This window comes from Pezoporus flaviventris, unplaced genomic scaffold (assembly GCF_033815535.1).
Source record: "Pezoporus flaviventris isolate CSIRO_AGI_PZ_B2104156 unplaced genomic scaffold, CSIRO_AGI_Pfla_v1 ptg000350l, whole genome shotgun sequence".
Lineage (NCBI taxonomy): Eukaryota > Metazoa > Chordata > Aves > Psittaciformes > Psittacidae > Pezoporus > Pezoporus flaviventris.
The window spans coordinates 10,889-285,678 of NW_026892897.1; the positions used below are offsets into that span (position 1 = coordinate 10,889).

General features: G+C 52.0%; 13 protein-coding genes across 34 annotated transcripts; 5 read left to right on the forward strand and 8 right to left on the reverse strand.

Moving 5' to 3' along the window:
- Positions 1-13,289: 13,289 nt before the first annotated feature.
- Positions 13,290-17,117, forward strand: TMT1A (thiol methyltransferase 1A). Its single transcript, XM_061443321.1, has 2 exons — positions 13,290-13,793; positions 16,843-17,117. Exons 1-2 carry the CDS (start codon positions 13,290-13,292, stop codon positions 17,077-17,079), a joined length of 741 nt encoding a protein of 246 aa, XP_061299305.1. The 3' UTR covers positions 17,080-17,117.
- A 474-nt stretch (positions 17,118-17,591) lies between these two features.
- On the forward strand, positions 17,592-24,496 carry TMPRSS12 (transmembrane serine protease 12). The gene is given in 5 exon segments (XM_061443322.1): positions 17,592-17,715; positions 19,616-19,814; positions 22,122-22,393; positions 23,599-23,741; positions 24,234-24,496. Coding segments are annotated over 5 exon segments (984 nt in total). The 3' UTR covers positions 24,480-24,496.
- A 2,088-nt stretch (positions 24,497-26,584) lies between these two features.
- On the reverse strand, positions 26,585-40,939 carry ATF1 (activating transcription factor 1). 2 transcript variants are annotated; one of them, XM_061443327.1, is made up of 8 exons: positions 40,934-40,939; positions 35,328-35,444; positions 33,467-33,595; positions 31,575-31,675; positions 30,270-30,400; positions 29,264-29,443; positions 29,013-29,172; positions 26,585-28,019 (listed from the first exon to the last, which is right to left on the reverse strand). In XM_061443327.1, exons 1-8 carry the CDS (start codon positions 40,934-40,936, stop codon positions 27,875-27,877), a joined length of 966 nt encoding a protein of 321 aa, XP_061299311.1. In that variant the 5' UTR covers positions 40,937-40,939; the 3' UTR covers positions 26,585-27,874. The 2 variants fall into 2 exon arrangements, with proteins under 2 accessions (XP_061299311.1, XP_061299313.1); XM_061443329.1 differs by lacking the exon at positions 40,934-40,939 and having other exon boundaries at positions 35,372-35,508.
- A 4,772-nt stretch (positions 40,940-45,711) lies between these two features.
- Positions 45,712-109,207, reverse strand: DIP2B (disco interacting protein 2 homolog B). 3 transcript variants are annotated; one of them, XM_061443325.1, is made up of 38 exons: positions 109,103-109,207; positions 82,342-82,413; positions 76,129-76,272; positions 74,301-74,426; positions 72,535-72,747; positions 70,202-70,345; positions 68,484-68,603; positions 67,784-67,981; positions 67,467-67,558; positions 66,978-67,070; positions 64,191-64,314; positions 63,580-63,689; positions 63,061-63,163; positions 62,083-62,147; positions 61,730-61,823; positions 61,081-61,200; positions 60,530-60,644; positions 59,862-60,001; positions 59,605-59,741; positions 58,791-58,871; positions 58,402-58,529; positions 57,527-57,641; positions 56,461-56,662; positions 55,966-56,075; positions 55,789-55,869; positions 55,169-55,292; positions 54,177-54,298; positions 53,522-53,633; positions 52,968-53,077; positions 52,232-52,362; positions 51,966-52,134; positions 49,640-49,810; positions 49,110-49,171; positions 48,936-48,993; positions 48,232-48,306; positions 47,557-47,734; positions 46,854-46,977; positions 45,712-46,380 (listed from the first exon to the last, which is right to left on the reverse strand). In XM_061443325.1, the coding sequence occupies exons 1-38, from the start codon at positions 109,188-109,190 to the stop codon at positions 46,128-46,130; spliced, it is 4,704 nt and encodes a 1,567-aa protein (XP_061299309.1). In that variant the 5' UTR covers positions 109,191-109,207; the 3' UTR covers positions 45,712-46,127. The 3 variants fall into 3 exon arrangements, with proteins under 3 accessions (XP_061299309.1, XP_061299308.1, XP_061299310.1); XM_061443324.1 differs by having other exon boundaries at positions 66,960-67,070; XM_061443326.1 differs by lacking the exon at positions 72,535-72,747 and having other exon boundaries at positions 66,960-67,070.
- Positions 109,208-110,619: 1,412 nt separating this feature from the next.
- LARP4 (La ribonucleoprotein 4) lies at positions 110,620-131,700 on the reverse strand. Of its 4 annotated transcripts, XM_061443333.1 has the most exons (17): positions 131,642-131,700; positions 126,465-126,639; positions 126,105-126,252; positions 124,780-124,938; positions 124,399-124,474; positions 123,761-123,897; positions 122,951-123,054; positions 121,847-121,957; positions 121,415-121,468; positions 120,581-120,790; positions 119,890-119,993; positions 117,524-117,757; positions 116,728-116,776; positions 116,392-116,550; positions 115,960-116,081; positions 115,564-115,732; positions 110,620-115,031 (listed from the first exon to the last, which is right to left on the reverse strand). In XM_061443333.1, the coding sequence occupies exons 2-17, from the start codon at positions 126,468-126,470 to the stop codon at positions 114,696-114,698; spliced, it is 2,178 nt and encodes a 725-aa protein (XP_061299317.1). In that variant the 5' UTR covers positions 126,471-126,639; positions 131,642-131,700; the 3' UTR covers positions 110,620-114,695. The 4 variants fall into 4 exon arrangements, with proteins under 4 accessions (XP_061299317.1, XP_061299316.1, XP_061299315.1 ...); XM_061443332.1 differs by lacking the exon at positions 126,465-126,639 and having other exon boundaries at positions 126,105-126,249; positions 131,642-131,694; XM_061443331.1 differs by lacking the exon at positions 126,465-126,639 and having other exon boundaries at positions 131,642-131,694.
- Positions 131,701-142,964: 11,264 nt separating this feature from the next.
- On the forward strand, positions 142,965-168,696 carry LIMA1 (LIM domain and actin binding 1). Of its 5 annotated transcripts, none has more exons than XM_061443367.1 (11): positions 142,965-143,088; positions 146,033-146,168; positions 148,688-148,733; positions 150,706-151,152; positions 156,251-156,359; positions 157,850-158,010; positions 160,577-160,684; positions 162,778-162,829; positions 163,124-163,239; positions 165,961-166,094; positions 166,491-168,696. In XM_061443367.1, exons 2-11 carry the CDS (start codon positions 146,050-146,052, stop codon positions 167,491-167,493), a joined length of 2,295 nt encoding a protein of 764 aa, XP_061299351.1. In that variant the 5' UTR covers positions 142,965-143,088; positions 146,033-146,049; the 3' UTR covers positions 167,494-168,696. The 5 variants fall into 5 exon arrangements, with proteins under 5 accessions (XP_061299351.1, XP_061299352.1, XP_061299350.1 ...); XM_061443368.1 differs by lacking the exon at positions 142,965-143,088 and adding an exon at positions 145,109-145,130 and having other exon boundaries at positions 162,778-162,840; positions 163,141-163,239; XM_061443366.1 differs by lacking the exon at positions 142,965-143,088 and adding an exon at positions 145,109-145,130.
- A 1,850-nt stretch (positions 168,697-170,546) lies between these two features.
- Positions 170,547-188,988, forward strand: CERS5 (ceramide synthase 5). Of its 7 annotated transcripts, none has more exons than XR_009741506.1 (11): positions 170,547-170,780; positions 176,852-176,957; positions 178,987-179,117; positions 180,257-180,314; positions 180,895-180,945; positions 181,648-181,740; positions 182,456-182,584; positions 182,871-182,977; positions 184,732-184,888; positions 185,942-186,039; positions 187,689-187,828. XR_009741506.1 is itself a non-coding variant. In XM_061443365.1 (11 exons), the coding sequence occupies exons 1-11, from the start codon at positions 170,590-170,592 to the stop codon at positions 187,839-187,841; spliced, it is 1,206 nt and encodes a 401-aa protein (XP_061299349.1). In that variant the 5' UTR covers positions 170,547-170,589; the 3' UTR covers positions 187,842-188,988. The 7 variants fall into 7 exon arrangements, 6 of the variants coding, with proteins under 6 accessions (XP_061299349.1, XP_061299347.1, XP_061299343.1 ...); XM_061443365.1 differs by having other exon boundaries at positions 186,010-186,039; positions 187,689-188,988; XM_061443363.1 differs by lacking the exon at positions 185,942-186,039 and adding an exon at positions 179,866-179,923 and having other exon boundaries at positions 178,987-179,107; positions 187,689-188,988.
- A 997-nt stretch (positions 188,989-189,985) lies between these two features.
- Positions 189,986-190,292, reverse strand: LOC133263537 (cytochrome c oxidase assembly protein COX14). The gene is made up of 2 exons (XM_061443330.1): positions 190,230-190,292; positions 189,986-190,163 (listed from the first exon to the last, which is right to left on the reverse strand). The coding sequence occupies exon 2, from the start codon at positions 190,153-190,155 to the stop codon at positions 189,997-189,999; it is 159 nt and encodes a 52-aa protein (XP_061299314.1). The 5' UTR covers positions 190,156-190,163; positions 190,230-190,292; the 3' UTR covers positions 189,986-189,996.
- Positions 190,293-191,748: 1,456 nt separating this feature from the next.
- On the reverse strand, positions 191,749-196,837 carry GPD1 (glycerol-3-phosphate dehydrogenase 1). The gene is made up of 8 exons (XM_061443344.1): positions 196,726-196,837; positions 196,456-196,633; positions 195,788-195,928; positions 195,318-195,456; positions 194,285-194,397; positions 193,736-193,969; positions 193,458-193,564; positions 191,749-193,186 (listed from the first exon to the last, which is right to left on the reverse strand). Exons 1-8 carry the CDS (start codon positions 196,764-196,766, stop codon positions 193,090-193,092), a joined length of 1,050 nt encoding a protein of 349 aa, XP_061299328.1. The 5' UTR covers positions 196,767-196,837; the 3' UTR covers positions 191,749-193,089.
- An 894-nt stretch (positions 196,838-197,731) lies between these two features.
- SMARCD1 (SWI/SNF related, matrix associated, actin dependent regulator of chromatin, subfamily d, member 1) lies at positions 197,732-205,737 on the reverse strand. Its single transcript, XM_061443319.1, has 13 exons — positions 205,557-205,737; positions 205,246-205,433; positions 203,461-203,503; positions 203,242-203,364; positions 202,830-202,952; positions 202,249-202,365; positions 201,825-201,926; positions 201,583-201,744; positions 201,376-201,473; positions 200,374-200,509; positions 200,022-200,144; positions 199,683-199,784; positions 197,732-199,443 (listed from the first exon to the last, which is right to left on the reverse strand). The coding sequence occupies exons 1-13, from the start codon at positions 205,722-205,724 to the stop codon at positions 199,390-199,392; spliced, it is 1,539 nt and encodes a 512-aa protein (XP_061299303.1). The 5' UTR covers positions 205,725-205,737; the 3' UTR covers positions 197,732-199,389.
- A 4,090-nt stretch (positions 205,738-209,827) lies between these two features.
- On the reverse strand, positions 209,828-228,891 carry ASIC1 (acid sensing ion channel subunit 1). 3 transcript variants are annotated; one of them, XM_061443341.1, is made up of 12 exons: positions 228,217-228,891; positions 227,390-227,775; positions 226,335-226,530; positions 214,254-214,404; positions 213,698-213,825; positions 213,321-213,471; positions 213,179-213,235; positions 212,944-213,097; positions 212,769-212,860; positions 212,467-212,546; positions 212,243-212,347; positions 209,828-212,043 (listed from the first exon to the last, which is right to left on the reverse strand). In XM_061443341.1, the coding sequence occupies exons 2-12, from the start codon at positions 227,752-227,754 to the stop codon at positions 211,939-211,941; spliced, it is 1,584 nt and encodes a 527-aa protein (XP_061299325.1). In that variant the 5' UTR covers positions 227,755-227,775; positions 228,217-228,891; the 3' UTR covers positions 209,828-211,938. The 3 variants fall into 3 exon arrangements, with proteins under 3 accessions (XP_061299325.1, XP_061299324.1, XP_061299323.1); XM_061443340.1 differs by having other exon boundaries at positions 227,390-227,784; XM_061443339.1 differs by lacking the exons at positions 226,335-226,530; positions 227,390-227,775; positions 228,217-228,891 and adding an exon at positions 215,153-216,157.
- Positions 228,892-242,406: 13,515 nt separating this feature from the next.
- Positions 242,407-251,721, forward strand: RACGAP1 (Rac GTPase activating protein 1). 4 transcript variants are annotated; one of them, XM_061443335.1, is made up of 17 exons: positions 242,407-242,499; positions 243,677-243,771; positions 244,530-244,732; positions 245,032-245,168; positions 245,404-245,473; positions 245,686-245,739; positions 246,459-246,536; positions 246,671-246,788; positions 246,935-247,065; positions 247,703-247,867; positions 248,208-248,303; positions 248,538-248,736; positions 249,088-249,193; positions 249,400-249,532; positions 250,228-250,363; positions 250,998-251,106; positions 251,409-251,721. In XM_061443335.1, exons 2-17 carry the CDS (start codon positions 243,681-243,683, stop codon positions 251,482-251,484), a joined length of 1,902 nt encoding a protein of 633 aa, XP_061299319.1. In that variant the 5' UTR covers positions 242,407-242,499; positions 243,677-243,680; the 3' UTR covers positions 251,485-251,721. The 4 variants fall into 4 exon arrangements, with proteins under 4 accessions (XP_061299319.1, XP_061299321.1, XP_061299320.1 ...); XM_061443337.1 differs by having other exon boundaries at positions 242,481-242,499; positions 243,681-243,771; XM_061443336.1 differs by lacking the exon at positions 242,407-242,499 and adding an exon at positions 243,002-243,437.
- A 546-nt stretch (positions 251,722-252,267) lies between these two features.
- Positions 252,268-255,348, reverse strand: LOC133263542 (interferon-induced protein with tetratricopeptide repeats 2-like). Its single transcript, XM_061443343.1, is given in 2 exon segments — positions 252,268-254,354; positions 255,219-255,348. Coding segments are annotated over 2 exon segments (1,314 nt in total). The 5' UTR covers positions 255,224-255,348; the 3' UTR covers positions 252,268-253,045.
- Between the last annotated feature and the right edge of the window lie 19,442 nt (positions 255,349-274,790).

The following is a 274,790-nucleotide window of genomic DNA, read 5'->3' on the forward strand; positions in this document are numbered from 1 at the left end:
CAGGATGAGCCCCAATAGGGGATAAAGGGGCAGGATGAGCCCCAACAGGGGTAAAGGGGCAGGATGAGCACCAATAGGGGATAAAGGGGCAGGATGAGCACCAATAGAGGATAAAGGGGCAGGATGAGCCCCAATAGGGATACAGGGGCAGGATGAGCCCCAATAGGGGATACAGGGGCAGGATGAGCACCAATAGGGGATAAAGGGGCAGGATGAGCACCAATAGGGATAAAGGGGCAGGATGAGCACCAATAGGGATAAAGGGGCAGGATGAGCTCCAATAGGGGTACAGGGGCAGGATGAGCACCAATAGGGGTACAGGACAAGCACCAATAGGGGATAAAGGGGCAGGATGAGCACCAGGAGAGATAAAGGGGCAGGATGAGCCCCAACAGGGGTAAAGGGGCAGGAGGAGCCCCAATAGGGATACAGGGGCAGGAGGAGCCCCAACAGGGGTAAAGGGGCAGGACGAGCACCAATAGGGGATAAAGGGGCAGGATGAGCCCCAATGGGGATACAGGGTCAGGATGAGCCCCAATAGGGATAAAGGGGCAGGATGAGCCCCAATAGGGATACAGGGGCAGGATGAGCCCCAATAGGGGATAAAGGGGCAGGATGAGCACCAATAGGGGATACAGGGGCAGGATGAGCCCCAATAGGGATAAAGGGGCAGGATGAGCCCCAATAGGGATAAAGGGGCAGGATGAGCCCCAATAGGGATACAGGGGCAGGATGAGCTCCAATAGGGATACAGGGTCAGGATGAGCCCCAACAGGGGTAAAGGGGCAGGATGAGCACCAATAGGGGTAAAGGGGCAGGATGAGCACCAATAGGGGTAAAGGGGCAGGATGAGCCCCAATAGGGATACAGGGGCAGGATGAGCCCCAATAGGGATACAGGGGCAGGATGAGCACCAATAGGGATACAGGGGCAGGATGAGCCCCAATAGGGGATACAGGGGCAGGATGAGCCCCAATAGGGATACAGGGGCAGGATGAGCTCCAATAGGGATACAGGGGCAGGATGAGCCCCAATAGGGATACAGGGGCAGGATGAGCACCAATAGGGATACAGGGGCAGGATGAGCCCCAATAGGGGATACAGGGGCAGGATGAGCCCCAGCCTCATGCCTCTGTAGCACACAAGGGCTGATCACCATTGACCTGGGTGTTGCTCCCCCCAGGCCCACCCCTGCTGCCTCCGGAATGCCCTGGGAAGCTGGGAGCCTCCCCTCTGTTCCGCAGGCTTCCAGCCCTGCAATTCCAGCTCCGCTCCATGCCAGGCCCTGACATGGGCCCCTTTGGTCCACGCACGGGGCCAGGCAGCATCCATCCCCCTTAGCATCCTCCTTTACCCATCCTGGACCGCTGATGCTCCCTGGGATGCCCCAGAGCCAGGACCACGTTTCCTATGCCCCCATCCTTGGTGGTGCCACGTCCCAGGGACGCCGCGGCTTTGGGGCGCTTGGAGCAGCTTTATGAGGAGGGCAGCGCCGTGCTCAGCAGCACCAGCACCACAGCCATGGCGGGGCCCATCCTGATCTTCGGCGGCCCCTTGGAGACCTCAGGATGAGCAGGTTCTGATGCACCAGGGACTGGACCGCGGCGTCGCCGTCGTCCAGCATCGACTCGAGGGCTGCATCCAAAGGGAGCAGAGCTGGGATGAGCCCCCCCCCACCCCACCCTGGGGTGCACCCTGGTATCCTCCCCCCCCCCCAAGGACCGTGCCTGCTCCTCACCTCCACAGATCTGCAGCAGCATCACAGGGTCGCTGCCCCTATAGGGCCGCGCAGCCAGCCCTGGGTGCAGAGCATCCTCAGCCCCTCTGGCCCACATCGGGGCATGGGGCTGAGCACGGCGCCCAGCAGCACGGGCAGGGGTAGGAGAGGGAGGCAAAGCCGTGGGGCAGGCAGGGAGGTGAAGCCATGGGGCAGGCAGGGAGGCGAAGCCATGGGGCAGGCAGGGAGGGAAAGCCATGGGGCAGGCAGGGAGGGAAAGCCGTGGGGCAGGCAGGGAGGCGAAGCCGTGGGGCAGGCAGGGAGGCGAAGCCGTGGGGCAGGCAGGGAGGGAAAGCCGTGGGGCAGACAGGGAGGCGAAGCCGTGGGGCAGGCAGGGAGGTGAAGCCATGGGGCAGACAGGGAGGCAAAGCCGTGGGGCAGACAGGGAGGCAAAGCCATGGGGCAGGCAGGGAGGGAAAGCCGTGGGGCAGGCAGGGAGGTGAAGCCATGGGGCAGGCAGGGAGGGAAAGCCGTGGGGCAGACAGGGAGGCGAAGCCGTGGGGCAGGCAGGGAGGTGAAGCCATGGGGCAGACAGGGAGGCAAAGCCGTGGGGCAGACAGGGAGGCAAAGCCATGGGGCAGGCAGGGAGGGAAAGCCGTGGGGCAGGCAGGGAGGGAAAGCCGTGGGGCAGGCAGGGAGGTGAAGCCATGGTGCAGGCAGGGAGGTGAAGCCATGGGGCAGGCAGGGAGGCGAAGCCATGGGGCAGGCAGGGAGGGAAAGCCATGGGGCAGGCAGGGAGGTGAAGCCATGGGGCAGGCAGGGAGGAGAAGCCATGGGGCAGGCAGGGAGACGAAGCCATGGTGCAGGCACAGAGGCAAAGCCATGGGGAAGGCAGGGAGGGAAAGCCGTGGGGCAGGCAGGGAGGCGAAGCCGTGGGGCAGGCAGGGAGGCGAAGCCGTGGGGCAGGCAGGGAGGTGAAGCCGTGGGGCAGGCAGGGAGGTGAAGCCGTGGGGCAGGCAGGGAGGTGAAGCCATGGGGCAGGCAGGGAGGGAAAGCCGTGGGGCAGGCAGGGAGACGAAGCCATGGTGCAGGCACAGAGGCAAAGCCATGGGGCAGACAGGGAGGCAAAGCCGTGGGGCAGACACAGAGGTGAAGCCGTGGAGCAGGCAGGGAGGGAAAGCCGTGGGGCAGGCGGGGAGGTGAAGCCGTGGGGCAGACACAGAGTCAAAGCTATGGGGCAGGCAGGGAGGCAAAGCCGTTGGGCAGGCAGGGAGGGAAAGCCGTGGGGCAGGCAGGGAGGTGAAGCCATGGGGCAGACACAGAGTCAAAGCTATGGGGCAGGCAGGGAGGGAAAGCCATGGGGCAGGCAGGGAGGGAAAGCCGTGGGGCAGGCAGGGAGGTGAAGCCATGGGGCAGGCAGGGAGGCGAAGCCGTGGGGCAGGCAGGGAGGTGAAGCCATGGGGCAGGCAGGGAGGGAAAGCCGTGGGGCAGGCAGGGAGGCGAAGCCGTGGGGCAGGCAGGGAGGGAAAGCCATGGGGCAGGCAGGGAGGGAAAGCCGTGGGGCAGACACAGAGGTGAAGCCGTGGGGCAGGCAGGGAGGGAAAGCCATGGGGCAGGGAGGGAAAGCCGTGGGGCAGGCAGGGAGGTGAAGCCGTGGAGCAGGCAGGGAGGTGAAGCCATGGGGCAGGCAGGGAGGTGAAGCCATGGTGCAGGCACAGAGGCAAAGCCATGGGGCAGGCAGGGAGGTGAAGCCATGGGGCAGGCAGGGAGGTGAAGCCATGGGGCAGGCAGGGAGGTGAAGCCATGGGGCAGGCAGGGAGGGAAAGCCGTGGGGCAGGCGGGGAGGTGAAGCCGTGGGGCAGACACAGAGTCAAAGCTATGGGGCAGGCAGGGAGGCAAAGCCGTGGGGCAGGCAGGGAGACGAAGCCATGGTGCAGGCACAGCGGCAAAGCCATGGGGCAGGCAGGGAGGCAAAGCCGTGGGACAGACACAGAGGCAAAGCCATGGGGCAGACAGGGAGGCAAAGCCGTTGGGCAGGCAGGGAGGGAAAGCCATGGGGCAGGCAGGGAGGGAAAGCTGTGGGGCAGGCAGGGAGGTGAAGCCATGGGGCAGGCAGGGAGACGAAGCCATGGTGCAGGCACAGAGGCAAAGCCATGGGGCAGGCAGGGAGGGAAAGCCGTGGGGCAGGCAGGGAGGCGAAGCCGTGGGGCGGGGGGCAGATGGGGACCCTGCTCACCCAGGAACCTGACGGCCGCCTCCCGGATGGGGGCCTGAGCATCCACCAGGTACTCCAGGCTCTGGTACAGGCACTGCTCAGCCCTGCTCCTGCTCTGCACCGCCTGGAGGGAGCCGTGGGTCAAGCGGGATGCAGGGAAGGGGAGGGGATGAGCTGGAGCCGCCGGGGATGGAGCCGGGGCTCATCCAGGCGGGTGCTGGGCGCCGGGGCTGCGCTCACCAAGCACTCCCTGACCCCCCAGGGCTGCCAGGGCTGCAGGAGGCGCTGGAGCTCCGTCCAGCGCAGGAGCTCGGCGGCAGCGAGCAGAGCTTCCCTGGCGGCCTGCGGGAGGGCAGAGGTGGGCAGAGGGACCGGGGCCTCGCATCCCGCTCCCCCCCCTCCCTCCCCGGCTTCGCTCCTGCCCTTTGGGGACCGGGATGCGGGCTCCGTCCGAAGGGATGCGAGCGGTGCCGGGATGCTGGAGCAGGGGAGCATCCGTGTCCGCGCATCCCGGAGCGGGGCTGGAGCTCAGCCTCGTCCCGTGCCGAGCCCCGTACCTCGGCCACGCCGTCAGCCTGGTCCCACGCGTGGAGGAAGAGCGGGAGGAGGAAGAGGCGGGCGCTGCTCTTCATCCTCTCCTTGTCGGTGCCCACCACGGAGCCCAGCAGGCTCCGGAAGAGGCGGATGCTGAGCTCCCGCAGCCGGGGCCATCCCTGATGGGAAGCGGCGTTGAGCGGGGAGCTCCGGGATCGAACGGGATGGGATGCGAAGGGCCGGGGACCCCCCCCCCCACCCCAAAGAGCAGGGCCCCCGTACTTCGTGCAAGAGGGGCAGGAGGTGGGGGGGCAGCTGCAGGGCCATGGGGCCGGCCTCCCCCGGCCGCAGCTGGCTCAGCACGCTCCGGAGCAGCCGCAGCACCTCCAGCTTGAGCCCTTCGTTGCCTCGCTCCAGCACGAAGAGGATGCGAGGGAGCAGCGCCTTCATCTGCTGAGCCTGCGGGGAGGGAGCGGGCTCCTTGTGCCGACGGGAACGCGATGGCTCCGGGCACATTGATGGGGATAGGGGGGGAGAGGATCCCCCCCACCACCACCAGCCCCTGCTCCGTCACCAGCACCCTGGAGGGGTGCCCCTGGTCCAGCTGCAAGCGGGGCTCCCCCCGGCGATGCCCTGCTCACCATAGCGGGCGTCTCGGACAGCACGAGGAGGGTGCTGAGCAGCAGGGAGGCCGTGGCCAGGCCTTCAGCTTGGGACTCATCCTGCTTGGGCTGGAAGCCGCTGGAAGCGCCGGGCTGCAGCAGAGACAGGGTCAGAGCCTGCAGGGCTCAGTGAAGGCGGCCGCGGGGCTCGGTTGGGGACTCACATCCGCATGGAGGAAGAAGTCCCCCGCATCCCGAGGCTGCGGGAGCAGCTCCGTGAGGATCAGCTCCAGGCTCTGCGGCAAGGAGAGCATCAGGTCCCACAGGTCGGCGCCAGCGCTGTGGGGCACGGTGCGGAGTCAGCAGGGCCGAGCGGCAGCAGCGTGGTCCTGAGCATCCATCGCTTGGGATGCCCCGGGGAGGAGGGAGAGGATGAGGATGCTCCGGACGGGGTCGGGAGGAGCGTGGTGGAGGAGGCGGGGATGCCCTGGTCCTCATGGGAATCCTGCGGCATTCCCGGCTCCTGGCGGCTCCGCGTCCTTCTGGTCCCCATGGAGCACGAACCTGTCCTGAGGCGATGCGAGCCTCAGCAGGCTGACGGCCATGAGCACGGGGTGCTGGGCGCTCAGCACCGCGAGCAGCGACACCACGCTCTGCCGGGCTGGCTCCATCTCCACGGCTCCAAGGTTTTCCTGGATGGAGCCCACGATCCCGGGCACCTGCAGGAGAACCGGGATGCTCCAGACCCCTCCCGGCCTCGGGATGCAGGGACAAAGCCTGATGGGGATGCGGAGCGAAGCATCCCTGGACCACTCACGTCCTCCAGCCAGAAGTGGGGGTCTCTCATGGCCACGTCCAGGATGTCTCTTGCCCCCTGGTTCTCGCAGGGGTTGGAGCCCCGCAGCCCCTTGATGGCCATGAGGATGAGGTCCCTCCTCTCGGCAGGATGGAGGTGCTTTGCGAACAGCTTCGGGTGCCAGGGAGGAAAGGAGCAGGGGGGTCACGGTCGCGTCCCCTTGAGCCGGGGAAGGGCAGGATCCGGCCCCCCCCAAGCCCTGCTGCTTGCGGGCTCTTTCCTACCAGGAGGAAGTCCTTGGTGCTGGGTGCGTGCAGCAGGGAGGTGCTGTGGGGGCCGCAGCTGAGCTTCACCTCCTCACCCCCTGCGCGGAACCTGCCTGAAAACGGGGGGGGGACGGGACGGGACCGCAGGAGCTCCCAAACCCACCCCAAAACTGGCTGCGAGAGGGGCGGCAGGGGCAGCTTCTGGCTACGGGCACTGGGGGGGGGGCACAGCCCGGGGTGATGCTCGAAGGGGTCTGCTCCCCACTGACCAGGGAAAGGGGGGCTCGGGGTGGCTGCAGGGCTCAGGGGTGGCTGCAGGGCTCAGGGGTGGCTGCAGGGCTCAGGGGTGGCTGCAGGGTTCAGGGGAGCAGGGTTCAGGGGTGGCTGCAGGGCTCAGGGGTGGCTGCAGGGCTCAGGGGTGGCTGTAGGGCTCAGGGGTGGCTGCAGGGTTCAGGGGTGGCTGCAGGGCTTGGGGTGGCTGCAGGGTTCAGGGGAGCAGGGCTCAGGGGTGGCTGCAGGGTTCAGGGGTGGCTGCAGGGCTCAGGGGTGGCTGCAGGGCTCAGGGGGGGCTGCAGGGTTCAGGGGATCAGGGTTCAGGGGTGGCTGCAGGGTTCAGGGGTGGCTGCAGGGTTCAGGGGTGGCTGCAGGGCTCAGGGGTGGCTGCAGGGCTCGGGGGTGGCTGCAGGGTTCAGGGGTGGCTGCAGGGCTTGGGGTGGCTGCAGGGTTCAGGGGTGGCTGCAGGGCTCAGGGGAGCAGGGTTCAGGGGTGGCTGCAGGGTTCAGGGGTGGCTGCAGGGTTCAGGGGAGCAGGGTTCAGGGGTGGCTGCAGGGCTCAGGGGAGCAGGGTTCAGGGGTGGCTGCAGGGTTCAGGGGAGCAGGGTTCAGGGGTGGCTGCAGGGCTCAGGGGTGGCTGCAGGGCTCAGGGTGGCTGCAGGGTTCAGGGGTGGCTGCAGGGCTCAGGGTGGCTGCAGGGCTCAGGGGTGGCTGCAGGGCTCAGGGGAGCAGGGTTCAGGGGTGGCTGCAGGGTTCAGGGGTGGCTGCAGGGTTCAGGGGAGCAGGGTTCAGGGGTGGCTGCAGGGCTCAGGGGTGGCTGCAGGGCTCAGGGGTGGCTGTAGGGCTCAGGGGTGGCTGCAGGGTTCAGGGGTGGCTGCAGGGCTTGGGGTGGCTGCAGGGTTCAGGGGAGCAGGGCTCAGGGGTGGCTGCAGGGTTCAGGGGTGGCTGCAGGGCTCAGGGGTGGCTGCAGGGCTCAGGGGGGGCTGCAGGGTTCAGGGGATCAGGGTTCAGGGGTGGCTGCAGGGTTCAGGGGTGGCTGCAGGGTTCAGGGGTGGCTGCAGGGCTCAGGGGTGGCTGCAGGGCTCGGGGGTGGCTGCAGGGTTCAGGGGTGGCTGCAGGGCTTGGGGTGGCTGCAGGGTTCAGGGGTGGCTGCAGGGCTCAGGGGAGCAGGGTTCAGGGGTGGCTGCAGGGTTCAGGGGTGGCTGCAGGGTTCAGGGGAGCAGGGTTCAGGGGTGGCTGCAGGGCTCAGGGGAGCAGGGTTCAGGGGTGGCTGCAGGGTTCAGGGGTGGCTGCAGGGTTCAGGGGAGCAGGGTTCAGGGGTGGCTGCAGGGCTCAGGGGTGGCTGCAGGGCTCAGGGTGGCTGCAGGGCTCAGGGGTGGCTGCAGGGTTCAGGGGTGGCTGCAGGGTTCAGGGGAGCAGGGCTCAGGGTGGCTGCAGGGTTCAGGGGAGCAGGGTTCAGGGGAGCAGGGCTCAGGGGTGGCTGCAGGGTTCAGGGGTGGCTGCAGGGTTCAGGGGTGGCTGCAGGGTTCAGGGGAGCAGGGTTCAGGGGTGGCTGCAGGGCTCAGGGGTGGCTGCAGGGCTCAGGGTGGCTGCAGGGCTCAGGGGTGGCTGCAGGGTTCAGGGGTGGCTGCAGGGTTCAGGGGTGGCTGCAGGGCTCAGGGTGGCTGCAGGGCTCAGGGTGGCTGCAGGGCTCAGGGGTGGCTGCAGGGTTCAGGGTGGCTGCAGGGTTCAGGGGTGGCTGCAGGGCTCAGGGGTGGCTGCAGGGTTCAGGGGTGGCTGCAGGGCTCAGGGGTGGCTGCAGGGCTTGGGGTGGCTGCGGCTCTGGGTACCACACAGCAGCAGCATCTGAGATGCTGAGAGGAGGAGGATGCGCAGCAGAGGATGGGTCCTGGCCGCGATCAGAGCCCACGGCTGGGTGCTGCAGGGAGAAGCTGGAGGGACAAAGGGGGCCGGGAAGAGAAAGGGCCCCATGCAGGGGGCTGAAGGCCGCGGCAGCTTCCCTTACTTGTCTGCTTCTGCACGAACTCGTACAAGCAGATGAGCGTATCCAGGGCCTGGCCGCCGACGGTCAAATCCGAGGCGCGCAGCACCATGGCCCGGCCCAGGAGCTGCCCCAGGATGGGGATGGGGAAGTCCCCATAGCAGATGGGGCCATAGGTGCTGCTTCCACTGCGGTGCCAGTCCTGGGGAAAGGCAGAGCAGGGGTGAGCGGCGTCCAAGCCCTGCGGCTAAGGATGGGTTTTGGGGGACGCGGAGCGGAGCCCGGGGTGCAGGGATGGGGATGGGGATGGGGGGGGATGCTCTGAGTGCTCCCTGCCTCCAGGGTGGTGTTTTCGGACAGGCGGTAGGTGAGGGTCAAGATCCTGCCCATGGCCCTCTCCCGCACGTCCTCGTTGTCCCAGTAGGTGAAGTCCAGCAGCATCTGCAGGCAGGGAGCCAGCCTTGAGCCAAGCGATGGGCACCCTCCCTGCAGGGACAACGCGCTCCTGGCCCGTGAGGAACGGGCCCCGCTGCACCCCCTGAGCAGCCTCCGGACCTGCAGGACCATCTGCAGCTCCTCGCTGAGCCTCGAGGTCTGGACGCAGAGCACAACGCTCAGCAGCATCTTGTCCATGGAGCGCAGCGTCTGCAAGGACACGGAGTCGTGGAATCACGGAGCGGGGTGGCTGGGAAAGGGCCTGAAGCTCATCCAGCTCCAACCCCTGCCATGGGCAGGGACACCTCACACTAAACCAGGTCACCCAAGGCTCCGTCCAACCTGGTCTTGAACACTGCCAGGGATGGAGCATTCCCAACCTCCCTGGGCAACCCATTCCAGTGCCTCAGCACCCTCACAGCAAAGAATTTCCTCCTTTGATCCAATCTAAACTTCCCCTGTTTCAGTTTGAACCCGTTACCCCTTGTCCTGTCACTACAGTCCCTAATGAAGAGTCCCTCCCCAGCATCCCTATAGCCCCCTTCAGACCCTGGAAGCTGCTCTGAGAGGAATGGCAGTGATTTGGCTGCCTCCTCCCCTGCCCAGGGCATTGATCCGGCCCCTGCCCTCATGGAGAGAGCCAGGGGCGGGCAACCTGCTGCAGGCAGGGCTCTGCATGGGGCCAGGCCCACAGGGAGGGGACAGAGGGGTGAGGGCTGGAAAACAAAGCCCAGCCCTTTCCCGTGTGATGCAGCGCTTCCCAGTGTCATCCTGCCCGGGTACAGCCTTCACTGATGGAGGCCAGTGGCTGAATGAGTGGGTGCACCAAGAGAAGCATCCTGTGGTGGGAGGAAGGAGGATAAGCATAAAAAGGACATGGAACTGTTGGAACAAGCCCAGAGGAGGCCACGAGGATGAGCAGGGACTGGAGCACCTCCTGTATGAAGACAGGCTGAGGAAGTTGGGGCTGTTCAGCCTGGAGAAGAGAAGCTGCGTGGAGACCTCAGAGCAGCTTCCAGTATCTGAAGGGGGCTGTAGGGATGCTGGGGAGGGACTCTTCATTAGGGACTGCAGTGACAGGACAAGGGGTAATGGGTTCAAACTGAAACAGGGGAAGTTTGGATTGGATCTAAGGAGGAAATTCTTTGCTGTGAGGGTGCTGAGGCACTGGAATGGGTTGCCCAGGGAGGTTGGGAATGCTCCATCCCTGGCAGTGTTCAAGGCCAGGTTGGACAGAGCCTTGGGTGACCTGGTTTAGTGTGAGGTGTCCCTGCCCATGGCGGGGGGTTGGAACTGGGTGACCTTCAGGCCCTTTCCAACCCAACCCATTCCATGCCCCTATGAGGATCCCAGCACGGGGCAGCTGTGTCTCCCCTGGCCCTTACCGCGGCGTAGAGCAGAGGGCAGGAGTGCATGAGGTCGTGATCCGGGGGCAGGAGGAACACGCTCCTGAAGCAGGCTTCCAGGAGGCTTCTCTCTTGGCCCACCAGCACCGCCTCCAGCGAGCTGCCGGGACACGGGGGTCCGGATGGGTGCTGGCACTGGGGGTCAAAGCGGCGCCCGGGAGGGACGCGCGGGTACCTGAGCTCCGCGATGACCTCCATGGCGAGGTGCCGCACGGCCGTGAGCACCTGCTCCATGAGCTCCTGCTCCAGCAGCATCTGCAGGGCACGGGGGGTGAGGGGGGGGAGCCGGTGCCGCCGGCACCCACCCCATGGGTGCTGCCCCTCTCACCCTGATGTTCTCTATGAGGCGGTGGCTGCGGCAGAAGGCGGCCAGGCCCTCCTGCAGGCCGTGGAGCCGGGCGGCTCGGAGCACGCTGCAGATGCTGGTGAGGAAATCGATCTTGAGGCGCAAGCCCTGGCAACGAGGGGGGGCACGGAGACACGGATGGGAAGCGTGAGAGGGGACCCACGGATGGGAAGCGTGAGAGGGGACCCACGGATGGGAAATGCGAGAAGGGACCCACGGATGGGAAGCGTGAGAGGGGACCCACGGATTGGAAGCGTGAGAGGGGACCCACGGATGGGAAGCGTGAGAAGGGACCCACGGATGGGAAGCGTGAGAAGGGACCCACGGATGGGAAGCGTGAGAGGGGACCTACGGATGGGAAGCGTGAGAGGGGACCCACGGATGGGAAGTGTGAGAAGGGACCCACGGATGGGAAGCGTGAGAGGGGACCCACGGATGGGAAGTGTGAGAAGGGACCCACGGATGGGAAGCGTGAGAAGGGACCCACGGATGGGAAGCGTGAGAAGGGACCCACGGATGGGAAGCGTGAGAGGGGACCCACGGATGGGAAGCGTGAGAGGGGACCCACGGATGGGAAGCGTGAGAGGGGACCCACGGATGGGAAGCGTGAGAGGGGACCCACGGATGCAGCAGCCGGCAGCGGGGCCCCGTCAGGGGATGCTGTTACCTTTACGGGGCTGTTGTTGAAGGCTTCGATGTGTTTGATGCTCTTCCACTCGAGGTGGTACAAGGGTAAGGAGCAGGAAGGGGAGGGAGGAGGAGGAGGAAGAGGAGGAGGAGGAGAAGGAGGAGAGCAGGGCAGGATGCCGAGGGGCTCCGGTCCTTTTGGTGGATGAGAAAATGAACACGAGCCATCGGTGAGTGCTTGAGCCCAGAAAGCAACCGTATCCCGGGCTGCATCCACAGGAGCGTGACCAAGGAGGTGATCCTGCCCCTCTGCTCTGCTCTCGTGAGACCTCACCTGCAGCATTGGGTGCAGTTCTGGTGTCCTCAACATAAGAGGGACATGGAACTGTTGGAACAAGCCCAGAGGAGACAATGAGGATGAGCAGGGACTGGAGGCCCTCCCCTATGAAGACAGGCTGAGGAAGTTGGGGCTGTTCAGCCTGGAGCTGCGTGGAGACCTCAGAGCAGCTTCCAGTATCTGAAGGGGGCTATAGGGATGCTGGGGAGGGACTCTTCATTAGGGACTGCAGTGACAGGACAAGGGGTAACGGGTTCAAACTGAAACAGGGGAAGTTTAGAGTGGATCTAAGGAGGAAATTCTTTGCTGTGAGGGTGCTGAGGCACTGGAATGGGTTGCCCAGGGAGGTTGGGAATGCTCCATTCCTGGCAGTGTTCAAGACCAGGTTGGATGAGGCCTTGGGTGACCTGGTTTAGTGTGAGGTGTCCCTGCCCATGGCAGGGGGGTTGGAACTGGATGAGCTTCAGGTCCTTTCCAACCCAACCCATTCCATGACTCCATAGGGGAGCGCTGCTCCCTCCCCGGCTGCCCGGGCACATCCTTCCCTGCCTGCACCACCACTGCCCCCCAGCCCCATGGGGCCCCTCACTCACCTTCTCGCTCCGGCAGCACCGTGAGCACCCCATGGGCTCTGCTCTGGGCCCCTCCATCCTCCTGCCAGCCCAGCCCGGGGGTGCTGGGGGGGGTCCCTGCCATCCTCCGGGCAAGGGCAAAGCGGGGAGAGTGGCGAAGGCACCGCGGGTCCCTGCTCCTGCTCCGCCCCAGCTCTGTTGTGTCACAAAGGGCTGGAAAGGGCCCCCCCGTTCCGAGCGCTTCCCCTCGTTGAGCGGGAGCCGTTTCCATAAGGGAATTCCCGGCTTCCCAAGGGGAAAAGGATTCGGCTGCGTCCGGACCGGGTTCCTCGCCACCAGAGCGGGGAGGCAGCGCATGGGGCAGCAGCGCATCCCCTCCGTGCCCGGAGACCGGGCACAGCGCAGCGGCCTTTAGGAGGGACTTAGAGCCCTCCTTCCCCTGTAGTAGCAATTAACAGCGCAATTAGCCGCTATTAAATGCAATTAAACGCTATTAAACTTTAGCACCGGTCTCCATCGCAACCGAGCCCCCTGGCAAAGCCGCCCGAGCTCCATGGGATGCTTTCAGCACGGTTTTTGGCTCCATCCCATGGGGCTGCTCCCTGCATCCCATTATTCCCGATTTAACCAACTGTTCTCCCCCTGTTCCGCGATTCCTCCTCTGGAAGAGAGCTGAGGGAAGCAGCTCCCTTCCCCGCAAAGGAGCCCATAGCAAAGCCGGCCTGAAACCTGCCTTTGGGGCAGCAAGGAGCTCACGGCGCTCACCCGGCTGCTGACGAGGGGGCTGTGAATGAACTCTTCCCCCGGGTTTAACAGATTTAACCCCTTAAAGCGCCCCATCCTTCACCCTGGAGCACCCAAAGGAGCAGGTTTAGGGTCCCCCCCCCGCACCTCCCGCCCCAAACCCGGTTTCCAGGCGGTTGCTTTAAGACGTAGGGCTTGTAACCCGACCAGCTCCTTGGCACCGGTTGTGGACAAACATTCCCTTCCTTACGCAAGAGCCGAGCGTGCCACGGGAATGCTTTGGGACGCAGCCCTCGCCTTCCCCTTCCGTCCGGGCCCGGAGCCGGTACCGCACAGGATGCACGGGGCTGGATGCGCTGCAAGAGGGCAGGAGCACGGGGTCGGGGGTCCTAAACCCCGGAGGAGCGAGGGCCGCTCGGTGGGGATGCTCTGCCCCGTGATGAAGGAGGCCTCCATCCTCTTCCTCCGCGCCTGCCTCGCGCTGCTGGTCCTGCCCATCCGCATCCTGGCCGCGGTGGGCCTCTGGCAGCCGTTCTGCAGGAGGCTTTTCTTCCCCTTCTTCTTCACCCGGTTCAGCGCCGCTTACGAGAGGGAAGCGAAGGGGCTGAAGCAGGAGCTGTTCCGCAGCCTCCCCGCCTTCAGGAGCCCTTCCGGAGACCTGAAGCTGCTGGAGCTCGGCACCGGCCCCGGAGTCAACTTCCAGTTCTATCCCCCGGGATGCAGGGTCACCTGCAGCGACAGCAACCCCGGCTTCCAGCGGAGCCTCCTGCGGAGCATGGCCCGCAACCAGCACGTCCGCTACGAGCGGGTCCTCGTGGCCGCAGGGGAGGACCTGCGGCCGGTGCCCAGCGCCTCGCAGGACGCCGTGGTCTGCACCCTGGTGCTCTGCTCCGTGCCCGACGGGAGCCGCGTCCTGGGGGAAGCGCTGCGGGTGCTGCGGGAGGTGGGGACCGGGCTGGGAGGAGCGGGGGAACCGGGGGGCAGCCCGGGGGCAGTGCGCTGGGGGAAAGGAAGGGGGAAAGAAAGGGGGGGATCGGGGGAAACGGGGGGAAATAATCAAGGGAAAAGGGGGGAAATCAGGGAAAAAGGGGGGAAATAATCAAGGGAAAAGGGGGAAATCAGGGAGAAAAGGGAGAAATCAGGGAAAAGGGGAGGAAATAATCAAGGGAAAAGGGGGGAAATCAGGGAAAAAGGGGGGAAATAATCAAGGAAAACAGGGGAAATCAGGGAGAAAGGGGAGAAATCAGGGAAACGGGGAAATCAGGGCAAAAAGGGGAAAATCAAGGAAAAAAGGGAGGAAATCAGGGAAAAAGGGGGGAAATCAGCGAAAAAGGGGGAAAATTAGGGAAAAGGGTAAAATCAGGGGAAAAGGGGAGAAATCAGGGAAACGGGGAAATCAGGGCAAAAAGGGGAAAATCAAGGAAAAAAGGGAGGAAATCAGGGAAAAGGGGGAGAAATCAGGGAAAAAGGGAGGAAATCAGGGAAAAAGGGGAGAAATCAGGGAAAAGGGGGGAAATAATCAAGGAAAAAGGGGGGAAATCAAGGAAAAAGGGGAGGAAATCAGGAAAAAGGGGGGAAATCAGGGAAAAAGGGGGGAAATAATCAGGGAAAAAGGGGGGAAATCAGGGAAAAAAGGGTGAAAATCAGGGAAAAAGGGGGGAAATCAGGGAAAAAGGGTGGAAATCGGGGAAAAAGGGTGGAAATCGGGGAAAAAGGGTGGAAATCAGGGAAAAAAGGGTGAAAATCAGGGAAAAAGGGGGGAAATCAGGGAAAAAGGGTGGAAATCGCGGAAAAAGGGTGGAAATCAGGGGAAAAAGGGTGGAAATCAGGGGAAAAAGGGTGGAAATCAGGGGAAAAGGAGGGAACAGGAAAGAAGGGGAAATAATCAGGGAAAAAGGGGAGGAATCAGGGCAAAAGGAGGTTTTGGGGTGGTCGGCCTGTGCTTAGGACTAAAACCCTACAAAGCGAGGTCTGGCCATGAGAACCGCTGCTGACTTGGCCCGTAAGGACAGTGAGGGCAGGCTCTGATTTAGAGCTGCTCCCCACCCACACCGTGCACTGGGGTCGGGGCGCTCCCCCAGCAGGCCTGAAAGCCTGCACTGGAATAAGCTGCTTTAGCCTGCATTGAGTCTTATTTAGGGAATAGGTGGAGTCTTCATCTCCTGTCTTAGCGATTTAGTTTATTTATCATTTATTTTATTTTATCATGCATTTATTTAGTGTATTATTTATTAATAATTCATTTACAGACTGTGTACTATTTATTTAGTGTATTTTTTTATTATTAATTTATTTAGTGAAGAAGCGTACTATTTGTTTAGTGTATAATTTAATTTATTTTTATTTATTTCTTTATGTTATATATTTATTTCGTGTATTATGTCTATTATTCATTTATTTAGTGAATAAGTGTGCTATTTAGTGAATGCGTAATATTTATTTAGTGCATTAATTATTATTATTTAGTGAATAAGTGTGCTATTTAGTGAATGTGTAGTATTTATTTGGTGTATTAATTATTATTATTTAGTGAACGTGTGCTATTTAGTGAATAAGTGTAATATTTATTTAGTGCATTAATTATTATTATTTAGTGAATAAGTGCTATTTAGTGAATAAGTGTAGTATTTATTTGGTGTATTAATTATTATTATTTAGTGAATAAGTGTGCTATTTAGTGAATGTGTAGTATTTATTTGGTGTATTAATTATTATTATTTAGTGAATAAGTGTGCTATTTAGTGAATAAGTGTAGTATTTATTTGGTGTATTAATTATTATTATTTAGTGAATAAGTGTGCTATTTAGTAAATAAGTGTAGTATTTATTTGGTGTATTAATTATTATTATTTAGTGAATAAGTGCTATTTAGTGAATAAGTGTAGTATTTATTTGGTGTATTAATTATTATTATTTAGTGAATAAGTGTGCTATTTAGTGAATAAGTGTAGTATTTATTTGGTGTATTAATTATTATTATTTAGTGAATAAGTGTGCTATTTAGTGAATAAGTGTAGTATTTATTTGGTGTATTTATTATTATTATTTAGTGAATAAGTGTGCTATTTAGTGAATAAGTGTAGTATTTATTTGGTGTATTAATTATTATTATTTAGTGAATAAGTGTGCTATTTAGTGAATAAGTGTAGTATTTATTTGGTGTATTAATTATTATTATTTAGTGAATAAGTGTGCTATTTAGTGAACAAGTGTAGTATTTAGTGTATTAATTATTATTATTTAGTGAGTAAGTGTGCTATTTAGTGAACAAGTGTAGTATTTATTTAGTGTATTATTTATTTATTATTAATTTATTTAGTGAAGAAGCGTATTAGTGTATAATTTATTTAATTTTATTTCTTTTTCTTTCATTTATTTCCGTGATTTTCTTTATTTCATGATGTATTTATTCCCTGTATTATGTCTTTATTACTCATTTATTTAGTGAATAAGCCGCTTTAGAAGCGGGCTGAGCCACCCGCCTGCCCCCTGACAGCCCTTTATTCCCCTGCAGCCCAACCCAGGCGAAGGCTTTGAACAGGCTGGGGTTTGGGGTTCCTTTCAGCCTCTAAAGAGGCCTTTTCGAGGCAGTGCTCTGCGTTATCAACCCCTCGAGGGTCTGAGTGGGACTGCCGCGTTTCCCTTCATTTCCCTGTTGGGAACGCTCCATCCCTGGCGGTGTTCAAGGCCAGGCTGGATGAAGCCTTGGGTGACCTGGTTTAGTGGGAGGCGTCCCTGCCCATGGCAGGGGGTTGGAACTGGGGGAGCTCCAGGTCCTTTCCACCCCAACCCATTCTATGATTCCTTATGCAAACCTCAACTGGAACTGAACCAGAGGGAGCAGAAACCACTGCGTTTTGGATCCCTGCTCACACGAATCCCATTGAACACCTCCCAGGCACAAAGCAGGCAGGGAAGTTGGGGGGCAGGAGAGGGAACGGGACGCAGAAGGAGGTGACGCTTTCCCCTTGGGGTGACTTTGTGTTCCCTAGGGAGGCGCCTTCTACTTCCTCGAGCACGTGGCCGCCGACCCTTGCAGCTGGAAGCACTTCTGGCAGCGGGTCTGGCATCCCACCTGGAAACTCCTCTTTGACGGATGCTGCCTCACGAAGGAGACGTGGAAGGCTCTCGAGGAGGCCGACTTCTCGGAGCTGCACCTCCAGCACACCACCGTGGCGCTGCCCTGGACTCCCACGCACCCTCACATCATGGGCTACGCTGTGAAGTAGCTCGGCGCCCTGCCGGGCCTCCTCTGCGTCCCTACAACCAACACAGCACCACCTAATCCCAGCGGCCCACGTCGTGAGAGCCCTGCTTCCGACAGCTGAGGAGCTCGGGAGGTTTAAAGCTTCATTGCAATAAAGGGAGAGGCTCGCCGTGGTCAGAGCTCTTGCTTTGCCTCAAGTATCCGCCTGTTTCATACCTTCCCCATCCCAAATCCTTCCTCCTTTGGCTTGGATACCCCGAGGATCCCAGCAGGAGTTAAACTGGTGTTAACGGCACCCCGGGGCTGCTCCGCTCCGGGTAACTGATTCCTGCCATTGGGAAGCATCCAAGTGCCATTGGGATCAGCTGCTCCCCTTCTCCCCCTGCTCCCAAGCACTGATTGAGGCGCTGCTACCCCCCCCCCCCCCCCAGAAGGTACCGGGGCCGGCTCCCAGCATCAACCGCGTTCCATGATGCGCGGTGGGGACTGAGCGGCACCGTCGCCATAGCGACCGCTGTTGGTACCCGCACCTCCATGGGTGCCCCCCGGCAGAGGATGCGGTGGGAGCTGCGTGCGGCCGCGCTGGTGCTGCTGCTGGTGCCACCGGTGATGGTCGGTGCCGTGGCCGTGGTGACGGCGGCCCGGGATGCACCGGATGGTACCGTGCTTGAGGCACAACGGCGGGCGTAGGGAGCGGGGTGGAAGGGGCTGGGAGGGTGGGGGAGAGGGAGGGGGTGTGGTGGCTCCCCATGGACACACCGGGAAAAACCTCGTTTGTGCCCAAGTAGGTGAATTCATGGAGCGGGGGGGGCTGGAAGCTGCTCACCCTCAGTACGTGCACACACAGGAAATCACAGACATAGGAGGGCTGGGGTGGGAAGGGACCTTCAGAGCTCATCCAGTTCCAGGCCTGTGATGGGCAGGGGCATCTTCATCTAGACCAGGTTACCATGAGCAGGGGCATCTTCATCTAGACCAGGTTACCATGAGCAGGAGCATCTTCATCTAGACCAGGTTACCTTGAGCAGGAAGATCTTCATCTAGACCAGGTTACCTTGAGCAGGGACATCTTCATCTAGACCAGGTTACCTTGAGCAGGGACATCTTCATCTAGACCAGGTTACCTTGAGCAGGAAGATCTTCATCTAGACCAGGTTACCTTGAGCAGGGACATCTTCATCTAGACCAGGTTACCATGAGCAGGAGCATCTTCATCTAGACCAGGTTACCATGAGCAGGAGCATCTTCATCTAGACCAGGTTACCATGAGCAGGAGCATCTTCATCTAGACCAGGTTACCTTGAGCAGGAAGATCTTCATCTAGACCAGGTTACCTTGAGCAGGGACATCTTCATCTAGACCAGGTTACCTTGAGCATGGACATCTTCATCTAGACCAGGTTACCTTGAGCAGAGGCATCTTCATCTAGACCAGGCTACCACGAGCAGGGACATCTTCATCTAGACCAGGTTACCATGAGCAGGAACATCTTCATCTAGGGTTACCATGAGCAGGGACATCTTCATCTAGACCAGGTTACCATGAGCAGGGACATCGTCATCTAGACCAGGTTACCATGAGCAGGAGCATCTTCATCTAGACCAGGTTACCTTGAGCAGGAAGATCTTCATCTAGACCAGGTTACCTTGAGCAGGAAGATCTTCATCTAGACCAGGTTACCTTGAGCAGGAAGATCTTCATCTAGACCAGGTTACCTTGAGCAGGGACATCTTCATCTAGACCAGGTTACCATGAGCAGGAGCATCTTCATCTAGACCAGGTTACCATGAGCAGGGGCATCTTCATCTAGACCAGGTTGCCATGAGCAGGAAGATCTTCATCTAGACCAGGTTACCTTGAGCAGGAGCATCTTCATCTAGACCAGGTTACCATGAGCAGGGACATCTTCATCTAGACCAGGTTACCATGAGCAGGGACATCTTCATCTAGACCAGGTTACCTTGAGCAGGGACATCTTCATCTAGACCAGGTTACCTTGAGCAGGGACATCTTCATCTAGACCAGGTTACCATGAGCAGGAGCATCTTCATCTAGACCAGGTTACCATGAGCAGGGGCATCTTCATCTAGACCAGGTTGCCATGAGCAGGAAGATCTTCATCTAGACCAGGTTACCTTGAGCAGGGGCATCTTCATCTAGACCAGGTTACCTTGAGCAGGGACATCTTCATCTAGACCAGGTTGCCATGAGCAGGAGCATCTTCATCTAGACCAGGTTACCTTGAGCATGGACATCTTCATCTAGACCAGGTTACCTTGAGCAGGAACATCATCTTCATCTAGACCAGGCTGCCCATACACGAATAACCACTGAAATACAAGCGTTAAATACAACCCAAGGAAACAGCCCCAGCACCTCGGCTCCAGCTGCAAACACCTGCAGCCCTGCCGCAGCAACTGTAGATTCAACCCCCACCCCAACCAACCAAATACACCCACCCCAAAGCATCACCGAACCCAAGCCCTGAGCATGCCGGCAGCGCGCCGCAGGCCGGGTTTCAGGCTGCACCCTGCAACTGCCCCCGTTCCGCTTCGCAGCGTGCGGCCAACGGCCGCTCCTGGAAGGCAGCTCGGGAGCCCGGATCGTAGCTGGGCACGACGCAGCGGTGGGAGCTGGCCGTGGCTCGTGAGCCCTCCAGCTTCACCGCGGTGGCGGCCGATACGCGCACGTTTGTGGAGGAGTCTTGGTCCATGGGAATTCGGTGCTTACCGCCGGCCACTGCCTTACGGGGAGGAGGTAGGAGGGCTGCGGGCACCGCTTCTGGCTGACTGGGAGGAGGGCACCACGGGAGAGCAGCAAAGCATCAGCTGGACAGAAGGCAAAGCAAAGGGGTTCTGAGTTCTCATAGCGCAGAGGCAGTGCGCGAAGGCCAGGCTGAAGGGGGGCTGTGGGGATGCTGGGGAGGGACTCTTCATTAGGGACTGCAGTGACAGGACAAGGGGTAACGGGTTCAAACTGAAACAGGGGAAGTTTAGAGTGGATCAAAGGAGGAAATTCTTTCCTGTGAGGGTGGTGAGGCACTGGAATGGGTTGCCCAGGGAGGTTGGGAATGCTCCATCCCTGGTGGTGTTCAAGGCCAGGGTTGGATGAGGCCTTGGGTGACCTGGTTTAGTGTGAGGTGTCCCCTGCCCACGGCAGGGGGGTTGAGAACTGGATGATCTTAAGGTCCTTTCCAACCCATCCCATTCCATGAGTCTATGAGTCAAGACCAGGAAGCCTTGGATACTCACACCTGGCTGGGTCCGGGCCAACCTCTGGTGCTTCCAATGAAGGGCTCTTTGCTTTAGATGTGATGGTTTTGGTAGCCTGGGGGCTGGTTTTGTCACGGAGCTCTCATTTTTCTGCTTGGTAGATTCTGATAAGCTAGCAAAACAAACAGAAAATGATTAAGTAGCCATTTAATTAGTTAATTATTTAATTAGTCAACAATTTAATTAGTTAATTATTAAATGAGTTAATCGATTAGTTAATCATTTAATTAAATAGTTAACTATTTAACAAAACAGTCAATAACTTAATTACGATGATTAAAATTTACGTGGAAATTTAAAGGAAAGGACTCAGTATTTAGATGGGAAACTCCACAATTCCTTGGGTTTCACGCTATTTCCCCACTTCCTGCCTTACCATCCTTTGGGCACCCTCAGAAGAGGCCTTGCAGCTGTACCCGGAGCAGCTTTGCTGCACGTCAGCCCTCACCCCGGTGTCGTTGCTGTGGCCCTTAGCACAGTTGCACAACCCACACGCGCTCAGGCAGGTCCATCCCGTTGGCTTACCCGTGACCGAAGGAAGCCGAACGCTAACGCGATGCCTGGACTTCGGAAGCGGCGGCGTTCCGCAGGGCTGGGCTGGATCAGCTCCTTGGTTCTCCCATTAAGGCCCTTCCACAGGCGTTCATCCGGAGGGGGGCTCCAGCCCCATTAGCTCTCTGGCACCCGGGAGCGTGCTGGAGGCGAAGCTGAGCTTTGGAGCCCGCACTCTGCTCGTCCCAGGTTCAGTTCCCACTGGATAGCAGCAGGGATTCTGGCCAACGTACCTGCATAGGAACCAGGTGTGAATGACTCTGGCCCTATGCCTAAGATTAATATGAATATTCATACATTCATACGAATAATATCTGAATATAAGCATATATTTAATACATTAATCTATTTATTCTATATTAAATATTCATATGTTCACATATATTTATGTTTAGATATATATTTATGTTCACATGTCCATATATATTTGTGTTCATATACATATTTAATGCAAATATTATTTCTAACTTCTAGTGAACGACTTTCATTCACTAGAATGAAACTATTAGTTCTATTTCTATTCATTCCCATTCTATTCATATGAATAATATATTAGTATATTTAATATATTAATATATTTATACTAAATATTCATTTGTTCATATCTATGTTCACATATATATTTAATACAGATATTAATTATTTGTAACTTCTAGTGAATGAGTTGAACTATTCAATTTCTATTCATTCATTCTATTCATATGAATATATTGATATGTTTAATCTATACTGACTATTCATATGTTCATATATATTTATGTTTATATAGATTTATGCTCATATGTTCATATATACATTTATGTTCATATATCTATATCTAATATAAATATTCATTATTTGTAACTCCTAGTGAACGGGTTCCCCCGAGCTAGGTACAAGCACGCTCTTTGTAAGCATCGTGGCTTTAAACCAACTTCCTTTCTGCCACATAAACCCGTGCTTCTTTTACCTTTTCCAAAGGAAAACCTCTGCTGAGATGGGGTGGGAAGCAACATCCGAGCATCTGCTTAAACCCCGGAGCTGAATTTGCCTTTAGAGCCATAACCAGCAATAGGAAACTGAGTGCTCGAGCCACACCGAAGGGGGCTCAGCCGAATTCCTTCCAGGTCATGGTTCCTGCAGGGTTTCCAGTGTGTATTCCTCCAGGTGCATGAGCCAACAGCAAGTTAATCAGTTAAATGACACCAAAGAAAGGGTTTACTGGACCTTAATTGCCCAACCCACATTGACTCCCCATTAGGGACCCATACACCTGGCGGGCTGTTTTGGGGGTGCACAACCTTGGGCAGCCCGGTGCCCACACCACCCGGAGATACCTCAGGAGCATCGTGGTGCACCCGGGCTTCAGGAGAGACACGTTTGAGAACGACGTGGCCGTGCTGGAGCTCGGCTCCGCGGTGCGCTACGGCAGCGCCGTCCAGCCCATCTGCCTGCCGCCGGCGCACCTGGACCCACTCGCCCACAGCGGAACCCAATGCTTCATCAGCGGCTGGGGACGCAAGAAAGAGCAAGGTAAGGACGGGCTTTGTGGTGCTGAGCGGGTGCTGAGCTCACAGCAGGGGCCGGGCACTCAAGCTTGACCTCAAGCTTGCTGAGGTTCTGGGCTTATCGCACATCACCAAGCGCTGGTTTCCGTTTTGAGCAGAGCAGATCCACCAAAGGCACACGTTCCTTCGCTCTTCTTCCAGGTGGAACATAGAGTCATGGAATGGGTTGGCTTGGAAAGGACCTGAAGGTCACCCAGTTCCAAACCCCTGCCATGGGCAGGGACACCTCACACTAAACCAGGTCACCCAAGGCTCTGTCCAACCTGGCCTTGAACACTGCCAGGGATGGAGCATTCCCAACCTCCCTGGGCAACCCATTCCAGTGCCTCAGCACCCTCACAGCAAAGAATTTCCTCCTTAGATCCAATCTAAACTTCCCCTGTTTCAGTTTGAACCCGTTACCCCTTGTCCTGTCACTGCAGTCCCTAATGAAGAGTCCCTCCCCAGCATCCCTATAGCCCCCCTTCAGATACTGGAAGCTGCTCTGAGGTCTCCACACAGCTTCTCTTCTCCAGGCTGAACAGCCCCAACTTCCTCAGCCTGTCTTCATACAGGAGGTGCTCCAGTCCCTGCTCACCCTCGTGGCCTCCTCTGGGCTTGTTCCAACAGTTCCATGTCCTTTTTATGTTGAGGACACCAGAACTGCACCCAATGCTGCAGGTGAGGTCTCACGAGAGCAGAGCAGAGGGGCAGGATCACCTCCTTGAACTGCTGAAACACCTGACCACAGGAAAGGGAACTCGCCTGACTTTAGGTTCACATTCCCAGGTTCTCAGTGCTGTCTGCAGAAAGCTTTCTTATTAGAATCATAGACTCAGGGAATGGGTTGGGTTGGAAAGGACCTGAAGCTCACCCAGTTCCAACCCCCTGCCATGGGCAGGGACACCTCACGCTAAACCAGGCCGCCCAAGGCTTCGCCCATGGTTTAGTGTTACTGCAAACCAACAACCCTGAAGCCTCTGAGCAAGACGAGTCAGCACAAACACTGCATCACCTCTGAAGCCCGCACATCTTTAACCCACTGAAGTTTGTTAGAAGCAGGCACAATCTCTGTGTCACCCACTAAGTACACGCAGGAATGAGCTAAAGCCTGAATGGGGCAGGGGAAGCACAGCAGGAATTGCTATAGCACGAGTATTTCACCTTTTCATATGCTGTCTTGCACTGAAGGTAAAACTTCAGCGGTGTTACAAGAAGCAGAAGTGGAAGTCATTCCTTCCAATGTCTGTAACAGTTCTGATGCCTACGGAGGGCTGGTTAACGACAACATGATCTGCGCTGGCTCTCTATGGGGAGGCCCCGATACCTGCCAGGTAAGAAGGAACATTACACCCGAGCTGCCCCTATGGAAGCCAGAGCGTCAGGGGCATGGTGATGACCAGCATTTGTAGCATCATTCACTAAAATGGCACAAATACGAAGCAGAAAACACGTCAGAAGTGCAAAAGGAGCAGCAGGAATAAAAGCATGAGACGGTGACGCACATCTCAAACCCATGATAACACAGTAAAAAGATAAAGAACACAAGCAGATTTATACGTGTTCAGGGAGAAAAGCCTTAGAAGGAAAAGGTGCAGCAAGAAAACCAACCACCTTTTAGTTAAGGACACCGAAACTAATGCAGGTGTGGTGTTCTGGTCACGGTGGTCTCACCCAGCACCACCAGATCTGGTCTGCATTGTGCTACCCACGTATTAGCATCGTTATTACTCTCCAGTTAACTTAGCTGATGTATTACTGGCCTAAGTCTGCATCCTTTCCTGGAAGGGAGTATCTTCACCAGTGGGGTTTCTGCTTATCTATAGGGAGACAGCGGAGGACCCTTGGCGTGCTATCACCCCCCCACCAACAGATACTACCTCGTGGGGATCGCCAGCTTTGGGGTCGGCTGTGGCCGACCACGATTCCCTGGGATCTACGTCCGTGTGTCCCAATACAGAAGATGGATACAAGCAGAACTGGAGCTGAATAACAAGGCTGCGAGCCCCAGGAGCGCTCCGCTCCCCGTCCTTCTGAGCCTGACGCCCACAGTACTTGCGTGGAGCCTCTGAAGGGACAAACCACCGGGGCATGGCTGCAGAGGTTCGGTCTGCCTGGTAAACCTTGGGGAGGAGAGCCTGCTTCAGAATAAACCCGAGAGCCAAGGGACACACACTGAGCTTTCCAAGCCGTGTTTGCGCTCGCATCCGTGCTTTCCTTTCTGCTTTTGATGTCCATTATCACCAGTAGAGGGATCGGTAACAGCCTTAACCCTGGTAATGAAACTGAACATAGAGATGTTAACCAACCGAGAATACTTCTTTCTTACCTCTTTTCTATGCTTTTCCAGCCATCAAAACTTAAGCGTTAGCAATGACTACCACGCGCTTTGCAGAAGGCAGCTGCCCCCTCTGCTGGGTGAACGCTGGCAGAGCAGAACCGTGCCTCCCAGGGCTCAGCTGAAAAGCGGAGAGGGGAAAAAGAACCTGCAGGAAGAGAAAAGGTTTCTCCCCTCCTGATTTTCAGCGCTCGCTACCGGTTAGGCACAAGTGACTTCGTTCTCCGAGCGCTGAGGGCCGCAGCTCTTGGGTGCTGGTGCCGCTTGGCCACTGAGGGACCCGACGGCACCCAACGCACGCGCGCTTGCTCAGGGCTACGCTCATGAAGAATCAATCGGGACCATCAGGGATCAGGTTTTGGCGACTTTATTTACCAAGGTCAAAATCTGCAACCATCTAAGTGCTTCAACAAATATGTACAATTCAGAGAAAGCATGTAATGGACTTCTGCTTGGAAATAACCAGCACGGTACTAGGTACTACAGCTCTTCCTCTCAGGATACAGATTTTACTCTCTTAACAATCTAGACTGTAAAGTAAATCCAAAGTAAGTGCCTCAAAGAGCAAACTCATGTTACTGTTTAATACTTCCATGATGAAAAATAAGCTGCTCTTTCCAAAAACCACTTATTTTAAGAGGATAAAAAGGTACTAACGTGATGTCTGGCAGCACGACTCGCTGAACACAGAAAGAATGGGCCACCATTCTGTGACAGTCTTAACACTTGATAGCTTTAATTATTCTTGTTATCCTGTATTACAAAAGAAGGTCAAGGAACAACAGCACACGGTGAGGATCACAAACCATACACAGGAGTTCCCAAATTGGCTGCAGTACTGTAGGTCAAACCCTCTTCACCATACACACAGACCTGATGGGGGACGGAGCGAGAGGGTCCGGTTCCCAGAGGCGCCAACCACGTCCCACGGCTTCCTTCTTCCTGAAATCCCACTAACAGAACCAGGAGGCACGGAACACCTTCTTCTGGAGCAGTTCCCTACAAACACCTTCGCCCTGTTCACTCTTTTCTGATGTGCAATGAAAGCACCCCCCTTTTTCTGACATGACCACGAACAGAAACGGGTTCTCCAGTTTGGCCTAAAGGAAACGTCCGTAACAATCCCCCAAACTGCAGAGAGAAAGGTGGCTTTACAGCTCACTAACACCATGATTGTGGAATGCTGTCTTCCTCATCCCGCTTGCAAAGAGCTCTGCTTGCCCAGAAGTCCACGAATTCCAAGATGAGGCAAATAAAACATACTGACTGACCGTATGAGAAGCAGTACACAGCCGGGGAGCGAGCAGACCTCTGGACTGCCTTCAGCTCGGAGCTAGCACAACACACGCACACGGAGCTCTAACACCTTTTGAATAGCATAGTCCATAGTGCAATTCCCGCTGACATAACTGGAAGCAGGATTCGATCCTAACTATGGAAAACAGTGTAGTTATTATTCATGCAATAAGCACTGCATACACATCTCGCAGGATCACAGGAGAGGGGAGGTGGGACGGCACCTCGGGAGCTCGCTGCCTCCCACCCCCTGCTCGAGCCGGCGGCCCAGGGCCTCGGCCAGGCAGCTTTTGGGTATCCCCACGAATGGAGATTCCACCCCCAAAAGAGTCCTGATCATGTCAAGCACTTCACTGCCACCTGGAACCGACGAAAATCCAACTGGAATCTCTTGGCAGTGACCACATCGAACGTGCAGATATCAGCAAGTGTGGGGAATCAAAAGCCCTGATCTCTTGGGTTGTTGTTTGTTTTTTTTCCTCCTCTTTTTGTTTTCCCAATATTCCCTAGGATCCCTTTTTTTAGTTTTTCTTTTTTTGCAAGTTGCCTACAGACATACAAAATTAATTCAAATATCTCCTACACCAAAGAGGATCTCCTTTGACTTTGTACTATCCATAAAAATATATGCTCGAAAATCTGCTTCTTCACAAAATATTTCATTTGCTTACTAAAATGAAATATAGAAACTGTCAAAATACGTATATAAACTCAATTTCAGCATCTGGAAAGATCACAATTTAGCTACAAAATATACCACCCATCTACCTGTTTGCAATAAAGTATTTGCTTACAAAGATACCATTGCTTTGCAAAATATCACCTACCTTACAAAATCAGCCCGGCAATGTTGCACTGCTTTCAGCATAGAAACCCTATATTAGAACCTCAGTAACCCTTTGGTATACATCTTCCACTTGTGTGTTTTAGCATTTGGTTTCAACGTCCCAAAGCACAGAAGAGCCTCCAGGCAGAAGCAGCAACGAGTGTTTCATTGTGTTTATAGGCAGCACGTGGTTGTTTCTCAATTCTAGGTGTTTCCCATGCCCAGCAACTAAGAGCAACCTATTGTGAAATCATTCTTCAGCTCTTCTTCACCAGTACTTGCTCTTCCACGCTGCACTAGGGAATAACTGGATGCGTTGAGTCCTCTTAGGGCAAGCCAACACCTTTCACATGCCTCGGACATGGTCAGGACTCGGCCTCTGGCTGCTTGCTGCAGCTCCTTCCCAAATGCGATCAACACAGCAAAGGTTGAAAAGAAAACCCCAACTTTTGTAACTCAGCTGAGAAAGAGGAAACGTGATTGATACCTCGAGCGAAGCAGGAGCTCCTGGTTAGCGTCTGCGCCCGTAACGAACAACCGCCAGCTTCAACCAAACCTATTTACATACAAAGAACTGAAAGCAAAAGAACTGGGAAAGAATAAAAGAGTAAGAAATCAAAACATAAACTGGTTATAAATGTTCCTACTAATGTCCACTATGGCAAGGATTCCACGTCATCCACTGTAACCAACTACTGCCTCCGTTACAAGAGGTACGGGAAGGAACTCTACCCGCCTGCCCTGTAAAACGGGACCGTCCTTTACTGTCGGTGCAATCGTGACTTCAGAACGTTTCCAGTTGTGCCAGCAGGGATTTTGGGTGAGGTTTTCCTGTTTCCTTTCTTGTACTTTGTCACCAAATAAAATCTCCAGAGTCTTGAAGCTGTGAAATCTAGGTAGAAAAGTTTCAATTTTTGACCTTTCGTCTAGAGGTTAAAAAATCCCGTATAAAAAAAAAAGAATTTCTCCTCTGAAATGTAAAGAGTCCAAAGTTTCACCTCCTTTTCTTACACGCTTTTATGACAGTAAAGATCTTTCAAAGTTTTTAACTCTTCAATGAGAGTTTTGTTCTGGTTTTCCAGGACCGCAACTCGATTTTCCAGGCATTTCACGTACTCCTTCTTCTTTCTACGGCATTCTCGAGCAGCTTCTCTGGAACACACAAGCAGAAGGGATTGCTGAGTTTAGAGCTGGGATGTTTCTGCTTCCTGCATGTGGTGATGCTGATCACTATGAGAGGAGGGAGCTGGCAGTGTCATTGTGAACAGCATGGGCTGGAAAGCGCATGATGTGTCCTGGGCTGCATCAAAAGGAGCGTGACCAGCAGGCCCAAGGAGGTGATCCTGCCCCTCTGCTCTGCTCTTGTGAGACCTCACCTGGAGCATTGGGTGCAGTTCTGGTGTCCTCAACATAAAAAGGACATGGAACTGTTGGAACAAGTCCAGAGGAGGCCTCGAGGATGAGCAGGGGCTGGAGCACCTCCTGTATGAAGACAGGCTGAGGAAGTTGGGGCTGTTCAGCCTGGAGAAGAGAAGCTGCGTGGAGACCTCAGAGCAGCTTCCAGTATCTGAAGGGGGCTGTAGGGATGCTGGGGAGGGACTCTTCATTAGGGACTGCAGTGACAGGACAAGGGGTAACGGGTTCAAACTGAAACAGGGGAAGTTTAGATTGGATCTAAGGAGGAAATTCTTTGCTGTGAGGGTGCTGAGGCACTGGAATGGGTTGCCCAGGGAGGTTGGGAATGCTCCATCCCTGGCGGTGTTCAAGGCCAGGTTGGACAGAGCCTTGGGTGACCTGGTTTAGTGTGAGGTGTCCCTGCCCATGGCGGGGGGTTGGAACTGGATGAGCTTCAGGTCCTTTCCAACCCTAACTATTCTATGATTCTATTCTATAGGCAGACAGCATGAAATTGGTACCACGTGTGGCAGCCAATCTGCAGGGAAAACCCAATTCGTTTTCTCCAAGCTGTGCAGGACAGAACACGGGGCACGTTTTGGCCTGAATTCCCTACTTTTCAGTGGACAATTCACCCTTCAGTGAGGGGACAATCAGTAATATTAGTTTGCAGGATGCAGTTTGCCCTTTGAGGATGCCTTTCAGCACATGAAATACCAACCCCCCAGCAGCCCACGTGCAGTCCCCTACCTGTTCTTCATCAGCCGTATCTCTCGTTTCAACTGTGGGTCATCCGTCTTACTCGTCTGCGACGTCAGGGTGACAGGAGATGTCATCACCACGGTCTGGGGCAGGGAGGTGGTGGTCGGGGTGGTGCGGATCTGGTAGGTCTGCATGTCCCCTGAGGCAGCTGTTGGGAGAAGAGCACAGGACATCAGCACGTGGCCGGGTCGGACTCGCGTTAAGGCTAACGTCACACCGCTTCCAGAGGCTGTACTCACTCTGCACCACCACCTGGTTGCTGGGGACAAGGATCTGTTGCCCATCCGATGTCTGGGCATACTGCAGGATCGTCGTGCCAGGCTGAGCACCACCAGCGTTGGCCATCGTCAGTGTCTGCAGACCCTGCACGCCGTCAGCGCCCGGGCTGGCCAGCTGCAAGCCATTGGCAGCAATGGCAACTTGAAAGGAAAAGGAACTCGCTCAACAACCTTTGTACAGAGTGAAATACAAAGGCAGGGCAGCCTGGAGAAGAGAAGGCTCCTCAAGGGGAGACCTTAGAGCAGCTCCAGAGCCTAAAGGGGCTGCAGGAAACCCAGAGAGGGGCTTTGGACAAGGGCCTGTAGGGACAGGCCAAGGGGAATGGCTTTAACCTGCCAGAGGGGAGACTGAGATGAGCTCTTAGGCAGAAGCTCTTCCCTGGGAGGGTGCTGAGGCGCTGGCACAGGGTGCCCAGAGAAGCTGTGGCTGCCCCATCCCTTGCAGTGCTCAAGGCCAGGTTGGACACAGGGGCTTGGAGCAAGCTGCTCTAGTGGAAGGGGTCCCTGCCCGTGGCAGGGGTTGCAGCTGGAGGAGCATCCAGCTCAGAGAACAGGGATGGAGAGGACGTGCTCCAGTTGTGCTTTGGGGTAAAATCAAAGGAACAAACTGCTACCTTACTGATAGCACAGGAACAGCCTTTGGTGTGGCCTTGTGATATATATAATGGTATCTTCACTTATCTTAGGTTTTGGACTAGCTCTAACACTAGAACACTGCCATGCATTTCATAACAACATCCTCTGAATGTCTTAAATGAGCAAAAAAGAAAAGATAAAAGCCCTGAGTTTATCTGGAGCCTTGAGATACCAGTCTGCTTCCATCCACAGGACTGTTACTAACTGTTAAACAAATAACCAAACCTTTTGAGTTTCATCTTGCTCAGATATATACCACAAAGAGAATCTGTATTTTGAAGCAAGCTGAATAAAATGTGTCCAGTTAGGCACATGTTTCGTGGTAACTTACTGTACTGCCCAGTGCTTGTCTGGTAGATGGGTGTGGGAACGGACATAGATGTAACAGTAGAGACACCAGGACTCTCCTCATCTCCTTTTCTGTCACGTGTATCTTCAGAAGAAAGATCCTTCAGGATTTTCCTATGAAAGAGAAGTTTCTCAGTTCTAAACCTAGGGAAAAAAATCACTGCACGGTGACAAACCTGCCCCGTTTACAGCACATTTCAGTCACCCCCAGCAAGCTGGGTGCTGAACACCAGCACTGCAGCTGCATCATGGCACTGGAGGGAAAGCTGCATCAGAGTTTCCACCATAAACCTCTTCCAGGGATATGTCAGTGGGCTGTTGAGAGCTATCTTCTGATTTACAACTTGGTCTTTATGTCTCTCAAGAATAGGCTTTCGTTATCCAGTTACACCCAGTTTGCTCTGCCTGGTGTCAGAATAAGCTAAAAAGGGTAGATTACTATAGAAAAGTTTAACCACCTGCTCTGTCAGTACACAGGAACTTTACTTTTCCCTGCATTTAATGCAGCTCTTGCACAGCCCCTCACACAGCCTGTGTCCTGTGTAACAAGACCCTATGAAAACAGACACATCTCTCTTTATAAGAGCCACCAAGGGAAGTGTGAATTTTATATGTTTTACCCCAGGCCAAATCATGATTTAGTGGCAGTTCCACGAAGAGAAAAGCAGAACTGAGAACTCCTGATCCCAAACCTGCAGGGTAACCAGCTCTCCTTCAGAAGCTCTGCTTACACCTCCTGGTTTCCTATCCTGAGGAGTCAGAATTGCTCTTTTCCCCCACTGTTTTTGACTGCAGGCAAAACAGTCAAATCCCTCTGAAATCGTTTGTCTCGATGCATAGCTCAAAAGGAGACCAAACCATCAGAAAGCACTAAGAAGAGCAAACAGTCAAGAACTAGATTGGATCTAAGGAGGAAATTCTTTGCTGTGAGGGTGCTGAGGCACTGGAATGGGTTGCTCAGGGAGGTTGGGAATGCTCCATCCCTGGCAGTGCTCAAGACCAGGTTGGATGAGGCCTTGGATGATGTGGTTTATGTGAGGTGTCCCTGCCCATGGCAGGGGGGTTGGAACTGGGTGATCTTAAGGTCCTTTCCAACCCTAACTATTCTATGATTCTATAACTGAAAAGCAGTGGCAGAAGCAGGACTGGGGAGCATCCCCCAAATGTCTACTGCATGCAACAGGCCCAGTGCCTGTTTCAAGAGAAAGAAAACAGAATATAGGAAGCTATTGAAAGAAGTTGCTCTTTTGGTCTCAAAGGTACAAAAGCTACTCCCTGCTGGACTTACCGGTAGGAAGGACGGCGAGCTAAGATGCCTCGAGCTTTCTGTGAGGAGCCTATGCTATCTGATGAATCCTGAGAATCTTCACTCTCAGACAAAGAAGAGACCTAAAAGAGACAAGCAATGGGGTTATCTGGCACACTGCAACCGAAACCCCCGCATGAGGTTACACACTGTACTCGTGTACCAGCTAAAGCTGCTTGAACACTACACAAGTGCAGCTGATTACAAAGAGAGAAACCCCAAAAAAAGGGGATTTCTAGTTTCAGTGTTTTCAGCTATTTGTAGCAATTATCAGAGATTGTCAGCGAGGTCCTAATGACACAAATCCCTTCTCCTCCCCCCCAAAAAAGAAAGCTCCCAAACTCTTTTATCCCATTAAAAGCTGGTAAACGCCCACTATTTGAAGGCAGCTGTTTTAGCTGGATCAAACTGTGGGATTAATCAAGCCAGGGTGAAGAAACAGGAATGGTTTCTTTCCATACACATCACACAAGCCAAACTATCTTATCAGCTGATGAATAGGTGAGCCGCTCCCACACATCAATTGGTCTGAGGCGCTGGTGGGAAAGGAAAGAACAGCATTTCTGTATGGAGACAAACATATAAGGCACCTGAAACCTTTGTGCAGACAGAAGAGCAGTGCATTTTGCTGCTGGGAATGGAAGAGTCAACTGAAAAGACCATTTAAGGCAGCGGGGAGTAAGAGTGCAAAGTGTTATCTATGGTTTTCTCCTTATTCCACTGTGTCCCCAGCCAGCTGGCAAGAGCTCTCTTATCTCTGATGCTCCTTATTAAATACAAGCCAACAGAACATTCACTTGTACTTATGTGTGTGTCAGCAACAACAAGGCAGGAAGAATGCAAACAGCTCTGGGAAAAGCAACCCTCAGCTGCTGTTACAGAGGCAGGAGCGAGCTCCCATCAGAAAGCTCCTCCTGTGCTATTTTTCCTCCCCACCTTTGGGCAACAAGGTCAAAGTGTTCATAAATGACAGGGAAAGAAAGGAAAGAGCTCAGTCAGTGGGGACCCTGCCGCTAGAACACCATGATAGGAGAGGGGTGACTGGAGACTCAAGGAACCACAACCTACTGCAGCAGCCACTTGGCTGCTCTCAGCAAAGTGGAAGGTGTTTTCCATGCTCTGATGTTATGGGAACAATGAGGGCTGAAAACGCATTACAGGTTTCCTTTCCAAGGTTTATCACTTTAATGTTGTACGAAGAGATAAGCACAGTACAAAAGGATCAGGGACGAATCAATGCCTTTTAGCCCAGTTCTTGCAGGCATTTGGCTGAGCAGTGCAGTTGCTGCACAGTTTAACTCCAGTGCTGGGCTGTCCTGAGGGCTCTCTGCAGCCAAGAACCGACTGAAGCAGTAACAGGCTCGCCTGTGAACTCCCTGAGGCACACGAGCACGAGAAACAAGCAGAATCCTCAGTACCACAGAAAGGGAGTTCAAGTGTACAGGAGGGGAGCAAGGACCAGCTCATGCACCCCCATTCAGGTCCCCCTTTTCCTAACACACGGTTTAATTCACTTGGTCATTCCACACTCTCCTCGTCTGGGTATTACAACACACTGGTTGCAATGTCTGTTAAGAGCACTACGTAGAGCACTGTGGGTTTGTTTGGGGGGGGGATTACGAAGGGAGGCAATGTCAAATAGTTTCATTTCCACTCCAAAGGCAATTTTAGCATCACAAGTCATTTCAGGCCTCAAGAAACCATTAAGAACAACATATCCCCTAAATTCTGTCACTTGCCTACTCACTGTCTCTTACAGCAGAGCCAGCCAGGCTGCGCCGTGGCAGAGCTAGCCAAGGCAGGCAAGCCTTTACAAGTCCTCTCACCTACAGAAAACAGGATCCTTGGTTATTTAACAGACATTCTGTACCTACCTGCACGGTTTGCACCTGAGGTGAGTGGATTACAGAAGAGGACTGAGCTGTCTGAATGACTCCCTGGACCTGGACTTGCTCTCCAGGAAGCTGAACGACTGTCAGGGGTGCAGGACCTCTTAGAGACATCTACAACAAAGCAAAGAATCATTACCACAAGCGTTTGTGCCACAGGATCCACAAAGTGCATCTACATGTAGGAAAACGAGGGGAGAACATGCATTAGCAGAAGCTTCTTTCAAGTCTAATTAAGTCATAAAGATATCCTTTAAAGATGCACATTTCTGAGATAGGTATCTGCATCCAAAAAAGCCTGTTTCATCAGTTACACGTTTGCCTTAGGGGGGAAATCAAATACACAGCATTATGTGCAGATGATTCAAATGCTGCAGCTTTTAATATGTGCAGCTGTAAATGAACCACAACTTAGACAAGCAGGAACAGAAGTGCCTAATAAGTAGCCTCCATTCTCACGAAAGTTAATGGGAATTCAGGGCACTAAAACCTAAATGGAGGTGAAAGGACCCACAAGACTGAGGGCTTAGGACAGGTCAGACTTACAGCACTCCAGTGATGCAGAAGGCAGCCTGAATAATGCACAGATTTGGTGGTCTTGGAGTTACTGTTTTTAAAGCAAGCAGTACGAGGCCATGGTTCAAAGATTTCACACCGAAGAAATCACAAGAGTGAAGCATAGCAAAAGCTGACCCAGCTACTTAGAAAGTTCAAGGCACAAGGGCTGTAACTAGAGGGAGATAAAAGGCAACTGGAGGAGATAAGGTGTGCAGGCTCTGGACAAGGAAGAACAAAGAGCAGGGTTTTGCAAATCACACCAACAGCATCTGCTCTTTCATGGTTTAAAACTATCCATTTCAATGCGTGCTGTGGCTGGGATCTAGGTTTAACTGGCAAGAAAAGCTGAACGTTACTGCTAGCCCTATAGAAAATGCTTCTTCCATTCCAGATTTGCATTTCTGATGTTGAACTTTGCAGTTAAAAACTGATTCAAGCTCATACACGCAGAAGCATGAATGAACAACCCTTTCCCTCACCAACTGTCTTCACTACTTTTATTAATCTGAAATAGAGGACAAGATGAAGGGACCATTACAACTCACACTGCTAACTGTCCATTTAATATTACTTTCTGTACCATACATTAAGTTACACATTGGCACCTTTATACAAAAGCAGAGCAGAAAACCAGCCTTGGAGCAAACAGCAGGACGTTTGCTGGTCTTCTACCCTGTCTTTGCCTCAGGAAGTACCTAAATCCTGCATCAAAATCCAAGCTGCCTCCGCAGGGTGACCAGGGGATGAGCTGAAAAGTGTTCTTCAGGGCTGGGAGCAGAGCGCCTGGACAGAGATGCTCTTTCCAATGCAGAAAGTGGAATCAGGAGGAATTCAGGCTAAAGCTTTGAAAGGGAAGTTACTTTTATGTCACATTTCCGACTTCGTAAGATTTATTGCATGAAATGTATTCACGTTGGGCTAAAATCCAAGTGTTTCCATGGTGCTGAGCACCCAGGATTGCCATTACTACAAAAGGAGCTATAAATACTTCTTCAGAAAGAAATGAAAATCAGCTCCTCGATTCATCACTGAGCAGCCCCCTTATGTTGGGTCAACAAGGCTTTCAAAGGAGGCACAGCTCACTTTGTACAAGCACGCTTCATTCTGGCCTTTTGGGTACAAGCCATTTGGGGTCATCCATCACCAACCAGATCCATTCCTCTCAACTTTCTTTTGTTCTTTCTTCTCTGTGCGTTTCTAGGAGTCAAGAATCCCTACAGTTTGTAGTACCTAAAAAACCAGCTCTTAGCTACCTCAAATGTGTGCTGAGATTTGGCCCAGGCTTTACCTGTTGAGCAATATGAGAGAGCTGAGCTGCCTGTAGTGTTGTACCTTGTACAGCTGACGTTTGTGAAGGCGACACTGAACTGGTACTGCTGCTCTTGTGCACCTCTTCCATAATCAACTGCAAGAAAAGCAAGGGGTTCCATTCAGTTCATGAGAAACGTGACCACCAGATGGGTGCCCAGCTTCCAGGGTTACTTTACAGGCTCTCTGTGCATAAAGCTTTGAGTCAGACATTTCATGCTCTCCCAGGAGCACGAGGGGAAGGCCACGGTGGGTCCTTTCCATGGACTCGCCCTGAGGCCTCAGAGCAGCACAAATCCCTGCTTGGAACAGGGAACTGTGTTCCCCTGACCACCACCTGCATCCAAGCCTCTGTCAGCACCGGGGCAGCCATCTGCTGTCACATGTATTGACTGAATTTCCTGTTTTCTTCCTAAAAATAAAGTCAAGTCATGAGGTTTAGGAAGACAACCGAGATAAAGCATTGCTACTAAAGACTGCCTTGCTGTAAGGAAAAGAGTTCCCCAAAATATGTTACCCAAGCTACCAGCCAAACCTATCTGAAACCATCTGAAGGGGTGCAAAGCCAGACCAGGGATTCCAATCAAAGCAGAGAGCACACAGGTTTGAGTTTTAAACCCTGCAGCAGTCACTGGGTCTCCATGCAATCCAATCACATTGCTGTCATTCCAATGACTTCCTATTTACCTGTTCAACATCTTGGCATCACCCCCCCTCTGACAGTGGGGGATACAGGGATGTTAAACGCATGCTTTGGGCTGGCGGAGGTGGGGGGGGACCAGCCTGGAGCATTACGAGATGCTGGGTGAGCGTTCAACGTTTTGTCACAGGAGGTTTGAAGCTGTTGAAGGGACAGTTGCTATGAGACTGGAAATTACAGCTCCTTCTGTGGAAACGTGAGTCATTGCTTTTTCCCTACCGAGATCAACCACAGCTCTCGCCGCCTGACGTCGGCTCGGGGAGGGGGGGAAAGTCAACGGACACCAAGACCAGAACCTTGCTCTTGCAATCCTCACTCCCCTCCCACTCGAGGAAGTTACTAATCCAGAACTCTGTGGAGGCAAACCTCATGGCTGGGTGACACATGAAGCCATAGCATGGAACAAACGTCCTCCAGCACATGATCCAGCTTCCCAACGTACTTATGTCCATGCACGTAAACCAGTTTGCCCACAGTAAAAATGAGGGCTTCGCCCTGCAATAAGAGCTCACAGGAGCCAGGCAGTGCTTCAGCTGTTCCCAGCTTCTGGAATCCCTCAGCTTAATCAAAACGATCTCAGCTTATCACGTTGCTGCTGGTGCTAATGCAAGGGTCAGGAGCGTGAATCAGAGCCTGACACCCAGCTCCAGGGGGAGTGGAGCGATGGGATTCCAACAGTTGCTTTCTCCAGCTGCTGCAGAGCCCACCTGAACATCAGGAAATCTGACTGGGGCTTTTTATTTGCTCATTCCTTTGTTAAGGAATGGGAGCTGGGATCTAAAGTAATTCCCCACAATCCCAGGCTAGTTTGGGTTGAAGGGAGCTTAAAGCTCCTCCAGCTCCAACCCCTGCCACAGGCAGGGACCCCTTCCACTGGAGCAGGGTGCTCCAAGCCCCTGTGTCCAACCTGGCCTTGAACACTGCCAGGGATGGGGCAGCCACAGCTTCTCTGGGCACCCTGTGCCAGCGCCTCAGCACCCTCCCAGGGAAGAGCTTCTGCCTAAGAGCTCATCTCAGTCTCCCCTCGGGCAGGTTCAAGCCATTCCCCTTGTCCCATCCCTACATCCCTTGTCCCAGGCCCCTCTCTGGGTTTCCTGCAGCCCCTTTAGGCACTGGAGCTGCTCTCAGGTCTCCCCTTGAGGAGCCTTCTCTTCTCCAGGCTGCCCCAGCCCAGCTCTCTCTGCCTGTCATTTAAACATACTGAAGCTATAAAGGATAAAGAGCAGAACCAACAACAAGCACAAAGAAGGGACATGATTCCGCATCCCCTCTAAGCTGCTTTAGCTTCTTATGAAGGACAATTACCTTTTGTACCCCTGCAAAGGGAGACCTGGCAAGTGTCACAAGTAAACAGGGCACTGTCAAACTGAAATCCAGTCAACAGCAGAAACGAACACACGTTTCCAGTGCAACAGAAACACCCCGGTCATTTCTGTAGTGCTAAACCACACGCTGCCTTCCCCTCTCTTACTGGTTTGCTCTGCTTTCTCGTCCCAGGAAGGACTGGAAACAGCAGCAAGATCGACTGCAAGAAACAATGAAACCAACAGATATGAAACCACCCAAAGATATGAAACAAAGCAGGGGCAAAGCACAAAGGGTTTTGCTGCTCTTTCTCTCCGAGGCGTGAAGTCCTGCTTACAGGAATCAAAGGTAAAGCATCTCCCATGGTAAACTTGATGCTCAAGTTTCCTTCATCTTTGCTTCCTCTGTAATATCGGGCTAAGCATTAACCCAACACCTACTGATTCAGTGAAAGGGTATTAATAAGGTATTAAGGGTTAGCAAGTGATTGTAACAAGGTGTCAATGACGACTGCATCTCATCCTCCAGCGAGTAAAGGAGGTGCAAGCACGCTCTGGCCCCTGTCCCACAAGAAGACTCAACACGCCTCTACCCTGTTAAAACAACCCCTTTACCTGGAAAACCATGGCTTTCCCATTGGAATGGCTGCCTGTGAACACCCTCCACCAGCCAGGGCCAATGGAGACCTCCAACCTGCAAGTCCTCAGCACCAAAGATGGAAACTGCAGCGGGGCTTCATCATTTTACACAGTTACAAGCACTTTCAACACTAGCACATGTCTAGCTGAAACCAGCTGCATAGTTTTGGGGTGAAAGAAGAGTTTTCCATGTCACAGAGCGCAGGCAAGGGGGGAATTCATAAAAGCAGCACACGATGATTTATTAGCCAGGGAATAACTGTGGTTCCAGCCTGCAGGAAAACCATTTAGTGAGCAGATAGGTATGGACGGTGCTTTTCAGAAGGAAATCAGTGCTCACAAGTAACTCAGCTGAAATGAAAGGGCCTATAGGGATGCTGGGGAGGGACTCTTCATTAGGGACTGCAGTGACAGGACAAGGGGTAACGGGTTCAAACTGAAACAGGGGAAGTTTAGAGTGGATCAAAGGAGGAAATTCTTTGCTGTGAGGGTGCTGAGGCACTGGAATGGGTTGCCCAGGGAGGTTGGGAATGCTCCATCCCTGGCAGTGTTCAAGGCCAGGTTGGATGAAGCCTTGGGTGTCCTGGTTTAGTGGGAGGTGTCCCTGCCCTTGGCAGGGGGCTGGAACTGGATGAGCTTCAGGTCCTTTCCAACCCAAACCATTCCATGCTGATATGAAAGGATTCTGCAAGAGCATCATCGGGAAGCGGGGTCTGAAGGGCTCTGCATCACCTCTCTCCAGCCAAAGAAACACTGGAGCTTCAAACACTTCTTCCCTTTAGGCAGGAACAGGAACCTTGCCTTTCACTGTGGGCAAGCTGAAGCCCACAGGCCCCCTCCTAATGCGATGCTCCTCCGGCTGAACCACCCCTCAAGGACCACAAAGCCAAACCTAAAGGGCTGAGGAAGCTCCATTCAAAGAGAAGAAACCCGAGGCCCCTGCTCTCCTGCCCTGCCCGGGGAGCTCCTGCCACAGGAGGCAAAGAGCAAGCAGGTGGCATCTAAAGGAAGGCAAAGGGAAGCGAGCACCAAAGGAAGGCACCAAGTCCTCTTCTGCCCTTTCAACCTAGCAGAGGAAAGGTCTCAGTGGTGTCTGGGTGCTGAAACACAGCAAGAGGCAACCGAGGTTTGGGGGTTCTTTTTAGGACTTTGTAAAGTCTTAAAGTATTATAAGTATTGTATTTATTAACTTTTATATCATTTCTATATCTTGTAATTTATGTTATTTATATATTATTAAATATTATAGAATATATATTTATAAAGACCTAAAGGATTGTAAATATTATATTTACTATTTTTCACATAATTTCTGTATAATTTGTTATTTATACATTATAAATTATTGAATTTTATCAAATATATATTTGTAAAGTCTTATTATATTTATGTTTTTTTGTTTTATAATTTATATTATTAAAATTATTAAATATAAAATATATATTTATAAAGTCTTAAAGTATTATAAATACTATATTATATTTGATATCATGTCTATGCTTTATAATGTATGTTTTATTATCTATCACGTATTAACTATGATAAAATATAGATATTGATAAAGCCTTAAAGTATTATAAATACTATACTATATTTGATATGTCTATGCTTTATAACATATATGTTTTATTATCTATCACGTATTAACGATGATAAAATATAGATATTGATAAAGCCTTAAAGTATTATAAATACTATACTATATTTGATATGTCTATGCTTTTTAACGTATATGTTTTATTATCTATCACGTATTAACGATGATAAAATATAGATATTGATAAAGCCTTAAAGTATTATAAATACTATACTATATTTGATATGTCTATGCTTTATAACGTATGTTTTATTATCTATCACGTATTATTAACTATTATAAAACACAGATATTGATAAAGCCTTAAAGTATTATAAATGCTATATTATATTTGACCTGTCTATGCTTTATAACGTATATGTTTTATTATCTCCCACATATCATCAACCATTACAAACCACAGATACCGACAGAGCCTTAAACCATCCTCAAGGCCACACAATTCTACCCTTAAACGCCAACAGCCGAACTCCGACCCCCGAGCGCTCGGGGCCACCTGCGCGCTGCCCAGCCCGCTCGCTCGCTCGCTCGCTCCGGTTTGCCGTGCAGGCACCGGGGGAAGGTTCCCCCCGCCTGGGAACCCGTCGGAATTCCCGTTCTCTCCCCCCGGGCTTGGTGCAAGACCGAGGCAGGAGGCACCGCGTCCTCCCCGAGCCCGGTCCCGGTCCCGCTGGCTCCTTCCCATGGGTTCCCTTCCCCGCCCCAGCCCCTCCGGCGAGTGCCCCCTTCCCCGGCAGCCTCAGCCATGAAAGCCCGCGGGGTGCAGCGCACGGACACCACGGATCCCGCTGCCTGTCAAAGCGAGGTAGGGGCGCAGCCTCCATCAACAGCTTCCATCGCCCGGTACCCACCGCTCCCAGGGGCCAGGCCCGCTCTCCCCGCTCAGGGACCCCCGTTATCCCTTACACCCCCCCCCCCCGGCGCTGCCCCTCACTGACAGCTCCGCGCCGGGCCCTGCCCGCTGACCCCCACACCGGCCCGGAGGCTCCTCCGCGGCGCCGACCGAGCCCCGAGGCCCAGTGAGGGCGGACGGGGGGAGGGTTGGAACGGAGGCGGCGGAGGAGCCTCGGGCCCGGGCCTGCAGCGGGGGAGCGGCCTGGCCGGGCCGGGCCTGGCCGAGGCCCCGGAGCGGGGCCGGGATGGAAAGGGTCGGGCGGGCGGAGGGGAAGGGGGCGGCCTCCCCCGCAGCGGCGGAGCCCGCTCTTACCTCAGAGCCCCGCCGGGAGAGGAGGAACCGGAGCCGCGGCCGTGCCCGCCTCAGGAGAGCGGCGCCGGCGGCACCGTGGACACGGCCGGGCCGCGACCACCATAGAGTCCCCGCGGAGGCCTCGCCTCGCAGCGCCCACCATAGAGTTCCCTCCGCGCACAGCCCCGCCGCCGGAGGCTAGAGCGTCTACTGCCGGCACCGCCTCCGCGCCGCGCTTCCCGGACACGGGGATCATAGAGAGGCGGCGATAGAGCGGAGCCACCGGCACCACGACGCCTCTGCCGGGCCTCCCGCACCGCAGCGTTCCGGGGCTCCTCCGCGGCCGGGAGCACCCGCCGGGGCCTTCCCCTTCTCTCCCTCCCTCGGTGCCCTCCGGGAGCCGCGTTCCTTAGGAAGGGATTTCCGGCATTTCCTCCGCAAGGCACCGGTAACGCGGCCTGGGAGCGCTGAGGGTAGAGCCATGGGCGCCGGGTCGGGAAGGAGCTCGGGGGCATCCAGGGCCAGGGCCGGGCTGCGGAGCGGCCTCAGCCGGGACTGCGTTAGGGAGGGGACGGTTAAAGCTTCACCGCGCTCCTCGCCGGGTACCGGCCGTTGTGTTCCTTGGCCTACCGGGGCCAGGCTGCACCCAGCGCCTGCACGGGAGCAGAGGGACGGCGGAGCGGAGCGGAGCTCGGTGATGGGTTCTTGTGCACAGCTTCCCCTGCACACACCGGGCGCGACCTGCAGGGCCAAGGAGGTGATCCTGCCCCTGTGCTCTGCTCTGCTCTGCTCGTGAGAGACCTCACCTGCAGCATTGGGTGCACTTCTGGGGTCCTCAACATGAAAAGGACATGGAACTGCTGGAACAAGTCCAGAGGAGGCCACGAGGATGAGCAGGGGCTGGAGCACCTCCTGTATGAAGACAGGCTGAGGAAGTTGGGGCTGTTCAGCCTGGAGAAGAGAAGCTGCATGGAGACCTCAGAGCAGCCTCCCAGGATCTGAAGGGGGCCTATAGGGATGCTGGGGAGGGACTCTTCATTAGGGACTGCAGTGACAGGACAAGGGGTAACGGGTTCAAACTGAAACAGGGGAAGTTTAGAGTGGATCTAAGGAGGAAATTCTTTGCTGTGAGGGTGGTGAGGCACTGGAATGGGTTGCCCAGGGAAGCTGTGAATGCTCCATCCCTGGCAGTGTTCAAGGCCAGGTTGGATGAAGCCTTGGGTGACCTGGTTTAGTGTGAGGTGTCCCTGCCCATGGCAGGGGGCTGGAACTGGGTGATCTTAAGGTGCTTTCCAACCCTAACTATTCTGTGATTCTATGATTCTAAATGTGTTAAACTCGCTCTATCTAACACTGTGATACCAGAGAAGGTGCCTGGACCAGAGCCGTGACAACTGGAGCAAGAATCTGCTGCCATTCGGGGTATCCGATCGCTCCTAAATGCATTTATGTAAGGATTTACTGGCTGGTTTAAGTGACTTGGTTGATCACAGAATCATGGAATGGTTTGGATCATCCAGTTCCAACCCCCCTGCCATGGGCAGGGACACCTCACACTAAACCAGATCACCCAAGGCTCTGTCCAACCTGGCCTTGAACACTGCCAGGGATGGAGCATTCCCAACCTCCCTGGGCAACCCATTCCAGTGCCTCAGCACCCTCACAGGAAAGAATTTCCTCCTTAGATCCAATCTAAACTTCCCCTGTTTCAGTTTGAACCCGTTACCCCTTGTCCTGTCACTGCAGTCCCTAATGAAGTCTCCCCCCAGCATCCCTATAGCCCCTTTCAGATACATCTCACCATTGTCTCTTCATACAAGTGCCACAAAGCATCTCCCACAATAGTCAGAGCTTGTCCCCTTCCTTAACCCACGGTTGCTTCCTTACAATAACAATCCACGAGAGAAAGAGCAGGTGAAGCACTCAGCAAGCAACTCAGGCATCAATATTTATTAACACAAGACAAAGGAAACACAATCAATGCGTTAATGGAACACTGTCCAGCCAGGTGTTAAAAACATAGAGCTAATCTAATCGGAAATAAATAAAACCTTTATACATAATTACATAACGCTGCAGCCTGAATGTGACAATGGCAGAGAGCTTGACAGAAATGAAAGCAAAACTCCATCTAGGGCTAAAATGCATCTCGTTTTTACAACCTCGTCTGCAGGACAGTTAGCGTGACACGTCGGAACTACATTGATTTAGAGCAGAAATGCAGTGCAAATTCTAACAAGACAGGGCTCGAAGTTACCTGTACCCACATCTTTTGTTTAGGGAGTATTCGTGAACAGCAAGACACACAAAATCCTTTAGTTCCAAGCGTTAGGAATTCCTAGGTTTATAGGTTTCACTGCAGCTGTTAGCATGGAATCGGATGGGCCATGGCAGGGAACACTTCTGCCTTCTGCACAGGCTGCAAAGTCAAACTGGTGCGGAGAGCCTGCTGCTTGGGATTCCAGGCTTGAGTCAGCACTTAGGGGAAAGCATCCAGCTCTGAACCCAGCGGCCCTGCCAAGTGACTGAGTTTGTTCTCGAAAGCACCACGGCTGCCTCTTGTGACAGCTTTGCCCTGACGACCCAATGATCACTTAACCAGTTTGGAAGAACAAACCGAGCCCAGCCTCAAAGAGGCTTGCGATGAGAAATAGTTAGCACTTAGTGCTGTACAGTTAGTTACCTCACAGGGATGTTGTAAGGATTAGATAAGATCCTCCTTTACAGAGGAAGAAACGGAAGGAGTGAGTGAAATGACCCGTGGAAGGCCTTGTGGTAAGTCACTAGCAGAGCTGGAGCTGGAATGCGTGGTTTCCAGAGTCACAGCTCCGTACTTCCTCCTCTCCAGGACATTGCTCTTCACTGTGCCAAACATGGACAGAAGCAAAGTCCAAGCTGGCCAGCTGCTGTGTGTCACTTACTGGAGATCAGGGATGGAATGTGCTCTCCTTCAAGGGGCAGGACTGTAAACTTGCAGTTCTCCAAGGCAGAGGAATGGAACATGCCAGAAGGAAAGGTTAAGAGCACCCAGTAAACTTGCAAGAGAAATCCCCAAACCAAGAGAAGCCATTAATACCTATGCCAATAAAAACAAGGAAAAGAAAACAAAACAAAATAATCCAGTATGTCTTTAAAAAGCCATTTTGGAAAGTCAGTCTGCCCCATAGCGGGGCTCTTTGACTGAATTAATACACGCAGTTTTCTTACAGCTGAAATATCACAAGGAAAACTAAAAAGACGATCCTAAAACTGCACTTAAAATGCACTTCAACGGACCACGGACTCGTGGAAACCCCAAATGCTTCAGTTTGAGGAAGAAAAAGGTGAAGACCACCAGAAACAGGCAACGAGGAAGTGAAGGTGCACTGCAAAACACATACAGTGATGGTCATGGAACGACAAGACACCGCTGGCTAAAGAGGGAGAACCGCTTCTGTGCACTTCACACCCTAAGCTGCAGCACCACCAGCAGCAACGGGTTGCAGGGCCACCTCCCTCCCCATGCACACAGCATCTCCCACGCTGCCTCACCGCTGTGGTGGATACAGACATGGTTCAGAGAGGTAAAGTGAAGTGGCTGCGAGCAGCTCCACTCTACGCTTGCCACAATAACTTCCAGTGCCTGAATCTATTCTGCCACCAAAGAGGTTTCAGGAATAGCATGTGGAACCCTCCTGCCTTCAGCAAAGCACTAACAGCGCATCAGGAGGTCTGTTCTGCTTACAGATGCACTGAGTTGTGCTCCAGCTGCCACAGGGTCTTCAGAGTTCAGCCTATAAACCGATGACAAACTGCTTCCAGACTGACTGAGGTCCTTTGGATCATCTTACACTGGAGACCACTTCTGACTCAAAAAAACCCCTGTTGCATTATCCAGTATCAGCTCCCATGGCTTCCAGAATCTGATTTCCTAAACACACACGGGAATTTAATTGTTCTTAGAAGATGATGAGGTATTAAATGCAAGAAAGGTGATTTTTGAGTCAAAGCTTAAACGCCTCAGCCCGCCGTGCAATTGCTTCCTCACTGTAAGAGCTTCCACGCGCTACTCTAAGGCTTCTGTTTCTTGACATTTAGGAATGTGGGAAGTGTTTGAAGGCTGGGATATTACCTTGCACTACAGTTATTTAACAAGGTCTTTACCAGAATTGCTCTGCCTCATTTTGGGGCCTCCTCCTGTAAGAGATAAAAATGAATTCAACTTAAACCCCAGCATCGTCTCATTCTTTCTAGTGACTGCTTTGAGGAAACCCAGGTTGTTGCCTCCCACATTAAAGCCTATTTACAGTATTCCTTGCTCTTCCCAGAGGGAACTACATGGAGTCATGGCTGAACTGCACAAACACCGAGTTTAACTGTGTCAGTCTAATGGACTTTCTTCCCTTCAGACACAAGGTGATGCAGGATGAGGCAGAGGCGGTCCTCGGGTGCATCCTTTCTGTTAAGCATTTAAGACTTGCACTGCGATTTCAACCCAATTCCACGTTCCTGTTTCAATTCAGCCTCTTTTAGGAGGATGGGCCTTGGAATCAAAGGTTTCTGCATGCTATGACACGCGTCTGGCCAGCAATAAAAGACTACACACTGAAATAAGGAAGCCTGTGAAAGGGGTGTTTAGCTCACATTAGTTGTCGAACCAAATGGAATTCTAAGGACCACAAAAGTTACTCGTCCTTAAAAACGTCTACCTTCAGCCGTCACCATTATCCAAGTTAATTTTCTAAGTGAATTATGTATAATAATATTTACATATTTAAAATATAGGCAAAATTCTTCTTTAAATTCAAGAAATATCTATAGGAATAAGTAACTCTTTGATTCTGGACGTTATCGGTTTGGTCATGGCACAATTTTAACCGGGTTGTGTGATCCCATGGCATGAACAGCTCCAGTCCAGATGCAAAGGACATTATAGAGCAGGGAACTGCAGAACTCTGATGACCCTTTTCTTAATAGTTTATTATCTTAACTAAATAAACCCTCCCCTTATAGAATCCTAAACCAGTATTAGATAAAAATACAAATATGTACAACAGATGAAAAAAGTAACACTACTGTAAAGGCCTTAAGGGATTTTGTAGCTCACACACTTTGCATTTGCTATAAAGCTAATATTGCAGTAAACTGTTACAGAAGTTCTCCATTGTCTACCACATCTCCTTCCGCCCCTTGGTACTTAAATGGGGTCTCAACAGCAGAGGGATGAGATGAAGGGAATGTGGCAGCAATCTCAAACTTGGTATCAAGTATTAGTAATTTTCACCAGCTTCAGTTCTCAAGCCACCTCCTGTCATTTAGTGGTCCCACAAAGTCGCTGAACATCACTTCCCCCCCCCCCCCCCCCCCCATACACATCACATGTTATATGCTACATATATGGGGTCTAACTGGTCAGCTAGGAAGCTGTCACGGAGATGCATTCGTTGTTTCTCCCCTCTGGAATTGATAGGGATAACGCCAGGATCCACCACCACCACCACTCCCACAATCAGGTAATGCTCTTCCAGGACCACGTTTGTAACCAGAGGGACTAAATCCAGGGCTTCCTGTTCACAGCCACACAGCTCCACGACAACCACGAGCAAGTTGGTCCACGTGAAGACAGCACTGAAAGCCAGAAAGAAGAACAAACAGGCAGAAAACCCAGTTATGTTCACAAAGAGCCAACATCCTTTACCCTCACATGGAGTTTATCACCTGCTTTGGGCTGCATTTCCAAGCCACCTAACTCCAAGATGATCTAGCCCTGACGTGTCAAAGCTCAGTTAAATCCATCTCAGGACTGCTTAGTGTGAGGTAAGAACTAAATGCTGCTTCCCCAACTCAAACAGAAATGGGTTTTTACAGCACAGAGCAGGAAATGATCATTTCCATTTTGAATTAAGGCCTGTGAGAAAACACTGAGTCAGTCAGCCCCAGTGGTACCCTGGCCTACAGAGAGGAAGGGAGGTTCATGACTTGCTGATGACAGAAAATACCTCAATTTGCCCATTGTTGTTCCCTTAAACCCTGTGTCTTTGCTTGACCATTGCTGCATTTCAGCTAGCTCGGGATGAACCCAGTTTTCAGGGCTCTTTTACCATTCAGCAATGCTTCTGTGTGTCCGAGATACCGACGTCTCAATGTCGATCGGATGGTAGCGCAGCCCCCTCAGCTCCAAAGTCTCATCCAGTGCTCCAACAACATACAGTGCATCGTGGCGCTCTAGAGAGGAGAGGTGGGACATGGAGTGTACTGTACTATGGAAACATAATACATGGCATCATCAAAGAGAGAAGAGGTTCAGAGCAGCCCAAGGAGAAGGACTTCATTAGGGACTGCAGTGACAGGACAAGGGGTAACGGGTTCAAACTGAAACAGGGGAAGTTTAGATTGGATCTAAGGAGGAAATTCTTTCCTGTGAGGGTGCTGAGGCACTGGAATGGGTTGCCCAGGGAGGCTGGGAATGCTCCATCCCTGGCAGTGTTCAAGACCAGGTTGGATGAAGCCTTGGGTGACCTGGTTTAGTGTGAGGCATCCCTGCCCATGGCAGGGGCTGGAACTGGATGAGCTTCAGGTCCTTTCCAACCCTAACTATTCTATGATTCTAAGATAAATCAAGTGTCTCTTGGATCCAGATCATGCAGATCAAGGCCCGGCTGGATGGGGCTTGGAGCAGCCCAGTCTAGTGAAAGGTGGAACTAAACCTTTAAGGTCCCTTCCAAGCCAAACCATTCCATCCACACAGTGTGAACAGAAACCCATCCCCTTCCTTTCAAAGGTGCAGTTGAATCTTCGCCATACCTCCACTGGCAGCTGTGAGCTCTGTGCGACGCACAAAGCCAAGGTAACCGGTGCGAGCCCAAAGCGTCTGAGCAGCATCACCGAAACTCAGGCGCGTGTTGAAATGATCAGCTTGAAGGGTTTCGTTGTCGTAGATAGTGTAGTAGCCACTGGCTGTGTGTGGACTGTTGACCCAAATCTGTGCAGGAAGTGGAAAACCAGTCACACCTTACCCACTACAAAGCCAGAGCATCACTGAGTATCACAATGAGGCACGGTAGTAAACCGTAACAAAAAGGTTCCCTTTTTATCTATGGTTTTCCAGAGCCAAAAATGGTTTGCATTTAGCTCAAGCCTCCAAAGACCCTAGAGAATCTTAAAAATGCATCTTGTAGATTTGAGTCTCTTAATAAGCTGAGGATTGAGCAAAGAAACTGGGGGGGGATTGTAACACATCAAGGCCAAAAATGGATTATAACCTACTAAGTAGTCAAGGTAAAGAGAGCAAAATGTGAATGAGATTAGTTGGAAGCTGGTTATTCAAGGTTTAGGGTGGAATCAGCCTTCCTTTCTAGTAGGCTTTCTTGCCTTGACACTGACAGTTAAATGAGACCCCCAAAGTCCTGTGTTAACTGCAAAGGGAGAACGCAGCTCCGAGACAGCAGGAGCTGCCCGGATGGTGAAACCAGCACTTACCTCCCCGAGGTGAGAGTCTCCAAGGGGCCCTTTGGTCTCGGGGTTGACGATGACCACTTTGACTCCAGGTAAGATCTAAAGAGCACAGGAAGGAAGACGTGATCCGTGTGGGAATCACCTTCGTGCACAACTGAAACGCAAAGGCTGTTCCCTTCACAGCCACAGCACTGCCAAGCAGGGGTGAAACGTGCGAGGACACGCACGCATGCTGAGGATGGGGTGGAAGCTAACGGCACGAATGGCTTTCATGACTCAAAAGGCACACAGGCAAGGCATTGTGGGCTTGCTAGACCTTGGTTTTGTGGAATTCAATGTTCAAAACTACTGGCAATATCTTTTTATCGATCCGTTTAAAGAAGGGAGTAAGAGCTACATTAACTAATACAGGAAGTCTCTGAAATGCTCCTTTCAAGGACAGGACGGCAGTCATCACTTCGGTGGGGCTCATTTTACCCACTCTTTGATTTCTTTCCCCAAAGCATGCTCCTGAACCAAGGGATGCTTCGTCATAAATCAAAGTAACTTCCCCAAGGAACGCTGTAACCCGTTATCGCATCTTCTCCTGCCAGGCCACCTTTCCTAGCTCCACATCCACAGCAGAGTGGGGGTACAAGAAACGTGGGCTCAGCAGGTGCTGCGTGCCGGGCCTCTCGGTGCCATCATACCTAGGCAGTATATCCTCTAGTCTGTGATCAGGACATTACCTTCCCAGATTCTGAAAGCAGCAGGCTTTGAGGAGCTCCCCTTTCCACCAGACGCACCCTGAAGGTAAAGAAGACATTGTCAGGGGGGGAAGAAAAGGGCTGCAATGTCCTGCGAGGCGATGGTTCGGGACCACCACGTCGCCTTCCATAGCATTGGTAAGTGATCCACTGTACCTGTCATGTCTCAAGGATTTCAGATCCACGTAAACCGTGGTGGGATCCGGCCCGGACGTTCCCTGAGGAGTGAACAGTGAAGACTTAATGCACCTACGGAGCCAGGGGAACGTGAACGTTTCCAGGGGGCCTCACAGGCAGCAAGCTCCATGTTCCCATTCCCCACCTCTGCAGCTGCACTAAAGGAAACGCTCCACCAAACAGGCTCTTTGCTCTGGGACACCTGCGTGTTCCCCCCTTTGGGGAGGGGGAAGCTGCTACGGATACAGCCCAAGCGCTCTCAGCTCTCAGCCCTGGGGCTGAGGCATTGTTTCAGTGGAGATCAACAGCTCTCCAGTGTCACCTTTCAGCCCCTTTGAGCATCTGTGACATAAAACCTGGCGGCTGAAAAGAACCCATTTAAACCTTGTGCCAGCTGCTCGCTACCGAGCAGATGCTGGGCTCCCTACGGCCCGTGCAGCTCGGGAAGACTCGGGACATGACCGGATCCGGGAAGACGACAGCAGACACAACACGTGGCCCCGTGTTACCTGTAAGCAGATGGCAACGTTGACTCTAGAGCCGAACGTGGTGCTTACGGCACGCGAGGACAGGCCGATGTCTTTGAAGAGTTTGGAGAAGGATTGGGTGAGGGAAACGCGCGGCCGCTCCTCGGCCACCACCACGCAGGTCCGGACGCAGGACAGGTTAATGCCACGTGCCTGGGACAGACACGAGGGAGTGACCAGGTCTGTGTGTGCCCCACTGCACCAGGCCTGTCCCCTCACATAGAATGGGTTGGGTTGGAAAGGACCTGAAGCTCATCCAGTTCCAACCCCCCTGCCATGGGCAGGGACACCTCACACTAAACCAGGTCACCCAAGGCTCTGTACAACCTGGCCTTGAACACCACCAGGGATGGAGCATTCCCAACCTCCCTGGGCAACCCATTCCAGTGCCTCAGCACCCTCACAGCAAAGAATTTCCTCCTTAGATCCAATCTAAACTTCCCCTGTTTCAGTTTGAACCCGTTACCCCTTGTCCTGTCACTGCAGTCCCTAATGAAGAGTCCCTCCCCAGCATCCCTACAGCCCCCTTCAGATACTGAAAGCTGCTCTGAGGTCTCCACGCAGCTTCTCTTCTCCAGGCTGAACAGCCCCAACTTCCTCAGCCTGTCTTCATACAGGAGCTGCTCCAGCCCCTGCTCATCCTCGTGGCCTCCCCTGGACTTGTTCCAACAGTTCCATGTCCTTTTTATGTTGACACCAGAACTGCACACAATGCTCCAGGTGAGGTCTCACAAGAGCAGAGCAGAGGGGCAGGATCACCTCCTGGGACCTGCTGGTCACGCTCCTTTGGATGCAGCCCAGGACACGGTTGCTTTCTGGGCTCAAGCTCACACTGCAGGCAGCTCATGTTCATTTTCTCATTGACCAACACCCCCAAGTCCTTCTCCTTGGGCTGCTCTGAATCTCTTCTCTAAATGATTCACATTTGCTTTCTGTCCCTGGAGATGACTTGAGGAAATGCAGGAAAACCCTGTCCGTGTGTTCGAGTTGTTTCCTCTTTTCAGCTTCTACTTGTAACCATGAGATGTGTCTGAACAGAGCCTAGAAATACTGCTACAACAAAAGATGCATTAACAGTGCTTCTTCCTCTGCTATAGAATGTAGCATCACATGCTGCTGCAGTGCTTGTCAGCTAACATTACATCTGCTCTTCACTATTTATATACATGGAAACCAAACCAAGTGAGAATAAAGTCATTTAATGGGATTACAGACTCATGGAATGGGTTGGGTTGGAAAGGACCTGAAGCTCATCCAGTTCCAACCCCCTGCCATGGGCAGGGACACCTCACACTAAACCAGGTCACCCAAGGCTTTGTCCAGCTTGGCCTTGAACACCACCAGGGATGGAGCATTCCCAACCTCCCTGGGCAACCCATTCCAGTGCCTCAGCACCCTCACAGGAAAGAATTTCCTCCTTAGATCCAATCTAAACTTCCCCTGTTTCAGTTTGAACCCGTTACCCCTTGTCCTGTCACTGCAGTCCCTAATGAAGAGTCCCTCCCCAGCATCCCTATAGCCCCCTTCAGACACTGGAAGCTGCTCTGAGGTCTCCATGCAGCTTCTCTTCTCCAGGCTGAACAGCCCCAACTCTCTCAGCCTGTCTCCATACAGGAGGTGCTCCAGTCCCTGCTCATCCTCGTGGCCTCCTCTGAACACACTGAACCTTCAACAAAACCGGGGCCAGAATCCATTCTTATTTCTGGACAGGATCACAGATGCCCTGAGAGGCGTTCAGCAGTGGATCAAACACGTGCCTCGTGCTCTTCAACTGGTGATACACCCCAGAGCAGGCACCTGCCTGCCCCCAGCAGAACAAGGCTGATCCTCAGGCTCGTAGACGCAGCGCGCTAGTTCACTAAGCCTCATGCAAAAGAGGCACCCGGAGTGTTTTATGGAGCTGGTTTGTTTTCCCTTCCTCTCATCTCCAAGGAGCAAACACCTCTATTTAGCAAATCCCCTGACATGTGTGCTTCGCATCATGTGCTGCTCTGAGCCTTCACTGCAGACTCTTACATAAGCAGCTCTCCCGCATAGCATCCTGCTGCTGGCATCCTCTCCTAAGGTTTGCCCAGCAGCCTCTGACACTCACTGGCGACGTGCTACCTGCACTGCAATACGTCCACCCCATCCATCCCAATCCTTTTCCTTTCCTGGGGCTGCAAAAGCAAGATGGTTTTGCTTTTTTTGAGCAAGCTGTGGACCGGAGCCTCAAATACAACAGTTTGCCTCCTGCACAACAACCACGTCGCTTTGCTTTACTACCACAGCTGAACTTCTGGGACAGCATTCAGGGAACAGTTCTTACCTTTAACATTTCAACTTGGTTTCCAAGTCCCTTTGTGCACAGTTCCATGACTGAATAGGAACAGAAAGTGTCCCTTATTTTATACTGGCTGACAGTAGATAACCAGAGGAAAAGATTGGATTCCAGCTCCATAGGAGGAATTAAGACTGACTGGTGTCCAGAGTACACGCTGCGAGGAACATTAAGGAAGAAAACACTTTCGATGCCATTCCCCATTTACACCCAGCCAGGAGCCAACCCTTCCCTCTTCCCCTCCAAAGTCATACCTGCAAAGGCACCAGAGCACAAACCCCAGTCCACAGTAGGGGTCGAGACAAATTGCTATCTGCCGGGAGGAGTAGAGCTCACACTGCAGCTTGATGGCCCTGCAAAGGCCACTCACCGCTGCGTGGGACATCTGCAACACAGAGACAGAGGAACCGTGCTCAGACTGAAGGGCATCACCCCAGGAAGGCAGGCAAGAACAGAGACGGGTCTGACTTCCTAACCCTGCTCCAGGAACGCTGGGTTTCCTTCCCTCATCTTCCACAGCAGGTGCAGAAACCTCTGAGCCCCAGTAAACCAGGAGCAGTGATAACAGCAGCTATTGCTTAAAAAGCTTTGGGCATCTCAGGCTCCAATCAGAGCTGCTCACTGAGGACAGTCCAAGGCTTTAATGGTTTAGGTTCTCATCCTCCTTTCTATAACCTAGTTCCTGTTCTGCTCCTGGCAGGGGAAAGCAGAAGCTCACAGCCCTGCTCCTCACCTTGCTCACTGCTCTCCTAGTGGGAAGCAGCAGCAGAACTCCTGATGCCCACTGCAGAGACCTCCCTTCCTACGCTACGAGCACAAAGTCCCACTGCGCTGCCTGCAGTGAATCCATAGCTTTACTGCAAGGAAAGCTTCACTGGGCTTCAAGCTACAAGAGCCAGCTCTGGTGGAGGTCAAGGAGGGAGGTGGTTCAGAATACCAGCCGAAGACGAGGCACCAAACCCCCCATCTCCTAAACCCCTTTTACTGTACCTTTACTCCTGTAAGCATCCCTGTTGTGGAGACACTAAAATCGAGGTATGCTAACATTTCAGGCGTGGGTGGCTTATAGAGCTGAGACAGCCGCTTCCTGGGCAAGTCATCTGTAAAGGCAAGGCACAAACGTGGCTCCTTTTGGTTACTGAGCTGCTATTTGAAAGGAGAACTCAGCCTGCCGACAGCTGGGGATGGATGAGAAAGCTTTCTATTAATTCCCTTTCGACTGAACGCATGATGAGACTCGTGCCAAGGCTCCCGTGTAGGAAATGGTTGTCAGGAAAAGGGAGGAAAAGACTCGCTCTCGTCTCCAGGACATTAACAGCTGCCTGCAAGGTGACTTTTCAGGACAGTTATTTTCCATGCAGAGCTCAACAAATGCAGCAGAGACGTCAGGAAACAAGGGCAGACCTAGCTTAGAGCTTGGGCAGGTTTCCTAAGCGTTCAAATCCTTAAGAGCCACCCGGTTTGTACCTGAAATAGGGGAGAGTCCCCGTGGCGGCCAACCCCCCGACGCAACGCTAAAGGAGCCCTTCAGCCCGTGAGCCCACCTGTGTCAATGATGGTTGGCCAGGTTTTCACGTCCACAGCAGCAGCTGCCTCCCTGGATCTCAGGAGCCTCATTAAGGTCTGGGTTGTGAGGATACAGGCGGCTTTGCTGACCTAAACCCAGAGCCACCCGTTAGGAAAGAAAGGGAGGAGAAAACCGCGCATCGCAGCGGCGCTGCCCCTGGGAGCTTTTCCCTTCAGAGACCCTTCTGCCACCTGCAGCCAGCTTCCCTCCGCAAACCTGCCTCGATTCCCTGCCCTAAAACCCCAAAGGCAGCCTAAAACGCACACAGCCACATCAGGAGCTTTAGAGCAGGGGAGAACATCCCACCGGCTACATCCGCCTTCCTCTCCCTGGTTCCTGGGCTCGGGAAGTAGCTGACAGCAGGGTTTGCACTTTTGCCCAGCAGTAAGAGCATCGATGGGACATTTTGAGTGGCAGCCTCACGTTTGGATCCCTCAGAAGGCGCTCGCTTTACAACCATTCACCTTGCCACAAGGGGAGAGGCGGGTCCCTTGTGTTTTACCAAGGCAAACACCGGCCTCCAGCTGCGGGATGCGCATCACTCACTGCTGCCGTGTCCAGAGCACGGGGGGGCTGCGGTGCTGCGGCCCCACTCTCAGCTCTCCCCCCCTCACCTCAACCCCGTTACTCACTTCCACGATCATTCGCACAGTGGGCAGAGTAGCAGTGAGGCTCTGAGCATGGGGTGGTCTCACGGTGACGGGGATGCAGCCAGCGTACAGGCAGCCATAGAAGGCGGTGATTAGCTCAATGCCTGCAAGGACACAAGGGGCTGTAGTGGGGGACACGGAGGGGTGCACGCCCAGCCGAGTACTCGTCCTCCAAGCATCCGCTGCTACCTCGCCTGAGAAGGCGGCACAAGCACCGGTCACTTCCACAGCACGGATGTGCAACGTAAGCGGTCCGCTGAGGGCAGCGCGACAGGGGAGCTAAGAAAGCTTGGGAGAGGGGACTGGGAAAGGAGAGACCACACAGAAAACCACATCTGCCTTACAGGAGAGCAACATCCCAAGCGTCAAACGACTCCAGAGTCAAGTCAGGACAGAAGGAACCGTGTGGCAGGGCAAGGAGTACGTACACCGGAGAGCACCTCTCCCCAGCAGCGAGCATCTTGCACACCCCAAGTGCTAAAGCTGCGTGCTGCTGGCCAGACCGCACTGCCCAGCCCTCCCAAGCTGCTGCTGGAGAAAGTCCCAGAGGAAGCAGCCAGCTCCTGCCCAGCTGGAGGCGATGGCACCGGTCTCTACCAGATGCCACCGGGCCGTTCCTCAGAGCAAAGCACGTGCTCTCTGGATGAAAAGCTGCTAAAAGGGGCAATGTGCCTTCATTAAACCAAGCTCTGAGCAGAGCAGGAGCTGGGGAGTCTCTGGTGGGCCAGCACGGTCACAGGTGCCTATGAACCCTGTGGTGAACCAGAGGCTCTTTGCTAACCCCAGAAGTCTTTGATGACACAGCAAGTCCTAGCCAGGCACAAACGGGCTCTTCCAAAGGCAGCCCAAACTAGACCAGGGAGTTGATGCCGTCCCTAAGGTACTGCTGTCCCAATGACCTCTCCTGTAATTCCAGCTCCCAGGGGGATTTCAGGTAGAGCCCACGCTGCAGGCCCCAGTAAAACCTCGCTTACCAGGAGGATAGAGAAGCACCACGTTGTCTCCTGCGTTGAGGTGTCCTTTGTCGCACAGAACCGAGGCGATTCTCTCCGCCTTTTTGTGCAGCTGGAGGCAGGTGGCCGTGCACACAGTGGTTCCCTTGCAAGGAGACAAAAGTGCTCTAAACAGGGCCTGGCACGACGCAAGTGTCACTGTAGGAAAACCCCTCCAAACCTGCTTGCTAAGCATCAGTCTACAGCTCCAAGTTATCCGCACCTACAGGCTGCTGGCATCCAAGGAGCCATTTATTCACTACCGTAGCAAAAGGAGATGGAGTTAGAGCTGCTCTAGGGAATTCTACCTCCCAGGGAGTCAGCTGAGGTCTTCCTGCACCAGAACCTCGTCGGAACGTACTCAAGAGGGATACCCCATTAAAGGATACAGGAACCAGTGGGACCTACAGACAGGCTCAGTTTTAAAAGCAAGCACTGAACCAGGACACAGTCACTGAGCTGCCGTGACCGAGAGGTTCAAAGGTCATAAATCCATGGGCAAAATCTGATCCAGAGACTAAGCACAGGACGCTGGATGGGCAAAAGGATCTGAAGGAGTCTTGAGCTTGTGCTGAACCCCAACAGCTCAGCACCGGCTGTACCTTGGCGTTCAACAAAAGGAAGAGCGGGTGGTCAGGAGTTGCTTGAGCTCTCCACTGCAACACCTCCGTCAGGAACTGATGCTGAAACAGAGAGGCAGCAGTTTACCATCAGGGCTTCCCACTGAGCCGCAGGGTGAACTCCTCCCCATTCTCCAGCTGTAAGAAAGCCTGATTTACCTTTTTAACTAAGTCGTTGTCCTCTAGTTGACCAAGGTCTCTGCCAGAGGCTTGAGCAATGCGCTTCCCAGCAACCAGGTTCCCCACCATCACAGAGGCAGGGCCAACGCCTGTTGGTAAAGGAGAGCCACCTGGAATGGGGACTTTGCATGCAAATGGGGACGAGCTGGCCTAGAACTGCAATCTGCAGGGACAAAGGGACCCAGGTTCCCTCTAGGATCCCAGTGCTCCTGGCCACGGATGCCAGCAGCATCCATGAGGTAGTGCAACCTCACTGGTAAGAGTTCAGAAGGCTCCTGTTCACCAGCAGAGAGAATCCCAAGGAGTTCAAAGGTAGGCACCAGAATCCCTGGGCTGACACACGCAGAGAGGCCTCAAAGAGACCCCAGCCACCGGCCCCAAGCTCTGGTCCCCAGCACGCAGGATGCTCAGAGGCATCACCCAGCTCTGCTGCGGGCCTGAACTTCAGTTTCCAGCCTCAACCACCACCGTTACCTGGTTGTTTCTGCCTGGGTTTGGGCAGGTTGGTCACACACGTGTGCGGGCACATGAGGATGTTGCAGGGGTGCAGGGAGCCCTCCAGAAAGTGCTGTTTAGTTTGTGAGATGTGGATCCCTCCCAAGGGAGTTTTTGGCAACGTGTTGGCTGGCACAAGAGCAAGGCAATACACACCCACTTGGTGAATGCTGTCGATTGCCTAGAGGAAGGAAAGGTGGTCACTGGGATTGCTGGTACTACACTGGCTGCACTGACATCTGCAAGACGAACCCCTGCATTTATAAGGTGCTGGAGGAGTGAGTCGGTCACTAGCACTTCATTTCCCCTCTGTAACATCAGCGAGCCCTGTGGTTAGGGTTAAGTGCTCGCAGCATCCCTGCCTTTTGTCATTTCATAGACAAGAAATCCAGTTTTAACCTCCTGATGCCCCAACTACACACAGCTGCTGGATGAATCCCATGACTTGGAGCTCAGGGCTTCACCCATCTGCGTCCTCTGAGCCATCACACTGCTGCTTTCTGGCTGCTTCAGCATTCGGGCACCTAATGCATTACTCAGCCCACCAGGTAGTCCCCTGGTTTCTCTCCCAGCCTGCATACTTCACAACCTGAACCACCATTCTCAATGCTGACACACACACAATGCAGGCAGCTCTCACTGCGTGCATTTGCTACTCATTCTCCTTATGATTCCCCTTGTTCAGCTGCTTGAACCTTCCTCTGCTTCCTGTCTCCCTGCTGAAAATGCCCCTCCAAAGATAAGGGTGGCTTTAAAGCCTAACTTTGAGCATCACCACGATCAAAGCTAAAGCAAAGCTCCTAAGCCCAAGCACTGGCTCTGCTTTGCAGTGCTGAGAGGCAATTGTGCTGCTCTACAGTCACTGTGCCAGCCTAATGCTGACCACTTTGTGGTCAGACCTTCAGGACCGACCAGAACAGCTTGTGTGGAGCAGATGTACCCAAGCTCCTGCCAAGAGGGAGCAATGAGCCTGGGCTCCTTCCATCTGCTCACACGCTGCAAGGCTGCCCAAACCCTCCCCATCCACCCGTGTGCATTGACCCACCTGCAGCACTCGACTCATCCACTGGAAACTGTCCTCTTCGGATGCATCCGGCCTCTGCTCTGCAACCACCACGATCCTCTCGTCGTAGAAGACAGACACGGAGAAGACAGCAATCCTAGGGGAAAAGGGAGAGCTGCACTGGCACAAGTTCCAGTTGTGCTCCTCAGGACTATGAAGCCAAATACAAAACTCACTCAGAAAAGCCCTGATGGGGCAAATACAGAGGAAAAAAAAACAAACCTAAGCTAACAAGAAACAACTAAAACTGAGTAAAAAAAGGGAAGACTTTGTGAACTGAGGGATTCATTCCACCTTCTGCTGGTATTTCTACATGGCACAGTCCCCTGTCCTCCCAGCCTGCCCCCACATCGCTGTTCCAACACGGGACAAATCCCCCGTGCCATAAAAGCCTTAAAAGCATCTACACGATGCAGGGGGCTTAAAACTTCTCGAGACGCAACCTCCAGCCCTGCCTGAGGAGCTGAGGAATGACACCCTAAACTGCTCCACGGAATGAAGTGTCTTTGGGTGCCGATGAAACCCTTCCTTCCTGCAGAGCATCAGCCGGCAGCTGACTCCTGCAGAGGCTAAGGAGTAAGTTCTATAGAGCACTGAATCCCCTGACTCGATCCTGTTACCTGATTCCTTCCCCTTAAGACCAAAGACTTGATGAAAAGCCAGGCAAGAGTGGGGAAACCAGACCTGTTTTGGGCAGGACCAGGCCAAGTAAAGCAAATCTGCTTTGGTTTAGACAGTAACTGAGCTACCCAAAGCCACCACTTACCTGAAGAGACATCAAAGATCGCCCTAAAGACCCCATTTCATGCAGAAGCTTACGGGGAGGGGGGGCAAGGGGCAAGCTTTACTGGGCTCACCTTCCTCTGTAAACTGTCTTTATTGACTCCACTGCCAAGCCCGTGGCGACGATGTCGTCGGCGTTGTGCCTGCGGCCGCTGACTGTCAGCAACCCATCCATCTTCCCAACCACAAAGACCAAACTGCCCTGCAAGACCAAAGGGTACCCGTGAGCAACCTCAACGAGAGCACGTTCTGACGGCTTTGCTGGCTTCCGCACTTCACAACTACGCCTGGATGCCATCTGGATGAAACACGTTTTCTTTCTCTTTAAATGACACCGTTTAGGACCACACCAGAAGCATTCCAGCCAGGGACCCCCGTACACAAATGCTTTTCCTTCTAACACTGACGGCTACCGACGTGAACAAGAATACAGCAATGCGAGCTCACAAAGTGTGTTACATACAGGTCCAACAAATCCCAGCAAGCCGGAGCGGACAAACGGCACGTCACCCACTGGAGAGCCAGCCGAGTTCACCGGGATAACCTGCAACGGAAGGGAGGATGCTGGAGACAAAGGATAGGAGAGCACTCTGCACATCAAGAACTGCACTGTGTGAGCGCGAAGCGATGAGGGAATCCCTGGTACAGGCATTGTTTTAGCACTGCTGGAGACCCTTCTGAAAGGGAAACACTGAATGTGCTGGACTGAGAGGAGATTCGCTAAAGAGCAACATTAACACCTAAGGTACAAACCCAAGAGATTATAGAAGGCTTTGGAACAAGCCCAGAGGAGGCCACGAGGATGAGCAGGGACTGGAGCACCTCCTGTATGGAGACAGGCTGAGGAAGTTGGGGCTGTTCAGCCTGGAGAAGAGAAGCTGCGTGGAGACCTCAGAGAAGCCCCCCAGTATCTGAAGGGGGCTGTAGGGATGCTGGGGAGGGACTCTTCATTAGGGACTGCAGTGACAGGACAAGGGGTAACGGGTTCAAACTGAAACAGGGGAAGTTTAGATTGGATCTAAGGAGGAAATTCTTTGCTGTGAGGGTGCTGAGGCACTGGAATGGGTTGCCCAGGGAGGTTGGGAATGCTCCATCCCTGGCGGTGTTCAAGGCCAGGTTGAACAGAGCCTTGGGTGACCTGGTTTAGTGTGAGGTGTCCCTGCCCATGGCAGGGGGTTGGAACTGGATGATCTTAAGGTCCTTTCCAACCCTATTCTACGATTCTACGAATTCTACACAGGAAACAGGGAAAGAAAGATGCATTCTGCTATACACACCTCAAACGTATTCTTTGTCACCCCTGCCAGCCCATAATACATCATTCCTCCTGCTCGGGAGCTAACACAGATTTCACCAATCTCATCTGTTTTGCAGAGCTGAGGCGCTCCATCAGGTTTCACTATGCACATCATTCCTAGGAGGAATCACACGAGGTTACGTTAGGCCCCAAGCTCGGACACGTTTGACCGCAGTCAAAACCACTGCAGCCCCCACGCACTGAAAGGTCCCAGAGGAGATCCCTGCACGTTTTTACCTCCTGGCATCACGTGGCCAACGTCCTGGACGGTGAGAGCAGAGTTCTTGTCTTCCGTGTTGACCCGAATCACCCCGAAGCTCAGCCCGTTCATGGACAGGATGGCCCTGCCAGGCAGCGGTGCCCCGGGGACGCCAGGCCTTTGAAGGACACAAAATCAATGCGCTCAGTGAGGCACGGAGGATGTTATCACAGCAACCCAACCCCAGATTTCAGTGTCCTCTTCTCTGCATGACGAATTTAAACCTGTGAGATGGCAGCAGGGGAAGAGCCACCTTCGCCAACCCCATTTTGGGCAAGCGCAATTCTTCCTCGGGCTCTTCAGCTGACCCCATGTTAAACAGGCCAGATGACTGCGGGGCTCTTTATCATAGAAGGCAAGCAATGGCCAGAAACAGGCTATGAAAATGAGTGTCCAAAGTGGCATCAAACTGCATCTCAGGTCCAAGAATATCACCCCAGCTTCATAACTGGAGAGTAGGAAAAGGCAGGCACGCTCCTTGCAGGCACTGCTGAGCTGTCAAACGTCTCAGCACTTGTCTCTTAGAAGATAATGTCTAACATCACAGCTACTGGAACACCTCAGTATAAACAGTGGCAGTGGATCTTAGGACATGCTTAAGTCAACTGTGCCTGAACTCCAGCCCGCAACACTGCGCGCCCATTACCTCCGTATGGCAATGGTCATCGCTTCTGGAGAGGTGGCACACGGGCAAATTGCCTCTGGTTTAAGCCCATGGCTTTGAAACAAGCTCAGGAAGGCATCACATGAGGAAACAGACCCTGGGAAGAGAGGAAACACGCTGCTGTGACTTCGCATGAGTTGATGCCCATCTACAGGGAGGAGGATGTGGGGAACTACGGGCCGGTCAGCCCCAGCTCGGTGCTGGGGAAGGTTATGGAGCTGATCACGTTGGGTGCCACCACTGGGCACATACAGGACAACCACAGGATCAGGCCCAGTCAGAAGGGGGTTATGAATGCAAGTCCTGCTTGACTGATCTGATCTCCTTCTAGGCCAAGGTGACCCACTCACTGGATGAGGGGAAGGCTGCGCACGTTGGCTACCCAGGCTTCAGTAAAGCCTTTAACACATCATCCATGCAGCCTTCTGCTGCGAAAACTGCCTTGGATGGGGACACTCTTTGCTTACAGGAGTTAAGCTTGAGCCTGTGAGCTGGGAGCTCCCTCCTGGAAGGAGCAGGATGTGGATACTCACAAGGATTTGCACCATCGGTTACAATCAGCATGCGCAGAGAACTCAAAGTGACGTCTCTTTGGTCTCGATGGGCCATCATGGCCCAGTGCAAGTCTCGACACTTGACTAAAGCAACTTTTGCTGCGAATCAAGGCAAAAAAGAACAACCCATGTAAGGACAAAGAAAAGCTTTCCATGAGTCACTGTCATATGAACAGGCACTCCAACACTCCCAAACGAGCCTGCAGTAACAGCAAGCCCCAACCTACAACAGCATCTGCTGTGGCACGCAGGCCGTTTGCCCACCACCTGAGCCAGGCTCTGTCACTACCAGGGCCCCTCCTCCAGAGTGCATAAACCACTGTCACCATCTGAACGTCCTCAGTGAGGCCTGGGCACCAACAGGTCTCACTGTGCTCAACTGTTTTCTTGGTGTTAACACAGGCACTGGCTTCAGGGACACAGGTTACGAGCTCCCCATCAGGTCTGCTGACGTTCACATGGCACGAGGACTTTGTGCGTGTTTAGAAAGGAATGAAGAGCTTTGGTCCTTGGGATTTGCCATGGAAGAACAAGGCAACAGCATCTAAAGCAGGCGAGGTGTTAAACTGTCCCTTGCCCGTTTATCCCCAGAGCTGCAAGCTGGAGCTGTGTTAACACGCACAGTTACCTTTGTGAGCGTGAACTCTCTGCACCCACGAGAGCGGGCAGGTTTTCATCACAGAATAGGGCACACTGATGGTGTGCAGCTTGTTCATTACATTCTGCAAAGTAGAAAGAAAGACTTTTAGGAAGGGGCTCGTAAACCCTGCTCTCAAGCAGAAACAGGGGTCACCTTCAGCCCACATCAACCCCTACCCCACCATGAGCTGCCATAACTGAGGATGCTCCTACTCTTCCTCCAGAGAACTGCAGGTCTAAATGGTTGACTCACTAGCTAAAGGGTCCTCCACCATCTCCTCAGATGCTGCCATCATAAAGAGCTATGAAATGCTTCAGAAAGTGCTTCCAGGCTCAACTCACCGTGAGAATGCCGTGCCACAAGCCTGCATCCTTCTTAAAATCCAGAACATTCACTATGGTTTCACCTGAAAAAGCAAAGTTGGGGCTTTGAAATGAAATCTGAACCTGGCATTTGAACCTCTCCAGAGCCTTGTTTGCCTGATTATGCATTTTCCAAGGCAGATCTCCTTCTTATGCAAAGGAGCACAAGCGAGCATCAATTCAAGAGGCTGCATCCCATAACGCTGCAAGAAAATCAAACCCCAGCGTGTCTGTACGTCAGGAGAACAGAGAGGATCTTAACCTCGTTATGCATGGGCAACAGCAAGGAAGGGAGTGGAGAGCATCACTCAAGCACTGGCTCCCAGACACAATGGAACCTGAAGTGATGGCTTCCGAAAGGCAAACTCTGCTTTTAATACAACGACACAGCTCTAGCAATGCAGTTTCACTCACGGATCTATAAATTACCTTGATTTACAAGGCAGACCCGACTAAACCCACATCCTGCAGCAGAACTCTCTGTAATGCCACCAGCCCCTTCCAATCCCCATTGCTGGTTTAGCCAAAAAAGCCTCACGCAACCGGTACGGAACGCACAAGAGCTGCTTTGGCATTTACACACACTATCAAGAACAAAAGGCTGGAAAGAGCCTTTAATGGGTGCACAGTGCAGGGAGAGGGGACCTCAAGGAAGAATGCTCCATTTTTGAGTCATTTGCTCCCCTTTTGATGCATCAGAAGGGACTTGTTCGCTTCCGAGAGGGGGTGCGAACCCCACTGTTTTATCCCTTTTCCCTCTGACAGAAAGGGAAACAGCTTATAAATGGCTTTTCTTTCGAGGGAGAAATAACCTGCACTTGTGTCTTTCACAACCTCCCTGTTGCAAAGCAGATGCTGTTGTGCATTGGTTACTCATAGTCAGGCTTTAAAATACAGAGGCAAACACTTGATGCTGCTGAGCCTTCATTCCTTTGACGCTCCTGCAGCATCACCCACCTTCAGAGTAGTTGCAGGCCTGAGACAGGGCTTGACAGTGCGAGAGCATGGCGATGCGGGACACCGTGACACCCATAACGCTGCCCTCTTTGCTGGTCTTGTACTGCAGAAGAGACACAAGAGCCACGTTTGCCATGGCAGAGCTGCCAGCTTTCTGTCCCTCCTCGAATCCCTGCGGTTCCTCGAGGGTGCCTTACTGAGGTGTGGAAAGGGACATGAGCTTTGGTAGGGAGGACAGGACACTGAGGATGCTGCAGAAATCAGTCAGGAAGGGCTCAGTTGTCTCAATGAGAGCTTTGTGGAGCAGGACCAGCGCTCCCCAGCTCATTGTGAGCAGTGCTCAAGGCCCCGGAGGGGTCTGCACCTCACATAAGCTGCACAGTGCCCAGTGAAAGACTTGATTCAGTGGCTCAAAACTGAGTAGTTTAAGGCAGTGTGGTGAAAGGCGTCTCTCCCTGGTGATCAGAGCATTAAATCCAGCTCACGGGAGCTACTTCCCCTTCCCCATTCAACACTCACCTCGATATATGCTGGCTCACTTCCTGCAGCCGAGATGTTGGGCTGCCAATCCTTAGGGGATTTGGAGAGGTACTTGGAATCTGTCACAACCCATTTGAGTCTGGGCCAACCTAGGAGCCAAAATCAAGGGGTACCTCAATGTCAGTGTATTTCTTGAGGGCTTTCTATGCTGCAAAACACACCGAGCCCCCATCATTTGAGCAGGTTCGGTTACACCAGCAGAATACCAAGCCAGAAGGTTCATTTCGTCTCTCCTCAGGGAGTCCCAGCGAGCAGCAAGGTACTTCCTCAGCCGAGGGAAGATCCCTGCTGTATTGCTAAATACAGCTTGTTGTATTGCTAATAAAACTGCTTCTGAGCCTGCCAAATGCCACTGAAGGGATGTGAGGACAACCCTGCCTCGTAAAGGTGGGTTCACTGGGAGCAACAAAGCAGCCCTGTCAGACACACGGATCAATCCGGATCGATCCATACGCATAACCCCACAACAGTTAAGTCATGCTAGCAGGAAAGCTGCTCCCTTTGCCCCCCAGAATGCATTCGAGACTTCCGACCGCCGCCTTCAGACAGCTCGGAAGTCCAATCCGAAGCAAGGACACAACGGATCTCACCTTTAAACTGCACAATTTCCCCATTCTGGGTTTTTGGAAGCCCTTTCAGACAAACTTCGGTGGTGAGGGCCAAGGCAATACCACAGCTTCCCAGCAGGAAACCGATCTGCTGACCACCAGCATCCTGAGGGAAGAGAGGGAAGAAGTCATTCCTGTTTCCAGGTGACCAAAGTCAGCTTTCCCCTCACCAAAGGCCAAGGTTTGGTAAAGCCCTGCTCCCTGGATGGAACATTATGGATCCCATGAGGAGCTGAAAGAAGAACCAACCCACGGCCACAAAACCTCTTGCCTTTGGCTTGCCCTTCTCTGCCTACATCCAATGTCTGGCAATGGTCTGAAACTGAAATGACGACCACTGCGTGGCAGGGATGAATACAACTGCTTCTGAGCTTAGATAAGAACCCATTGGAACACGCTAAACACCCAGCACAAAGGCCTGTGGGGTGAAAAGAGAGAGATACCCACCAGGCAAGAAAAGCCCATAGGGAAATGCTAACCCACCACTAAGATGCAGAAGAGCTCCTGCATCTTCTGCACATCAAATGTGCTCTTCTGAACTCGTTCTCTTCAGCACTGAAACGATTATGTAACTGGGGACAGACTGCAGAGGGATTTGGTGCTTCTCACACGGAGCTCTTTACACAGCAAATGCTGCATTGGCAACACTAAACTGCACTGGATGTGAAAACCACCAAACCCAGCAGCCAGGCATCGAGCACACCCCGTTTCTTTTCACTAATGGAAGCCCAGATGCTCCAAAGAGGAATCATGAGACAAAAAATAGCAAGCCCTATCATTACACTGAAATAAAGAGACCTCTCTTCACCCAGGAACTCATTTCCAATGCACAGGGATAACACCACTGATGAGGCTGCTCACGAAGATGCTAATACTGGGAGAAGCTTTAACTTTGTCTTGGTTGCTATAGCAGTTGTCACAGTGCAGACAAATGAAAGCCAAGCTCTGTGACTGCCCTGGTATCACCAGACTAGGGACCATTTCATTACCACCTCTTTTGCCATGCGTTTGCCATTATCCTGCACCCTGGGTTCTCTTAGGAAGTTCTATAATGTAAGGCAGTAATATGGCAATATTGAAAGAATTCTGGTTAAGGGTAAAGAAAACACTTTGTTCAGTAAAGAATTTGCCCTATGTCTTCAGAAACAGCACCTGCAGTCTCCAGCAGAGTCAAAAGACTGGCAGATGCCAGGTATGGGTGGAAAAGAGACCCCCTTTGCACTGATCAGAGGGTATATTCACAGTATTATCTGTACACCATATACATCTGATAATATACATCTGTGCATCATGTACATCATGATAATGTACATCTGTGCATCATCTACATCACGATAATGTACATCTGTGCATCACGTACATCATGGTAATATATACCTCTGCATCATGTATATCATGATAACATACACCTATGCATCATGTACATCATAATATACATCTATGCATCATGATAATATACATCTGTGCATCATGTACATCATAATGTACATCATGATAATGTACATCTGTGCATCGTGTACATCATGATAACGTACATCTGTGCATCATGATAATATACATCCGTGCATCATGTACATCATAATGTACATCTGTGCATCATGTACATCATGATAATGTACATCTGTGCATCATGATAATATACATCTGTGCATCATGTACATCATAATATACATCTGTGTATCATGTACATCATGATAATGTACATCTGCACATCATGTACATCATAATATGCATCTGTGCATCATGTACATCATGATAATGTACATCTGCACATCATGTACATCATAATATATATCTGTGCATCATGATAATATACATCTGTGCATCATGTACATCATGATAATGTACATCTGCACATCATGTACATCATAATATATATCTGTGCATCATGATAATATACATCTGTGCATCATGTACATCATGATAATGTACATCTGTGCATCATGATAATATACATCTGTGCATCATGTACATCATGATAATGTACATCTGTGCATCATGTACATCATGATAATGTACATCTGTGCATCATGATAATATACATCTGTGCATCATGTACATCATGATAATATACACCTGTGCATCATGTATATTATGATAATATACACCTATGCATTATGTACATCATAATATGCATCTGTGCATCAGGGGCATCATGATAATGTACATCTGTGCATCATGTACATCATAATATACATCTGTGTATCATGTACATCATGATAATGTACATCTGCACATCATGTACATCATGATAATGTACATCTGTGCATCATGTACATCACGATAATGTACATCTGTGCATCATGTACATCACGATAATGTACATCTGTGCATCATGTACATCATGATAATGTACATCTGCGCATTGCATACATCATGACAATATACAACTGTATATTATCACAATATTATCTGTACCATATAAATGATGCATTGTATACATCATGACAATATACAACTGTGTATTATCACAATATTATCTGTACCACATAAATGATGTGCAATAACAGAGCGGAGACAACAGCATTGAGCTGGATCGACCCTTTCCTGCTGCTCAGCACAGCTCTCTGGTCAATATGGTTTTCCATTGCTAAACAGCTATTCCAGGTTCCCAATGGTCTTGCTCATTGTGCTGGTACTAAGCTGCTAAGGCAGCAGCTTGGGGCTGTGAAACGCTGCCAGAGGCTGATGGTCTGCCTTGGCTTTCACCCCACGTCAGCCCGTCACTGCTCTGAGGTCCATCAACGTTACCTTTCTGGTAAGAGGTACCTCTATAGGCACGGGAATGACCTCTGCTAGGAGACAGCCGTAGAACGCCACCATGAACATGACGGGGTCGTTGTTAGGATAAACAAGAGCTACCTGCAATGCACAAAACCACGGCGTCAGCTGAAACACAAGGGGAAACTCTCACAGGGCATCTTCAGCCACCCTTTGCCCCGCACGGGGCGTGCATGCCCTCCTCCCCCAGGGATGTCAGCGCTCCCCCTGGGCACCCACAGGGTGCTAAACCCTGGGCTTGCTCTCAGAGAGGCAATGCTCTTCCTTAGGTCCATGTCAAGGTCCAGAGCCAAGCAGCTGCTTACAGAGGAGCCAGCAGGGCTGCAACCTCACAAACGTTTCCTTCCCAAATAGCCTGGCCCTGGGGCGAGCCTTGCTATGACCACAACACGATTACGGTGCCTGGGGTAAGCTACAGCCCCCCCCAACCCCTCTTTTTGCTCCAGAGGGAGAACCAGACAGTCCCACGCTCCTTACCCTGTCTCCAGGTTTTAAGACGGGCTCATTCTTGGTCCCCAGTTTATTAAGCAGGGTGTAGGCCAGCTTGAGGCTCCTGCTCCACAGTTTGCCTGCAACACCAAGACGAGAGACTTGCACGACTCTAAACCAACCCAGCACGCACGAGCGCTTGACTGCCATCACCACCTCCAGCCACGTCCCCAAAGTCAACCTGCTTCGTCTCCAACGCTCTCAACGACCAGCAAAGGATCTGCAAGCACCCCTTAGCCCATCAGCCCTGGGTTCCATCCCCTCCTTTGGAGCGGGTGAGCCACGGAAGGCAGGGCTCGACTCACCGTACGTGAGGGTATAAACGGGCTTCCCTGTAACATCCAGGGCTGTCAGGCAGGGACATTTAGCTTGGGTGGTCCCCCAGCGCTGCAGGGCTGCTTCCAAGGCAGGAGGCCAGTTACAAACAACTCCCAGGGGCTCTCCCTTCACCGGTGTCATCTGCCGGCCCTCCGGCTTGGGCTGGTTTGGGTCAGGCTGTGGCACTGCAGGAGATGCAAGAAGGGTCCCAGTTTAGCCCCGTCCCTTCGTTAGCAGGCAGGGAAGCTGGAAAGATGCACTGAAAACGGGCGCTTTCCTTCCTGATCTTCAGGTTTAAGCACCCCACCTCGTCTCATTTCCCTGCACAAAACGCCACGGACACACATCCCTGATGTGCTGCTGCAGGGATTCAATACAGCAGTGAGGAATGTGACCCAAAAGGACGCTACAACCTTCAGGCTGCAATGAAGACCACGGGGAATTCATTGCTGAAGCAAACTAAACCAGTTTTAAGAGCAGATTTAAGTGGTTTTCTATGGAGTTTTCTTGTCTGAAGTTAAGCATTGAGGAGCCCCCCAGATGTAATGCTCTGCAGTGCATTACATGGCTGCAGGCATTGCTCTGCTCGCAGACCTCATGAAGGCTGCACACACAGAACCAGTGGCATAACTAACTCCAGCCCAGGGATCACAAAGGCTGACTGAAGCCCTTACTGGGGGCTGTTACCTTCCACAATTTCTTCAAAATCATCCACGAAGAATTCCTTCAGGGGGGGCCTTTTGGGTCTCTTCAAGGTGTTGAGCAACTGCTGGATTTTCGTGGAGACCCTGCTGCTCACAGGAACACCTGGAGGGAAAGAGCCCGACTGCTGCAGGTGCTCATCACCTCTGGTAACGTCCACAGAGACTCATGGAATGGGTTGGGTTGGAAAGGACCTGAAGCTCATCCAGTTCCAACCCCCTGCCATGGGCAGGGACACCTCACACTAAACCAGGTCACCCAAGGCTCTGTCCAACCTGGTCTTGAACACTGCCAGGGATGGAGCATTCCCAACCTCCCTGGGCAACCCATTCCAGTGCCTCACCACCCTCACAGCAAAGAATTTCCTCCTTAGATCCAACCTAAACTTCCCCTGTTTCAGTTTGAACCCGTTACCCCTTGTCCTGTCACTGCAGTCCCTAATGAAGAGTCCCTCCCCAGCATCCCTATAGCCCCCTTCAGACACTGGAAGCTGCTCTGAGGTCTCCACGCAGCTTCTCTTCTCCAGGCTGAACAGCCCCAACTTCCTCAGCCTGTCTCCATACAGGAGGTGCTCCAGTCCCTGCTCATCCTCGTGGCCTCCTCTGGACTTGTTCCAACAGTTCCATGTCCTTTTTATGCTTATCCTCCTTCCTTCCACCACAGGATGCTTCTCTTGGTGCACCCACTCATTCAAGCACTGGCCTCCATTAGTAAAGGTTGTACCAGCACAGGATGACACTAGGAAGGGCTGCATCGGTTCTGTATGAACTCAGTGCTCATAAATGCCAGTAACAGAAATGCATTTTAAAGCATTTTCTCCCTTGCAAAGCCTCATTTCCACCTCTGCCTGACCCAGCACCCTTGCTGTGAGCCCTGCCTGTGGTGGGGACCAGCTGCAGTGCGAGGCTGCCAGCAGAGGGGGGACACAGCAAGAGCAGAAGCATTAATGCCACCCCTCACTGCACAAAGGTTTATGGCAACCAGCTCACAGTGAGTACAACCAGCTTCGTGGGAGCTAAGAACTGCATTATCTCATTCCTCTTACCTCGATTTTGGGGGCTGCAGGGATAAAAGCTTGCGAACCCAAGGAGCCTACCTATGGATTTGTCATTTTTACCTTTAAACGTGGCAGACTGCTCCCTCTCCCATGGTGCTCCCTAGCTCAGTACAGCAGGTGATGGGTGTGTGCTGCATCACGGGAATGGGTTAATGCCAGTGTCACAACTGCAGCACAGGAATGCACTCGTGCAAGGCCACAACCACCTCGGATTTGTGAAGGGCTTCAATGAGAGAAACTTGAGTGGGGAGAACAAATCCTGTCACTTAGGATAACAGAAGGGGCTGGGCTGGAAAGGACCCTGAGCTCATCCAGTTCCAACCCCCTGGCACGGGCAGGGGTGCCTCACACTAAACCAGGTCAGCCAAAGCTCTGTCCAACCTGGCCCTGAACACTGCCAGGGATGGGCCACCCAAACCTTCTCTGTTCACCCCATCCCAGTGTCCCAGCACCCCCATAGGGAAGAACTTCCTTACATCCAACCCGAACTCCCCCTGTTCCACTCTGAACCCACCACCCCTTGTCCCATCGCTCCAGTCCCTCTGCAGCATCCTCGTCGCCCCCTTTCAGCCACTGGAAGCTGCTCTGACTTGAGCCCTTCCTTAAGAGCATTCCCCACCCCCGGGTGCTCTGCAAGCCTCCGTACCATCAGCAGTATCCATGAGACTCGAGCGGTTAGACCCCTTGTGCATGCCTTTCACGATTCCTGCAGGAGGAAGGTCGATGGCTGCTGGGCGTGCTGAGGAAGAGGAGGTAGTTGCTGTGACGTCGGGGGGGACGGAGAGGTTTTCTATAGGAAGGGAGGAAATTGAGGTGCCAGTTAACAAACACCGTCGCTCCCAGGCGGAACAGGCAAAGCGTTAGTTACCTCTTCCCAACAACCTGAAGGGGTTGGATGGGAGCTCCGATTAAAACTGAGCACCCTGCTCCCTCCACCAAACAGCTCCCGGAGGTGCACGTTATCTGTTCTGGCCAGCAAAGGCACAAGGTGAGGGGCTTTGTGTCAGGAACACGGTTCAGCAACGGAGAATTCCCATTCTTGCTGCCTACCCCTCGAACCAAGCTCCATCTCTTGTCATTCAGCCCCATGGAACCAAGCTGGGGCTCTGAAACACCCAAAGCCCCAGAACAAAACCCAACCCTGCCATCCCCTTACGCAGGCATCCCTCTGGCTCCAATGAGGCTATTGAACTCCACTGGTCAGGAAGGGCTTTGTAAAGCAGAGCACGCGGCGGGCTACTGCCCAAAGCACGTCAGCAAAACATCCTGTGGGGCTCAAACCTCTTCCAGTTCGGTGCCTAAAGAGCACGAGCCAGCAGCCACATCGAAGCTGGGGAGCGCAGTGAGCTGGGCCTTGCTGCTGCTTTCAGCTGCACGACGCTGCTCTGCTTTCCAGATGAGTTTGGAGCTTTGGAGCATGGATTTGCTCTTAAATAAGTGAGTTGTTTTTGCTTACATGGGATTGCTTTCTACAACACAGGAGGTTCAATCACCCCATGGGGCAAGAAGGGCCTGCTCTAGCTTAGGAGAACCAGCAACTGTTGCTTATGAAGGATAAAACCCAACGACTACGCTCAGAGCCAGGGAGTCTGAAGAAGTCAGATCCCACGTCATTGCCACTTAAAGGCTTGGGGTGTTGATTCTCTGCGGGTCTTTCTAAGGAGAACAAAGAGCCCTGTTTCTGCACGCCTTTGGAGATGCTCAGGGATGTGCCTCATGCACTGAGCTGCTCAGATCGCTGCCAGCAACCTGGATTTTGCACAAGCTCAAACATCTGCAGGACGTTTTAGAGATGCATAAAACTCCATAGGAGAGCTCCTGTTCATTGACATTAGGTGTTCACACAGGATGAATGTGGCATCCACTTGGCAAATGTAACTCCAATATAGGTTTAGAACTCCTCTTTTGCACCAAGTATTGATTGGAGTAGTTATTGTGGAGGGAAAAGCTGCATTACCTCAACTCATTACAAACGGGAACGTGGCTTTCTGGATGCTCCAATTAAAAGCAGCCCCTCTGCTTCAAAGACCCGTTCATGGCATTGACTGCGTTTTATGGGCAACCTCCCCCCTTTCAGAAGACAAACTGCACCCCAGCAAACAAAGAAACAACAGCAACAGAACGTAACTGAAGTGAGTTATAAACCACCAGCACTTCTATGCACTGCTTGCCCCAACCCAGTCAAGCGAAAGCAGAGAGCACACGACATAGAGACACGTCCTAAGATGCAGTAGTACCCTCGTCAGCAGGTAAAAAATGAGAGGAGACAAACGGACACAGAACAAAACCAAACTTTGCCATTTCATACAGAAGCATCAGCAGCAAGGAGCACCTCAGAGCCTCAAAAGACTGAGCCTGGGGTATCCAGATCTGTCGCTTTTGCTCCGTCCTCTCAATACCTGGGTGCTCTGATCCTGTCTTTGGACTGCTCAGGAGAGATCTGAGCCACAGCCTGACTCTGCTAAAAGCATTTCTTCACGACACGCTCACGGCGTGCCTGGCTTTGGTTCTTTTGTCTTTCCTAGCACAAGCAATAAACCTGACAGCAGAATGAGAGCGTTAGAACACAGCATTCCCCCCACTCGGTGTGGAATTCATCAGGACCCAGCTGCCGAGTGCTACTTGCATACAGCAGCTCTGTACACGCAGTAGCTTCCAACAGCTGTAGACATAAGCAACACGGTATACAGAGATCAAGTTGTGCCTCCTGATGCTCCCAGGCCTGTCAGCACAGCCCGGAATCCTTCCTACCTCCACAAGCTCCTGCTCCCAACTTCCCCGTTTGCGACCAACTCCGCACCCTGAAATTCCTCAGGACAAAAACCACTGTATCAGAAGGTACAACTGCAACAATCCTAACAAGTGCCAGCAAATCCGACTGAGCTCTGGATCCGACTCTCCCTTATGCAAAGGACAGCTCCAGCTTTACGAACACAATCTGAACTCGAAGCAGTTTTTCTGTTCGTACCCATCTCCTACCTATTCGAGTATTGGCAAATACATCAGCTAGTGACCCACTGGTCCCTTTGCCTTCTCCATGGGAAAGTGTAGAGGATGCTGATGAAGATGTGGATGACCCCTGAATAGATCGGTTGATCCAAGACTCAGCATTCTGTAAGCTCTGATGCAATGCAGCAGAAAGAGCAGCTTGGCGCCTTAGCGAGCCCTCATCCTCGGATGCGGAAGACGTGTCTGTGTGGAAGCAGAAAAGAAAATCTAGCTGCTTAGGGAAAAGCACATCACATGGAACATGCTCTCGTTGCAGTCCACAGAGCAACGGCTTCTTGGAACACGAAGATCCTCTTCCCACAGGCTGTGTCAAACAAGGTTACAGTGGCCAAAGGAGAGGTTAAAGCAGCAGACATCTCCCGTGTGAACACATTTACCCCTGGTGGTTGCCCCCTGTTTAAAGCACGCAACAGATTCACCTCCTCACAGCAGCCTTCCCCTGGGTTCCCTTTGTCTTGCCATTACGCTACAACATCAGACGCTGCCTTGCCTGACTTTGGTGACTCCGAAATGGAATCGGGGTCCAAAGTGGAAGCTCACAGGAGCAAAGCAGAACGCGGGCACTGGGAACCCAGCGCGCCAGGGCCACGTGCAGCAAGCGCCTGCACTGTCTGATGTTCGGAAGGGGTCCCTTTCAATAGCAGAAAACAAGGCCCAAAAAACCCAATCCCAAAGGAAACTACACTGAGGAACTGCATCCTGTGCTTCCCAGGGAACGGATGCCTCCTCTGTCCTAAGGCTGTGAGCTCCTTATTCATTTATCATGAGGAAAGCACTCACTGCTTGGGCTCTGAAGCTGTTACATGCATTCAGCTGGGCTTTGGCCTGACTCTTGTGTGTGCTTCAAAGGCACTGCCTGTCTGTACTCTTACATTATTAAACCACGTTCCACCTACTTGCAGAAGTAGAATGCAGACAGGAGCTGAAGGAAAGGCTGATTCCAGACACACTCTAAATGCTAACCTTTATAGGTGCGGGGACCAGAGCTCAATGTGCTGTTGTCCTGGACAAACAAGTACAAAGCACACCAGGAACATGCATCAGCCCCCAGGAGAAGGGAAAACCAAAGGAGGAGGAGGAGGAGGAGGTACAGGGATGAGTGCAGGGGCCTGGCAGAGCAGTCTCAGCGAGGTATGAATTCACAATGGGATATGAATTCATAGCGTTAGATGTCTTTGTCAATCCAAATGACTGTGATGCTTCTGCACAATGAGACACAACATAAAGGATTACACACACTCATGTTTAAGCCAGTGCATACAGCTGCTTGAAAACAGGGAGTTATTAATATCACATGCACCATTCAGACACCACGTTATCCGAGGAATTCTGCTGCAGCCGTTACATGGGACGGGTTAGGAAGGAAAAGTCCTGCAAGGTGTGGAATCCCACAGGACCCCCTCCGAGGTCCTTGCCCCGGAACGCACATCGCTGCCCATCCTTCACCTGTAGGTTAAACACCCAACCTCAACAGCACCAAAACGTGAATGAAGCAAGGGCAATAGGTGGGAGGGAAGCCAAAGAAGCAGCCTCAGTCCAGGAATCCTGCTTCAGCTCCTGCCAATGGATTCTCTGCAAGAGGAGGCATTTTCGCAGCCCCAACAGCAAGCAGCTGCCCAGAGGTAGGAAGAGAACAGGAGGAACACGCTGCCACGGATGGGCTGAAGGGCTCGGGGGCTTTGCTTTGGAACCTGCTCCTGGTGCACATCTCACCCTCCACACCGCAAGAGCCTAACCTGGAGGGGTGCAGGCATCGGCTGGAGACTGCACGAAGGTGGAGCGCCTCTTTGTCGGCATGGGCAGGGCCATCTTCTGCTCTTTGTGCTTGGCCAGCGCTGCCTGGACCGCTTCCGTGTGGATATCTGCGAAGGAGGAGGGCGCACGCTCAGCTCTGCAGGAGCAGAGGAGGCAGAACAGCACAGCGGGCTCGCACCCGCTTGCGCAGTCCCCCCCTCTCACCGCACCTGAGCTCACAAGTGCGTTTTGCCGTCTCGGGAGGAACACTTCCCCTTCCAAAAGAGGGGAACGGAGGTTGCCGAGGGCAGCAAGCTGTTAGCAAGGCCGGGGATTTTAGCCTGGAATCCTCTGGATTAGGCAACACGTTCTTGCGTCTCCAGCATCTTTGGTAGAAACCCCAACCCAACCAAGTGGTGCCCCAAAACACGCTATAAATACACGGGTAAGCTACCAGTGTACACAGCCCCAGGTGCAACCCTGCCCTATAAACGGACAGGTTCTGAGCCAGTTGTGCCATTCAGGAAACCCTTATGTTCAAAACCCTGGATGGATGCAGATTTCATAGAGTCATGGAATGGGTTGGCTTGGAAAGGACCTGAAGGTCACCCAGTTCCAACCCCCCGCCATGGGCAGGGACACCTCACACTAAACCAGGTCATCCAAGGCTCTGTCCAACCTGGCCTTGAACACTGCCAGGGATGGAGCATTCCCAACCTCCCTGGGCAACCCATTCCAGTGCCTCAGCACCCTCACAGCAAAGAATTTCCTCCTTAGATCCAATCTAAACTTCCCCTGTTTCAGTTTGAACCCGTTACCCCTTGTCCTGTCACTGCAGTCCCTAATGAAGAGTCCCTCCCCAGCATCCCTATAGCCCCCTTCAGATACTGGAAACTGCTCTGAGGTCTCCACGCAGCTTCTCTTCTCCAGGCTGAACAGCCCCAACTTCCTCAGCCTGTCTTCATACAGGAGGTGCTCCAGCCCCTGCTCATCCTCATTGTCTCCTCTGGGCTTGTCCCAACATTTCCATGTCCTTTTCACGTTGAGGACATGCTGATTTCATGTAAATCTTACAAGGTACCAACTGCAGCTGTAAATATGAACTGACTGCAAACTGCAGCAGGCTAGGGCACAAGGATCCATCCCTCTGTGCACCTCCAGAAGGAAGATACCTCACAGGTGATGGGAAGGCTACTTACTAAAAGAATACTACAACAAAGGAGGGCCCATTTACGTTAATTTCCCAGATTGATGTATTTTAATTGTGCTTTTCCAAAACCCAGGAAACTGGGCTCTTCTAAGGCTTTCTGCAGTGATAGCAGTGGAGAAGGTAGAGCTGAGCTACTTAACTTGCCCCCATTGAGCAGAAAACTTCCATCCTGCCAAAGCAAAGTGAAAACCAAAGCCAGATGGAACCAACAAACAGGTGCTGCCACCTTCTCCTTTCCTTAAGTGGTGAAGGGACCTGCAGGGTGCTAGACAGGCACTGCTGCTGCTCTTTGGAAGCTGAGATGCTCTCACCCATGCAGAAATCCAGCTCCCAGAGCAGATAGGCACAGATCTGCACCTCTCACTTCCCTGCAGCTGGTTACCTATAGCCATGGCTCAAATAACCTGGCCAATGACCTGCACTGAAGAGCTGCATTCAGGGCACAAAATCACGGTGGCAAAGCGTTACCTGCTGCTTCTCTTCACGTTCTGCTTGATTCAGTTGTACAAGTCTGATGTTTCTTTACCCAGAACAAACAACAGGCTGGATTCCTTGGGAGGACACGGCACCTTCGTCCCCGTGCACAGGGATCCCAAGGGAACTCCTGCCTTTGCCCTTACCCGATCGATAACGTTCATCTCTGGCTCCCCCTGAGCGAGCGCGGTGGAACTTGGATGCTGAGGATGAGGCTGGTGCTGAGGCTGGTGTGGCAGATGGAGCGGGCATCTGAGGTTTGGGTTCCTTCTGTACCGCTGGCTCAGCCCCTGCAAAACAGACACGGCTCCCTGAGAGCAGGCAATAGGAACAGCTTTCCTTGACCAGACTTCCCTCTGACCATAGAATCGCAGGATTTCCCCCCTCTTTTTTGGTAGCAAAGTGGCTCTAATTAGCACATGACTACATCTGCCTAATTACACCCTTATCACTTGATAAACCTGCCCCTTCTTCTTTGACCTTAGTCTTAAGCGTTTTCCCAAGGGGTGATAAGGCACTTGAAGCAAGAGACATCCTACAGCACACCTGAAGCAGGGGACATAACCCAGCTAGCAGGGAAAAGGAGGTGAAGCCACCCCTAAAGGATCCAGCACAAAACACAAAAGCAAAGGTGATGGGATCCAGAGAAATCCCGAGAAATTAAAGGCAGGCGAGTCCTGCACTTCCACACAGCTAAGAGAGCCACTTGCAGTGGTTTGGGATTCGGGATCGGTCTGGTTTCCTCTCTGTTTTGCCGTGTTTCCAATGGGAACAGGTCTGCACCACACCATCATCACTGCATGAAGATGGAAGAGAAGGAGCAAGGTATGTGAACTGCTTTTAGAGATGACAGTCACTTACATCAGTCCCCTTGTAGGCACCGCTGCTGGGGGCACAGTGAGCAAAGAGGTCTTAATATCCCATTATCCCCAATGAAGTTTGAGTTGAGAAGAACCCATAGGAAAAGATGGTGAGAAGCTGGGCTCATTCCTCAACGTTCCAGTGACCACTGATGAGAAAACCACGAATACAAGGAGCTAAAGAGATGATCCGATGAGAAATCCCCACTTCCCATCGATCAGGGACACCGGGAATCGTTGCCTCTGCACTACCAATCCTAAAAGGAATCTGTGCAGCAGTGGGACCTCCTTCCAAGCTCAAGCCAAGAGCTCATTGAGCTGTGATGGCCTGCAGGCTGCCACCTCCAGCCATGCAAAAAGAAGCGCGCTTGGGTCATCGGAATACGCGCCGCTTCCGCATGCGCACAAACTCCCATGGGATTGGAGAAGGGAAGAGGAAGCCACAAATCCCGGGCTCCAATTCCAGTTACGCCACTTTCCTAGTGTGTGGGTTTAGGGAAACAGCTCAAGGCAAGTGCCTCGAGCTCAGGGAGCTCACGATGCCAGCCAATCCCACCCAATGAATTGCAGATCTTCAACCATCGTCTCCAGCTCCCAACATCCAGAAGAGCAGAGCATCAATGGAACGGCACGGCAAAGCAAGCCAGCAATAAATGCTTTGGGGAAAACCAGGAATACAGGGGGTCGTGCTCATGGAAGAAGCTCTCCTAACCCCTGGCTTCGCTGTCTGGCCTGGGAGCACCTCTTCCTCAAATCTTCAGTGGCTCCGCCGGCGATACCAGCACTCAATGGAGGCAAGGGACCAAGCTGATGGATGAGCTCTTCTTTAAGGTATCGTGCCAAAAAATGAGAACCTTTATTTCTGGTTAAAAATCCTGCTAGCCAGGGATGCAAAGGATGTCATTCCCCATTTTCACTGGGTTTTTTTGGATATCACGCCACAGAGCTCTGCAGTCACGCATCGAAACGCAACCATCACCTGTACAGAGATGCCAGCAACATAAAAGGTAGAACAGTAAAGGATAAGAGACTTCATAGAATCCCAGACTGGTTTGGGTTGGAAAGGACCTTAAAGCTCCTCCAGTTCCAAACCCCTGCCACAGGCAAGGACACCTTCCACTAGAGCAGCTTGCTCCAAGCCCCATCCAACCTGGCCTTGAGCACTGCCAGGGATGGGGCAGCCACATCCTGTGGTGTAGGTGCAGGATGTGGTAATCAGAAGGTAATCCTGGACCTGAGAGCAAGGAGTTCAATTCAGAAGCTCTTTACCCACATGCAAAAGAGCCAGTGTCTGTGTCCCCTTCCTGTCACTGATGACCAGTTGAACATCTCCGTAGCACGTATCTGCCTTCATCGAAACCAAGGAAGCTTCATTTTGATGCAAAGACAACCTCCCCGACTGAGCTCGATGCCTTCTGATCAGCACTATTTACAAATTCAAGTACCCACTAGATGTCAGCAGCAGATTTACCACTATTGCAAATGAATTATTCCATTCCCATTCAGCTCTCCTGCAAGTCTTGCAACAGCATCTCGCATTGCAAGGCAAACACGACATCCCGTTTACAAAGGGATCAAACGTGCCTGTAAGTGACATGACACACCAAGAGCGAGCTCTTTGTTGAAACAGTTTGCTCTGACACAATAACATGCTCCAGAAGCCTAACAAAGCACGCACAGATGAGGGGAGAAGCGCACAGCTACAGTACATCACCAGTGGTTAGACAACAAAGCAGCGCAAGTCAGCTCAACCTGGCAGGTGATAGGTGACTTCTGTGGCATTCCCTTTACAATAACCCTGCTGCAGCTGCAGTTTCTCTGCTGGCAGGATCCTGATTTAGGGAGACATGAAAAACCTCAGATTCCCTTTGGAAGGATGCTACGGATCTTGCAAGAGTTTAGCTGCTAAGCGGAACTGACGGCTCCGGGATCCTGTGCTTTGCTGAAGAGGTTCAGGGATTCAGGTTTATTCCTTAATACAAAGAGGTTTAGATTAAAAGAATCACTGCAAGCATCAGGTAGGATGAGCCACAGGGATAGCCGCTTCCATTAATAACAGGCACAGGAGGTGCTGGATTCACCTGAGACAAGCAAAGCAGCAGGCAAACCTGTTATGCTGCTGGCCTGCATACAGGCTGGAACAGAAGGGCTGCTGTTGGACCGGCTGCTCCTCGTAACAAGATGGGTTTCTTCAAGCCACAGCTAAATAGCATGGAAATAACAAAGTGGAGGATCTCGGGTTCACAGGTCAGCCTCAACAGCACCTCCAGAACACAGGACACAGCCCTTGCTCAGCAGCAAGCTGCCTTCTCCTACTGGGAAAGCTGGAAACTCACCCGATTCAGGACATTCAGGGACCTCTGCAGCAGTCCCAGGGATTCAGCTCTGCCTTGTACAGGGCAAGAGGTGGGAATTCAGGTGCTCCATTGATCTAGCCCTGGGTATTACCCCAAAGATGGATCTGCTTTACCCGCAGTTGGGATACCCCTCCCAATGAAGAAGGAAGAAAATAACCCCCCGTCTGTGGGAGCTGAAGTCCGGCCTTGTAAAGAGGAGAAACTCCCTACCCCACACAGCCAGAACACGAGAGGTTAATTCACAGGTTCAGACAGAGCTGGTTCACCCCTGCCTCAGAGCCCGCATCCACTCCCAGCTGAAAGAACACGACGCTGAAAGCAAAACTCGCCAGCGGAGCTCCTGCTGCTCGGGGCTGGCATCCCATCACCACAACAACAGGGAAGAGGTGCGAGCGCGCCCCAGCAGCCACGCTGACGGTTCTGGCGGCGATTCCGTGCTCCGTGGACGTTATTCCCTTTGCAGTCAGCACAGGAAGCGAATGCAGGATCTTCAACAGCACCAAAACGTTCTCTGCCCCGGTCTCTGGGCAAGGGCTGCTCCTTTGGCAAAGGCATCTGCATCTGCACTGCTGCAGCTGCACAGCTGCAAATGCTTTTCCAGATACGGAGCAATCAATCCGGGCAGGAGCTGCTCCCCTCGGCAGAGGCTTGCCTGCAACCTGCAGCCCTAACCAGCTCCAAGAGGCGCTTTCAAAGAGCACTTTTCAACCCAGGAACAAACTCCCACCGTGCTGTGGTTTTCCATAGGGAAAGAAAACGTTTTGGTGCTCACAAACGTCAGTGATGCTCCCATAGAAGCAACGCCCCAAGGCAGCCAGCCCCAGTCTGCTCCAGAAGGCTTTAGGGTTAAACCTCTTGCAGTTACACGTACCAGGAAGGCACTGGGGATGGGATGCCAGCAGTTTGCTCTTAGCGGTGTAACGTGGGTTGAGCCTGCCTGGTTTGGTTCAGCAGCAGGGAAACCAGCAGCATTCCTTCACATCCCAGCCTGGGAAGCTGCTTGAAACGCTCCCTTCCAAGGCAGCAAGCCCGGTATCACAGCTCATCACCTGAGCTCCGTGTACAGGAATGGATGCTGCACCAGGAAAACTTGTGTCTTTAGGTAATTAACATCGCTGCCTTCACTCCCCAATAATGAGGCAAGCTCCCAGAGGCAATGTGAATGGAGCCTGCACTTAGCAATCAGCATCTCCCAAATGACAACGCTGACATGCCCTGACACGTCCCCGCAGCTGCCTTCGCCTCATTTCCCATCTGAAATGGAGACAGGCCATTAGCCGACATCAGGGAGGTGCTGGCAGAACTGGAACGCACCAAATGCCAGCAGTAGATTTATCCCCCCCCCCCCCCCCCCCCCCCGTTGTGGCCTGAATTAATTGTCTTCTCGTTAACCAAGTGACCTGATGCCGAATTCCTCGCGCATGACGGACACAGGGTTTACAACGGGAGATTCCCAGATCGGGGGGGGGGGGGGGGGGGCAACGGGATGCAAGATGCACAACTAAAGCTGGAGGGCTGAGCCAGCGCAGTGCTCCAAATCCCATCTTAACTGGTGCCCCCGGAGCTGGCTGTGGCTTTTCCTGATCCCCAGCTTTCAGAAGCACCCCAGCTCAAGCAGCAGGGCCGCAGGCAGTCCAAACGCTTGCTTTCCTCCCCACTAAACACCAGCAGAGCAAACATGTGCACAGTGACAGGCATGAGGGGCACAAGATCCTGTTGTCACACCGAAAGCAACTCATAGAGCTCCTGCCCCCATCAGACTCCAGCACAACAGCAAGTCCGGAGCCCCAGGCAGCACTTGGCTGGCTGGAGGGAGCCCACATTCCCTGCTAAGGCTCAGGATCAACACTGGGGCACACTCACACGCCGGACTGACAGCAAAACCTGCTTAACAAATCCCTCCTCCTAAAGGCCATAGGGAGAGGTTATTCACGTGCATTGCTTTTTGGTGCCTTTAAATAACAGAAACTGCTTCAATACGAAGGCAGCGACCGAGCCTTCAGGCTCCCACCACATCCTGCTTCAGGGGGAAGTCCTCGGAGAGCTGCTCTTACCAAAACCTCACATTTGAAGGCTGAAACCCCGTTTCTGCTGCCTTGCTACCTTCAGTGCGTGAACTCAAACAGAACACACCACTCTCGGGTGCGTAAGGCACCCACTATAGGGATAAGCCTTGGACAAGAGAGCAGGCACCGGCTTCGGTTGACTACACAAGCAAAACGAAGCTGAGATCCAACTGGGATGGAGGAGAGCAGGAATGCAGCCATCGAGTGCTTTGGAGTGGCAGAGTCCTTTCATGCTCCTCAAGCAACGGGAAGAAGAGGTGCTGTCCTTGCAGCAGGACCTTCCCCAGGGATGCGGTGCTGGCGGTCAAGACAGGCACTTCCAGCCTTCACCCTCTCAAACCTCTTTGGCAGCAGCTCAGTGTCAGTAAATGACAGTAAATCCAGTCACGACTGCATCTTGTCCCCATTCACCCCCCAGACTAAGAGCCAGGCACCTTAGTTTTTAACGGGTAAGCATCGCAGTGTATCAGTAGTGCAGTTGTTTTGGGCAAGCATCCCCACAGTAATTATTGGGTCTACTTTCAGCACGTCCTTCCGTTTACAATTATCCTACAAACAACATCTTGGTTTCCATCAGCTGTGTTTGGTTCAAAGTGGATGAATTCAGTCACTCCGGTCCAATAAACCCCCAAATGAGGAAAATCCTCATGTTCCTCCATCAAGGAATTCAGAGGCTGGAAGCAGGATGCGCTCCAGCCCAGCTCTGCGGTTTAAAGAAGCTCTCAAGAATGATCCTCCAGGACCTCACACTTTAGGAATGATTCAAAGCCCCCGAGCTCTCAGCTGACAAGGGAGGAGGATGTGATTTATCTACGTGGGAGATGAAGGGAGGGCACACGAGGGGTTGAAACACACAGCGCTCTGCAGAGAGCCACCAAACAGCTCTGCAACTGCCACGAATCCCTGACGTTCAACCTGCACATGGGAACTAGAGCAAAATGCTGCCCATGGCTTCACAGCACCCATGCAACCTCCACAGTGTGATGATCAGACAGCAAGGGAAACAGAAGAGTTCACAGGTCCCCTTGATGCCAGGGCTACACAGGCTTCTTTTGCCAACTGGAACAAGCACTTACCTTGGGTTTGCGGCACGTACGGAGCCAGAAGCTTTGCTCTCTTCTTCTCATACCCCTTTTGCGTGATGTCCCCTAAAAGCAAGGCAAGAAAACTCCGTTTAGCCATGCGGTGGTTTTCAGGTTGAGGTTTGTCTGCTTTTCCTCTCAGTCCCACCTAACTACAGCAGTGCAGCTGGGGAAGAAAACCTGAAGCCAAAGAAATGCGAGCACATCACGCTTTCAAAGCCGCCATGCTATGGAACACCAAACTTTCCCTTGGGATCAGGGATAGGCACTATTTAAATGCAGTAATTTGAATCAGAACAGCTATCTAAATGCAATATCAAAGCGATGGAATCCTAAAAAGGGAGTGCATGAAAATATTCTAGAACCACAAAGCCAGTTTATGCTAACAAAAGGGAGTAATTCCCAAAGAAGAAAGCAAAGGGGAAGTGCAGATCCAGAGCCTGGGCCTGAACTGTTTAAGGCACCTCTGAATACCAAGGCAAGGATGAACAGAGGCAGCTTCTAGACTGCCGCCCAGCATCACGTCTGTTTGACACTCGGTGAATACTGAAGGGGTCGTGGGTTTATTAACCTGGTAGGAGCTGTAATCCCACTCTTGTGCCTGCTGGGAGAAGCCTGCAGCAGATGCTCCATAGAAGCAAAAACAAGAAGAAGAAGACAAGAAGCGTGAGGCAAGCGGCAGGAAACTCTCCCCTTCCTTACAAACCTGATGTGATCCTGGAGATGGACCATCTGCCTCCTGCCTTTTCTCACATCAGACCCACAACAAAGACTGAAACCTGACGGGATTACCTTAAAAAGCCCTGCAGTGATTTAAGCCTTTCTGCAGCCTGAGCTGCACTTGCAACCCTTCGACTGGAAGCGACCGAACGCACGTACCACACCTGAACCATTTGGTATTGCTCACCAAATAAGCCCACGTCTGTGGTGCAAGAAAGCAGGGATCACCAACAGCACGCGTGCTTTGCTGTGAGCCTGATCACTGCACGACACTGAGCAGCACAGGCCACTGGACCTGCTGCTGCCGTACAGCATCCTGCTGCCAGACACATCCAGCCTGGTCTGGAGGCCACAGCAGGAAAGGTGATTAAAGGGCTTAGGCTCTAAGGCTCTGAACAAACCCAGTGTCTCTGCTAAAACGCTGCACCTAACGGCCCCTCTTTGGTTATGAAGGTGACTCTGCAGCACTGACATGGGTGCAGAGGGAACGCAGGACGGGAGGACAGGCAGACGCGAGCATCACCTGATGCCGAGCCGAAGGGGCCGGGTACCCGCGCTGCTCGGCGGAGGGAGGGCACCGGCACACAACGTTTTACCTCCCTCCTGCCCCACTGAGCTTGAGGCAGGCCCCAGCAAGCCCGAACAAAGCCAGCAGCTCAAAATGAGCCTGTCCACGGAGCGCTGGAAACGCCAAGCCAAGCGTTCATGTTGCATGCATGTACTGGCTGCAATACACAGCTCGGGAGGCAGGTACGCACGCCTTCACAAAGAGAGCGCCGCACGGACTCAGCGCCGGCAGGGTAACACATCCTGAGCCACCAAACCCATCGGCTGCCCCGAGCTTTGCCTCTCCATCTTCCCCAATGCCCCCCACTGGCTCCTTTGGGTGGCAGGAGGGCAGGAAACCCCGACCCACGCAGGGCTTGCGCCTTGTTGAGGTTTGTCTGCAGCTTGTTATTGGGTGCTTCATTTCTCCACCAAGCTCAATGGGGGGCTCGTGACGCCGGTGGTTACCCACCACACACAAGGAAACACTTGCCACAAAGCTCTTGGAATTACTAAGGAACCCCAGGATGCTCTGAACAAACACCGGTGCTTTCAGTTGAAGTGCTATGGCATCCTATGGCTCCATGCACTGGAATTATCTCTGACCGCTCGTTCCACACTAATATCCTACTAAAGCAAACCCATCCTCATGGGAGTGCAGGCATCCTGGCTCACAGGCTTGCAATTGGGAGCTTAAAGCTGAGGGGAGATAGGACTGAGAGCCAAAAAGGTAACAGAAGGCTCTCCCTAAGGAAGTGTGTGCGTAGCTATGGGTGACAGGCCTCAAATTAGGATCTGATTACTACAACCACAAGAGTTACACCCAAAAATGACACCTCCAGTCCTGGAAGTGAGCGTCCCTTTAATGCACTGCACGAGTGGGGTGAATTTATTGGGTAAAGCCTCTTCTCTCTAGTCATCCATAGTCCAAATCAAAGCACAGAATCACCATGGGAGAGGTTTTCTCGCCCCCATCCCTTCCCTGCTTATCTCCAGGAAATGGAAAAGCCTGGATCCGAACAAAAATGCCGACTTCCTCACCAAGGCCCATAAATCACAGCAACAGGAAGAGCACCAAGACAATGGGACTGGCAACCCCGAGAGCCATTCACTCCTACTACATAAACCCGGTAACTCCTCAACTCCGCTGCCATCAACTGATGCCTTGGGATGCTTGGTGGGCCGAGTTCCTCCAGGTACCCGAAAAACCAAGCCCAGAACCACAACCCCTCTCTGCGCAGACACGAGATGCAGCGTCGCAACGAAAGCACACGAGAGCTGCAAACACAGCTTGAAAACGGTGCCTTCGCTCGTTCTTTCCTAGGAAAGAAATGATGAACGCGAGCACTGCGCAGCTCTTCTGGCCCTCTCCCAGCTCCAACTGCTTCTGCTCCCTCGCAGTCTGTATTTAACCGTACCCTAGTGATGGCTGGGCCCTGCTAAGGAAGTGGGATGCACCTCAGAAGAAAGCACAGCGTCAGCATCATTTCAGTCAAGACCCTTTTGCCACCAGGACCATTGCGTGCCGTGATTTTAACTCCTGTCTCCCAATGTGTTCTCAGGCATCGTCACAGGGTTGGGTTTGTGTTTCTAATGCCAAGCTGCCGAGGACCAGGCTCCCCTTCCTTCCTGCCAGCTCCATGGCAATGACAGCAACCGGCAGCTCAGGTGCAGCAGCATCTTCAGCTCCCACAGGGCCCCGGTGCAGCGGCGCAGGCTGCGCGCACACACAGCCCATCCCCACCACCACCACCCTGCTCAGCACCTCCGTGCCATTTGCTCCCTGTGACCCAGTGTTCTTCCATCCCAAAGGCAAAGCTCCGCTGCTGACAGAGGGTAACTCGCCCCAACACATGAGAAACGTGCTCCTGCAGAGCCACCAGCTCAGTTTTCCTGCTCATTGGATGGAGCAGCTTCCCAGAGCAAGCTTCCTGGCACCAGCACTGCTTTGCTCCAGGAATCCCTCACCTTGCTGTGCATCACCCACACCATTCCCCCCCACCTTTCAACCCTCTTCCCCCTATTTCAGCTGTTCTCTCCACAGCCTGAAAAGAAGGATTTCAAGACACCCTCAAGACACAGCCGGCCTTGCAAACAGACAAGCGTGGATTCAGCGTAGGGAACAACTCCGGATTGATGGTCTGCAGAGACAAGTTCAACTGGGGAGCAGCTTTTCCCTGCCTTGGAATGCCCTGACTGCAGACACCGTGGTGATGAAATCCAGGAGCTCTGCGTAACCAGAATTCCCTAGGGAACACAGCCCAGAGTGGATCCCGAGCTTCCTTTTCCCTGGGATTCCCCCAGTTCCTTGGGAGGAAATGAGAACTGATCCTCCCCACGCAAACCCCATCCGGATGCTCCGACCACGGCGAGTGCAAGAGACGGCCACAAACAGAGGGGTCTGGGCGTACCCTGAGCAGGAGGAAGCCTGGGGAGCTGCTGCCCTCAGCCTGGAGGTTCCACCTACACCCAAATGAGGGGAGGGAGAAGCTGAGAGCCCCAGGCTCGCCGCCCTGTGACGCCAGGCTGCTTTTCAGCAATTAGAGATGCTCACCTCCTTCCAGCCCGCGGTGCTCCATCAGCGCAAGGTGGTAACACCAGCTAATCCTGCTACGCGCAGACAACGCTCCTCTTTCAACATCCTCGCTCCCCTTCCCTCCCCCTGGAAGGAGCACACTGATTCATTTACTGTCCAACAAAACCATCATTAACTCCAGAGGAGGAATCCAGGCGAACGATCACGTAGCGCTCAGCATCTCCCCAGCAAAGCCTCCAAAGGAGGCAAATCGGGAAGCTTGGGACTGCGGCTGGGAAAACAAAGGTTTGTGGGCTTAAAAACATCACGCAACGGTGATGTTGCCGGGAGTTTATAGGGATGGAGAATGGTGGAAACGGCTCCGTCAGCCCCCAACCACAGGCAGCTTCTCTAAGAGCAATAGGATTGCAACAAAGAGAAGATCAACTCTGTTAGCCCCACTGCATCTGTTTTAGGTCTCACCCCTGTAATGACCTGGCCTTTCTTGCCCACTCCCCTGCTTCACCTCAAGGCACACGGCAGGCATCATCTCCCCCTACGTTTATCACCCCAAACTCCTGCTGAAGGAGCACAGCCCAAAAGGGCTTGGTTTGGCCTTTCCTGCCCTTGACCAGAAGCAGGCACCAAACTGCTGGCAATGAAACGCAACTGGAAGTCCCCAACGTTCTTTTGTCGCATGCCGCTTCCACACAGGGTCCGTGAGTGGGCCTGAAGCGTTAGGGGGCACGGTTGGGAGGTCCAAAATGGGGAAGGAAGGCACTCCAACCCTTAGGACTGGCTCGGCTATGGCCTAGGCAGGAAACAGGCATCAAACCCATCAGCGCAGCACAGCACATAGCTAAGAACTTGTTGCCACGCATTCATGTACCTGCAGGTCACTGCCACCTTTCTTCTGTCTCCTGCATGGCTGACAACTTCCAGGCATCCTGCACTCCCCCCGCGTGGCTTTACCGAGGCTTAAAGCATCAGCAACCCCAAAGCCAACCCTGGAACCCTTCAGCGAGGGCTGGGTGCTCAGGCAGACCCTACCTGCTCAATGCTCTCGCGCTCCTCACGCTCTTTGCCTGGGACTCCAGCACAGAAGCCGTGTTTGGAACAAGTTCAGACAATTGCCTCTTTCTGTCTGAGGCCAAACGATGACGCAGCCTCAAAGATCCCCTCCTCCTTCCTTTGGCTGAAGCCGTCTGGCAGGTTTCCTCCTTGAAGACAACACCAAAGCCTGCACCGCGGTGCCCTCCGGAACCAAGGCACTGACTCCTCGAAACGAAGCCTTCCCCTCTCTGTGCATCACCAGAACACCCCAAGAGAAACAGAAGAGGTTCGTGCTTTGCACTTTCCCTTTAACAGCACCATCCTGTTCCCGTTAAGAACATGAAAAGCACCCGGCGAGCCTTACAAAGCTGTGTTTGTTAAGCACCAGCATTATCCTGCTGCAGCTTCAGTACCAAAAGCTTCACAGACAGATCAGCTCCACATTAATTCCTATACACACAACAAGCCTTCTTGGCTCCAGCACTGCGGGGGCTCTGTTCCACACTTCCCAAACCCCTTTTCGAAAGGCTTATAGATGTTGCTTGACCAACCTAGAACTATAGTAATCTCAACAGGGACTGTTTCAGGAGAACACGAGTCAAGGTTGGGTTTTGCTCCGTGTCATTTAAGGTCACGGCATCACAAATCACTGCGTGCCTTAAGCCTTGGGACGTGTTTTGTTGTTCCACCTTTAAACAATCAACCCAACTATCAGAACTATACTGAAAATCCCTTTAGACCAGTACTTGAGAGCTGCAGATGATCCACTGCCCTCCAGTCACCCGTGTGGGCCCATGCATTACAGGTGCCAACCGGGTGAGCTAAGGACAGATTCAGCCTTCTTTGTGTGCGTGGGCAAGGGGTGACCCATGACAAGGAGATGTCACCAGATCAATTGTACCTGAAGGACCCCCCCTTCCCCGCAAGAAAAGGGACACTGTAAAGAAAAGAGCCTCTTGTCCATGTACGACACTGGTGTTGGGTCTTCTGTTCATAGCAGACAGGACGTCCTCACTCGTGACTGTGCGTGGTTCACGCCCCATCGATGTGACCCCGGTGTTCTCAGCTTCTTCAAAGCAGCTCAAATGAGCACGGAGCCACGCTTCAAGCCATACCTGGAGCTCATCTGCATGGAAGAGCTGAGAGGCCAGAAGCACTTTGCCTTTCAGATGCTCACCTGGGATAACAGGATGCGTGACACGCTTGGGCCTCAGCAACTCAACTCATGCTATCGATGAGTAACACCCACCTAAACCCCCTTCAAACCTTGAAATACATCACTAAATTCTGTTGATAACCCTGCTAAACACAGGCCCTGCTGGCTGCTCCTAATACCTGCAAAATACTATCACTGAACACCAACTTTATCTGAGATATTGCTAAGTACGGGTGTGTAAATCTGACATGTTGTCTAGAAAACCAACACATGCACATCAATAGCTTAATCCCTTATAAAAATAACAAATCTTGCATGAAACCCCATTGGGGGGGGGGGGATCTTTTAAATAGCAACAGCTTGGCATAGGGAAAAAAAAGGCATTTTCCATTCTGAATGCTCCAAAGGGCACCAACCGAAGGCTTTGTCACCAATAGGGTTTTACAAAATCTATGCAAGAGAGATATTTGCACCTATTTTTAATAAGGAGTCAATGAGAAGAATGTGAACGTAGACGTAGGAGCACCGATCAGCGTTTATCCTAGTCCTGCATCAGAACAACGCATTGGAATAAAACCTGCCCATAATACCCACAGCCTGCGCTGAGTAAAGCCAGGCACTTCACAGGGCATTTACAGCCTCCAGATGAAGTGATTCTGCCCTGAATAACAGCAGAAAATCACAGCTCTTCACTGCTCAGACCAAAGACACAAACCTACCCCTCTCCCATGGGACTGAGCACTAAGGTTTCCCAGGATATGACTAAACTCCGTGCAAGGGAAACAGCCCCGTGACTCAGCACTTGCTCCGTAGGCAGGTAAATCACTGCCTTCCTTAAGGCAGACACTGATTTATCAGGGTGGTGAGCGCTGAGAAGCTTCCATCCAGCCCTGCTCCGAGCCCCTGCGCACAGCGAGCACCTCCTCCAGGAGACAGGCTGCCACGGGCAGATGGTTTTCCACATCCAGGCTGGTTTTAGTGCAGGGATCAAAACAGAACCAGAGCCATGCAGGCACCCAACGAGAGCCCCCTATCCTGCTGCGGGGTGCTTCGGCACACGTACACAGCCACCCACAACTCCAAAGGCTAACGGTGTTTTCCCTTGGGTTTACCAAGATTCCTGTCACTCATCCCTTCCTGGCTCTCGGATGCCAAAACTTGGTCATTCTCTTGAAACTTTGATTTTCCTAACCTAAGCCAACTGCTCCTTGCTGGTAACTCCTCCAAACCCGACACCACGGCAATACCTTTGGCAAACCCATCCACAAGAGCAATCTGGATGCGCAGCCCGTTCCCAGTCCAGCTGTACCTGAAGTTACTTTGTGTAATTAAATCCCAGGCTCTTGAATTAGATGGAAGAACGGGAGAAGAAAGAGTTAAGAGCAATTATTCCCTTATCTATTGATCAAGCACACTGCTCACACAAGGGATTCAGGCATGGGAATGCAACTCTGACCTTCCCTTAAACACAGTGTTAACAGCACTAACCTAGTTGGCACCTCACACCGCACAGTAGCACAGTAATTATGTATTTCCAGATGGGAAAATGCTATTCCAAATCAGAGTGGGATGAGCACAAAGATTATCCATGATGAAACAAAGGAAGGCATCTTGCTGAAAGCGCTGGCACTTCAAAGCTTGCTCCCGAAACAAAAGTAAAAGAGAAGTAAAACCAATTGGAATCCAAGCAGCAGAGGGGAGGCATCGAGCGGGCCGGGTTTCCCCACGTGCCAAAGGGGCAGCCCCAAGTGTGTCTTCATAAGGATGTCACCCCCAATTCCAGAGCCAGAAACAGAGCCCAGGGCGATGCCTGCTCAAAACGCGCTGCTTTTCCCTCAGCCCTGAAACCTGAAACACAAATCACAGCCATCTGAGAGCAGCACCGAGCACCTCCTCTAGGGCAGCTCCCGTTAAACGGCCCCATAACAGGGTCCCATTACTCCAATTAAAGCAATACCACTGGTAACCTTCTACCCAGCCTCAAATCAGTGCGCGCCACTTGGCACCTCACCGGCTGAGCTCCCACCAAACTGCAGGGCTCCTGACAAAGGGGCTGCCCGCAGGCAGCCTCCAGCAGCAGCCCCAGGAGCTCTGCTGCTTGCTTCTTACAGCCTGGCCAGTGGGAACCAGAGCACCTTGTTAAAGTGATCCTGCCCCTCTGCTCTGCTCTCGAGAGACCTCACCTGCAGCATTGGGTGCAGTTCTGGGGTCCTCAGCGTGAAAAGGACATGGAACTGTTGGAACAAGTCCAGAGGAGGCCACGAGGATGAGCAGGGGCTGGAGCACCTCCTGTATGAAGACAGGCTGAGGAAGTTGGGGCTGTTCAGCCTGGAGAAGAGAAGCTGCATGGAGACCTCAGAGCAGCTTCCAGTATCTGAAGGGGGGCTATAGGGATGCTGGGGAGGGACTCTTCATTAGAGACTGCAGTGACAGGACAAGGGGTAACGGGTTCAAACTGAAACAGGGGAAGTTTAGATTGGATCTAAGGAGGAAATTCTTTGCTGTGAGGGTGCTGAGGCACTGGAATGGGTTGCCCAGGGAGGTTGGGAATGCTCCATCCCTGGTGGTGTTCAAGGTCAGGTTGTACAGAGCCTTGGGTGACCTGGTTTAGTGTGAGGTGTCCCTGCCCATAGCAGGGGGTTGGAACTGGATGATCTTAAGGTCCTTTCCACCCCTAACTATTCTATGATTCTAAATCTGCACGTGTGCATCCCAAACACAGTTCCAGAACCCCAGCCTGTGCCCAGCTCAAAGGGATGATGCCCCATAGAGCAACCCTTGCTGCGCAGAGGAGCACAGGCTCCTCTATGCAGAGCCCAGGCTATCTTTTCTGCACTGAAGAGTCCAACCCATTCAAGCTGGTTACAAGCTTGGCAAACCAGGTTTAACTAGAATGGGCAGAAGAAGAATGCACTGTGCAGCACAGCACAAGCAGCAGGTTTCAGTACAGGCTGTGTTAAGCTCTCGGTTCCGTTTACATCAGCAACCATGGCTTCTTGAGGCATTCCAGTGCTAAGGAAACCACGCTGGCACGTCCCCAGCAAGCCTAAGAAACCCCACTATTGTGTCAGCTGCAAGGCTCTTCACAAGCAAGATCAGGCGAGGAGTGACTTCTGCGCAGGGCTCTTTCAGCAGGCGAAAGGAGAGGCAGCATCTGCTTCAGAAGCGCTTTGTTCCGAGGCTGGAGAGCAGGATGCGGCCAAGATCCTGATGTGAAAGCCTTCAAGCTGTGTGGCACATCAAAGTAACGGGCTAAAGGCACCGGTAGCAGCAAACATGAGACCCTCACAGCACTGCTCAGCTGCGTGCTGGGAATCCACCCCAGGTACTGAACCCAGCCACTCCAGGGAAGGCAGGCACCTCTCCCAGCAAATCAGTGCCTCCCCATTCTGCCCACTACTAGCCCTTTGAAGAGGATGACATCCAGCTTGTGGTACCGAGCGGGCCTTGCACTCTCTGCCTTCAAGCAGAACCCCGTGCTACGCTCAGTAAGAGAAGGAATGGTGAGTGTGTTTGCTGGCCTCGTTACGCAGGATATTACAGTACCAGACAGCCCTTCTGATCCTTCCAAAACACATGGATTCTTCTTGCCTTGTATCAGTCCATCCCCAGGACAAAAAAAACCCCTTTCAACACTGGCACCAGTGGACCTCGGAAACAAACAGGCTCAAGAGAAAGAAAGGTCTTATTGAACAAGCTGCCTCCAAACCCACAATTACAACTTGCAGCGTGTTTTCCTACCGTGGCCTCTCCAAGGGTGCAGTCTCCCCCCTTTCCAACTCAAATAAACGCAGTTCTCAAATGTCTTACTTGTGGAGGGAAGGAGGTGGGGAGAAATCAGGATTATTTAAGAGCACCCAGTCAGCAACTTGACCAAAAGGACCGCAAACAGAAGGAACAAAAGAGCTTGCAGAAAAGATATTGCAGGTACAGATGTGGTTTAGGTTGGGAACTTCAGTCTCTGACAGCAAATTGAGACCGGGATGCTTTACAATACACTTCCATAGTACTGTGTGCCCATTACAGACCTTGTCCCCACATCCTTGGTAGAAAGCTGCTCCTGAGAGCATGTTTTCTCTTCCAGCCTCCCCATAAGCAAGCTCCACAAGAGGAAATGCCTCTCTTGTTAGTTTTCCACTGGTGCAAAATAAAGGAGAAGGGACCAGCGGAGCAATCACAGCCAATGACTCCCAACCACCGCGCTGGAGTCTCGGTGAGTGGGGAACTGAGGCTCTCAGCAACACACAAACAGGATGCCACAATGCTCTGGACAATCACTGCTCTGTCTGTGCAGTAACTGCAGTCTCTGCAGTGGTTTAGAGGGGCTCAGCAAACATCAACATCATCTCAATTCCTCCCTAGTCCTGCTCCACCTGGGCCTGTAAAGCTGCCGTAGGACTCAGCATCCTGCTCCTCTCCCTCCCAAAGGCAGCAGACTCCTCTCAGCAGGGCAATGGCCACTTCTGGCGTGGGCTGATGGACACACAGAAGTAATTCCTCTTGGAAAAGCAAAGGAGACAGATTAAAGCCCAATAATCTCAGTGACAGCAGCCTCGGGAAGAGCAGATGGGACAGCTTTCAGCAGCACTGTCTCCGCTGTAGAGGACTGCGGAACAGGGACTGGTCCTGCCACAACGCATCTGACACTTGTAATATTAATGAGCCAGGCCTCTAACTACACACAGGGGCTGAATAGGAATGAAAGAGGAAATGGGTTTTTCAGCTGGCACCTGGAATAAGGGCACAGCAAGCAAATACTGCTCCGCTGGCTAAGCAAACACCTCACTAGCATCACTGCGCGCATGGCTCCACGGGATTCTGACACTGCTGCGCTCTGTTCCCAGGCAGGGCTGGGACTTTTGATGCAGTGGAAATAAAGTCACTGGGGTTTATTTACAATAAAAAGGGCAGAAAATACACACGTTCCTCTTGCAGCAGGTGAATTCAGCACTAAAGCTGCAGCTGAACAGCATCAACTCCAGCCTGATGCTAGGGCACAAAGCACAGCCATGAGCTTGGGTACCAAAGGCAGCTGCAGAGAGTGAGAAAACACCAACCCACCTCGAAGCTGGCTCCAAACGTTCTTCAGACCAAATGACCTCATGCCCTGGAAGGCACCGAACCTGCACCACATCTGCCCTGGTGTCCTGCGCTCTGCACTTGAGCAAGGGAAGAAGCCTGATGTCTACAGGTAAAACTTCCTGCTGTATTCGCACTGCCAAGCTGCAGCCTCTCCAAGATCAAATCCCCCCCCAAAATGGGTCCAAACCGATGAAGTATCATTTATATAAACGTCTGAACACCCAACAGCAGCGTATTAAACCCATTTCAGCCCTAACCAAGTGGACGCTGAACACTTCCTTGTCCCCACAACACCCACGTTGGCCCTGTGAAAGCAACGAGATCAGTGATTTCTGTCATGGCACAAACATTGGGGCTTCACGAGGCCAGCATCAGAGCCTGGCTGTGGATGAAGCAGAGGGAGAACAAGCAGTGGTGGAGGCTCTTTGAAACCTGCTCATAGCACAGCTGAACGCATCCATGTCCCTTCGCTCTGGAGTGATAACACACACCGGCCTTTATAGGCAAGAAGAAGCATTCCTTGGATGGGGTACAGTATTTGCTTGGCTGGACTCTAGCTGGAAGACAAGGAGGAACGGCTGGGTGCACTTCATGGTTGATGGCAAAGTTACTCACTGAACAGCGTGAGCTCCTTAGAGGTATTCCAGCCATAAATCAGAACCCAGAAAGCCACTTCCCGCATGGGAAGTGAATCAGAATGCTCTCTCAAGCTGTCCTCACAGGCACCACCGGAGGGAAGAAAGCCTGACAAATCTGCTAAAAGCCTCAAGAAGCCTCAATGAAATATTAATGCTCTGAAAATGATGAGGCCAGCACAAGTCTCCTTTGCCACTCCAGCTCTGCACAGCCCAGAGCAAGAGATGAAAGATTCCTTGCAAACACTGATGCCCAGATGGAACTCTGGATAAAGCAGAAAAACCCTAAGGCTGGAAGAGCAACAACCAGCAAAATGTGCTCCCAGTAAAGCAGTAACAGGAGTTAAGGGTTATAATGTCAGCAAAGCAAAGCAGAGGCACGAGGTTATCACCACTGCACCGCACTGGGCAAGAAAACCCGTGCTGAAGATAAAGTTGGAATCACTCCCTCCAAAGTCCCCCTTTTGATGTGTTCAGGAGGCCCAGCTTCAAGTGAGGTCCCTCCCTCAAGGAGGGATGCTCCCATAGGGCTGCCTTCCAGTAGTTTAGGGATGGTTGGGTTGGTGCCTTCTTGCGATGCTCCCTCATCTTTCAGTCACTTAACAGAGAACTCTCCCCATCGCCTCCAATGTGAGGATGTTTGGCTGGTCAGGCCTTAATAGCAACCTGGAATGACTTGCCAGAAGCTCCCAAAACCCTTTTAATTGACCGATGACATCCACTCATTTTAATGAGAGTGAGATCATATTTGCATGCTTGGTTCTGCAACACAAGGAAAGCAAAGGTGACTGCAGCTGCTCTCAGCAAGAGCCAATCTCCCTCCAAGGTGCAAGCAGAATCACTTTAAGTAACAAACTAATCTTTATTGCTTTATTTCTCATTAGCACTTAATTCTAACATTATTAGCCTGTGTTTATGGCCATGTAAAAGCCCAGGTAAACCCTCCAGCTTACTGCAAAGAAGCCTGAAGCGCTCATTCCTCTGCAGGCACGGAGCGAGCACCACTGAGGATCATACAACACTGAAACAGCCCAGCATCACCTGGAAAAGCAAGCTGGGAATGGCAGAGGGTCTTCCCTTGGACTCCTTGGTGGGGACACAGTGATTATATCTGATTCCACATCACGCCTGCTGTAATAAACCACAAGGAAGCCACAGACGACTGCAGGTGCAGGGGACAACTGCAGATGCTTGCGAGGCTGCTGCTTCAGCCCCACACCGTGACCTTGGCAAAGTGATTCCAGGACCGTGGCCTAATTCCACCTCTGTTTCAGCTGGTAAGGAGAAGGCAGGCACTTTCCAACCCTCTCCCTTTAGCTCAGTAACCGCAGGAGCCCCATCTCTTCTAAAGCCTGGAAACCCTACAGCATACTGTGGTCTGCCCCTCCAAAGAGCATCCTAACTGCAGTCTTGCTCCTCTGCCTTACAACCCAACCCAGTACCTGTGTTCTCTCCTGTTTGGCTCCAGCACGATTCAGTATCCCTCTCCGGTCCATTCTGCATCATTCTAAGTACTAGTTTCTATCCTCCTTGGTCACACTGTTAGGTTAATAGGGATTCTCCACCCCAGCACGTGCCAATGTGCCCTGCTCACCACTGAAGAGGGCAGAACTTCACATTCCCTTTCGTTTCTGCTGCAGATGACAAGATAAAAGCAGTTGGACGTGAACCATCTGTTACTGGGCCTGATGGAGCCATAATCACCAGGTACCAACCGCGTCAAAGAACACTCCAGGATTCATCATCCCAGCGTCAGCGTCGTTATTAACAGGGAGATGCTCGGGTCTGTTTGATAAAATCCCATGTTCACAGCACGATTTGCTTTCAACTCCAGCAATAACAGCCCTTCTAGAGCAATGTGAAGGGCCCCAGACAGGGCTACACAACGTAAGGGGATGGAGCGGAGCAGGAGCTGGTGACAGCACCGATTCCAGCCAATCTATTGGGCCAAGGAAGGGGAACTGAAGGGTTACAGAGAGCCTGCAAGCAGCAAAAGCTCTGGAAAAGGAGGAGTGCAGGCAAGAGGCACTGGTTTGGACTGAGGCCCTGGGATTTGTTCGGGAAGGCTTGCCTGCTGACTCCATATGGTTCATGTAAGGAGAACCTGTGCCATGCAGTGCAAGTCTCCTGAGAGAAATGATGCTGTGTGGGAAAGAAAGCAACCGCTTCTCCTCATTACCCCTTGTACAACGGGCTCATTTCAGTCCTCTGCGGCACGATACCTGCAGCAAATTCCCTGTGCACACACAGGATTGACTACTGAAAGGCTCTAAAAGAGGGGAAAACCCCAACCTAGTGCAGAAATGCAGCCTGCCAGAGTCAAGCACTACACAGACAGCACTGTGTCTGCAGCTTATGAGCTGTAAATCACTCCAAGATCGTTCCCTGCAGGCAGAAGGGACCTGGCAGAGCGGCTCGGATCTGACAGTGCCCGTTTCTAACCTGCTTCTATTTTGCTCCTGGAGCTTGTGTCTCCCCTTTATTCCAGCCCCCGGCAAGCTGAGGAGGAGGAAGTCATCCCACGGAGGAACCAGCCATCCCAGGGGCAAGGCAGCAGAGCCATCCCCTTCCCTGTGATCAGCACGAAGCCGCTTCAGTCAGAGACCGGTTCCGAGAGCTCCTTTGCTGGTGGTTTGGTTGCAGCAGGGGGGTTAAGAGCTGCAGTGACAGACCCGAGGAATCCAGTGCAAGATCTCAGCCTCCAAACGCAAGCACCAGGACCCGAGGAGCTAATGCGGGCTGACACGCAGAAGTGTGCAATCATTTCCAGGCGGCTGCCTTCATCTTCTTTACATAGGAGGCCAAGGAAGCCCCCGGGGCTGTACCAGTGCCTAAATGGGCGCAGGTTTCCTTTAGTCTCTAACAAAGGCTTCAAGCACTTGGCGAGCTGCCCCAGCCTCGCTGCCTTCTTCCTCTTCGCATGTGCCTCCATCCCCAGGTAGCGCAGAGCAGCTTGGGACGCGCGCCCTGCACAAGGCAGAGCTGAAGGAAACCCAAGTCAGCTTTTCCCCTCCGTGAGGTAACTCCCTGGAACAACCAGCAGAGCCTTTGCCATTTACGTATCTGACAGCAGGCACCACTCAAGGCTCACACATGAACTGGTTTAGTGAGTTAGGAGGAGAGATGCTGCCTGCAGTTGCTTGGGGCAGGATGTGCTGGAGGAGCAGAAATCTGCCTTTCAACCAGGAATCTATGAGACAGCTTCAAACGATCCCTTTGAGAGGTGGAAACCATCCAGCAAAGGCCAGCTCGCTCCAGTGGGGAGGCCTTCTGTCACACTGCACCCACAGCAAAGCCAAGGTGGTCTTGATAGCAGAATGACAGAGCAGAGCCAGCTCTTCCGTGTCCTGCATCTCTCCACTTCCATCCTCCCTTTCTTGGACCGTCCGCAGGGCATCCTCTCCTCATGGCAAGTATTCCCCCGCAATCTGTTCCGTTTATTAAGCCTGTCAGCTCCTCAATCCACATCCCTGAACCAGCACAAGCCAGAGGTGGTCTCTTCGCACGGCAGAGCACCAGAAAACAGCACACACGCTCCGGGCTGTATCACTGCCAGATCCTCCCTAAACTGAAGCCAGATTCAATGCTAACAGAAGACTTAGTTACTCCTTCCCCAGCTCTCCACGCCAAGTCTTTCCCTTTAGCCTTCTTGTCCAGCTTAGCTGTGTCTGTGCTGGAAGAGTGCCTGCAGTGCTGCACAACACCTCCGTGCCCTTCCCGTTGCTTCATGGCTCACAGGAGGGTGTTCTGTCACCTCAAACACGAGAACATCAACGGTGATGTTACAGCACCCTGCGTGACATGGAGAACCCAGTCAGCATCACTTACCTCACCTCACATCCTCCCGCTCCTGTTGCTTCGCTGAACCCACCTACATCTCCACAAGGTGATCAAGGAAAAGCATCACCTTCGCTGCAGACTCCATGTGGATGGAGGAGAGGGAACCTCCATAAACCAGCGCCTGCAGGGCTCTGCCCTTCTCCATCAGGTTCAACACAAGCAATTGCCTTCACACCGCACACTGCAACCCTTTCAGGCCAAGAAGGATGACTGCAGGTGAGCTGCATGAGACAAACCTCTACAGCTCTTTCCAGCCAGCCCAAAGGAGAGCAGTCAGTCCAGAAGAACAACGCAAAGCAAATGGGACGTGCTTGGATGAGAACCAAGAAACCAGCCCTAACCTCTTAAAAAGCCCTTGGACTCAGTGAGAGCCACGCTCAGCAGAGCAGGCTTCAGTCCCCCTTTACAGGAGCTCCAAGAGTCAGAATCAGAGGGAGGAAGGAGAAAGGTCCAGATTTTCTTAAGTCTCATCTGAAAAAGAGCTTCATTCAGGTTAAACATCACCCTGAAAGAGGGAAGAAACAGGCACACGCTGGGTCTCACCCAGCGAGACACATGCCAGTGATCACAGTGCATCAAGCGTGCCTTTAACAGCTCCAAATGCTTTTCCCTCTGCCTTCCACGCTAGAAGCAGCCACTGCTAAGAGCGTTTTCCCAAAGCTCTGCCTGATGAACCAGGCTCTGACACACAAAAAGCCAAAGGGTCACGGCATCTTCCTGCCTGCTGCTCCAGCCCGGCGCTTCTGAAAACCTTCCAAGGAAACATTAACTCCAGGGCTTTGGGTTTCTGTGTGATCTGGGGGAAAGACGAGAGCAAATCAAGCACGCTCCGGCACCGGCATCCGTGCCCCTGGACAAGCCACGGCAACAGCGCCAAGTCTTCCATGCCAATGATGAGGGGCCCCTACGTGGCTGCTACAGGCTGCAGGTTGAAAGCAGGACTTAACAAGTATCAAGGAGAGGGAGAACTACCCAGGAGAGCAATGTTTGCTCAAGGTTTCTAGGTGTGGCTGCAGCCATAATGGGATTATTTAGACCTGAGTCATTCGCTCTGTCTTCATCCAGGATTCTCCATCTTTGGGGCTCAATCGTTGACTTTTTGAATTCATAGAATCATGGAATGGTTTGGGTTGGAAAGGGCCTGAAGCTCATCCAGTTCCAACCCCCTGCCATGGGCAGGGACACCTCACACTAAACCAGGTCACCCAAGGCTCTGTTCAACCTGGTCCTGAACACTGCCAGGGATGGAGCATTCCCAACCTCCCTGGGCAACCCATTCCAGTGCCTCAGCACCCTCACAGCAAAGAATTTCCTCCTTAGATCCAATCTAAACTTCCCCTGTTTCAGTTTGAACCCGTTACCCCTTGTCCTGTCACTGCAGTCCCTAATGAAGAGTCCCTCCCCAGCATCCCTACAGCCCCCTTCAGACACTGGAAGCTGCTCTGAGGTCTCCACGCAGCTTCTCTTCTCCAGGCTGAACAGCCCCAACTTCCTCAGCCTGTCTTCATACAGGAGGTGCTCCAGTCCCTGATCATCCTCGGGGCCTCCTCTGGACTTGTTCCAACAGTTCCATGTCCTTTTTATGCTGAGGACACCAGAACTGCACACAATGCTCCAGGTGAGGTCTCACGAGAGCAGAGCAGAGGGGCAGGATCACCTCCTTGGACCTGCTGGTCACGCTCCTTTGGATGCAGCCCAGGACACGGTTGCTTTCTGGGCTCAAGCTCACACTGAAGCCGGCTCATGTTCATTTTCTCATCAACCAACACCCCCAAGTCCTTCTCCTTGGGCTGCTCTGAATCTCTTCTCTGCCCAACTCAGGCTGTTTCACGAAACACTTGGGGATTCCAAGCAGAGAGGAGGAATTCCACAGATCCACGTGGTTCCGGCCGTGTTCAACCAAAGCTTCCCATCCCCATCGCAGCTACACGTGAGACGACCTTCCCATGGGGAAGACCATGCAAACCCCAGCACACTGCACAGGCTCCACCAAAGCCCTTCCTTTGAAGGGATAACGGAGCAGATCTGATGTGCACCAGCTCAGCTCAGCCCTGTGGCTTCCTGCCTGGGAGCTGGCAATCACACCACTTCCCCCTTTTCACTGCAGCAGCTTCCATCAGTACGGAGTTACAATGAGAATTGTTCTTCCTTTTAATCCCGAAGGGATCACTTCCAGCTTCTGCCCTAAGAATAACCCAGGTCTTGGTCTCCAAAGAGCATTTACATGAGGATTGACTATTGCGAGCCCTCCTTTTGGCTGGGACAAGCTTCAGCCCCGTGGTGTTCAGGGCTTTTTTCAGGCCTGCCACCACGTTTAGAGCTGTACCAAAATCACTTCTAATCTGATGACCTGCAAATGCCTTCACTGCTCATGAACTGAAGGAAAGGGGTCAGAACCTGAAGAAACAAAGCTTCTATTCCTAACAGTGCAATCAACATCCTAACGTTTCCTCATCCATCTCCTGATGGTTCAATCAAGCCCCCTCCACCCTGCCAAAGCCCACCCCTTTACACAGAGCAGAGGCGCCCGCGCTCTCCAAGATGGGAAGAAGAAGATGCTAAGAGGTGAGAGCACCAAAGGCTTTGCTATGGAGCCAGGGCTGCAGCTCTCCAGGACACACCACGGGCACATAAACGCTTCCCTGCACCTCAGAGCCACGGTAAGGAGCCAGCAGCACCCTTCTCCTTTGCCAGACACAAAGAGCACGGCAAGAAGCCCTGCGTTTGGCCAGCCAAATACCATCAGTGCTCTGCTAGAACCACCCCTATGAGACACGGAACCATCTTCCACTGACTGCCACAAACGGAGCTCTTTTAGCAGGGGTTTTCTCCTTAGAGTCAGTTAAGGGGGAAAAGAAGCCAAGAAAAAAGCCTGCTTTAATAAGCTGCAGCTCTGCTTATTCCTCTCCCAAAGCCACAGAGGATCAAGGACCTTTTATCTCCAGCTCGGATCACCTGACTCTGCTTCTCCTCTCCATCATAACCCCAGCCTGGAATGTGCTCTGTCACCTCCCAGCTCCTGGGAGCACCTCTCCTGTTCACCACGGTGCCAATGCACGTTGGGAGCAGGAGCAGCAGCACAAACCCACACCAGGCTCCCAGCTTGTCCTGCTGACAGCAAGGCAGAGGGGGGACCTTTCCAACTGTTCACTTTGCCCATACACCTTTACAGCAAGGAATTCCAAGGCCTCCTTCCCCTCCTTAGGGTTTCTTTCGGCTGGTCAGCTTATCCGCAATCACTGCTTCCAGAGAGGCACCCAAAGCAGGTAATTACAGTGATGGTGATGATGGAGAGCCAACCACCAAGCAGCCTTCATCAGGCCATCCCTACTGCCATACACGCTTTGCTGCTGTGTTGGTGAGCAAATTACAGCCTTTCCAGCCAAGGTGCTTCAGATTGGGATGCTTCTCCATGTCGGGGATTAATCAGCACTCTAAATGAAGACTTGGTGCATTAAAGGTACAGGTGGGACAGGAGGCAACACAAACCCTCCTCTAACACATCCTCATCTGACTACCCTTTCTGGAAGGGTGGGAATGAGATCACACTTTGGGACAGGACCCGAAGCCACCCACACCTTCCCGCTCTCAATCTGGTGCTTTATCTGCTGCACCATTCCCACTTCAGGCCACATCCTTCCAAGTTAGGGCCAAGGAAATGCCCCGTCATCAGCTGGCTCGGATGCTCCGCGCAGCGCTCCTAAAGTCGTGGTGGCCCTCACGGTCTCCCCTTCCCACTCCCAGCAGCACAGCTCTACAGCCCACAGCCCATCCCTGCAGCAACGGCTCCTATGGAAAATCATGAGTGGGAAAAGGCTTATTCTTAGCTCCCTGCAATGGAATTCAGCAGCTGGGAAGGAGGAGACGTAGTACCACATGATGCTCAATTCCCAACAGAAGAGAGGGCTTTGTCTGCACTAGGGAGATGCATGGGGCTGCAGTGCCAGGAGAGGCAGGGATAAAGCCGGACATCCGCCAGCAAATTCCCTGTGCTCCCAGAGAAACCCATTATAAACTTGCTTTGGAGGAACACCGATGTTGCTATTCCCAAGTAAGTTTTCTTCGTGCAGAGTAAGCTAAAATCGACCAACACCTCTTCTTTGCCAATAAAAAGATGGCTTAGTTTCCCAGCTCCTTTAGGATGAAGGCAACAGAACAATGCCCCTCTTAAGAAGGAAAGACAGGAAAACATCCCAAACAACTCGTTTCCACTGCTGCACTTTAGACCTGATGTTTGACATTAGTCCTGATCCCAGAGGCAAAATGGGAGTGCTTTATTCACTAAGTCAAGCAGCTCCCACGGCTACAGCCATCCTCAATGGAATGCATTATTCCTGCATTAAAACATATGTTTTTCGAGGCAGCAAGCCATGAGAGAGATTACAGAAGACCTAATTTTATCAGGCAGGGATACAATTCTCCTGGTTGTTTTTGCTCCCTAGGGCCACGGAGCTGGGCAATGCAGGTTGCCTGACGGCTGGGGGACAACTCCAAGCGGCTCAGTTGCTGATCACTGAGGCAGGAACTCGCATCCTGGGCCCACAAGATGCACTCATGGACGCCCTGTGGGCTCCATCCCCATGGAATTCAAAGTCCAGAAGACCTGGTTTGGATCAGCAGTTCTCAAGTCAACACGCACTCAAAAAGGTTTCTGTTGGCAGAGAAGTGCTAAAACCTTAAGCAAGCTCTTTGGTTTTATCCTTCTTTTAATCTTTAAGGTATTTAATGTTGCCAAGACCTTCAGTTTTAAGCTCAAGTTACACTAAATAAACCAAGGTGCTCGCTCACACGAGCAGCAAGGAAAGTTAAGTCCCTGTTCCACTGCCTGTCTCTGGTATAAAGATAACCTCTGCTGCCTGTGCTTATGCTAAGCAGCACTGCAGAAACTCTCCGCTTTGAAGCTGGAAACACAATGCAAGTTGATAGAAATAAGTGTTTTACTGCAAAAAGCATCCAAGGCCGGAGGAACAACCCAGCCCTGGCAAACGTGCTCGGGAATGAGAATTCCAGGTGCGAGGCTTTTCCCAAGACTTCGCATCAAAACGCAACGGGAATATTGGTGGAGCAGATGGAATGCTGCTGCCTGCAGAGCATCCGTTAGCTATAAATCACTGCTTCCTCACACATGGTGCAAATGGAAGAGTCTTCCATTCTAATTAATAGGACGAGACATCCTGGCCTGGAGACTCTGCTCTGCTTCCGTAAGCTCCAAGGAAGATTTTGGACCGGATCGCCCTCAAACAGAGAAATGCTTCACTTCTTAAGCCACAGCCATAAAAGCAACCGAGCAACTCGGTGAGAGATGCAGGAAATGCCTTTATAAAAGAGACACAGTTTGATGAAAGCCATCGGAAGCAGTTATCTGAACACTGCATTTGAACCAACTGCAAACAGGATCTGCCTGCACCGCTGGGACCCGTCACCAGGAGCTCCCTCCCTGCTTCTGAAACCTGCCCCTGAATAAACACGATAAATGCCACGAATAGAAAACTTCAGGACCCAAACTACTCAGATAGAGGGAAGCAGGAAGGAACCCATCACCCTTTCCACCACGGTCCCCATGAACCAGAGCCACGAGGACGCACGCTGTCCTATGGAGCTCTGCTTGGACGCGGGATTGAATCTGGCTCCGCACGGCGACGGCTCCATCCATCACTTTTACTACTGAATATTTCATGCTAGGGAATTTAAAATAGCAACCTGAAGATCAGTTATGTAGGACACCACAAAGAGCAGCTTTAGCATGGAGGTGTCAGCCTAACCGGGCTGATTAACGTTTCCAGCCTGAGTAGCCAGCTGAAACTGCAAATACCACCCAAAGAAGCACCAGAAACCATAAAGGACAAACCTGGCATCACTGCTACCACATGGCCCCCCCACCCCACTGAGGAGAACTGGTTCCAACCCCAGCAAGGCTTCAGAGAAGCAACCAGGGAGGAGGTGGAGGACTCTCTTTAAAGCCTCTCATTCTCTCCTCTCCCCAAGGCAAAGGGGCAGAGCTGCAGCTTTTCATAATGGCCTCAAACTTGTCCCTTTTATACTTAGGAAATGGGGAGCAACACAGAAACACGCACATTCTTTACCCCTCCTCGTTGTTCCTTATTCTACCAGCTGGATGCTCCAAAACCTCTCCTTTTCTTCATGTGTACAGGCTCCAGCCTTGTCCCAACAGCAAAATCTACTCCCGTCTCCAATCCCTCCTCCTTCTCTCTGAACCATTAATGCCTTAAATCACCCTGCTTCGACCACCTGCATAGTAGAAACCCGTGACCACCTTAGGGGCCTTGCCTGATGCACCGGTGGCAGATGTGTTCCTCCTGGTCACCCCTTGAGCCGGGCTTCCTTTTCCTGTTGCGCAGCACCCACGTGCCTGCAGCGCACGCAGCGATACCCTCGGAAGTGAAAGCTCTTACCAGAGCCTTTGTAAAGCCAGACAAGGCAGGATCACCTCTGAACACACACGGGCGCACACAGCTCCCCGTGACAGGCTCCAGAAGGAGGTTTCTGCATCTCAAAGCACTCAGAGCCGCAAGCAGAGGGCTCGGCAGATGTGGTACCCACCTGCAGCCGGTGAATGGAGGCAGCAGTACGAAAGCTTCCCCACGATTCCTCTTGCCCAACGCCAGACTCGTGGCTGAGACGCTGCCTAAACGCACAGAAGCCACCCCTAAGTCCTGCTGGCCCCAAAAGGATCGGATCCAACCGGCTCCTGTTTATGAGCCCTCCTTCAGCCTGGAGGCTCAGCTCTCCCCTTGCCAGCGGGGAAGAACCTGAAGTGAAACCTTTCTGCTCACTCAGCAAAAGCCAGAGCGGGGTCTTGGGCGGGCAATCGCTTCCTTTGGCTCTTCCCTAATCTATTGGCGTGCTGCGCTGCAGCTCCTTCATCCATAGGGAAGGAAGATCCTCACCTACTTCGACAGGCGCCTGGCGAGGATGGAACGAGACCTGAACCCCGCAGCTGCTGAGAGAACAGAGGAATACCACGATTCCATAGGAGACTCACAAGCCAAACAAAATAAAGGCTCTACCCACTTGCTGGAGCCAATGTGTTCTCTTCCAGGCAGGTTCTATCCTTCTTGGCTGCCCTTCAGGCCTGGGTTTCAGCTGTTTTGCTGATCCTACGTTTTCCACGCGCGCCACCATCCTTGCTCTTCCTTCAGCCTCTGAAAACCCAAATACGAAGCTTTCCCCTGCAGGCAGAGCCTCGGGAGGGGCCAATGAGCTTTAAAAGGAACACACAGAGGGGCACGAAGCCACTGCAACCCCCCCCTGAAATCGCAAATGTGTTTAACTGGAGGAGGGAACAGAAACCAGCTCCTCCTGCATGCACTGATGGCAGAACCCTGCCCCATCACCCGGGAGCCACTGACACGATGCCCAAGGCCTCAACCACCAGGCAAATTCCTCTTTGTGACTAGGCAGAGCGTTCCCCACCCCTTACCTCGCACTTCCATAGGTATCCCAGCCCGAAGGTCGCTCCACAAACATCCCTTCCCTTGTTTAAAGCATCGGGCAAGGCAAACTGTCGTCAACCCAAACACAGCAGCTAAATAAGCTCTTCCTGAGCGTGTTTCACCCTCTCAGACACAGGATGGCTCGGGATACGTGCCCTGCTTCCAAAGCAAAGCCCTCAGCACCCCGCCATCGATGCTGCACCGAGAGAACAAACTCTGCCCCACCAGCAGCAGAGCAGTCTCGGAACGTGCGCTAAACCCGATGCAGTGAACGTGCTTAATGACAGCTCCATTAACATCGCTGTGATGAGCTTAACGCGAGAGGAGCTGCCTGAGAAAACCCTACGAGCACCCAGAGGTCCCCCAGGCTGGGTGCTGGGGTGCTTTAACACCAGCGTTTACAGGTGAATATGGGACAAAGAGAGCCATTTACCTCGTTCTGTGAGCTCCTCAGCACACAGGGCGAGCCCTCGAAGGAACAGCATCACATTGTGGATGCAGAGCCACCCGGACACACGGCTGCAGCTCAAGCCCAAAGGCATGGGGCTGAGCTCCCATGCACAAAGAGATGTAAAACTTGGTGGGGGGAGTCTTCTTTAAAGTTAATATCCCTGGCAGTTGTGCTCATGAACAAGAAGCAGATGCAAATACAACCCCAGCCCTTCCCATCGTTAGGGATGCAGGATGTGGGTGGTACTGACTGATGAAGAAAAGCAGCAGAAAGAAAGAAAGAAAGAAAGAAAACACAAGTGGGAAAAGAGGGAAAACCTGAGTAATGATGAGCAGGTTCCAGGTTCACAGCTCCACGACCCAATTCACTGCTCAGCTTCAGTCCTTGTGCTTTCAACACTTAGAGGCTTACAACAACACTGGGCCCTTCCGTAAGGGAATGGGACGCCTCCATTAACGTGCAGTGGGTAAGATTTGGGTATGACACACTTCCCATTGATGGAAGACAATGGGAATTCTTATCTACACTTCCAAATAACTGAGTTAGGCTCAAACCAGTCACTGAGGCCAAATAAAGACACACAATAAAGACTGAAATAATGCAGTTTGTGTTCACTAATAGTCACCATTTCTTGAAGCACACCCCACTGCTCTGCTCAGACACCTTACACGTACTCAGGAGCAGGGCTACTCTTACTTCCATGCTGACCACAGGGCTCCGTAAGGAATACCCCAGGAATGGCAGAGGTATAATTTGCCCTGCTGCTCTGCCTGCACAGACTGCTCCTGAAGGAAGCCTCACCACTGCAAACTACAGTTCCTATTTTAAGCAGACATTAAACTAATCCCGCTCCATTCTGCATCCGACTTGCTGACACAGCAACTTTCCCAAGCAGAACGCCAGATAACATTTGAATACTGGATTTCCCCTATATTGTTAGGAGTTCTCTGCACCGTGCTGGGGAGCGGTAACAGAGCCCTGCACAGCAGAACTCACTGCTGGGACCAGCACCCAAGTTCTCCATGCCCTCAGCCTGCAGCCTCCAGCATCCGAAGGCACCTTCCAAACCCTATCCCGCTCATAGGATCGCACCTCAAGGACTGAGCACCTTGCTTCCTGCACGAGCTCCCTGCAGCTGCAGCTCCCCTCCTGTTCCAAAAGCAACGTGTCTGCACCCAGAAGCATTTACACAGTAAACAGTTAAGCCCAGAGACAAATAAAGCTGCAATGAGAAGGCGGGGGAATAAAGGCTCAAGTGTTGTTATGGGGGCAACAACGAAGCAGCTCAACGTGAGGCACTGCTGCTGGTCCTAATGAAATGCTCCTATTCAGCGTTGTTTACTACGCACAGGCCCTGGCTCCAGTCAGTGGCACAATGCACACACACGCCTTCGAATCTGGAAGCTTAAGGCTCAAACTAGGGCGTATGTTTCAAGACCCATACGATGACGTTCCCGGGCTGACTCACTCGGCTCCTTTACAGGGCAGACCTCAGTTATCTCAGCACCAAGATACCATGGAAAACGTTTCCAAGAGGCCGGGGCCACAGCCACACAAAGTTCTATGGGATCATGGAGCGGGGGTGATAGAAAAAGTGATGTGAAGTTCAGCAGCCTGACAGTATCTGAAGGGGGGCTGTGGGGATGCTGGGGAGGGACTCTTCATTAGGGACTGCAGTGACAGGACAAGGGGTAACGGGTTCAAACTGAAACAGGGGAAGTTTAGAGTGGAACTAAAGAGGAAGTTCTTTGCTGTGAGGGTGGTGAGGCACTGGAATGGGTTGCCCAGGGAGGCTGGGAATGCTCCATCCCTGGCAGTGTTCAAGGACAGGTTGGACAGAGCCTTGGGTGACCTGGTTTAGTGTGAGGTGTCCCTGCCCATGGCAGGGGGATGGAACTGGATGAGCTTCAGGCCCTTTCCAACCCAAACCATTCCATGATTTGCACAAACAAATCCATAAGATGCCCGAGGATTAAATCCACAAAGGGGGCGGTGGATTAAATATGCAGAGAATTCCTTACAGAAAACTTCCCTCTTTAGCACTGAAGCTGAAGCTATTTGAGCAGCTTGTTAAAAATCACCACCATATCACAGTTATTTTAGCAAAAAGACCTATTTTTGGTACGGGGTCAAACTCTAACGGGCTTTCGGCATCACCACTTCCATAAACTCCAAGGAAATGCTTAAAACCAACAGCAAATAGTAAAGAACACCCCCCAAAATCACGTCGTATTGCATTCAGAGCAACGGGAACGCTCTGCAGTTCTTTGTTAGCCTGGAGTGCCCAGAACCAAACAGCAGACAACGTTATCCCTTCGGTTAAACGCGGCCAGAAAACACATCTGAAAACAGCTGACAAAGGGAAACAAAAGGGGAAATAAAAGCTAATGGTAAAGTTTGCCTACAAACGAGTTAAGAAAGCACCACCAAGGCCTCCCCATAAACCACATCCAAGCAGCACTGCGAGCAATGGGGGGCTGCCAGCTCCCAGCTCAGGGAATGAAGCCCCGCTCTTGGCTTCAGTCAACGGCCTCCGTACACACTGCAGGTGCTGGGGCAAAGAGAGGATGAAGACGGATGCGACCACGGCTTGATTCTGCCTCGGGTTTCGTACTCAGTGGGAGCACAGCGCGAGCCCTCCCATGCTGATGGCACCAAGCTCCGTGCCCTGACGGAGGGTAAATCAAAGCAATGCAAAACAGCGCTACCTGCTCTGCAGCCTTCACCCTCGGATTCATCCCTCGGGCTCCGTGGGGAGGGGGGTTATGGGGGGTTTATAACAACGCGATACCGAGAGCCGCGGTTTGAGCCCTCAGAAACAAAGCCGGACCCATGCAGAGGAGGCACCAGCACAAAACCCCCTCCGGAACACGCAGGCTCTGTCCCGGTGATGGCCCCGCAACAGAACTCGGGCACGAAGTGGAAACGGCTCCGGCTTCACTGCGTACCCCAGGTTCCTCCGTCCGTCCCCCCCCAGCCCCACCGCCTGCCCCCCAGGCTCCCTCCCTCCCGCTCCGCATCCTTCAGCTTAGAAACTACCGGGAAGGGGCCACAGGAAGCAAAGCCCCATCGAGGGGGTGTCTCCCCCCCCCCAACCCCAGCCCAGCCCCGACGGCAGCCCCCGCACCGCCGGCCCCCGAGCCCCATTCCCGGCCTCCTCACACCCAGCCCCCCCCCGGGCCTCCTCTCCCTTCAGCCCCCCTCCACCCTCACCGCCTCTCGGCCTCCACACACGGAGGCTCCCCCGGGCCCCGAGGCCAGGGCAGGACGGGCCGGGCTCGCTCCCGGCGCTCCGCTCCTCACCTTCGGAGAGCTCCAGCTCCAGCTCCGCCAGCTGCTCACGGACCTCGCGGGGCAGCGACGAGACCCCCGCTGCCGCCGGCTCGGCCATGGCGTGCGGAAGGGGACGGGGGCCGAAGGCAGGGCCCAAGCACGGGGCTCGGCTCCGGCTTCAGCGCCGGGGGCTCCGGTCCGCGGGCACAGCGGGAGCGGCCGCCACCTCCGCCATGCTGATCCCCAGCGTCACGTGACGGGGGCGGCGCGCCCGACAAGCCTCACCCTAGGGCGCCCCCTCGCGGCACGGCCCCTTCCCTGCAGCTCCCGGCCCCACCGGAGCCGCTCCCGGAGGCCTCGGGTCGCCCGCCCCGGTCTTAGCGAGCGCTCCCGGCCGGACCCAGGGCACCGGGGCCGCGGGTGTCCCCCGTCCCCCCCCCGCAACACCCGCACCCCCTCAGGCCGCCCCGCTCCTTCGGCCGGGAAGCGCCGTCGCGACCCGGCACCGACAGCGGAGCAACTATCGCGACAGCGCCTCGTGTCGGTGCTGTCGGAGGGGGAAGTGAGGGTTGGGGTAGCATCACCCCCTTTTATGGCATCCCCACATGGACAACAGGCCTCGCCCCCCCCCCTCCCCATGGCCTTCAGAATGGGCAAAATGGGGCTAAACCCCCAAAGTTTGGTCCCCCCTGCGTTAAGCAATAAATAAAGGTAACCAAAGGAAACCCCATTTCGAGCTGAGCCCAGCAAAACACATGGAATTCCACGAGTTGGGTGGGAGTTTGGTTTGTTTTTTGGTGTGGTTTTTTGTTTGTTTTTTTTTTTTCCTTTTAAATCAGCTTTATTTTTCTACCTGTTATTTCAATTTCCCATAGCACCTTGGCAATGTCAGAAACAAATACAAATAGCACGTCGTCATCATTGGAACAGTTAAAGCATGAACCTGCTTCACAGAGGGCTGACAACGGGGCGATGCCGGAACGGACACAGGAGAGAAGCTTTTCTCCTTCCACTGCAGCCCTACCGCTGTGAAGAGAGGGATCACAAATGCCAAGGGGCAGCTGGATTCATCCGGGAGGAAGGAGAAGGCTGCGGTAACGTGAGCTCAATATATTATCTGAATATCTTGTATTCTATAAAAATTAGAACAAAAACAACCATTTCTGCACAGTCTTTACATTGGAAATCGCTTTTTTTTTTTCTTTCTTTTTTCTTTTTTTTTTTCTATTTTTTTTTTGGAAACTGTATCCATAACTGAAGCTCCATAAAAATAAACCTCTGGTTCTTAAATATAAAACTTTAAAGTTGTTACAGGTTAGGTTGCAGATGGATTTATCTCTCTTTCAGCACTAAGCTGCTTTCACTCCATTTCGAGTCCTCCCAACTGTACATGAAAACAGACTCGATTCACTTCTTGAAGTGCCCCTGCTAAAGGCACTTAAAGAGCCACCTAAAACACTCCCACAAACCCAGGTTAGGTACCACCCTAAAGGAAGCTCGCACTAGCTGTAGTATATACACACACAAAAGAAGAGCATGAGAAATCATTCGGATTAATGGCAACAATCTTAATGTTTCAAGAAGGAAATATCAAAATTAGAAACAAACAAAGAAACAAACTTCTATTGCATATCTGTAGTCATCAAGGATTTACAAAAAAAAAAAGCAAGGTTTCCCCCCGAAGTGCATTTCTGTTGCATCGTCTGTAATACAATGGCGCATTTTACAGGTTTAAAATATCCTCATCTGTACATAGCAGGTATTCTACCCCAGGTGAACGTTCACTCGGGTTAACAGTAAAAAGAGCAGACAGTTTCAAGACAATTAAGCTGATATCGACAAAGTAGTAAGGCCATAGCTATTTAACTACAGTAAAGCATCGATTAAGTCACTTATTTGCTACTGATTTGCCACAGTATCATCTTTCTCTTCTGGTTAATAGAGTGGGTTACTTTTTTTTTTATTTTTTTTTGCCTTTTTTTTAATTCTTTTTTTTTAACCTACTGCTAAAACTGCACCATCCTACTGTGCCAGGCTAACTCTTTCTTTATGGTTTTTAAAAGACAAAACAAAGATAGCAGGAATGTAAGATGCTAGAAACCTAACTTAATTTTAGAAACCAAAAGGAAATAAACCCCAAACTTTTGTGTTTTTTTTTGCACTTGTAATTTTCCTATCACATGCAAACAGTTAAAACTTCTCTTTTTCACTCCTCAGCAGAAGGACAAGAGAGCGGCCCAATCCCTTCCGTGCACAACGATCTGGAAAAGAAGGTAACTTGGGGAAGTGTACGTCTGCAGCTAACAAAAGCCAACAACGCTGAAAGCAAGCCACAGCTCCTAAACCTCAAAAGTGAGGTGGGATTTGCACCTTCTGGTACTTTTATACCCAAGAAGGCACCACGGAGAACCGTCACTTGTCACGTCAAGCGCGCAACGAACGTGGCTGTTGACCAAGGGACAGTTTCACCTCTGCTGAGGACCTGATCCAGCTCCAAGGGCACGAGGAGCTGTGCTGGCAGTCAGTCTGGCTCCGTCCCCGCATCCCCCAGTCCGTCACAACACGCAGACACAGGCAGAGAGACACAAGGCCTTGCCCGTGTCCCCAGTGGGGAGGAGAATGTAGCAGCTAGCCATCTAGGTTATATGTTTGCCATGCAATACAAGTACTGCAGGAGAACTTGCACACAAAACTATGGTTTTCACAGCCTTTATATTTACTTATTCCCCACACACAAACACACGTAAAAGAATAGAAAGGAAAGAAAACAAAACCACAGTTACCAATGGCACTGGGGGAGGAAGGGAAACGCTGAAGTTAAATCCTTGCACGCAGGTATTAAATAAATAATGGTGACTGTCCTCATCCAAGTTTGGCTATGCTGGAAACAGCCAACGGGTTCACAGACTTACTTGCCTACACTGTACAAGAGCCATAATCTGCTGCTGGAAAACGCACACCCAGGACATACAAAGCATCCTTTCCATGGTCAAGCTTTCCCAATCGCCTCACAAAACCAAGACTGAACTGCAGTTTGGGGTTCTCCCCCCCCTTCCCCATATCTAATAAATGAAGAAGTTACATTTCACAATCCTTAACAACTCGGATACCTTCAGCACTACGCAGTTATTCTGTGCACTGGCCTGGAAGCGGATGCCTGCATGGATCAGGATTAGCTCCATGCCCTCACCCCAGAGCCTGGAGAGGAAGATCTCCACAAGTCTCTTCCCAAAGAGGAGCTCCTCGGAGCAGCAAACAGCTCACAGCAGCCGCTCGCATCCCAACGCTTCCTCCTCTTTGCCACGACAGTGCACATCTATCCTAAATATCTGCGACTATCATACAGCTTTGTTTCTCCAGCTGGACTGCAGTAATTCTTTATGGCCTTTAAAATGATGCAAAATTAACGCTGAACTCATTACACTTCAGAACTCGGAACACTTGTAAGCATTCCGACTCCTCTGTCGTTCCAACAGATGTAGCATTATCGAGATAAATGGCAAAGGGCTCGTAAGCATCCCTAAACTGGAGACGTGATCAAGGATTTCTTTTACTAAATCAAAAAAACCCGTCCCAAGCCCAGTACAGGTAGTTTCAAAGTGAATAATGATTTTGGGGTTCATATATATATATATATGTGTGTGTATATATATAACATGCGTAGAAATGAACAGTTAATTGCATAAATACATTATATCGTGTTATGAATCAAATCAAAGCAATTGCCAAGCTGAATAATAAGTTAGAGAAATGACAACTCTGGCTTTATATATATATTTATAAAAATAGATATGAGTGTTCTCAAAGCAGTTGATAGAGAATGCCTACTGAGTAAGAAGTCGCCAAGGATTACCTGGCTAAGAAACCAGAAGATGAAAAGTCTTCACAGTTATCTGAACTGCCACTTACATTCATTCTAATGGCAACACTAATATATTACTAAGATGTTTACGGTATATATCACAATTGAGTTTTCCAGTGTTCACAACTTACGACTTTAAATTTGTACACTTGCTATTCACTAAAAGAAAAAAAAAAAAGGAAAAAATAGAGAAAACCCAAAAAGGTGTGATTCTTACTGCTGGAAGCTACTTTTCCCTAACGCTTTATACAGAACTTTGAACCCTGGCATGCTGATTTTGGCCGATTAATGCACTGAATTTTCCTATTTCAGTCTTTATGGTAATCACCTTGAAACTTAACCACTTACTACACAATAGTGTTGCAAATTTAGTCAGCACACAGCTAGGCAAGACACTACCTTCCAAGCAGCTTCTCCGAGCATGAGGGGTTTAACTCTTTACCTTTAGTTCCACTTTAAACAGTTAAAAAGTCAGTTGCTACTACATCAGCTGTAAACAGTGAGTTCCCAGTACATATAAACCCTGATTTCTAGCATACAGCATCCAATACCCTACTCCAGAACACAACTCATAGAACGGTTTGGAAGGGATCTTAAAGATCTTCTAGTTCCAACCTCCTTTCATGGGGAGGCTGTCAGTACATACACCAACATGCATGCCTGTCAGTGTATAGAAAACCCAGCCACGTCTCTGATTTGCTAGCCAAAGAGACAGCAGTCTAACCCTTGTGGGACAGGCAGAGCTCTGTGCCCACAGTTCCCACCTGCAAGGCAGAATTCCACATCCACCACTGGAATCCCAGGCTCTTCGCTCATGAAGTACTGTGTAGCCGCCCATCAATCCTACACTGGGCCTGCCTCAGGAAAACATAGCAAGAGAAATGCACAAAAAGTCTGTAATAAAGAGATTAGAGAAAGTAACAAGCAAGGGAAAAAAGTAAAACCAACCCCAAACCTAAGAAACTGCCTTCAAAAGGAGGCGAAGAAAAAGGGCCAATGAAAAATTCCATCGGGCTCCCTTTAGGCTCCTTCTGAAGACAAGTTTTGTTGTCCACGTGCTCCCATCTACAGTCCAGCATCCTGAAAATGATAGTTTAAAAAAAGCTTGCTGAATGAATCATTAGTAAGGTCAAGAGACTCTACTTCAAGCTGGAAACACCAGGCTTACTACAGTAGTACATTCAGTTTGTATCATCTGAATGGTGACTAAGCCATGACAACGGTATCTGGCTGCAGTCACTCCACTCACACCGACCAAGCACCTCGGCGGCAGACGTGCTCTGCAATGCAAGGCCATCAAGGGCAGACACATCAGCCCCAAAGCCAAATGTTAAATAGGTTAAAAAAAAAAAAGTTCTAATTGTACAGAAATGCTAGATTTCTCAAAAATAATATTCTCTTATCCTTTTCTTCCTCCACTGAGGGACAGGGGAACTTCTCAATTCATATCCTTTCGCTTTGTCAAAACGCTACGTTCACAAGCCCAAACCTGATTTCAAGCAGGAAACCCTCTGCAAATTAAAAACAAAAACAAAAAAAAAATACAAAAATTATAATCTCTATATTTATATCGATTGGAATCCTCCAGCATCTGTGAAATCACTTTGAGAGATGAATTTCGGGACCCTCCCCAACTTCTCCGCACAAGCCGCGCTCCAGTTCAGTATTCCCCTTCGTGAATACTCCTTTCTCACAGTCTCCTTTTGCTGCTTATCTGTCCACAGCTCAAATGAAGCAGAGGAACAACTGGCTGGCCAGGTGTTACTTTGGTGAGCGGGGTGGCACGTACTGCTCCTTGCCGACACGCCGAGGTGCTCCCTGAGGCGATGATCTGCGTCCAAACTGGCGCCTCTGTTCCCTGATTTTCCCAGCAGCTCCCCTGGCAGGCCCGTTGCCTCGGAAGCCAGAATAATCCTTCAGCCGGCCTTCAGCCTTGTCGGGAGCCCGCTCCGAAGCCTTCTCGGGCGTACCGTTGTCTTCGGGTTTGGCAGGGGGAACGATGTTGGTGCGATGCTCCCGGAGAGGCTGAACAGGGACCGGAGGAGGCTCCTTTGGGGGCTTCTGGCAAACTTCAGCGTAACTTAGCTTGCGGGGCTCCTTTGGGACCAAGGGAGAAGAGCAAGGTTCACGTACCAGAACAACCACGCTGCGCTCTTCCACCCCGTCACAGGCACGACAGCGAGAACGTGTATGAGGAACCGTTCTCTGAAGGGGGCCTATAGGGATGCTGGGGAGGGACTCTTCATTAGGGACTGCAGTGACAGGACAAGGGGTAACGGGTTCAAACTGAAACAGGGGAAGTTTAGATTGGATCTAAGAAGGAAATTCTTTCCTGTTAGGGTGCTGAGGCACTGGAATGGGTTGCCCAGGGAGGTTGGGAATGCTCCATCCCTGGTGGTGTTCAAGTCCAGGTTGGACGAGGCCTTGGGTGACCTGGTTTAGTGTGAGGTGTCCCTGCCCATGGCAGGGGGGTTGGAACTGGATGATCTTAAGGTCCTTTCCAACCTTAACAATTCTATGATTACACCACAAGCTGTGGCAAACTCCACATGAGAAGGTCCCAGGCACTACAGCACATCCAAGAGAAAGGTCCCCACGTTCCCCACCCACTCCTTGCTCTGGGCCTCACCTGCATCAACAAAGCAGGAGCTGCACTTGCATTAGCAGAAGGTGAAGTGGTATTTGTCCTTGGTGGCTTTGCAGCACTGGTAGGAGACACAGACACGGGTGGGGAAACGTGGCTTGCGACTTCTTTCTGAGCAGACGCTTCTTCTGGCTTGCTCTCTGGCTGAACTGTGCTGTTACATCAAGAACAATTTATCATTAAAGCCTATTCACACAGAAATCACTGTGTGAGAAAGCGTTTTCTTCCTTTGAAGTCACAACTGAGGGGTTTTTAGGGCCATTACCACCATTTGTTAGTTCCATCTAGAGGCCTCTAGAGAAGCTGCCTACCTCAGAGGGAGAAGAAACCATTCTTTGCTAAGAGCATGCAAACTATAATATTCTTAAGTAATCTCCATACCTTAAGACCACAGCTTCAGTCTGACTTGGTGAACTCACACTTGCCACAGGCTGTTGGACAGGGCTGTGCGTCTCTTCTTCCTGAGCAGGGGCTGGAGAGCTGGGCAGCAAATCTTTGCTTTCCTGCACAGAAAGGGTAAATTGCAAAGGATGGAAAGATCAGAATGTGCTTCAACTGTTCAAGACATCTAAGAAGAACACTATTTCCAAAGGCTGGTTATGGGAATTTTACTTCTTTTAGAGCATCGTCTCTAAAGCAAGCACTCTTTATAGGGGCAAAGCAAACAGGTTAACTATTAGATTAACAAGCCTAGTACAATGCTTGGGCTTAAAGCATTCTAATGTGCAGCTCTAAAACTGATTCTTTAAGCAGGGCAGAAGGGAGAGGCAGCACATGCAGCCCACTGTGCACGTGCCAGGGAGGAGCAGGTACCTTTTCTTTGCAGACTCCTTTAACGATGTCGGACATCCTGCTCTCCAGCACAGGCTCTCCTGGTATTTTTGCCGTGCTGCCAGGCAAAGGTGGGAAATTTGATGCTAGCAAATCAAACTTTGGTGTCTGAGTCTTTGTTTCTGCTGAAGGCTGAGGTCTCTAGAGAAGGAGAATACCCGTTAATGGGGCTGTAACAGGGGCAGTGTCAGAGCATTTCCTCACTGAAACCCCACACTGTAACCCGGGAACTTAAGGACTACACCATTCCCCCAGCCAACGCAAAGCCAGCACACTGCACTGTGTGCAACTCCTTGCGGTAAGGGAAGCAGAACTTACTGAAACCCGGTCGTCTTCTCGTCTCCTCCGACCTCTGAAAACGTTCCTCCTTTAAAGGGAGAGCAGAGTCAGTAAGTGCATTCACGCAGCTGAAGTGCACACTCATCCGCACAAAGGGGAGCCTGTGGCAGGGAATTTACAGCAGCCTACTGATGTTCCTCAAGATACAGTTCTGGGATGTTCTCCATCTTCAGGAGGAGTCACTGCTGGCTCATAGCCAACACAGTAAACAAGTTCCCTTTTCTCTCCCCATGGAGGAGGTATCCTACAGCACTGTATCTGAACAAGGGACAACGAGACTGTACCATCATAGAAAAGTATCCTATAATTTTACAGAAATCATCTGATTTCTCACATCTCTGTCTTGGTCACGTATTTTTAAATGATTTAACAGACAGAACATAGAACCAGTTAACTTTAAAACATTTAGGAGCATTAAATTCCCCAAACGAGGATTTGCTTCTTCTTTACAGCAACACAAGTACCAACTGCTTTAATTCAGGCCACAAACCAGGCAGTTATACTGAAACAAAGACACCTCACTGCCTCACTGCAAGGGGTTTGTCAGAACAACTGACAGCTGTACAGTCAAGCAGGAAGCACCCGTGTGCCCAGTTAAGTGTTTACTGCACCTGGCTTGTTTAGACACCAGCTTTCCCCATCAGTCTTCACAGAAATACATACTGTGCCAATGGCTGGTGACCCTTGGCTAACACAAGTCAGTCGAACCCACAGCACAGTGTCCCAGCTGCCTCATGGTGTTTTACAGCAAAAAGCAGCACAGCCGGTTCTTTACCTGCCCCTGCCAATGCCATAATCGCCATTCTGCTCCATCTGTGCAGCAGGAGAATCCTTCTGGGAATAACCTTGGTCTTGGTGGCCTGTTACCGTGCTGTTATGTCGCTCCATAACAAAACTCCTTGAGCTGGCTCTGTTCAGTGGTCCGTCCCCCATGGGCATGGTACCGAGGGCAGCTGGACCCTCCGCAGCGTGTTCCGAGCTGCTGGATGATCGGAAGTGGGGCTTCACGCTGCGGGACACAGAGCAGCATCTCAGTCACCCAAACCACGAGGCACGGAACCACCACCAACTACAGTGCAGTCACAGCTGGCAAAGGAGCTCAGGAAACACCGCTCTTCCTTACCTCCATCTATTCCTTTTGGTAACGGCTTTGTTGCAACCTCCTCTCCTTTCAAGCGGTGCCGTTGGAAGAAAACACTGAAGTCGCTGCCCAATAGATTTCAAAGAGGGGGACACCCAAAAAAACCTCAACCAACAACAAAAAAAAACCCACCCAAAGGCTAGGAGCGGTGGAAGAACTGGAAGAACCCAACGAGGGATTCTTCCTTTGCCTGGGCCTGCAGCACGGGGGCATTGGCAGCGACGTGGAAAAATAAGTCCATGCTGAGGACCAAATTGATCCAGCCACAAGCAACAAAACTGAACTGGAGCAAGAACTGCTGGTCTGCAGTGCTGAGCAAAGGTTAATTCAAGCAGCATTAAGTACCAGGTTTAAGGCCCCAGTAAGGTAAAGTCTTCCATCAGCAGACACCACGGGGAGGAGGTAAGGGAACTGAATTCTTTCGTTTGGTTCAACTTGTTCTCAAACTGGAAGATCCTCAAGTCATTTTGCAGCCCTCAGATCTCATAATCTTACCCGTCACTGAGAAGGCCGCAGTCTTGTCTGGGCAGAAGAGCAAAGCAGAAAAGACGAGGAAAGATAAGGAAGGGAAAAAAAGCAGAGAGAAGGAGAGATGACATGAGAGAGCAAAGGGAAGGAAAAGCATGAGGTGCAGGCTGCCCAGACAGCCAACTGTCGGACCTGTTCTCTCTTAGCGCGATACTTGATCATCACTGGGCCAAACCTTGGAGGCTGCTGCCTTCCCTGTCTCCGGTCTGCGGAGAAATCCTGCTGAAGTGGAGCTGCTGTCACAACAGGAAGGTTTATCAGCTCAAAACCAGAGCTTTGTACAAGCAAAGGCTGAACAGGATTGGCAGGAACGATAAGACAACCAAGACAGACCAGCAGAACCTGTCCACGCTTGACCCTAAAGCCCTGACTTCACAACTCAGCCTGGACGTAACCAGAAGACTTCTAAAAGCTTAAGGATCACACAGATGTGATCTACAAGGCAGCAGTGAACGTATGGGCATTTCAAGATGTCAATGCTTGGGTGTGTACAACTCCTGTGTTGTTTCAGCAGCCAGAACTTCTGACAGGATCCCTATACGTGAGAGTTTTAAGTCTGGGCACAATTTAAGGCAAAAAAACCAAAACCCTACAGAACTCAAACACCTTTACAAAAAGACCTTAACTGGGAGCAGAGTAGCTGGAACTGAATCAGCTGCCCTGGCTCCCAAGTGGAGTCATGCTCCCAGTTTCACAGCCTGCATTAAGACTCTGCTGAGTCACTGCAGAGCAGATTCTGAAGTTCACCTTCTGCCAACAGCCACAGACCTTTAACTGCATCACAAGCCCTCTTATGTACTGGCAGTTGTCAACCGACTTCTCAAAGGATATAAAAAGCAGTTCCCATTCCCACAGGATACAGTGAAAGAGCTTGCAAATAAAACAATTCCCACCCACACAAACAGATTACGACTCCATTGTATTTACAGAGTACACTTTCAGCACATACAAAGCTGTTTCCTCCCCGCTCAGTGTTTATATCTGAGCTGAGTCCTTACAGTTAACAGGAAAGATGGGGATAAAGCAAATAAATTACAGGCCCAGACTCAGCATCAAGAAGTTTTAGCACACAGCAGTCAGGGCATGCAACTCTCAGCTGCATAAACTGAATGGCTCCCTGCAAGACTCATCACACGACAGGAAAAGCTTACTCTTGTGCTGCAGGAGTTTATCATCTGTGTATAACAAACATAATTAGAAGTGTTACCTTAGGAGGAAGTTAGTTATTTGTCTGCAGGAGTTCCTCTGAGGCTTTTAAAGGAGTTACCTTTGCTCTCTCCAGCAAAGGCATCCACTATTTTAGGATCTTAAGCTGCCACCTTGATTTTCTCTTATAAATCCAATTGGCAGATGTCATACATATTTGATAAAGCGACCCAATCCCATCAGAAGGCATTGCATTTTACAAGTGCAAGGAACACTTCAGCATCTCCATACTGGAAGTTCTCAGAGAGCAAACAGAGCTGTCTTACCGATTTCTATGGAATGGGCGACCTATACTCAACGAAGCAGCATTTGTTTTATATGATCCTGGTGTATTAAAGCCATTCACAAATCCACCGTTAGGAAAGGGGGCCTGCAACACACACACACACACACAACAACTCAGCGGCTCAACTAAAAGGAAAACGTTTGCAGTTTCATGAGATCAGCTTCAGCAGTTACTCATCTAGCCTGTACTTTCCATCTAGCACGCTGCGAAGTGAAAACCCTGCCAGGCTAACAGTCTGCACATCAGAGTCCTCCTGCTTTGCAGCTTTTCCAGTAACACCAGCTACTGGATACTGGAATTTCACACCAGAACTCACTGAAGTGAGTGGCAGTCCATGGGGAGCCCTGCAGCCTCTCTGGCAGTGCTGCTTTAGCAGGTCCATCCCTGGCGGTGCTCAAGGCCAGGCTGGACAGGGCTTCAGGCAACCCGGGCTAGTGGCAGGTGTCCCTGCCCATGGGAAGGGGTTGGAACTGGACGATATTAAGGTCCTTTCCAACTCAAACCAGTATGTGATTCCATGATGTAACATGAAGTACCCTAAAACAGAGGGATCTGACTAGAAAACCTGTGCATTCTACAGCTGAGAAGCCCGCTAACCCTTCTGATCTGTCCACCAAATGATCCCTGATGTTCTGGGTTAGCTCCTCACGTTTCCACCCGCCGTTACTTACCAGTGGTGTTTCAAAGTAAGGTGCAGGATTTGGAGACCAAGTCTGAGGCACGATGCTGTAAATTGAGTACTGCTGAGGACTATATACAGGCTGCATAAACAGCGGCGAGGCAAACTGTGCTTGTGTTTGAACTGGCTGAGTGTAGACACTGGAATCCACTACCCGGTAACCATTCTTAGCAAAAAACGTGTTGATGGCTTTTATCCTTGCCTGCAAGACAGCAAATCACATCGCAGGGTTGGGAGAAAAGGAGGAGGAATCCTTCTGGCCTACTGAAATTGTAACAGGGGATGCTAAGAGGAAGAAGATTGATTACTGCTTATGAATAAACACTGATAAAATCAAGAGAGATTACATTCTCACAGCGTGCTAAAGGGAAGGACACACTTTAGGTAGAGAATCCATCAAGTTTAAGACAAGCACTGCTTTCTATAGCAGTTAATTGTCCAGGCTCCAATTCTGACAGCTCCTCTCACAGTACAAACAGATCACTCGAGACTTAGCTGCAGAGCAGCTAACTCAGGCTAGAGACTCCTGATGGCAAGGGACCTGAGCTCTGCAGACCCAGATTCTGGGCAGCGTGGAGAAGGGAAGATGAAACAGGAATGTATTTCACACCTCCTGGGAAGCAGCACTGGGAATAACCAGCAGCCACACGACTGTCATTTCTCAGAGCTATCCATGACCTCATTCAAGTTCACAGCCAACAGAGCAAGTAGTATGAACCATCCCACTAATTCCTCAGTGTCATAACACCCCCCATGCACATTAGCATCCAAACACAAAGAATACACAATGCAGTTCTAACAGAATCCTCACATAATGCAGCCTTACCATTACTGGCTTGCCCTGAAAGGTTTTCACTTCTTCCCTTAGGTATTTAAATGCCTGCAGATATGAAAGAGATTAGACACCTTGATAAAACTGTACTTCTCCAAGGATGCTGCACGATTAACACAAACGTGTGGCAAGGTACTACCCCATTAACCCAGCTAAATTCATTAGCACTTCAAATTCAGCATACTGGATGACAGTTACGGTCACAGAGCACTGAGGCAAGAGGCAGACAAGGGAGTTATAACCCCACAGGCTCTCACCTTTCTTCTCTATTAACTAGAATTTGCCAATAACCTCTTAAAATAACAAAAGGGGTATCAGCAAACACCCATTTATGCCAGGCACAGGAAGCACACATGCAATCCTCCTGAGCAGGAGGAGTATTAGTAACAAAACCGAGATGTCACTGAGAGCTGAAGGCAGCCTTACCTGTTGGGCATCCGTATCCGACTGGAATGTAACGTACCAGTTGTTGTTGTGAGCAAACTCACAGCTGATCACTTTGGGGCAGTTCTCATTTTTAAACAGAGCTTTAACCTCCTAAGGGGGAGAAGTCAGGCAGTCAAGGGGAGCCAGCTCTAAGGTGTAAAGAGAGCACTAAACCAACAGAAGCTTACACTCCAGCTGCAGTTCTCCCTTAACCAGGGATGTTCTCTCATTCCCTCGAGGTGTGTTTCTGAACCCAACAACACCAGTCCAGCTTATCGAGCGCTTCAACTATAAAGTAGCAGACCCATGTGGAAAGAAACCCGAGCTCAGTGTAGAAGTGGTGACACTTCTGTATGAAAGAGGTGGCCCAAATGTGGCTTTAGCTCAGGGGAGACACCTAGACAAGAACAATTCTAGCAAATATTTCTAAGCCAAGGCAACCTGACGGCTTTGCAATAATCAGATTTTAAAGAGAGGGCAAAGCAGCTGTTCAGCATTTGAACTGAAAGAACTGATTAAAAATGCTGGTAGACAAACACCCTGTGTTACAACTTGAGAGAACAAAGAACTAAATCATTCCGTTCGCCAAATATCAGTAGGAATTTTATTATCCTCCCTTCCCTGAACATAATGAGCTCAGCTCACATTGGGTCACAATGAATGAGAAATGTTTAGTAACATTTCTCGCTGCCAAAACAACCGTCTGACTTCAAGGGAAGTTACTGCTGTGACAAAAATTCAGCCTGAATTCCAAGCTATGCCCTGGCCTGGTTTTGCTTCGGGATCTGAAAAGAAACCAGTCCAAACGTCCTTCCCAAAAAGCCCAGCCAGCTCAGGTTTGGGGCAGAGGGAAGTTCACTGGAGAGCATTTTAATGTGTAAGTAAATAAGGGGAAGGGACAACAACGCCAGCAAGTTTTTACTTTGGCTCTTTTGATAGTACAGCCAGGCAGAAAAGATAACTTACGTGATTGACAAGAAAAATATCAGTGTTTAATCAAATGAAATGCCAGCTGACCTTTGAAGCAACACTTCCTGCTGCTGTCTGAAGGCACCTTCCAAACCCATCAACAGGCTCTTCTTTCTTTCATTTCTATTTACTTACCTCTATAGGTGTTGTTTCAGGGATCTCCCGAAGAATGATAATACATCGCTTGTGGTTTGGTCTTACTTTCTCCCCTCTCTCATCCACTTGTACCATAGGAGAAGCTGAAATTAAACCAGAAACTTGGCTTAATACTGGACGTTGTACACAGCAAAGCACCTCAGCAGTAACAGACTCCATTACCAAACTTGTAACAAAGAACTGCTTAAGAATCCAGCTTTCTGGAATTCGGGGTAAAGGACTGTTTGATCTGCTATGTCCTGTTAGATCTTCAGCACAGTTCAGCTATTTGATGTTGCTTCCACCTACAGCTTAACTATCTAGAAAGCTCAGTCCTAAGTTCAATTCACTCCCAGCTCAAACTCAAGTCAGAGGGTATAAAACCACTCCTAGGCAAAGCCCTGACAGGGAAAGTTCAAGCAGGGAAACTGAGTCAGAACCAAGACTTTAACAGTTCACTGACAACTGTTTCCTGAAGCCACGTGCCACGAGGAACATCCTGCAACAGGGAGCATGGCCCAGGAATTCTAACCAGCTTTTCCTAACGGGCCTCTTCTAGTTTTATCACCTCTAGCTAACTTCTGCACTCAATCAGAAGACCAGCTTTATTCCCAGAGTAAGACTTTCCCTGCTCGCAGTACCTTTGTGTAGCCTCTTACTGGGCCAGATGTAAACAGTTTATTATAAAGCAAAAGATGAATTCAGGAGCATGGAACAGCCACTTACCCAAACACATGCTCCGAGACTAATACACTTCTCTAAAGCAAGCAAGGATTCTTTGTTCCACTGACACCAAACAGCCACACTTACATCTCAAAACTTCAAGGATGAGGTCCATATCAGTTGTCAGCTTCTTTATGCCTTCCATGTTGGCAATTGTCCATATCGGAACGAACTGGTCACTATCCATTTGAGACATCAGGTAGAGATCCTTTGAAAGATTCTCCCTAAAAAGACACGAGTTCACTATCTGATGAAAATGCTGAACTTCCCTTACAGAAGACTCAAACCAACAGGATAAGTGCAGGCCTAAACATTCACCAGCACCATCCACACGTAACTCTAGCCAGAATCCTGGCAGATCAACACTAAGCAGAGCAAGGTAATTCAAAAACCGAATGGAAGTTACAGTGCTCTGCATGTTGGTCTTCAAGACAGATCCTGCCAGAGACCTCTTTTGGTAACACACAGCTCAATCATCTCAGCACCTGACAACCGTGAGCTGTAAGCACAGAAATCCTACTCAATCCCCATTACAGGACAAGGATGGATGGACGGGACTGAACAGCTAGAAGGAACCGCAGGGTTTCTACAGCAGATCTTGTGTTACATCACAACCACCTCTCACTCACTGTTAGCGTTCTATGAAGATAGATACCAAGCCAGAAAAAAAACAGTTAATGATTTTAATACAGGGTTTATACAAAGCTACGTTAACTGCACTGTACCGTGAGAAGCAGAATTCAAGTTGCTTTTTCAAACATTCTCTAATGTCTTCTGTGGACACAGTGGAGCTGCCTTCACCTAGAAGAGACCACACTGACCGTCAGTTCCAGTTTCATGCTAAGAACACAATCCAAGAACACGTTTCAATGTACAATAAAAGGCAGAATCCTTTTAAGTAAGGCCAAGAGGAAAAGGTCATCTGAGACATGCTTACAGAGCACCACGCTACATCTTCTCGAATGACTTGGATCCCAGTTTTCACCTACTTGGCCAAGTGCTATGGATCTTCTCGAACACACATAGCTCCCACTCAGTCATATCATATTGCAGCACACTTCAGAGGATGACACGTACTGACAGAGGCACTGAACTCAGCTACTCACCAGACACTTCATAGATTTGGTATCCAAGATCCTCTGTCGCCAGGACAATTCCATTTGCAGATGCTTCATCGACTCCTGTCCCATTTCTTGTGGCCTCACAAGACGGGGAATACATCACTTCATATTGCTTGCAGCTATCCTCTGCAATCTCTATGTTACCTGGCAGAGGAACAGCCAGTGACAGAAAACCTACTGTGAGCTCCTAAACCCAAAGCACTGAAGTAGCTTACATCAATGCATTACGTGATTCCTATTTACATAAAGGACCCAGAAGCATCTAGTGGCTGTTATAACACACGCTGAAACCAGCCAATCTCTTCAGGACACCTCAGCTTAGCCCTCACCACAGCTGCTCGAGATAAAACCAAGCACAACTTCAGTGTGATCAGGAGAAGGAGGCTGCTCCAAGAAAATCAACTCCTCTGCTGGATCTTTTCCACACTAACAATGAATTCACTAAAACACGCTTCGGAGAAGAGACACTATTCAACTACTTGCATTAGGAACTGCTTAAAAGCAAGAACACTGTATCTGGAAGGAGTCTGTGTCACAAACTCAGAATTCTCTCTCTGCTTCTGCTGACTTACCAGAAACTTTTGACAGGGCCACCACACAAACTGAATCCTTGCGTCTTTATCCCTAACTTTTCCTATGCCTTTTTCCAGGGGGTCTTCTGCTTCCTGCTTAACAGGCCTCTGCTGTGCTTTGAGTACACTGCCTACACAACTGGCTTCAGATCAAGTCTAGGCCAAATCAGAGGAGTTAAACCATTTGAATATTTAGTTCTGGCCAACCACGTGGGAAGTACGGAAAACAGGGACTGAAACAGGATCAGCCTAAACGGAGAGGTGTTAACACAGATGTTTTGCAGTCCCTACTCCAGCACAACGCTCCTGTCTAACAGTTCTTGGCACCACCTCAGTGATTTACCAGGATCACAGGTGCCCTCAGATCTTATTTTCCCGTTCATGGGGTAAAGTGCATACTAAAGTGCAGCAACGGTGAACAAGCCACGAAACCATTTCTACACATTTAGCATCCTGTCTCCCTCTTAGCGCGTTACTCAGTCATCACTGGGCCCCTTGGATCCTGGTACCTGTCCTGTGCTAGCACAGCTCTGGACACTAAACCAGAGGTGGTTTAGGGATTGTGGTCAGGCCAATTATCTCTATAAAGTGCCTACTGCTTTCTCATGTTTATCCCATACTGCATCCTAACAACTTCAAGGACAAGAGCCAGAGGTTGCTTCTCAGGGCAGAAGTCCTACAGAGAAGCCTCAGTGCTACACAGAGCTGGGCTCTAAACCCGGGGCTGTGCCATCTCACCCTCAGCAGGAGTCCCCTGCGCAGCCGCTGTTTCTTGCCACGAGTGCTCTGCGCCATTCGTCGGTGGCACAGCCTCCCCACTCCCCTGGGGCACTTCTTGCCACACTTTGGCGTTAGGGTTTAAGCCAGCGCCCTTGGATGTTACCTGCTGGAGAGACCAGAACACTTCCATTAGGAGAAACAATCCCGAGCTGCTTCAGAAGTCAAGGCAGACAATACAGGTGAATTTAGTGATTTCTTTCGCTCTAGTTCCACATCTCAAGTGTCTAACCAGCTATTAAGCACCTATGTGATTTATTTTTTTTTTTCATTAATCAAAACAGGAAAATCCTTGGTATTTTCCAAGTATTTCATTTCTACCTCCATGAGAAGTGTTGCCTTCAACCTCTCTTTATTGACATCCGACAAGAGCAGCAGAGGCAGCAGCTAGCCGTCAAGGACTCTGGGAACTCACAAGCTTTTAAAGACTTGACTGTCATAATGCTCCAGGTCCCTTTCACCAGAGAGGGAAATTTTCCCTCCTCCAGACCCCTTCCTAGAAAGGATGGTAAAAAAACATATGTCAAGGAGAAGAAACTAATGGCTTAGTGACATCTATACTAACCAAGCATCGCCTGCGCTATGCCAGGATTCCTCATCAACTTACCTGAGTACTACCCCATTTCCCCAGGAGTTTACCTACATCTTACACACATCAGTGGGTTTACTACTAATTACTAGTAATTTCCACACTAATCATTTCCTTCAACTTGCAGCCAAGGACACTGAGAGGTGTTTCCAAGTGTTGGGATACACACACAGCGTCCCAGGCTGCCGAGGGGGATCGTCTCCCTTTGAGACTGGGCAACAAAGTCCATAGTTAGAGGGGAAACAATGAGACAGACAAGAGAAACTGCTGGATTCCAACCTGGAATCTGACACAGATAAATATTCCCATGGCAAAACAGGGTGCCTTCCAAGGTGCCCTTCCAAGAGCTGCTCAAGGGCCTTTGGGGAAGGAGTCCAGCAACAGCACAGAGGATAAGCACTGCGATGGCTTTTGCTCTACCATGAGAAAACAAACTCCTTCCACATAAACACGAAACTCTGCTTTTGCAAGCATTCCAAACACCCCACAAGCAACGGCGCTTGCTTCCTTCAGGCATCGGAGGGCAGCCCACTGCACTCACACCACTGGCTCGACTTTAAAAGGCCAAAGCCATTAATCCCAGCTCCTATCACACAAATTCCAATATAAGGAAGTTTGATATTTAAGAGACCAGCCTCTGAATTCTGAAATTAAGGAGTGCCTTACCATAGGCCTCAAACATAAAGCAAAAGGATAAGGAAGCAGTTGCAATAGCTTTAGAGATAATTCCTCTACCAAGGTCACGCCTAGTGCCAAAGCTGTTTGCTACAAGGACAAGCCCAGATCCAGCAACAAAAAACCTCCAGCCACCACCAGAGAGGTTGAAGACAATCATGAGAAAAGGCAAAACAAAGAGCACAGTTTGGGCAAGGCCCTCTCTGGGATTCAGGACCCCCCCCCCAGGCAGAACTGGTTGAACCCACACACCAATGGAGCTTTCCCACTTCCATTAATCCTGGCAGAAGAGTATCACTGGAAGCAGAAAGAGGCAGTTCAGTGTGAGAGGACACAGGCACAGCTCCCTTCTGTGCCAGAGCAATCGTTCCCCTGGAAGAAAGTGACCTGCTGCACCCACTTGCTTCAGGAGCGAGCACCAGCACATCCCATTTCCTTGAATTTACTTTTCATCGAAGCAAGAGAGACGAGAGACAACCAGGAGATGATTCATTATTCCATTAAAACAAACTTACTCACTGCCTTATGTCTCTGAGGTCAGGATGTAGGCTCATGCAGAAAGCAATTTTAAGGAATAAGTCTGATAAAGTGAAACTTCACTTCAGGGAGCTCACTACACTTGTGGAGGGGATCAGAAGGAAAAAGCAACTCTGAGGATGACAAATGATGTTACTCCCTTTAGCAAACAGAAGACACACGTGGTGACATGGAAGTTCAGAAATCACAGATCCAAGTGAAGAGCACAAAGGAACTAAACTGATTGCAGGGTGATACAGTGATGAATGGAGCCATGAATACAACGGAACACACCTGGAATAGAGCGTGGGCTGCTTCCTCTTTGTTCTAGAAACACTTCATGACATGTACTGCGACTCGGCAAGCCCCGGCCCTGATGCCATGCACGCTAACAGCAAGACACCGTGCACCAGATGATCTTAAAGTCATAGAATCATAGAATAGTTTGGGTTGGAAAGGACCTGAAGCTCACCCAGTTCCAACCCCCCTGCCATGGGCAGGGACACCTCACACTAAACCAGATCACCCAAGGCTCTGTCCAACCTGGCCTTGAACACTGCCAGGGATAGAGCATTCCCAACCTCCCTGGGCAACCCATTCCAGTGCCTCAGCACCCTCACAGCAAAGAATTTCCTCCTTAGATCCAATCTAAACTTCCCCTGTTTCAGTTTGAACCCGTTACCCCTTGTCCTGTCACTGCAGTCCCTAATGAAGAGTCCCTCCCCAGCATCCCCACAGCCCCCCTTCAGATACTCCTCCCCAACCCCAACTATTCTACGATTCTCTGACTCCGAGAGGAGAAGTCCCTCATTTCCATAAGCCTGTTGAAAGTACAGCGTGCTGTGCCCCACGAGCGGCTCTTCTGAAGAGGGTCCAGAATCTCAATTCTTGCTTATTTAACTGAGGCCAACCACCACCGAGCCCCTGTGATTGGCTGCACAACAACCCTCCCAGCGGCTATCGGGAACTTTCATGATGAGGTTAAAGCTTTCCAGAGTTACAAAGGTTAGGAACTGGTGCCCGGGAGCTGACAAAGCTGTCCTCCGCAGCAGAGCTGCCCTCCAGCTCCCACTCCTTTAGGCAAACGGGGATCAAAGATTCTCCTTCAGCAGCTCCTCACACAACCAACTAGAAAGCATCTATCTCTCTGCGAAAGGATGGCAAAGCATCAGTTTCTCACTGCAAGTCGGAATTACATTTAACAGATTCAATTAAGGCAAGCAAAAATGGAAACGTGGAGTTTCTTTTAAAGCAGTCTATTTAAATAGCAAATTATCCTGCACTGAGCTTGTGACAGATTTCCCACAGCAAACTTGATTCTCTAACAAGGAATCCAAGGGAAAAATCGAGAAGTTAATAAAACTCATAAGGCAAGAATCAAAGCATTTTCCAGAAGTGGAAAGGGGAAAAAAAAAAACCCCTAAGGATCAGCAAATCCATGGCAAAGAGAAGCTGGCAGGGGGGTTTGACAGGTAGGGAAAGAAACGTGTGTCCAAAGTGGACTCGGACCCGTGCCAGTTACCTGTCACCTCCCCAGAGCTTATCCAGGCTGTGAGGCAAACCAAGAGAGAGAAAGCTGGTGTCGGACCAAAAGCAACAAGGACAACTCCGTTGGAACTGACCACAGGAGATCAGGTAACGACAGCTCAGCCCTCGGAAGGTGCCAGGTAGTTCACAAAACACACATTAACTTTAATGGTTACAAGAGAGTTACTTCCACTGAACGCAGCGTGGTTCTGTCATTAGCATCCCACGACTGCAGGTGACTCCTTTCGCCCTCGGTCAAGCAAACACAGTTCTGCTGTATGAAGATGGTACCTGTGTCACCATCTTGTGTGTCCATCCCTCCTGTATGAACGGGGCGGGGGGGCACTTAGAGGGAAGCTGGAAGCCTCAGCTACCAGCAAACAGAGCCAGCAACACCCAGTGCCTCCCACGGGCCTGGTTTTCCAGCTAGGAAACATCACTGGCAACAATCAGAGCGCTGTTTCACCCACCTGAAACACAAAGATTTCAATTTGCCCAATAAATTCCTAATACACTGAATTAGGAGCAGGTACCAACTGACCACAGCCCAAAGCAGGCCCAGCTAGCTGTTATCAATCCCACTCTTCACAATGCATTTCTTAATGTTCCCAACGCACCTGAATCATGGACTGTGAACAGCACCCCTGCTCCTGGCTGGAAGTGAGAAACAAGAGCTACACCAATAATGCACAAAGAACAGTGGGAGCCTCCCACCAGCCCCTTACTGCAGCAAGTGTTTTCTGCCAAGGGATGCTAAAGGAAAAGCAAACCCCCCCATGGAGGAATCAATTCACGTTCACCACGTGCACACTCAAGTGTAAAAGGTAACGCTGACAGCTAAAGGGAGGCAGGGAATCCTCCTTCAGGACTTCCAGCACAGTCCCCTTCTGTACCTTATTTTTCAGGCAATCCCAATGATCCCAAGGTAAAAGCTGCATCTGCTTCTAAGCATCCGACTCCAGTGTTTCAGAGCAGCTGGGTAAGAACTCATGTTCCCTGCCCTGGCAGTGACAAGGCACCTTCAGAAAGTGTGAATTCTCCTCAAGAGCTCATCATTAAACCTTCCCAATTCTTCCTGAATGGAAAGCACAGACACTAACACCCCACATTGTCAGTGGGAAAGAAGACCAAGCAAAGCAACCCAAGTCGAGTTTCTGCTTTAAAACGGTTCACTGAACACGCACACACGCACTGCTCCATTTGCTCCAGCTCCTTTTGAGCCCCATCCAGCACCCAAGCACTGCCACCGCAGCTCCCATCGCTCCAACAGCTCCTCCTGAAGATAAAGATAGTCAAACCAAACGCTGTCACTCTGTGCCCATTGTGTGCCCCCCCCCCCCCCCCCCGTACAAATGAAGTGACATTCAGACCATCCTGAATACGCTCAGGACCGGGGCAGTGAGCCGCAGGAAGATGCTCCTTCCCACACCTTTACATGTAGAGGCTCCTAACCACGGGACGCGTGTCGGCATTCATTTGAAAGACCCCCCCACCACCGCACACACGCCACAATCCACCGCCCTCCCAGCACCCGTTTGCTCTGCACGCTTCTAGGCCAAAACTTAACTGCGGAGTCCAAAGCGGCCACGCAATTCCCTGGAGCGGCCTCACGGCACCGTTTGAAACGCTGCAGAGCGACGAGGCCGCGGCCGCGGACCCCAACGCGCTGCCGGGACGGACACAGGGATCTCGACCGCCACCCCCCGGCGCCCTCCCCGGGTCACCTCCACGGCTGGGGCCGGCCCGACCCGACCCGCAATGGGATCAGACCCAGCGGGGCCGCTCCGCCGGCCGAGCGCGCTGCCCCCATCCCATCGCCGGTGTTCAAGCACCGCGGAACCGCTTCCCACCGCGCCCAGGCCGAAGCGGGAGCCCCGCGGCCCGGCCAAGCGTTACCGAGGGAGCGGCCCGCAGGAGGCCCCCACCCGCCCGCCCGCCGGGCCCGCGTCACCTTCACGCAGGCCGCGGTGCGGCGGCTCCCGCCGAAGGTCACCGCGGTGCCTTTCACCTCCCCCCCCACCCCCCCCGGGAGCCCCGGCACCGGCGGAACCTTCGAGAAGGCCGAGCCCTCCCCCCACCGCCTCGCCGGGCCCGGATTTGCTGTGTCAGCCCCGGCGCGGAGCAGCGTGCGCGGCCTTCCCGCCACATGGCCCGGCCCGGCCCGGCCCCGCGCCGCCCCGCCGGGCCTCACCTCCACGAACAGCAGCATCGTGGTGGGGCCCGCGCCCTGCCCGGCGGGGCCGCGATCCGACCGGGGCACCCGGGCTCCGCCTCCCGCCGCTGCTGCTGCCGCCGCCAGCGCCCGGCCCCCCCCCTGTCCCTCCTCCTCCTCCTCCTCCTCCTCCGCTGCCGCCGCCGCCGCCGCCCACCGCCTCTTCCGGAGCACACCGAGCGCTTCCGGGCCACGGGCGGTGCCGGACCGAACCACTCCCTGTGCGCGGGAGGAGCCACGCCGCCAGGGGGCGCGGCGGGTTGAAGCGATCTCGGCCTGGAAGGGGGGGGGGGGGGAGCCGGCCGCCCCCCCCCCCCCCGCGGGAGCGAGTGGACCGCCCCGGCCCTCGCCGGCGCCCTCGTGCGGCCGGAGATGGGAGCGTCCGCGGTTGGGGTTTGGGGTTGGGGTTGGTTTCTGGGTTACAGAACCCAAACCACCCTTTTCTGGGTTCAGCAGGAGCAGTCATTTTTTGCTCGGTCTCGGTGTCTGGTGCAGTGCCGTGGTTTTGACTTTCAGCGTGGGAGCGGTGCTGATAGCACCGATGTTTTCAGTTACTGCTCAAATGTTTGGTGTGGCCAAGGACTTTGTGAGCATCATGCTCTGCCAGGGAGGAGGGGAAGCCGGGAGGAAGCAGAGACAGCACCCCTGACCCAAACTGACCAAAGAGGTATTCCATACCACAGCACGTCATGTAACATCCCGGAATGGCTAGGACTGTAAGGCTGGAGGAGGTATCGGGCGGTGCTCAGTCGGGCTGGGGGAGCGAGTTAGCGGTCAGCGGGTGGTGAGATGTTGTATTCTCTCCCCTTGTTATTTCCTTTATCATTATTATCCCTGTGGCAGCAGTAGTGACTTGTGTTATACCTTAGTTACTAAACTGCTCTTATCTCAACCCATGGGAGTTGCATTCTTTTCCATTCTCCTTCCCATCCCTCCGGGAGCAGGGGGAGTGAGAGAGCGGCTGCGTGATTTATGGCTGATTTATGGCTGACTTTGTTTAACCCACGACACTGCCTCAAAAGGAAGGCGGAGCCCCCACCTCAGTGGGGCCCTCAGTGCCCATACCCATGGCACCAGCAGGATTTTCCCTGTTTTTCCATGGTTTTTCCCCAGTCCCATGGGATTACCACTGAACTGGTCGCCACTCCCTGATGTCACCTCACCCTGGGCTGCCCTCACCCCTGCCTGCATCCAGAGCCACAGGCACCCAGGGACACCAAGCAGGGAACCCAGGGGCAGGGATGGATGAGGCCGGGCCACTGCCAGCACAGCCGGGATGGGACTGTTGCCCTCCGGCAGCCCCCAGGCCATGTGTCCACAGATTGGGAAGGGACCAGGGCAGCTGCCAGGGCTTCCACTGCCAGGAAGGAAGGGAGATGCTGGGAACTGGAGGGAAGCCTTGGCTCCCTTGTCACAACACGATGGATGCATGCCACACAGCGCCAAAGCCGAGAGGGCAGAAATCAGCTGCAGTGAGTCTGTAGAGCTGGGCCATAACAGTGGTCCATGGCCATGGGAAGGACAGAGCTGAGCCCACTGGACTCTGAATTGTGCATTCAGGCAATATGTCACCCTGTCGAGGTGACATCCCTGTGGTCAGAGCATTGGACAGAAGGAGGAAGGCCCAGATCTCACCTACATACAGCCCCAAACACGATATTCCTGTATGTTCCTCAGCCCCACAGGGTGGGGTAGCAGTGGAATGCCACGCCAGCAAGGGGATTCCCACCAGGAAAACCCACTTTGAAACAGTCCTGCTTTAAAGAAACAGGAGAAACAGCCACAAAATGTATCAGAGCACATTAAGGGGAAGTTTGGGGGATCTCCCATGGAAGTATCCGGATACAGAATTCCTCCATTCTGCGGTGGGTTTCAGTGACGGATACAGCTTTCAGCCCTCAGGGTCCTCATCAGGGGGATATTGCCACGAGTTGGCTCTAGATCCATGGCCCCTGCTGCCTTCCAGAATTCCCAGCAGGCTTTGGCAGGTTTGGAATCACAGCAACGTGACTCCGTGCATGATGTTACCGAGCAGAATGAACTGATGCACACGCTGAAATGAGATGTCAAATCATGAGGACACAAAAAGCCCCTCTTTTTATGGTAGTCATTTGCCAGACTTGGTGGAATCGGACTAGAGAGGGATTTTTGTTGTAGGTCAAATTACCTCACATGACAGGATGCCAGTAAAAACTGGGATTTCCTGCCACGTAACTTTCCTCTGCTCTATTTACTCTTTCTTGGTTCAGGGCCACCTCCTGAATTCATTTGTTCCCCAGAAGAAGACAACGATCCAGTGGCACACTGCACCTCCTGGGCACCTTACCTGCTACTCTAGAGCAGTAACACCCCCTCCAGCAGCGAGGATGGGGCAGGAGGAAGATGAGGACTGTGACCAGTGCATCTACAGCAGCGAGGAAAGCCTTTCCCAGCCATCAGAGCCAACGGGATGCTTTTCAGCACCCGCTGATTTCGCAAGAGGAAACTCCACCTCGAGGTAGCGCTGAGGGCACAGCACCAGGAATTTGTCCTTAGGAGGCCAGAAGTTGAATGTTATAACCACCAGGCAGCCTGACGAATGCAAAGGAGCAACACCTATTGTAGGCAGAAGCCTGGAGCAGTGATGCTGGCAAAGAGATTAATTACTCCTGGGTGTGAGCTGGAACCACACGCTCAGCAGTGCTGAGGGTTTGGGTTGCTCCCTGGCAGAGTGGGAAATGCTGCTCTATCCCTGACTGCACCGAGGCAAGGATGGAGTTCCCCTTTTTCTACCTTTACCTCTGTTTTCCCCCACTGGAGCAGTCATTGCCTTCCATCACAGCTGAATACAACCACCACGTGGGAGAGGCAAGAAGGAAACACATTCTCCCTGCTTCTTATGAAGACCCTGCACAGTAAAAGCACTATCTCTCTGTCAGCCTGTCCAAGGGGAGCTGATCCCAGTCCTTGGGACAGGGATGATGTTCTGGACCCCATTAACCACAATGCACTCCCTTGCGCCTGCAAGCCCTCAGCTGAAATTAGAGCCCCAGTGTTTTGCCCAAAGGTGCTAAATTTGGTCTGGTTGCTATCACCATTATCAGCCAGGAAGAAGTATTTTTAAACACTGGATAAATATTGAGCTGGCAGCACTATCTCTGCCTCAGCTCTTGTGTGCTCAGCTTCCAGATGGCCAGGGTGCCTCCAGCAGTTGCCCTGGAGCCTTTGGGATTACAGGGTGTTCCCAACACAGAGCTCTGCAGGCGCTGGTGGGGCCTCCTTGGTGGCTTGGTAAGTATGTCAGAAAAGGCTGGTCTCAGCAGGCCTGCTGGAAACATCTGGCTTTCATTCTGCTTTAAAGCCAGGACACTCATTTGGACACCAAACCACTTTCCTTTCATCTCTCCAGAGAACTAAAGCCTGTGGCAGTGCTGACTGTCTGCCTGCCATTACCCTGTATTATCCTGCAAGAAGAAAGAGGTCACAGAAGAGCTAGGATCGTGCTCTGTGCAGGAGGAGAGAACTCAGGAGAGGGTGGCAGCTCACAGCTGACACCTTCCTGCCCTTCTCCCACCCAAGAGCTCTTTTCATTCTGGTTCAAGGCATACGTTTTCTGCCAACTTGTCTCAAAGGGACTCAGAGGCCAGCTCAGACCTGATTTCCCCCCTTAATTCACTGGGCTGAAAACCCAAGCACTCAAGGAACAGATAGACATGGCATGTTGAGTAGGGAAGAGCTTTGTGCTGGAGGGAGAAGCTGTGTCTATTTAGGAATCCCTTAGCTGAGGATGCTAAAGCCTTTGTGGAGGGGTTGGCACACTGGGAAGAAGCTTGGCAGGATCAGGCACGCAAGCAGAGGAGTTCTCTCAACAACTCCTGACTGATAATATCTGTAAACACCAACCCTAGCAAGGAGCTGATGTTTTGAACTCTAAATGTGTTACTACGCAGCAGAAAAGGCCTGAAGCAGGAATGTTGGATGTTGGAAAGATCAGCTGTGCCATCACATGATCCCATGACGCCTGTAACCACAGTGAAGTTTCCTCCAAAGCCAGAGAGACTTTTGGCTCTTTTTCTAGTCCTGAGTTCAGCAGGGATCGTGCAGTTGCATTGCCACAAACTTGCATCGATGCTGAAGGAAAGGATTTGCTTCCCAGGCAGAATTCAGTCCCACTAGTGTGGGATGGGTGCCTTGGGCAGCCTCTGGGCTGAGCAGCAGCACTTGCTGGGTCTCACTCCACACACTTGAGCACAAGGCAGAGCACAGGGCTCCAGCTCCAAGAGGCAGCCAGCACTGAACAATCAATTCCCCATGTCAGACTCCGGCTACGCCCAAAGACTTGGCAGTGCTGGACCATATCCACTGCAGCAACAACAGCAAACGAAACAGCTCCTCCTGTGCCTGCCCTCCTCTCCTGACACCAGGCACTCTTGAAACAACCACAGGTCAAAGGATTTACATTCTTATTTAGAGTGCCCATATAAAAGCAACCCACAGGGAACAGCAAGATGACAATAAGCTGCCCTATGAACTCACAGCCCATTGCCTAGCGCTGCCTGGGAGGGGCATGGACCTACCATTTGGCACTGCCAAGAGCTAAAGGAAACTCTCTGCAGCTCAGGTGGGTCTTTGGTACACATGAGTTTGCCTTCTTGTTGCACCAAGATTACTTGTAGGCCTGCCAGGAAAGATGCCAGGCTACCACGTTACCGGGCGCTGATCTCCAATGATGTGATGCGAGACAGCTGGAGCATCCCTCTGCCACTGCCTTCTTGTTTCATCCAGGACTAAGACTTCCAGGCAGAGAGGAAGAGCAAGTGAATCATGCAGGAGAGCTGGAGCAGGAAATACAGCTGCCAGGCTGACTCAGCATGGCTTCCCTCCTGAACCTTGACCAGAGGGGAGCTTGAACAGAGGGGATGTTAATGTTTAACTCCACCAAAAGTCCCTTATTTAGCAAGAGGCACCTGAAACATCAGCTTCTGTCAGGAGAGGTTTTGCTTTGCAGAAGCTGTGCTGCTGACAGCCAGACCTGCAATTGTGCCATTCAAAAGGCAAATGAAGTCCAAAGGGCTCCACATGTGATAAGCTCCAGGAAAGAGATGCATAAAACCAGTGGCATGAATCTGTTCATCTCCCTAGCCCGACACTGGGCACACCAACCCAGGAAGAGAGATTGACACCATAAATAAGGGGAAGCTGATTAGTTGCTTGAGAAATATGATCATCAAGGCTTTCCAAAGGAGCACTGCGGAGCCGCCTGCCTTTTGCTCTCCTCTCTTCCTCCATCTCTCGTTCTTCTTCCCAAGGGCACTGAAATCTTTATATGACTGTTTTGGTTAAGAAAGAGCATGTAATGCCCAAAAGGTAGGGCTAGGACACTAGACTTTAATCCCAGTTCTGGTACTGGTTACTCAATAGCCATTTCAGATTGCTGTTCCTTGCTTCACCCATTGTAAAATAGGGATGGTGCTTCCTCAACTTCTCATAATGCAAGAGTCAACTAATGAGTGCTAATTAGGAAGATCCAAACCCAAATCACTACATTAGTGGCTATGAAATACTCACTTGTTAGATGACCTCTTAGTGGAGCCTCTCAAATGCTGCAAAGGCAGGAGCTCGAGTGCCAACAACAGCCACAAGCTGCCAGGAAAGGGCTCCACAAGAGCTATTCAGCAGTTCTGGCTTTGTCCCACGGAGAACATGGATCCTGCAGGGAATCTATTCATCCATTCTATTTAGTGCCTTTGCAATAACCCAAAACGTGTACAATGGGAAGAAACCCATAACTGTGCTCATCAGGTAGATCCAGTATCTCTCTCAGTCCCCATGAGGGCTGAGTCAGAATGAATTCTGTAATTCAAAGAGGAGCAGCAACCCTGAGAATGAAAGAGCTCACAGTGAGCAACTGTGTGGTTAAAGTTACCTACAGACAAAAAGGGGCTTGCAACACACTGGGGGAGAGATCAGGCTAGAATCACCACTAGGAAATGGTGTCTGGACTGGAGGGAGGTTGGGATTCTTTCATCATGAAGTAACAGCAGCTTTTGCTTTATAAGCCTCCGATGTGTAGCACTGTAACACAGCATCTGTGTTACAGAGAGCTAAACTGCACAATACAGTCATCAATGAGCTGGGAAAAGGGCTAAACAATGAAGTGTCAAAGTTTATTGACGACGTAGAATGATTTGGGATACCCAAACTGACTGGGAAGAGCCACAGAAGGATCTCATGATGGCATTAACACTGCAGGCAAAACAAAATGCTAATGAATACGAGGAGGTAAGGGCAAAGCAAGCCCAACTACAGACAACAATGGGGTCTAAGTTCACTATTGCCACTCAGGAAAGAGCTCAGGGAATTGCTAGGAGTTATTCAACTCTGCACTCTCTGATGGCTAGAAAACAAGAGGCATTTTTGTAAGAGAAACCCCCCACTGGAAAAGCCTGCACTGAAATCCTGTGCTCATCTTGTACCTGCACACGTTTTTCATCGTCCTTCACTTGCAGAGTTAAAGTGTGTTCTTGCTGGGGTAACACACGTGCTGTTGGAAGCAACAGTCCTAGAGTCCTAAACATCTACCTGAATGAAGGGCTTGGAAAGGGCTTCAGAGTCTCACAGGGGCACTTGTACAGTAACTTAGATCTAAGCGAGATCAGGTCACACCTTCTTGCTTCCTGGGATAGGGCTCTCCATAGGACCTAAAGCTTCGGCTCTCCAGCCCTGAAGTGACCACATTAATACAGATGGGTGATGCTTCCTTAGGAAAGTTAAGCCACGACAGGTCAATGGTTGCTGTATTTTAATATTGCCTCGGCTTCATTAAAAACCAAAAAGGGAACGTAAGGACTGACAGAGCACATTTAGAAATGGAAGTAAAATTCCAGCTTAGTCACCGATTAAACAAACCAGTGGTGCTGTTGGGAGGGGTCACATCCAGTTCATGGGTTGGGTGGAGATCACAAGAACAAGAAAAAGCCATGTGGGTGACTGAGTATTGTCCATAGCACTGGGTGTTCCTTCAGCAGCTGCCTTAGCCTGTGTGCTAGTGCTGGGCCTCTTCTCTAGGAAGCTCTGCAACCCCAGCCATCAGAGTCCGATGGAGAACACAGACTCCCTCAGGAAGCGTTGCTACATCAGAAGCTAAACACTTGAAATAGCCAAAGGGGAGGACCAAGAAGATAATTCTTTGGATTCTCCTCTCTGGTATGAATCTCCTACCAGAGCTGCATTCTGTTGCTCTAACAGTAACACTAGGAAAGATGCTGCCCCTTGAGAGAAACAAGGACCATTAATAGCTATGCCCAAGATGGTTTTCCCAGAACAGGTTGTTCGTATCTTATGCACTCATTGCCCTTTGTACCTGCAGTTCACACCAACCTCTCACCAAACCACCAGACAATGCATTTTAAATGGATGCAGAGCTCGGAGCTGCCAGCTGCAACTCAGCAACGAGATTGTGGGATTGTGACTGGCACTTCTCATGAGGAAGCCACTGGCTCAGGCTGCAGCAGCAGCTGAAACTGCAGCTGAACCTTGGCTGTGCTCAGGGAGGACAATGAGGTGAGGCCAAAGCCCTCGGTTTGCTCTGATAGAAATGACCTAGTGCAGTTCTGGACTCACGTGCTCAGGGAGAATGTGATGGAGTTACACGGGGACCAGAGGAGGGGAGGGAAGAGCTGCCTTAATAAGGAGCAGCCAAGGAGGCTGGGACACTCAGTTTAGAGAGAAGGAGGTTTACAAAGTCATGAAGGAGGTAGAACAAGTGAATGAAGACTTGATACTGGCAGGATTCTGCTAGAGAACAAGGAGGCACACTCTGAAACAATGAGATTAGTGTAAAACAGAAGCAAGCAGTTTTTGACACAAGTCTGGGACCTCATGGAAGACTGAAGACAGTGTCAACAAGTTTTACAGGAATTACCTAAATTCACAAGCAACAGGTCCATAAATGGCTGCTAAAACAGCACCAACTCTACTATACCTAGAGTGCTGGAGACAGGAACAGGCAGCAGCAAGTACATGGCTCACATGCCTGCCCAAAGAGCATCTCCTGTTGCCACCTCTGGGTCCAGGAGACAGGACTAGAGCTGTCACTGCTGTGGCCCAGGAGGATCTACATTGTAAATGAAATCCTGAAAACCTTACACACAATTAATGAAGGCAGCGTGATACCTCCTAACCGCCGCTGTCATCTGCCTCTCAGCCCATCCTTGCTGTGGTGTGCAATGCCTCACGTTACAGCCTGGCCTCATTTAGGCACTAATCCTGCAGGCACATCCCTTTGCCACACGGATGCTGCTGGGAGAGGAAGCTGCACATGTGGCCCAAGCACAGAGGCTGAGGCTTTAGACTATCTTTGATGCAGTTTGGCTTTTTCTCTCTGTCATTATTCATCCCTGGTTTTGATTAGCAATCTGTGAGCTGCTGTCATGTACATAAGCAGCGAGATGCTTTGTTTTACCTTTGCTAGTTGGGTAATTAAACTTACAGCACTACTGTGGAGTAACTTTGTACTCCCAACACTTCAAAAGGACCACTCCATCATGTGTAACCCTTAAAATTATCATTTCTGTAAGGGGGTATTCATAGAGGAGGATGATTTCTCACTCTATTTAAGATTTTCCCCTCTAACCCTTAGCCAAACCAGATCGTTATGGCAAGTGGATGGATGGGGCTGAACACTGGCAAAGGGGGAATGACATGCTAAAAGTACCTAAACACCAGCAGCTCGTGTCACTTGGGATGCCCCATGGCGCTCCCATCACCAGGAAGAGCAGGAACCCAGCCCAGAGGGGTGCTGTGTTGTTCTGTGCTGTGCCACCAACCCCATTCTGATGTGTCAGGAGGTCGAGGGTGTCTCAAATAGCAACAGATACCTCTGTACAGGCAACTGCATCAAGCTCGAAGTGTCCTGCTCACATAACCTAGATAAACAGGCAATTTCCTGTACAAGTCATGCACTTAATGACAGCACAGGTAGGTTTACCTGCCCTGCTGTCACATCTGCTCCACCAGGACATGCCTCCATCCCAGCAGCACACACACTCAGTGCCAGCTCAACTCCAAAGCCTGTAACTTACAAAGGGAATGGATCTTTTGGGCCATAATTCAGGTTTTTTTTTACTGGAAGGCCTTAATTTGACATCAGTGCTGTGATAGCCATAAAATGGATTAATTTTAACCCCTCACTTCCTGTCTCACTCTCGGGGGATCCGGTGGAGGCTCTGCAGGCACAGGGCAAGGATGCTGGGAGTTTGGGATGGCTCAAAGCAGATGGGAGCTGTGGGTGGGAAAAAGGCAGCATTAAACTCTTGGCCTCATTAACAGCAGCAGCTGGGGCTGGGTGATCAGAAGGTCCTTTCCAACCCAAGCCTATCGGGACGCTGGGGAGGGACTCTTCATTAGGGACTGCAGTGACAGGACAAGGGGTAACGGGTTCAAACTGAAACAGGGGAAGTTTAGATTGGATCTAAGGAGGAAATTCTTTCCTGTGAGGGTGGTGAGGCACTGGAATGGGTTGCCCAGGGAGGTTGGGAATGCTCCATCCCTGGCAGTGTTCAAGACCAGGTTGGATGAAGCCTTGGGTGACCTGGTTTAGTGTGAGGTGTCCCTGCCCATGGCAGGGGGGTTGGAACTGGATGAGCTTCAGGTCCTTTCCAACCCGAACTATTCTATGATTCTATTGCATGAGTCTATGGCTGACTACACGCAGTTACTTTAACTCAGGAGTTCAGTACCTTACACATTATGAAGAACACCACGGAACGAACAAGCTAAAGCTGCTCCTGAGAGCGCATTGCTCACATAAACCCCTCAAGCAGCTGCAGGGGAGAGCCCTCCATGCTAACGAAGGTACAGGCGCTTCCCGGTACCTCAGGAATGCCGGTGACCTCCTCTGGCTCCTGAAAACCCTTCTCGTTGTACAGCAACAAATTGAGCCCATCGGGGCCCAATGCCCAGCACAGACACCCCTTGCTCTCAGCCCCTTCTCACAACCGAACACCTTCTGACTCACACGGTGTGGGGCTGCTTCTGGAACCGACTCCAGGCCGTGGCTGTGGGACCCGTCACCCTCACCGGGCCCATGGAGCCCCCGACCCAAGGCTGGACACAGCTGCACGGGCAGCGGTCAAAGGGGGGGGACCGGGGCATGCGGGGGAAACTGGGGGGGACGGGACGGGGGGACAGACACCGGGGCACACAGGGGGCATACGTGGGCACGGGGGGGGGGGGGCAGGACCGGGACATACGGGGGGGAACCGGGGCTCATGGGGGGGGGGGGACCGATACACACAGGGGCATACGTGGGCACACGGTGGGGGGGAACCGGGGCACACGGGGGTGGGAGACTGGAGCACATGGGAGGGGGGTAACGATACACACGGGGGGGGAACTGGGGCACCCCGGGGGGGGGGGTACGGGACACCGGGGCACATGGGGGCGGTACCGGGACACACGGGGGGGTGACCGGGACATACAGGGGGTGGGACCGGGACACACAGGGGGGAACCGGGGCACACAAGGGGTGGGACCGGGGCACACGAGGGGGGAGACCAGGACACACGGGGGGGTGACCGGGACACACGTGGGGTGGGACCGGGACACATGAGGGTGGAGACCGGGACACACGGGGGGGGAACCGGGGCACACAAGGGGTGGGACCGGGACACACGGGGGGGAGACCGGGACATATGGGGGGGGGGACCGGGACACACTGCGGGGGGACCGGGACACACGGGGGGGAGACCGGGACATATAGGGGGGTGGGACCGGGACATACGGGGGGGAACCGGGACACACGGCGGGGGGCCCGGGACACACGGGGGGGAGACCGGGACACACGGCGGGGGGCCCGGGACACACGGGGGGGAGACCGGGACACACGGGGGGGGGAGCGGGGCACACAAGGGGTGGGACCGGGACATACGGGGGGTAGACCGGGACATATAGGGGGGTGGGACCGGGACATATGGGGGGGAACCGGGGCACACAGGGGGTGGGACCGGGACACACGGGGGGGAGACCGGGACATATAGGGGGGTGGGACCGGGACATACGGGGGGGAACCGGGGCACACGAGGGGGGGGGGACCGGGACACACGGGGGGGAGACCGGGACACACAGGGGGGGGAGCGGGGCACCCGGGAGGGACCAGGACACATGGGGGGGGGACCGGGGTAAACGGGGGGGGGAAACGGGGGGCGGATGGGGACACACGGGGTCACCCCCGGTTCCCCCATCGCAGTGAAGCCCCCGAGCGCCGCCGCCACCTCATCCCCGGCGCCAAAAAGGCGGGAAGACCCCGTCGGGAACTCGCAGTGCGCATGCGCTGGGGAAGCCCCCCGCCAGGGGCGGGGCTGTGGGCGGGGCCGTGGGCGGGGCCGCCGCGGGTGCCCGGCGCCGCCGCCGGCTCGGAGGTGCATTCACCGGCTCAGCCGCGACAGGTGCGTGGGGCGGGGGAGCGGGGTAGGACCGCCGGGCCGCTGGGGGGCGCGCTCCCGCGGGATGGAGGGGCCGGGGGCTGTGGCTCGGAGCCGGGCGCTGGGGGCTCCGTTGGCCGGGCCGGGCCCGGGCCGGTGGCAGCGGTGCTCAGAGCCCGCTCCTGCCCCGCCGTGGCTCGGGTATGGCCCCGCCGGGATGGGGATGGGGATGGGGATGAGGTGTTCGGGGGGTGCGGACGGGAGGGGAGCGCGGCGGGAACGCTTCGGGTCCTTCCCGGGTTTATCCTCCCGTTCAAACGCTCGGTTACGGTTACTGGAGGTTGATTTGGTGCTTTCCCATCGCAGCCGTTCCCTCCCCTAACACCGCGCTCAGCTCTGGGTCCTGTCCCACCTCCTGCGGGCCCTGCGCTGCATCCGCACCGTCTGTGTCTGTTCCGTGCACAGCATCCTCACCGTCCCGTTTAAACTGTAACGCATACAATAAAGGGCTATTTCCCGGAATGATTTGGGATAAGTTCTTAAGCAGGAGCAGCAAAGAAAGGGCGGAGATGCTTGAAGAGCTCTGGATGTATGGGAATGTGCTGGGAATGTGGTGTTAAAGGTGTGGAGCCCAAATTCCGGGGCATCCTAGAGGTCTGGTTTCTGTCTCTTGTAGAGATTGAGATCCCAGATAGGCTGCTTCACTTGGCCTCTGAATGGCCTCGCAGCACGTACTGCCTTTAGAAAGAGATTGTTGCCAAACCAGGCCTCCTGGTCTTAATGTACCTGAGGCTTTCATGGGGAAAATGGCAGGAGAACAGAATGAAACATGGCAAGGGAGAAGAAGCATCTGTGGGAGCAGCACAGGCTGCAGTGGGATGGATGCTCGGGCATCACTGCTTGGGCTTCTGTTCCGAACAGTTAAACTGGGCTTTGCTTTCTCTTGACAGGCAGCTTAAGCTGCAGAGTGGGGCTTCAGGTGAGCTCCCTGTGGCTCAAGGTTAACCATAAACCAAAGGTTAAACTGTGGCTTTACCTGGCTGCCTCGGAATTCATCCTTTTTAACAGGGACACGGTTCTGTATGAAGAACTGGAAGTTCTGTGTGTAATCCCTGCAGATGTATGCTGTGGCTTTATTAAAGCCATATGCTGAATGTTTGCTACTGGGCATCAACATCCTGCAATCACAGAAATGCTCCTTTATTTGCATGTATAATGTGCTTTTTGCAAAGGGAGAAAATGGAGCACTCCTCTTATATTAGATCCTTTTCCTTTGTGGGTTGTGATTTGTGCTGTCGGTAACTACTTTCAGGCAGTCAAGCGGAGGGTGTCCTGCTCTTAGTCCAGTCTGGACAGGAGAGGTGATGTGAAATGGCTGGAGAAAGCAGGAATTCCAGCAAGTAGCTCTGCAGTCTGAGTGTCTCCTGCCAGCTGGAAGGGGCCATGGGAGCGTTTCAGAGGCTGCTGTCAGTGGAGCTGTGAGTTGGAAGCTGGAAATGTACCATGGAGAAGTCATTTCAGGATGTTTCAACTGTTCTTGCTTGCTGTGATAGTTCCACCTGTACATCTAAAAGCACCCTCTAAATGACTGCCTTGAGTAACCCCCGTGCTGGCATGGGGTGTCAGTCCCTTCACGGGATCAGGTGAATTCAGGGATGCTGGAGAAGTCCCATCCTTCCTGCCCGTACCGGCCAAGACAGCAGCGTGGTCATCTGCAGCCTTTCTCTCTGTGCAGCGGCGGGGTGCAGCACTTGAGGGGGGTTCCTCTGGCTGGAGCACCAGCTGGGCCCCTCACAGGCCCCGAGCTCCCATCTCTGCACTGGAATTCCCTGAGACTCCCAGCATAGACCATCAGTGAGATTGCACTCGTGGCAGCCGAGTTCTTCCGGACTGAGGCACTACAGGATCCCAAGTCTTGCATGCCTACAAGGATTCCAGAAACGTGGCATTTCCTACCTTTGATTCACTGTTCTATCAAGTTGGCTTAAGGCGCTTCCATTTAGAGTGTGGCTCATGCTCAGGCAGCCCTGTACTCACACCCCCAGAGTTCTAATGGTGCAAACCAGGTAAAGAATTTGATGGCAAATAGGAGAAGGAACTCAGCCTGCCTAACGTTAGCTTTGTAGGATCAGGCAATGCACTTGCTGCAGGCATTGTGTGACATGAGGGCAGGGATAAAAGAAAAGAGGAAAAAAGGAAAGGCGTTGGCCCACAGCTTTATTTTTGTCTTATCAGCAAACTCTAAATTAATCTCCCCTCCTTTCCTCCTCCACAAAAGAAAACCAAGTGCGCAAAGAAAGAAAATCTGATACAGTCTTGTTGCCTTCTGTGCTGAAAAGCTGAACAAAATCTCTTGCCATTTACAGCAGGACAAGGCAGTGAAAGCTGTTGCTTTAGGTAAGCGATAGCCACTGCAACAGGAGGCTTACAGCTGCCTCCATGAACAGGAGACTTTGTTTCAGCTCACAGAGGAAGCGGCTGCTGCCTTCAGAATGAGCATGGCAAGAGTGAATGAGAAATGTCTGTGTAGGAATTACATCCTCTTACGTTTCATAACTCCAGCTTTTTCTTACATAAATGCCAGCACATTTGGTTCAGAAACCAAGCAAGAGAGGGCACATTAGGGCTTCGTGGAGCCCGTGTGTACAAATAGGGAATCTAGAGGTCACATCCACATCCTCCTCAGCCGCAGTTTGCTTCCTTCTCCTGGCTTGTGGCTTCTCTCTCACCCCTTTCATTGTGGCTGGTGTTTTTATCAAGGGCCCCATCTTAATGTTGTCTGCAGAGGAAATGATAGTTTTAATCTGATGTCTTTTTTCTAAGTCCATTGACGGATAAAGTCCTGAAATGATTGGGACTCAGTACACTGGGAGTAGCTGAATGGTGGCTTGGTATGGAATCACTTTACGAAGCTACTCTTGTGCTCACGTAATTCCTGTTGCTGACACTGTGCTCTCCTCCTGAGCAGGTATTTGTGGTGCTAAGATGGAGCCTTCCCCGTTTAACAGAAGACAATGGGCTTCACAGTCCTTGAAAATCACTGCAAAAGAGCTTTCTCTCGTCAACAGGAACAAGTCATCAGCTCTCATGGAGAGGTTCTCTAAGTAAGTGCTGTGAGGCTGCTGGCCACAAGCTGTGTGTACAGGTTGACAGCTGGTACCTCGAGCAATGCTTCACTCGCAGTTGCTGTGCTTCTTTAATATGGATCTGTAAGGCATTTCAGCTCTGGTTTCATGTGTGCTGGGCGAAGGTTTCTGTAGGTGCTGATGTTCTGTTGTTTCAGTGGTCATAGAATCATAGAATCATAGAATAGTTAGGGCCAGAATAGCTTCTTTCTGCTCTCAGAAAATCAGGTAGAATGTTCTCTGTCAAACTACAAATGGCAATCTGGTTTTCAGGGCAGAGTGTGGGGAATGCAGGTGGCTATTGCCATTAGGGTTTTACTTCAGCAGAAACAGTCTTGAACTGCTAAAGCCATAAACTACGTAGGTTTCTCTGTTAACATGGCATTTCCTGCCTGGTACCCCAAGAAGTAGCAGTAATACATTACCAGTTAAGCTGAGACCAGTTAGAAACTGGTGGTGACAGATGAAACCCTCTAGTAAGAGTTCCATCAGTGTGTCACAGTAGCTATGTTCTTCACATGTCCCCTTCCCTTTTCTCTTGAGAGATGGATGATGGGTTACAGTCAAATCACAATCATTTTAGACACTGAGAAAGCTGAGTGGCGGTGGCCTATTGTTGTTTTCTGGAAAAGCTTTTAATTCCTTAAGGAATTATATAGACTACAGCTTGGATTTTCAATGGGATTTGGGCAACCAAGTCTCCTAGGTTATTGCATTAATAGTGTAGCAAGGTTTTGGAGTGTTTAAATGTTGAGGGTGGGAGAAATTTTCTGGAGTCTGGTAGATGGATAGTTGGCAACCTGGACTTCCCATAAACACATCTCCTGAAGTTACTCTTTAAGTACTGTGTCCTGGGCAGAAGCTGCTTGCTTTGACTGCTCTTGTTAAGGTGATTTATTCACTCACTGAAGCTTGATTACAGAACCTGGTCATCTTGCTGCATGTGGCTAATCCTTTGCAAAGGGCTTACTGGAAGTAATCCAAACTGCTGTTCCCTGATCAAGTAGGGTCCCTCTATATAAGCATCCTCAGTTCCTTGGAAAACCACGGTCCTGCTTCTGGGCTTTGCCAACACTGACACAGTGAGGAGCATAATTTTTCTAAATTGCTTTTACCTAAATATTTGTACATGAAGCCATTTATTTCGTTCCATAAAGTGTTTAGGTTACCAGTTTTGCCAGGTCAGAGACATGCAAATTCCAGCAGCAGAGACTTGAGCAGTGTGCTATGGTGGGGGAACTTCCAGTGTGTGCTGTCTGGGGCTCTTCAACCCTTGTTTGTTCTCCAGTGTGGTACTTGACTTGCATCCCCATGACCCTCTGTAGTAAGACTCTTCCTTTCTCAGCATGTCTCATTCAGTGTTGGGAACCTTTGGGGTACAGAGACATAGGTTAATATGTTTGCATTGGTTAAAGAGGGGCAGCTACACTCCTTTCAGTCTGTACAATGAATGCAGCTTGGTGGAGCAGGAGTAAGTAAGGGTGCAGTTTGTCTACTCTCTAGTGTAACAAGAGGAAGAATCTACATGAGAGCACGCTATTTACAGCAGGAAAAAAAATCAAATGTGATAAAGGAAAACTTGTAATAGAGCAGGTATCTGCACATGAGATTATTTCTCTTGGAAGGAGCTATGATACACATAAGTTATGGGTTTGACTGCAGCCATTATGTGAAGGCTGAAGCTGATGACTGTAATATTAGTGCCTTGTTTACTGAATGTAACACAGTCAGAGTTGTATCAAAAGTAGAATTCCACAGATAAGAAAGGTAGAAACACCACTTGCCCCAGCAGCTGTTGGGTGACATTTCTTCCCTTTAGAAGGCAAAGCTCTGCTTACAAATGGCAAAATGTGTCACATCTGACTAATCTGTGCACCTCAAAAGCAGAGTGGGCTCACCCTGTGCAGTGCAGGGGCTGTGGGTGTGCAGATTGCTGGGAGTTCCCTCTAGCTTCTTAAAGGACTTTGATTCATGATCCAGGGTGGCTTATCTTCAGAGGGCTGTGATTACTGGTTCCACTGCTGGGATGGTTCAGCTGCTCTTGAAGCAACTGCTGAACTGGTGCAGTTTACAACCCAGCATAGTAGAATGAACTGGCACTTCTGTAGATGTCCTGCTTATGCCAAGCTGTGATTTGTCACGGTTCAGCAGCTGCTGGATCAATAGCTGAGTTATTCCTGCACAGCAGACAGCTGCCCGGTGGAAACAATACAGCTATTCCAAGGTAAACTGTCTCGATTTGAGACTCGGAGTGCTTAGGGAATGAAAACAATGATCATGTGTGTTATTATTGTAAACCGAATGATTTAAAAACGTCTGATCACTTTGCATTGCTCGGGTGCTGTTTGCTGCTGTTTTTCAAGTCTCTGGTTTAATTTGATAAGTCCAGGAAGTGCAGGGAATCCTTGCGGGGGGGGGAGGGAGTCTTAAAGAGCATTCAGTATTCTGATTTAAAAACTGTTGTGTTGGGTTTTTTCTCTCTTTCTTCCATCTCAAAGGTATCAGAAGGCAGCTGAAGAAGCCACTGCTGAGAAAAAAAGAAGTGTAAGTATTTGCTTCCTGGGCAATAAGCAAGAGCCTGCAATAAGAGCCTACCCTAATGCTGCTGTGACAGTTGATTTTTGGAATATCAAAGTTGCTGCTATGTGTCCTACAGAAAACTTGGCTTAGACATAGTGTTTGCTTTGACTCATTCCCCCTACCCATTCCCAATGTTAATGAAAGGAAAGCAAATGAAGTTCCCTGCCCCAAGCTATCTGTTGAGTCACCAATTCACTCCTAAGCAAAAGGCAAAAAACCACAACACATGAATATCCATCTCTTTGTTCTTAGCTGTAGGCAGTGGGGTGGTACCTCTTCCTTTCTTAACTAAATTTATAAGTCTGCTTAGAAAGAGCCACCAGCCTGTCTTAAATGTAACATGTGTGCATCTTTAATAGCTGTAGCATCCCTTAAGGGGGATCTTCTCTGAGGAGCCTTACAAGGTTTAGACCCCTGGATGAGGGAGAGCATCCTTTCTGGCTGTGTTACAGCCTCACGTTGCATTGCACTTACTGTTCTGGGATCAGAGGACCTTGCCTGAAGTACCGGGCACTAAGATTGATGGTCTTTGTTCACACACATCCTCAGGTTCATTTCTGTTCAAATGTTTTCAGGATACATGGGTAAGTCTGTGGTAGAGCATGCTACCTTCATCTCTTTAATGCTTGGGAGTCATGCTTTTGTCTATGCAGGATATAGGTGTGATAAATGAAGCATCCTAGAAATTACTCTCTGGTCTTAAATTTTCATTGCTTGTGTGATCAGGGAATAGGCAAGTGCCAAGCAAGAACATGTGTTATGAAGTGTGCTGGGTCCAGAGCTGCTCCTGTGGAAACCTGCTGTGCCATTTTCAGTCCTTCTGCTGCATTACATTTGCCTTGTAACTTTAGTACTTTCTTTCAAATGCAGTCAGCACAAGCTGATTGTTTTTGGAAGTGTAGGTGGATTCAAGTTAATTTGCAAAGCAGTGTTCAAAATGTGACCAGAAGAGTAATAGGGTGAGAGATTTAAATCCTAATATAGCTGCTAATCCTGTTTAATTCCTGTAAGCCCTGCAGACCTGTTCCACTTGCAGTGAGTCTGAGACATAGTGGTCCCCATAAGGGAGAGTCAGCAAAAATACAGCGATGATACTGATGTGAATGAATCAAAACATAGGCTCTGTTACACTGGGGAGAGGTAACTACTTGTAAGTACAACCAATCTGAGAAGCACTTGAATGTGAGGGTTACTGCTGCCCCATCTAATTCCCAGTGGTAAGGCAGCACTTGCAAGCTTGTGTGTGTGTTTCCTGCCAAGAGCTTTCAATGCGTTGAGTGAAATAGAAGAAAAAAAAAGCCAGTAAATGGTCTGGTTATTTATCAATGGGAGCAAAAAGGTGTTTGTTATCAGTATTTAGCTTGAGCCTTACACTGGGTGGCATAAAATACTGCAGGTGGATCTCTTGTAACTCAAACACTGCTGTTAACTGATAGTGGAAATACATAGCTCCAAAAGTGGTGGTTTCTGAAAGCTAATCCTAAGCTTTTTGGAAGGCCTGCACTGATTGTTGTCTTCTGAAGCAGCTGGAAGACATTGCAGCATTTGGCACACCACCCACCCCTCATATGGCTGCTTGTGCTATTGTTTGCTCCTTCTAGGACCACAGACCCTTGGGTGGAGTTGGGACCCCTTTCCTTCATGGGTGGATTGAAGCCTTTTGTGTCATTTAACTCATCAGGGCTTGACTCCCTTTTCCCTTATAAGGCCATCCTGTTTGCTCACTTCCTGCTTTAGCTCCTGACTTTTCTCCCCCCTCCTTCCTTTCCTATCCTGGATGCTTTCTCCATGTGGCACAGTTGTAACTATTCACAGCTGTCTGAAAAAGCAGAGAGCTGAGCTCAGTGCTGAGCCTTCAGCTTCCTTTCGCATAGAAAGGAAGTGCTTTAATGCTTCACCAGGCATAAAACTGGAATTAACTTCTTGTTCTTTGTAGAACACAGAAAATCTTCCCCCTCATTTTAAAAGGGGGAATCTGAGTGTGCTAAAGAAGAAGTGGGAGAATCCAGTGCTGGGAACGGAGTCTCAGAAGGAAACGCTACGAAGCAGCTGTGCTGAGGTTAAGCACAAGGTTACGAACCCCGAGCTTGGATTCAGGAGCAGCCCCGCTCCTTCCCCAGAGGAAGAGCAAAGCCTGGGGGCTGGTGCTCCATCCGCTGAGCGCATCCCTGGCCAGCCCCAGTGTCCCGGTGGTGACAGCAGAAAGCCCAAAAGCCGCTCAGCAGAGAGTGGCAGGATGGAAAACTGCCTGAGAGAGCCCAGAGAGGGGGAGAAGTCGGATGCCAGCGAAAACACGGACTCGTCGGGGAAGATAGAGAAGTACAGCGTCCCGCTGAGCAAACTCAAGATGATGTTTGAGAAGGGTGAAGCGACCCAGCCCAAGGTAAGGATCTGTCCCCTCCAATCATGAGAGAAACTAAACCTCTGCTGCCTCCTGGGCATCAGGAAAAGTCCCTGGAGGGAGTGGTTCCTATCTGTTGACTCTGCAAATAATTGTACTCATTGTTGTAGTTGAAACTTAACGTTGTGGGTGTTAATAACTTACTTCAGCTGCACAGGTCCCGGCAGAGCGCTTGGGGCTGGGGCTGTTGGGGATTGCTCAGTGGAGATGGGAATTTGCTCGTGAAAGGGGTGCAATTTAAGAGAGAAAAGTACGGAATTCATTAAGCGTGGGGTTTTGAAGCGAGTTGGGTTTGTTTGTATGGTGTCTGAGGATTAAGATGAGCTATGAGAGCTTGAGTGGTGTAAAACAATACACGTATTAAAAGAAGTAACTGTTTGAAGTGAGCTCAACAACCTCGGGTGGCTGCAGTTGAGGTGGAAGTGCTGCCAGAGCTAAGGGGGTTTTATGTGTGTATCAGTGAGTCACATAGAGGCACATGCAGAGAGATGTGCGTGCTGTGAAATACTCCCATCTTTTCCTTGCTGTTCTGTCATCTTTCTATCTTAAATGTTTCTTATGGGGTTGGAGAGGGAGGAATCAGCAGAGATAGGCAGCCAGGCTCCTGCCTTCACTAGTTTTGACTTGCAAATGCACAGGGCTTGCATTTTTCCTACAACTGCTCATGAAATGTGATCCTGCATGTGGACTGCAGACTCTGTGTCCCCGGGGAGAATTGCTTAACTAGAAAATGAGTTGCATATGCGAGTGACTTGCAACATAGTCCCGAGGCCTTGATGCTCGTGGATTTTCCAGTTTTCTCATAGTTTCCTTTACTTCTGGCCTTTGTTTGACTGCGGGTGGTTTTCTTGCAGTATTGAGCAAACCAAGTGACTTTTGTGCAAAAGTTGTTTAAATATGCAACAATTCAGGGCTTCGGAGGAGCATCTCGGTGTTCAAGTGAGGACTGGGTCTGTATGGAGGAATTTCACAACTTGGATTTTTGGAGGCTTTTGTCATTGTGTGAGGGCTGTCCGTGCTGTCACGTCCACTGAAGGGCTGGGTTGTGGAGGGTGATCTGATAGCGCTGCTCTCAACTCTTCCTGTAGGGTTACTCAGGCAGGATTCCACAGGAAAAGTACCGGTTTGCAGATGGGCTTCAAGTAACTTTAGCTTAGCCTGGGGAATAAATCGTTTTGGAGCTCTGGAAGTGATATTTCTGTCAAGTTTAGTAATTCCAAGAGCGTTGAAAACCGCCTGAGCACAGGCAGTGCTGTACAGGAGGTATGAAACTGTTCAGGTTCGGTGCAAAGTACGTTCCTATTCCAAGTGCATCTGGTTACTTTTTAGTTTTCGAAGAGAAAAGGCACAAAGCGCGCTGAAGTTTGAGTGTATGGGGGAGAGGGGGGTGTCTTTGTAATCAGAAAGCACTATTGTGAGATTCCTGGTTCTGGGAACTTATCTGAGGCCTGGAGGGTGATGTCATGCAGTCCCATACAATAAAGACCCTGAAGCACTATGGGGACACAGCTCTTTTTCACTAAGGTAGGAAGCAACTATGGCAGTGGTGTAAATGTGCCTAACTGCAAGCTCTGCCATTGCCTCTTCCATTTATGCTTTGCCTGAACTTTGTGAATTGCTAAAGCCCTGGTTTAAGTGTGTGCAAGACCTCAGAGAATCATTTAGGTTTGAAAAGACCTTCACGAACAACAAACCCAACTGTAAATTCAGCTGAGATGGCGATTTTCTGTGGCATTTATGTAAGTCTTAAGGTAAAAGTGCTGTCAGAGCTTTGCTGATAAAACATCTGTAGAAGCCAAATAGCAAAATGGCTGTAACTTCATGGCAGCTTTGAAAGATAAAACAACTTGCCTGGTTGCTGGGCAAGCCTGTGGCAAGAATCCAGATTAGAGCCTGGATTTCCTGACTCGGACACCCACTCTAAACAAACCTATTTTCATTTCCAGGGTTTGCTTATGCAAAACATTCTCGTTTCTTCATTTATTCATTCAGATCTTGCTCCGTCTTCTGCAATTTAGATAAAAGGCAGATCTTTTTTATTGCATCTTCATGGAGAAAGCTGCTGTAACCATGCTAGAGGCAGGCATGTCAGCGTGGATTGGTTCAGCACTAAGCAAAGCCTGAACATCAGCCCTTTTATCAGCTACAAAGGATTCTTCCCGTAAGTGATAGCAAAAGAGTACACTAGGAAGAGCAGAAGGAAAGACAGAGCAAAGTAGATCTGCAGTGTTCCTTACAAAGCTGTCTCCAGGTTGGTTTGTGTTTTTCCTTTAGAGGCAGAACACTTAACTGTCTCCTGTAACAAACCTCATGTGCAGGGTCACATTTGACACACTTGGTATATAATGAAATAGGTGTAACTTTGAGTTGGTCTTTTGCCCAGCAACTCTTTGTGCCCCAGGCAAAATGCTGTTAACTCTGTTTGAGATACCTCTGTGCTCATCTCTTTCGTCTTAGAACCTTGGGGCTTTCCACACAGGAGGAATGTTTTGTCTCTTTTTTGCAAGTAGCAGAAGCTGTGGCATGGGAATTGTGGCCCAGCTAGGACTGTAAAGGGAACTGAGTGCCACAGGCGTAAGGCTGGAAGTCAGGGATTCCTTCATTCAAAAGGTGTTCCCATCCGTGAGCCAGAATCATCCTAATGACTTCAGTTGGTCAGTCTATTGATTGTAATGGGGAAAGACCCTTATCTTCCCTTTGTTAAGCCATTATTATTACTCTTTTTTTTTCCCCTACAACATAAAACTGCCAATATAAAATCTACATAACATTGACGTTATATATATATAGGTTTTAGTGTGAAGACTATACAGAAATATCTCTGAACTCTAAAGCTTTTGTATGTTGGTGGTTTGGGTTTTTACTCTCAAGACCCAATTGTGTTGTATTTACCTACAGAGAAGTTCTTCAGGTGAAATTGTACCTGCAGATGTCTGAGGTGGCAAAGAGGACAGGAGGAGGGGAGCGGGCAGGACTGGGACAGTTGGAGTACTCATTAACTTGGTCTGTTTTAGCTGGTCATGAGATGACTGCCTCTGAGAATTGACCTTTTCCTGCTGCAGTGGATTCCACAGTGAGGTGGTGTGATGGGGGGAAGCTCTTTGCTCCCAGGTCAGGACTCACCAACCCTCAGGAACGTCCTGTAGAGTCAAAGCAGGGGAATGTGTTTCTGATGGGTATTGAATCCTTTACTGCTGATAAAAATACAGAGGTTTTGGTTGTCCCCTCAACATGAAGGCAGTTCAGCATCATGTTGCTGGAGAAGGACTACAGGGAGAATAAATGCAGGTGTGATTGTGAAACAGAATGAGAAGAGGTTTCCTGAACAAGTTACCCATTTCATTTCAGTCTTTTTCTTGCTGAAGAGTGCTGATGGTTTCTTTCAGTGAGGTTGGAAGCCCAGGTGCTGGATCTAAATTACTTAAGACCTTTGTTTCCTAGGAGTGAGAACTTCCTTATGCACTCTGCTGCCAGTTAAACTTTGTGTGTTAGTGTTGTAAACTTGGGGTTTGCTTTGTAGCTTTGTCCCTCCTGCTGTGGGCCAGAAAACATGTGGTGCCATATGATGAAAACACAAACCCCCAAAGCCAGGGCAGTGTAAACCAGGGGTTTCAGGTGGGCTTTTCTCTTCTGCCTCTTCAAAGGATCACGTCTTCAAGTGTATTCTGCCTGCCAGGATGAGCTTTGGATACTAGTCAAAAGTTAGACCCTTTGAATGAGGAAATTGAATTTTAAGAGCTTCAGAGTTGTGGGTTCAAGGTGACATTAAAGCTGCCATAGGCTGAATAAGAATCACCTAAGCATAGTTTGTCCAGAATGAGGAATCTGCAAGTCCTTACAAGTGTGCCGACGCTCCCAAACTGAACCTATCGACACTCGATGGAAGGAAAAGACTTGTCATAGCTGAGCTCTTTGCCAGGAAGAAAAGTTACCAAAGTCTTAAAACCACAAAAATAGAAAATATTTCCCATGCTAATGGAAAAAGAGGGGTTCCAGCTGCATTTTGCTCTCCTGGTGAAGCTGCTGCTTTGTGTGCCTGATTTGTCACCGTGATTATCTTACGCTGCAGTTCTGTTAAAATAAAACTTTGGAATTTCCTTCAGTTTGGTGACCAGCAAATAAGAAACTTGTTGGAAGCTGGGGTTGGGGGGGGGGGGGAATGTGTGGTTGGAGCATCTTGCCAAACCTGCCTTTTCCCTTACATTAGCCTCAGTCTTCATTTCCAACCAGCTCTGTGATTTAACTCTTCCTAGGGAGGGAACAGCATTTTATAGATTGACTTTCAGGTGTGAAAACTTCCTGCCTTGATGCACTTGAGTTCAACTCTGCACTTCATGAGCATTTCTCAAAGGTGCCATCATTTCTTCTCATAATTTCTTTTATTGGGCATCAGACTTTGGGGAGCTGGACTCACCAAATGAGTATCATTGTGATTGAGCCAGCCACAGCATCTGTGTGGCAGTGCTGCAAAGCACCCTGCCCAGCACTGCAGCCTTCCAGAGAATGCTTATCCTGGATATCTGAGAATATTAATCTCTGGCTCTCTCCTGCTTAAGCTTCAGCCTTATCAGACCTAATTAGGGAATTATTTGGTACCCAATGCATAAGCTGTTCAAAACAAAACAAGTAACTTCAGATAACTTTTCTTACAATAGTGTTTATTCTTCTTTCTATTGCTGAATATCAGTGCAAATTATTGATGATAATGACCTTGAACATTAGCTTCAAACGAAACTAATGTATGAAGTATGTATTCCAGCATGTATGAAATGCTGGAATATAGGCTGAAGTTTTGTATTTGCAGTGTTAAGTGCCTAAAAACTGATTTCTGTGGTTCTGGGACTTTCCAACAAAGATAACTGCTCAAAGGGCATGTGCTGACCTCTTCAAGAGGGGGTTTTCCAGGTGGGAGAGGGTCAGATATTCAGTGACCAAACTTGATATTGGTTAAATAAGATGTCCCTTGCTCTGCTTGTTTCTGCCTGTAAAGCAGATTTGCTACTGACACCTGTGCAGCTTAAAGGCTTATAGGGGACAATCTTGGTGCAGGCAGCTGATGGGTGGCTCTTGTCTCTCACAGGTCCCCAGAGAGCAGAGGAAGACAGCAGTTGGGAGAAGGATCTCTGAAAACAGCCTCTCTTCAGAGGACTTTGATGTTGGCCAAGGAGAGAAGAGCCTCAGCACATCAGGTCAGTAAACCTCCTGCTTGTGGTTGGTGCTTTAGTTCAGGAAATAAGCAACACAGTGGAAGTAACTTTTGCCTGTCAGAAATGCATCTTCCGAAGTGCATCTTCCATCTGTAAAGCCCACGTGAGGGTAGCATTTGATTAACATTTTGAATTTAAACCCTTATACCCTTAAGCATGGGAAGCCAAGGCACTGGAGATAAGAAGTTCTTCCCTGTGAGGGTGCTGAGGCACTGGCACAGGGTGCCCAGAGAAGCTGTGGCTGCCCCATCCCTGGCAGTGTTCAAGGCCAGGTTGAATGGGGCTTGGAGCAACCTGGGCTCGTGGAAGGTGTCCCTGCCCATGGCAGGGGGTTGGGACTGGATGATCTTATGGTCCTTTCCAACCCAAACCATCCTATAAGTTAAGGAATGGAACCCATTTTCCCTTGCGTCTTAATCCTAGAACTACTTTCAATAGTCAGACTAATGTAGGAAGCAGTGAACAGACACATCGTGCTTTCTTCCTTCTTGCTTTAATTCTCATCCTCATACTTGTCCAGCCTTACGACTTGAGCAGAATTATGTCTGGAGACTCTTTTCTAACAAAGCATTTACAATGTTCTGCGTTTTCAGCCTATGGCTAATACATCTCACTATTTAGTGAAGCACATTGTGTTCTTATTTGAGCCACACTGGAGAGAATGGCAAGAACTGCTTATATTAGTTTATTTTTCCCAAGAGGGACCTTAATGATTCACGCAACCTTTTAGTCCACTAACTAGTGAAAGGTCTTTCTTTAATCATTCTTTATTGAATTAAATTACTTCTGAAGACCTGGCCATTACACAAGGAAGTTACATAGCTGAGCAGGCACAGGAGCTGGCTTTTTAACCCTCTTTGGCTAACATCTGGCAGCAGCAATGAAAGATGGATAGCAAAGAATGGGGCACAGTTCTGGGAGTCAGGAGATCTGCACCTCTGCAAAGCCTTAGGCTCCTCTGGAGATAAAACGAGATGCTCCAGATGATCCTGTGAGACTAAACTGAATTATTTCATAATGCATTTGTTCTTGATATCCTCATCTGTAACATGTTGTGTTAAATGATTCTCGTGGAGAAGGTGGCAGTGGCAGGTGAGACTTCCTTCCTTGCTTCCCAAAAGACTTTGACAACTATTCCACTGTAGGAATAATGTACGTTTCCATTTAGCCATGGTAGCAGCTGCTTGGATTTGACAGTAATAGCAAACCAGTCTTCAGCATTAAAACTGTTTGCTTTCCTTACTTCTGAGACCACTGGCTGCTGCATCTGGTGAATATGCTCCTTCTGAAACCAGCTGCATTAGCTCTGGGGCTTGGAGCAGAAATCTTGGCCTGAAGCATTTCCATGCTCTTCAGATCTGGAATTTCTGTGGTCCTGGGAGTGGTGAAGGGCTGGGGTTTGTAATCCTTCTGTGGACAGATCTGTTGGTGTTCCTCAAAGTTCCCCTTTATTCATGTGCTGCTTTTTGCAGGGCATCTTGTAGATTCTAGTCCAGCGCTGAGCCCAGAAAAGGCAGAGACCAAGAAAAGCCTGGAGATGCCTCGCTTAACAGAGACTTCCATAAAGGATAGGCTGGCGAAGTACCAGGCAGCTGTGTCCAAGCAGGGCACTTCCACGGGCATCATCACCATGGTAAGTCTGTTGTTTGCCTCATAGCAGTGAGTTTATGTCCCAGCCTGAGACTGGAAGGAAGATCTTATGGATACCAGGCTTTCTGAAGATGATACCATCTTTTGAAACTAACTTTGTGCTCATAGGAGTCATGTCTAATGAAGAGCTGCAGCTGCATACTGCAGGAAGAAATAAGTATTTGCATCTTCCTGGTATACTCTTGAAAGTTTTCCAAGGATTTAATTGCTGATGCCCTGACTGAGGTCCTTCTGGGACAGAATCAACAGGCTGGTTTGGGCTGGAAAAGACCTTAAGATCATTCAGGTCCAACTCCCTGCCACAGGCAGGGACACCTTCCACTAGAGCAGCTTGCTCCAAGCCCATCCAACCTGGACTTGAGCACTGGGCAGCCACAGCTTCTCTGAGCACCCTGTGCCAGCGCCTCAGCACCCTCACAGGGAAGAACTTCTTCCTTATACCTAACCTGAACTTTCCCTGTTTCTCTTTAAACCCATAACCCCTTGTTCTATAACTGGCATTCTTTTTCTTTCTGCATTTCTCTAGCTCTCTGCATGTTTGTTTTAAAACCAACTCAATTCTGTATTATACATCAGCTATAGGCTAGGGTAAGCTGAGGCACAATAAGATGAAGTGACTTTCAATATCATATAGTGCATGGAACGTGCATCTCTTGGCCTGCAGCTTTGGGATCTCCAGCCAGTTTTCCTCCCTTCTGCTTTTCACCTCCCTTCAGGTCTTCTCACCCATTATTTGACTCCAGTTAGACTCTTGTGAATGAACCTGTGCCCATTTTGCAGCTATTTGGTGGGGAAATGAGCAGTTAATGAATCATGGTGAAGTGTTGCAGCTGAAGGGATGGCGAGAACCTAATTTTTGTTAAAAAGTTCTTTAGTACATTGCTGGATCTGCCTGATATTTTGTCTAATGATGGGAACTTTTATTGCTAAAGTATTGTTTTTATTAAGCAGAGTAATAAATTTTAAGAGGATTGGCCTTTGTAAGTTAGGAAATTTGCCTTGGAAATGAAAGCTGAAAAGAATGGTTCTAAGCTTTGGAGGAATGTGTGTTTCCTGGGTATCTTTTCAGAGAGGCAAAAGCTGAAATGATTTCTGAATTTCATATGCACTGTGGGCCTAATTCTCCAACCCTTGGGAGGAAAGTTGAGTAAACTTCACTGTGTGAATGGAAAGGAATTGCAGCCAGTGCAGCAAATGTGATTAACTGCTGATTGCAGCATCCTGTTTCTCACCTGGATCCAGTTTGTTAGATTGCCCTTTCCAGTTTGTGACTCACATTGGTGGCTGATCCACTAAAGGAGGGCCTCCAGGCAAGAGATTTACCGTCAATGTCTCTTGATGCAGATCCTCAGGGATCTCAGTTGGGGAGTGTGGCTTTAGCCTGATGCTTGTAGGATGTCCCATTTGGCAGAATCTCTTTTGATTCTGGCCTGGCACATCGACAAGGGCAGCACATAAAATGGAGCAAATAACGGTTTCTGAGGCCAGTGTTTGCAGTACTTCTGTGTTCCAGTAGCAGCCCTTAACTCTTAGATGTTCTCCTTCCCTGCTGACAAAGCCACCAGGGCTCTTTTGATATGGTAGTGTGGTATTTGTACTTCCCTTCTCTTCAAATGTGTCACATCTGTGCTACAAAGGAAAGCTGTAATCTCTTGGGAACAACTATTTTGAGGGCACTGTGGTGTAATTAGGCCTTCGTTAAAACTGATAGACACTTACAGTTGGTTAGAGTAAGGATGAGAAGCCATCTTTCCCATGCATTGCGAGTGGTAAAGGAAGGGGAGGTAAAGATGATGGACAGCACGTTTAGAGATCAGATATTAAACTTCAGTCCCAAACCTATTAGACATGGCTGGGTTTGTGCAGACTTGTTTACAATATCCACTAGGATGCTGGTGCTGGCATTTGGCTGTTTCTCTTTAATGTCACAGAGAAGATGCCTTGTGAAAGGCACGAGGCTTTCTGCAGTTACCTCGTCTCCTGGGGCAATGAAAGAACCATGAGGTTTCACTGGAGTTAATTTTTCTAAAGTATGAAAGATGCTTTTGTGCAATCTGAAACAAGTCAGTTTGTTAAGAGCACAAATCTCTGTAAATAACAGCATTAGGGGTTAGACAAGTATCGAAGCAAGGGTAGGGTTTGCTTTCATGTCATACCGTATTTTGCAGTCACACAGTGCTTGAGCTCGTGCTTGCCTTGACATACTTGTAATTTGAAATTAAAAGTTGCCTTTTCTGGGAAAAGGAAGGTGTGGATGGAGCGGGGGAAATGAGAGTTGGTTTTTAAACAGCAATCCAGAAGAAAAAAGGGGTTGTTGAGAAAAATGCTGACATTCCTTCCACAGAGTACAGTAAAATTCTACAGCCCCATCTTTTCTCTTCATTAGAAGGTATCACTTCCCAAGAATGTATAGCTTTTTCTGCCCCTGCCTTTTAAATATCACTGTATATACTAGGGAAACAGCTGAAAAAAGATGTTAAGAAACCCAGAAAGTAAATACTGTGCTAGGGGAAAAGAACCTGTCAACTTTCAAGTGCTTTATCCTATAGAATGAGATTCAAGCCAGTGAAAGTGAACTCAAGAATTACAAATCTGAGCAGAAGGAGAATATGCCACCAAGTCCTGAGGACTCCATTTCCTATCAGGATGGGGAGAAGGTAAGATGCTCATGCTGGTGAAGGTCAAGGGCTTCACTTTCAGTGGAAGTGGTTGTAGAAGCACAGCTGATGTACTTGTTCCACAAGCCATGTAGGAATGGAATGTGAGCAGCCGGTACAGAGTGTGTGCATGCTGCACAATTCCTGGTTTAAGTTATGTTTTTAGACTGTGAATTGGAAGCGAGAAAGTCTCTGTGGAAGACTTGAAGCAGTTGTAGGGAATACCTAGACATGAAGGTTCAGTTTTCTTGGAGGGTTCCCCTGCCTCAGTCATGACATGTCTGTAGTGGGGCAGAATCCTTCAGTGTCATGGTTATGTATTTTCTGCTCGCTTCAGAAGCTGACAAGGGCTGAAACCTCTGAAGGTTTTGTGTTTTGTTTTTTTTTTTGTGTTCTGTTTGGTTTTACTCTGCCACTTATTTTTGATGCTTATGATGAAGCTACCCTAAACATCTGTGTCTCGTGTTCCCTAACTGTAGAAAGGGGATTCACAGCTCTGTAGTTGATTTGTTTGTGGGGTTTGGTGTTGGGTTTTTTGTTTGCGGGTTTTTTGATAAAACAAGAAATAAACTACACTAGGAAAAAAGAGCAGCTTTGTGTGACCCAAGTAAAAAGAGTTTGTCCCTGTTTCGTCTGCGCTTAGTGGCTAAGTTTTGATTAAGGTAACTGCGAATGCCAGTTTGGGTTTGTTCCTGGGTTTGAGCTTCAGCTGGAAGTTGAGACAAAATTACACTGTGAATGAGAAACAATAAAGCTCAAGCTCAGGCTTTTGTGGACTAAACTGGAGACAGCAGAGGGGATAAAAGTAGCTGAATAATAATTGGGGTACTGTGCATTCCAGCCACTGGGAACACGTGGCAGCCTAATGCCGGGAGGGCTTTTAGAGCTTTCCAGCCTGCCTTGGGCAAGGGGCCAGGTTGTTGCTCTCAGCTGTTCCTCACTGACAGCTGAACAGCTTTGGGTTCTGCTGCTTTTTGCTCAGAGGTGAGTTAAAGAACATCAGTTAAATCAGAATTCTTCCCTGGTTTTGAATGGAAGAGTTGAATAAAACCTCGTGTATTCAGCTAGAATTGGGAAGTGACTTGTTGAGGTGTTCAGGTGCAAAAAGGAACCTGACCAGGACATTGTTTGAGAACCAGGCTTGTCCTTTTGAAATGACATTATGGACTTTGGAAATAAGCCTAATGAAAGCTACTAGTACTAAATGTCAGAAACTGGAAAAAAAAGGAAACAAAAGGCACTTGCTAACCTTCTCTGTCATTTTTCACACTGAATCTGGGATTTAGTAGCCAGACATGTGTGACTCTAACAGCCACAGAACACGCTGATGCACTTCCCCATATGCTAGTGTTAGTTATTCCTTCAGTAAACCAGAATATGTTAATATATGTAACTCGCTTCCTCATTAATTTTCAGACTTCAGCTGCTTGCAGTGGACCTTTCAATCACTAAAATGAATTAGTGATGATTTGCAGTTAATCTTGTTACAGTGCTTTAGTTTCTCAGTGTAGCTACTTACAACTGTTTGATTTAATAGTGCCAAGTTTAATAAAGAAATACACATCAAGAGCTTTATTTGTAATGTGTTCAGTAGCTGAAACTGGTTTTTATATCCAGCTCTCCACAGGGTAGGTCAAGGAATGTTTGTCCCAACGTTGTCACATGTTGGTGGGAGCCATGAGCTTTCCAGTAAATGTATACTGCTTGGTGTCAAGGGCTTTCGAAGTAAGAAAACCTGGCAGGTACATCATCAAAATCCACAAGGATTTCTGAAGACTGATAAAGTTGTACAAGCTACAGGTGTTTGGGAAAACAAATTTAGGAGTTTATGTGTGTGACCACTGTGGCAGATGATCTTAATATTGCAAGAGCTGTAAAATGATGAGGGTATCTCCTAAAGGTCTACCATTCTTGCAGTCAGCTGGACTCTGCCTTGTGCCTGACAAAACAAAGAGGAGCTTCGGGTACGCTTCAGTATGGCCAGTCTCTTTCTGTTTCAGTGCTTACAGTGTCAAACTGCCTGTTTTACTCAGCTCCTGATTATTCAGGCTTGAGAAGGTCAAAGGTGCTCATTGTCTAATGTTCTCTTGCAGGTAGGCGAGAACAACTTGTCTTTCCACTCCAGTCTCCTAGAGGATGGCAATGGTAAGCACTTAGTTCAGTGTCCACAGTGAGCACTTTGCAGGGATGAAGAACACTTCCTGGAAGTTAGATGTCAGATCCCCATATATTAGTTTCCTTTTCATACCAACTTAGCTTTCCTGGTAACTCAGAAAAGTAGAATGATCACGTTTAAATCTCCAGATCTAAAGGTTTAATGGCAGATGAATGTTCAAGGAAAAATGTGTTGGCTCTTAGCTGGCTGGGTCTTACGAACATAAACTTTCCCTGGTTTTAAAGTCATTGTAATTGCCTTTTCTTCCTTCTCTGTTCCCTTAGTTGGACAAAACTTGGAGAGGGAGACAGACGTTCAGAAGCCTGTCAGCACAAAGCAGCAGAACTTTGGTTCTAAACCAGGTGGCCAGACAGATGCATCTCTGCCAAAAGCAGTGAAGGTAAAGCAGCTGTTTAGTCTCAAACATTGGTGACTGTTAAAACCAACTGACTATTTAATATTGAAAAGCCTTAATGCAACTGATGTGGTCACAAAGGATCTGGCAGTAACTGTATCAATATCTGATCTGTGTTCATGAGGGAACTTTAATTCAGGATGGAAAAGCATCTCAAAACTCAGCTTTTCTTAAAGACTCAGTTGGAATTGCTGTTAGAGCAGTGTGCCTCTGTGACAGAGGCAGTCTCTTCCTCTTCAGTGTGAGGAAAAGGGCTTTGAGCTGGAGTTCTTAGAAAGTCAGTGCTCCCAGAGACTGGCACTGAGGTCCTGATACTGAGCTTCAGAGCCTTTAGTAGGCTGGGACTTGGCTTTCCACCCTCCTCTTCCAGCTGTTCCCAAGGTAACTGCAATTGGTGGCAACTTTATATTAAGGGCACTGTGGTGACTGACTCCACAAAGATTGAGTTTGACGTTCTGAGTAACAAGTCTTTAAGCTTCCACTGTCTTTAGTGGGAGCTACAAAGCATAAAGCAGATGGAGAACTTCTTGGGTAGGAACGTATTTGCTAATCGTTTCAGACACAAATGGCAGTGCTGAAGGTTTTGTTCCCACTGTACTTTCTCATCACGTGTGATGTCTGGAGTTAGGATGCCTGTTCCCTGGGCTGCCACAGACTTCCTGGCTCACTCCTGAGGAAACAACTGTGCTTTTGTTGTTTTCCCCGTCTTTGAGAGGAACAGCACTGACCTCATGAAAACCAGTGAGATGTGGCTGCCCAGTGTTAGCGTTCTGGAGTATAAATGCCAGTATGTGAAATGAGAGCTGCCTGTAACGCTTTTGTAATCTCAGACTCTTACAGCATACAAGGCACACCCAACCTGTGGATTTTGGTCACACAGAGTGTGCTGTCTCTTAACATTATTAGAATCATTTTAGTCCTCTACTTTGTTACTGCCTTAGATGCTGCTCTGCCTAGATAGAAACCCAGATGCTGTTTATTCATGTAAGGTTCCTATTTGTCTCTTCCAGCTTCTGTTTCCTGTTCTTGGTTCCTAACCTCTACTCCTGCCTTCTGCTTCCCTCCTAATGTGAGCTCAACTCTCAGCTTTCTCTCAAGCTTTTTATATTTACTGGGCCTCACCTTCCTCCTGTAGCTCCTATTTGTAGTATGCCTGGAAAGGAATTGCTTTCTCTTCACACCCCAAAACGCCTCTCCACCAGACATAGGGCTCATTGTTATACAAGTAAGTTCCTCCTCTTAGACGGGGATGTGCATTGCAGAAGCACATGCCAGCACTGTCATGTCATGTATTTGGTGGTCAAGATGTCATCGTAATTACAACTGTAATCTACTATAAGATCAAGCAATGCTTCTAAAGAAATGAAATACCTATTAAACTGGAATTAAATTGTCAGCAAGCTGTATGGCTGTGACAAACTGACTTCAGCTGGCTCTGTCTTCAGCAACCTGTCCCTTTCAAACTGTAACTTTCATTGCCTAACCATTGTTTCCAGCCTGTTATAAATAAATTGCTCAGATTATGTCTTCCTGTGACCTTTCTGTTTTTCTTTAGCCATCATATTTTTCCTTAAAGCTTTTCAGTAGGTTTGTAGCAGGTAATTCCTTTTCAGTCAAAGAAAAGCTCCAGTAGCAGTTTGTCTCTGTGCAGACCCACGGTATGGAGCCAGGCACTCTCTTACCTTGCTGCTGAAGTCGTTGTAATCAACACACAGCCTGAAACTGTCAATTTTTCAACTGTTATTTATTTTTCCTTTAAAGCGTCTTCCCTATCAGCCAGCCTTAATAGATTCCAAGCAGTGAATGGCATCAAGTGACCTTTTTTCATGGACAATCTACTTGTGTCCTTGATGCTGCCAGAAACAGGATCTGAAATCGTTGCCATGCAGCACAGCAGCAACACTTGACTCCTTAGTGTCGTAGTTTACCCTTGCACTAAACCCCCAGGAAGCTCTCTTAGTGAGCACATGAACAGTTTTAGCTGTTTAACCTCAAAGCCCTCCTCACTTTAAGTCTTGAGCAAGTTTGAGGGCTGCGTGTCCTGAAACCTGAGTAGTTTCTTTGTGATAGAGCTGGAACTGTGGACAAATGGAGTCAGAAGTGTTTCCTGCTGCCTGTATCTGCACTGAGACAATTTCCTTCTCTTTAAGAGAGGAGAACATTGAGCTAAAGTTGGTGATTTCAAACTGTGAGCAGCCTGCTCCATTCCTCTTCCCTCCCACCCTCTACCTTTTATTTTGAGGATATTTCAGCTCTTTTTCTGCACTGTTTTTTTTGTTTTTTTTTTCACTTTGGTAAGTCTCGTACTGACTGTATCTCCCTCAAAGTTTCTTTGTCATTTTCCTGTCAAGAAAAATGGAGGTTGCAGAACTCGATTAGACAGCTTTTTGGGAACTAGCTCAGTCAGAGGTAGAACTGAGTTCTGGTAGTTTCATTGTTCCTTCTCAACCATTGCTCAACTTGGGATGCTTCAGCTGTGGCATTCACTGGGGTGAAATCCTGGCTCAGTGTCAAGCCACAGCAATCCTAAGGGCCTGTCATTGCCTCTTCCTACTCCTTGCCCACCAGAACCCACTCTGCCATAATTGGCATTGATTTGCAGAAAGGGAATAGCTCCAATGTTTCTGGGAGCTCTGGAAGCTGTGCATGAAGCCAAGTCCCCAGCAGCTGGTTCATTTTCCAGTTAACTTTCTCTTCTTCCTGTAGAAGTTTCAGTTGCCAATGAAGGAAACATGTGTTGGGTGTCAGAAGACCGTGTACCCCATGGAAAGGCTCTTTGCCAACCAGCAGGTGTTTCACACGAGCTGCTTCCGCTGTTCCTACTGCAACAGTAAACTCAGGTAAACACACTCCGGATGGGAAGTACAGCTTTTCTCTAGCAGCTGAGGAAAGTTCTGCTCAGGCTTAGCTGAGCTGAAGGCAGCCATAATCCAGTGAGTTGGAGAGGAGCGTAGGAGTGTTAATACACTCCTGGTTCTGGCAGTGGCTTTTGCACTTGATGAAGTCTATTTTTAAACTCTTAATGGAATTTTAAGTGGGGAAATGTCCAACTTTGTAAAGTACTCCTGACACTTGAAAAGAGGGTCATGCAAACTCATGAAAGTGGTAAGGCTGTCTTTTCTAAACATGTTGGAGGACTGAAATTGAATCTCTTTGGTAACATAACTAAAATATACAATCATCTGGGTGGCTGAGGCTCAGAATGTTAACATTTGACTTTGTATTTTCCTGAACAGTCTTGGGACGTACGCATCTCTGCGTGGGAATATTTACTGCAAGCCTCACTTCAATCAGCTCTTCAAGTCTAAAGGCAACTATGATGAAGGCTTTGGACACAAACAGCATAAGGAATTATGGGCAGGCAAAACTGAATGTGAAGAATCCCTGGAGAAAACTGTCCATGGTGTTAATGCAACAGAAAATCCACAAAGCCCTGGGGTAGAGGATGCTCCAATTGCAAAAGTAGGAGTTCTGGCAGCAAGTATGGAAGCAAAAGCTTCAGCTTTGCCTGAAAGAGAAGAGAGACCAGCAGAAACTAAAAAGCTCAGGATTGCTTGGCCGCCTCCATCTGACCAAAGCAGTCAAGGAAGTGCCTTAGATGAGGGCATCAAAGTACTCAAACCCAAATGGCCCCCAGAGGAAGAGAGTTCCAAGCCAGATGTGCTGGAGGAGGTGGATCTGGATCTCAAGAAGTTAAGAAGGTCTTCCTCACTGAAGGAGAGAAGTCGTCCCTTTACAGTCGCAGCCTCATTTAGAACAGTATCTGTTAAAGGCCATAAACCAGAGAATTCATCATCTCCTCCCAAGGCAGAGAGAGACATGTTGAAAAGAAGTGAGGAATTGGAGAGAGAGGTTGTGGCAGACAAAAAGCAAAAGGAAAAGAAGGTTGAGAATAGGAAGATCCAGAGTGCAGAAGAGCAAAATGTAGAGGAAGAACAGGAATCGCCTGGTATCAGAAGAGTAGAGCATAACTTTGTAGAAAATGGCCAGGTGAATGCAGAGACAGATGAGGAAGAACATGGTATGGAAGAGCAGGACATTCCAAATGAAGAATTCCTTGAACCAAATTCTCCTAAACATTCCAGCTTAGCCAGTGTCATGACTGCTAAGGAATCCTCTCCTAACCAGAATCGCAAATCCCAAGATGTCGGTTTCTGGGAGGGTGAAGATATGGAAGATCTGTCAGTGGAAGAACAGATCAAAAGGAATCGTTACTATGAAGATGATGATGATGAATAAATTGGCCTTTACTAGAAAGGGTGGGCCTTTTCAAATGGGTGGTTTTAGCTTTAACAAAGAGCTATCCTCCAGGAAAGCGATGCTGTACTGCACATTGACATCAAGGGAATTCTATGTGCAAAGTATCTCAAATATCCAGGAAAATACTCTGGAAGCCTGCAAAGAGTATATTTAGGTGCATGGAAGCAAGTCTCCAGCTGTGGGATAGCTTCAACAGGTAATCTGTGCCCACAGCATGGGAACAGAGCTGTTCTGTACTCCTACTGTCTTACCCCTTTTGAGCTTCACTACGTATTTCATTAACAATTTATGGGATTTCACTGTGCTCACAGTGCTGTTGTGAAACAGGCTTTCTATAATACACTACTTCTACCACTACAAATGCTACTGCAGTGCTTAGGGACCAATTTCAAAGGGACTTTCTGGCCTGCTTTAAAAATGGTAACTTAATGCACTTTAAATACAGTTAAAGGGCACAACTGGGCTGTTTTTTTGACAATTAAAACATTTAAGTGCTTAGTATCATCAACTAAACCATCTCCAACTGAGTGCAATGTGATTTTCATTCTTGAAACTGCCTTTGAACAATTGAAGACTCCCTCTTCTCCTTTTCTCTGTGCAACTGGAATGGTGTGCCCATTGCTGGAACGCATGTATTTTAGTGCTTATCCAGAAGCTGTGCTGACTGACAGATCTCTTTGAGGACAAGTCAACCCTTTTGCAGTAGCCTACAGGGCACTACTTTTGCATTTCATGTGCATTTGAAGTGGGTTTTTTTGTTTCTGTTTTCTTTGTTGTTTTTTTTTTACTTGCAATTCATCATCATTCATTTTAAACTGCAGATAATATTTTAAGGCCTTTTGACGACTTTGAAATCCTACTTGTATCAAGCTGCCATAAATCTTTTCATTACAGCTGTGAAATTATGCTGCATTGGGAAAATCTCTGGAATAAACCCATCTGAACAGTGCAACTTTGATTGCTGGCATTGAAGCGTAGTACATTTTTAAATTTGACTTCATTTATTTTACAAATAATGAAATCTTGAACAGTGGAAGGATGCCCTTTTATATTAGCTTATATTTGTACTGTATTCTCATGAGAATTAGCTCTTTACTATACTTGAGGTGTAAAATATTCTGCTTTCTTAGCAGTCCTGCTAACTACAAAATCTTCAATAAAGTTTGGTCATTTCCATGAAAATGTAAGCCTGAAGACTGGGTTCATACTCGATTCACTAAGAGGTGGCATTTAAAAAAGACCCTGGGAGAAGCTGGGTGTTCTAACTGGGAGTTCGAGACCAGGCAGTGGTTTTTGTGGTGCCACTAGGTGACACTGTGTGTTCGCTTTTTGCCTGTTCGCAGCCAAACGGGCAGACCGTGTTCTCATATGCAGCAGCCTATGGAAGAGGGATTAGAACAGGATGGGCAAAAGAAATAAGGTGGTGCAGGTATTTTACACTTCCATTTCTGGGTTTAGGTGGTTCTCTGACATGGTAGCCGAGGACAACTGAGAGGTCTTTTTCTACCTCCTTCCCATAAGCTGTTTTGTATTGTAGTCATCTTCACTTAAGCTTGAGGTGGGTTTGGTTGGGAGAGACAGAGACCAAGACCAAGAAGTGCCCTGCAGCAGCATGAGAAAATGCATGTGTGTATGCATATGTATATAGGGGAAGGAGGGAGAGAGAAGGGAGAAGCAGCCTGCTATCTAGCTGGAACATAGCATCAATTTCACATCATAAGGTGTACAACATACTGCTAATTTTTCTTCTTAAGGAAGAAGTAAGACTTGATTTGTACAGATGGAGGTACTGCAAAACTGCTGTGCAAGCATATGCTCTTTCTGTCATCTTCTATCTCTTCCTAGCTAAATGCATTTGGTATCAGATTTCCTCCGATTACTAAGCAATTGGAGATCTTTCTGGCTGGAAATTGTGCTAAGTGTATTTGAAAAGGAAGGGAAGAATATTTATGGGCTTGGATTTATTGGACATGTTCCTAAGAAACTCCTTGTTTCTTAGGAAACGCAATTGAATTTTACAATGCATCCCCAGCTGCATAATGCTAAAGCAACACTGGCTGCAGTTAGCAGAGACTTTAATGGTGTAAATCATTAGTCCTGGTTAAATCTGAGGCAGCTGCGAGTCTGAGATACAAGGACCCGTGCTCATCACTCACTGCCTGAACGTGGTCCAGGAGAAATTAGCACAAGTGGTACTTTTCAATAAAAGTCCTTGATTAAAGAAAAGTGAATCATGAACGAGCCTGTCCCTGAATCTATTAGTTATCATAGTATTTGAGTGCTTAATGGGCCGTTTAATTTGCTCTCAACTGGACAGATGCCAGAAGAGCTATTATATGAAGGATGGATCATTTGCTACAGTGCACAAGGAAGCTGATGCTGCCCACCTTGATGGAGCTTGAGAGCCTAATTGAAAAGCTTGCCCAATTGTTACTCAATAACCCTCATCACAAGGCTGACAAGCTAAAACACAGATTGTTATGAGTGTTTTAAATGCTATAAGGAATATTTAAACTTTGCCAGCCAGTGTACCTGTTGTCCTTATATGTTGTTAAACCACGCTGCTATTAGTAAAGCTAATCCTTGCTATCTTACCATTCACTCTTCACACGACAAATCCCACTGTCCTGGCAGCACTGGGAGCTCTCAGAGCTGATATGGGCCCGCCTGAGGAACCGGAGGTGCGGGGGGGGTGGTGATTTATCTACAGCGCTGGGGCTGTGCTCGGCGCCTGCCTCAGCCGGGGCCTCCCCTCGGGGTTTAGGCCGCATTAAACACTGTCTCGAGGGCTTTTTTCAGTCAGAACAACTCGCGTCCGGCCGCGGAAACCCCTCTCTAGGGCTCCGGAGCCGCCTTAGCGCCAGTCCCCTCAGCGAGCGCGGAGGCAGCGCCCGCTTGGGACTAACGGTCCACGGCGGGACGCGGAGCGGGGGGGCGTGGCCAGGGTGAAGTCACGCCCACCCCCCGCGCATGCGCGCTGGCCGCCGGGAGGGGCGGGGCTGGCGCTTGGCCCCGCCCCGCTGTGGGCTGCGGTGGCCGCCTCAGCTGCGGCCGCCGGGAGGGAGGCGGCGGAAGATGGCGGCGGCCGCGGCGGCGGCGCTGCGGGCCTGGTTCTGGAACGAGCGGTTCTGGTTGCCGCACAACGTGACGTGGGCGGACCTGGCCGGGGAGCCGGGCAGCGGGCTGCAGTACCCGCGGGCGGGCCACGTCCTCTCCGCCTTCCCGCTGGCGCTCGGCATCTTCGCTGTGCGGCTGCTCTTCGAGAGGTGAGCGCGGGACCGCCTCCGCCGCGGGGCTCTGAGGCGGCCGGGGCGCCGCTCGTTCCCTCCTCGGCGGCCGAGCTCCGCCGGTGTCTCTTAGCAACGGGCTGTGGAGCGGCCCCGGGCAGGGTCGATGGCGAGGGGGGGCCCCGCTCGCCCCTCAGGCAGCGCGGAGGCCGCGGCGGGGTCTCCGCACGCGGGGTCTCTTTTTGCGTGCAAAGAGGATGTTGTGTAACCGAGGGAAGACCTATCCCGAGAGCCTCGCTGTGTCTGTCGCGACATAAGCCACGAGCACGCCGGGCTCCTCGCTTCCTTGGCTTTGCATTCTTCGGGGCACCCCCATTGCTAGGGGTACCTTATGCTGAGGTAGCGCAAGGAAAATGTCTGGAATTCACTCGCCTGCCTTCTCCTGGGTGGGAGAAGCGGCGGCCGCTGGTTTGCTTGGGTTGCTTTTGTTGTAGCCTTGTGAGTTCCTGGATGAGGAAATAAGGACTTGTTCCCATGGCCTAGTATATTATTAAACAGTTTGTGGATCCCCTGCATCTCGGGCGTGATGGAGGTGTAGCCCGTCAGTATAGCTGCCCATAAACAGGTGTAATTCCGTATCGTGTTCGTTGAGTATCCATAAACATGGTGTTAACTCTTCCCTGGGGCAGAGGTTTATCCTCCCTGTGATGTGTATCTCTCCCAGCCGCATGCAGGGCAGACTCTGTGGGTAGCAGAGATGCTAATTAGTGAAGCAGCTTATTGAGGGGAGCCGTTAGGTGAAGCAGACCAAGACAGCTTGTTCAAGCACTTCACTAAAGATTGATTTCTGCAGTGAAAGCACTGAAGTACATGGAATCAGCATGTCCTCAACATAAGAAGGACATGGAACTGTTGGAACAAGTCCAGAGGAGGCCACGAGGATGAGCAGGGACTGGAGTACCTCCTGTATGGAGATAGGCTGAGGAAGTTCGGGCTGTTCAGCCTGGAGAAGAGAAGCTGTGTGGAGACCTCAGAGAAGCCCCCCAGTATCTGAAGGGGGGCTGTAGGGATGCTGGGGAGGGACTCTTCATTAGGGACTGCAGTGACAGGACAAGGGGTAATGGGTTCAAACTGAAACAGGGGAAGTTTGGATTGGATCTAAGGAGGAAATTCTTTGCTGTGAGGGTGCTGAGGCACTGGAATGGGTTGCCCAGGGAGGTTGGGAATGCTCCATCCTTGGCGGTGTTCAAGACCAGGTTGAACAGAGCCTTGGGTGATCTGGTTTAGTGTGAGGTGTCCCTGCCCATGGCAGGGGGGTTGGAACTGGGTGATCTTAAGGTCATTTCCAACTCAAACTATTCTATGTTTCTATTTCAAAGCATGAAAAGGATTGCAGGACTAAAGTGAGTAGGAACTGAGTTGGGTTGGGTTTGTGGGTTTTCTCTAAGAAGTGTGACTTTTCTTGAGCTCTCAGTTAAACGAGCAGAGGGGAGTGGGGTGCAGTAAAAGGATACATGAACTGGAGAGGAAAATGAAGCAGGTCAGCAGAGCAGGAGAGAAATGCAAGAGGCCCGTTTTTTTTCCCTCCATCTTATCTTTCTGTCCTCCAAAACCCACCCAGGCAACTTCAGGAAACCATTGGCAGCTCAAACCAATGCAGAGGCTCCAGGTGCACGCATGGCAGTGCCAAAATCTCATCTCGGCTTGGTGTGCTACTGCTGGTCTTGGCCAAATGTTCGTGCTTGTCAGCAGACAAGGAAAGGAAGCTGTGAGACAGAATGATACCCCTGAAAGGGACAGTGTAGGAAGGCCTCCTCACTTCCCAGGCTCTGCTTAATTCAGGTGTCTTAGTCCGGGGAAGATGTGCAGAAGATTCTCCTTTCTCTGGAGTATGAGCTGTTAGGAGAGATCCAGTGCATCCTACCGCACCTAGTAACACAGTCCTCCTGGGAGCAGCTCATTTATCCTGATGATGTCTGCCTCCTTTGTGAAATGTGTTAATTTAGGGATGAGTCAAATGACAAATGAAGTTCTCTGCTACCCAGTAAAAACCTTGAGACTAGGGCCTGGTTCCTGCCGGGGTTGTTCCTTTATTTCAGCTCTGTCTGCTCTGGTGTGTCTCCACAGGGGTACTCTGAAGTGAGAGCAGCAGCTGGGGCAGTTTCCAGTATATTTAGTTTAAAAGACAGTACTCTCTAAGAAATGCTCCTCTCTTTCCTCCTGCCGCTCTGGACATGCGAGTTCAAATTGGTCTTAACAAAACCCTGTTGTGCATCTGTGCTGATTGAGGCTTTGAGCATGATTGTTTCAAGTGTCTTCCTTGACCCACATTTGACAGTGGGACTTGATGACTCAGAACTTGAAGTCTGCACTTGTGCAGCTCTTTTGTTTTAGCTTCATTTCTTTCTTTTCTCTCTCCTTTTGCTGTAGGTCTTCAGTGTGAGGAAGTCGGTGCTTTTTTGACACCGACACCTATTTCTCTTAGTGAATGCTCCTATGAAGTAACTTTACATCATGATGTTGGTAAAATATTAATTAGGCTGACTCTGCGTGGGCAGTATATGACTATAGAGATGAGGCAAGACTTGTAGAGGAAGGTAAAGTCCTGACTTACTGGTAGGGGGGTGGATTTTTGTGCAGGCAAGATAAAGAAGGGCTTATACTCACTGTTATTTCTCCTTGTGCATCTTGTTCCACTGTAGGCAAACCCCCCCCCCCCCCCCCCAATCCTCAAATAATTCCCAGGTATCTGTAAAAACCTGGAGCCTGGTATCGATCTGATGTGTTTAGAATGACACTGGAATGCCCATCAGTAACATACACTTGTTACTTGACAGGTCTGAGGAAGGATCTGCAGTGTGTGCTCAAGCTGGGGGGGGGGGAGAAAAAAGTGATTTTTAGATGTTACTTCATTAGTACTGCTTGGAAAATGAGGGACAGTTGTGGAATGAGGTGGTTTAATCTTAGCACAGTGAAGCTGACATTATGGAAAGATGAACTCTTACTTTAAGCGCATACTTTATAAAACTTAACTATTTCACAGATTGTTCTTCCTTTTCAGAGCTGTAATAGGGAGTTGAATGTTCCCTAATGAAGGGTTCTGCCCTTGGGTTTGTGAAGTACGACATGCCTGAGATTCATTTGTTATGAGTACTTGAAAAGTGTTGGTTTGTTTCAAAATCAGTCTGTCTTAACAACTAGCATGAAAAAGATGGCTTGGTAGGAGCAACAGTAAGCCAGTGAGCAGATACCTGTTCAGAGAAGTGTAATGTGAGTATTGAAGTGATGCTGGTTCCTTGCAGGGAAGGTGTGGCAGTAGATTGACCTTGGGAATAGTTGCTGCAGTTACAGTTTTAGTGGAATCATAAAATAATTTAGATTAAAAGGGACCTCTGGAGGTCACCTTGTTCAGTCCTCTCCTCGCAGCAAGGCCAGTGTTAGTCAAGGCAGGTTGCTCCTGGTCTTGTGCTCTTCAGGTTTGACTGTCCCCAAGAATGGAAGTCCTTTGTTTTGGTGCTTAAACTGCTCTTGCTGTGCAGACTTTTTTCTCTGTGGGACACAGCACAGACTTGCACATCTGCAACCCCATTCTGCAGCCAGAAATACAAGATGCCGCAGAGGTTTTAAGTGTGAGTTTTCCTTAATGGACACCTAAAGGAACTGGCATGTGATCTTGATGCTTTTCTGACTGACAACAGGATTCACTTCAGATCACACCAGCAGGGTAGTAACTGGTTGAAGCAATTAGATGGTGGCTGTTCAGGGGACTTCTGGGTGTGAGCCATGCCCAGTCCTGGTGGAAGCACCTTGTGTGGCTTTTCAGGTGTCCTTGTGCCATTTGCAGTTGCATTGCATGAAGCCTTTGCTTGTGGAGTTAGAGAAGCTACATTATGGCATTGAGCTAGACTTCCTTAAAAGTAGTGAAATCCAGTGCTGCCATCCTTTTTCCTTCCTGTTTCTGGGACTGGGGCTACCTCCCTTTGCTTCCATTGTTGTGACTTCTCCCTTTGCTTGTGTTGATGTCTGGCTGCTGCTGTGCACCCAGAAACGTCTGCAGGGGTGGTTTTGGTTTGCTCTTTGGTCACCCATATGCTTGACTGAGTAATGAGAGTCCTGGGCTGTATCTGTAGCGTGTGGCTTACTCTTGATTCATGTATTTTTTTCCCTTAAACCTGCTAGTGAAGGAACCTTCTACTCAGGAGCAGTTTAATGCCAAGTTTGGAGGTTTCGGTGGTTCCCCTCAGCTTTGATCCCCAAACTGAATTATTCCTGCATCATTTTTCCTGAGGAGATGCTGTTTCTTCTTTCCTTGATGCTTCAAGTTTTGAGTTCTAAGATAGTGCCAAAACTTTGTCTGGATCACTGTGAGCTTTCTTAACCATCCCTTCTCTTCTTTACTTGTTCTTCAAACTCTCCCGAGTAATACATCGATTGACTTTTAGATTTTTCAGGTTTTCTCTTTTATGTGAGGAAACTGCCCCAAACTGAGCATCTTCAGGCCAGTTTGGGGTTTTTTTGAAGAGCTGTGTCACAGTGAATGAAGTAAAAATACTTGGTATCCTGTAATAGCACATGTGTACTTCGTTGTTGTGGTGGTATATCCTGTAGGAAAGAAGAGTATAAAGAGATCTGCTTTTATGGGGTCTAGCCAAATGTTTCGTAACATCAGAGCCTGATTTCTGACTGGTGGTCCAGGTTATAGAGGAAGCAGTGAGCCTTTTGAGCCAAGCTAAAAGGAAATTACTCTTTCCTTTTTGTTTTATATAGATAGATGGGTGTTTTTTTTAAAGCAAGACTGTTGAAATGAACAGGACATAGGAAGAAATGGGGCAGGAGAGTGTCTGTTAGCACTGGGGCTGCAGTGGCTGTTACTTGTTTAGTGTTTTCTGAGAGCAAGGGGTGTTCCTTTAGGATTAGTCATGAGCTGCTTGTAATTTCTCAAGGGGGAAAACCCCACAACCTGTGTCTGTTCTTGGCTATTTGTTACCCAAGTACTAAGAATGTACTCCCAGGAATGACTGCTGTTGGAATCACATAGTTGTGATCCTCCTGAATTTGAGAATCGCAGAATCATTTAATCTCTCTCCTTAAACACAAGGAGAGATGGTGACAGATGGAGTGGTTGGGAAAAGCAGTGTTTTCTGCTTGATGGCCCTCGGAGTCTGCTGAATGGGACACGTGTAATTTGTTGTCTTGTTCTCTGAAACAATCTCTGTTTAGAAGCAAAACAGATTTAATGACGCCAATGTTGGGTCCTTTTCCAGTCAGCTTTGTGACACAGGTTCTTTGTGCTCTCTTTCTCTCAAAATCATTAAAACAACCCCCCCTTCCTTGCCCACCAACAGGAGAGAAAATCCATGTGTTCAGGTAGCACATTCCTTAGAATCCTGGGCCTCTTCTGACACAAAGGTATAGCAAATACTACGAGGTTTTTGATGTATATATCAATTTTAGTTGCAAACCCCAGGCTTGTTTTCAGAGTCTCTGCTATAACATTCAGAGAGTGTTAGATCAGCTTTTGGAGTACATGATGCACACAGGACTGAGAGAGATGCTGAGATCTTGGGTCTTTCAGGCTGACTTCTTAGGTCTTCCTCACTCTTCCAAAGGAAACAGCCACTTTAGTTTTCCCAAAGGAAAAACAAAAATCAAAACCAACCCAAAACCTGGGTCTTTCAGGAGCCGTGCCACTTGGAACTTCCCTTTTTCTCTGAGCTGTGTTGACTCCAAGGCACGTTCTAGAAATAAGGCATTTTGTTCCTGGTGCTGCAAGGCTCCAGCATTTTATGTTTGCTGAGGACTCCTATCAGTGATCTACTCTTACATCTCTGAGTAACAAGAATCACCCTGGGGAACACGTTCTGGTCTTTGCAAGCCAAGGACATTAAGATTTAATTCTCCTTTTAGATGTGTGTACTGTCTGCAGTTACCATTTGGACTAATGAAAGATCGTACTTCACCTCTGAAGTTCCTGTAAGCAGAGTGGAGCTTTTCAAAAGCTTTTAGGGTAGGTTTTGCAGTGGGTCACGAGTCAGGGTCCCTGTGATTGAGGCAGAGGAGGGAAATGGATGCCTGGGTTTAATCTAGCTCTTTCTTTGGAACTCTTTCAGGTTTATTGCCAAGCCATGTGCCATAAACCTTGGCATTCAAGACAGTGGACCTCACAGAGCCCAGCCCAATGCAATTTTAGAGAAAGTGTTTACATCCATCACTAAGGTGAGTCCTGCAACAAATTCTGCTAGAAATGGAGCCCTGTAAATAAGGGAGGGGGGGGAAGCTTTTTGCTTCCACTTTTCTAATTAGAGAGAAATGCATTTCACACTGTGCATGCACAATGAGGCTGCTCTTCCTTATTTTACTTTGCCTTTAGCGTGTCCTTCTTGAAGCCACATAAATCTCCTTATAGCTGACCTCTGCTTTTGTGCACAGAAGAATATCTTTTGGATATAAAAATGTTCTCCTTTTTAGAAAGCTGAGAGGCTCCTTCCTTTAGTTCATGCTTTTGGCCAAATAGTAATTTCTGTAACAAGTGGTAATTCTCAGTTTCACAAAAAATTACCCAATATCTTTCACTTTCTGTTTGAAAAGTGCAACTCTCTGCCTTGAGATCTGCTCATTTGCTGGTTTTATTGGCCACTTTTGTGAATGCTTTCCTCTTATTTTTTTGCCATCTACTGTGGAATTGGACAATAGCTGTCACAGTGGAAGGCAGTTATGGAAAGTATTCAGTCAATGGGAGTGTGCTATGATAAAGGGTAGGACATTTAATGTAGACAGTAGGTGTTTCTTTTGATCGTTTCATGGCCTTTTGCTTAAGCTGACAGTGCTCCTTCACTTCAGAATTCCACAGTTCCACACTGTCTGTTAAATGCTGACAGCAAAATCCACGCAGGCAGCATAAGAGATTTTCATTAAAGATAGCGAAATGGAAGGGTTTATGTTCTGATCTGGGGATGCTGAACTTCATCCTGAGTGGAGCAGATAAAGGGAATTGAAGGGAAATTCTACAGAGACCTTTCTAAAACTCACCTCATTGAGGCTTTGAGGTGTTTCGGTTGATGTGTGAACTGAAAAGTCCCTATGATCTGATGCCTTTTGTGGGGAGGACTTTTTCTGTCCTTGAAATTAATGTTTAGAGAACCCACGAGGACACACACTGCAGAATTTATCTGGCTTAATGAAAACAGAGCTGTGTTTAACTGTACCAGCATGCACAACCAGAATGTAGGGTAGCATTGATGCAGGGGAAGGTTTCCATTGCTGTTCTGAAACTGGAACTCTGTAAATTCTCCTTTGAGGGAGGTTCAGTGGCATTGTGGAAGTGTAGCCCAGACTGTTAAAACCAAGTAAAGTGCAGAGAGATCTGGTTGTGATGGAATTACAGGAAAGTCATGGTCTCAGTACTGAAAATCCAATGATTTTGCTTTCCAGTTGAACAGTCTGGTGACTGTTGAATCAGCATTCTGCATACTTCTTGGATTTGTGTGTAACTCAAGTAGTAAAAGGTGTTTATCATCTTTCAGTTGTAAGAGCTCCCTGGCAGAGCTTGTTAAAAGGACACTGGTCTGGCACTAACATGGCTTATCTCACCACTGGCCCGTTTTAGAGGTAGTTATCAGGTTTTCTTCACTTTATCTCTTATAAATCCATTTATGTCATTATTGAAACCACTATACTGCCAGTAGCTTCCAGCCAGAGAACAGTGATACATTTTTTTTATTGTACAGGTATTTCAGTATTCAGATTTAATTTTAATCATAAACTTTGATAGTGGAAATAACATCATCTCTATGATGCCCCTTTGGAATATAGAAAAAACTAGTGTGCTAGACCAGCTCTTCCTTTACAGCATCCCTAAACTTGCAGTGAGTAGCAACCCTTAAATGCAGTCCTGCGTTCTGAACTGTTTGAATTGATGGGCAGGTTTTAACAGGTAGGACAGGACATTTTAAAAGCTCCTCCCCCCAAATTAAGAAGCAGAACAATTGCATTCTTTGTTGTGATGTGCTGTCAGGTGATGAAATATTAAACCAAAAGCATTCTGAATAATTAAGTAATTAGTGGCTTATGGAGGTTAAACTTGAATGAACATATGTGGCAACTGGTGGCATACTTCTAGTCCATACTAGCGCCTTCCTACTGCGTGTGTTCTATGTGTTTCATTTCTGTCATAGCACAGAGGAGATCTTGGGCTGAGAGGAGATTAAGAAGTAGGAGAAATGACACTTGTTCCGTTTTCCTTCAGTCTCCAGATGGAAGGAGGTTAGAAGGCCTGTCAAAGCAGCTGGACTGGGATGTTCGGAAGATCCAGCGCTGGTTTCGTCACCGGAGGAACCAGGACAAGCCCACCACCCTCACTAAATTTTGTGAGAGCATGTATGTTTGTGCAGAGGCCAAGATGTGGCTTCATCCTAAAGCTCCAGCTCTGTTCTCTTTTCTCACTGGAACTGTGGTCAGCCGCTCATTTAAACTGGGGTTGGCTGCTGGAAGAGAAATTCTTGTATAAGCAAATGAAAGAAGTTAGGAGGGCTTTTTAGAATTCAGTATTCTCAAATGCTTTATGTATGTGCATGAGGGACCAGAACACACGTACAGGAGTTACTCCTGTCAATGACGAGCAGCTTTAGATAGTGGGAACAGGTTGCCCAAAGAAGTGGTGAATGCTCCATCCCTGGCAGTGTTCAAGGCCAGGTTGGACGGGGCTTGGAGCAGCCTGATCTAGTGGAAGGTGTTCCTGCCCATGCAGGGGGGTTGGAACTGGCTGAACTTAAGGTCCTTTCCACCCCAAACCATTGTGTCATTCTATGATGAGCTCCTTAATACCCTGTAGTGCACACGTGTGCATGCATGCACAGCTTGAGGAATTACACTGAAAATAGATCTGCTCTCTGCACAGTTATGTTGTAGACCAGCGTTTGCTCCCAGACAGAATGACCTTGTGGCTTCCACAAGGATGTATATACTTTTATAGAGACACTTCTTGGATTCCTGTTCTTTTCATTTCAGTTCATTCTTTTGGTCTGTGTTTCTTTCTGAATGCTTGCCGTGACCTCTGTTAGTGTAGTAGCATCTGAATATTTTTTTCCTGACTTATTTCTTCTGTGCTGGTTTCTTTCCTTTCCAGTAACTTTCTTCATATTAATTCTTCCCCCAGTATGGTTTTGTCTACTTAAAGCCACAAGGTAAGAGGGACAAATACATGTATTAGGATACCTTCTGGATAACAATGACTTACCTTGTTGTTATCTCATTATTGCATATTAAAGATACGAATGATGCATGTTCACAAGCTTTATTTCAAGCTTGGCTGTTGATGCAAACTCATGCGTTGTGAAAGCTCTGAAATAGGTTTATCCTTACATGAAGTGTTGACAAATGAAGCATTACTTTGGTGGGTAAAAGCTTTTCAGATGTCAGAATTGGGGGTGTTTTTCACAATTGTTCCAGTTTTTGTTCTGAATGTTAATGAGAAGCTATTTCCATTTCGTAAATGTCATTTTTGCTTCTTTTTCCAGGTGGAGATTTACATTTTATTTATGTATATTTTTTTATGGAATCAGATTTCTCTGGACGGTGAGTTGCTCTCTCACCCCCCTGTTGTTGTCCTGTGTGACATGCAGCTGGGCTATGCTTGCCCTGCTGAAATTGAGGGGTTTCACTACCTGGGTCACTTCTGTGCTTGCACCCAGCTTTAAACAAGGGGGAGTTAGTGGTGGTTGTCATCCTTCTGTCCCTCATTTGAGATCTGGGGTTTCTGTTTAAGGACCTTCTTTACAGGAAAGCTTCTGTACAGCTCTGTCATTAGACAAAATGTCCTGCTACCCCAGTATGGGATAGAACTGGGTAGGTATTTTTGCTATGGAGAGCTGCTTTTGTATTTCCTCATCTGCCTCCTGAAGGGAAACAGTTTCATCATTTTGGGTCTTTATTGTTATTAGAGCTGTATGATTATTCATTGAATTTCCACTGCAGTTTAACTTGCCTTTGACTGCAGAAAGAATGTTTTACATCCCTAGGGTGTTGTAGAATAAATCTAAGCCTGAATGGTAAAATCAAGATTAAAATTCAGTGAAACAATACTGCAGTGGTCAACTGCCATGGATAATAGGACAGAAAAGCCCAATAGAGTAGTAACTTATCTTTTTCCCTTTAGGCACCCTGGTTTTGGGACACACGACAGTGCTGGTACAACTACCCTTTTCAGGTAGGAGAGAAACACTGAGTAGATCCCAAATTGGTGCACAATTACAGGGGTTTTTTCTTTAATGATTGAATTGAAACTCCACTGAAAGCAGATTAAAACTCAGTGGGTTTGAGTGCTGCTCCTTATTCTGTGGGGTGGAGCCCGCAACCTAGTCAGCTTTCTAGTGAGTGAATGGCCATCCCTTTTGAAAGGTGCAGAGATGGCATTTACTTGTTATGTCTTCAGATCCTGGTTAGCTTTGTCAAGAGCCGTGTTTCCTCAGCTACAGCTGACTCTGTTCATACTCGTTTTATGTTTACCTGGTGCTGAGATAATTAAAAGTGGAAGAATAAAAGGCATTAAAATTACACGGGTAACTTATGTGCAGTGTTGTTTTCATGATGCAGCAAATATGGTTGCATAGAGGTCAGCAAGTCTGTTTCAGTACCCTGTTTGCCTAATCCAGGAAGCTGGAGTATGAGTTGTAAATATTGACAAGGGAATCTTGCTCCATTTGAGCAAAGCTCAAACACACAACTATGTTGGTGTGACTAAGCCTAGAGTAAGTGTGCTTAAGCTGGTTTTCACTAAACCTTAATTCTGGATCTTTTAAGTTATGCCTCAGCATTCTGGAGGAACAGAGTGGGATGGGAAGGAGAAAGTCAATTTTAATGTACATTTTGAAGTGCTTTTTCTTCTAACTGTGCTATCTTTGTTTTCCAGCCTCTAACATCCAGGCTTTATTATTACTATATCTTGGAGCTGGCCTTCTATTGGTCTCTCATGTTTTCTCAGTTTACAGACATTAAACGGAAGGTGAGATTAAGCAGAATTGCACTAACCTCTTTGCTAAGTAGGCAGGACTAACAAAGAAGTAAAGTTAAAGCATAGTAATAGCTGTATTTTCTTCTTCTTTTACATCTTTGAGTACCCTACCTCCTTCTGTAATTGCTAGCCTGGCCTGGCAAAAAAGGAGGAGCGAGGCTGCTATGCAACCTGGTATAGCCTTGAGAGTCCCTTTCACCTTCCAGGGGAAAGAACAGAATCACTCAGGAGTTCCCAATCAAAAGTTAACAAATCATTGCAGAAAGATTTAATTAGAAGGCTGGCAAAAAGCATGAAAATGAGGTGCTCGAAGCATCCCTTGCTGAGCTGGGTGAGGAAATGGCAAACACTAAAGCAGTAATAAATGTGTGTAGCAGAATGGTGACTGGTGGTGATTGCTGGAATCAAATTGACTGAAGCCAAAAATAAGGGCTGTATGTTGTCCTGTCACTCTTTTCAGTGGGGTCTGCAGGCATATTTATCCTTGTGCCTGTGCATGCAGAGTTCTGACTTCACAGGAGCACAAATGCTGCGAGAGACCTTTCTGGAGCCTTTAGAGATGATGGTTGATGGTGTGTGATGAGCTGTGCTTTATATAAAGTGGAGTGAGTCTGACCTAAAGTAATCCTCTTATCCCAGTTAGTTTTGTGGCTCTGTTCCAAACGTTTGTATTTGTCAGCCCAACTCATTTTTCTTCTGTTTCCAGGACTTCCTGATCATGTTTGTCCATCATTTGGCCACAATTGGACTTATTACATTCTCTTATATGAATAATATGGTGCGGGTTGGAACTCTGGTGCTGTGTCTCCATGATGCATCAGATTTCCTTTTAGAGGTGAGTTGCCTTTTGGCTCTCTGCATACCTGATGCCAGTGTGCTCTCAGGGGAGCAAGCTGACTTTGCCATTCTTGATAAGCTGCATTAAATATGGCATAAAACTTGTGCTGCTGATCCTGCCTTGTCAGCTTTACCTCCTAACTGCTTTAGTGCTGAGAATAATCCCTAAATATTCCAAACCCCTGATAAATGGGATAGCTTGAAGGATTTTGAAGCTCTACGGCCTGGTAATTACATGACTTGTACAAAGAGAATCATATTCTCCTGTTTCTTGTGTCTTTTAGGCTGCAAAGCTAGCCAATTATGCCAAGTACCAACGTCTGTGTGATGCTTTCTTCATGCTCTTTGGTGTCGTATTCATTGTTACACGGTTGGGCATTTATCCTTTCTGGTAAGCATCTGGAGCTGGAAGGTCTTGTTTGTTCTTCCAATCCTTCAAGCACAGCGTTTGTATTTAGGCTTCTTGCAAGCATTCTGCCTGTCCCTTAAGGCAGCCTGAAGGTGCAGACAGCCCATGTACTGTTTGGAGCAGTATGTTCAACTTAGGAGTGTGAAGAAACCTCTCAACTGAGGGAGTGTGAAAAGCAACTAGAATCCTAATCATAGAATGGTTTGGGTTGGAAAGGACCTTAAAATCATCCAGTTCCAAGCCCCCTACCATGAGCAGGGACACCTCACGCTAAACCAGGCCATCCAGGGCTCTGATTCTTACAACACTCCTGTCCTATCCTTGTGCCGTGACTGTGCAGAGTCTGAAATAGGTCTTGGGTTTCTTGGGACGTAAAACCCTGGCTAAATGGCTTAGGGCAAATCATCCTGTAATGAGATTCCCTTTCATCACGATGGGTTAGGCTTGGTGAGGTGGTTCTGTTGCTGAGCTCTTACTCATTTCTTGATTCTGTTGAAACAGTGTGGTGAAAATTTGGTTACACCTGATTACTACCCGGTTTCTTTCAGGTTTACTGCATATATTTCTTTCCTGGGCACTGGGCAGCTTGCATTCCCATTCTTTTTTGGTGCCTGATGGTAGGCAGAAACAATACACTTTGAGATCAGGGTTGCAATAAAAGCTCTTGCTTGTTTTCCAGTAAGTGCACCAAAGGAGTCAGGATAAGGAGGAGCTTTAATGCTCCTTCCACTGACAGATGAGATATTGCCATTGTTTTTATAGCTGTTGTCTGTCATGAGGTGATGCTTTTGCATCATGCTATTGCTCAGCAGTCCTGTAAATCTTTAATGTATTTTCCACTGGCTGTAATGTAATCCCTCAGCTTTGCAGAGGAACTTGGCAGGCTTGAAGCAGTGCTGCAGACCCTGTGCTATTCCACTTCAGGATATTCCCTTCTCTGATTAGTAGTATAAAACTTTGACAGTTCTCTGGAATTGCATTCAAGTCATCCATACACTGGCTATGAGTTAGAAGCTTCAGTAGCAGCATTTTGGGGACTTGGGTTCTTCTCTGCAAGGTTTGTTTTTCTTGTGAGATGTTAAAAGCAGTGTGAAATTAATGACATCTTTAGAGGTTTCTCCATACCCCTTTACTTCATAAAATCTAAAGTGTTTATTAAATGACTTAAGTACTGGCAGTAACTCCCAGCTACAAGAAGAGCACAACAGTCATGAAAGCAAGCACAAAGCTGTAGCCATAAAGCAGTTTCTAGTTCTCCAGCTTGGCAGGAGAAACCTATAAACGTCTGAGGGAAGAGAACAGCACACAGGGAGGGAGGGAGGCCTACTGGGAACAAAATTCCTTCCTCATCTTTAAATATGGGTGAAGACTGCCCAGGTATGAACGTGTTAACAGTTGTTTTGATGACCAGTGCAGCTTGACATCACTTCCTGTAAGGTTCTTATAAATGCTCATGCTTTGGAGAAGGAAATTGGCAGCGGGTCTGGATGTGTGACCAGATTGCAGAACACTCACATCTCCCGTGTTTGTTGCTCAGTTCAACTGTTTCTAATTAGCTTTAGTCTGTCTCCTAACTCTGGCAAGAGACAAGCTGCATCACTGCACTGACAGGAGCAAAGGCAAAGCAACAGATGCTTAAATGAGCTACAAACTGGTGTGCATCTGGTCAGGCATCTTTATGTAGAGCTGTATTCCCAGCACAGCCCATGTGTAATGCATTTCTGGATCTCTTTTAGGATTTTGAATACAACCCTATTTGAAAGCTGGGAGTTGATTGGTCCATACCCTTCGTGGTGGCTCTTCAATGGGCTCTTGGTGACTTTGCAGATCCTGCATATCATCTGGTCTTATCTCATCATTCGCACTGCCTACAAGGCCCTCATGCGGGGAAAGGTAAGGTTGCTGGCCACTGGCTTGGGACCCCTTTCCTACAAGCCCTCTTAAAGCAATCATGAGGAGCTGGGCCCTTCAGTGAGGGCTGGTGCTGGTTCTTGACCTGCTTGCCTCAGGAATGCTTTGTAGAGCAGCAGGTTTTTACCTTGGGTGCTCTGCAGACTTGAATTGCCAGGTGTGTACCAAGAGGATGTGTTCCTCTGTTCTGGTCATGCAGGGAAACAACACCATTTTCTAGCGTGTTCAGATGTTGTAATGATGATGATGTTTTAAAGGTGATAGTAGGCTCTTTTTCTGAACAACCATACAGGATGCTTTCCAACTTCAGCTGGTTCTTGGGATATAATGGGAGTTCTGCATCTTCCACTTCTTAGCACTAAGGCAGCTTCTGGCTGTCACAGCAGGCCAGGCATTGAGCTACAGCATGCAGAGGAGAAAGGGTTATCAGAAATGCTGTGGTTTGCTGGTTGTCGCTGGGCTGATGTGGTGCAGTCTGCGTTCAGTCCTGAGTATTCCAATTCTAAGTTGGTTTGGGAGTTTTAGGGAGAGGGAAGGTGAAACAACAGCAGCTGGTTCACAACACACACTGCCCCAGGAGTGAACCGTGCTGACTTCCAGCAGCAACCTCAGTTGACAAGCAAAAAGGTGACTTCAGCAGAAGTAGCATGAAACGGAGCAAGCCAGGCTGGAAACTAATTTCACACCCAGCCTAAACATCACGAGAAGCCACTTCCTTTGCAGGTGCCAGAGAGCAACAGCCAATCTCCTAGCACAAATGCCTTTGCTTTTATTTTAATCAGATCCTTGGTATTTTGATCTGAGTTTCTCTGATGACTCTGCTTGGTTTCACTTCTTAGCTGCCCCTACACATGGAATGTAAGCTTGAAAAATACATGGTAGTTGTCTGAGGCAGTATGTATGTAATCTGAGGCAGTATATACATAATCTTTATATCTGCTCCCCATAGCTGCTACTGCAAATGTCTTATTTTCTGCCTGTTTCTGTAGCCTGAGGTCTACATCTTTTTCCCTTCCTTGGTTCTCTCCTGTCCAGGTGATCTAGCCAGTGAAAGGACTCTAAGCTCTGTCTTCTTCATTCTTTCTTCCTTTTCTCTGTGCCAGATTGGAGCTGGACAGTTTCATCCTTTGCATGTAAGTGTGATCTGTGCTTCTGGTTGTTTGCTGAAACGCGCCTGTGGCTGTTTCCGGGCTAAGACAAAAGCAAAGACGTGGTCTTGGGGCTTTAAATGGCTGGTACCTTCTCTTAAAATGCTTCTCTCCCTGGCTGACAGAGTGCTGGTTCTCATAGTTAGGCTAAAATGCAGCTTTTTCCAAAGGTCAGAGCAGTGTCCTGGGGTTTGTTCTTATCTGCCTTCAGCAGGTTGCATGACCTTCACCTTTCTGCTTTTCTACGCACACAGCGACTCTGATACCTGTCTCATGAACACTGTGCTGAGTGGAAGAGCACAGGAGCAACGCAGTGCTGTTTGCTAAAAGGAGCAAAGCAGTCACTTGTCCCCCAAATAATGGGGAAAGTTTCCAGGGATTTCAGCTTCCTTCCAGTGACTCTTTGAGCTTCCAGCCTAGCAGGAGAACGGGGCAAGATAGCAGAAGTTCTGGCTAGAGACAGAAGCCAGGACATCCAACAGGGCTGTCAGAACCAATCCTGGAGATCATTGACTTTACCTGGCTTTCCTCCAGATCTTCCTTTGAGTTCAAAAACTTCCTGCCTGCTGCTGTTCAAAAGCCCTAGCCCTGACTTAGGGCAGAGTAGGGTGAAACCCTTGGAAAGGACTAAGTGCTTCACCTATTAAGTAAATGAGGGCTATTAGCTGCAAAAGCGTGAAGAACCTGCCTTGGGGTATGCAAAGCACAGGCTGCTCACCACTCACTGCTGAGCGCTGGTGAGTTTATGGCTCTGGCTCCCTGCCACCAACCGAAGTGCTTGTTTGCAGTTGGGGCCGGGTTTATGATCTCTTCCTTCACCTTCTGGTGTGGTGGCTCTGTGCTGGTACAGTGCCCTCCTGCGGCATCCGCAGCGGCTGGCACCAGAGCGTGCCTGGGTCTGCTTCACAAGGTTCAAAACCCCACATGCAAAAGAAATTCAGCTGGGTTTGAGGGCAGTCCTTTAACTGAAGGCATAACTCTGCAAAGCAGGTCTAGATCTCAGGGCTGAGATGCTCCTTTTGCTCCTGAGCGGGTGTTTGGTGGAAGGGATAGTTGTCTTTGTTTGGACACTGGGCTACAGAATAAGCTTCTGCTTGTAAATGAGTTCTCCTATGTGAACCACAAGCTGTGAGAATGGGAGGCACTTTGTGCAAACAGTGATGTGATAAATACAGCTGGTTAATTTTTAAAGTCTCCAAGGCACTCCCTCTAGGACAGAATGTTCTCTCTCCAACTGCTGTATAGATCCATGGGCTTTGAGCATCACAGAACTCATTATGCTGCAAGAAGTTGAGTGATTCAGAACAAGTGTGTTGGTTGGAAAAGTGGCCTTTAGCCCATCTAGAATGAACAAGAACAGCCAAATAGTGGCCTCTGATCTGGAAAGTGCTTCCAGAGATGTAGAGTATTTGGAGCATGGGACTCCCGTTTCCAAATTGTCCCTTTCTGTGTGTGTGTCTTGCATTCTGTATGCGATTCCCTCTTGGGAGCTTGAAGGGATTCAGGATCAAATGTTCAGTGTAACTGAAGCTGGTTCATCACATGGATGCAACCTTCTAATTACTGTTTCCTGTGAATTTTTCATCCTCCTTTTCCCCCCATGCCACTGCCCCATTTCCTTTTGAAATGCTCAGGTATCCAAAGATGACCGCAGTGATGTGGAGAGCAGCTCTGAAGAGGAGGAGGTGACTTCCAACAGCACAAAAGGAGTTTTCAGCACTTCAAGTAATGGCTCCAACTGCATTAATGGTCATGTGGCTGGTGGGCAGTGGACAGAAGATGAGTAAGGCTGTGGCTTGGCCTAGAGCAAACATGAACTTGTCTTTAAATATCTAGGTGTGTTGAGCTCCACATTCCCAAGTGATCTTTAATCAAGATACCCCTTCCCCAGAAACCTCCAGCAAATCTGAAATGGGCACAATCCAGACCAGTCAGAGGCTTTGCACAGCCAAAGGGATAAAGCCAATGACTTAGGGCAAAAACGAAGCTGCAGATTTCACTTCAAGCCATTTTGTACTTAAATCTTAGACCCATCGATATCTGCAGAGGTGTCTTTGTGACAAACTGGTTTTTACTAGGATCAACTCAAGGTGGAAGGAGTTTGGACTCAGCTGGCTGCTGACCACAGGAGGGGTCTGCTGCCATTCCAGTGATGGTTTGCTCCAGCACAGGCTCTGCATTATCTCCCCGATGCACTCCAGAAGCCGCTTCAGAGCATGGAGAACGTGGGGTCCTGTGGTTCCATGTCCAAGCTACCCCGGCTGTGGCTTGGGTACATTCATTCTCAGCCCTGCTGTGAGCACTCTGTACTCCAGCCCAGCTTTGAACTGGACCAGGCTACACCAGAAACGTTCTAACTTGCCATCAGGGTGCTCTATGTGAAGGTTGTCACTTAGCTCCCTGCTGTCGTGAGGGACCAGGCCAGCATTTGCTGCCTACTTCGGTGCTGCAAGCCCCTCTGTGAAGTCTTGACTACAGCCTTCTGAGATGGGGAGGGGGGTTGTTCATTGCCTCTGAGACAACTATCACAACACATGCCTTTTAAATTCATGTCTTTTCTGTTGCAACTGGTGGTTTTGAAGACTTCCCTAGACCTGCTGGACACGGTTGGCTGAGCTGGGACTTGAGGCTGGACCAGTACTGGTGGGCTGTATTTCCCCAAAATAAGATGGTTTGGACCTGCTTGACTGTACTCTTGAGACAGGAGGCAATGTTGCTGCTCTGGTTTTGCAACTGTTATGGAGGAATCCCTGGGCTGGAGAGGCAGCCCCACCACAGGCTTTGCTTTTTTGGTCTCTTTATTTTTTACTTAATGGTACTTGGGGGCAATGGAGGACCTGTGTCAATCATGAGCAGAAGTTTGGAAACTTCTTGAGTTGTTACCATTTTATACCATTGTTTACTCTTATCTCCAATTAAAAGATGCTTCAGAAATGTCACTGATGTGGTTCAGTGTGAGACCTACAATCAAGGATGGGGTCTGGCCTTTTGCTGGGATGCTGAGCAGCTGCCCTACTGCCTGAGGCTGGGAGGCAGCGTTTTAAGACTCACAGGTACCTGGTTTTAGGGTGTCACCATCCCACTTTGGGCACACAGAGCACCAGTTTGGGGTGTTACTGTGCTGTTTTGGACACGTAACACTGTTTTGGGGTGTAACCATGCCATTTTGGGCACACACGGCACTAGTTTGGGGTGTCACCACACTGTTTTGGGCACACACAGCACCATTTTGGGGTGTCACCATGCCATATTGGGCACATAGCACTGTTCTGGGGTGTTGCCACACCATTTTGGGCACACTATTCTGGGATGTCACCATGCCATTTTGGGCACACACAGCAGCATTTTGGGGTGTCATCGTGCCATTTTGGGCACACATAGCACTGTTCTGGGGTGTCACAACACCGTTTTGGGCACACAGTACTGCTTTGGGGTGTCACCATGCCATTTTGGGCACACACAGCACCATTTTGGGGTGTCACACCACCATTTTGGGCACACACCACCATTTTGGGGTGTCACAGCACCATTTTGGGGTGTCACCATGCCATTTTGGGCACATAGCACTCTTCTGGGGTGTCACCATGCCATTTTGGGCACACACAGCACCATTTTGGGGTGTCACAGCACCATTTTGGGGTGTCACCATGCCATTTTGGGCACATAGCACTCTTCTGGGGTGTCACCATGCCATTTTGGGCACACACAGCACCATTTTGGGGTGTCACAGCACCATTTTGGGGTGTCACCATGCCATTTTGGGCACACAGAGCACGGCCCCACCCTTGTTCGTTTTCATTATATTTTATTATACATATTTATAATGGTTTTTATCGTGCTCCACTCCCTCTGCCAGCCGGGCAGGCCCTCGGCCGGGGGGGGGGGGTGTGCGTGTGGGGGGGGTGGGTTCCTTTCTTCCACCCCCCCTCTCCCCCGGCGCCCTCAGCTCTCGGGGCCGGCCGCGGCCTGCCGCTCCCGGCGGCGCTCGAGCAGGCGGTAGGCGCGGACGCTGCACAGGTACCCGGCGTACACCGTCAGCAGCATCATGGAGCCGGAGAACGCCTTGTAGCCGAAATCCGCCAGCTGCTTGCCGGACACCATGGCCGCTCCTGCAACGCAACGTGAGGGTCAGCGCCGCCGGGAGCGCGCCCGTTACCCGCTCCCCACGGTCCTACCTCCGCCTCTGGGCTCCGCTTCCACCGGCGCGGCCTGGCTGCGCGGCGCTTCCGCCTTCCGCCTGTCACGTGGGGAGGGGGGGGGGGGGCCGGGGCCGCCGCCGCCGCGCTGCCCGCTGGGATGTGTAGTCCGCTGCAGCGCCCCCTGGCGGGCGGAGGCCGGGTTGCTTCACCTCAGCGGCTCGGCGCCCACCTCGGGTCATGGCGGCCGCTGCAGCCCCCTCATCCCCGCGGCCGTTTCTCCTTGTGCCGGCCCTTCTGCAGGAGCCACCCTCCCCGAGCGCCGTGAACGCGGCTGTGTCCGCGCTGCGCTGCTCCAGGGGCTCTTGTCGAGCGCTGAGGCTGCAGGAGCCAAGCCTCCCCCCCCCCCCTCCCCGGCTCCCTCATCCTCTGCCCCGGCCGCAGGGCCTGGATGTGCTGAGCCTGCAGAACATAACCCCAAATGGCAAAGGGAAGGCTTTTTATAGCTGCTGGACTCCAGCACCAGGGCAAGGCAGGGGGTGGCGAGCAGCAAGGGCCTGGAGCAGCGGCCTTGGGCCCTTCAGCAGGCACAGCGAGGGGCTGCAGCAGGGACTCTGGCCCCAGTGCCAAGGAGCCCGCAGGAGGAGGGATGCACAAAGCGCTTCCACTGCAGAGGAGCCGTCAGGTGAATGCAGCTCCCAGCCCCAGTCCCAGCCCTGCTGCAGCTCCAGGCAGGGGCTGGCAAGAGTTGAGCCAGCCCAGGTGAGAGACTGCAGTGCCCTGAAGGGGGAGAGCTCCGGGCGTCTGCCTCCTGGCTGAGCCTCACATCCAAACGCTTGAACCGGGATGCCTGAAGGCCGTGAGGGCGAAGGGAAGCAGGAGTTGTGCCAGCCCTGCGGGACCACGCTGGACTTCCTTTATCCTCCTTCCAACCTCAACAGTTCCTTGTGAGAGGAAGCTGATGCTGGCTGCTTGCTGCAGGATAGCTCGGTCCTCGTTAAAGGTCGGAGGGGACCCGGCGAGGAAGCGTGTCTAATAAAAGACACAGAAACGATGCAATGCCAGCAGATTAAATTCCCCTCGCAAGAGGCTGAGCAGAGGGCGAACGGCCCTGGAAAGGTCACTCAGTGTGAGATGCATTTCAAAGAAAGGCAGGAACAGGGCAAGGCTGGGAAAAGCACTCGGGAAGAGATGAAGAAAGCAACACGGCGTGTTCCAAGAAGCCAGGACATCAGAGGAGGGGTGGCCCGGGGTACATGGGGCACAGCAGGGTCCTGGCCCAGCTCCTGCAGGCCCCAGGTAGAAGAGTTTGGACTCTACCCAGTTCCACCCTTGCAACCTCAACCCTCTTCACTCCTCCAGGCAACACTGCTGAGAGAAGGCAAGTGGGACACTGCGCTGTGCTGTGACTGAGCGAGGACCTGCAGAGGCGTTCTTGCTGTTTCTGGAACAGCACACAAGGGTGCAGAGCCAGGAGGGAACGAACAGTGCCCTTCTCTGCACTCTCAGCAAGTCCAGCAGGCACCAACCCAAAGGCAAGGATGCCACAGAGCAAAGAGCATGTCTCCCATCTCCTCTCCACGTTTATTATCGCTTTAAACATTCCTAAGGTACAGGGCTAGGCAGGGAGCCAGCAGCTCGAGGACCTGGAACAGGGGTGGACAGCGAGCCCTGGGGCAGCTCCAGCCTGCCAGTCCCCACAGGGATCACTGAACTGGCCACGCTGGCCTGAGCAAACAGGAGCAGCTTCAGAGGGCCGGGAAGCACGCGGCACCCGGCTGGACACGGGGCAAGCGTCAAAGGCACAGCATGAGGCATGAGACCTCTGTCCTCGCCTGTGGTGTCGGAGGTCTCCTTGTGCCTCTTTGTGGGTCACGTATCCTTTGCTGCCCCTTGTGCCAGGGCACTTTCCAGCACCCTCGCAAGAGGGGCAGCAGGGAAAGGAAGCATGGAACCTGCTTTCTCAGCTCCTAGAAAGCCACATATAGAAGCAAAGACTGGGCTAAGGCACAGAGTGGAGCAAGGCAGAGAGAAGGCAAAAAGCTGCTGTGGCTCATCCATCTAAAAGCAACATGACCCAACTGCTCTGTCAGGTCCACAGCCAAGGGTTGCACTTGTTACAGCTGCTCACAAAGACTTTGGGGCAGTTGGTCCCTGCATTGCCAAAGCCAAGAGAACAAACAAGTGAGGGAGAAAGGCTGTCCAGGGATGGGCATGGAATCAGCATGGGCAAAGCTGTGACAACAGGGGAGGTTTGAGTACAAGAGCCAAAAGCCTAAATAAACAAGTGCCCTCACGCACAAAGCATTGGCCAGGGCAGCTGGGGGTGGCTGGGGCAGCAGCACATGGCAACGTGGCAAAGGATGTTGGGCTCTGTGCTGGGCTGCTTAGAAAGAAGAGTGATTCTCAGCCCCTCACAGGTCCTGGGGAGCCTCATTCAGCCTAGTGGAGCCTGGTGGGGAACTGTGTCCTCTGCATGAGATAGTTAAGCCAAAAGCAAGAGTGGTGAGCAGGAGAGGGTTGGTGTCGTGCAGAGTGGCTCCATGGGGCTAATAGCAAAGCTTGTCCTCCAGGCAGTGCCTCCTTAAGGTGAGCTGGCAGAGTCCCTCTGAGAACTGAGTTCATCACAGCAGGAGGAAGTAGAAGGAGGAAGATGCTCAGCCCTGCTCAGGGCAGAGCCTAGACAGCAGCAGAAGCTAAATGAGCCCTTTGAAGAGAAAGGGAGATCAACAGGTACCTCTGTGCAGATGCCAGGCTCAGGCTGGCAGCGTCCAAGGCTGAGAAAGGGACCCTCTGCCCTTCCAGCACCCTGCAAAGGCTCCCAGGAGACCTGGACTCCTTACAAAGCTGTAGCTCTCTGCTCATCTTGGCAGGCTCAGGTCTTGCAGGCAGAGCCCCCTTACTTGTGCTCAGGGTGGTTCTGGAGGCACTTGATGACATCAGTAACAGGTTTGCCCTCGTAGCAGATCTGATACACAGCTGTGAAGAGGGGGAACCTGTGGGCAGATGAACAAAGTCACCCCTTGCCCTATCACCACAGCTGGCAGGGTCAGAGCACCTCCTGCAGTGACGTGCAGGACCACTGGGCAGGAGCAGATAGGGCAGTGTCCTGCTGCCTCATCCAACAGGCCGTTCCTGGCCAGCTGGTTTGATGTGGGCAACGCAGAGGTTGACCTGAAGAGGAGGGACCCTGAGGGTGGGGTTCCCCTTCTGCCCCCCCCCCCCCCCCCCCCCAAAAGAGCAGGCAAGGGAGATGGCAGCACTCACTTCTCTACCGCATTCTTGCTTTTCAGGATGCGATGGAGCTCAGCAGACGTCTGGGGACCCTGCAGCTTCTGCCCATTCAACATCTCCTTCTCCAGCTGCTCAAGAGACTGGAACAACCCAACAAGTGAGGGAACCGGACCCTGCAAACCCATCTGCCACCCCACATCCCTTCCCTGGAGCCAGGCTCTGGCACTGGGCGAGTGAAGGCAGCATGTTCCATGGCGCTGCCTGGGTTTCCCTCAGCATGGGGATGCAGGTACCAGGGTTGCTCCTCTTACCTTCCCAGTCTTGGCAAAAGCCTCGGCCACCTTTCGGTTGCGGCCACCGTAGCAGGTAGTGATGAGATCAGCAACCCCACAGCTCTGCAGGAACGTGGAGGAGGTGACAGGGCCCTTGCAGAAGAGTTTGGCAAAGCCGATCATCTCCATCAGCCCCAGACGGATCACGGCAGCCTTCGTGTTGTCTCCATAGCCGAGCCCATCACAGAAACCCGCTCCTACAGCCACAACGTTCTGGAAAACAGCAGCATCGTGGAAGGGTCTGTTCCCAGTGGAACTCGGGGCTTTGCTGTGTCCATGAGCTGCCAGTGTGATCCCAAGCACAGGCTCCTGCCTGCTCCTGATGATCCAGTGATCATCATCGCTCCAAGCAGCTGAGCAGGACACATCCAAAGGGCCTTTGACCCAAAGGTCTCAGTGAGCCACAGTGCAGTACCCAGAGGGGTTCATTCTGCTGTCAGCCTCCTCCCCAGATCTGCCTGCAGGGCCATAGGGAATCCCAGGCTCTGCTAACCAAGACCTGCAAAGCCCAGTGAGCAGCTCACCCACCTTGAGAGCCCCACAGATCTCCACCGTGTCAGCTTCCTGCACCACTGTCACCCGGAAATTCGGTGTCTGCATCAGCTCCTTCAGTGTCTGCCCATGCTGCAGGTCCTTGCAGCCTGATGAGACAACAGGGGAAGGAGGAAGATGATGGGGGAAGGCCCTAAGGTAGGACTGTGCCGTTCTCCTGCCCAGTGGTGTGTTTCTGCAGCAAAAACCCTTGCAGCTAGTGCAGCGAGAGGAACCTATTGCCCAACTGATGGGCATTGCTAAACATTTGCAGGTCCAGATTGTGGGGCAGATAAGCAAGGTTCGGCCTTGGAATTCCCATAACACAGGGACAGTCCCTGCTGCTGTGTCAGGAAATTACATATCCAGTAAATGAAAGGCATCTTCAAAGGCTGCAAATGTGGGTTTGGAGACTGCTGTTCTCCCTGTTCCTGCAGTGCAAGAGCATCTCTGTGCTCGCAGTGGTAACACGCTCTGTTTGTACCTCTCCGGTCTCTGCCCCCTCCTGCACAGCACGTTTGCTTTTGTTTGAAATACAGACACTTTGAATCCTGGAACTTCTAACCCAGCAGCAAACTGGCCTGTTGGTTTTGGCTGCTGTGCCTCATTCACAAACAGTGTGGAGGATGTTAGCAACAGCCACCAGATGAGCTTTCAAGCAGCCCTGCCTGGCAACAACACGGGATCCAGGTGAGCGTCTCCCTTGAAGCGCAAGGAAACGAAGGTAGGGACTCCATTTCTAAAGGGCCTCTTGGTGTCCACCCCTTTGATTTGTGCCAGGCACGCTGCCTGATGCTGAGTCTGTGCTGGCAGGAACTTTTAGACACACAACTCTGGTTTTAATGAAGCGAGCAATCACATTGTAAACCCTGTGAATGAGCTCATCCGGCTCCTATGGAGCGGCGCTGCCTCTACTGGGCTCAGCTCATGCGAGGCAGCAGCGGTTTGAGCTGCACCACGCTCAGCCCTTTGACTCTTCCCACTCCTCGGGAGTGAAGGCTGCTGCTGAGGGGGGTTCTTGGCTCCTTACCGATGGTTGTTTCACAGAACTTCTCTTCTGCAACTTCATTTGCAATGTTGGCCCCCATGAGGACGCTCATCTCTATTCCCAGTTTCTCATGGATAATGTCAGAGATCAGCCTCAGCCCATCTGGTCCTTCATCCACCCCCTGGGAGACAACCAGGGACAGAGATGAGGACCTGCCCCCCAGCCCGTCATTCCCTGTGCTGCAATGCTCTGGTTCTCATCCCCACAGCCCTGCCAGTGCTCAGCTGCACCCCTCTCCTCACAGTGCTTGAGGTCCCCCACATGCCCTCACTCTTCCCCTCCACCAACACCCCTCCAAATCCCCACCTCCTGCATCCCCCCATAACCCCAGAGCCCAGTTTCTCCCCCAGAATCCTAGGATTCCTTTGCAGCTCCTCCAAGCCAGGCTGCTCTCAGTTAAACCCCTTTAGCCCAGCACCCCAATGACCTGCCTGGGCTCCCCCTGCTCACACCTTGATGAGTGACATCCCAACAGCATCTTTCTTCACATGGCCCTTGAGCTGGTCACAGACTTTGCCAATAAACTGGTGGGGCACCACAAAGAGGAGGATGTCAGCCCCAGCACAGGCTTTCAGCAGGTCTGGCTCTGCTACCTGAAGAGAGTAGGGCTGTTGTAAGGGTCTTGTGCCTGTACTTGTATGGTGACTATGTCCTGGATCCAAGGGGAGCAGAGGCTTGAGAGTAACTAACGGGGGCTTCCCTGTAAGGGAAGGAAGGGCACAAGTCACTGCCCCGAGGTCCCCTTTTCCAGGGCTGGCAGAGCAGAGAGGCAGAAGCAGAGCTGGTCCCACAGGAGTGCCAAGGGGCCGAGTGTCCTGGCGTGGGGCAGGAGGCCCCATGGGCCCAGAGCACAGCCAGCAAATGGCCTCAAGCCCAGGCTGTAGGATACCGGAGCAGGGGCAAAGGTGGGCAGCGAGAGCAGCCAGGGCTGCAGCTCGTCCAAGCACAGATCAAGGTCACTGGGAGCGTGTCACCGAGCCTGTGCAGCCCGCGGCATCCCCTGCCTTCACAGCACAGTGCCCAGGGCTCCGGCGGGGCTGTTTATTACCTCTCACCACAGCCTGGCTGCCAGCACCGGCCCTGGCGCTCGGCGGGGAGGCCACCACGGTGCCACACTCACCACGTTGGGGGGCAGCTTGTGCCCTGGCAGGTACTTGACGTTCTCGTGCTCTGTGTTGATGATGTCCGTGAGCCGCCGGCCGCCCACCTCCTCCTGCAGCACCCACATGTTCACCTGGTTCTCGAAGGTGCTCAGCCGCGCCGCGTTGCTGCCGGCGATCTTGGCGATGGCCGAGCCCCTGCACGGGCAGAGCAGAGCCAGGGGGCAGTGGGCACGGGGACAGCTCGTACCGGGGGCCACCGTGCCCAGTGCCCGAGGGCAGGGGCTCACCAGTTGCCGGAGCCCACGATGCAGACTCTTTTGCCACCCATGGTGCCGGGAGCCGGGGGCACTGCGCAGCGCCGAGCCCCGCCGCTGCTATTTCAAGGCTGGCCGGAGCAGCGGGAGCGGGGACGGCCCCGTCCCGCCTCTGGCCCCGCCTCACCCCGGGGAACCGGGCACCAGAGCCCCGGGGCGGCCCCAGCGGTGCTCGGTATCGCGGGGCTGCACCGCAGGTGCGTATTGCTTCCCTGGAGCAAAGGGGAAACGGCTGTGCCAAATCTGTGCTGAACCGGGAGTCAGGACTGCCAAATCTCTCCCTTTTCCTGTAATAAAGCGTTTTATTCTCCCTCTCTTCCGAAGTGCCATTTCCCCCCCGAGGAAGGACAAACCACCTGGCTGCAGACCCAGGCCACAGCTCCCTCCCTCATCTCACTGCCTGAAGCAGCAGCAGCAGCAACTACCTGACCTCAGGCAAACTGCTCACCCTTCTCTAGAGCATCTCTTGATGCTCCAAGGGCTTAGAGGTTTTCTGTACAGCATTATCACAGTGCTACGTTTATGAACAAGGCAGGGTGAGCAGAGAATTCCCTTTTCCACAGTTTTAAACCCTTGTATGTAAGCTTTAATACAGGTTCCTCAAAATGCCACCTGATGCCCATGGGGCACGTAACAGGCTGCCACATTCTGCAAGGCAGCAGAGGGTGAAAATAGGGACGAGTGGATTTTATCAGCAGATTGGTCGCTGCATTTCCAGTTTTGCTCAAGTGACTTTGCTTGTTTGCCACCAAAGCACTTTGCAAAGGCTCAACAGACTCTGCAAGCCAAGAGATCCCTACACCAACGGCGCTCTATAAAAGGCCAAAATATGAAGAACCTTTTCGCTCGTCTCTTAACCCAGTTGGCTTTGAGAAGTGGAGATAATCCTGTCCCTCTGCCCCTTCCCAGGCAAGCAAATGAAGCATCATCCCCCAAGCTGAGAGGAAGGGTGCTGGCAGCACAGAAGGAGGAGGACAGCTTCCTTCACAGGAGGCTTTTATTAAAACTGGGTGACGTCTACAAGGATACAGTACAAAAAAAATTTGGTCCATGGAAAAAAAACCCATAATAGTCAGTTAAGAAAATCAGTTACTCTGCAACAGCTACATTTGCCTACGTGGGACTCAGCATCCTTCATGTGTGATTCCCCTGAGGAGTCAGTGGGCTGCTTCATCAGCACCAAGACCTTCACCCCAGTACCACAGAGGAGCCATTGCCTAAGGGGGCAGAGGAGAAGGGAAGTCGAGTCTATTACTCACAGACATGTATAACACAGACACAAGGAGCAGGGCCACCCAAATTCATAGCAACCTTCCCAACCACACCAAAGGTGGGTGTGGGGATGGGGATGGGGGGGGCATCAGTAATGTGGCTTTGCAGCTATTCCAAGAGAATCCAACCAACTTTCAAGTCCATTTGCATTACAGTCCCGAGCAGAAATACCAAGATCTAGGTCAAGAGAAGGCTTTCTCTTACACTTCACCACTAGTAATTCATTCCATGAAGAGGCATCTGGGCTGCTGCTCCCCAGAGTAGAGAAAAATCTACTTGTACATTCCTGAAACCATGCTGGGCCTTGCGGCAGCCCCAAAACCTACTTGACTAAAACCCACAGGAGCTTCAGCATGGAAACACACCTGCTAACTCCTACACGCTTGGAGATACATCCATTCCCAAGGACTGTCCTGTTCCACCCTCAGACCCACACAAAGGAGCCTCTGGTCCCCACAGCAAGTGACACAGGGTAACTGTCCCAAAGGAATATGCCTACAACATTGTGTCCCCGCACAATTCCACCAGGCAGTTGCTGCATCCCCTCTCCCTGCTACAGGGTGAAGCAGCAGCCAGATGGTTTGAGGCAACAGCAAGTGGAGGTCTTTTGAAGCACAGAGAGGTCTCACCACTCCAGTGCTTCCACATCCCTGCAATAAACCAACATCTCCTCTGCCCTGTGATACCAGCCTAGGACAGTCTGTCAAAGAACACAAAGGGAACAGGGCAGGAAAAGGGGCAGGGGAAGAAGCGATTCTCTACAGAGTCCAGGGACTTCCTCAAGGAGGAGAGTGACCCATGAGGCAGCCCAGTGCAGCAGCACCCTCCACACGAGGGAGTGAGGGCAGGGAGGTATGTCAGCTCACAGCATCCTGCCCACTACATCTCCTGGTAGCTTCCTATAACACGAGGCAGGGAAGAGACTAGCCACAGAACTCCACTTTTACAGCAGCTCCAGGCTTCCCAGAGCCAGGTCCCGTGTGCCACAACTAGATGCTAGTTGGGGGAAGAAGAGGTTGTGGTTTCTGAACTTGAGAAAGGCTCCAAGTCAGCAGCTGCAACTGGCTATGGGGACACACTACAGGCAGTGCAGAGTCAAGGGGAGGCTCTCGGAAGCCTTGGGACTGGGCAAGGCAACAGTCAGGAAGAAAACCAGGTAGAAATGTGTGTTCACTGGAGCCCATCTGCTTGCCACGGCCCAGCAGATTGCAGGTATCCTGGAGCTGCCCCAACAGGGACAATGCCAGGATGAATAATGAGGCGGCCTCGCTGCCGGAGTGGGATTATGTGAGCTTTAACAGCGTACTCTGCAGCTCTGGCTCCACAAAGAGCTGTGATGCCTTCTGGTGGGGAGGAGCAGAGCATCTATGTGTTCCGGATTCCCAGGGCCTGCTCCAGTTCCTGCCGTCTCTGCTGCACCTGCAAGAGAAGCCAGAGGGGAGCATTAACATACACGGATGGTGCAGCACCACAGCATCCCAGGAACACAGGGCCCAGCTGGAAACTGGGCGAGCTCAAACTGGGAGCAAGAGGCATCAGCAGTGTCTACAAGTGGAGCTTAACACTGCCACTCTCCACGAGGAGCATCTGTCCCCATGTCGTGACAGGTACTCAGGACCACTGAGTACAGAGGAGGACCCCTGCTTGGAGACACTCACCTTGGAGTAAAAGTATCTGCACACAGCTTCCTGAGCCCATGGCTGGAAGTAGAACTCAGCTCTACGCTCCTCTTCTGGATTCCCAACAACATCAGTCATTGTCTGGAGAGCACAAAGGACGAAACAGTTCAGGGAGTGCAAAAGCTCTGGCTGAGCAAACCCACAGCCCTCCCCTTTCCTCAAAGGCATTTCAGTAGAGTCAGGTCAGGTTCTTCCACTTGACTCCAATTCTAATCTTGCTTTCTGAGCAGGAAATTGCCTCTCTCTCTCAGTGGGAGCTGGTTATAATGAGGGAAGAGTGTGACTGGATCCACCTTCCACACAAGTCAAAGCTTTTACCTTTAAATCCCGGCACTGGGACTGGAGCCAGTCGTTGATGAAGCCCTGAGGATCTCGAGCAAAGCTCAGCATGAACTCCCGCTGGGTCTTCAGCTGGTTAATTGTCTCTATTGTTTCATGAATCTGAAGGAGATAAACACAGAACTAAACTGCTGAATAGGGGAAAAAGTCACACTGAAACATCAAGAGATGGCACCACATGAAGGCGAATCCTTCTACTCCCTGGCTGTCTTACACCTGTCCAACAGGGTTTTTCAGCTCCCTGAACTCCTGTCCTGTTCAGGGCTCACCTGCTCCAGACACATTCCCACTCAGCAAGGAGAGGGGCAGACCTGAAGGAGCTCTCTCCTACCTTGTTATCCAGAGCAGCAATTTCCTGTTGACTGGCTGTGGATAGCAGGAAGGAATTCATCTGAGTTTTCAAGGTATCATCCACCTCCACATCGATGTCATAGCAAGCTGTTTTCTTCTGGTCGTTTGGGTCAACACTAGGGGCAGCCACAAGAAAGAAGCTAAAATAAGTGAGCAGCTCAAGACAGCACCAAACCGTAGCTCCTGTAGGATGATGCAGCAGATGGATTGCAGGCAGGGAGAAGCCACGTTAGTCTTAGAGCTGAAGCTAACACCAAGCAGCAAAGCTCCACTGATGCCTTTGCAGCACAAGGACCAAGGGATTGCTCCAAGCAGATTTCTATCTACAGAAGTGGAACGCAAAGGACAGCATGAACGTGGGAGTGCCTGGTGGAACAGAGGGACGTGGTAAACGAAAGAGGCGGCTGTTCTCGTACAAAGAAACAATGACAGGCAACAAGAGAACTGCTGCTGAAAACCAGAACATAGCACATTGCCTTCCTGTGCCAGCCCCATCCATCCCCTCCACTCCTCCTTCTAGAAATATAAAGAAAGAAATGAAGACAGGCTGAGAAAGTTGGGACTGTTCAGCCTGGAGAAGAGGAGCTGCGGGGAGACCTCAGAGCAGCCTTCAAGTATCTGAAGAGGGCTATAAGGATGCTGCAGAAGGACCTTCATCAGGGAGTGGAGCAATAGGACAAGGGGTGATGAGTTCAAACAAACAGGGGAAGTTCAGGTTGGAGATAAGGCAGAAGCTCTTCCCTGGGAAGGTGCTGAGGGGCTGGCACAGGGTGCCCAGAGAAGCTGTGGCTGCCCCATCCCTGGCAGTGTTTAAAGCCAGGTTGGACACAGGGGCTTGGAGCAAGCTGCTCTAGGGGAAGGTGTCCCTGCCTATGGCAGGTTGTTGGAACTGGATGACCTTAAGGTCCTTTCCAACCCAAACCATTCTGTGATTCTAGGAATATGAACAGAACTATGAGATCAAGCAGAGCAGTGCTCTCACCTGATCACATGATTGATGATGATCGGCTCTGGGGGCATAAGCAATGCGTGAAGCCTTTGTGGGATTTCAGAGAACTTCATCCGCTGGGATTCAAATATCTGTGACAGAAACACAGGGCTAAGGGAAGGGGATGGGGGCTCCGTGCCAGTCATCACTGGCTGCTGACAAAGCAAAGCTGAGACAGTCGCTTGTTCCAGCCCCAGGTACCTGCTGGAGGTATTTGTCACAGATGACGTATTCCCTCTCGTGGGGGTCCTGGAGCTTGTGGGTCTTGATGTACTGCCACAATGCCTGGATGATCACTGGCCGGGTCTGGGTGTGAATCCCCAAGAGACGAGCCAGGCGAGGATCCAGTTTGAACTGGGGAGGCTGAAGCACAAAGCAGAGCAAAGTGAGATGAACCCAGGCAGAGCTGGCTGTGCCCAGCACTGTTACTCCTAGCACCTTACCTGGTAATCCAGCATCAGGAGGACGGTACAGCGCACATTTACATCGCCCGGCCTCTTCACCTGGAAGCCATCTGTCTCCTGAGTTGTAGCAGTCCTGTGCCACTGCAACAGGAAGGGGCATTTAAAAGCATGCCCACACTTGGTTCCCTCTGCTCTGCTGCTTGACACCCGACGAGCTCGCCAGTACATCCCACCCACCTGAAAGTCACCATCCCCACTTACAGCTTGAAACAGGAGTTAACACATTTGTTCAGACCCCAGCAAGTCAGAGGAAAAGCTAAGATGAGAATTCAAGAGCTCCTGGCTCCCAGCCACTTGTTCAAGCCTGAAGTGTCCCCACCTCTTGAGTTACAAGAGATATACAAACCCTGTCTGCTGAAACACCAACCCATTTTTAGAGGTAACACAGCGAAAAGAAGCTCACCTCTACTAGGTGATTGTCAGGGCCATACAGGTCTTTATCAAGTTCAATGACCAGAGATTTAAAGAAGGATGAGAACTTTCTTTTCTGCTTGGTGGCATCATATTTGGACAAAGCAGACTGCAAGCAACACAGGAAGGAAAAGCATTAGGACAGCAAGTCTCAGCACTCAAGCACAGCCACCGTGCATGACAGCATTCCTTTAAGTTCTGAACACCTAAATTCACCAACGTGTGCTTGAAAATCAAGTTCCAAGTCAGAAAGTGAAAGACTGGAGTTAAAAGATGAGCTTGCAGGAATTAAATCACTCAGCAATGACATACAATGCCCCCATTCTCAGAGCCAGGGTACACCAGTGCCACTGATCTGCTCTCACCAGTAATTCTTAGAGCTATAAGAACTTTGTATAACTCATGTCCTTGGACCCTTCGGTCTCCAAGTTGGGCTCTCGGTCTCGTCACCATCAGACTCCTTGGAAAACAGAGATGAAGGAGGATATCAAGCCCCTAGCTCTGCTCTCAGACACTAAGACACTGCTTTCATTGCCAATTCCAGAACCACACAGTTGGGTATTTCACACTTACATCCTCCAGCAGCCGCCCTTCCACCCGGAGCTCCCAGGAGGCGACTGTTCCTTCACCATCCTCTGCGTCTGACTTGGCTGGATTGAAGGTATTGGAGATAAAAATACGCAGCTTTCGTTTTTGCTAAAGGGAAGAACATTGGCACAGTGTTCATTCTGAAACAGAGGGTTATCTTGCTTATGTTCTGCTAAAACGAAGCTCGATGGGTTTAACTGCCTCATATTCCCCATCTCCTGGGGCAGACAACAATGGAAGAGGCATTTCTGGTTCCATTGCTATATCTGGAGCATTAAGGCTCCTAATACCCCATGCTTACAGGGAGATAACAGCTTCAGTGCCCTCCTGCTGTTGTAAGTGAAGCAAGAGCCTCCAAACCTTCCTTCTGGTAACCACAAACACTGCCCTCCCCTACCTTAATGGGTCTCTTCAAAGCCTCCTGGATATCCAAGCGCTTCCTCATGATGGTCTGGTCCAACTTCCTTTCAAAGGCCAGAAGGTCCATGTAGGCCTGAGACTCGGGGACAAGCTCACGAATCTACAGCCAACCAAGCACACAAATCACTGTCGGTGTCCCCGTCCCTCTCCAGCCAACCCCACCCCACCCCAGGCTGCAGCCACACGTGCCACTCACCCTCTGAGGTAGAATTTTATCAGCCATCTTCTTCTTTTTAGCGCTGTTGAGGAAGAAGACGCAGAGGCATTAAATGAGCAACCGCTTTGTGCGGGTTAACTGCAGCGTTCACAAAGAGAGCCACACGATGGCTCCTTCTCTGGTTGCTGCTGGGGGCATTAGCAGTGCTCTCGTCTGTGCCAGGCTCAGGATTTCATTTCCAGGGACACTCTGGATTACCCATCGAGCTTTTGATTCCCCTGGTGCAGTGTGGCTGATTCCCTGACACTTCACATCCCACATGAGAGCTGAGCATGGGCAGAATGATCTCAGTCCATTGCAGATGGACCTTTCGAGGAGATGCATTTGAAATCAAGGCCCGAATCACCAAGGCCCCACGTTGTACCGCTAGGAACAACACCTAAACCTGCTCCTGCCTCGCAGCTGCACGTTATTCCTTCGTGCTGGAAGCTCCCCACTCCCACAGGAGCTCACAAGGGAACTGATGGCCTTGGAGTCCTCAACAAGACCCAGCCATGAAAGCCCGAGCACAGCACGAAGGTCAAACACCCAGCCACAACCCAACAGAGCAGCTTTGTGCTGCTCACCCCATGCTGGTGACTGATGCTTCCTGCTGCCCATGCCCTGATCAGTCCCTGCTTTGCGATTCTGGGGGTGCCCATCTGCACCGCAAAGCCAGCGTGTCCCAGTGGGGGCTTTGGGGAGAGAGGCAACCATCTGTAACCCTGCTTAGGGATGCACCGGGATACCCACGCTGCCTGGGGATGCGCTGGGATGTCCCTGCTGCCCAGGGATGTGCCAGGATGCCCAGGGATGTGCCAGGATGCCCACACTGCCTGGGGATGCCCCTGCTGCCCAGGAATGCTCCGGGATGTCCCTGCTGCCCAGGGATGCACCGGAATGCCCGGGGATACGCCAGGATACCCGTGCTGCCCGGGGATGCCCCTGTTGTCTGGGGATGCGCCAGGATGCCCCTGCTGCCCAGGGATGCACCGGAATGCCCAAGGATGTGCCAGGCAGGATACCCGCGCTGCCCAGGGATGCCCCCATTGGCCGGAGATGCCCCTGATGCCCAGGGATACGCCAGGACGCCCGGGGATGAGCTGGGATGCCCAGGGATGCACCGGAATGCCTGGGGATGCACCAGGATACCCACGCTGCCCCCGATGACCGGGGATGCCCCCATTGCCCGGGGATGCGCCGGGATGCCTGGGGATGCCCCTGCTGCCCAGAGATGCACCGGAATGCCCAGGGATGTGCCAGGCAGGATACCCGCGCTGCCCAGGGATGCCCCCGTTATCCGGGGATGCCCCTGATGCCCAGGGATATGCCAGGACGGCCGGGGATGAGCCGGGATGTCCAGGAATGCCGGGGGATGCTCCAGGATACCCACGCTGCCCCCGATGACCGCGGGCATGATGACCGGGGATGCCCCCATTGCCCGGGGATGCCCCTGCTGCCCAGAGATGCACCAGAATGCCCAGGTATGTGCCAGGCAGGATACCCGCACTGCCCAGAGATGCCCACGTTATCCGGGGATGCCCCCATTGCCCGGAGATGCCCCTGATGCCCAGGGATATGCCAGGGCGCCCGAGGATGAGCCGGGATGCCCAGGGATGCACCAGAATGCCCAGGGATGCACCAGGATACCCACGCTACCCCCGATGCCCGGGGATGCCCCATTGCCCGGGGATGCGCCGGGATGCCCGGGGATGCCCCCAATGACCGGGGATGCCCCCGTTGCCCGGGGATGCGCCGGGATGCCCGGGGGTTGCCGGCCCTTACTTGTGGTTGCGGTTGGGCACTGCCTGCGGCTGCACCTGCTGGAGCTGCTGCGGCGCGGGCCTCTTGCGGGCCTGGTCCAGGCTGGCCTGCGCCATCCCGGGCCGCACCGCCGGGCTCCCACCGTACCCAGGCGGCCCCATGGAGGGGCCCTGCGGCGCCAGCCGGCTGCCCGGTAACATCCCGGGGCGCTGCGGAGAGAAGAGAACCGCTCCAGTGCCCACCGGGACCCACCGGCCCCGGCCCCGGCCCCGCCGCCTCCGCTCCCTCCCGCCCCGCCCCGCTCGGCCCCGCCGGCCCCTCCCCCGCCTCACCGGGTAGGCGGCTCCCGGCAGCGGCGAACGGTACAGGCCCTGTCCCGGAGCCGGGCCCATGCGCACCGGCCCGCCCGGTGTGCCCGGTCCCAGCGCGCCGGCCCCGGCAGCGGCCCCACCGCCGCCGCCGCTGGGAGTCACCGACTGGAAGCCCGCCCGCGCCGCCATCTTCTCCAGCACAAAGGGGAGCGGGCCGGAACCGGACGTTGGCCATAGAGAGCGCGGGTGGGTGCCGCGCTAGAGCGGCGCAGCCCGCAGCTGGCGCCCTCTGCTGGCTGGAGGCCGCGCTGGAGGCGGGGGTGTAAGGTCAATGGTGGGGTGCGGGGTCCGTGATGGTTGTTCTTGGGGTGCAGGGTGCTGGAGGTGGGGGTACAGGGTCCGTGATGGTTGTTCTTGGGGTACAGGGTCCGTGATGGTTGTTCTTGGGGTGTAGGGTCCGTGATGGTTGTTCTTGGGGTGCAGGGTGCTGGAGGTGGGGGTGCAGGGTCCGTGATGGTTGTTCTTGGGGTGCAGGGTCCGTGATGGTTGTTCTTGGGGTACAGGGTCCGTGATGGTTGTTCTTGGGGTGCGGGGTCCGTGATGGTTGTTCTTGGGGTGCGGGGTCTGTGATGGTTGTTCTTGGGGTACGGGGTCTGTGATGGTTGTTCTTGGGGTGCAGAGTCCATGATGGTTGTTCTTGGGGTGTAGGGTCCGTGATGGTTGTTCTTGGGGTGCAGAGTCCATGATGGTTGTTCTTGGGGTGTAGGGTCCGTGATGGTTGTTCTTGAGGCACAGGGTCTGTGATGGTTGTTCTTGGGGTGCAGAGTCCTGGGAGCAATGCTTATAGGGAGCCTGAGAGGGATACAAAGGCCATAGGGTGGGAGATGCAGCAGCTGTGTCAGCGGCTCCCATCTCCATGCAAAGCAGAAGGTGGATTCAGCTCCTTGAATCCTGAGGCTGGCAGCCATCGAGCTGCCTTCACGTGTGCTCAGGGACTCATCCGCCTCCCTCAGCTGACACCGCACTCATTTTGATCTCTCCTGTCCCAATTTAGCCTGGCTGATTTCCACTGCAGCCATAGGCGTTACTGCATGGGAGCTGAGGAGGGTTGGGGTGTCAGTCCCACACTTGCCAGGCCATAACTGCAGCACTCGGTGCTATAAATACGTGCCTATGGCAGGAGATGCTGGTCCTGAAGCCTCCCCTGCTCTGGGATGCGCTCACCATGTCCTGCAACATCTTAAGAAGTAACCTTAGGGAGGCATAAAAGGACTGAATGGAGTCAGGTTTAGGCTGAGCACCCAGCAAAGGTTTCCTGTCTCCCTTGACAGCGACTTGGTTTGCGTGCTGTTAGAATGAAAGGCCACTTTCTGCAAGTATTAACATTAAGTTCCCTATTCCCCGGAGCACTTACCCTTGTGTGTGCTCAGAGAGAGCAAAGGGACACAAACCCTGCCCGCAGGAACCTGGGAATGAAAGCCAAACGAGTGCTCACCCCACAAGTGTTAAGCAGTTCACGATGCTCATGGGTCGTTTCCGACCTTGTCCTGCACAGGGCATAGGCATTGTTGAGTGAGCAAAGTGTTGGCCCCTTTCCTGCCAGATGCGGTATTCCCTATCCTTAGTGGAGAAGATGAAGCGTTGAGCACAGCCATTAACTGTTGTCTCAGCATCCGTGTGTCTGCAGTTAATTTAATGCCACCTCCGACAGGCTTGGCGCCCGGCAGCCTGATGAAATATTCATGGCGAGGAGAAGCACTGGAACTTATCTGCTCTGTGTTGTTCAAGCTGCAACTTCGAGGCTTCAAACCCGGCGGGAGCCTTTCGGGCAGGCTGGGAAGCTGCTGGGCTCTGCTGCGAGGAGCACACAGGGGGAGAGGGAGAGGAAGCAAGAGCTCACCTGAGAAGTGAGCTGGGACTCAGCTGCTGAGCTGGGCACCAGGGTCTTGGGAGAGCCCCCAGTGCATGAGCCGAGCTGGGGGAGCCCCCAGCCCTCAGCCCCTTCTGACCTGTCCTCTTTATGCCCTGCCACCCGCTGTGATGCGCGAGAAACACACGGAGGAAATAAGCCCGGCTGCCTTAGCTCAGTGCCTGTCCTTTCTCCTGCCCTGAGGCTTCGCTTGGTTCGCTCCCTTCCTCGTGCTCCTTCGTTTCCCTGCGCCCGCTGGCACAAGGCAGCTCCTCTGAAACCTCCTTCCCCAAGCAGTAAAGCTCTGGCTCCAGGCAGCCGAGCGGCATCCAGGGCTCTGTAATTATATCTCAGTGCCTGTTTCTGCTGGCAGCTTTAGCAGCGAGCGAGTGGGAACCAGGAATTATTGCCAGGGAGGAGAAGAGGTGATGCTATCTGTGCCACGGCTCTGTGCATGTTGCATGATTAATCCTTGCTCTGGAGGGTTTCAGCAGCCACACAATCCACCAGATAAACACAGCAGCGGGCAAAAAGGTGCTTCACGGGGTTTAGTGTGGAGAAGAGAAGGCTCAGGGGGGGACCTTATCGCTCCCTACAACTGCCTGACAGGAGGATGGAGCCAGGAGGGGCTGGGTTCTGCTCCCAAGGAACAAGGGATGGGACAAGAGGAACCGGCCTCAAGCTGCACCAGGGCAGGGTTAGATGGAGCTGAGGAACAATTCCTTCCCCAAAGGGTGCTCAGGCATTGGAAGAGGCTGTGAAGGAGTCCTGGAGCCACCGTCCCTGCAAGTGCTCACACACTGTGTAGCCCTCAGAGCCATGGGTCAGTGGTGGCCTTGGCAATGCTGGGAACGGTTGGATTTGATGAGCTTAAAGCTCTTTTCCAACCCGGTTGGTTCTGTGGTTCTGTGATCTCAGGCCTGGGGGTGCCCCAGCCCCTCCTTGGACCATCAGAGCTGCTTCCCGCTAAATGTAATTAACTCCTTGTCTTGTGCCCAGCGTGAGCCTCGCACCACGGAGTGACAGACACCCTGCAGAGTGCCAGCCCTGCGCAGCCAACATGTGATGCTCCCACTGGATCCTGGAATCATGGAATGGTTTCAGTTGGAAGGGACCTTAAAGCTCCTCCAGTTCCAACCCCCTGCCATGGGCAGGGACCCCTTCCACTGGAGCAGGGTGCTCCAAGCCCCTGTGTCCAACCTGGCCTTGAACACTGGCAGGGATGGGGCAGCCACAGCTTCTCTGGGCACCCTGTGCCAGCGCCTCAGCACCCTAACCCACACAGGGCTGTGCCTGTGCAACGCGAGGCGGTGACAGACGGATGGGGTGACCTCTCCCAGCACAGCCCAGCAAGTTAATGGGGAGCTGAGGAAGAGATTACAGCTTGCAGAGGCAGGGTCGCTGCAACAGGAGCTGCTGTGAGCACCGCTGCGCAGGGAGCAGGCACGGTCAGCTGCTCTGCCTGCTCACAGTGCCTGCCTGCAATTACTTGAGGTTCATTAACTCCCTTCTGGCCTTCGCTGTATCATCTCGGTCCTATTCAAAGCCCAACTCTGTGGCCTTTGCAGCACCAGCTCTGGCAGAGAAGGACCAGACCAGGAGTGAAACTGTTCTAGTTTAAATGCAAACCACCCTGCTGCCATTTCCAGGAGCAGCGGGGCCATAGCCGGAGCCAAGTGACCAGGGGGACTCTGGCATTTCAGTATTCCCTGCCCGCTGCCCACTCGTTATTACTCAGTCTCCATGGGGTCCCGAGGGCTTTTTTGGATGCCCAGTGCTGGAGCTGGCACGTTGCTTTGTAGCTGGGAATTCTTAGGATGTAAAGCGCGTTTCCCTATAGCTTGTGCTGTGATGGCCATGAACTCGGTTTGGTTACAACCAGGTGATATTGCAGCCAGTGACTCATGTCTGCTGGATCTCAGGTGCCTGTTCCGAAGCACAGGAGTGTCAAAGCTGGCAGACTTGAGCTGCTCTGTGTGTGTGTGTGTGTGTGTGTGTTCATTCTTCTCCTGTGGCTGGGGGGAAAGCCAGTTCCCACCTTCCAGTCCTCAGTGTCCCTTGGGATGTGTTCGCACGGTGCCGTGGGACCGGGCAGCGATGCTGGAGCTCGCTGAGGTTCCCAGGGCTGTCACCATGTTAGCACAGCCCTTGGCAAAGGGAAGCTTTAGTGGGATGCTGTTCAGCATCAGCTCTGATGTTGCTTGTGTTCAGGTGTGCGTTTAAGGACAGGACTGGAAGGCTGGACCAAAGCTTTATCCTCCCCCCTCCTTCTGGTGATGGTGCCGGGATTCCAGTGCTTCAAGAGCACCCTGGGATGATGCCATCCCCACCTGCCTCCTTAGGGAGCATTTCCAGCAGCTCAGCAAGAGAGAAAGGCTCAGTGTTCATGAGTTATATCATTCTTTATATCATCGTTAAGAGTAGCAGGTATTGATGTACAATGCATCTGTCATCTTATTGTGCTTCCTATGAAAATGTGTGTACATAGTACAGATACCAGAGAGAATTCAACACTTTATACACTTGAAGGCATTCAGAGATCAGTAACAGAAAAGAAAATGGCACAAGAACAAGGCCTAAATGCTACTAGATGGATATCTACACTGATATGATGCATATATAGAGAGATATATATATATGTACACATATATATATAGTCATATATATTCTATATAAGAAATATAAAATGCAGATGATAGAATAGAAACAAACAAAAAACCTGTATGCTTCAACAAGTGAGCGTCAAGGTCAGATCCCAGCCCCATCTTTAAAAGCTTGAATGGGAAAGAGAAAGGAAGGAAGGAAATAAATAAACGAAATGCAATGAAACATTAGGAAAAATCCATAAGAAAATTTATGGATGTGGCCAACCCGTCATCTTTGGGCGATCGCTGGATACAAAGGACTGACCCCCAGTTCCTAATTTTGGTCAGGAAGCAAATAATACTTAATAATAATAATAATAATAATAATAATATGACTAATGACAACAATAATAAACCCAAAGCTGCAGTTTGGAAATAAGACTGACTAAAAAGACTTATTGCAAAAGCTCTTAAAGATAAGTAGCACTTCAGCCCTGGCAGGGCTCTTGCTTGGTGTGTGGGGCCTGGGGGCTGGCAGGGGCTGGGGGAGGCCAATTTCCACTGGCCCAAGAGGGAGATGACGATGCACTGATGGGCCTGGGGAGCAGAGACTCGGCCAGAGCCGGAGCCCAGCTGCTGGGGCAGGTCCCTGCGTGCCAGGGCAAGGGCAGTGGCAGGAGGAGCAGCGGCGGCCCCAGGGCAGCGAGCTCAGGGATGCCCCGATGATGCCCAGGGCTGGCGGTGCCCGGGGGCAGCTGCTGGTGGTGGTGGTGGGGGGGGTTCAATGGGGTGGGAGCCTGCGGTCCCGTGGCCCAGAGCACCCTGTGCCATGGGGTGTCCCTCAACCTGTGAACCCCTTTGGTGGCAGGGCTCCAACGCATGGCTAAAGCGGTGCCAAAGGAGCATCCTTGTGGTACCCCTGGCTGAGCCAGGCCAGTGGCTGCAGTGGAAATGGGGTTCAGGGGTTTTCCTTCTGCCTTTCTGCCCCGAGGATGGCTGTTTTGGGGGCCGCACGGGGTAGCCCCAGGTTCCCTGGGGAGAGGAGGGACTGTGGGGCAGGACTGGTGCTGGCCAGGCTGTATGGAACCGAGGGGAGACAGGCAGGGAGACCACACCATCACGAGTGCCCGGGCAGCGGGGTCTTCAGTGCCAAAGTGGCACCCCATGGCCATGTCCCCTGTGGTGCTTGTGGCCAGCCAGCCAGCTGGGTGGCTGAGCACCGCCGTCCCTGGGGCAGGATGCCGAGGAAGACCTTTTTGGAGAGGTGGAGGTGCCCCATCTTCATGTGCAGGGAGTGCCCAGGCAAGGGCTGGCTGCGGGCCGCTGCGATCCCAGGGGACAGCGAGGCTCTCCTGGGACTGCTGAACCCAGGGCCACGTCTGCTGGGCACACCATGGGGCTCCTCCATGAGCCCCCCCCCCCCCCCGCCAGGCACGGGGGTCCCAGCGAGCACCGGCCAAGGCGTCGGATGCAGGATGAGCATGGAGGCGATGGACGGACGGACGGACAGACAGGGCTGCGGATGGAGACTGCGGCCAAACGGCTGCTTCTTCTTGGCTTCTGGGTTCTAGTTAAAAAGGCCGAGGGGAGCCGAGGTTGGGGGGGGGGGGGCAGGCCGGGCCCGTGCCCCAGCCCGCTGTGCGTGTCGCTCCCCGCACCGCGAGGGTGGCCGGGCTGGAGCGTCCTCGAGTCTCTGAACTAGCGGGGCAGGCACGGAGCAGCTGCCCCAGGGGGCTGCGTGACCCGACCCGGCTGCCTGCCCCCAGAGCCGAGGCTGTGGCTCTTGTCCGTGTGCCACCGTGTGGAGGAGCAAGCTCCCCTTAGATGTGTCTCTCTGCTGGCGCTCGCAGGGAGGAAGGGCAGCTCTCCGGAGGGCTTTGGTAGCTCAGGTTGTACATCCAGACGTCGGTTAGCAGGTGAAGTCCTCAAAGGTGCCCCGGGCCGGGTGGTGAGGTAGGATGTTGGCTGCGTACGTCATGCCTGCCGGGTGGCCCCGTATGCTTTCGCAGGGATTCTGCAGGGCAGAGGATGGGTGGGTACCGGGGGGTTTCACCATGCAGAGACCGAGTCCTGTCCCGCCGCCCCCTCCCAGCATCTCTGCCTGGTGCCTCTGCTCCTTTCCCAAGCATTCCCTAAAGTGCTGGCACCCCCTGACACACCTGGGGCAGCCCCTGAGCTGCAGGAGAGCACCGGCACCCCCCCACGGCACTTACATGGCGTTTCACATCGTCCATGCTCAGCGCGACGCCCTTGTCCGTGTTGTTCCTCTTGTGGTTCTTGCGGCACTTACCCCGCCGGCACAGCCGATGCTTTATCACCTGTGAGAGCCACATCTCAGTACCACGGGGGCTCTTCCCCATGTCCCACATGAGTATTTCAGTGCTCCACAATAACCTTCCCCCCCCCCCCCCATAGCCGTAGGATGGCAGAGACCCACCTCATAGGCGTAGTCGAACAGCTCCAGTACTGTGAGGATGCTGGCCCCAATGAACAGCCCCATCTGCCCTCCAATGTCACCTGCGGAGGAGAAGGAAGCCATCAGGGTGGGCTGAATCCAGTGCCCGGTGGCAGAGGGAGCAGAGAATGGGCAGAACTCATCACTGCTGTGGCCGTGGCGGTGGGTGCCCCGCTCTGCATCCACACTCCCAGCACATCCTTGGGAACAGGGCCATGCTGCATGGGGCCAACCTTGTTGGGGTGCTGCTGCAGGGCCCCCCCCGCACAGCCACCAGCACTCACCCAGCAAACCAGCCACCTCGTATGCCTTCTTCTGCTCGATGGTCTCATAGTTCAGGGCTTCAAAGAAGATATCCAGCACCAGGATGTTCTCCCTGTGCAGGACATAAGATAAGGCTGAGATTTGGCATGGAGGGACAAAAGATGCCTCTCCACGGCTGTGGTTGCAGCACGTTACCCGATGTACTGCTCCGACTTGTTGTACTTCTTGGCCAGGTACTTGGCAGAGGCTTTACTGGGGATCTTCACCATGGAGAGCTCTTTGCCATAGCGGGTCACATTGCAGGGCATCTCACACACACAGTACTCATTATCCTTCTCCACCAGGAAATCTGGGCAGGGAACAAAGGGAGATGGAGAGATGGAGAAACCCAACACACGCAGCTCAGCCCCGCAGGGCCCCGCAGCCTCACCTAAGGCCGGATCCGCACACTCCTTGTACTGCTCCGGGGTGCAGTAAGGGGCATCGCCTGGAGGAGAGAAGAAAGCAGGTTTTCCTGGTGGGACCATGGCAGTGGGATGAGGCCGGTGGGGCCTGCCGTGCCCAGGGCTCACCTGGCATGTGCACCATGCGGCAGTTGCAGTTCTCCACCAGGTAGCGGGTCTCGCAGTCGATGCGGCAGGCGGTGATGCTGTAGGTGTCATAAAACTCTGAGTCGCCCGCCACGGCCTTGCAGTCGCCCCAGGGAGGTGGCAGGTAGATGAGCTGGGATGGGGCAGAAGCCAGGAGTGAGGAGAGAAGCCCAGCGGCCCCCAGGATGGAGCCCTGCCCTACAGCAGACACCCTTGCTGTAGGGGTCCCTCTGACATAGGGACGGGCAACAGGGCCATAGGGAGGAGGCTCAGTGCCCCACAGCAGGTCTAGCTCACAGTGCAGGGCTAAGGGGAGCATCCCAGACACCACCTCCCCCCCCCCTCCCCCAAGTCCCTACCCGCTGCTCCTGGCAGGACACGAAGGTCTGGAAGCCGGGAGCCACCCCAAAACCCAGCTGGTCAATCAGTGGGGGCTCATCCTGGCTGTGGATCTGCACCTTGATCCCAGCTTCAAACGAGGTCTCATCTGTAGCAGAGAGAAGTAGGGTAAGCATGGTGCTGGACCCCACTCTGCAGGGCTGTGCTGCATGTCCTTCCATGCATGCATCCGCCCATCCATCCATCCATCCATCCATCCATCCATCCATCCATCCATGTCTTTGCTACACTATGTCCTTGTCCCCTCTGACCCTCCTGCTCCAGCACCCAGGAGTGCAGCAGGGAAAGTGCCTCTATTTATAAACAAGTGATGGTTGCTTCTCTAAACCGATGGGGAGTTGCCATGGCAAAGAGCAAAGATAAGGAGGAAAAAGGGAAGAAAAGGACCCAAAGTGATGAGAAATGGAAGGAGGGATGAGGAAGGAGACTGAGGGACATGAAGGAGCCGGGAAGCATCCCAGGAGCTGCTGGTGACTGAGCAGACGTGCTGGCAGAGCCGCTGGGGCCGTGGGTTACCTGTTTCCCCCCACACCGGCAGGTACTCGTCCTGCTGAATGTCCAGCATGATCTCCAGGCCGTTGCCAGTGCCCCCCTTCATGGTGATGAGCCGGGGCTTCCCGTCCTGCCCCGCGTTGAAGGTGTAGCACTTCCCATAGCGGGTGAAGACCTGCAGGAGGGGACACAGGGCTGAGGCTGGGGCCCCTCTGCCAGCATCAAACTGCTGCCAGCACCGCAGCATGGAGCCAGGAGGGTATGGCCAGCCCCAAAACACAGCCATCCCCAGCCTAGGGTATGATCCTGCTCAGGCTCCTGCTCTATGGGGTGTCTCTCACCATTGGAATAGCGCTGATGGAGGAGGAGATGTTCCCCACCATGGCACAGACTCAGAGGAGACATTTACAGAGTCAAAGCACCTCGACCCCGCATACCCCATGGCAGCCCCAGCTCCCCGAGACGGCGGTACTCAGCCCTACTCCTGCACCAGCACCTCCTCCAAGCCCTCCTCCATCCCTGCAGAGGGCAGGGCTGGACGGGATCCCGATCCCTCCCATCCCTCCTCGGCCGTTCCAGCTGACACCTCCAGCATGTCTCCATAGAGTCATGGAAGAGTTAGGGTTGGAAAGGACCTGAAGATCATCTTAAGATCCATACCACTGAGTCGCTGCCAGCCCAGGCAAGGGGCACGTGAGGCTGGTGGGCTGCAGACCCCACGGTGATGCCAGGACAGAGATGCCAGACAAACACAACCCTGGTCCTGCTCTCCATGTCCCAGCAGCCAGTGCTATCCCCAACTCCAGTGAGACTGGAAGCAGCCTGTCCCTGAGCTGGCAAGGACAGTGTCCCCCGTAGTGCCTGATCCCACACGGTGCCGGCCGGAGCTGCTCCCTGCTCCCGGCCACCTCGGGGCTACTCACCACGGCGAAGTCCCCGGGGCCACACTGCTCGCCCCGGTAGCTGCAGCTCAGCAGCATGTCCTCCAGCTGGTGGCAAGTGCGGTTAAAGAACACATACAAATTGAGGGGCTCGTCCTCCTCCTCCGGGCCAGGTTGGGCTGGGGTGAAGCCCAGCTCCATCCCGGGCTCGTAGTCGACCAGGGGGCCCAGGTAGAGCAGGTCCTCGTGGCTGAGCTGCGAGACCCGCACGCGGTTGATGTTGCAGAAGGTGATGGCAGGGAAGGTCATCTCGGGGCTGTCCTCCTCGCTGAGCAGCGTGACGTGGTGGTACTCCAGGTAGTAGGCGATGCGGTCGGCCACCTGGTAGAGGAAGAGGGAGAGGGAGAGGAGGAAGGCGAGCGCCCAGAGCGCCTGCCGAGCGCCCAGGCTGCCCTCCACAAAGATGTGGCTCAGCCCGTGCAGCGTGCAGCTGCTGGCAAAGGCCACAAAGTCCGTGGCTGCCCCTGCGTCCTCCTCCTCCTCTTCTTCATCCTCCTCCTGCCCATACAGGAACTCATCCGCTCCGTTATCTCCTTTCCCCGTGGCTGCAGCATCTCTTGGTGCTTCCTCGCTGGAGAAGGAGATGGTGCAGAATATCTGGAGAGGCATGGTCCAGCGTGGGGGTCCTGGTCCCTGCCCTGCCACAGCCCAGGGGTCTTCAACAGTGGGTCGGTTCCTCGGGGTGTGGGTGAGAGGGGCTGGGGGGGGGGGGGGAGGAAGCAGGGAAGGAGGAAGGGGCAAGCTCAGAGGAGAGAAACAGAGAAGGGAAAAGGAGCGAGAGGCGCGTGAGGGAGAGGAGCAGAAGGATGCTCAGAGGGGACAGAGAGAGGAGGATATATCGGGAGCAGGGAGGAGGAGAGGAGGAGCAAGGGGCGGTTCTGCGGGCTCCCCACGTCCCCGGGGACAACGGGCTGCTGCTGGCAGGACGGAGCAGAGACCTCGCCGGCTTCAGAAGCACCGATGCTGGGGGAGCTCCTGGTGCTGCCTGCGGGGCCCTGAGGAGCTGCCAGGGCCGGTGGACACGGGTGAACACGGGTGTACTTGGGTACCAGCAGTGCTGCATCCCCACACTGCATCCTCCATCCTCACTGCAGGGCAGCCCGGTCCTGGCAGCCCGACCAGCAGCGCCAGCCAAGGTCTCCCTGCCGGGTGCCAGCCTGTTTCCAAAGCCACCATATGCCAGCCTCCAGGTTCTTCGTGAGGGCAGCTGGAGCCAGAGGTTTTCCCAACATGCCTGTGACATTGTCCTGCTGCATCCAGCTGCGGTGTCCCCTGGCTGTCACGGTGCTCATCCCATCCCTATAGGCTGCTCTCCCGGTGCCATAGGGCGGCAGCATAAGCATAGGAGCATCCAGTAAAGACAGTGTCCCAAGCAGTGTGAGGTCCGTCCTTGGTTTGGGCAGGATTTGGGCACTGACATGGTCCAGGTGATGATTCCTCCTGCAGAGCCCAACCAGTGCGTGGTCACCTCGTGCTTCGGATCCCCGTGGGGCACAGAGAGCCACTGCTGTCCCTGGGCAATGGTGTCCGGGCCTCGTGGTGCTGGGGTCCAGGAGGGCAGCCCTGATGATGGAGCCGGCAGCCGGGCACAAAGGCATCTCCTCGCTGCAGCCCTGCAGCAGCACAGCCCCTGCCTGTGGTTTTGCCTTTCTCCTGCACTCAGCGCTTCATAAAAGCATCAATGTGACCACAGAGCAATCTCCAGCCCCTTCCCAGCACTGCAGCTGCCACCACCGGCCCAAGGGGAAGGGGAGCATCTAAATACAGCAGCACTTTGACATACAAGAGCTGGACGGGAGGTTTTGGCTGATGTCTGGGTGCTCATTGCATGCCCCAGCTCACCAGTTTGGCTGCTGTGCCTCCTTCCCCACATGCACTGTGGGGCCCGCAGTCTGGGAGCACATCCTGGCTTATGGATATGGGCACCACCAAACGGGGTGACCAAATGCAACCAGGAAACTTGTACAGGTCTGATCTGATACCACAGCAAATTCCTCTGCTCTTCGCAAGCCAGTGAGACCAGTGTAATGGGAAGGGCATGCACTGGGGATCCCTGCCAAGGCAGGCTCAGCCAAGATGATGACTGATGATGTGACAACGGGTTGTCCTTTGGGGAGCCATCCTAGGGCTCCCCAGCCTCAATATATCCAATAGGGCCCTTGTGTAAGAGGGACACTGGCAGTTGCCACAAAGCTGGGGACATTGTTGGCACCTGGGAGAAAGAGCGGGTGACCTTGGGAATGAGTGCCAGAGCCACGGGATGAGACTTCATAAAGGCAAGAGCAAGGTTGTGCCTGAGCTGGAAACTCACCCTGGGAAACGGGACCAAGGAGGCGGATTGGGTGGCTGGGAGCCACCGTGCCATGGGGACCGGGTCACATCCCAGCCCTTTGCCTTTGATGGAGACAAGCTGCAGCTGCATCCTGGGCTGGGCTGGGCTATGAAGGCATCAGGGCCATCACCTGGGATGGGGTTTGAGGATGTTGGGTTGGTTAAGCCCTGTGGAAGCAAGCTGTGCTGACCGCGTGCTGCTAGAGGATGCTTTGAGCAGGTACGAGCTGCCTGAGCTTGGGGTGGGACTTCTGGTGCTCCCTGGCTTTGGGGCAAGCAGTTTCTGTGCAATGCCTGCAGGAGGGAGAGGAGAAGAAGGAAGGAAAACGGCAGAGAAGCCTGCAGGGGCTTGTTTAGCCCTGGTAGGGCACAGTGGGTCAGTCCCCGATGGTGTGAGCGAGGGGCTGATCTGATCCCCATGGCATGGAGAGGTTTAATGTGTCTTCTTGGGAGCAGTTGCAGCAGGGAGAGGGATCTGCTGTAATGAGACCGCTCCATCCTCAGCTGGGGCCATTAACTTGCTCTGCTTGGCTTGAGCGGCTTGTGGAAGGTGCCAGGGCTGGTTCGCAGCAGCCGAGAGGTGCAGTGAGGCTGAGCACGGCCCCGGCTCCGGTTACCACCTCCTGTCCCAGAGCTGAAACTTGAACTGGGGTGAAGGTGACCGGGGACGGTCACAGCCACGAGCACGGTGGCACCGGCACTCAGAAGAGTGCATCCTGTCCCCACAACTGGGGGCAAACTGTGGCCGTGGGGCAGCCGGCGGGGTTGTCGCTCTGGTTTGTGCGAGTTTGGGAGGTGCTGGAGGAGTCCTTGGGCTCGTTCCAGCTCTTCCCTTGCCAGGAGTTATTTTTACCCTCTCTCAGGTAAAGCTTTGGCGGGGGAGAGGGACGGGGGATGCTATAATTAACCGTGACATCAGCCCCCGTGGCGGCGCGCGGCGGGATGCTGCTGCCGCACCCTGCCCCACCGCTGGGGACCAGGGATGCTCAGCGCTCGCCTGCCGCAGCGAGGGATGCGGGATTGGTGGAGCTTGGGTTTGGCCGCTGTCCTGGGGCAGTTGGGCCCCACTTTGCAGCTCCTCATGGGCCCAGGAAAAGGAGGTTTCCCGGAGTAGGGGAACACGGAGGCGGCGGGAGGGAAGCGGGAGGGGGATTTGACGGCAGCAACAGCACATTTCACAGCCTGTCACGCTTTAATGGCAGAGGAGATCAAAGCCGGGATGGAGTTATTCATAGAGATAAACCAATCCCCGAGGAGGCGAGGAGAAAACAACATTGCAAGCTCTGTTAGCCCAGGCCTGCAAGCGGCAGCCCAGCCCTGGGGAGCCTGTTGCAGAAAGTGCCTCTGGAGCTGGACCCTTTTGGGTTTGTAATTGGGGCATTGCCAAGGGCTGGCTGAGCTCCCTGCATCATCCCGGGGGGTACCCAGAGGCTGGAGCTGACCGGTGGGAAGGGGTGAAAGCAGCCAGGAGCTGGATTTGGGGATGGGTATTTGATGGAGCAGATGGGCCCCCTGCAGCCGGGCTGTCCTGCTCCCACAGCGCAGCATTGAAGGGGAGGAAAATCAGGTTTGCAATGCACCTTGGCCCAGGGATGTGCTCTGCAGCTCCCAGAGCTGCCGTGGTGGTGGTGATGGTGATGGTGGTACCCGCAGTGCCTCCATCGCTGCTCTGGGCAGGATGAGCAGCTTCGGGATACTCAGACCCCCTCCCTGACCCTGGTGAGAGGCAGAGTGAGGGCAGCCAAGCGAGGTGGGATTGCCTGGGCAGTGGGGATCTCTGCTGGGACTAATCCTGCCACCCTTTATCAGATACTGCCACCTTGCCTCCACTTGCTCCGCCAGCCAAGCCGGGCGCAGCTTGTGTTATCCAGCCCTTTATCCCTCAGATTAGACGCTTCACAGTGGATTAGCATGTCACATTCTAATGCAGAGAAATCGATGATTAAAAAGGAGTTTTTCCCTCTGTATTATTCCCCACCTCCGCCTCCTCTCCACCCCATCCCTGCAGGCCCAGGCAGCCCAGCCCCAGCCATGGGGACTGGTGATGCTGCGGTGCTGGGTGAAGCAGCAGCCCTGTCCCTGGCTCATGAAGGGGATGGGACACCAAAGGTCCCTATGTGGGACCGTGCAGGGCTGGCATGCTCCAGCCCAACAGCTTTTGATGGCAGAGCTCCCTTGGACCATCCAGCCCCAGCATCTACAGCACAGGACTTTAATAAAAAGCACGTTATGGTGAGTAACGTGCTAAGTGGACTTTGTTACAGACCTGGGGCCTCCCTGGCTGCCGTTGTTCCATATGATTTCCTATCAGATGAGCCTTATCTCCTCTCCAAACGCTTCCATTTAAACTCCATTAATCTTTCAGAGCTTCTCTGGGCCAGTGCTGCTGAGCTCTTCCCAGCTGGGTGACGGTGCTGCTGCTCCCCCAGTGGCTTGGGGTCTCTGTGGGGCTCAGATGGGATCCCCATGGCTCCGAGGGCAGTCAAGAATGTCCCTGCAGCCGGGTCCTCTCCATGCATCCTCTGTGCCGCCTCCCAGAGCCACCTTATCCTTGGATCCACTTATCCAGGGATCCATTTGTGCTCTTATAACTGAAACCGTTTGTGATGCCGAGAGCTTTGCAGGTGATTTACCCCTTTATGCCACGGAGGGGTCACTGGCACTGTGCTGGCTCCTGCTTTAGCGGGATACAGAGGATGCTGCTGAGGTGCCGCTAATTCCCATGCGGCAGGGATAACTGTGCGTGGACACTTATCCCGACGCCTTTCCATGTTTGCTGCCGATCAGGAATTACCCGTAAGCAGGTTGTGGTTTCTTCCGACGTCCTTCACAATTGCTCAGGCAGTTCATGCAAGAAGATTCAAGCTGATGCTTTTATTGGTGGCAGAGGGGGGGGAAGTTGTATCCCTGTCTGGTTTCCATGCTCTGCTCGCTCGCGCCGGCTCGCCACACATCACGGTTTTCAACTCTAATCTAATCCAAGCAGGGGAGCTGCAGAGCCCTGGCGTGTGGCTGCTCTTGAGGGGTCTCCCTGTCCCTTTACTTGGCTGCGAAGCAGCAGGGAAAGCTGAATCAGGAGGCTTAAAATCCCTAATAAACCAGAGGGAAGCCCCCTCCCCCAGCACCGTGAGGGGTCCATCTCTATCCTTGGGGTAAGAGCTTGGTGGCAGGTGCACCAAACCCTTCACCCAGGAGCAAAAAGGAATAAAAGGTGGTCACGTCCAAGGGTCAGGGCCTGTGTACGTAAAGAGGCTGAGATGCTGAGGAGCTCCTTGAATGCAGGAACTGCAGGGATGCCTGCTGCTTGGAGAGGCCTGGCTCCGGCCGAGCTCTCCGCAGGCATCTGGAGAAAGGGAGATAAATGAAAGCTGAGGCAAAAGGCTGGGAGTTAATTTCCTGGATCTCCCTATGGAGATCTCTGCCTCATGCTCAGGGGGCCTGCCCCGCTCTGCCCCAGCTTCTCCCCATTTGGACTGGGTATGGAGATGGAGAAACGCACTGGGAGCTCTCCTGGGCAGATGCTTTGAGGCAGCCACAGTTGGCAAAGGCTCTGGGGCTGCTCACCTGGGGCTCAGATACCGACCAAAGGGAGAGTAAGGGGAAGGGTCTGGAGAAACCCCATGTGCTGGTGATGGGCCAGGGCTGCATTTCCAGCTTGCAGCTCCCTTAGGGGCTGGCATCTGCAGGGCACATATCCTTGCCTCTGTTGTGGCTCGATAGCACTTGAAAACCTCTTCATTTCTGCCAGCAGCCACAGATGCTATTAAAGCTTATTACTAATAATTAATAATTAATTTTTAAATGATTCTTTATGTGCAAAGGCATCTCAAGAAGCGTGTCAACGGCCTGAGGTGCGTCTGAGCTGCTCCGAGCCCTTGGCATGACCCCCTGGATGCACACAGCGCTGTGCACCGTGGCTCTGAGCACGGCTGTGTGTGCTGCTGGTGCTGGACATTGCCCCCCTGGGCAGCACCAGGCAATAAGGGACCCGTGGCCGGGGCTGATCCTGCTCCTGCATGTCTTCCTAACCGCCTGCGGGGATGGGTGGAAGCGGTGCTGTTCAGTGCTTAGAGCTTGGAGGTGCTAAATGATGTACCTGCTCTGTTGCAGCACCGCTAACGAAGCAGCTGTGAGGCACAGGCACGCGTCGGCCTCCCACCGTGCTGTGCCCAGCACCGATGTCCTCAGCCTGCTTTTTCCTGACCCTCTTCTGCACCTGCACAGCCAGGATCGTGGTGGGTTCAGTAGCATCACTCCCAAGCACCAAACGCACCGGGGTCACACCAGGGCATCGCTGTCCCGCTGCAGAAGGAGTGCGAAGCGCAACCGCCTTCCAACAAGGATTGCTGTCTCCACGTTCATACGGGGGGAGCAAAGCCCCACAAGCAGCTGAGGGATCCCAAATCCTCACACCGGTGCCTGGATGAAGCTGCGGAAAGGAGGCGGCTTCGGAGCAACTCTCCCCGGTGTCCCTGCTCCGTGCCCGAGGGCTGAACTGCTCACGGCTGCTCTCTGGATGCTTTGCTTCAGCCCCACACAGCGATCCTGGAAAACCTCTGCGTTGCCTGGAGGCCGGGTGCTCCCGACCCCACTGTGCTTCCCGGGAAAGCCGAGTCAGCGGCTGCTCCTCTGCTCCATCACCTCCGATTCCTCTGCGCCAGGCAACCGGTGTCCCGCTGGGATTGCTTCCTTCAGCTGGAAAATGATGCAACCTCGGGGGTCAAACGCTGCTGCTGTTGGACAGCAAAGAGGCCCATGCAGAGGGGGAGCCCGGCTGGGAGCTTGCAAGTGATGCAGGTGAGGATGATGCTGCTGGGTCCCAGGGGGAGCTACCAGGATGCTGGAGGTGAAACGCTGCTCGGAAAGAACGGATGCGGGCGAGCGATTTCAAATGCTTATAAATGATTTAGGAGCCCTTGTGCTGCTTTAAGGAGTGATTTACATAAATCACTTGAATGTCTTACAGAATTCATACACGTGCTGGCTCCGGCGGGCGCCGTGCTGGGAGCTGTTGGGCTCAGCGTGCGCCGGGTACCAGCCCCAGCACGGGAGGATGATGCTGTTTGGGGCCAGGGGCCATCCCTGCTGCCCGCATGTGCTTCCCAGGTTGGTTTTCCAGAGCCAGATGAGCCCAATGATGTGGGGTTTGTATTAACTGTCGCAAGCTGCAGGGAAGATGTGGGTATCAGTGACTCCTGCGCTGGGCTCTCCAGCTGTGTTGGAGATGCTTTTCACTCCAGCTCTATGATTATCCACTAACGCTGTGCTGCAGGAGAGCTCTGCTCACCGCGGGGCTCCTGGGCTTGTGACTGCCGCAGCTCCATGCAGGGCCATGGGGTGCTGGCGGCTGGACCCTGGGTCCCCTGGTGGGTGCTGAGGGTTGACTTGGAGCAGACAGAGAGAGCAGCAGCCCCTGGTTGAATGCCCTGAGACCAGCAGCGTGCAGTGGCTGCAGCGAGGAGGCTGTGGGCCGAGCAGGGAGCTCAGGGGGTGCAGAGAGGCTCTGGGGCTGCAGATGGGGTTTAGCAGGGTATGGAGGGCGCAGTGGGGTGCAGAAGGGCACAGCAGGATCTGACGGTGTCCAGTGGCCTCCAGAAGGTTGCAATGGGGTGATGTGAGGTACAGCAAGATGCTGCTGGATCTGTTCTCTGTCACAGGAGCTCCTGCTTTGCTCTGGAGATGAGGAGGATGGTTGGGAGTTGCTGGAAGTGCTCCAGCCCTGTCCTGTTCCCTCCCTTGCTTCTCCCTCTGTCCACTCGGTATTTCCAGGGCAGAGGATGCAGAATTCAATGCAAAAGGCAGCGGCATGATCTCCATGTCAAACTCAATTCTCCCTAGTGCCAGCTCAGCCTTGGAGCCTCATGGAAATGGTCCAGAGGTCTTAATCCTCTGCAGCTTCTGGAGGATGTCCCATGCGCTCTGCCCCAGGGCTCCCAGCTCCATGCCAGGCTCAGCCCCGAGGCAGGATGGTGACATGGGGCTGGGGGGACGTGGCTCTCGCCCCGGGTCAGGCTCGTGGAGTGTGTGAAGGAAAAGCTGTAAGTGCTCATTGCACTGTGCCAGGCTCCTCGCATGATCCCTGGCTGCACTGCCCCCCTCCCACAAAAGGGGCTTCATGAGCAGGGGGCATCAGCCCGAGTTTTAGTGCTGGTTTTACCCAGGGCAGCCCCAATTCCTGTCCCATGGGCATGGAGAGGGAGCTCAGCCTCTGTGTTTCTCTTTATTCCCTGTGCTGCAAAGGCAATTAAGGGGGTTTAGAGCCCAGAGAGGACTGCTGGGCTTTTCTCTCGCTGGGCAAGGAGCAGAGCCATAGGGAATGAGGATGGAGGGAGAGGAAACACAAGCTGGGAGCCGGCAGGGCTGCGAATCCCCGCAGAGGAGCGAGGGCTCCAGCTTATAAATAATGAAGCCGGGAGTGTGAACCATTGATCCCTGCTGCTAATGGGCGCATCAGGGAGCACGGCCCTGAAACGGGGGCAACAGCGGGGGCAATTCCCCCTTCCCTGCAAAGGGAACCGGGCAGCCACCCCCTGCCTGCTGCACGTGTGGCCCCGGGAGCGCAGGGCTCTGGGCACAGCCCTGGGGATGGTGACATCCTCAGCCCGTGTCCCTCATGGTTGTGCCCTGAGAAGGGTCAGGACTTGCCCCTCAGCCTTGTGTTTGCCCCTCTGGGGACAGTTGGTTCCCCCTGGGACTTCTTAGAGGGTTCAATGCCCTAGACAGGATGAGTTCAAGCCTGATCAGCTCCACCTCTGTCCCTGGAGCATCCCTGCATCCTGCACAAAGCTGCTGCTGCTGCCGTGCACCAGCCAGGATAGGTGGAGGTGGAGGGAGATGAGCAATGCCAGGGACCTCCTGATGTGGCCTGGTGACGATGCAGGATGAAAGAGGAGGTGGAAAAAGCCCATCTAAAATCCCAGGATGGGCTTTCCCACGGCATGCCGTGCGCTGGGGGATCCTGCCCTGGCTGCACGGTGACACCGTGCACTGGGGCGAGGGGGCTGAGACCCAGCAACAGCCCCCTTGGGGTGCTCCAGGATGGGTGCGATCGCAGGGGCAGCGCGAGGTGGGGGGGGAACAGGAGCAGGAGCCCCGGTTCCCCTCATTTCCATTCGCCGCAGCTCCCCCGAGCCCTCCCTTCTGCCGGGGCCCGGGAACGCGGCAGCCGCGGCGGGTCGGGGCCGCGCCGCTCTCCCCATCGCCTCCCGTGCTGGGCGGCATCAGCATGCAGGCAGCGTCGCCCCCCGGCCCCTCGGCTCTCCCCATGGCAATAGCGGCAAAGGGCTCAGGACCGACGCACATCCCTGTGTGCCTGCAGGCGGCTCCCCCCGGCCCGCGGGGTCTGGGGAGCCCCAGAATCCCCCCTTAGCAAGGCCCCTCCTGAACGCGGCACCTCCTCTATACCAAGGGGAGGAGAAGGGTGACAGTGGCTGTCAAAGCACCCCCGCAGGGCATGCCACGAGCCTGGCCCGAGGTGAACACAGCCCCTGCATGAGGTTGTGGGATCCCCATCGGGGCGGCGTCGGCTCGGGGGAGGTTTGTGCATCACTGGGTGATGGTCGCTAGCACCCACCAGCCCTAACTGGTGCCACCAGACCCAGAGCAGCACAGAGCCTGGCTCCGTCTGGGTGCAAGGCAGGAGGAGGGAGCAGCAAACCAGCATCAAACATCAACCCAACCCCTCTGAAAGCTTCTGTGAACCCCAGGACCCCCGTGCAGGGATGGGGCAAAGGTTTCTGGAAGAGCAAAGTGGGACGTGACACACAGGCAGCACCATCCCCAGCCCTGCCCGTGCGAGGCTAGGAGGGGAGTCCAAAGAGCAACAGAGATGTAGCACAGAGCCAGCTTTTTCTAATCAAATCCATTAAATCATCCCAACCTGCTTGCAAGGAATAATCCAGGCAGGAATAACAGCCCAGCTGTGAGTCTATTCTGCTTTAGCTGGTTGGAGGGGATGCGGGAAGCAGGGTACGTGGACCCTGGCAGGGAGCTGGGATGAGGGGTCCCTGAGGATGCTTTGGTGGCTGCACGAGTGCTGGAGAGGATCCAGCCCCCTCCGGGCTGCAACTTGCCTCCATTTAACAAATAAAGCGCCTGATGGTTGACAACAAGCATGGCTCTGTGTAAAGAGCCTCTCAGAGGAATTTAATGCAGATGATTCAAATCACCCAAATTGGGCTGGGACCGGGGCAGCAGCTCTGCGGACTCTCAGCCGGTGCCTTGGGATGCTCAGGGGCCTCATCCTCCCTTGGCATGCAACACGAGTGGGACATCCCTATGCTGGGGACAAGGACGGGGACCCGGACCGGCTCCGAGCTCCGTGCTGGAGCCAGCTCGGGAAGAGCCACCCCGGCTGCCCAATTGCTCAGGCAGCACCCGAATAGCCGGCACTGTTCAATTCCCAGCTGGCTGGGGGAGAGGCAGCCGCAGGGGGATAAGAAAGGCTTTATTGTGCACTGGATCCGTGCACAAGCACAAGACACAGCCGTGGTGGGGCACAACGCCGCGTGTGCCCCCAGGACCTGCTTTCCCTAAGGGATTGCAGGGCTCCATCAAGTCCCTACACCGGCCATCACCGCGGCTCTCCCAGCTCTCCCACTGGTGTCTCCTCAGCACAAGGTTTCCAGCCCGGCATGCACAGCCCTGCCTTGCAGAGCCCAAGTGATCCTGGGGTGCTTTACCCATGCAGGAGCATCCCCACTGAGGAGCACCTGGACCTCAAGCCCCAGCAGCACCCTCTGGCATTGGATGCTGCCAGTCCCTTCCAAGCTGAAAGGAGCAGCTCCAGGCACCAGGAAAGGCAGCGCTGGGCCGGGGCCACGGGGGCACTCACCACTTTGAAGTCTTCCGGGGTGCACTGCTCCCCACGGAAGAAGCAGGAGAGCAGCATCTCGCGGATGTCGTGACCGGCGCGGTCGTAAAACTCCAGCATGTTGAAAGGTTTGGGCTTGAAGTTCCGGAAGTTCGCCTTGTCCTGCAGGATTTCCAGCTGCTTCTCGTCGGCGCTCTGCGTGTCCGGGATCTCATATCTTGGGGGGGAAGAGCAGGCAGAAGCTCAGGCCTGAGGGCAGCGCCTGCTCCCGCTCCAAAAGCCATTTGGAGCTTCACATGAGCTCCTTCCATCCCGACCCCGCTGTGGGCTCAGCAAAATCCACTTCACAGGTGGCATTTTCACCAGCACGAGGATCTGGTCCCACAGCACCAGCCCTGGTTGAGGCCAGCCCGGCCCCATTCCCTTGGTGGCATCATGGATGCAGGTGGTCGCCTTGCTGGGACATGGCTTGAGTGTGATGGGTCTCGGCCCCTGCTCCCATGGATGCAATCCCCTCCCTGGGGCAGCGGTGAAGCCCCTTGGCAAACAGGAGCCTTGCTGCTGGCCCCAGGCTCATGGCAGTGGATTGGCAGCACCAAGAAGCCTCTACAGCCATGGGGATGGGCTGGAGATGGTGGATGAGGGGCTTCACTGCGAATGCTGCCACCATGGCCCAAGGAATGGCAACACCTGGTGCTGGGACATAGGTGATGTTCTGCAGCTTCACCTGCTGGTACCCCCAGCCTCGCTGCATGTGTCAGGCGTGCAGGACATGGTGTTGGAGCCACGCATGCTGGATCTGCCCCGCAGGCATCCCAGAGTGGCCTTGGCCTTGCTGAATGGGAACGATGCGTTCCAGATCCATGCCACGTACCCAGGAGCAGAAGCAGGACCTGGTGGCTCTGTGGTGTTGCTGCATCCAGCTACAGAGCTGAACTAACCCAGGATCTGCTTCCTCATGGACACTAAGGGGATGCTGCCCGTGCCAGCCATGGTGAGGGGCTGCTGTGGCGGCTGGGGCCTTGCCCTGGCTCGAGGAGATGATGCCCGGGGCACCTGAAAGCACCAGCACCCACCTGTTATTGAGCAGGGCGAGCAGCTCGCCGGCGTGGTACAGGTCGTTCTTGGTCACGCGGCTGAAGCGGAACTCGTTGAGGTTGCAGAAGGTGACGGCGGGGAAGGTGAGCCTGGTGGCGGCCACCTCGTCCAGCTTGGTGACGTGGGGGTACAGGAAGTAGTACTGGATGCGGTTGGTGCAGACGAGGGTGAGCAGCGCCAGCGAGCCCAGGAAGCACAGAGCCCAGACCACGCGCTTCAGCGACAGCCGCTCGTAGGAGAAGATGTGCGAGAGCCCGTGCAGGGTGGAGCTGCTGGCGAAGGCCTGGATGCTCACCGGCTGCCCGCTGTCCACCTCCTCCTCGTCCACCTTCAGGTCCATCATGGTCTGCGCTGGCACCCCGGGCTGGCCACTCTGCGGAGAAGGGAGCTTATGGGTGCTCGGTGCCGCGGCGGCCTTGGGGGTGCTGCCGATGCCTGGCCCATGGCATCCCCATGCAGGGAGATGCTGGAGATGCACCCAGGTCATGGGGCAGAAGCTTTGCTGTGCCCTGCTTTCCCCACAAGCCTATATATATATATATATATATATATATACACACATGCACATATATGTCTGCATATATATATGCATGTATATTTGGGTGCAGCCTCCTGCATCTCCTCACCTCCTCTCTGCCCTCCCCATCCCATGGCAGGACCGGGCTGCCATGCCCCCCCCCCCCCCCCCCCCCCAGCATCCTTCTGTATCCATCCCTCCCTTCCCACCTCCTTCCCGGTCCCCCTCTGCCTTCCCCAAATGGCACCGGCGCATCCACAAACAGACGAAGGAATCGCGGATGCGAACCTGGAAGCGGGGCCGGCGGCCGCGGCCAGCGCTGGGCTCCTTCTGCTGTGCGACGGTGGCTGCCGCTGCGTCGGGGGTGCCGGGGCTTGGGACCAGCCTCCCTCCACCTCTTGCCGCTGGGTTGGGGAGCCGGGAGCAGGAGGCGAGCGGGGAGCGAGCCCGGCAGCGGCGGGCGAACCGGAAAAGAAGGAGGGGAATAAAAATAGCCTCGGTGGTACCTTGGTGCAAGCGTGGGAGCGGGGATGCGCCGGGGCCTCGCTCAGCGCCGGGTGGGGGGACCGGAGGCGACCATCGCCGGAGAGGAGGCAGCTGCCGGGTGTGAGGAGGAAAGAGGAGGAGAAGGAAGGCGAGCGAGAGGCTGCTTCCCTGCCAAACACATGGATACCTCCCCCCGTGGCTATCTGGGAGCGGGTGCCTTCTTCAGATGCATAATCCGCATGAAGTCATTGTCTGTGCGCTGGTGGGGCCGGAGGCCGGGGTGCCGCAGGCCGGTGGGCAGCGAGGAGGAGGAGGAGGAGGAGGAGGATGAGAAGGAGGAGGAGGAGGGAGAGGCGGAGGAGCTCCAGCGATTGCAGGCTGCTGGCAGGGGCTGTTGGTGCTGCTGCCGTGTGCATGTGGGTAACGTGTGTGTGCGTGTGCGCGCGTGTGCGCTCCCATCCCCCAGCGCCTGCCAGGGATGCTCCAGCCCCTCGCTCCGATGGACACCCCCCCACCCCACCTCCCCGGACCCCCCCCGTACACCGCTGACCCGGCTCTGCCCTGCCACGGACTCCACCACCCCCGTGGGCTTCACCCATGGGTGGCCCCGCTGGGCGCTCGTTCACATTCGGGCTGGTCGCTGCTTGGGGTGGCGATGGGTGCCTTGAGCCTCTGCCCCGGGCTCAGCCCTGCTCTCTGCTGGCACGGTCCCCAGCACCATGCTTGCCCCCAGCCGGAGGGGGGCAAGCCCCTTTCCCACCCGTTCACCTTCTGCCATTGACAGGCGTCAGAAAGGTGCTGCTGGCCCCAGGGTGCTCCCTGCTGCCTGGGGCAGGAGGCTCTGGGTGCTGGGTGCTCTGCTCCTCCCCAGGGCCGTGCATGAGGGCTGCACAGCGCTGCCCGGCTGTGCCACTGCATCTCCAGCCCTGCTTCATCTCCATCTGCTCCCCAGGGAGGCCTGGGGTGCCCTCATCCATCACCCAGGTGAGCTGGGGATGTGCATCCAGCTGCAGACAGCAGTGCCCAGCAGCAGCACAGGGAGCAGAGGCTGCAGCAGGCTCCTGCCCGCTGCTCCCAGTGAGGTGACTGCAGTGGAAGGGAGAATGTTTCAATGTCCTTTAGGAGCATGATGTTGGAAAGGGACAGCCAGACCCCAGGGCTGCCCCAACAAGCTGTGTCCCTGCCCAAAGGTGCTTTCTCAGTGCGTTATCCCTGCCTGGACCATGGCTAATGGGAGCATGGGCAGTTTGGGGTTCAGCAGGGTCAGGCGTGCATCCCTGTCCCCAAATCCCGGACACCCTTGGTTCTGTCCTTTTCTGGAGCATCCTCTCTCAGATTGGGTCCTTGACTGAGCAGGAACCTGGGGTTTTGCCGTGGGACCTGTTTGGGGATGGAGATGGGGCCCAGGGACACCCCCATGAGCCAATGCCTCCCCCTGCTTGCTACTGGGCACAGGGATGACCCTGCCAGAGCTTGGAAATGTGGCTGCAAGGCCCAGGAGAGCAGCATTAGTGCGTCCGTTGGCACCAGCTCTGCCTTTCCCTTCCCTGCTCCGCTCTGCAGCGAGTCGGCATTGCTCCTTGCCTGGATGACAGCCGCCTGCTCATAGCTGTCTCTCCATTAGGGCTCCTGCTGGAAACCCGGGGAGGGATGCGCTGCTTGGATAAGGGAGAAGGATGTTTCGAAAGGGGTTTTTCTACCTTTTCCTCCTGGCTTTTTCCCCCCTTCCAGATGAGAAGCCATTCTCTGCAGCGCTTTTATTGACAGTGAATCCCTGGGATGGACAGGGTTTCAGGCCGGAGCGGATGCGCATGCGGATGTACTTGTGAGCCACTGCACAAGGAACCCCAGCGCAGAGCCTCTGCCCATCCTGGCTGGAAAGCGCCTTTCCTGGGGGGCTGCTGAGGACCCTGAACACCCCCGGCCACCCCAGGACCCTCTCCTGCAGGCGAGCACTCAGAGGAAACTTGGTTGCCTCTGGCCCCGGGCCAGGAAGGATGCAGCTGCATCCTTGGAGTCGAGTGGAGCGTGGGGAGCGCCAGCATTTCCGTGTTATTTTTCGGGGGAGCCACGTGAGGGTTGTGTTAATTCCTGCTGGGAGAGGCAGCGGAACCGGCTGCGGGGAGGGGGCTGAGGAGCTCGCAATTAGCCCCAGGTGATAATGGATCACAGCAAGGCACCAGGCGTGAAGGCTCAAAGGTAGCTGGGATCTGAGCGTGGTGGGCAGTGGGGTGTGAAGAGGAGGAGGAGGAGGAGGAGGAGGAAGCTGCCGTGGCCGCATCCCTCCTGTGCAAAACGGGTGCTCAGCCCCGGTATGGATTTGGGATGCAGTAGCTGGGGCTCCCTGCAGGCCTGGCCACAGATCTAATTAGTAGGAAGAAAGTAATTAAGGGAAGGTGCTGCAGCGCTGAGGCTCCCAGCGCAGGCTCCAGCAGCCAGGCAGGCACTGGCACGTCTCTGGAGCACCTCGGGAGCTTGGGCCAAGGGATAACACGAGCCTGGGGCTATTTGCTCACTTTCCAAGCAGTGTTTGTCTCTCCTCCACCGTACACACCTCTTAGAGAAACACACTTCCATCCTGCTTCCTGGAAGAGCATCCCCAGGGCAAGGATGGGTTTGCAGGGATGGGTACCAGGCGCTTTTCCATGCTTTTCTTGGGTTATATCCTGCTAGTACTCTCTCTGAGGCAGCCTTGGCTTGCAAATTGCTTCTTTACCTGCACCCACTGCCTCGCTGCTGTAAAAGAGGCAGCTTAATTCATAAAGGTCCTTTTAGGTACTGTGGGCACTGGAGGTGTTGGGCACTGCTGCTTCCCTTTCCCTTCCATGGCTGCGAGAGCCCCGGTGCTGCAATCTCCAGGGCTGCATTTTGTAGGTAGGACATTAAATGGAAAGGCCACCAATGTGGCGTGGCATAGAGGTGGGTCTGGCCTCACAGCCCCACGCAGGCTGTAGGGGCTGTGTCCCCCTCAAAGCTGGGCTTCGTGACATGTAAAATATCCTCCCAGCCAGTCTCTGCTAATGGGCTGCAAATTGCTTCCATCAGCTCCGGTGTTGAAGATTGCTCATCTGAAATTGCTTCCAGGAGCCCCTTTTGGGGCCAAACACTTCCAGGCTTGGGAAAATAACCATCAGGAGCAACAGTAAAGTGCGTTCAGATGAGGCACTGTGGGGCCTGTGAGAGAACCGTGCCTTCCTCGCTGGTGGGGTGGCTCCAGCATTAGGGGCTGTTGCATCTGCATGGGACCTAGAATATGGAATCATTTAGGTTGGAAAAGACCTTTTAAATCCACCCGTTCCCCCTGCACTGCCAAGGCCATGTCACAAAGCACCACATCTCCATGTCTGTTTGATACCTGCAGGGATGGTGACTCAACCACTGCCCTGAGCAGCCTCTTCTAGGGCTTGACAGTGAAGAGCTCGTTCCTCATCTCCAGTCTAAACCTTCCCCTCCCTGCCCTTGTCCTGCTGGCCACACCACTTCTGATACAAACCAGGATGTTCTTGACCATCTGGGCACGCTGCTGGATCACCTTCTGCTGGCTCTTGACCAGCACCCCCACGTTCTCTTCCATGAGCAGCTTCCCAGCCACTCCTCCCCAGGCCTGTAGCGTTGCCATGGGATTGTTGTGAGCCAAGTGCCATGCGAACCTCACTATTGGCCCCATCCATTGATCCAGCCCATCCAGCTCCCTCTGGAGAGCCTCCTACCCTCGAGCAGATCGCCGCTCCTGCCCCGTCTGGTGTCATCTGCAAACTCACTGAGGGTGCACTTGATCCAGATAAAGACATTAAACAGAACTGGCCCCAGCTCTGAGCTGTGGGGAACATCACCACCAACTGCATTTAACTCCTTTCACCACCACTCTTTGGCCTTGGCCACCCAGCCAGTTTTTGACCCATTGAAGACCCATCCAAGCCAGTTTCTCCAGAAGAATGCTGTGGGGAACAGTGCCAAAGGCTTTACTAAAGTTTAGGTAGACAATATCCACAGCCTTTCTCCTCCTGCCTTCCAGCCCAGGGCCTGGGTACCCCGAGACCAACTGGTCTTGCTGTTAAAGACAGGCAAAGAAGGCTTCTCCCCATCACTTTGCACCGCTGCTCAAGGCATGCTTTGCTCCAGCTCTGAACCAACAGCAGCTCCATTGCTCCACATAGTCCTGGTAGAGGTCCAGGGCTTCCTAATTCATGAGCACATCATTAATTATCTGCTGGAAGCCAAAGCCCCAGCATCTTGGTGGGACTAAATGAGGCCATTAGCAGAGCTGCTTCTTGCCATTGCTGGCTCTGGCTGGCCCGGTGCACGTTGCCATCCCACATTGGCAAACAAGAGGCAGAGCTAACCCTTGCATTGTATCTTTTGGTACCTATTTGGTCTGGCCTTTTCAGCTATGCCTGAGACCTTTCCAAAGGAAACCACCACACCTGAATCCTGAGAAGCGAGAAGCCAGCACAGGGAGCTCGCTGATACCATGGGAGCTTGAAATCAAGCACATCCCCATTGCCCAAGCGATGTGAAGGGTCTAAGACAGCCTGGGTTGAGCTGCAGCACCCAGAGCGGAACCAGTGGGGTTATCCTGAGTGAAACCACACAACGGTTTGAAATGAGCAGCTCGCCTGCCTCCCTGCTCCCAGCTTGCTGGGTCGCTCACCCCCGTGCAGCGTCTCCAGCTGACGGATGCTGCGTTGGGCTGTGCCCACTTGGCTCTCCCGACGCAAGGAGCAGCCAGTCCATTAAGCACTGAGTCATCCTCCGTGCCGTTTCCTTGGGCCAGGGGCAGCAGTTTGGATAATGAAAAGCCTCCGTGGCCAAAGCCAGCCGCTGTGGAGAGCAGGGCTGGGGAAGGCGAGGACACCCGGCAGCCTGGTCCAGCAGTGCCGGGGCAGAGAGGTGGCTCCTCTCCCCCTCTTGCCTTTTGGGGTGGGTTTAACCCTTTCCTGGGTTAAAACAAGGCTTCCCTGGTCAGGTGAGTGCAATGATGCTCTGTGCTGTTTCTGCCTGGATTAACCATGTCCTGATGGGCTCTCCCATGGGCAGATGTGCTGTCCAGAGGCCTTGGCTTATTAAAAGGACAAGGTGTTCAGGGAGCTGGTAATAAAACCATGAAAGCTTTTATGAACCAGAGTCGAAGGCACTGATATCGCTGTGCTCTGCGTGGGTGAGAAATGAGACAAGAGTTCCTCCATGCTGATGGTTTTTTTTTTTTTTACCTCCCCCCTATTCATCTTTCTCAACAATTATCTTTTATTTTGATACCTTTCTATTTAAACCTTCAGAACCAGGCTGGGGATAAAGAGGAGGCTGAATTGCTTAACAACCAGGCACCTTGTCGCACGGGTGCAGAGGACCTGGAGATGCTGAGAGCGATGGAGAACATTGCTGGGCTTTCGGCAGCAGGAATTGTCCCCAAGAGCCAGGACACAAAGTCCCTGGAGCCCATCTCCTGCGGGAAGCAGCGACACCTCCTCTCCAGCAGCCTCAGGAGGAGCCGTGTTGCTGTGTCTGTGTTGCACCTGGGTCTGAATAGCTGGGGTTTCCTCCTCGTGCTGCTCATCCCCCTCAGGCCCTGCTTTGGGGCTGTTGTGTTTTCTGCAGTCCCTTCAGGGCTGTCTCGACTACTTTTGTCATGCTGGAAACCTTGTGATTGATCGGCTGCAGCTTTCCAGAGTTGTGAATGGCACGTTGCAAACCGAAGGCGGATGGAAACCCTGCAGAAAGTCACTGAGCTGAGCGTGCGGCTTCATTGACTCCAGCAATTAGCGGGAGGCAACGCAAAGCCACTGGCTGCTGCTCAACAACTGTCCTGAAACACTTTCCCCATGCACCAACTCCCTCTTGGCTCGCTCCTGCCATCCTCCCTTGTTCTAACCCATGTCCAGAAGAAACTTCTCCTTTGGGATACCCACAGCTTGCTGCAGCCCCAGGCCACCAGTGGGTACCAGCCTTGTGTGTGTGCACACGCAAGTGAGATGCTGGGATGTGCAACACAGGATGCAGGGCAACAGGATCCCCCAGCTCCTCCCTGCGTGCAAATCCAGTCTTTCCCCCTGTGCTTCCTGCTCATCCAGTACCATTTCCCTCCCTCCAGTAGCCTGGCTTTGCTGGCGGCTGCTTGTCCCCATGTCCTTGTCACTGCCATAGGGCCCGATAGATCCCATTTTCTTTTATTCCCTCTGACACTGGTTGTGGTCACAACAAACCTCATCTCATTAAGGAAACGCTGAGGATAGCGGGAAGGGGAAATGGATCTCCCCATCTGGTAAGTGCCAGCTCGGGCCGGCGGCACGCGCGTGCTGCGGCCCCAAGCGCTGCAGAGCCGTGATGGAGCAGGCAGCTCATGTGTCCTGGGTGTTCAAACACGTTCCTGGAGCGCTGGTGCAGGAGTTGAAGGGTTAACGCTGCCGGCGTGCAAACCTCCTCCAAACAGCACCGATGGGAGCAGCAGCCTCTCGGAAAGCTGGCAAACAAATTCAAGCGACGTCGCAACTTAATGCGTTTCTTTGCAGCAGAGAGGAGGAAAAGCAGCGCTCAAAGGCTGAGCAGACAAAGGCAGCGCAGATGGGTGCTGGGGGACCCGGCCAGCGCCACGTGCTCTGCGCTGCTTTGCTCCCAGCTAAGCTGAGATTTGCTGCTCCAGCTCCGTGACAGAGGCTGGGATAGCCTGGAGGGGATTTGTGGGCCAAAGGGGGAACCTGCCTGGGAAGGGCTGTAGCTGGGAGCTACTCTGGTGCTGCTACCCCTTGGTGTTTGTGTCCCATTTCCCCAGGAGGAATTGTGTTGCGTGGGGAGGGGATACAGCACTGGAAGCTCCAGGCATATAGATCAGTGCATCTCCTTCCCAGCAGCCGCCTGGCAAACAGCAGCCCAGCGGCTCCAAAAGTGAGGTCCCACTTGGCTTCTTGTGCTGTCATTTGCCTTGAAGAGGCATTAAACAGAGAAGCAAATCCCCTAAAACACTCTAATGAAGCCGGTGGCTGCCGTGGGCGCTGTGGAACTGGGTCTGGAGCCACTGGGTGCCTGTTGGGAGGAGGCTGATGGGCACGAGTTTGGTGTGTGGTGAAAGGGCTTGGTGGACTCGGGCAGCCTGGACCTGTAGCCATCGCCAGAGGGCTACTGACATGGCCTTGTCATTGTCCCCTCTCCCAGAATGACACGCTTCTCTTATTCTAAATGCCACCCTCCCTTGGCAGCCGAGCCCATGCAAGGAGCAGATGGAGCCCATCTTGAACGTGCAATCTCAGCAGAAGCAAAGCCAATAAAGCGAGTTAATTACCAGCATGTTATGTGAGAGCTGGGGATTCCCAGGGGATTGGGGAGACGAGGCAGCCCTTCACCCGCCACCCGCAGCTCCGGAGGGGCTGTGATCCAGCCGGCCGCTGCAGGAGCGGAGCTGCCCTCCCCGGGGACCGCTCACTGCAAACACCCTCAGCAGACTGGGAGCTCTGCAGATAGCGAGGTCGCATCCATCCCTTCCCCTGTGGTTTTCCTGCCTGTGTCTCATGAAGGATATTCACAGGGTGGCTGCAAAGTGCCAGGCAGGGTTTGTTCTCCACTGGGCAGTTGTGGCTGTGGCTGTGGCTGTGTGAGATGTGAGGGCAGAGCATCCTTTGCCCTTGTTTCACTGCTGGGCAAAATTAGGAGAGGAAGTGGAGCAGCTCCTGAACTCCTCTGGTTTGAAAGTGAATTTAACTGGGCTTGAAAGACCACAGGCCCCTCTACCATGCTTTGCCATGCAATGCTTACCAGTGATGTGAGGGGCTTCTCCAGTCGAAACGCCTGCTTGGAGGCAGCGTGTGCAGCTCTGGCAGTGGAGGATGTGGATGTGTTCTTCACCCTCCGTGGTGCTCCTGCTCTGCTCCCCGTCAGCTGAGCAAATAAAGCTTGGACTTGTTAAATCCACAAACAGTTGCCAACTCGGTTGCCCTGGGTGGGCTCGCAGCTCCCATCCACCCTGCCCTTGCCTGGGAGATAAGGACGGCAGTGGCTTTAATTCCTCACTTTATGCATTGGCTGCCAATTCTCCTGCCCGCTCACCCTTGATAAATATTGCACAGAGATTTGGCAGCCACCGTGCTGGAGATAAAGGTCCAGTCCCGCCAGATCTCCTTCCTCTGGGCCTTTTGTCTGGTTCTATGTCCAATTTGTTTAACAACCCACCTGCTGCAAGAGCGGCTCTTCCCATCTCTGCTCCTGCTTCCCATTATTGCCTCTGAGCGAGCTCCCTCCTCGCCATGCCCAGCCTTGGCAGGGAATCAAGCACTAAGAAAAGGCTCTGTCACTTCCAGGCCTTGAATTGTCATTGATTTGGGATCGATAGCGGAGCCTGCCTTGGCTCAGTGCTCTCTGGGGCCTGGCAGGATCCTTTTCCCTAGCATCACGTGGGTGCTGAGGTGCTGCTTTGTCCCCACGAGCACAGCCTGACCCGGGATATGGGGACAGCCCTGTGCAGCAAACCTGCAGAAGAGAGAGCACCAGTGGGTTTAGCCTTGCTACAAATCCACTTTCCAGCCCTGCAGCCAGGCGGGATGAGTGCAGTGTGGGCTGGTGTTTGGGAGGCATCAATGGGAGCTGTGCTGCATCGTGCTCCCCCACCACGTCTGGGTTTGCTGGCTCGGAACCCCTGCAGGAGCTGGAAGCTGCTGCCTGATGGTGCACGATGGTCCTATGGAGAGCACAACGCTGATGGGAGCCGCTCAGCCATGGGATGGGGAGCAATCACAGCATGCACAAGGATGCCCAGCCCTGATGGTCTCCCCAGGACCGTGCAGCAGCAGATGTGAGCATTGCTCCTGACTGAGCCTCACATATCAGGGCTGCTGTAGGCAAGAGGACAGGAAAAGACTATTGATTGGGGTGTGGAGGGAGACATAGAAGGTCTCAAGCAACCTTATTTCTGAGTATAGATCTGGTTGGCAGCATCTGGTAGAGCTGATATCCCCTCTTCGCATCCTCTCCTGCAGCATCCTGAGCGTTATCTCTCTTAGGAGAAGATCAAGTTCAGAAAGAGATGAGTGACGCTCAGATCTGGAAGCGTTTGAGCTCAAACGTGGCACGTATGTCTGTTATTTGTGCTGTCCTGCTGGAAGAGCAGCTGTCCTGGGCAGCTTCAGATGCTATTTAGCTTACAGGGCTCTGGATTCCCCAGTTTGGGGGATGGCTCTAACAACACAGTTTGATCCCTATCACTTCTAAAGCCATGAGAAATGTCATCTGAAGTGCAACAAATAACGTTCCGATTATCTGCTGGATCCTAATGCTACTCCCTGGAGATAACAAGCTGCAATTTTCCCCCTGGGCCACACAATAATCGCCCCAGTTACTCCCAAGCACTGGTTATTAAACTCACAGCCCTGCTTTCATTTACAAAGCACAAATAATTAAGCAGGTGTCTGTGTTCATTCTCTGTCTGGGAGTGACCAGGGTTAGTTCTGCTTTGTGCTGGGAAAGAAGCTCTTGGTGGCTATGGAAAACCTCCATGGCTTTTCTATTCTGTGTGGCACAGTTCTGTCAAGAAGCTGCTGGATGATGGACCAAATAAAATGCAATTGGTATCCCAAAGGACGTAACCTCTATCCAACTATAACATCACAGGGATTTAGGGAGATAGTGGGGTTAGGGAGGCTGCAATGTGATCAGCATATGAAATCACTGCCTGGGCCTTATAGAAGGTGATGGGCTGGTTTGGTTTAGCTGGATTGCTGTCGGGTGTTACTGGGCTGTGTCCAGGACACTGGTGGCCCATCCCAGCACTGTTGTACCCTGGAGCAGTCAGGGGACAACGTCCTCTTACCTGTGCCCCAGGGCAAACCTGCACAAAGCCACACTGCAGCTGCGATTTCACAGAATCAAGGTTGGAAAAGACCTTTAAAACCATCAAGTTCAACCATTAGAAGAGTTGCACGTAGCTCCTGTGTGTCTGGATGCGTGCTTGCTCCCCACACGAGTGTGCTTCTGCACCCACACACGCATCCAACACGCACAAGCTCACTTGGACAAGGAGGCTTCCCGTTTCTGTAGAAGAGGAGCGATGAAAGCAGAGAGGATGACCAGGATGGAGGGAGATGCTGGTGAATTATGCATGACACAGGGAGGAGAGCCGTTATCTGCACGGACAAAGGCCTGTGCCAGGCAGCCCCGCTCTCGCTGTACCTGTCCCTTCCTTTCGCCAGCGCTTTATCTCCGCTCCCAGCTTGTAATTCAGCCCAAATATCAGAGGAAGCTGGAAGATTAATTTTCTCTCTTTGCATGGCAAAGGAGAGGGGACACGCTCTCACTCCAGACTCCCAGCTGCTTAATCCACCACGGAGGCCTGCCGAAGGAAAAGGCAAACATTTATCAGTGTTGGCAAGTTACTGGTGCGGGGAGGGATGCTCGGACGCGGTGCTTGCACTGAGCCAGGCCCCCCACAAGCAATGGGCTCTCGCAGCAGGGCTCGGTGTGCTTGGTGTGTGGACATTTGGGGTGGCATGAAGGAAAGCAAAACCTTACTCCCTCTGCAGTGTTAGAGCCCAGAGGAATGTGTGGGGCTTGGGAGGGCTGGACTCCTGCCCTGCCATGCCACAGAGTGTGACCTGTGTGTCCTTCCAGTGTGGGAGCGTTCACGGCTCCAATATTTAAGAGATGACAAGTGTATTAATATAAAAAACTAGATAAAGATCCCTTGAGTTTAAAGCAGGAAACATCATCTCAGCTCTTATTTCCCAGCCCTCTCCCTTAGCTTACTCCCTAGCTTAAATGAAATCATAAATATCAGCCCACAAAGGTCCTTTGTCACTGCACGCAGCTCCCGGCGACAAGAGGTCATTCATTAAAAGCCAGATGAAGGCAATAGAGACTCCCATTGTTTTTTAATGAGTTCAGGATAAGGCCGTGGCTTCTCTGCTGACATTAATGCACAGTTTCGCTGCGAGGAGCAGAGGCGATGGACTGCATGTCACTGCAGACAGGTTTGGCTGATCCCATCTTCACCCCGGCACGCAGGCAGAGACCACAGATAAACCTGCTTCATCGTTCAGAGTGATGGTGCAAACACGGCCCCTTCGGCCCCCTCCTTGCAGATTTCTGCTCTGACAGCAGGATGGAGCCGGGAGGAGGCTGGGCTCTGCTCCCAAGGGATGGGACAAGAGGAAACGGCCTCAAGCTGCACCAGGGCAGGTTTAGATGGAGCTGAGGAACAATTCCTGCCCCAAAGGGTGCTCAGGCATTGGAACAGGCTGCCCAGGGCAGGGCTGCAGTCACCGTCTCTGCAAGTGCTCACACACTGTGGAGACGAGGCCCTCAGTGCCATGGGTTAGTGGTGGCCTTGGCAGTGCAGGGGAATGGTGATGATCTTAACTTGACGATCTCAAGTCTTCTCCAGCCTGCTTGATCCTATGATTCTGTGATGCACTGAGCAATACTCCGCAGGGCTGAGCAGGACCGAGGCCCCGCAGCTCCCACCCAGCACATGAGCGTGATGCCATCTGCCGGCCTGTGGCTTGGCCCAGCCGCCAGGAATTGCAAGTTCATTCCCAAAATGTCCAGCTAAACCCATGCTGCCCTCCCTGCTCCGGCTATGGAATCATTTCTTTGTGAAACCCATGCTGTAGTAATGGGCATCAAGAGAAACGCACCCAAGAGCATCTTTTCTTCCCCTGGAGAAAGGTTGCTGCCTTGAAGTTTCTCGTTTTCCCCTTCTTTTCTGCTTTTTGGAATGCTTTTTGGTTCAGGAAGACCATCATGCTCTAACTGCTTTCGGATTAAAAGGGACTTAATAAAGGTTTCCCCTGAGCACAAAGCTGCACAAATGGGTTTGCAATTCTGGACTTCATTCCATAGGAGCTGGGCAGGGAGATCGGTGTTTGTGGAGCTCCATGGGTGGATGAGGCTGGGAGGGAAAGGTTTTGTTACTGCAGGGCTGCTCAATGTGGCACTGGGGCAGATTTCTTTGCATTCAGCCCCAAACGATGAGGCCCGGGGCCACCATTGGCATCCCCATAGGCAACAATCCCAGTCACATCGTGGGCTCGAATCTCCAGTGGCTGGAGGAGGCGAATGGGCTAAAGCCCAAAGAGGGGGAGAGAGCAGGAGGGGCTGGAGGAGGCTTTCTGCTGCCTGAAAACTGTGAAGTGCTTCCGCCAGTAATCGCCGGAATCATCAAATTAGCATAAATCCTATTAACGGTTTCCCAGATGAGACATTTCAAGGCTTCTCCCCCCCCTCTCCCTGCCACAAACAAAAGAGAATATAATTACTTTGCAATAAGGCAGCTCCTGGAGAGGCTCCTCCATCCTTCTGCCTTCTCTTGTCCCTTGAAATGAAGCTAAACCGTGACGATACGCAAGGTGCTTTTGACCTCTCTGCTCTCCTCATGCAGCAGGCAGGGAAGACTCTGCAAAGCTTTGAGGGATCGCGACCAAGCAAGTGGGGTGCGACGGAGGACGTGGCCTGTTTGCCGTGTCCACATCAGATCAGCAGGGGAAGGGGGGTTCTGAGGTGCTGTCTTGGGCTCCTCAGCTCCTGATGCCCTTGGAGCATCGTGTTTCAGAGGAGGATTTGGCACTATGATCACTGAATACATAGGGAAGGAATCTCATTTGCTTAGCAGAGGAAGCCAGTACCTAACGCAGTAACTCACTACAAGCACCACGGGGGCAATAATCTGCAATAATGTGCTTTTTTATCGGCATGAGATTGTGGGTGACAACGTAAAAGAGAATTTGCTCACGAGCAAAAGCCTCCTTAACCCTTATGAATGGCACTAAACCAACTTCCCTGCCTAGAAACACGGTCTGCCAAGAGAGACATCTTAGCGGGGAGGATTTAACCACAGGCAGGAGCCACAGGAGGCCCCGGGGCTGGCACTGGACCAGTTGAACCCCCTCAGAACTGGGGTGCGAGGAGGGCTGCGATGGGGTGCGCATGCACAAGAGGCTCTCGGCAGAGCCAAGCGTCGCCATCAGCCTCCAACTTGGGGCAAATGGGGCTTTTGGATGCTTTTGTGGTCAAGGATTGAGGTCGGGTCCTTCCTCTTGCTCCGCCGTTGACGCCGAGGATGAGCTGTGTCTCTTCTGGGCTTCAGCTCCCTATAAAACACAGACAATCTTGATTACCTTCCCCAAGGAAGCCTCGCTGATGTTTACTCTTCAGAAGGCCTTGAGGCTCTTTCCGATCTATTATGAATTAATTATTATTAATTAAGTTAAAGCAGGCTTTATAACCTACATAAAGCAGTTCTGACAAAGCAGCTGGGTGCTGGAGAGCAATCTGCTTCGCTAACTCCCTTTCCCACGTTGCATTTAGTTCCGCTTTCTAATGGCTAACATCCCCTCGTCAACTACCCACTGTTTTGGTCAGATTTAAAAGATTCGGTCGCATTCTGAGTTGATGATTATGCGATTCCGCTTCTAAGTATTGGGGTTTTATGGCTTTGCACGTGGAATGCCTGCGGGTGGCTCGGAATGGGGCTTTGCCTTTGGCACGCAGGAGGGATCAACAGCTTTTACTCAAATCGGTGTTTTAAAGGCAAAAACGAGCTGGGACATCATATGTCTCAAGAGATAACACCTAAGAAGCAGCCTCCCGGTGCTCTGAACCAGCCGCGGGTTGCATCCAGCACTGGCGCTCTGCAGAACCCCTGTGAGGGGCTCAGACTCACCCGTGCCCGTGTGCCTCAAAGTCACACCTGGGTCCTACCTCAGAACGGCTTTTTCTCCCCAAAACAGCCCCTCTGGTGCCAATGGCTGCCTTTGGGCCCTCAGAGAAGCCGCAGCCCTCCGCTCCGGGCGGCCTAGGCCCTAGCAGCTCTGTTGCTACGCAACGCGGGGTGGAGGCAGCTGCCAACAGTAAAGATGGCGCCTGGGCGGCTTCACCCTGCGGCCTCACGGGCCGCCCGCCCACCTTCTTGCCGGGTGTGGAGCGGACAGGCCCCGCCCTCACTAGACATGGCGCCGGCTTGGCTTCAGCCTCCCAACGAGCACAGCCAATGAGAGGCGCGGGTGGATGGGGAGCACGCTGGGATTGGCTGGCTGCCGGGATTCAAACCCAAGTGCGGGGCGGTTGGCTACGGCCGTTGGAGCTGGAGCTTGCGGCGGGCCGGCGGCCCAGGTGAGTGTGGGAGAGCGGCTGACGGGACCTCAGCACCGGGACCGGTTTCCCCCCCATCCCCTAGGCCTCGGGTTCCCCTCACCCAGGCCTCGGGTCCCCACCGGTGGAGCGGAGCCGCCGTCGTGGGCCGGCGCCTTGGGCGGGCCGGGCCCGGCGGCGGTTGCCTCATTTTCCGTCACTGCCTCCGGTCTCCGTTGCTGGTTTTTTTTTACCGTGTTCCTTCCCCGGGCCCTGCCGTCGAGCTGGGCTCTGATGCCCGTGGTGGTGGTGGTGGTGGTGGTGGTGGTGGTAATTCAGGCACGAAAGTAGAAGGGGACTGAAGCCGGCTGCAAGGAGCAGAGCAGGGCCCTTCAGCAGAGAGCTTCTCCCCCCAGTGTAGATCAGGTAACCGGGAAACCCCCGAGATACCTTCGTGTCTGTGGAGTCTGGGACTGCGGAGCGGGTACTGAGGGCTTTCCACGGCTTTCCTTTAGCTGGAGTGCTCTCCCTCCCGGTACCTGTGTTTCTATGTGCTTCTGGTGGTAATGTATTGGTCCAGGCTGCCCTGTGTGCCCCAGCAAGTTATTGCACGGGCAAAGTAATTTCTGTGTTGCTGAGTTGGAGACTTTCCTCTTCATTGCTTCTGTTTATGCCATTGTTGCTAATGGTTGAGGGAAATGTGCTGACTGTCTGAATGTGAGCAGCTATTTGTGGCAGGAGCTGTAATTTCAAAGGCTGCTAAATTTAAAACTGTATTAAAATCCCAAGAATGCGGCTCCTATTTTTATCTTACTCTGAAAACTTGCACATTTTTAGTGGCCTATATAGTACAAAGTTATTTGCAGGCAGGGCATGAGCTGCGTTCTGCAGCTTTCCAGAAGGAGGGTGATTTGGGATCCCTCAGCTTGCCTTGGCTTCTGGGCCTCTGTAGTGTTCTGGAGAGTATTTGAAGCAATAAGGTGAAGTGAGCTACTGCCTCTGTGGCTCTGCTGTCCATAAACTGGAGGGGTGAGAGTCTTCGTTCCCTACAGAGACTTTAGCTGCATCTGTCTCCATCAAATAACTTGGCTTCTAAAACACGCCTGAAAAACGAACTAATTCTAAAGCTGATTCTCTTTTCTTTGGGCTGGTGCCATGTTGGCTGCTTGGAGGTGGGAAGAAAGGGCTGGGCTGTTGGTTAACCTCTGGTTTCTTGCAGGAAGATGGAGATTGAGACTGTGGTGCTGAATTTACGGAATCTGTGCGAGCAGTTTGAGCGCCAGGCTGAAGTTTTAAGTGAGGGAACTGAATACAGTAAGTTCTGCTTCTGAAAGGGGGTTGTGCAAACAGACATCACTTGCTGCTGTTGAAGAATCAGTTGATGGATGATGTTAGGGGGAATAAAACTGCTACAGGCACCGGGATTTGAGGGGACTTTCATTGTTAAGTAATACGAAGTCGCATGCTGAGCTTGCGGCAGGGCCACGTTGTAGGATCATAGACTGGTTTGGGTGGGAAGGGACCTTAAGATCACTCAGTTCCAACCCCTGCCATCAGCTTGCTCCAAGCCCCATCCAACCTGGCCTTGAACACTGCAGGGATGGGGCAGCCACAGCTTCCATGGGCACCCTCACAGGGAAGAACTTCCTTATCTCCAAGCTGAACTTCCCCTGTTTCAATTTAAACCCATCACCCCTTATCCTATTGCTTCAGCGCCTGATGCAGGTCCCTCTTCAGCATCCTTGTAGCTCCCTTCAGACACTGGAAGCTGCTCTGAGGTCTCCATGCAGCTCTTCTTCTCCAGGCTGAATAGCCCCAGCTTTCTTAGCTTAACATTCAAGCAAGCTGGCTTCATCCACACAGGGTCTCATGTCCTAGCTTTTCTGGGTGATGCTAACATGAAGGACTTTAGTTTGAAAAACTGCAGGATCTGATGACCATCTCTGGTGGAGGTGGGTTTGCCAAAAGGCTGGCTGCTCTGCTCTTCAGTTGAGAGCAGGTTGTATCACTAGGTATCTGCTGTCAGTGAAGAGGGCTGCTGCATCTCCTGCTTGCCTGTGTTTTCTCTCCAGAGTTCCTTCAGTTAGCAAAGAACTTTGAAGAGTATAGGAGAAAATGGCAGGAAACAGAGCATGAGCTTGTCAGGTACAAAGACCTCCTCATGAAAACTGAAGCTGAACGTAGTGCTTTGGACGTGAAGCTGAAACATGCTCGCAACCAAGTGGATGTGGAGATCAGACGGAGGCAAAAAGCTGAAACGGACTGTGAAAAGCTGGTGAGTAATTCCTTTATTACCAGTTACTTTTCTAGAGGGCTGGAGGCAAGGTGGTGATCTATGAAAAACAAGGACTGGCACTCAGGATTACTGGTTTTATTCCTCCCTGGGAGAAATCTTGCCCTCTGTTTTGGTCTGGAAAAACGTGACCTGCTGCTGTTACCTGTTGGAGCCAGGGCTTTGCAGCCAGTAGCAGTCTGAGGGCCTATATGTGGCATCTCAAACACTTCAGATGGTTTCCTGCAGTAATTAAACACACTTCATCCTGTGGCAGCTTCTGATATGCTCTACCTTTACAGGAGCGGCAAATGCAACTGATTCGAGAGCTGCTCATGTGTGATGCCTCTGGGAGTATTCAGCTCAATGAAGAGCAGAAGTCTGCCCTCGCCTTTCTTAACAAGCAACAGGCTTCTACTGGGGGCTCAGGCAACAAGAGGTAGGCAGAAGAGCATTTTGTCTGAGCAAGTATCAAATGCTAAATATCCAGGCAGCCGTGTACCTCTGTGACACATGCTGCACCCTATCAGTAGGGTTTTACTTCTATTCCAGTTTGAAATACAGCTCCTCTGAGTCAGTAGCATTGTTCTGGAACCAGGGCTGACTGAAAGCCAAACTGATAACAAGTTCCTACTAATTTTCTTTTTTTTTTTAATTATTATTATTATTTTTAGGCTGTCTACAATAGATGAATCTGGCTCATTTCTGTCGGATATCAGCTTTGACAAGACTGATGAGTCACTGGTAATGTAACTTCAAGTTCCACTGTAAAACCTTGGGGTGGGGGGGGTTGGGTTAATCTCTGGAAACCCCTTGTGTTTAAATTACTGTGGTGTTTAACTGGTAGAGCTGGTTTGCATTGCTCTGATGTGCTATTGGCTAAAACTTAATGAAGTCCTGGCCAGAGGCTGTAGGGTATTTACACTGAGCTAACCAGTGCTGTGTATTTCCCACAGGACTGGGATTCCTCTGTGGTGAAAGCTGTCAGACTGAAAAGGAGAGAGAAGCGGGTATGTTCAATTCTTTCCCTTCAGATAGATTCCATTGTTAGCCTTAGCTGACACAATGGCACCATCTGTCATCTCACAGCCACCTATAATGATGTCTGAGCTACTAATCACAGTCAAACTTCAGATGGATGTGCTGCTACTTTAATTTGGATCTGTGCTGAGGATTTAGGTTGAAAGTTAATTGTGATGTTTGTCTACTGAAGACAACTGGAGCTCTGCATATCTGTTCTGTTATGGCCTAGGGTCCGTAAGAAAGCACGGGAAGACTATTAACAGCTTCCAGATTGGGGGAAAATCACGTAGAAAGTTAGCTTTCTATTTTGTAAAGGAGCTTGTGCTTGTTCTGGTCTGCTATTAGTATGCAGTAGGCACAGGTGGGAAAAGGCAGCCTGAAATCATCAGTAGCAGGGTTGGGAACAGTCTAGGACTTCTTAGTTGCCCTTTTTTTGTGTGTATGGTTTGGTTTTCTTCTCCTTTTTCTCTTTTCTGAATTGGATTACGAAGCTGGGTAGGAGAATTGCTAGAAAGAGCAATGTATTGAGGCCTTCTCATACTTCATGGCAACCTTGAAGTTGCTATGAAGAACAGGTACTGTGAAAGAAAACACTTCTGTGGCATGTGCAGATGGTTGTTTAGTCTTTCTAGTTATACTTGGCTAATATAACACTCTGTTAAGAACAGAACTGCTTCATAGTCAAAAGCATACTGTATCTTTTCAGCGGTCTTCCAGGCAGTTCATTGAAGGCCCACCATGTCCTCAGAAGAAAACCAGATCAATTGGCTCCACGGTGGACCAGGTATGCTGGTCCCTGTTGGGTTTGGGTGCACTTCCACCAATTATATGCTGCAATACCTGTTTCTAGGGTCAACAAACTAGAACATCCCATGTCCTGTCAGTATTGCATCGCTAACAGCTTATTTTTCATTACAGGGAAATGAATCCATAGTGGCAAAGACAACTCTCATGGTCCCCAATGATGGTGGCCCAATTGAAGCTATTTCTACTATCCAGACTGTGCCTTATAATCTGAAAACTCGGAGGAAGAGTGGTAGGTGTCATGTCTCCATTTGTCCAAAGTCCTGAAGCAACCACTTAGTAGGCCTTATAGAACCTAGGTAGCTGCTTCTGGCTTATGATGCACACTTGCTTTTAAAGCAAAGAGGGATAGGGTGCCAACATTCTTTTGCCTTTCAGGTCCTCTGCAGCCTTGGAGCAGCGAGTCAAGCATAGGCAGTAAGCAGCTGGAATCCAAACCGGAGACCGATGGCTCTGGCACCCCACAGAACAATGGGGGAGTGAGGCTGCACGACTTTGTTTCAAAGACGGTAGGTCTACAGGCAGGAAGAACTTGGAAAAGCATCTCCTTCCACTTTGGAATGGGTGTGATATCAGGCTCTTGGTAAGAGGCTACTCAAGTCAATATTGACTGTACCAGTTACCTGCATTAGATTAGGGAATATGTTATCCTATATGGTTATGCAGTCGAAGTCAGATTCATAGAATCGTGGAATGGTTTGTGTTGGAAGGGAGCTTAAAGCTCATCCAGTTCCAACCCCCTGCCATGGGCAGGGAAACCTTCCACTAGGGCAGGTTGCTCCAAGCCCTATCCAACCTGCTGGCTCTGAACACTGCCAGGGATGGGGCAGCCACAGCTTCCATGGGCACCCTGTGCCAGTGCCTCAGCACCCTCACAGGGAAGAACTTCTTCCTTATCTCCAAGCTGACCTTCCCCTGTTTCAGTTTGAGCCCATCACTGCTTGTCCTATCGCTCCGTTCCCTGACAGAGTCCCTTTTCAGCATCCTTGTAGCCCTGTTCAGATGCTGGAAGCTGCTCTGGGGTCTCCACACAGCTTCTCCAGGCTGAACAGCCCGAACTTCCTTAGCCTGTCTTCACATGGGAAAGTCCTGCTGAGTGACTACATTGCACTAATCTCTTCCCATCTGTACATTCTGAATCATTAGGTTATCAAGCCAGAATCGTGTGTTCCATGTGGAAAGCGAGTGAAATTTGGAAAAATCTCTCTGAAGTGCAGAGACTGCCGTGTGGTTGCTCACCCAGAGTGTCGGGACCGCTGTCCTCTTCCCTGCATCCCCACCTTGACAGGCACTCCTGTTAGAATTGGAGAGGTGAGTCTGCTGGGTGAGCTGCCAACCCAAACTGGCTTGTATTTGGTTAGAGGAATGGGCTCAGGCTCTAACAAATCTGCCTTCTACAGAAGAGCTCCTGTTGCTTAAAGGTGCATGATCTACGTTAGCAAGATCGTTTGTGTTGGAAGCAGGGTACTACTTCCAACTGATAGGGATGCTGTGTTAGGAGGGTGTGGAGTTGGGAATATGGCAGCTCTGGGTAGGCAATCCTGCAGCCTTGTGCTGATGGATGTGCTTTAGATCTCGCTATGAATCCCTGAGAAATTATTTTCTATGTCTGAAGACTGAGTATTCCTTCATTTTTCCTTTTGCCTTTCAGGGGACCTTGATGGACTTTGTCCCTTCTACTCCTCCAATGATCCCTTCCATCATAGTGCACTGTGTGAATGAGATCGAGCAGCGAGGGCTGCATGAGGTAAAAAGAAAATGAGGTGTGAAACAGTGCTGATGAAATGGGTTGTGGTGTTAGGGAGGCAAATGAACCCAAGCATCCCTTACTCATTGTGTGCATAGTGCTGGTCAGTGGGTGACTGTGGGTGAGCAACAGTGGCTGTACAGAGTGCCCAGGTGTGGAGAGCAAGTGGGAGCAGGATGTCAGTTTTGTATGTGCTCTTGATTCTCTGCCTCTAAGCAATGCTTTCTGTTACAGACGGGCCTTTACCGGGTGTCTGGCTGTGACAAGACAGTGAGGGAACTGAAAGAGAAGTTTCTTAGAGCAAAAAATGTTCCTTTGCTCAGCAAAGTGGATGACATCCATGCTATCTGTGGCCTTCTCAAGGACTTTCTGCGCAGCCTGAAAGAGCCCCTTCTCACGTTCCGGTTAAACAAGACTTTTATGGAAGCTGCAGGTGAGGAAGCTGCTAAATGGCATCTCCAAATCTTTCCCTAGGCTTGACGGTCACAGGTTTAGATGTCATGTCCACTGGGAAGACCCCAGGGCTCTGTGGAGCCCTCATGCTTGCAGCTGTGTTGATGATGTGCCATGTGCTTGAAGGATATCTCTTCTGCTGTACTCCTCTGGAAGAGGAAGGAAACAAGTTCTGCTACTTGGGCAGGATACCAGATTACTGCAGTGGCAGTAAATGTAAAGTTTCTGGCTTCCTTGTTTCTCAGGATAGCTACTGCTGTGAGGGGAGTATTGCAGCTGTGCCTCTGGGACTACCTTCTGAGGTTTAAACATATTGTTTTTTTTCTCCTAGAAATCTCAGATGAGGACAACAGCATTGCTGCTATGTACCAAGCAGTTGGTGAGCTTCCTCAGGCCAATAGGGACACCCTGGCTTTCCTCATGATCCACCTGCAGAGGTATGTCCAGATGGACTGGCAGTTCTGAAAGAGGGATGTTGCCACTGGTGCCCTCTTGAAATGGGCTTTTGTTATTGCTTGTGAGCATAAAGTCTTCATCCTGGGGGAAAAAAACGCTTATTCAGAAGCTGCAGTGGGTATGGGTTGGGGGAGTTGTATTACAAATGAAGGGGAGAAGCTACATCCTCTTTTTGTTTTTAATATAGGGTGGCTCAGAGCCCAGAGACTAAAATGGACGTTGCCAACTTGGCCAAAGTCTTTGGCCCCACAATAGTTGCTCATGCTGTACCTGATCCTGACCCTATGATGCTCCTGCAGGACACGAAGCGACAGCCTAAGGTGAGTGAGCAGAAAGACCTGCTTGGGGTGAATGTATCCCCTTTAACAGGTTCAAGTGAATTGCTGGAGGGAGCTGAGGTGATGCTGGTCCTAGTGTCAGTGTGTCAAAGCTGTGTGCTGGTCTGTAACATCATCCCCCTGTACTTGGCACTGGTAAGGCTGCACCAGTTCTGGGTCTCTTGCTACAAGAGAAACGTGGAGGTGCTTGATGGGGTCCAGAGAAGGCCAGTGGAGCTGGGGAAGGGCCTGGAGCACAAGTGTGATGAGGAATAGCTGAGGGACTGGGGGTGTGGGGGTATTTAGTCTGGAGAAGAGAAAGCTCGGGTGGACCTTATCGTGCTCTACAACTGCCTGACAGGAGGATGTAGTGAGGTGGGGATCAGTCTCTGCTCCCAAGGAGCAAGGGGTGGGGCAAGAGGAAGAGGCCTCAAGCTGCACCAGGGCAGGTTTAGATGGAGCTGAGGAGTAATTCCATCCCCAAAGGGTGCTCAGGCATTGGAACAGGCTGCCCAGGGCAGTGCTGGAGTCACCGTCCCTGCAAGTGTTCCCAAACCGTGTAGCCAAGGCCCTCAGTGCATGAGTTCGTGATGGACTTGGCAGTGCTGGGGTAATGGTTGGACTTGATGATCTTAATGGACTTTTCCAACCTGGTTGATTCTGTGATTCCATGATTCTATTCACTGGTCTCTCTGTAGGTAGTGGAGCGACTTCTGTTGCTGCCTATGGACTACTGGAGCCAGCTGATGATGGTGGAGCAAGAAAACATTGACCCAGCACATGTAATTGAGAATGCCAATGCCTACTCCACACCACAGACACCAGATGTTAAAGGTAACCCCCGAGTTCTGCTTTACTCCTTACTGGCTGTGCAACTGCTGTTGTAAAAATAATGCCCCTCAGTCAGAGCTGCTTGAGACTCTGGAGCGTTCCTGCATGCTTCATGGAGGAAGAGGGAAGAACATGCCAGAAAAACACTAGCATTGTCTAGTATTTTTGGCAGATGCTAGGGAATGTTCAGCCTGGAGAAGAGAAGGCTGCATGGAGACCTCAGAGCAGCCTTCCAGTATCTGAAGGGGGCCTATAGGGATGCTGGGGAGGGACCCTTCATTAGGGACTGCAGTGACAGGACAAGGGGTAACGGGTTCAAACTGAAACAGGGGAAGTTTAGAGTGGATCTAAGGAGGAAATTCTTTGCTGTGAGGGTGCTGAGGCACTGGAATGGGTTGCCCAGGGAGGTAGGGAATGCTCCATCCCTGGCAGTGTTCAAGACCAGGTTGGACGAGGCCTTGGGTGATATGGTTTAGTGTGAGGTGTCCCTGCCCATGGCAGGGGGGTTGGAACTGGATGATCTTAAGGCTCTTTCCAACCCTAACTGTTCTATGATTCTATATCTGATGTTCCTTGCATGGCAATGAGCACTTCAGCTGCCCCTATGTTGCTCACTTCACTCCCTCTCTTTTGGCAGTGAGCATACTTGGGCCCCTCACTTCTCCAGAGCACCAGCTCTCCAAGACTCCATCATCCAGCTCCCTGTCCCAGAGGGTCCGCTCTACCTTCAGCAAAACCACCCCCAGGTAAGTGCCAGTGGGATGTTATGGAGCTGTTGGGTTCAGTGCAGGTGAAGTACTAAAATGAGACTTTTGGAACCTGTTCTGGGAGCAGCCTGGATTTACTAAGCCAACTCTCCCTTCATGAGTGCTGTAGTAACAGTGCAAGCTGCACAATGGTTTAATTAGTGGCCTCTTATGGTAGGGAGAGCAATGCTTTGTGTGGGAGATGGGTACAAGTTGGGTGAAAGTCCCCTGGGGAAGGGGAAGTGTTAGACCTCTGTATCCTAAATGCAAACCTGATATTTTTCTTACTTCTCTTGATCTAGATTCGGGAGCAAAGGCAAGTCAACAGCCCAACTTGGGCATCAGTATAACTTTTTTGCTTCTCCTGTGCTGAAGTGAAGTGGACCTGGGAAGTAGCCATTGTCCTAGCATTTGCACACCAGTATGCACCAGTACAAGAAACACCAGTCCTCTCTGTGGCCATTGGCAGCTTATGTAATAAGATCTCTTTCCGTTTAGCTTCCAGCTTAACTGAGACTTTTAATGGGATTTTATTGTGCAATGTATTTTTATTATCTAATGCTGTGCTGAATTTTAGTATTGGTGAAGAAAGTAATATCAGGATTTGTTCTAAGTTTTAATAAAAAAAAAATGCTAGAGGAACTTGCTGACACTTTTCAATAGCATCCAGTCTCGTAGCTGTATGGAGTGGAACAGTCATATAAGGATTGTGAGCTTGTTGGGTTTTGCTGTTTGGTTTTTAAAGCTCAATTTTGGTTTTTAAAGCTTCTCTTCACACAGCAGTGACGCTGATTTGTTGCAATCCAGTGTTTCCAGCAGCACCCAAGTCTAATTCGTGACTTGGGCTGTGGTCATGCAGCCTTTAATCCTGAGGATGGCACTGTTGCCTTTGAGCAAAGGATGCTCTCTTTAACTGCCAGAGGGGCTGTGACTTTAGTGAAGGAATGTTTCCTGGTACTGCATTTACAAGGTAAAAACTGTCTGTAGGTGCAAACCCCAAAGATTCCAGGGTAGTCTAAATGAATGACTAGTGCCGCTCATACTGGTGCGGGGATTGAGGGTGGGTTAAGAGCATCCTTGCTTTTGGGAGTCCCTGCTTTCCTGAACTGGGATATGTGGCCTGGCTCAGTGCTGTGTGAAAAGATTTATGGAACACATACAGAAGCTTATAAAGAGACTGTTTTTATTGAGCTCTGGAAAACTGTCATGACTTGTGCAGCTAAGTAAATAATGATCTGTGTGACCTGTGGTTCTGTGCTGTGGCTGATGCTTGTTACTTGTGCTATAGTTTTACCAGTGCAAGAAAGCAAAGCTCCTGTTTTTACGTTCAGGCAGAGGCAAGCACACACACGTTTCAAAGGATTCATGCCAATATAATCACAACTCTATGCTCCCTAAACAGCAGCTAGCCCTTGCTATATTTGTATTTAAAGCAATAGGACAGGCCAGGGACTATGTCTCTGCCCTGTATGCAGGTTCTTCACCCCTCCAAGCCCCCCCCCCATCAGTTAATGACCTTATGGATGAAGCCACCTTCTTATTTGCTGCAAATGAGAGTTCTGGTAATGGAAGGCACTTCTCACTCTCCCCTAAGTGGCACCTAGGTCTGATCTACAGCAACTCCAAGGGGATGATGCAGGTCTCCCTGCAAAGGACTGTGCTCAGCTCCCATGAGCCAAATTCTTCACCTTTGTTTCCATTCCCTCCTCTCAGAGAAGTGGGACTGGGGGCCTGGTGTGTAAATTTGGGGCAGTTGGTTATCTATGGGTGGGCCTGTATGTATGGACAAGGAATGGGATGGGCTGTGATGCCAATGGAACCCTTGTATCTACATGAGGTGATGGGCCTGCTGTTGGGGAGAGAGAGAGATGCTAGGCCTGAATGCCTTCTAGCTTTGCAGATAGGATTCCCTGCTTTGCCCAGGCTGGGGCTCCTGCCCTCACTCTAGCTCGACTGCAGAGAATTCGGCAGGCAAGTGGCGGTCAGTGTCTTCCATGGCACGGTGAATAGCAGCAGCAGCCTCACCGTGGTAGTGCTGAGCCAGCTGGGTCAGCTTCTGGGCACACTTCCTCCTCATTGCTGTTGCCATGGGAATCCGGTACCCATCCATAAACTTGGCTTTTGCTTCATCAAGAGACTTCTTCTTGTAGAAGAAGAAGTTTCCCCAGTAGAGATTAAGGGCTTGAAGGCTTTTGAGGCTCAGGGTGTCCTTTCTCTCCTGCAGCTCCCTGTAGATCTTCTCTTCCTGTGCTGGGTCTCTTGCGCCATAGAACTCTGCTAATTGCAGCTTTACAAACACGAGGTCTGGATGTTCCTGAAGAATTTGGTTGAGGTCTTTGATGGCTGCTTCCAGTATGTTATTCTTGTCTTTGTTATTTGCATTGAGCCACTGTTTCTTATAGCACTTGGCCAGGGCTTGATAGAGAAGGTGATAACCTGGATTCTGCTCCAGGGCTTGCTGTAATATCTTAATTGCTTTCTGTATAGCATTCCTTTTCAGCCAAAAGGAAGATGAAGCCTTGAGGACATCAGGATCAGAGCTTTTCTCTACGTTTTCTTCTATCAAGCTAATTGATCTTTCTGTATCTGCTTGTTCAAGTAGCATGGCTAAACACATTTTGGCTCTGTAGTTATTTGGGTGCTCCAGAACAGTTTTTTCCAGTTGGATTCTAGCTTCCTCTGCAATATCAGGATACCAGAAGTAATTCCAGCAGGAGTAAAGAGCCATTCCAAGCCCAGCATGGAAATTCCTGTTCTCCGGTTCAAGCATCAATGCCACTTCAAAGCACTCTCTTGCCCGTTCCCCATTCCGGGCTCTGATAGCCAGGAGGGACTAGCCTTTCTGGGCCTGGATGTGTGGGATCAGCTGTGCATCTAAAGGAGTTGTGCAGAGCTGCTCAACTTGTTGCAGATAGCTTTCAGCCTCCTGGTAAGAGGCCTGAAGGTAGTGAATCCAAGCATAATTCCCATATATAACCAATGAACCAGCAGCAGATGCCTGCTGCTCGTCTTGCCTCTCATACTCTTCAGCATCTTTAAGGCTTTGCAGAGCTTCTCTGCTCTGACCTTCCAGCTGGTACAGGTATGCCTGCAGCCCCAAGAGTGCTGCCTGGTTTTGGTGGGGTGTGTACTTGATTTCAACAGCCAGCTTCTGCAGGACATGGCTAATATCAATGTGGCCTGCTATACTCAAATGCCAGGTGAAATGGCATTGAAGGGCATCCAACTTTTCCTTCAGCTCTTCCTTGCTGCAGAAAGGAAAAGGTGAGTTAGGAATAGGCAGCATGTGGTGTCCTGTGGTACCCACACAGAGCCCAAAGGAGCTCCTAGCTGTGCTTGAAGCAAAAAGGAGGGAGAGGTGGAGGATGGGGCTCTCCCCACTCAAGCTACTCAAAATCCTGTGAATCTTTGTTCCAATCAACCCATTTTCAGGGAGCCATCAGGGAGGCTTCCTGGCTTCTTGGCCTCCAGTGCCTGAAGCCAGGGCTGCTGCTCTTACCCAATGCCTCCAGGATGGACTTCAAGAAACAGGAAGAGTAGAGCCAGCCAAAACCACACAATGAAAACTTCTCTGTTCCCCATGAGAAAGAAAGAAATAGGGGCTGTGCCTTCCTGGGAGTGATGCATCAAGAGATGGCTCAGCAGGGAAAGTCCAACACAGAGCCATGCAGATGTTGGACTTAGAGCATCTCTTATCTGAGGAAAGGCTGAAAGAGCTGGGCCTCTTTTGCCTAGAGAAGAGAAGGCTCAGAGGCATCTTAGAAACACACATAAAAACCTGAAGGCAGAGGCAAGCTTTTTATCAGTGGTGCCCAGGGTTTGGGACAAAAAGCAGTGGGCAGCTGGGGGGGAAGCTTTATCATGAACCTCTTTGTCTTTTAGTTGTGAGAATGGTAGAGTACCAGAACAGCTTGCCCAGGGGGGCGATGGAGTCTCCATCCTTGGAGATATTCAAAAGCTGTTTGGATGTGGTCGTGGGCAACCTGCTCTTAGGTGACCCTGCTTGAGCAGAGGCTTGGTCAAGGTGTAACTTCCAGGACCTTTTGCAGAGTGAAGTCAACCCAAAACCATTCTCTCTGGAGCAGCTACAAGAACGGAAGCTGTGCACTTACCTCATGCTCGCTGTGGCTGGAGCAGCACCCTTAGGGAGTGATGGCTTGGGCTGGATCTCTTCCACACTGCAGCAGATGCACAGGGTAGCAGTGAGTGTGTAACTTACCAACTGACCCTTAAATAGCGTTTCTTTCTGGGTGGGGTCTGATGAAACTGTTGGACTTGGAAGAAACAAAACTGAAAGAAAAGACTTAAACCAGAAAATGATGTATCCTGATGTCCCTGCCTAGAAGCTACTACCTTCCCTTCCCAAAATGGGACTGGGATCGGGATAAAGGAGAATGAAGACCCATTCAGAGCAGAACTTAACCCTGGAGCCCTTCTTCCCCTTGCAACTGGCTTTGTTAGCATTAAAGCTTTTAAGAAGTACCAGGGTTAAGGTGATAGAAGCTTCTGGGCAACTGAGTGTAACTATGGCATTGCCATCATTGTTGAAAGGCTCTGCCTGGCTCTCAGACCTTGGCACTGGGCTTGTTGGGCTGGTTCTGTCTGGATCTGTCCCAGCCTGCCTGGCACTTTGCAGTGGTTTGCTTAGCTGTAACTCCCTAGCAACAAGGTCCTCCTTACCCACTCGAGTTTGAGGTATTGAACTGGCATGGGTTTGTATAACTGAGGTACAAGGGCTGGGCCTGCCATAGAGCCCATGTACTTGCTTGAGCAGGTTGTGCTGAGGGTGGGTCACTGGTGGGGTGTTAGCAACTCGGTGGTGATCCATGCTGGTCGTTGATGAACACGGTTGGGTAAGTGACAGGAGCCAGTCTTAGAGGTAACATAACCCCGGTAAAACACCGGAGCCACAGAGGACACACAGTGTATCTTCTGTAACATGGCATTGCAGCTTTATGAAGAAAGATTCAAGTACAGAGACCAGTAGAAAATCCATTAAAAACCAATCAAGTAGCCCCAAGTAGGTAGTAAATGAAGAAACCATCAAGCCTATAATCATATTCTTCCTAGCAAAGAAGAAATGAAACCCATCAACATCACTTTTTCCCCCTCAGGATGTGGATGAGTCACTGCAGCAAAGGAAGGAGGGTGAATTTGTCATTAAAGGATTGGGATAGGTACTTTTGTCTGATGTGTTTGTTGGGTTTTATTACTGACAGCCTTTAATAGCAATGGAATAATTTGGATATTAGCTGTTAGCACTGCTGGAAGAGGTTGAGCAGTAAAGGATTATAGAATCACATACTACTTAAGGGTGGAAAGGACCTTAACATAATCTAGTTCCACTCCCCTCCCATGGGTAGGGATGTCTTGCACTAGACCATGTTGCCCAAGGCTCTGTCCAGCCTGGCCTTGAACACTGCAAGGGATGGGGCAGCCACAGCTTCTCTGGGCACCCTGTGCCAGTGCCTCAGCACCCTCACATCACCCTCACAGCACCCTCTTCTCCCTTATCTCCAACCTGAACTCCCCCTATTCCAGTCTGAACCCACCACCCCTTGTCCCATCTCTCCAGTCCCTGATGCAGGTCCCTCTCCAGCATCCTTGTAGCCCCCTTCAGACACTGGAAGCTGCTCTGAGCTCTCCACGCAGCTCCTCTGCTCCAGCCCCAATGTTCTCAGCCTGGCTCCTATGGGAGCTGCTCCAGTCCCTGCTCCTCCTCGTGGCCTCCTCCATGTCCTTATGTTGAGGACCCCAGAACTGCACCCAGTGCTGCAAGTGGGGTCTTGCGAGAGTAAATTGATTAGACTGAGGCATGAATTAGACCATGAATGAGTTCTTCTTGAATCCTCACGTCAGCATCTTCTTTCTGCACGCTTTGGCTTGCCCAAGCTGCTTCTCCATTGCCTGGCGTGGCCAGGATGGGGCTGTGTGTGTTGGATGGCAGACAGACAGACAGACAAACACAGACAGACAGACAGATGCTTTCACTCCCCAGGGCAGGGGCTGAGCTGGGCTATGGGCAGTGCTGGCAGAATGGAGGAGGAATCCAGAGCTCAAATCCCTCCGGCCTCAGCAATGCTTTTTGGCTCTTTCTCCTGCTAATATTAGGACTGGTTTGAGGAAGATTCTGGTTTTATGGAATCGCTATTAATATCGTACAAAGCCTGGCTGCAAATCAAAAATAACAGCGAATGAGAACACTCCTGATGACACAGCCAAAGGGGAAGTGCAGGCGAGGCTTGGTGTTGCGAGAGAGAAATGGGGAGGGGGGAAGGAAAAGTGAAAGAGCTGCAATAAGATGCGAAGAAGTAAAATGCTTTGGCGATAGCTCAACCCCCCCGCTTGGCTCCAAACCAGTTCTGGTGCATCAAATAGCACTGATTGATCCAATTCTCTGAGCTGATGGAAAGGAAATCCTGGTTTATCGGCCCGCACGTTTCCGAGTTGGGAAAAGCACCCATCTGGCAGCGAGTTCCTCTACTGCCTCTTCAGGAATGAGAGGGCTCGCACCAGCCTGGTGCTCTAACCCCAAATGTGCCTTGGAAATGAAGCTGCTTTTCCACGTCTCGAGTCTGTTCCGTTTCCCCCAGCAGTCTGCTGCTGCTCCTGGGCAAGCCTACGAGCCCTGGTTTGCATCCTCCTTTGTAACAGCTATTGTACTCGGGGTAATCTAGGAGCAGAGATGTGGTTTGCAGCAACAAATGAGACCACATGAACTTGACTGCAGCCAGGCCAGCAGGCTCCGAGTCCTTTATCAAGCAGGAAAAGGAAGAAGAAAAGTCCAGGCTCTTAACCTGATTCTCCTTGGACATGATGGAGGGGCTCTGAGGCCCTGGAGTGGTCTGCAGCATGAAGTGAGAAAGCCTGGAACTGGGCTAGGGCATTTCAAGGAGCTTCAGCTGGGTAGGAAAGGCCAGAACTAAAAATAGATGGAGAAGCAGCAGCAGGATTTCCCTGGCAAAGTCTGAGTCTTGGCTCAAGATTTCCCTTGTTAAGTGCATCCAAGCTTTTTGCTGGCACTGAAGTCCAGGCGAGGCTTCTAGGAGTGAAAAGACAGGTAACAAAAAGGTGGTTTCTGTTTCACTGGCACCTTTTTCAGGTCATATTGATGCCACTGCTCCAGGCTCTGCTACCTGTGGTTCTGCTTGTGGATGTGCACAGCTCCTCCAGGGAAAGAAGGGGGCAGAAGGAGAGTTTTCCCAGTGTATCCGTGCTTGCACAGAGGTGTTGGGGCATGGAATCATGGAATGGTTTGGGTTGGAAGGGACCTTAAAGCTCCTCCAGCTCCAACCCCCTGCCACGGACAGGGACCCCTTCCACTGGAGCAGGGTGCTCCAAGCCCCTGTGTCCAACCTGGCCTTGAACACTGCCAGGGATGGGGCAGCCACAGCTTCTCTGGGCACCCTGTGCCAGCGCCTCAGCACCCTCACAGGGAAGAGCTCCCTTATCTCCAAGCTGAACTTCCCCTGTTCCAGTCTGAACCCATCACCCCGTGTCCCATCACTACGAGTCTGAATCCCCAGCCAAGAGCTGTGCTGCCAGGAGCCTGCGGGCTCCATCTCCTCAGGAGCAGGAGGATTGCACTGGACCGAAGCAGGGAACGTTTATCCTAGACAAGCACTTCAAAGATGCCTCTTTCCTCCTAGCAATTGCTTCTAACAGACCTTCAGTGATCCGTACCAGCAGATGGCAGAGGGTTTCCACCGCTGAGCTGCAAGACGCGAGGCAGGATGTGTGCATGGCTGTGCTCCGGCCAGGCTGGGACCAGCAGCCACGCTTCAGCATCCCTTCCCCATGGCTTATTTTTGACTCATCCTTACCTGGATGCCAAGAGTTCTATTTGGAAATGTGGTGTTTTCCTTTGGGTGTAAACAGGGAGGGAAAACAGAGCCGGACTTAGCGCGAGCAGCCTATGGAGAGCATTCACCCGTCCCAACTGAGCTGCAAAGGGCCCAAGGAAAGGGGCAGGCAGCAGGTTTCAAATGGGAAAGGCAGGTTGCTTTCCCCATATGCCATATCCTGAGAGGCTGAGCGCACCTTTGTGTCAAACAGCCTCTGCCTTGCCAAAAATGTTTGATCTCCTTGCTTGCAAAGGCTTTGAATCAGCCAGGTTGGAAAAGACCTGTAAGATCAAGTCCCTCTACTCTGCTCTTTGCCCCTCTGCTCTGCTCTTGTGAGGCCTCACCTGGAGCACTGGGTGCAGTTCTGGTGTCCTCAACATAGAAAGGACATGGAACTGTTGGAACAAGTCCAGAGGAGGCCACGAGGATGAGCAGGGACTGGAGCACCTCCTGTATGGAGACAGGCTGAGGAAGTTGGGGCTGTTCAGCCTGGAGAAGAGAAGCTGCGTGGAGACCTCAGAGCAGCTTTCAGTATCTGAAGGGGGCTGTAGGGATGCTGGGGAGGGACTCTTCATTAGGGACTGCAGTGACAGGACAAGGGGTAACGGGTTCAAACTGAAACAGGGGAAGTTTAGATTGGATCTAAGGAGGAAATTCTTTGCTGTGAGGGTGCTGAGGCACTGGAATGGGTTGCCCAGGGAGGTTGGGAATGCTCCATCCCTGGCAGTGTTCAAGGCCAGGTTGGACAGAGCCTTGGGTGACCTGGTTTAGTGTGAGGTGTCCCTGCCCATGGCAGGGGGGTTGGAACTGGATGAGCTTCAGGTCCTTTCCAACCCTAATTATTCTATGATTCTAACCATTACATGAATGGACATCAGCACACAGCCTCTCTGTGCATGCCCTGATTCTTACACCCACCCCAATTACCTGGTACTGCAAATGAGATCTGTTGAATTGCTGCGGATGAAGGGGATGCAGACGTTCCGCTTTAGTGATACAGGAGCATCACACGACGTAACCACCAGAGACTGGCTTTGCTGCCATGGGATGACGCAGGGAGCTCTGCCTGGGGATGGCAGTGAATACCTCCTCCAGACACCCCTGTTCTCCCCAACCCAGACAGGGGCTGCTTATGAAACTGGGTCTTCCATAACCTGCAGCAGGAGCTGGGCAGGTTCTCAAGCACACACAGAGGATGGAGCAGAAGAGCTGTTGAGCATCTTCAGCTGAAACACCTTCCTGACACGTCCATCGCTCCTGAATGAATCTATCTCAAACACGAGGATTTGACTGTTTATAGTGTGGCGAGCCAACGAGGTCACTGCCAAGGCTTGATCAACAGGAGAGGAGCAATTCTAGGGCAAAGAAAAGAGATGATAGCGAAGGGTTCGGTTAACTGACCTCAAAAACACAGCCCTCGCTGGCTGTTGGCTACGTGACCGCCTCTCCATCTCACCCATACAAAGGGTACGTCTGCAACGGGCTGGAAGACACCCCGACACCAACGAACATCCCTGGCTCCTCAGGGAGGGCTTCTTATCTCCAAGAGCAAAGCCTTCCCTCCTATCAGCGCTGAGAGAGCCACTCAACTGTCTTCCAACTGCTCTGATGGGGTGATAAGCGCAGCGCGTTCGCTGCTCAGCCAGGCTGGGAAGCTCCAGCACACCAGGGGCTGATCTAGGGCAGGCAAGCTTGGCAGCAAAGCCCCTGCTGTGAGCACGCAGAGGAGATGGGATGCAGGGAGGGATTAACTCTCCAGTTTGAGGCAGCTCGTGCCCCACAAGGGGCTGTGGCCTTTGGGCCTTCTCCTAAGACAGGCGATGTAAGGTGCAAGTGGCTCTTACGCTGCATGTGGTACCTGTTGCTTAACTCTGCAGCCTTCTGTATTGTGCTTGCTGAAGGAGGCAGCAAGTAACCCTGACTGGCAAAAGGGCTGGGCCTGAATCCCCGTTCCAGACCATAGGAAAGGGTAAAAGAGGATCTGTGGGGCTCGTAGGGATGTTAACTAGGGAAAACCAGAGCATGAGAGAAAATCAGATCCTCTGATTCCAGCAGCCCACTGCTGCTCCTAGGGCACATGGTGCCATTATCGTGGCAGAGAAGTAATAAGAAACTGTGGCCTTAAGATCCTGATAAGATTGCAGCAGCAATGTGCTCTGTGCCAAACTCTCAGAGAGCAATAGGCAAGGAAGAGGAGCTGGAGCGATGACAACGCAGCATAACGTGTAGAAAGAAAGAAGAACAGGCAGTGGATGATTCAGACAACGTGGCCATTAAAGTAATGCGGATACTGAAGGAGGAATCCATTTCCTACACAGCTCATGGTACACTTGGACCAGTTAACAGCAGCCGGGAGAGCAGGCAAGATCTTCCCCAGGGGAAGGTTTAGGTGCTTTGCATAGGTTTAAAGAGTAGTGAGAAGAGAAGAAATCTCAGGGCTATAAGCTAAAACCCAAGGTAGAAAAGCACAGGATGTTCATTATAGGCTTTCAGGGCACCTGGGCAAGAGGTGGAGGGAATAAAACCATACAGAGCCCTCTAGAAAGAGAAAAACTCCAGCACTTGGCTCTTCCCCCATCAGCTCTCAGGAAGCGAAGTGTCAGAGGTGAAAGCTTTCCTTCTGCTTCACCCTCTTGCTCTCATCCAGGACCTATCTCAGCCAACATCTGCCACTGGTGCGTGCTGAGGACGTGGTGCTCTGCCCATCTGCTGCTACCACCCCACGAGCTGTTTCACTGGCTGCAAGTAGACATTGAATTCAGCGTGGTACCCACGCTGTTTGCAGCATCTTCACAGCCCACGTGGGGGAACACAGCTCGGTACAACCATGGGGGACACTGGCTTTGTATCCACTGCCTGTTGCTTGACCAAAGTCTTCTCCAGGCTCACAGGTAGCCCGCAGAGCCTTGCTCTTCCTATGGGTCTCTTCCTTTGTCAGTTCAGATCACTGCAGCCCTGACAAGGCTGTCAGAGCTTTCCAAGTGGTTTATTTTTGGCACCAAGAGCCTGCTCCGTGCCCTGAGCTGCGCCTTAGGTGCTAGAAAGACCCTTGAGAAGATAGACCTCAAGTGAGCTCTTAAACGTGCTCAGGCTTTCGAGTGGTTCAACGCGGTCCTTGTGATCCTGTTTCGATTGATGGGCTTGGAGCTGACGTTTCAGTTGCACGATGCTGCTGCTCACGTGGGTACTGCTCGAGTCCTTCAACCCCCTTCTCGAAGGCTCTGAAGCCCTCCAATACCTCGCCCTCCAGGCTCTGAATGAGTCCCGTGGCTGATCCCAGCAGTGATTTTGCCCCCACAGTCGCTGATCCCAGACACCATTCCCAAAGAGCTCCCGGCAGCTCAGCCCCTCGCTCCTGTGTGCAGGCAGGAGGCTCCATCCGGAGCTGGAACACAGCAGCCAAGCCGAGTTTCCTTTGAGCTGCAGATAAGCAGATTCTGGTGATAGAGAGGCCCTGCTCAAACAGAGCCCGGGCTTCCAGCTCCAGGGCCAAAGGGGAAGGAAGTATTTAATATTGTGAACATAGGACGGAGAGAGAAAAACAACGCTTCAAGATGCATCACCCTTAAACATGGGCCCTGAGCTGTTAACCCCCTGCTGCCAAGGGTGAGCATCCCTAAAGTGAGCTCTGAACCCACTGCTGCCAAGGGTGAGCATCCCTAAAGTGAGCTCTGAACCCACTGCTGCCAAGGGTGAGGATCCCCAAAGAGAGCTCTGAACCCCCTGCTGCCAAGGATGAGCATCCCCAAAGTGAGCTCTGAACCCACTGCTGCCAAGGATGAGCATCCCCAAAGAGAGCTCTGAACCCACTGCTGCCAAGGGTGAGCATCCCCAAAGAGAGCTCTGAACCCACTGCTGCCAAGGGTGAGCATCCCCAAAGAGAGCTCTGAACCCACTGCTGCCAAGGGTGAGCATCCCTAAAGAGAGCTCTGAACCCACTGCTGCCAAGGGCGAGCATCCCCAAAGAGAGCTCTGAACCCACTGCTGCCAAGGGTGAGCATCCCCAAAGAGAGCTCTGAACCCACTGCTGCCAAGGGTGAGCATCCCCAAAGAGAGCTCTGAACCCACTGCTTCCAAGGGTGAGCATCCCTAAAGAGAGCTCTGAACCCACTGCTGCCAAGGGCGAGCATCCCCAGAGTGAGCTGTGAACCCACTGCTGCCAAGGGTGAGCATCCCTAAAGAGAGCTCTGAACCCACTGCTGCCAAGGATGAGCATCCCCAAAGAGAGCTTTGAACCCACTGCTGCCAAGGATGAGCATCCCCAAAGAGAGCTTTGAACCCACTGCTGCCAAGGGTGAGCACCCCCAAAGTGAGCTCTGAACCCACTGCTGCCAAGGATGAGCATCCCTAAAGTGAGCTCTGAACCCACTGCTGCCAAGGGCGAGCATCCCCAAAGAGAGCTCTGACCCCACTGCTGCCAAGGGTGAGCATCCCCAAAGAGAGCTCTGAACCCCCTGCTGCCAAGGGTGAGCATCCCTAAAGTGAGCTCTGAACCCAGTGCTGCCAAGGGTGAGCATCCCTAAAGTGAGCTCTGAACCCACTGCTGCCAAGGGTGAGCATCCCCAAAGAGAGCTCTGAACCCACTGCTGCCAAGGGTGAGCATCCCCAAAGAGAGCTCTGAACCCACTGCTGCCAAGGATGAGCATCCCTAAAGTGAGCTCTGAACCCCCTGCTGCCAAGGGTGAGCACCCCCAAAGAGCCCTCACATCTTAGGACAAGAGAGAGCTAAAGGTTTTCTACGCCTGTGCAGTGTTTTGTGAGCATTCCTCAAGGATCAGCAGCAAGGAGACGAGTCATCATACAGGAAACCTGTTTCAGGCGTGGAGAATCCCAGAGCTTGGGAGCGCTGGAAAATCGAGTTGTGTTTGTGAACAACGGTTGGATTGCAGCAAATCCCTGCAAAACCCCAACTGCAGCTTCTTCAGTGGCCGCTGCAGAGCCCAGCTTGCTCGGTGCCAGGCTGTGGCACACGTCAGGGCTCGCACAGCATCACCGCGTCTTCCAAAGAAAGATCAAGAGGGATGAGAGCGTCGTGGGCAAAACCAGCAGAAGCTGCAGGAGGCTCCTGGGCAGAGCGGTTCGTGGAAGGGAATCCTGGGAATATCAGGGCACAGGAACAGCAAAAGGAGGATTCCTGGCGAAGCAAAGGAGAAGCGTTTCCTAATGTCAGGCAGATCCGCCTGCAATGCAGCTGCGAGCGCCAGCGAAGAGCAGAGCCAGAAGTCACACCACGCTTGCAGGGAAGATAAATGCAGGGATTAGAGTCAGCAGAGGGCAAAATTAGGATTCAAGGGGCACGGAGCATGAAACCCCCTCATCCCGGGGCCGGCTGAGCTGATGACATGGCAGAGCATCCAATCGCTGTGTCCAGTGGTACCCAGCTGATGAAAGGAAGAAGAGAGGATAACGCCCTGCTATTCAAAGACCTTGTGCCCCAAGGTCGTTATTGGTGCTCAGGCATCTCAGGCACAGAGATGGTGGAGTCACCATCCCTGGAAGTGTTCACACACGGTGGAGACGAGGCCCTCAGTGCCATGGGTTAGTGGTGGCCTTGGAACGGTTGGGCTGGATGAGCTTAAAGGTCCTCTCTATAGTCGATGATGCTGTGATTGTATGAGCTTCATCCCCCCAGCCCCGTGAGAGCTGGGGCAGGAGCTGGTCCACAGCTTCCAGAAGCTGCTCCAGCCAGTTGTCTGCGGCTGGAGAAGCCTTTTCCTTGCATCACGGATGGGGTTTCTGTGCAGGTCTTTGCTCAGGGGTAACAAACACGGCTGGAGCGGGCTCAGTCCTCACAGGGAGCCATCAGCTGCCTCTGTCAAGCCATTCCTCTCGCTTGGAAAGGCTCATGGCTTCCAGCTCTTGGGAATGAGTCACAAACGAGGTCCCCATAGGAAAGGGGAACTGTGGATTCCTAACCTTGACTGCTCTGGGGAGGAAAGGTTTATTTGTGCAGCTTGCTTTATAAATAACCCCGAAAGCAGCAGCTTTGTTTTCATGCCCTCGGGCTGGACGTGTGCAGCAGAGGACCTTGGGCAGCCCTGGCCAAGGAGACCAGGCCCTGGACAGGCGTTTGAATGCAAACCACCCCGATAGGACCAGAGCAAGGAGCAGGATCTGTGGCTCTGTGGCATGGGAATGCTGCGAGGACCTTCCTGCTCCTCTGCCTCTTGGATCTTGGCAAGATACCTCCTTCATCCGTGCTGTGTTTTGCAGCTCTGTCGAGGGAAGCATCAGCAGCATCTCCTGTGCTACTGCTGGTTGCATCCTGAGGGAGGAAAAGGGTTAAAACCAATGTGGAGAATGGAAAGAGCTGAGGTCAAAGATCAGAATGTGCATGGAGGGGTTCATGGGGGGACCTGTGGAGTCACCACGCAGGTAAAGCCGAGAGATCCCGAAACCCTGAGAGGAAACTTAACCCCATGTGGGCAAGGTTGACCCCTACATTGTGAGTCAGGGACAGTCTTCCAGCAGTCTGGAATGAGGAATCACTGATGTTAAGTTGGGAAGAGAACTCATGGTTTGCCCCTAGCCTGGCGAGATGCCTGCCTTCCCATAGCAGCCAAGAGGATGCTCTTGGAGTCAGGCATCCCCTCTGTTCCCTGTACAAGTGGTATGGGGACAGGCAATAGCATTAATGAAGCTGGATTAACCATGTTCATTCTCTTTAGATCCCTCCATCTCAGTGTTTTCCTCCCTTTTGCAGGCCAGGAACAGCTCCAGCTTTGCCTTTTATCCGAGGATGCTGGAAAGGGGCAAATGCTCTTTTCTACCAAGCTGAGAAATCCCAGGATCCTAGAGGGACGGGACAGACACCACCGGGGCACTTGAGCCCAGCATCCTTTGACAGGAGATTTGCCAGGGCCTGATGGTGGTCAGCATCGGAATGCTGCAGTCTTTCCTCATGGGATAAGCACTGGACACTTTGCAAAGTACATGGAAAAAGAGAACAGAAAGGGTGAACAGAAACCCTGTACTCAGCACTTCAGTGATGTTTTGCCTGTTTCTCCCATTGCAAGCAGCAGAATACCAAGGACCCCAGCAAGCCTTTCAAAGTGGATGCTTCCCTTCCCCAGCCCACTCTTCCTTCAGCCCTTATCTGCCCTTACCTGTCTCCACTGGGTCGCTTTAAAAGTCCCAGACACTTCCTTCCTTTGTTTGTCTTGGCCACAAAGGGAAATGTCTTGTGTGTCAAAGTTGAGTGCAAATTCCTGTCCAAGCTCTTTAGTACCTCTGGCCCCACTAAATCAAACCTCTTCTCCTCAGCAGGGATTTGCACACTCCATCAGCTGCTCTCCCCTCCTTGGTTTCCCTCTCCCACACGGGCTTGGGATGGAAGCAGCAAAACAGAGGGGTTAACCCCCCCCCCCAGGCTGCTGCAAAGTGGGGCTGGGAAAAGGTCGCCAAGGCTTTCCAATAGAGCCCCAGTTTCTCAAGGTCTGTGGCCCTGTCCCTGCTCTCCAAGGGCCTGGCTGGCTGGGGATGGATGAAGGGGATGATGCTGGTGGGAAATGAGCCCTGAAGAAGTGAATAGCACAAACATGAGCTGGGAAGGGTCCGATTTCAACCTGTGCATGACCAGAATGGGGGCTCCTCAGGGAGCATCGGGTCCATCAGGACCTCATGGGGACCTCTCCCCAAAGCCTTCCCTTTCTCTCCTTCTCTTTCCTTCTGTTGCATCCACGTTCCTGTTACCACCCAGGTTTTGACCTATATTCATCCATCCCAATGGGTGCCTGTGCTCATGGGGATGCCCTCAGGACTCAGAGGAAGCTGGAAAAAAACCCACTTCTGAAGCAGGCACAACAGAGAGAGAAGCCTTAACTGCCCCTGTAAGTACATGGTACAGGACTTGAGGGCTTGAGAAACGTCCCACTACGAAACCAGCCAACGACCCTCCGGGCACGAAGCTTCCCCTGTGGGTGATGAAGATGCTCAGAAGAGTTCCCTGCTCCCAGCTGCACAATAGGAATGAGGCATTTTTAGAGCAGGGATTTATGATGGCCTTGGCACAGTGGTTTGGTTGCTGGTAGGAGAAAGCTTGAGAAGCATCATTCGCTGGCACATCGGGCTCTGAGGGGATGCAGCACTTGTCTTAAAACTGGCACAATGAAGCCAAGGGCAAAGCTGAGTGTGAAGGGGGTAATTTGAAGGAATTCCTGGCAGCTCTTTATGCCTGGGTTAGCTTCTCTGGGTTGTTTTCCCATGAACTGCTCAGCGTGAGCACGTTAAGAAGGATGGAGTGAGCAGATCGAAGAGCACGGAACACCCTTTGCTTGGGTGACTGCTTGAGTGTTCTGCTCACCCTTTCCTCTTCAGGAAACTCATCTGGATTTGAGGCTCTAAGGAGACTCGAAGCAGGACACTGGGGTCCTGCCTGGAGATGTGGGCAGGAGGCACAGCCTTAAACAAGGGATGTTCAGGTTGGAGATAAGGCAGAAGCTCTTCCCTGTGAGGGTGCTGAGGCGCTGGCATAGGGTGCCCTGAGAAGCTGTGGCTGCCCCATCCCTGGCAGTGTTCAAGGCCAGGTTGGACACAGGGGCTCGGAGCACCCTGCTCCAGTGGAAGGGGTCCCTACCCATGGCATGGGGTTGGAACTGGAGGAGCTTTAAGGACCTTTCCAACCCAACCCATTCTATGAGCTCCAGCTGGACCGCAGCACCCTTTCCCCAGGTTGGAAGGAGATGATGATTTCTTTCATCATCATCAACGTGGCCATCCCGGGATGTTCTACAGAGAGATACCGGTCCCCACGCTCACCCCACACCTTCACCTGCCTTCACTGACAAGCAGAAGGAGAAGGGACCTCTCCATGGCGGGGAGGGAGCAGCGCAGCGGCCCCAGGTGCGGAACACGAGCATCAGGTGGAGATGAAGCCGGGAGGGCTGAGCTGCCTCAGCCACAAACCTCCCCCGCGGGCAGCGCTTCGGGTGGGAGCCCCTTCCTTTGCAGATGAGCTCCTTGATCTCGGCTCCCCCCCCTTGTCTCCTCCTCCCCGCACCAGCCCTGTGCGGTCGCACCTGGGGCCGGCAGCTGCTGAAACCACAGCTCCACGGAAGCCAGCCCTGCCTGCTCTAGGGATGCTGCCTGCATGAGAGCAGCGCTGGGGCCGGCTGCTTCACCCTGGGGCTCTCGTGGCAAACAGGGCAGCAAGGGCTGGGGAACACGGTTATGGGCCCAGGAGCATCCCCCAGACACCACCTGCTCCATGAGGGGCTTGGGGATGGGACAAGGGGTGATGGGGGCAAACTGAAGCAGGGGGAGTTCGGGTTGGAGATAAGGAGGAAGCTCTTCCCTGTGAGGGTGCTGAGGCGCTGGAATGGGTTGAATGGAGAAGCTGTGGCTGCCCCAGCCTTGGCAATGCTCAAGGCCAGGTTGGATGGGGTTTGGGTATCATAGCCTAGGGTGAAGCATCCCTGCCCATTGCAGGGGGTTGGAACTGGATGATCTTCAGGTCCTCTCCAACCCAAACCATTCCATGATTCTATGATACTTTGCATGTAAACACGTGCGTCTGGGTTTATCCGGCCAGCTGATACACTGACATCTGTATCTGAGATAGGGGGTGAGCCGAGCACTTGCATTCCCCTCCCTGAGCTTTGTCATAGGAGAAACGTTAAACTGAAGCCCCATCTGCAACCACCAGAGCAGCAGCTCAGGTGCCAGAGCTGCCGTTAGAGCCAGGGGGAAAGAGGGATGAAGAGCAAGAGACGAGTGAGCAGCAACGAGACTCCTCCATGCCAGCAGCACGCTAGCAGGTCTGCAGAGCACTAAGTCATGCTCCTTTGGAAAGGGAAGTTTTTTCCACCCCTGTGATGCTCTTTCCACCTCTGACCTCCTCTAAGTCCATCGAGGAGGGATGCCCCCTTGTCATGCCCCCAGCTAAGGGATTTATGTGTGCATTGATGGTAAGGACAGGAGCAAGGATGTGCCCAGGGGAAGCTGTTTTGCAGTGAGATGCAGTTGACTGTGGCAATATCTACCCAGGGATGGTCTAGAGGGGAAAAGGATCCTCTCTGATTTAATAACTTGATATTAAACAGTACAAGCCCAAGGAAACGTGCACCCAGCAAAAGCCAGGCAGGTTCTACCCCTGTAAAGATGCCGGCACTGGTTGGAGGTTGGAGAGCAAGATCTATCCAAACTAAATGCATCCACAGCTCCAGGCCTGAGAGGCAACGTCCCTGTGCCTGACACTGACAGTTCCCAGCCCTGGATGGGATTCTAAGCCTGTCTTTTGAACCAGTCTCTGTGTTTCAGGCGGATGCAGAGGCCGAAGGGATGGTTTTGTGCACCGGCTGCTGAGGCAGCATCATCTCGCCCGGTGCGCACCTCTTTGGCAGCTCCAAAAGGAATCCCAGCGAGGAACAGCAGCGTCTTCTGCTGATCTGTGCCAAGAGGGCCCTGGCTCTGGGAGTGCAGGAAGAGGACAATGTCCCAGCAAAGCCCTTCCATGTTTTTCCACCTCTATTTTTCCATGCTGGTCCTCTCCTTCCCTCCCTTAGCACATGGGGTGTGGATGCTCAGGGTTGTTCACCTCCACTGTTCTGAGCCTGTCATTCCCAGGGATGCCCAGAATCAACCCTGGAGCTCCCTCGCCTGCCTGCTCTTGACATTCAATCTCTCTGTAGCACTTGGGATCCGTCCCGAGGGCACAGCAGAAGATCCTTGATGGCAACACGAGAGCAAGCAGCCATCTCTGTAGGTCTTCCTGCTGTATCCAGCCTGGAGCTGCTCCTACAACTGCTCCTGCAGCTCAAAGGGCCACAGTGGGACACTGGTGGGGTGATGGAGTAGAAAAGGAGCTGTGATATCCCTCCATTTCCTGCAGATTTGGAAGCCAGGCCTCCCCCTCTAACGCCTCATCCCTCCCCTTCACAGCTGCTTCTCATTCCCCAGCCAGGATATTCCTGCTTTGCTGGATCGCCTTGCGTTTCTCCCTGTGTTTTGTTGGGAAGGAGGGGGCTGTGCTCCACAGCTGCACAAAATTCATCCCTGCTCCCATCACTATATATAGCATCAGACAGGCCCCATGGAGCAGGGCTGGGGTTAATGGTTACTGAATGGGGCTCGGCTGGCTCTGAACTGTGCTTTACTGGGAGCCGGGCCAGGCAAGTTCCTTCTCGCACCCTTGCTGTGGTGCTGTCCACAAGGGAACAGCCGTTTCCAGAGGGGGAAAACGAGTTGGAATGCCTGCTTCCTGGCTGAAACTCCAGGTGGGAAATGGTTCCAGCAGGTCTGCTCTTGGATGGGGTGCTGCTGTGATGTGGAGGGGCACCATGTGTGCTGCTGTGCCACCTTAGGAGCTTGGAGCCAGGATGGGCGAGCTTAACCTGACCCTTGCTCTTCACTGGGGTTTGTGGTTGATGGAAATGCTCCATGGGGAGCGCAGTTGTTGGAGTTGCTCTCGGTTAAGTGCATCCCAGTGGGAATGTCTGCTCTGGGTTAGAGATGGGGGGGGGTCTTTCAGCCTGTGTCCCCTACCCCTTTCACATCAGGTGTCTAAAATATTCTTGCTGTTGGATAATCTGCCACATGGACAGAGATTGGGTGCAGCTCCCCTCTTGTCTGAGGGGCTTTAGCCTCAGTGGTGTCTCTGTTAGGAGCAATTGGGTGCTGCTGTGTGCTGCGGAGGGCCACTGAACCCCCTTGGGCTTCACATCTATTCCCTGCACAGTGCCCGTACTGATGTGAAGAGCCTGCAGAGTGCAGCTGGGGCTTGAATCACTTCTCACACTCCCTGGTCCTCAGCAGCTTGGAGTGCTTTTAGCCCCGCAGACATAACTCTTCTCCTCCTGAAGACGTAAACCTGCTCCTTTCCTGCCTTCTATGGAGAGCTGCAGCTCCTTCCCCTGCTCACTCATCACTGCCTGCACGCTGCTGCTCCTCCAGCCTTTAAGCCCCTGTTTAGGCCTGTTTAGTGTCTAAGGATGGTTGTGATGTTACGGCATCTGCCAGCAAATGCTGCCCTGGAGCTGCTCCCACAGCCCCTGAGGGCAACGTGGCACGGCCAGGCCACTGATGGGGACACTGGGACTTTACTGGGCTGCTGTACCAGCATCAGGGCAATGGCAGCGAGGGGAAGGGCTGCATTGAAGGAGAACTTTGCCCCATCCCTGGCAGTGCCCAAGGCCAGGTTGGATGGGGCTTGGAGCAACCTGGTCCAGTGGAAGGTGGCCCTACAAACGAAGCCAAACGGGGTCCTGCAAAGCTGTTTCATTCCCAAAGCACCCAACCTGCTGTGCAGCTTGCAGAGGGCTTGCACAGCATCCTCTGCAGGTATCCCAGAGCATCATTCCCACACGGAATGAGCGCTCTCCATGCCTGTCTTTACATTCCTCCTTGTCTCCGCTCCCTCCTTTCCATGTGCATCCCTGAACGCAGCCGGATGGATGGCAGATGAGTGCTTGTGGGGACGTTTCCCTTTGAGGGAGCTGTGCTCATAGCGAGGGATTTCGGGAGCCCACTGGAATGGGAGGTTTGGCTTTTGTCATGATAAAGCCTTCAAGAAGCGCTCTTGGGAAACACCAGCGCAGATGGGAGCGCTGGGGCTCAGCATGTGTGGAACTTCAAAGGAGCTGGGCACAGGCTTCCCTGCAGACCATGGAAGCCCTTTGGCCCCAGGTCTCTGTGTTCCCACCTCGAAGTCCATCGGATGCCACTTCCCATAGCCCTATAGCGTGGCCCCATCACCCCCGTTTGCAGGAAGAGGGTGTCTGTGGGCTCACACCCCCCATACAAGCACGCACACCACGCGAGTCTACCCCGGATGCCTCTGTATCCTCCTGCTCTCCTTGACTGCCCACCCTGTGCCCATGCAGGGCTGCGTTCAGAGCTTGCCTTTGCCTTCAGGTGCCTCAGAGAGAGACAGAACTTCCTTTGTGTGGCCATCCCAAACCCTTCACACACACCTCCCACCATGACCCCCTTCAGGAGCCTCCTTAGGGCCACCACCATGACTGCTTGCGGTGCTCCAGTGGCACACAACACCTTTAGGGCTCTCCAGCAGGACAGGAGCTTCCCTGCCCGGTCTCCTCTGTCTTTGAAACACGAAGGTTTTAATCTTTCACCCTCTTTGCTCCTCCTGGGAGGCTTTGGTGGGTCTTAATGAGACAGGATTGCCTCACTTCCTTAGGGATGGAAAGGTCTCTTTGTTAAACAGGGCAGGAGCTCTTATCTCTCCCCAGCTCTGCTTTTGGCAGTGAGTGCTGTGTCCTTACACCTCGCCTGCAGATGATGCAAACAGCCAACTAGGTAAAAGTTTGTCACTCACAAAGCCCTGGTTTGGTGAGTTACGAGCAGAGACCCTGTCTGAGGGCACTCAGTTTGTGGCTCGTTGCCCGACTCTCTCCTAAGCATCAACCCCTTTCACCTCCGATCTTTCCCCAGGGGCTTTATTTGTCCTTCCCCCCCCCTTTCAGGCTATTGGATTCTTTGGGAGCAGGGATAAATCCCAAGAACGTTTCTTTACCTGGGAGACATCTGCCCCAGGAGCTGATGTGTCATTTGGGGGTGAAAGCAGCCCTCAACCACAGCTCTCTGCAGGCTGATGGCTCCCTCCCAGCCCCTGCCAGAGCTTATCCTGCTGTTGCCATCTCAGAATGAAAAGAAGCAATTTTCTCCCTCATCTCCATCATTCTGTGAGCTCCCTTCCACCTGATTTGTGTTGGAAAGGATTTTAAAGCTCCTCCAGTTCCAACCCCTGCCACGGGCAGGGACACCTTCCACTAGAGCAGCTTGCTCCAAGCCCCATCCAACCTGCCCTTGAGCACTGCCAGGGATGGGGCAGCCACAGCTTCTCCACTGAGCCCATTCCAATGTCCCAGCACCCTCTTGTCCCTTATCTCCAACCTGAACTTTCCCTGTTCCACTCTGAACCCATCACCCCTTGCTCTGTTGCTCCAGTCCCTGATGCAGGTCCCCCTCCAGCATCCTTGTGACAGCAAAACTTTTCCCTTTGAGAAGGCTCCAGCTGTTTGCAGTGTCAGGAATTCACATTTACCTGTGAACCTACACAGCCCTGCTCCCTCTTTTCCATTGACATGGTTCCAGTTGGCACTAAAGGGCAGCTTGTGCCTGGGCTGGAAATAGCCGGGTCGATTGTGGTTCTCCAACCCACCGCTCTCAGGAGGGTTTGTGTGCTCTCTGCACAAAGCAGGGTGGAGTCCATCCCTTTGCAAGGCTCCTGGGAGGATGCTCCTGGCTGCTGGAGATCTTCCTTCCCTCCCACAGAGGCCAGACCTGAAGCCAGGAGTCCTAGGTGAGGCCGACTACTGTTATGGAAAGGGATGGTTGGGGTGGCAGAGGGTGAGGCAGGAAGGGCATTGCTGTCTCCTTCCCCTAGAGGCAAAGTGCATCGGAAAGGTGAAGGCAACAAGCCTTGGAAATGGTCTGGGGCTGGGAATCCCATGTGGAAGGAGCCACCTCCTGGAAAGAGTAAGGCTTGCAAGCACTGGAGGAGGACAGTCTCCTTTCTTTCTTGCCCTTCTCCTCATGAGCACTTCCCGGTGCGGGTTGTGCTCCCATCACAAGAGCAAGATGCTCAAAAGCTCGGAGCTGCAACCCTATTGTGCCACGGCCATAATTCCCCTTGAGGTCTAGTGGATGATGCTACATCTGCATCCCTCAGCTTGCAGGAGCCCCACTGGCCTTTTGCACAACCACCAGTGGCTTCTCCTAGGAGAAAATAAAGGAGTGAAGGGCAAGATGTGGCCAAGATCCACAAGGATTGGGTGGGAGAGCAGTGGGAATGGAACCAACACAAGAAAATATCACCCTGGAGACCTTCTCTTGAGTGTCCCAAGAAGCCATAACTCTAAGTGTCAAACCCTGGTGATAATTAGATGTATTAGATATCAGTGAGTTCAGTGCTTTTGAACCCTTTACCTGGCATTACAGCAGTTCAACGCCTTGGGTTGCAGTTGGTTTAACTCTTCTGAACAAAGTCAAACTGAAACCCTCAGACTGGACCTCTTTTTGCTGATGGCAGCTGACTTCTCATTTGGAAACGGAGCTTTTCCCTGGATGAATCCTTGAATTGAAGGATGGGCAGAAGATGAGCTCCTCACACGGGACTGGGAGCTGGGAGAGCATGACTTGCAGTAGGCTATTGAAGGAACTTAACCCATTCAGTGCATCAAAACCCAAGAGCCTCTCAACCCATCATTCAGCTGTGTGTCTAGTGACACTGGGAAATACTGGATTTGATTAGGCTGGAAAGGGATAAAATGCATAACACTAGTCAATGGCCAGGACTTGCAGGTAGGAGCAGTCGAAGACACTGGTTTTGGTGGTGACTTGGCACCGTGAAACTGAGGAAAGCATTGAGAAGTTTGATGTGTGCAAACCCAGAGCAGATGCTCCTGGAAAACACTCTAGACATTGGGCCTGGCAAGCGGTTGTTTGGGATGAAAACTCCTATCCTGGGACAAACATAAGGACCGGAACTGCTTTCCTGGCCCCTAAATCCCAAAGCCTGTGTCTGAGCAGCGCATTGGATGCTGTGCTCTGTCCCTGTCCAAGTGGATTCCCCCCAGGCCCTCTGTCCCCCCACCTGCTCTATCAGATTGACTGCTTCCCTTGGTCTCTGGCTTAACGGTGCCGTTTCCCTTTCCAGTTTGGACAGGGAGCTCTGGGTTAATGCCACCCGCACAGGGTGTCAGCATTGCACAACCATTAACCCCGGCTGGGGAATGAGGAGTTGGGGTAAACAAAAGGGAGAAGCAGCAGCAGCGAATTCTCTGCCGGTGACACTTTCCCCCAGCCAACAAACACAAGTTTTATGAGCTAACCCCTCTGGATGCTGCATTCCAGCTTGGTAACAGTTCGGTAACACATTGCAAA

Excerpts from the sequence above, each read along its gene's own strand:
- ATF1 (XM_061443327.1), bottom strand. Across the intron at positions 33,596-35,327 it reads TCTCTCATATTGCTCAACAG|ATGTCTCTAAGAGGTCCTGC; the intron begins GTAAAGCCTGGG and ends GCTTTGTTGTAG. Across the intron at positions 30,401-31,574 it reads GCTCGCCGTCCTTCCTACCG|GAAAATCCTGAAGGATCTTT; the intron begins GTAAGTCCAGCA and ends TCTCTTTCATAG.
- RACGAP1 (XM_061443336.1), top strand. The coding sequence starts at position 243,331 with ATGAGCTGCGTTCTGCAGCTTTCCAGAAGGAGGGTGATTTGGGATCCC. Across the intron at positions 243,438-243,676 it reads AGAGTATTTGAAGCAATAAG|GAAGATGGAGATTGAGACTG; the intron begins GTGAAGTGAGCT and ends GGTTTCTTGCAG. Across the intron at positions 245,740-246,458 it reads TGAAAAGGAGAGAGAAGCGG|CGGTCTTCCAGGCAGTTCAT; the intron begins GTATGTTCAATT and ends GTATCTTTTCAG.
- DIP2B (XM_061443324.1), bottom strand. The coding sequence starts at position 109,190 with ATGGCCGAGCCGGCGGCAGCGGGGGTCTCGTCGCTGCCCCGCGAGGTC. Across the intron at positions 61,824-62,082 it reads TGTGGCACGGCATTCTCACG|AATGTAATGAACAAGCTGCA; the intron begins GTGAGTTGAGCC and ends TCTACTTTGCAG. Across the intron at positions 61,201-61,729 it reads GAGAGTTCACGCTCACAAAG|CAAAAGTTGCTTTAGTCAAG; the intron begins GTAACTGTGCGT and ends CTTGATTCGCAG.
- CERS5 (XM_061443363.1), top strand. The coding sequence starts at position 170,590 with ATGGCGGCGGCCGCGGCGGCGGCGCTGCGGGCCTGGTTCTGGAACGAG. Across the intron at positions 170,781-176,851 it reads GTGCGGCTGCTCTTCGAGAG|GTTTATTGCCAAGCCATGTG; the intron begins GTGAGCGCGGGA and ends GAACTCTTTCAG. Across the intron at positions 180,946-181,647 it reads GGTACAACTACCCTTTTCAG|CCTCTAACATCCAGGCTTTA; the intron begins GTAGGAGAGAAA and ends TTTGTTTTCCAG.
- ASIC1 (XM_061443339.1), bottom strand. The coding sequence starts at position 215,779 with ATGCCTCTCCAGATATTCTGCACCATCTCCTTCTCCAGCGAGGAAGCA. Across the intron at positions 213,098-213,178 it reads GTGTGCGGATCCGGCCTTAG|ATTTCCTGGTGGAGAAGGAT; the intron begins GTGAGGCTGCGG and ends TTCCCTGCCCAG. Across the intron at positions 212,044-212,242 it reads TGGACGATGTGAAACGCCAT|AATCCCTGCGAAAGCATACG; the intron begins GTAAGTGCCGTG and ends TCTGCCCTGCAG.
- GPD1 (XM_061443344.1), bottom strand. The coding sequence starts at position 196,766 with ATGGGTGGCAAAAGAGTCTGCATCGTGGGCTCCGGCAACTG. Across the intron at positions 195,929-196,455 it reads ACAAGCTGCCCCCCAACGTG|GTAGCAGAGCCAGACCTGCT; the intron begins GTGAGTGTGGCA and ends TACTCTCTTCAG. Across the intron at positions 194,398-195,317 it reads GTTCTGTGAAACAACCATCG|GCTGCAAGGACCTGCAGCAT; the intron begins GTAAGGAGCCAA and ends TTGTCTCATCAG.
- LOC133263537 (XM_061443330.1), bottom strand. The coding sequence starts at position 190,155 with ATGGTGTCCGGCAAGCAGCTGGCGGATTTCGGCTACAAGGCGTTCTCC.
- TMT1A (XM_061443321.1), top strand. The coding sequence starts at position 13,290 with ATGAAGGAGGCCTCCATCCTCTTCCTCCGCGCCTGCCTCGCGCTGCTG. Across the intron at positions 13,794-16,842 it reads CGCTGCGGGTGCTGCGGGAG|GGAGGCGCCTTCTACTTCCT; the intron begins GTGGGGACCGGG and ends TGTGTTCCCTAG.
- SMARCD1 (XM_061443319.1), bottom strand. The coding sequence starts at position 205,724 with ATGGCGGCGCGGGCGGGCTTCCAGTCGGTGACTCCCAGCGGCGGCGGC. Across the intron at positions 203,365-203,460 it reads ATAAAATTCTACCTCAGAGG|ATTCGTGAGCTTGTCCCCGA; the intron begins GTGAGTGGCACG and ends GGTTGGCTGTAG. Across the intron at positions 199,444-199,682 it reads GCAGATACTTTTACTCCAAG|GTGCAGCAGAGACGGCAGGA; the intron begins GTGAGTGTCTCC and ends CTTCTCTTGCAG.
- LARP4 (XM_061443331.1), bottom strand. Across the intron at positions 123,055-123,760 it reads CATCCTTGAAGTTTTGAGAT|CTTCTCCTATGGTACAAGTG; the intron begins GTAAGTGTGGCT and ends GTTTAATTTCAG. Across the intron at positions 115,032-115,563 it reads CTCCTGCTTTGTTGATGCAG|GAGCCCCGCAAGCTAAGTTA; the intron begins GTGAGGCCCAGA and ends TTGGTCCCAAAG.
- LIMA1 (XM_061443367.1), top strand. The coding sequence starts at position 146,050 with ATGGAGCCTTCCCCGTTTAACAGAAGACAATGGGCTTCACAGTCCTTG. Across the intron at positions 160,685-162,777 it reads CCTATCAGGATGGGGAGAAG|GTAGGCGAGAACAACTTGTC; the intron begins GTAAGATGCTCA and ends GTTCTCTTGCAG. Across the intron at positions 163,240-165,960 it reads CTCTGCCAAAAGCAGTGAAG|AAGTTTCAGTTGCCAATGAA; the intron begins GTAAAGCAGCTG and ends TTCTTCCTGTAG.